The sequence below is a fragment of the Haliotis rubra genome, unplaced genomic scaffold, assembly GCF_003918875.1.
Source record: "Haliotis rubra isolate DU_JTF1 unplaced genomic scaffold, ASM391887v1 Scf7, whole genome shotgun sequence".
Lineage (NCBI taxonomy): Eukaryota > Metazoa > Mollusca > Gastropoda > Lepetellida > Haliotidae > Haliotis > Haliotis rubra.
This window is the reverse complement of record NW_025767412.1, coordinates 2,383,359-2,671,716: the sequence shown is the minus strand read 5'-3', so window position 1 is coordinate 2,671,716 and position 288,358 is coordinate 2,383,359. Positions and strand designations below refer to the sequence as shown.

The 288,358-nt window shown below is 40.3% G+C and overlaps 5 protein-coding genes and 1 long non-coding RNA gene across 6 annotated transcripts; 2 read left to right on the top strand and 4 right to left on the bottom strand.

The window, feature by feature from the left end:
• Positions 1–30,252: 30,252 nt before the first annotated feature.
• Positions 30,253–32,013, bottom strand: LOC124258594 (mucin-2-like). Its single transcript, XM_046692660.1, has 3 exons — positions 32,006–32,013; positions 31,480–31,776; positions 30,253–31,366 (listed from the first exon to the last, which is right to left on the bottom strand). Exons 1-3 carry the CDS (start codon positions 32,011–32,013, stop codon positions 30,253–30,255), a joined length of 1,419 nt encoding a protein of 472 aa, XP_046548616.1.
• A 63,822-nt stretch (positions 32,014–95,835) lies between these two features.
• On the bottom strand, positions 95,836–97,622 carry LOC124258593 (formin-like protein 3). Its single transcript, XM_046692659.1, has 4 exons — positions 97,547–97,622; positions 97,111–97,209; positions 96,359–96,601; positions 95,836–96,161 (listed from the first exon to the last, which is right to left on the bottom strand). Exons 1-4 carry the CDS (start codon positions 97,620–97,622, stop codon positions 95,836–95,838), a joined length of 744 nt encoding a protein of 247 aa, XP_046548615.1.
• Positions 97,623–100,146: 2,524 nt separating this feature from the next.
• On the bottom strand, positions 100,147–126,938 carry LOC124258607 (inactive histone-lysine N-methyltransferase 2E-like). Its single transcript, XM_046692674.1, has 25 exons — positions 126,552–126,938; positions 119,844–120,023; positions 119,136–119,223; positions 118,763–118,998; positions 118,352–118,491; positions 117,778–118,004; positions 116,981–117,022; positions 115,120–115,184; positions 113,925–114,018; positions 113,507–113,578; positions 112,725–112,828; positions 112,225–112,342; positions 111,898–112,007; positions 111,629–111,712; positions 111,166–111,388; positions 110,646–110,801; positions 109,835–109,948; positions 108,088–108,188; positions 107,218–107,244; positions 106,921–107,080; positions 105,125–105,376; positions 104,642–104,774; positions 104,000–104,243; positions 100,756–101,989; positions 100,147–100,354 (listed from the first exon to the last, which is right to left on the bottom strand). The coding sequence occupies exons 2-24, from the start codon at positions 119,924–119,926 to the stop codon at positions 101,773–101,775; spliced, it is 3,090 nt and encodes a 1,029-aa protein (XP_046548630.1). The 5' UTR covers positions 119,927–120,023; positions 126,552–126,938; the 3' UTR covers positions 100,147–100,354; positions 100,756–101,772.
• Positions 126,939–127,137: 199 nt separating this feature from the next.
• LOC124258608 (calcium-dependent secretion activator 1-like) lies at positions 127,138–231,923 on the top strand. Its single transcript, XM_046692675.1, is given in 29 exon segments — positions 127,138–128,052; positions 160,565–160,645; positions 167,797–167,960; positions 182,755–182,832; positions 192,006–192,099; positions 193,354–193,475; positions 194,356–194,467; positions 195,384–195,520; positions 196,541–196,607; positions 197,497–197,605; positions 201,529–201,723; positions 202,280–202,416; positions 202,726–202,913; positions 203,027–203,128; positions 209,417–209,480; positions 210,966–211,038; positions 216,116–216,282; positions 224,013–224,169; positions 225,255–225,396; positions 225,736–225,891; positions 226,540–226,651; positions 227,336–227,374; positions 228,359–228,391; positions 228,394–228,435; positions 229,038–229,121; positions 229,464–229,571; positions 229,774–229,878; positions 230,056–230,142; positions 230,981–231,923. Coding segments are annotated over 29 exon segments (3,843 nt in total). The 5' UTR covers positions 127,138–127,263; the 3' UTR covers positions 231,080–231,923.
• Positions 231,924–235,788: 3,865 nt separating this feature from the next.
• On the top strand, positions 235,789–239,405 carry LOC124258609. The gene is made up of 2 exons (XR_006893625.1): positions 235,789–238,758; positions 238,827–239,405. It is a non-coding gene; the product is annotated as an uncharacterized LOC124258609 (long non-coding RNA).
• Positions 239,406–240,464: 1,059 nt separating this feature from the next.
• Positions 240,465–247,939, bottom strand: LOC124258676 (protein SEC13 homolog). Its single transcript, XM_046692749.1, is given in 10 exon segments — positions 240,465–241,139; positions 241,654–241,788; positions 241,791–241,920; positions 242,529–242,656; positions 242,882–242,925; positions 243,224–243,313; positions 243,681–243,832; positions 244,826–244,941; positions 245,475–245,519; positions 247,799–247,939. Coding segments are annotated over 10 exon segments (948 nt in total). The 5' UTR covers positions 247,802–247,939; the 3' UTR covers positions 240,465–241,034.
• Between the last annotated feature and the right edge of the window lie 40,419 nt (positions 247,940–288,358).

The following is a 288,358-nucleotide window of genomic DNA, read 5'->3' as shown; positions in this document are numbered from 1 at the left end:
ATCCCAGCCCGCGTGCAGTACTAGTCTGCTCTTGTAGCATTCCACGCGAGATTCGCAAGTCCAAGAAATGTTGCTCCCAAATAGCTTCAGCAAAAAGGCGGGTAGCTTATTGAGCCGAGTGTTTTTTTAGCTGAAGAGGTTAAAAGAAGAAAATTGCCGTCGTTCATACATACATCACACGATACCTGTAGCAGTCATAACTCTCGGCGCTGTGACGCCAACATAGGCACTTGCCGAATAACGCGCGTCAAGTAGAGTTTACATGTCTTGTTGATGTAGCACAACTTCATCATCATAAAGTTGTTAATCATGTAAGGGAGATAACTCCCGCCTTGACAGCTTCATTCCCCTGATGAGCGTATTGAGGGATCTGGCACGGCTAAAACTGGTAGTGCCAGTGATGCGCGCAGAGATGAAACGGGCGATGAGGGTCTGAATGATACGCAGATCGCGCGGCTATGTCTGTCTGAATGATGAACAGATCTTGCCAGTCTTAGGGCGACCCAGCGATGTAGTCAGAAGCCAAATTTGGAAGACGATGCAGATTGTGTTGATTGCATAGCTTTTTGACATAAACTACTTAAAAATAAAACTTGTGGACATACCACAGTGTCTTACGTTTTCTTTAAAAGATACATTTAGGTGTTAATGCAACACGACATTTTACATGTACGCATAGATTTGAAGATAGTGAATGAAGGGTGAATGTTTTCCTACACATAAAACATTCGGCTGTAATGCAATATTTTTGTGCCATCGTGAGATGTTCCAGCTGATACAAGATACAAGTTAACCCCTATGGTATCTGTAAAAGTTAGTTATTGAAAGATATTTAGGTTTCATATTCCATGGAGAGTGAGTGAGTGAGTTTAGTTTTACGCCGCACTCAGCAATATTCCAGCTATATGGTGGCGGTATGTAAATAGTCGAGTCTGGACCAGACAATCCACTCATCAACAGCATGAGCATCAATCTACGCAATTGGGAACCGATGACATGTGTCGACCAAGTCAGCGAGCCTGACCACCCGATCCCGTTAGTCGCCTCCTACGACAAGCATAGGTTACTGAAGATCAAGTTTAACCCGGGTATTCCATGGCGAAATGGACAAAGGATATGTATGGCAGCATGAACAAGATGTATATGAAGGACACGCACACACACACGCGCGCGCACGCACATACGCAAACAATCAGAGCGAGAGACCGCTATCGTCAGGACCAAGACGTACTTCCCAAATGTTACGAATTCATCTCAAGGAAACGAAGCCATAAAAGCAGGCCAAGATGACAGACGACTTGAAAATGTAAACCGTCTTGATAAGACACAGAATTAAATTAATGTTATGGCCCCGGAATGGTAGTAGTGAAGTCGATACTTCATTGTTGAGTTATTTGTCCTACGCCCAATGCCAGACCGACGTGGAATCTTTTACACTCTACACTACATCTGGGCACGAACCCACTCTTCGTGTTATTAACTAGCAGGATATTTGACAAGCCCATGAGGTAGCAGCACCACTCCACTCAACCAGTGGGTTCTTTTGATTTTTTGTGACCTATAAATCTACAAAATACGTGGCAGAACATAGGAAGAAGACATATATCAGTACTTCAGGAACTCTCGTCGCTGCTGTAGGTGTTCAACGATCATCGCATATGTCATCGTTGTGGGCATTGTCATAGACAACGGACTGCCCTCGTCGTGTGCACCGACATTGTCGACTCGACACCAGACAACGCTGACATGATGAGCCATTTATAGTTGAACATATTGACTACGCACGTAAAGGGCTGAGAACGTTGATGAGAGGATCGTCGTGTGCGCTGTCGTTGTAGATACGCCGTGGACAACGTTGCCGGAATGATCGTCGTCACTCACGCTGTCGTTGCAGACACGGGTTGAACAACGTTGCCGGGAAGATCAGCGCGTACGCTGTCGTTGCAGATACGCGTTGGACAACGTTGCCGGAATGATCGTCGTCACGCTGTCGTTGCAGACTCGGGTGGAACAACGTTGTCGAGATGGCCGTAGTCACACACGCTGACGTTGGAGATACGCGGTGGACAACGTTGTCGGCATCATCCTCGTCACATCCGCTGACGTTGCAGTCACGGGTTGAACAACGTTGCCGAGATGACCCTCGGGCACACGCTGTCGTGAACAACACTGGAGTCCGGCACGCCGTCTATGTGTTGTTTTAATTACGCATTAAGGTCTATAAAGACGTGCACTTTGTGTGAACCTTGTTTGACGTGATGTATTTCAGCGACATGACTGACGACATGATAATGGGGAAACTCATACCACACACATACATAGTGACACTTCTTGCCTTCCATGCAGTGTGATCATTCTTGTTGCTAACCGATAAACCCGTTGCTTATTACATACACGAGATATGGTTCAGATGCTCAGCATTCTATCAATGTGATGATAACCACAGCCGTCACGAACTGCGGTGGTTGCCGAGGCTCACAGACATAGTAGGACGAAAGCTTGTTTTGCATGTATCTTTTTCGTTGGCTTGCCTATATATGAGTGAGTGTGAGAGCTCTGACATGTGTGTCAACTTTTCGTGGGAGAAGACCCCGAATTGATGCAGGTCCCGGATGTAGACCAATTTGGTGAAACAAACGAGCACATGTATGTTGCTGACTCCTAGAAACATCGATCGATCGGGGATTCGAGACCGTTGTCATTGGATTCTTGCACGTGTAAGGGAGGCAACTCCGCGTTGTGATTGTGCAAGATAGAATATCTGCTTCGGTGCATTTTTTATTTCTGACTGTTTGATATATAGAACCATCCATGTAGTACACTTACGCGTAATTAACACGAGACAAACTCACACAACTACTCGTCACATCTTCCACGATCCTTCCTACACCACCAAACACCCGCGGCCGTACACGGGTACTCACAACCTTAAACATTCCTGTAATGGCGGACGGAGGAACGGCGTAATTGGTTTCGCTCTAGTCAGGGAAACACGACCCTCTAGAATGTGCTGATGACATGATAACAAGAAAAACGTTATCTTTCTAAAACTCATAAATAAATAAATGAGAGTGATTTACAAAATATTGTCTGATCTAATAAACGTGAAGTGACGTGTGTGATTTTAAACTGCAGAAGATTAGCCTGGTGTATACCACAACACCGGCCCTCACCACATCCATCTAAGCGCTTCATCGCCAGCAACATCACATGTTAAAGCGTCCAGTTCATCACATTAATTTAAAATTCTACATTTGTTAAAATTAGCCTGTCAAGCGACTTTGGCTTCCAGATACTTGTAACTAGTTTTGTGTCATTCTGTCAGAAAGTATTGTGTATCCAGGAAGCTGTTAGCAACACAGCTAAATAGTTTACGACAAATTCTCAAATCAATTGCCAATAATTTGTCTCGGCAGTTAATGCACACTCAATGGATATCCACAACTGGTGTCTAGCGAGGCAGTGCGAAGCTGGGTAGGGGTAATGTCTTTAAGGCAAGATAAGTGAGCATTTGCTTCGCTGGGACTTTAATGGATGGTCGTTTGTTGATCAGCCAGGGAACGCGAGAACGCAGCATATTCCCCAAACCAAAAATATTACATGTATTCCATACATTTATATGACATTAGAACGTCAACAAAAAACGTTAAAATTTTGGGAAAAGGAATACGTTTGAGGACTTAAAGAGAACAGCGTTAGAGAAAGAGTATACAAATATCTTGAAAATGGCTGTGCTATTTTTTCTTGAAACATTTTGTGCGAAGTGTAAAAAATCAGGATATACATATTTCTTATTACCAACGCTTTCGAAAAACGTATCTTAACGATTATCCAATTATAGCTTGGTCTGCCTATGCATCTGCTTCCTGTGCCTAAATTATCACGAGAATCAACAGGTTTAACAAGCAGTATTGTTCCAGTTAGTAGATTTCAAAATTCGAGATGGTTGATGGGAACATTTTATCAACAGAAAAATATTTTGGATTTTGTTTTCTGAAATGTGATGGAATCTCTTACCTGATCAGTGTTTTTCAGACATTGCTGACGCTGTCTATACCGCCTTGGGAGACGTAGTCTCGCCTTGTCAAACACAACACAAGTGGTAAAGGGGTAAGCTATTTGACTGTGTAACAAAACGAAATAATTAATAATTCATTTTTACCAGTAATATAAGCCCTTGTGAAACAGCGACCAAGGCGAGGTGTTGTGTCATGGACAATGATCGTACATATAATATGCGATCATTATTCGTAACTTTACTTGGAAAAAGTAACAAACAGTAAAACCTAACATCTTCCTCCGTCAGCAACGACCAGACGGAAAAGACAAAGCTTAATGGGGGAGAGGGGTGGGGATGTGTGTTATGGATGTAAACTGCTGCAAAATGAGAATCACGACATTTCAAAGTATATTCTCATAATATAAGATACACCGGAAAGTCGTGTTCCTCATATTACAGAAATTGACCTCCCAACAACCCCCCTCCCTTTTTGTGCATCCCTCCTTAACGCTATTCAAAGTGATTACATCTACTATTTCCTCAATATGTAAAAAAGTGAGAGTATATCTCAAGCAGACAATTCATCTAAACTCCGAATTCTATTTGTGGCGAAGTAGCTGTTCTGCTGCATGGTAACAGATATCGTAGAAGCATCCCATCCGGCTTACCATTCCGTCACCCTGTACACCCTCACGGGAGTATCACCCTGAGGCAAGGTTCTGGCGATTAAGTGCAAATTCATCATAAAAAAACATGAATAAATATATAAATATGGAATGAAAAGTGGTTTACACTTAATACATTTAATTACATATCAGCTTCTTCTAAAACTACTTCAACGAAACCATCATTGCTATATTCAATGTTTCAAAAGGTGATTATTATTTTTTTACAGCAAAGAAAATGTGCGTGGGTGGGTTAAGATGGTTGAATGCTGCATTGGTTATCTTGTGTCATTGACAGCTATCGACAACATAGGACGATGGGTCCACACTGTGGAACCTTAACATAAGGGGTGAGGTGGGGTAAAATCGTGAATTCTTCACTTTAATGAGTCTGAGTGGTGCTTGTCTGTGTGTGGTGTTGTTGGACGGCAAATTCTGTATTTCTGAAAATGGGCAACCCCAGACTTCACAACGGGCAAGGTTAAGAAGAACGAATTGCAAAAAGTATATGCAAGTACATCGCCAAAGCGATACACCCATCTCTCATGTTCAGGCGGCAAGAACAAAAAGTGTTGCCCCCTTTCTTGCTAGACAGTGTTGAAAATATATCTAACAGTAAATATTTGCCTGGCATGTACAGTGTTAAGATGAGCCGTTTGATAGACCAGCATAACCTGGCTCTCGTGGACAAGATAAAACACTCTCTTAAATATTCCTGTAACCGCCATGGCAGCGGGGCTAGAATTCCAGCATATGACAGAGTAAATACTAAAGTACTGTTTCAATTCCGTAACCTTTGAAGTGGTTGACAGGCAGGTTGTATATAGCGCAGGAACTGCCAACAACCCACATTCACAAACGGAACAGAGAATAAGGAATGCATGCTTGTACACAGTTGTCTCTTTAAGATTTCGCTAAACAAACACGGCGGGAATAATGGATGCGTTGGAAGCATGCTGCATGGGGATACCGATTGATCAGCTGGCGAGCTGGACATGACGCCTCGTGGGTCAGCGTCCGGCGCTACTGATGCTGCAGGTACGTCATTGGAGAGCTAAATCATCACCGATGTGACGTTTGACACAGCGGCGACGGGGCTTAAAGGGTCGTTGCTCTGTAAACTATATATCTGTCTGTCTACAGAAGCATGCCACCTTCCTCGTTCATTATAATCTTCTGACGTTGTCTTACCTTTGTCAGCACACGTGAGAAAATTACTTAAAGCAAACACATACTGGAAATAGCATAAATATTTCTAGAAGTCGGGTTTCAATACCAGTGCATGATATACAGTTTTACTACATCATGCTGATCATTTTTGACGGATTATTGTGTTGAAATGTAGAATATGTATTAAACTTGTTTTAAACGCTAAAAATATATTCAACACCTCGGGGTGTATGTGACGTTAACTGACAGCCCAACATCGAGTCACCGTTACAGAATATTTCAGAGGTAATTGGTCCTACAAAGTATATGTGCGTCTTATCAGCGAAAGATGCTGTGTTTATCTGAGAAATCAATCTCAATGTCCCGCCCTAATGAAATAACGGTTGTATAATTTGTATATGTTTTAATTAGTCTCAGTGACCCCAAGAGTTGCAGAGAGATCACGAATACATGTTGTCAATTAACGCGTCTATACCACTGGGACAGAAAGAACTATAATAGTCAGAAAAAGTTGGTTACAGAAATTTAAAAACGTTCCATCTTTTAAACGTCGGCAATATCATCATCAACGCTGGTGCAACTCAAAATGATTAAAATGTTACTTAAAACATTGTCGATCCAGAAATCAAATATTTAAATGATATCACATTTTTACTGTTCCGAGTATTTCATATAGTGCATGTTTCATTTACAAGTTTCCCAGAGGCTGACCATGCCAGTATAGGCTTGTACATATGGCGCTGTTCATCTCGAGGGACGCCTGGCTAAGTCATAGTCCATTCACAGATGCACGGCTAACGGTAATTAGGGTAAGTGGGTTTTTTTCACAAACAGGGACACTCCGTCATTGGAGGAAGGCGACCGATTCAGGGAAGAGGGAAATAGACGTCACTTACTGACCTACAACCTGGTCTGTTCGTCGAGAAGGAAAAACACACAGAAACGCAGGGAAGAAGACAAGTTAAATTTCGCCGTGGTTCTTGGCGGAAGTAGTTTCTGTTTAACTGTTTGTAGCCGCAGTCGTGTTGGAGATTGAAAGGGTGATTGAACCAAGCTTTGATAAATCTGACAAGTCATGGCCTTGAATCAATACGATGTCTCTGGGAGATGTTGTACTCAAGCAACCCCCTCTGCCGTCGGAGATGATGATTCCAGCTGATGCCATCACATCCCGACTCTATATGGAATCTTCTGTATCAAGTTTAGTGCATTGTAAAATCACATCAATTCTAATCCAGCATCGAGATAATAGTATCATTGACCGGTCACCATAAGCACTGATAAGATGTCTTCATTTTAGTTTCGGATTAAGTGTAACCGGGTTTTGGGCAACCCATTTGGATATATCAAAAACTGAGATTGCGAAAAGAAATAGACGAATTAATTCAATTTGCCTGACAGTTTGATGGGGTAATTGGGGTGTTGCCACTGAGAACAGGCATTACAGAACAGACAGCAACTGACACGTGCATGGGATTTCACGTTTCATAGTTTACAAGTATGACGTAATTTACGATTGAACAGTGAGGCGATGAAGGACTAGACGTTACCGACGCCACAGATCAAAATAATGCAAATTTGACGTTTTGTGATGTATAGGAAAGGATAAAAGCGGCCTATCTGGAGGTGTCATTAACTTCTTGTATTGTTCGCATCAGTCAAATATGACACTGTGTGAAATATGTAGATCCTATTATGCTGACAAATAAGCAAAACTACCCACCCTCAAGCGATCCTTAAATCCTCAGCAATTTTATTAAAAAGCTCTTTTTTACCAATCAATTTTGAAATTTAATTACAAAAACTCAGTTTGATGTGTAGCTTTCAAAGTGACGGCCTTCGCTCTTTATCTATTACCTGTCTATGCATTTACATTGCCATTGTAATAATAACGTTTTCCTTCCTTTGAAAATCAGCGCGAAAGGAAAAACCTTTGAAATGATAACCATTTCTTTGGATGATTCATTGTTCACACAACACACGATTTTAAGTTCTATATCAGTGATTCAAAATATCAAAACTAAAATAGAATAGGTTTTGGCTTGTGAAATCACTGGCCGATGTAGTTTCAAAATGGATGAAAAGTTGAAGCAGTTCTAATTTTGAGTTTGGACGCGAATGCTGAACCTTCGTAAGAAACCAAGTATGTTGACATTTTTACAATTATTATAAAACCCATCCAAAGATAGTATTGCAAAATTATGTAAATACAAGTTATGCGTGTAAGTAACGCAATGTTTTGTCCAGCCTCCTTTTGTAAATGTAAAAATGTATGTATATTTCAATGGGTAACCATATTCAATCCTGCATACAATGTAAAATGATGACGAAGGCACATTGCCCAAGTCTTTACTGAATCACACCATTTGAGTTAATCAAGCAGTTTGTGGGTATGTGCACAGTTATGATGTCGTAACTGTCGCAGTCTCTCAATAACTAGGTCGTTGTTATTAACGTATGTAACATGTATGCTGAGTATAACACACACTAATCCTCACTAGAGGCTTTCACACTGTATACTAAATTATCTCCGTAAAACTCGAGGCGGCAGAGATCAAAGCGGAAAGAAAAAAGAAGATTAGTTTTGATAATCTTACCTCGCTTCTCTTCCGCGTCAGCACTCGCCAGTAACGAAAACCACTTCACAACTGCGTCAATTTGTGCGATTTTCACAGCCATGATGATAATCAGACACTATCCAGAGCCTCAGACACCCACCCGACAGCTGCCTTGCCATTTTGAGTTCGAAAACTGGGAATTGGCGACATATATTTGCTGGTTTGGGGGACACGTTTGGAGTTTGCTGTTGATGATGTCGACGTCTTTTTCCTGTCCCCGACTCAACGGGACGTCGACATGAGAAGTTTTTCCGCCTCAATAAGAAAATGCAATCTTCCGGCCTGGCGTAGTCGTTGACACTACCGCCGTACACGTCTTCATAACACGACGCCGTCTATGTAGGTGAACTCCATGTCCGCATCAGGTGTTCCAGAATTTCGACGTCCATGGCTTGTTGGCTGGGTTATGGTTTGGAATCCATGACTTAACAGAGTAAGTATATCTTTGAGAAATCAAGTTTCTGTTTTAGATTGTTTTCACATTTCTGTAATTGTTAATATTAATTGTTAACTGACTGTCGTTGTTATATTCCTTAAAATAATTGAAGAAAAGGTGTAAAAATACATTACCCCAACATGTCGATATGCGTTCAGCAAGACGTTGTCCACTTCAAACATGATCCTTCACAATGGCCAAATTGCCAAAGAAGTTAGGAGAAATATTTCTGACACTTTTCTCATGAAAGCATATAAATATGTCTCTCTGTAACAAATACTACAAGGTGTTTCTTTATGGCTTTTTATCGTTTCCTTTGTTAAATAATCGCGAGGGAATAAAAATCATATCACATTAGGCTAAGAATTGAAACCAAGGTGATTGTTGTGACGAACCAACGGCTTGCATTGAACATTTACTAGCTGCGTCGATATGTGCGCAATATATCCTATCCTATCCTAAGTTACGAACTTCAGTGCGTTTCTTTTACCCGACAGCGTTACACTTAATGTTAAGCACTAGATATCCGGTCCCAGAATCAGGCCAACATATGTATTCACGCCTTGTAGATATTCAGAGGTAGCGAGTGGTTTATTGAACTGAACCGCCTTGATCACCAATCGAACTTGTATCTCCTGGCCGTCAGTCCAGCACACCCTCCACTGAACAACATGGTACAGCACACCAGGCTTCACAATCTGACTCCACTTTCTACAGTCCTGTGTTCACCTTCCGCATAAATGCTCACCCTTTTCCCCAGTACTCACCTTCTGCCCTTGTGTGATTGTTATCCTTCTGTCCTAGAGTTTGACTTTTGTTCAAATGACCGTTTTCACCTTCAAAGCAAATGTTCACCCCTTTTTCTGGCGTTCACTTTCTGTCCCAGGTTTCACCTTCTGACATATCGTTATCTTTCTATCCTAATGTGGGGCGGTGGGGTAGCCTAGTGGTTAATAGGTTGGCTCGTTACGCTGAAGACCCGGGTTCGATCCCCTAAATGGGTACAATTTGTGAAGCCCAATTTGGTCTCTCTCCCTCCCAAAAAAAAATATTTAAAAAAAAAAATCGTGATATTGCTGGAGTATTGCTAAAAGCAGAGTAAACCTAACCTTCGTGTTGACCTTCCGAGTTAATGTTCACCCATTTCACCCAAGTTCAGTCCTTGTGCTCAGTGAATGTCATAACTTCTGTCTCAGTGATTGACAGTTTTCAATGTCTTCACTTTCAGCCCCAGTCTTCAACGTGTTTCTCAACGTTGAACATTTGTCCTAGAGTTCAGGTTGTGTTCAAATGTTGTCTGTTTCTGTGTTCCATTTGTGTCCTAGTGCTAATGTTCGCCTTTAGCAGTTATGTTCACATTCTGATCCGTGTTCACCTCCCGCCCTGGTGTTTAAGTTTTGTTCTAGAGTGTAAGTTTTGTTCTAGAGTGTAAGTTTTGTCCTATTGTTCCAGTTTCATCCTATGGTATGAGAGTTGCAAGCCTACCTACGAATGTTTCCTCGGACCTTACTGCGTTAATGTAGATAACTCACTGTGTGTATATCGTGACACACACCATTCTTTGGCAAGCATGACAAGGACATTGGTGGACGCAATTCTCTGTTCAGAGTTGTGCCCCTATCTGAGTTTCACGATCGCGGGTTCGAATCCCACATTCGCTCTGATGTATTCTGTCACCATTACTTGAACGTGCTGGTTTCAACAAAGTTGTAAATGTCAGAGACCAGCATCTCCGCGTGTTGTCTCACAGCTTGAAGCAGGGTAGGTGAGGTGAAGTTTGGTTTAAAACGTCGTGCTGGAGAATATTTCGCTCATATGACGACGTGCATGCGTGTGTATGTGCGGCTGCTTGTACTAGCCCAGACTTAAGCTGGTTTTATAGTGCTAGCCCACTGAGATACCATGCCTCAGTGAAGCATGAATACCCCACTCAGACACATTATACTGACTCCGAGCCGACCAGTCCTTGTTGTACCCATTAATGCCAAAAAAGTACCATATTTTAACGCCTTTTGGTATGACGCGGTCGGGGATCGAACCCGCGACCTTCCGCTCTCCGGGCGGACGCTCTAACCACTACACCACGGAGGCGGTCCTACTTGAAGCAAACACGCCATTATCGGGAATACTGTTTAAATCAGCATTAAATTAAACCCAGCCTATTCCCCCATTTACTAACGTTGCGAAAAAAACGTTGTGTTTAGCTTATATTTTTGTATAACCATTTTCGCGAGCTATTATATTGTAGTATTTCATAGTAACAGGCATTTTAGTTTAAATCACAACTTTGCTATTTTCAGAACAAGAGACGGAGATCCCGACAAAGAAGCAATCAATTTAGATAGAAGCATTCTGCGAAAGCTCTGCATTTCATTAACAAAAACCGTCAACATGAGGTTTCCAATGTTGTACTTAGTGGTATTGACCTTCAGAACACGTAATTACTATCTAAGCACACGTGACGTTATAAGAAGATCATTACGATCTTTTCACTGAAATGGGTATTACATTGGTTGGTGAGTGAGTTTAGTTTTACGCCGCATTCAGCAATATTCCAGCTATATGGCGGCGGTCTGTAAATAATCGAGTCTGGACCGGACAATCCAGTGATTAACAGCATGAGCATCGATCTACGCAATTGGGATACGATGACATGTGTCAACCAAGTCAGCCAGCCTGACCAGCCGATCCCGTTGGTGGCCTCTTGGGTAACTGAAGATCAATTCTAACCCGGATCTTCATGGGTAAAATGGGTATGACAACCCACCATGGTGTGGTGGTGTGCCAGTTGTGTGTGAGTAGGCCGGGGACTATACAGTTGCAGGAATTGTTGGAGTAACGTTGTTGATACAAATGTTCAATAACTATGAACTCTACTTTAAAAATGGCTAAATTCAAAATGCAAATGAAATTTATGTGTCTGAAAATAGCTTTACGTTTATCTAGGTACCAGGTAAACATTTAACGCCACGTTGCTGCGTTGGAAGGCAGGCATAGACAGTTATTAACTATTGTGACCCATGGGCAGATAACGGGTTACTCAAGAGAGTGAGTCTAGTTGTACGCCGATATTCCAGCAATATCAGGTCGGGGACACCAGAACCCACCTTCACACGTTGTACCAATGTAGGGAACAGAACTCATACCTTCGGCGTGACAAGGTAACGCTTTAACCAGTAGGCTCCCCACCGCCCGCAGACTCTTGGAAGAAGAGACTAAGGTGTGTGATGTTTGTATTTAGGAGTCAAATCACAAAGTTGATCTCCAGAAGAAAGATAATGAGAGGATATTGTTTTACGTAGCAATGTTGCAGCTGAATCACGGCAATCTGGAAATATCGACTTTCAGCAAACCAACGAAAGGTTGAGAACATCAGCACTTATCACAATTTGCCACAATCCCTTTCATTCGGATCTGGCAACAATCGATTAGGTGACGGGATTGATTCTTTTCCAGTGGTGATAAACATCTTACTCGTAGATGTTTCCAAATCAAATCATATCCAGACATCTGGCCAGTCCGAATCGTGTATTCCTGATGTTAAGGTAGTCTTTGATGTCATATGAGAAACTGTTCTAGAAACGTTCTTGGTATGCCCCGAATAAATTATTGTCACGGAACAGCAGCATTCTGTAAATCGTTTTATATGTTTTCAAACGACACCATTTCCGTAAAGATCTTTGAAAATGTGTTTTACCAACACAAATAGTACAGTACATTACTTGAAGTTGTCCTGAAGGAAAAACAGGGAAGCCTTTGCCAGACATACTATCGCTATGTATCCCGATGACAGGCGGAAATGTCTTCTGCTCCATTGTAATATTTCCTTTGTATTTCATACACACAGTGTTCTGGCGAGTATTGATCAAAGTTTTCCACACAACCGGAAACATTTTTTATGTCATTTAATATCGTACGTGAACTACAGTAAGACATTTGTAATAATCAAGCAACGCTGCGGCCAGTGATACAGGATATTGAATGAAATAATCAAGTGAGGGACCTACACGTTAGGTTCACTAATTTCAGTTCCACGTGTCATAGCAATTTTGTCCTTCCATATTTGTGACAAGCGAAATACGTTTTGGACAACCGAAAGTCGACACATCCGATTCGATATAGCAGAGTTTTTATAATGATGACTAATGGTATGGGCTGGGACAGGACAATCGAAACATCCGAGAATTCGACAAACGGTGTTAAAATTATGGGGGTGTAGCTGTTAAATTCGGGGGTGTAGTGACTTAACACTGTCATATCTCGGGGTGTAGGGACTTTAACACTGTCATAACTCGGGGTGTAGTGACTTTACACTGTCATATCTCGGGGTGTAGGGACTTTACACTGTCATATCTCGGGGTGTAGTGACTTTACACTGTCATGTCTCTGGGTGTAGGGACTTTACACTGTCATATCTCGGGGTGTAGGGACTTTACACTGTCATATCTCGGGGTGTAGTGACTTAACACTGTCATATCTCGGGGTGTAGTGACTTTACACTGTCATGACTTAACACTGTCATATCTTGTGTAGTGACTTTACACTGTCATGTGGACTTTTCCACTCGCTGGTTGTAGGGACTTTACACTGTCATATCTCGGGGTGTAGTGACTTTACACTGTCATATCTCGGGGTGTAGTGACTTTACACTGTCATATCTCGGGGTGTAGGGACTTTACACTGTCATATCTCGGGGTGTAGTGATTTTACACTGTCATATCTCGGGGTGTAGTGACTTTACACTGTCATATCTCGGGGTGTAGTGACTTTACACTGTCATGTCTCTGGTTGTAGGGACTTTACACTGTCATATCTCGGGGTGTAGTGATCTCTGGTTTTTACACTGTCATATCTCGGGGTGTCTCACTGGGTGTAGGGACTTTACACTGTCATATCTCGGGGTGTAGGGACTTTACACTGTCATATCTCGGGGTGTAGTGACTTTACACTGTCGTATCTCGGGGTGTAGGGACTAGGGACTTTACACTGTCATATCTCGGGGTGTAGGGACTTTACACTGTCATATCTCGAGGGTGTAGTGATTTTACACTGTAGCGACTTTACACTGTCATGTCTCGAAGCGGAGTGACTTTACACTGTCGTATCTCGGGGTGTAGGGATTTTGCACTGTCATGTCTCGGGGTGTAGTGACTTTACACTGTCATATCTCGGGGTGTAGGGACTTTACACTGTCATGTCTCGGGGTGTAGTGACTTTACACTGTCGTGTCTCGGGGTGTAGTGACTTTACACTGTCATGTCTCAGGGTGTGGGAAATTACTTTACACTGTCATATCTCGTGTCTCAGGGTGTAGTGGCTGTACACTGCCATGTCTCAGCTGAAATAAAGTTGCTCGGCCCCCAAATCTTTCTCCAAACTTCAAAGCGTGAACACAGGAAGTAATATGTGTTTGATGTGTTCAGTAACTGAGACACGGACTTCTGAGTGTGAGAAGTTCGTGTAGCTCAGTACAGGGGCGACTGTACGAGAGAGTGAATTAACTTTAACATTATGATGTGAACTTTATTAGTCCCAACTCGCACTTGAGTCATTTACAGTGAGCGAGTGAGTTTAGATTAACGACGCATTTAGCAATATTCCAGCAATATCACGACGGGGGACACCAGGAATGGGCTTCATACATTGTATAGATGTGGGGAATCGAACCCGGCCTTCGGCGTGACGAGCGAACGCTTTAACCACCTGGCTACCCCACCGCCCTTGAGATATTAAGTTAGACTGGTCCTGTGTTCATCGCACTAGTGGTTTGTTAATTGGGTGCCGTTGTACAAAACGCCCACAGCGTTGCGACTGTCGTAAGTCTATGTAAAGGTTTAAGTGTTACAAACACCTAAGCGCTTTGTACAACGTCACCCTGGTCGACGTCAACGACCAAAAAGCATCTGCGGCGTAAAACAACACACAAACAGAACATTCTATTTTTTCACAGGTGTTTTTCCCAGGTTTTGTATGTCAGCGGTAGACCCATATTTACAGGAGACACTCACCCCCATAATGCAACAGTTATGATGATGTGAAGTAAGGAACCTTTGAAGGTTGCAGTACCTTCTTCTGCATCCCCATCATTGTGTGGGGCGGTGGGGTAGCCTAGTGGTTAAAGCGTTGGCTCGTCACGCCGAAGACCCGGGTTCGATTCCCCACATGGGCACAATGTGTGAAGCCCATTTCTGGTGTCCCCCGCCGTGATATTGCTGGAATATTGCTAAAAGCGGCGTAAAACTAAACTCAGTCAGTCAGCTATCATTGTGCATTAGAAATAACGACGAACTATAACACTCTACCACAGCAGTTCTTTATGTATTCAACATTAGCGTGAAGTAAAGCCAAATGTTTTACTTGTGAAGTTAATAAACGCTGATGTAGACCCCACCCCATTTACTATCGATGCTGGTGTCCTCGTCTGTCGTTATGTTTGCCACCGTGTACGTAATTGATACTTTTCTAATTTTCTGGAGGACGCTTTGTGTAAATTATTAACATGCTAGGTGTAATTATGTCATTATCATCCCCTAATTATTGTCTTACATACAGTGTATACATTATATCTTCTTGGGGGTTTAGATTGAAAGGATTAACCTGTAAACCCATGATGGGATTCTGAAGCAGCGATCTTGTAAATGTAGGCTGCTCCAACTACATTCAACTAGCAGGAACCATGAATGTGGTGTTACTCCGATTTGGGCAATATTCGAGTAATGTCGCATCGTAGAACACCATATCACTGAAACCATGCGTGGATCCGAACATTGGTCCTTGGCGTGAAGAGCGATCGCTTAAACCATTAGGCTAAGTCAGTGGCCCTTACTTGCTGAAACTGTAGCTTACATTCAAGCAAAGGAATATCTCAACGTATTTGGACCATTGAAAGAAGTAGGTCTGTAGGCGAGTTACGACGACAGCAGATGCTTGTGTCTAACTGACAGAGTTTGATATGAATCATAACAAGCATACCGTTGCATGAAACCGCGCATACCGCCGTATCAGAGAAGCGTCGTCAACCTCTCCAACACGTTTACATCACAAGTCTTTGGTTTCCAGCACGTATACATGTCCTCGGCTTCATTTCCGGCACTGGCACCTCGGGTAATTCCGCATCCTGGCGATAACATCGGTATGGCCTACTTTCCCCGGCCCCGGTAACACGGGGCGTTACTTTTGTTCTTCCTCGGGAACAACAGATACCGTCCTTCACCAATTGTTGTCATATTACGAGGGACTATTTATTCATTCTAATTCTGTATTTTTTGCACTAAAATGGTTACCGAGAGAAATTGGTTGGTAAACGCAATAAAGAGGGAAAACCTATCTGTCACCACGACCAATAATGAGCAAGGGGTGTGAGTGAATGAGTTTGGTTTTACGCCGCACTCAGCAATATTCCAGCTATATGGCGGCGGTCTGTAAATAATCGAGTCTGGACCAGACAATCCAGTGATCAAACAACATGAGCATCGATCAACGCAATTGGAATACGATGACATTTGTCAACCAAGTCAGCGAATCTGACCGCCCGATCCCGTTAGTCGCCTCTTACGACACGCATGGGTTACTGAAGATCACTTCTGTCCCTGATCTACACGGGTCAGTTGAGCAAGGGACTACCTCGGACCTCTACCATCTTAGACCACATCTGGTCTGGTGATCCCTTAGTTGGCACCACCACAACTAACGACGTCTTGAAGAAGTAGACAGAGTTGATGCAAGGGCCCACCGCGGATCTGATGTCTTGACAAAGAAGACAGAGTTGACGCAAGGCCCACTTCGGATCTGACATCTGAGCAACGAAGACAGAGTTGACGCAATTGACCACCGCGCATCTGACATCTGGGCAACGAAGACACAAGTTGACGCAAGGAACCACCTCGGATCTGACGTCTTGACAAAGAAGACAGAGTTGACGCAAGGGACCACTTCGGATCTGACATCTTGTAACGAAGACAGAGTTGATGCAAGGGACCACCTCGGATCTGACATCTTGGCAACGAAGACAGAGTTGATGCAAGGGACCACTTCGGAAGACGAAGACAGAGTTGACGCAAGAAGACAGAGTTGGCCCAATTCGCATATGACATCTTGGCAACGAAGACACAGGTTGATGCAATGGCCCACTTCGGAAGCAACGAAGACAGAGTTGACGCAAACCCTAGGACCACTTCGCATCTGACATCTTGGCAACGAAGACACAGGTTGATGCAAGGGCCCACCTCGGATCTGACATCTTGGCAACGAAGACAGAGTTGATGCAAGGGCCCACTTCGGATCTGACATCCTGGCAACGAAGAAAGAGTTGACGCAAGGGCCCACTTCGGATCTGACATCTTGGCAACGAAGACAGAGTTGATGCAAGGGCCCACTTCGGATCTGACATCTTGGCAAAGAAGACAGAGTTGACGCAAGGGCCCACGGATCGGAAGAAGACAGAGTTGACGCAAGGCCCACTTCGGATCCATCTTCGGATCTTAGGATCTGACATCTTGAGTTGACGCAAGGGCCCACTTCGGATCCTGACATCTTGGCAAACAAGGGCAAGACAGAGTTGATGCAAGGGACCACCTCGGATCTGACATCTTGGCAACGAAGACAGAGTTGATGCAAGGGCCCACCTCGGAAGAAAGAGTTGACATCGGATCTGGCAACGAAGACAGAGTTGATGCAAGGGCCCACTTCGGATCTGACATCCTGGCAACGAAGACAGAGTTGATGCAAACTTCGGGGCCAACGAAGACAGAGTTCGGATCTGACATCCTGGCAACGAAGACAGAGTTGATGCAAGGGCCCACTTCGGATCTGACATCCTGGCAACGAAGACAGAGTTGATGCAAGGGCCCACTTCGGATCTGACATCCTGGCAACGAGGACAGAGTTGATGCAAGGGCCAACCTCGGATCTGACATCATGGCAACCAATACAGAGTTGATGTGAGGGACCACCTCGGATCTGACGTCTTGACAAAGGCTCAAAGGAAGCTTGAGGTGGACATGTGGTCATATGGGATTAAACGACTCAAAACAAGCATCAATACCTCACAGCTAGGTCTGCCTTCTCTGTACAGACCTCCAACCATAATCAATGTGTGTTTCGTAGGCTTCTCGGAATCAAACTTTAGTTCCTGGCCGCCTTCCTTAAACTGTGAACCGTTTTTGTGTCTGATATTTTGAAATAAATATTTTTCCACAGTTCCTGCTTTCATTATAATCCTATTAACCCAGATAAGGGAATTTAACTGTATGTAATCTTCAGCTGCCTAAACCAGCGGATGTATACATATACTGAGTAACAAAAGAAAGTACACACCTGGTCTTTTGGAATTATTTTCCCCAATAAGACGTAAATATTTTGAAAGGTGTTTCCATTGTCACTTTCAAGTCACAAACACTATGTGTTGCCAAAATACTTCAGATGTACTCAAATGCAACGTTCCAGCGCCCCACGTACCTGTAGCGTTGATCTACACCTATGTACCTGTAGCGTTGATCTACACCTACGCACCTGTAGCGTTGCTATACATGATGACACATGCCACACGGCAGCTGGCTTAGTCTGGGAGAGGCAAACGGGTAATGGTACGTGGTAGTTATACCAAAGTCTCGGGTGTTTGTTGTATAGGGGTGGGCACAGTAAGGGAAGGGTCAATAAACACCAATGGCGATGAATATATGGACATATATTTTCTGTTGCTCGGGTTAACGCAGCAATTATTTTATCTATAGCACGGCTTGTAAGTGAGTATAGATTTACGCCGCTTTTAGCAAAATTCCAGCAATATCATATCATATTGTACCCATGTGGAGAATCAATCCCGAGTCTTCGGCGTGGCGAGCGAACGTTTAAACCACTAGGCTACCCCACCGCCGCTCAGGGCTTAAATTGAGCTTAAGGAAGGAGATCAAGCACACAGTTTGGATATAGTTTAAACATGATATAGCAGAGACCCATGTTTTGATGTGATGACTGTCCGAGAGGTCAATGTACTTTCCTTGAGGCACTTGAAGGGTGTCATTGGTGTGATGATAATCTAGTAGAGACCGATCCCTGGAGACTCGTGTAGGATATACTTGATGTGATGACAAATCTAACCCGGGCTTTTGGGTACATGTAGGATATACCTTGGTGGTATCACAGAGCGGCGTAATATGTCCAAAAAGTGAAGACAGATCCAGTAGAAACCCATGCCTAGAAGTGCTAGAGTGAGACGTCCCTCTGACGATCCACCGAAGAGTGCCTGTGAAGACAGTTGACCCAGGAGCCGGCTATGCCCCAATGGAATGCTGGTCGGGAAGGTACAACAGACTATGAACACATTGATGCTTTCAAAAATAACCAACTCACTGTTTTGGCACATGCGTTTCTCGCTATTCTTCCGCCTTTTCGGAACAACTGAGTATGTTTAACCATTCACTGAAAGAAAATGACCCCATTAATAAATTTAAGAATGTCTTTTTTGTTTGACAAAATTCGCTTCGCAATGGAACCGGACATTACACGCTTTTCACGTTTCAGTGTTTCTGTATATAACAGGCCCCTCCCCCGCGGCCAATCAATACGACTAGACACCGCCGTTTCTTGTCTATAAAAAGAAATATTTGTCTTCAATATCAGTGGCGACACTGTTTGCTTCACTTCCGCATTCAGGGGCCCGATTGTTTGTACGGGGAATCAATTGTTTAAAATAGAACATTGTTTTAATAAAGAGGTGCACAGGTACTAAAAACGTTCCGCCACACATTTCTGCAACTTGTTGGAAAACTACCGTCTTTAAAACCAGGAAAATGGTTATGAAGATATCAGCAGAAGGAATGTTGACTTGGCCAACGCGACCCACTATAAAACTACTTTTTCTCCTCTTCCACGTGCGCGTTGACAAGTTTTAACAAACCCGCATGCTTCCTGACCTCTGGGGCGCAAACACGACGCCGTGCCAATGCTGTTGGACTCGCGGGGTCAATATTGCTCGTTCCCCATGCAAATGTTAGGTGTGGATACAATCAGAATTAGGCTATGCCTTATTCAGCGATTTGCTTCAGGAGGCCCCGTTTCCCTGATCTCCAGATCGTCACTATGCGGTGCTGCAAGTGTCAAAGGCCACAAGAAGTAACAATTTAGCGGTGTGCATTTGTTGTGATTCGTAAAAACTTGAAAACTGAAATCCCACATCAAATTGTATTTACTTATTAATTAAATCATCTACCCCTAATGTGGATTAATTTTCGATATGAACTTTTACAAATCGTTCGTCACAAAAACCTTTGAAAATTTAGTTTTAAATGGGTGTTGTTCTGTAGAGTTTTTAAAAATAAACATTGTAGCAAAAGGCGGACATTTTGTGGGCAGCACAATTGTCTGACTGATGTGAGGGGTGTCCTTGAGTACAAACCCACAGTAATGGGGGGACGGACGTGACGCTGTGGTTGTCGCTCAGGTCACCATTGTTTATGCAAGGAATACAATTAATTCGCAATGCATAATGAGATATCCCCATTTATATATCTACATACACATCTACATACACATAACAGACGCTACAGCACGGGTCACCCATAATACTAACGCAATCATCCAATGGACATGCTCTGCTGCTGTTTCGCACGCATTTGTATGGCAAAATCCACATTGAGCTTACACATATATCTCTAAGGCAAGCAATTCGTGAACACCCGGTGTCGTCATTAATTATTAGTAATCCATTCATGTCTAACTAATTGTCCCCTTGTGTTGACGTTTCAAATTTATGTTACACGCAAGCAATGACTGCTGATTGCATTCATTTCACCCGATAGAGCTGCATTGTTAAACGTGCAGTAAGACTCCATCCTCATGATCTCCATATGACATCACATATAGAGTATTCTACATACGATAAATAGACTGACATTAACAAATTGTCTTTAAAAAGTTAACACAAAATAGATTTCTAAAAACAGTAAAGTGCAATTTATAGTCTCATCTAAACCTTTGGTATTACAAAACTACAGTGCAAGGTACCCTTGAACATCTTCCACTGGGGAACTTGTGTACTCGAGTACTTAGAGGTTTTCGAAACAATAAACTTTACTTATTAAGATAATGATTACATTTATTACGGATATAATCGTGGAAATCTATGCTTCCAGAAAATTACATCAGTGTCGCAAGTTCGACAGATAATGGACAGTAATTTTAACGAATGTAAAAAATATTAAATATTTAATTACAACGTATCGTGACATCCTGTACAACACGTTCTTGAAATATGACGATTGTACGTGATATATAAATGACATATTACCTTAATGAGATGAATAAATACTAACAGAAATGTTATTTAATGTGTGTACTGACAAGTATATGTTACATAATTAACATAAAGCTTTACACATTTACACATGAAGGTCACATAACACTTATAAACGCTTTATAATGTATTGTGTTGTTGAAGAATCTCTTTATCTTACGAGCAATTCACATCGATGAACATCTGGATGTAAGACTAATATATGGTGCATGTATGATGGATACAACATATCCGTGAAGACTGACATATAGTATTGACTATGTCGCATATTCTTAGATTACCCAAATGTACACTCGAACATTAGGTTTGAACACTATATGAATTATTGAAGAATGAGGACTATTTTTATGGATATACAACTTCTTCATTCTGTATTGGCGACGTTTCGACATAGATTCTAACGTCGTTGTCAAGCAATAGGCAAAGAATCTCTGTCGAAACGTCGCCCATACAGAATAAAGTTGTATATCAATAAAAATAGTCCTCATTCTTCATCTACTCAACTTCTAGAATTCCATTTAAAGAAATTATACGAATTAATGTATTGTGGTCTTCTGACCCCACACACAAAATTCACTTATCTCAAATTCAGAATGAACCAGAACGCTCGATCAATGCACTGTACGCACGACGAAGCAAAGGTCGTGTTAGATACAGAGAAATAAAATATTTACATTAAATCCTTACCCAATTAAGTTTCGTATTGCGAGTGTTTTCCTGACGCCACACCGACACAAGACGTGGACAAAGCTGGCGTTTATGGAGGACTACATAGGTTTTTAAGCCGGACTACAAGCCATGAACTCCATGTATAATATTTCACAGCTGCACTTGCTTAACCTGTCACAGTACCAACAAATGTTTTTGGTATATGTCTTTTTTGTTTCCAATGTAGAGTTTATTTAGTAAATATGCCATCGTTTAATTGGATTTATATGTTTTTTATAAATCTGCCCTATCTTCAATTCACTAGATGAACTCCATTTTACGCATTAAAAATATATCATCATGTTGATGGACAATAAGCTTCAGACAGGTATGTAAAAGATTTATGCATTCTGTACATTTACTTATTGTTAAGTATAATGTTATCGTTACTGGACATCTGATGATTTGACGTTTAAAGCATTAATTAATGTGTGCACTTGGATAATACGTGTAAAATGTTTTCAGCTATTTTGACCTGAGAATATAATATGGCTTTTCACCCAGGCAAAGGGACATAACTCTCCTATTTGGGATCAATTGTCAATAATCTTGGATTATGGGATTACTACTGTACCGCAACATGTAACAATAATTACGACAAACGTTTGAAGATAATAACCCTGTCACGTGCCCATGCGCAGAGGTTGACGTAGGTTTCATCTGACTGGTTGGTGTATATCGAATCTCCTCCTCCAGTGATCAGTTTAACCCATTTTACAACAGGTGAGGCATTATCTTGGTGCCAAGCTATAATGAGGCAAACAAAACCGATCTATGACTCCCGACTCCTATATTGTAAGCATCACGGCAAAAGTATATCATGTAATTCCGTGCGCAGAGTACGACATTATATTGCATATACTGTCACGATGGCGGGATCAGAGGTACTCACTGGATGTGAAGGGTACAACAGAACGGATTAAATGAAAATCAAAATAAATCATAATTATGTATGAGTTGTGTCAAAACGTCTAGCAGGAGAATGTTCTAAATAAACACGTTATGTTTTCCAACCTACTCACTCACACTAATTGCGACACTGTATCAGAGGTTTAATGTCGGTTATGTCTAGTTCTTGTCCAAAGCTGTGATAACATTTGTAACGACATCGTTAACATCAACTTCACCTGTCATTTAAAATGTTACTGTTGTGTTCAGACATGAGAATCTTTCAACCATTTTCACAGATAGAGGGATTATGGCGTATCGTGTAACCATGATGTGGCAAAACCAACATCGATCTATACCTAAAAACTCCAATATTATAAATAAGATGGAAAAGTGTTTATCATATAATACCGTGCCTCGAGTACAATTCTAAAGTGCATACGTTAACAGGTCAGTGGGGTCAGTATTTTCTGTATGTAAAACATACCATAAAGAGGATTAAATGAAAATCAAAATAAATCATCATTATGTATGTGTTGTGTCAAAATATTTATCAGGATTTTTTTCTCCTAACTAAAAACGTTATGTTTTCGAACCTACTCACATGTAAACATAAACTCACAATCAAGACATTGTATCGGAGGTTTATTGTCGGTTACATCCAATGCTTGTCCAAAGCTGTGAGATATATTATATAATAAGATCGTTAACATCAACTTAAGGTGTCATTTAGAATGTTACTGCTGTGTTTAGATGCAAGAATGTAGTTTATGGCACAAACAAAAACATGAGACATATATGTGGTAGCAGAAAAGGTATTCATTTTCTGAACTGGGAACACTTTGAATATAAAAATTTAACTTCATAAAAACTGATGGATTTGCACATTTAACAATAGTATCAAATATGTAGTGTATATTTTACATAATCAGATGTATTCTTCATCGAAAATTGTATTGTTAATGCCTTGGTTTGTACATATAGATATATATTACCAGTTCTTCGGACTGCATATAACTGTGTGTATATCATATATAATTATATAACACCAGTGCAAAAGGATACCCAGTCTAAATTACCATCAGGACCAAATTCGTTTTGGTGTAAAGACATAATTAGCTGTAAAACTATATGAGTTGATTATTGAATATCGGTGAAGACATCAGGTCTCGAATAACTTACCTTTCATAATTCTTTTATTATAGTTACACATTATTTGCGAATCTGGGACAAATGTGCTTCCGCCATTTTTAAATATTGACCCAACGAATTAGTTTGTGTGCATTTTGTCCGTATATGTAGGTCAGGCATGTATCTTCCGCTTCCGGCATGTGGTGTTTGCCGTGATATACTGGTGAGATTCTTGGGAGGTGAAACAGGCCATTGACCCACTTTAACCTGTCTCACATATAACAAGGCGGCTAATCACATGGTTCAAGAACAACACAACACACTGCCAGCCATGATGCAAATATTAGTCGTGCGTGTCACGAGGGAAGTCTATGCAGGAACCATGGGATTTCATCTCTCACAGTATGACTTGCAAAGATTTTCCGAAAGTGACAATTTCAATCTTCTCAAATTGTTATGCCAATATTTGTGATAAATTAAATTGTTATCTTATTGTACAATAGAACCAAGCTCAATATATCAGATTGGTTATAACTGTAGATATAACAACTGAGATCTGTTGATGACAGAAAGTATTTCGTTACAAAAAAGTTAAAATGAGGAAATTTGTCTCACAGACTCAGTATGCATGGTATTGTATGATCAGGATAATTTGACAACAATCTACTGATGTTTAATTATGGCTGTTATGGAGCAGGTCGACTCTCTTAAAAAACATATTGCGCTTGATTCGGAATTTAAATAATTTCACATTCAAATTAAAACATTTGGAGTGAAACTTTTGACACCTAATAAAAAACCTTCAAACTCCAGTGTTCGGTCTTGACAAGTGGTTTGTTGTGTTTCCTCTTCAGAAGGGAAGACCATATTATCATATATATTATTAAAGTTCGGCTATTATAAAGTTTATAGTGACATTAGTATTCAACAGATTACAAAATAGCCAAACATGTTTTGAATATTTTGGCAAGGTTCTCAAATGTTTTATTGCTTTAGGTGACATAAAGAAATTTATTCATTCATTATTTTTCACAAATGAAACCTGATTGTTAATTTGATTAAAACATATGCGTTTGCTTGTCAGTAAGAGACAGAATTTCAGTTTAGTCACAGTTAACGAGCACCTGTTTTAAGACAACCGATTTGTATGTATGAACCGCATGATGTGAAGCTATTATAGGCAAATCATATACATGTATATATAACAGCTGCAACATCAGCCATGACAGATTTTTCAATTTTTGAGTGGCGTAATATAGCATGGGATGCCGGAAGAATGGTTGGTTCCTGTTGGAAGTGTCGTACAAGCAACTGCATATGAAAGTAGTACGTGGGTATGGTTAACGCTATTTGTACATAAATGTGAACTTCCAGCTATACCGCGGTGGATCAGATTAGTATTTGTGGATTTAGTGAGTGAGACTAATTTTGTGTAGTTGTTCAAGTATTGCTCGGCGTGTCAGAAAACCAACCTAAAAGTAACAGAACAAGCTTCAAAATCGTTAGTTATGATAAGTAATATGTATTAGTTATCATTGTAACACTCGAAAGCCCTAGATTGATCATAAATGCTAATTTATAAATATAAAGTTTGCCGATGATCAAACCAGTCGTGGTACATTTTGTTAAGCTATCATATTGTTAGAATACATTAGATGCTGTATAAAACAACAGTTATCTGCACAAAACATTTGTAATTATGTAGTATTATGAATACCTTTTCTAACTAATTTTCTTTAACGTATAATGCAGTAATGATGATATAAACGCCTTCCTGGTGCATGTATGATGGAATACAATACACGAGTCATGTGGTTCACGCTGCTATGCATGTAGAATAGCTGATTTGCAACAACAACTCAACAACATGATGTAGATGAGCTTCGATGACAACAATATCATTGCACAATGGCATTGAGTTTAAAATAAAAATTCCCATAGAAATCCCATTCTTTGTTCTGAATTAATGACATATCCAAAGATTATTTAAAGTCTTAATAACATAATCAGAGGCTCTGTCGCATGGTACGTAACCAAAGAAGCACTAAATACCTCAACAACGCCACATATTCATAAAATATCTTTCTGAATCGTTTTGACAATTTCTAAACAAAAACGTGAAAGTCTATCAGCCTACCTGAATAAACAGAGCAATATTCTGCCGAACCACAGCACGAGAACGAGGCTCCCCTTTCTGCTAATTTAGCGGTAATCAAATTGCGTGAAACTACCCAAGCATTTCTAAAGAAACTTCGATACAAGCATAACGTGTTCGTGAAAAGCATCTAAAAAGTGTACATTTTCTTTGTCATGTTTTGTTTCATGTGTTGGTAGTTTTCTGGGCCCGTCTCGGGTCCCACGAGAAGTGGCGAGACTCATGAGAACGTGTCACAGGGTCAATCAATAGACTGGAGTTCACAGCATATTTTATTCTACTGCTCTGTGACGCCCAAATTGTCACCAATACCTTATAGGTGTAGAGTTCGCTCTAAATTGGTCACCTGCTTACAACTTTGATTATAAGCGACGTATCGTTTACGTCGCTGGCCGATATGTTCGTTAAACTACCGACACGACCCAACCATCGCATCGATAGGCTCGTATAAATGCCCAATACCAATTAGCACATAGTCATTGTTCTCCTCCGTCCTTATCTCACAGACTCCTTAGACCTATTGGAACTCGACAGAATTCTGTGTCATAATATGCTCTAAATTTGCTTTCCTGGGTTTCAATTACCAGAAAATTGTAAGCATAGTTTTCTTTGTTGATGATATATGACAATAGTTTATCGGGATTCAATCACTATTCACGGTTGAGGAATCCGCCATATGATACCCCGTTAGAATGCCCGAGAGACGGTGATAAGACCGTTTAGATATGTGTGAACATTCCAAACTCATGGTAAATCAAAAATGTTGAAAATCGATATTTGATGGAAACTCGTAGTTTAAAGGATTTCGATCTCAATTGTCCAAGTATTTGCTAAATGAGGGGTTATTTAATTCTGACGCCCTTGAGATATATGGTACTGTTAGTTATACCCCTTCAAGATAATGACTTTTATCACATACATAACTATATCTCGTAACATGAAAAATGTATACTCTTTCTGTATAAGGTGTCCCGAATAATCACTGTACTTGTTCCGTTTAGGTTTAATTAGGCCTAAGTTCAGTTTTCTATTTTATTCAATTAATTCTATCTAGATCATGAATTATAGTTTTTAAGCTGTTAATATTGGTCGTTTGTATTTAAGTTAAGTATCAATTTATTTGTCAAATAATGCAGCATGCTGTTAAAGTTTACCGTAATGTTAAGACAGCACCATTGTGTCCCACTCAATACCTATGGAACATCTCCAGAACAATTCCGATTCTATAATCATTAACCTTTTAATTATAGACTTGAATGTAGCTTCATATGATTTCCATTTGTGGGTCTGTATTATTTCAGTTCCACCACAAACTTCTACCGTGATGTAGTAGAAATATCAACAGGGCTAAATGTCGTATAGTATAGTTCAAACATTAAAAGAGTCATGATCTTACTGCACTTGATGTTACTTAAACAATGTTATTGGAAACTCACATGAATATGTCTGGTTAGATTGAGATTTAGTCCCAGAAAGAAAGTTATCTTATCAAACACATATATCTCCTAAAACTAAGTAATTAAAATCTAAAAGAGCCACGAACAATTACAAATTTCAGGGACTAACCAAATCTGCAAATATCTAATTTGATTTAATTTCTGGAATCTTGTTAATATCAACGTCGAGCTGAGGCACACTACTAGTCTTGCTCGGTCATTCAAACTTGAGTGGACTCTTTTTTTAAATGTATTCTCGGGTCTGTGAGACAGTTCTATCGCTGTTGCGTGTTGCATGTGTACATGAAATGGTTGAAGCATTTCAACTGAGTAATTTTTGAAAATTTATATCCTTGTGTTCCATTTGATAAGTGGTGTACCTGAGATCCAATTAAAAGCGCGGTAGAACCCATCTCATTCACTCGCTTATATGATGTGAACATTAGAGATGTACTAGTATATAAGTTAGCCAGGCCTTCAGCTCTACTGTACGTGTGTCCCTATACCAGACACAAATAGCCTTCTCGTGAAGGTCCGGGTTAGAATATTGATCTTCAGTAACCCATGCTTGTCGTAAGAGGCGACAAACGGGATCGGATGGTTAGGCTCGCTGACTTGGTAGACACATGACATCGGTACCCAATTGCGCAGATCGATGCTCATGCTGTTGATCACAGGATTTTCTGGTCCAGCCTCGACTATTTACCAACCGCCGCCATATAGCTGGAATATTGCTCAGTGCGGCGTAAAACTAAACTCACTCACATATATCTAGTGATCTTACGGTACATGCTACAAATGCAGCCTTCGTTACTGAATTAGGGCGGTGAGGTAGTCTAATGGTTAAAGCTTTCGTTCCTCACGCCGAAGAACCGGGTTCCATTCCCCACATGGATACAATATGTGAAGCCCATTTCTAGTGTCTTTCGCCGTGACAATTGCGGGAATATTGCTAAAATCGGCGTAAAACTAAACTCTTTCACTCGCTCACCGAAGTACGAGTGAGTTATCATGTAACGTCGCTTGGGCAATGTTTCATCCAGCAGAGCATACTGATGAAGGCACTTTGTATACTACTCAAAAAAGGTTAGAGTAAATGACATATTTTTCACAAGAATATAGTTACTCTGTGAACGGTGGTAGGTTACGCAATACAGTTTCCAGTTGTGGGCGTTCTTTAAATTATCTTGAGAGGTACACATACAGTGTTGATTCATTCTTTGTAATTATTTACCTGAAAGGAAATATATAAATAATCATATCATCATGATTATATCATCACAGATTTCCATCTTGTTTATCTGTGTATCTTACAAGATGTCCGACCTGATAACATATACCTCACGCTATAACGGTTTATATTTTTAGAAAATACCATTTCAATTCACTACGAGGAAATGAGGTAAAATGAGCCGAATATCAGTTCAAAAATCTACCCGATAACATATCCGGTCATGACATCACGTGACCCATATCGATGACGTCATACAGTTCATGAGCAGACGACATGATACCTCGCTGAACCGGAGATGAATTGCTGTTCACACATTTTTGGCTGGGTTTATCAGCCTGTGTAATCACACCGGTAAGTAGACAACGCAAGTAAGTGTAAGATCACTGGTTCTTTAAATCAATTAAATTTGTCACGATAATATCAACACGTTACGCTTCACGTCCCCGTTATGCCCATGTGAAACGTTTGCCCTCCAGTTCTAAAACATGCTTCGCTTATCTCCCCTTTCAACAACGGAAATAATCTTTCTGACATCAAGAGAGTCGTTGATTCCATACTTTAACTGGCGTCGCCAGCTATATTATCAAACACTGATTGACGTCATTACAACATCGTTTTAGTTAACGTAGACAGGAAATCCTATACCGTCTTAGCGTCACAGCCAATCACTAGCCTCTACCTTACAGTCCGCCTTTTATGTGGTTTAAAATCAAAAGTGCATCCAAAAGTGATCGAATGATAACTGACTTCCCATCAACATTTCCGGAAATATTTCTCATAAATTTTGAATGATTACATTAATTCAATTGTTTACAATACACACCGTGATTTCCTCCAGGACAGGAAGTACGGTATTTGTACATTTTAATGAAATCAAGCAATGCCTTGTACTCTCACGGCGCCGAGTGAGTGAGTGAATATTGTTTTGTTTTAACAATACTCTCACGGCGCCGAGTGAGTGAGTGAATATGGTTTTCGGTGTTTTTAACAATATTCCAGCGGTTGCAGATTTGGGTGAAGTGTTAGGTAGGCTTGTAGTCTTATTTTAGTTAAAAGCTTCGCACATCAATGTGTATTCTGTACGACGTTTTGTAAATAATCGAGTCAAAACAATCCAGTGGCTGACATCATGGGAATCGATCCACCCAATTTGAACACAATTACATGCAATCTGACAAATCACTGAGACCGTCCACTTGATCAATGTCGTAACCTCTTTCTGTAAGCATGGGATTTGGGACCTGTATTCTAACCTAGACTGGGCTGCTCTTTGTATGAGTCGCTTACAATGAGGACCTGGGGTTTGCACTACGACAACGTGTTGATTGTATGTCATCCTGCCCCAGTGGCATCAATCGTTGTTCTTGCTGTCAACCATTGGTTTGAAAGCCATATTGAGGCCATGGTGATATTGTTGGAATGGCGCTAAACACAACGCAATCGCTCATTCACTCGCTGTATAATGCAACTCACTGGGTGATAAATTCATTATCGAGCGTTCGGGGAGTTAGGAATTAGTTCACCACTGGATACTGTCCATTATGCCTTGATCCGTAGGGGTTGTACCAGGGCTGTGATGACCCGTGGGGTTGTACCAGGGCTGTGGGGGGCCCGTGGGTTTAACCACCAGGGCTGTGTACCAGGGCTGTGGGGTAGGGTTGTACCAGGGCTGTGGTGATCCGTGGGCTTGTTGTGATCCTGTAGGCTGTACCCAGGGCTGAGCTGTAGAGGGTTGTACCAGGTGATCTGATCCAGGGCTATGGGGTTGTACCAGGGCTGTGGTGATCCGTGGGGGCTGTACCAGGGCTTGGTGGTCCGTGGGGGATTGTACCAGGGCTGTGGTGATCCGTGGGGTTTCCGTAGGGCTGTGGTGATCCCTGGGGTTGTACCAGGGCTGGTGATCCGTGGGTTGTACCAGGGCTGTGGTGATCCGTGGGGTTGTACCAGGGCTGTGTGGGGATCCGTTGGGTTTTTGTACCAGGGCTGTGGGGGTTGTACCAGGGCTGTGGTGATCCGTGGGGGTTGTACCAGGGCTGTGGTGATCCGTGGGGTTGTACCAGGGCTGTGGTGATCCGTGGGGTTGTACCAGGGCTGTGGTGATCCGTGGGGGTTGTACCAGAGCTGTGGTGATCCGTGGGGTTGTACCATGGCTGTGGTGATCCGTGGGGTTGTACCAGGGCTGTAGTGACCCGTGGGGGTTTACCAGGGCTGTGGGGGTGGGGGTTGTACCAGGGCTGTGGTGATCCGTGGGGTTGTACCAGGGCTGTAGGGCTGTGGGGGTTGTACCAGGGCAGATCCGTGGGGGCTGTGGTGGGCTGTGGGACCCGTGGGGGGTTGTACCAGGGCTGTGGTGATCCGTGGGGGTTGTACCAGGGCTGTGGTGATCCGTGGGGGTTGTACCAGGGCTGTAGTGATCAGTGGGGTTGTACCAGAGCTGTGGTGATCCGTGGGGTTGTACCAGGGCTGTAGTGATCCGTGGGGTTGTACCAGGGCTGTAGTGATCCGTGGAGGTTGTACCAGGGCTGTGGTGATCCGTGGGGTTGTACCAGGGCTGTAGTGATCCGTGGGGTGTACCAGGGCTGAGTGATCCGTGTGTACCAGGGCTGTGGTGATCCGTGGGGGTTGTACCAGGGCTGTAGTGATCCGTTGGGTTGTACCAGGGCTGTAGTGATCCGTGGGGGTTCTACCAGGGCTGTGGGGACCCGTGGGGGTTGTACCAGGGCTGTGGTGATCCGTGGGGTTTTACCAGGGCTGTGGTGATCCGTCCATGGGGGGGGCTTGTACCAGGGCTGTCCGTGGTGATCCGTTGGGTCTACCAGGGCTGTGGTGATCCGTGGGGTTGTTACCAGGGCTGTGGTGATCCGTAGGGGTTGTACCAGGGCTGTGGATCCGTACCAGGGGGGTTGGACCCGTGGGTACCCAGGGTTTGTACGTGGGGTTTACCAGGGGGTGATCCGTGGGGGTTAAGCGGGCTGTACCAGGGCTGTGGTGATCCGTGGGGGTTTTACCAGGGTTGTGGTGATCCGTGGGGCTTGTACCAGGGCTGTAGTGATCAGTTGGGTTTTACCAGGGCTGTGGTGATCCGTGGGGGTTGTTCCAGGGCTGTGGTGATCCGTAGGGGTTGTACCAGAGTAGTGCTTACCACAAACTTAGTTGCAACACTATCTTCAAAGGGCCATGGCAATTTGTCAAAATTAAAGTGTTAAACATATATTGCTGAGGAAACAACATGCTTCTGTCAACGCCATTGTTCAAGAGAAGTCTTGACTTGCCTTTGCATGTTAGTGTGATGGATGCCACCCAAGGACAGCATGCGTTCTCCTTTCCACGAACACATGGGTATTGTCAATAATTTATAATGTTTGAAAAGTCGGAATCATACAAAGGACAGATATTGTTTTGGCAGAGCTTCTTATACAAAATCATGTTCTACAAACAGGACCAGAAATACATGTATCATCACAAAAACATTTTTTCGTCAACCTCACTACAAACCTCACTCTTTAGCACATTGTCCCGTTTACTATATAGTAGGTTTTTTCTGTCTAATTGGAAATTAGCACTTGTTAATTTGTGTCTGTGTGTACCTAACCAGCTCTCATTCCTGCAACAGTTTGTACAAGTAATCTGTGGCTAAGTTCGTCTCTGTAAAAATGAATTGTTTAAGTCGAAATAATCTGCAGCCGGATCACCCGTACCATGCTTGACAAAATGCATTTTTGTTCAAAGATAAGATGTCAGATACCATTCAGCATTTCTATATAATGTGAGGTTTTTCTTAACTTTTAAAAGTATTAAAATTAGAAATTAAACTATTGAGAAGTAATTTTGAGTGCTGACTCCGCACCATTACAGTTCATCTTACATTGTGATACATTGTGTATTGCAATTAACATTTATGGATAAGGCCTCCATTGTCCAATAAGCATAGTCAACAGCAGTTACAAACATGGTTGAAAAGGAAAATATACCCGCTTAACATGTAGGACATATCGAAAACTCCAACATGGTGGACACAGGCAATGTACCTCAATAAATATGATAAATATGGTCATTGCACTTCGACATACTGGCGGAATACTTTCAGTATACTCCAATAAAAATGATGGATATTTTCTTGATATTCCAATAAACGTGGTAGTTATTGTTAATATACCACACTATACACGATGTACAACACTAATGTTCTTCACTAAACACGGTAGATATAGTCAATATACCACAATAAACACGATGTACAACACTAATGTTCTTCACTAAACACGGTAGATATAGTCAATATACCACAATAAACACGATGTACAACACTAATGTTCTTCACAACACACGGTAGTTATAGTTAATATACCACAATAAACACGATGTATAACACCAATGTTCTTTACAAAACACTGTAGTTATAGTCAATATATCACAATAAACGATATACAACACTACGGTGTAATGTACTCGAAATTTTAAATATACACTGTACTTCAATAAACATGGTGAATACCTTCAGAGTATTCCACTGAACATGATAGACATGATCCTTATACTTGAATACATTTACTATATTTTCATTAATAATCAATAACCATGGCAACCAATTATACTTGCAGGGTATATTCATTACGATCCAATAGAAATGGTGCATACAGTTAGTATACCTCAGTGAGCATGATGAAGACAGCCAATATACTCTACTGATCATGTGTGACAGATATATAGACTTCCAAGAGATTAGATTTACTGTTAGGAACAAAGCATTGTGGTAAAATACTGTTTCCGTATTTTCTCTAATATGTATATTTCCAAACTTATAAACTGTTACACCCCAGCCTTACAAACAACAATAAAGTGCGCGCCAGTCGTACACCGCTAGAGAACATCGGTCCTATTTTACCGAGCGAATATAATACATAATTCATCATGTTTAAAATTCATTGGAACATGACAGAAAAGTAAGCAGAAACTTGAAATAGCGTCCTGATTTTCAAGTGGGGCTCCCACAATGTAGCTGTTGCGTATCATTGAACATAGGGATGCAGTGTACGTGTCTGATGACTACCGCTCAGCCATCGAACAGGGTCGTTATTCTTCAATCCGAGACAAATGTCACCATCATGATTGCAACTTGATGAAGTTTAACTGGTTTCTAATGTAAATACACCCTTTATCAAATTAGCAGCTAGACGCCGTGTACAGGGCCGGTCGGTGGCGGGATTGTGCAGGGAGTATAAAACGGCTGTTTTTCACATCTATTTGCTAATACAGGCGAGGGATGACTGCTCGTCACACCTGGCTGCTGTAATGGGTTTTTGTCCAGACATAATATTCACGATTGCTCGCTCACAAATTGTTATTATAAAGAGGGTGATTGGCGCAAGTGTACAGCATCGACTCGCCTTGTGAATACAAGCTTCAAAGGCAGAAAGATGAAGATATCGCCGTCAGGGGTCTGCTGCCTACATTCCGATATCTACATATGACATACATGAACATGATTTATTTCCTGGTGACAATGGCTGTTATCAATGCAATCGTATTATAGAAGTCAGAGATCATTTGCTTGGTTTGAAAATAGAAATATGACGGCCATTTAGTAGGGTGAAGGACGTCTGTGACGCAGTGCCCAGTTACTGAAGGGAGGTATTCTTCCTCTACTAACCAGAGAGAGACGAATGTGTTATCTTAATACAGATTGTGGTTTTGTTTGAGACTATATCAAGAGAGACTTTCCTTCAGGGTCATTTTGTCTCTTTGGAATTCTGCAGAAACGGCCTGTCTAGTCCCGTTTACTATAGAAACAAGCTAAGGGTATTTACAACAGAAACATACTTCTAAGGACATTCTCTGCAGAAACAAACTGACACTTTCTGCAGAAGAAACAACTTTCTGAAGGAAGTCCTATGAGCCATCACTGCAGAAGTATTTACTAAGGGGCAGAACATACTAGGGCACTTTCTGAAGGAAGATATTGCAGAAATATATTACGGGCACTTTCTGAAGGAAGATACTATATGAGAGCCATTACTGCAGAAGTATATTGTCTAAGGGCACTTTTCTGAAGGGTACTTTCTGAAGGAACATACTATATGAGAGCCATTACTGCAGAAGTATATTGTCTAAGGGCACTTTCTGCAGGAAGATAATATATGAGAGCCATTACTGCAGAAGTATATTGTCTAAGGGCACTTTCTGAAGGAAGATACTATATGAGAGCCATTACTGCAGAAGTATATTGTCTAAGGGCACTTTCTGAAGGAAGATACTATATGAGAGCCATTACTGCAGAAGTATATTGTCTAAGGGCACTTTCTGCAGGAAGATACTATATGAGAGCCATTACTGCAGAAGTATATTGTCTAAGGGCACTTTCTGAAGGAAGATAATATATGAGAGCCATTACTGCAGAAGTATATTGTCTAAGGGCACTTTCTGCAGGAAGATACTATATGAGAGCCATAACTACAGAAGTATATTGTCTACGGGCATTTGCGGCAGAAAGATACTGTCTAATGGAATTTAATCCAGAAACATATTGTCTGAGGGCATTTTCTGCAGGAACATTACTCCAAAACATATTGTGTAAGCCGGCATTATCTAAAAGAACATACTATATGAGAGCATTTACTGAGGAAGTAAATTGTCTACGGACATTTGCTGCAGAAACATGTTGTCTAGGAGCAGTTACTGCAGAAGATACTTGGTAAGGGCATTTAATGGTGAAACATATTGCTTGAGGGCAATTAATGCAGAGTCATGTATAGTGGAAGGTCATTGACTGCTGAAAACTATTGTTCAATGGCATTTAGTGCAGACACATGTTGTCGAATGGAAGTTACTACAGAAATATATTGTCTAATGACATTAAGTGCAGAAACATGTTGTCTAGTGGAATTTACTACAGAAATATATTGTCTAATGGCATTAAGTGCAGAAACATATTGTCTAATGGAATTTACTACAGAAATATATTGTCTAATGACATTAAGTGCAGAAACATATTGTTTAATGGAATTTACTGCAGAAACATATTGTCTAATGGAATTTACTGCAGAAACATATTGTCTAATGGAATTTACTGCAGAAATATATTGCCTAATGACATTAAGTGCAGAAATATATTGTCTAATGGAATTTACTACAGAAATATATTGTCTAATGGAATTTACTGCAGAAACATATTGTCCAATTGAATTTACTGCAGAAACATATACTGGAATGGAATTTTCTGCAGAAACATATCGTCTGAGAGAAATAACTGAAGGAGACGCTTGGCTATAGGAATTTAATAGAGACATATCATGCGGGTATTTGCATTATTATATACTTTGTGTGAGTATGTTTTGAAGATATGCGTTATTTAAGTTTGTTTCCTGTAGGCTCCGACTATCTGAGGCAGTTTACTGAAGGTAAAATCGTCAAAAGATATTGAATATAAACACATTATCACATGGTATTTACGTTGCTTACAAATGATCAACGGGTGTTTTTGGTAGGTACAAATTGTTTACCTGTATTTATTCTACGAATTTCCAGAGTTTATTTACTGCAACTACAAAATGTCGCAGGTTATTTACCACAGGTACAAACTGACAAACGGTATTTACCACAGGTACAAACTGACAAACGGTATTTACCACAGGTACAAACTGACAAACGGTATTTACCACAGGTACAAACTGACAAACTACAGGTACAAACTGACAAACGGTATTTACCACAGGTACAAACTGACAAACGGTATTTACCACAGGTACAAACTGACAAACGGTATTAACCTCAGGTACAAACTGACAAACGACAAACAGGTGACAAACGGTATTTACCACAGGTACAAACTGACAAACGGTATTTACCACAGGTACAAACTGACAAACGGTACGGTATATTACCTCAGGTACAAACTGACAAACGGACAAACAAACGGTATTTACCACAGGTACAAACTGACAAACGGTATTAACCTCAGGTACAAACTGACAAACGGTATTTACCACAGGTACAAACTGACAAACGGTATTAACCTCAGGTACAAACTGACAAACGGTATTTACCACAGGTACAAACTGACAAACGGTATTAACCTCAGGTACAAACTGACAAACGGTATTAACCTCAGGTACAAACTGACAAACGGTATTTACCACAGGTACAAACTGACAAACGCTATTTACATAAATGAAACATGTTGAGAACAAAAACACTGAAAATTACAAAGGCCCATGTGTATTGAATGACAGATGTCCCCACATACTCAATGTATAGACTGTACAGAACTTGATACTGATTCAAACTTACGTGTATATATCGCTGACGTTAGACATGCAAACATCAAAATGCTATATTAAGAGTAAAACTTAAAAGCATGTGTCCGCAACAGAAAGCAGTTTGGATGTAGGCCCTATTTCAAATTCGGTATGCTTCGGACCCAACTGTTCTTGTCCATTCAGGAGTAGATACGATAAAGTGACTTGAAGAAAAAGCCTCGAAATGATGTGTATAAGTGTACCGAAGTTGCAATTTTGAAAAACGAACGATTCTCTGTATTCAAGTTGAACCGATGTATTTCAAAGACAGTAGTGTTCACCAATTATGTATGTTTAACTGCAGGAGAAGGAACTGTCGGAAAGACAAAACGGGGGAAAGAAAGCGCTTTGCGCGTAAAGAATTAGAGACTTCTGACGCCGATGTACAGATTCATTTAGTATCCTCTTAATACAGTCATATGTGTCGGCGTTTGTGTGTGTACAGATGTGTGGATGGGGGTGGGGTGTAACTTCAAGACAGAATACATACTCTGAATACATACATGCACTGCTGCCTCAACCATGAGTCGCCCCACCATGCATGTTATGAGATAGACAACACATGCGTGTAAAGTTGCACTCGCTTTTTAACTATCACGTGGTCAAATATCTTCTTCACCGGTGGTCTATTAGCGTTCGAGTGCTCATGTCATTAAAATTAAAAATTGTTGAACAAAATCGATTTAACGGACAGCCCGTCTCCCCTTGTCTTCCCTGCCTCCTATTCACTGTTTGCCGTCAAAGGAGATCATTTTATGTAAATTATGCGTAAGTTAAGATTCGCTGAGCCGAAAATGAAAGAGGCTGGGAATTTATGATATACATAACACCAGTTAACCACTCTTGTATTCATATTAACTGGCAGAGTAAATTTCGAGTCTATAAACTGCTTGAGCTGTTTTTCCCGTTCAATTCTCCACGGCTCTTTACCTCCCTATACATCATGTAATACCCCACACTGGAGCTACTCCGAACGAAGCCCCCTTCACATCTTTGTTAAATCAAGGAGAATTTCATCAAATGACTCAACTCATATTAAAATGCAATAAAACATTTTCTTTAAAGTCGGCTACAGCTGACGATGGGGGATTTCACATTAATCCCCTCCCCGGCTCTCTGCCTTACATCTTCCCAATGCTCAATGACTCCTAGAGCTCCGAGCTAGAATATAACAGCTACTTAGACCCCATGCATTCAGTACATATGGGCAACGTCAGCTGGGACCTAATTTATATGTCAAGATATTAAACATCACCTGCAACTTGAAGAGTTTTTCGGGTGAGAAAGAGATCATATTTATTTGGATATTGTCCACTATAGAATCTCAACAAAGCGTGGTGTGTCCGGCTCGTTTTGTTGGCTGGTGCTCTGGTTATAGTCATGCGGTTTTATGTCATTAATTGTGTTATAGGATGGGAATATCGCCGACCTTTGACACAACGTATTTGGGTGTTCCGCAATTCGGACTTCTCATATTTAGATCATATACCGGCCATTACAGGAGCACTGTTTACGTGAATTCAGGCAGTATGCGTAATGTCTTGCTGATAAAATACATAACCTTTGCCATAGTTATTTCTTGAGGAATTAAGAGCCGTGTCTTTTGACCATCATTGATGCGGCGATACCTATTTCATACTTTGTAGTTTTTATTTTCATAGCCTTTGGAAAAGCCCGACCCTGCCAGATTAATTCGAGGCTAAGTAGTCAGAAGGAAGAAAGGCCGGTGTAATGTTATGTTAATATTGGCCGACAAGCCGATTCAAATCTATAGCGTAAAATTGGAATGGATGATAGGTCTAGACACTGTGAAATTGCAGTGGAATTCTAATGCCATTTTAACACTTGAGAATACGATGTGTCATGATAGAGATATTTGTCTTTGAAAGCGATAAGCTGGTTTATCCTCCCGCTAAACGGTACAGGCCATAGACACCAGACTTCTTAATGATAAGTGTATTCTTTTATGAAGTAATGACCATTTGTAATCTGGAGTTACATAAACGAGATCAGATTGGTTCTTTCATCAGCTTTCAGTACTTGTGGAAACTGCTTCTTGTCTCTGTGTTACTGTTATTGATGACACGTTTTAATAAAGCTTCTGCTATTCATAATTACTTCAAGTGGAAAGCGTCTACATTATATGTCGAAAGTATTCATAACAGCCCACTTCAATATATTTTTAACTTAGCAGTTCTCTTACATCTGTCTTTGGTTTCGAGTCCTGCCACGGAGGATCATTATCAGACACTAAATAGTCGAGGGATGGTACAGTTAAGATAACAGACAAGTAAAGTACAGAGAAGGGTAGCCCTGTTGGCATTGGTCGTTAGGGAAACAGTGTTTGATTCCCGACGTGGGCGCAGTTGTTCACATTAATTGTCGATAATCCCAGACATACATTACTGATGAAAGCGATGTAAGGCCTACACACTCGCTGAGTACACTCCTGTGGATACGTATAAGCATGTGCACACACACGCACGCACGCACGCACGCACGCACGTGACTGCCATAGATATTCAAAAGGTAACTGAGTGAGTTTGGTTTTACGCCGCTTTTAGCAATCTTCCAGCAATATTAAGGCGGGGGACACCAGAAATGGGCTTCACACATTGTACCCATGTGAGGAATCGAACCCGGGTCTTCGGCGTGACGAGCGCACCGAAAGGTAATTGAAATCTGCGAGCACGTGTACTTTCCCGTATACCAAACTGGCAATGTTTATGATCAGACACATGATGAAAGTAATTTCGTCCGTAACAACTGAAACATGTACCACTCGTTATGGCGTCACGCTGGGTTAACGTTGACATACAAGCAAGTCCTTTGCTGTCGGAAAACGGAAATCAAGTTGTTTCTGTTCAGTATGAACTAAACGTTTGCGAAGGATCATTAACATTTATTCCATTGGATACTTTTTTTCAGTAACATAGAAAAACAAATGGATCTTTCAAAGAAAATAATTGTAGAGACAACTTTAATGCACTTTTTATTTGTCACATTTCCGCCCTGTGGTCTGGAGATCATTTTGAGGATGATATACAAACCCTTCCGTGAAGGCGAGAACTTGGGGAGAGGTCTATCGGCCTACCGCAGCATAATTGACGAGAATATCGGAAGGAACTGGGCGAGTTTTAGCATCCAGAAGAGATAAACCTACTTACTATGTTCAAGGAGACAAATTGCAGCAATATAAACGTTTGGAACAGATACTGGGGAAAAAAATCAGTCCTCCCGGTTTGGGCGAGGCGAGAAATTACGAGAAAAGGCGTGATCCCCCCACAACTGCTGCATGAGAAGCACGATAACCTGGGAGTCTCCCTGATGAATAAACTTATGTCGCGCTTTTCACACATGAAAGAAATGACTCCTTTGGGATACGACCCTGTTGCACATTGGGTCGCTTTGGTGCTCCTTGAAATGTAAAGACGAAACTGTGCCCTCTTTGGCCCGCGGTGATCTGCAATACCGAGGAAAAAATAAACTTATGAAAGTTATCAAATATGTTCATATTACTTAGAGGTAAACTTTGTTCATTTCCACAACTGCATATTTAATTCGGACTTCGGACAAAACAGAATAGGTAGGATCCATGTGTCAAAAGCTGCATTTATTTTTTTTTGTGGGGCGTTTCGTGCATTTCAGCAAAGCTTCCATTGATATATTATGTAAAGAACATTACAGGATTATGGTAAAACAATATCTGGGTTCCAGACTTGCTCACACTTCGACTTTCTACAAATTCTACAGCTGTCTTTTCCACTCAGGTCATCCATATTTGGGAATTTGGTTCAGTCAGAACTTCAAACTTGGCATCTAAATTATTTCCGAAATACTGACAAGTTTTGTTTACTTATTAATAATTGAAAGTTAAATGTGGAAAAAAAAGAAGAAAAAAGACTGTTACCCACAAATCTTCCATAAAAAAAATAAAATTAAAAAAAATAATAATAATTGAAAATTAAATGTCCTTAGCATAAGTTAAATGAATAAACAAAAGCCGATTCTTCAAAGTAAAATGACTAATTGTTTGTACAGTTCATCTACTTACATTGCATTCTTTTAGCTCGGATAACCTTCATCTTGAGAACCACTACATTTTATGGATTCCAGAATGATCTGCCTTAGTGTATATCTAAGTGGAACTGGCTGTTGCCTCTCATCTGACATCTCAAGTCACAGGATGATCAGCATTGTGTGTGATGATCATACTCTGTAGTTGTAGTTGTTGGACAACTGTCGTTGAAAGGTGAATTGTCTCTGTTGCTATAATCACTGCTCTTGTACTATATTACCTTGGAATTTGTACTGCAACACAACTTTATATTGCTATTATGATTCATTTGCCTTGATTTGTCAACCTACGCAATGTTAGAATACAGTTGTAAACTAGACCACGTGTCTTTGTTGTTGGTTGGCTTCACACCGAGAGTTTTAACGGATTGAGTCCTGGTTGACTATTAAGTATTAACTTAGGAATAAACACGTAACGATGGATACATTTCATTATCTATGTGCACAACAACAACAAAACACCCCCACCCCACCCCACCAGGACACCCCACCCTTCCCCCAAATTCTGGATCCTCCCTGCATCTAACAACACATGACGTCAGCGAAGGTTAAATATCATTCTTGAAATAGAGTGAGTGAGTGAGTTGGGGTTTACGCCGCTTTTAGCAATATTCCAGCAATATCACGGCGGGGGACACCATATAAATGGGCTTCACACATTGTGCCCATGTGGGGATTCGAACCCGGGTCGTCAGTGTGACGAGCCGGCGCTTTAACCATTAGGCTACCCCACCGCCCCTCTTGAAATAGAGCATGATAAAACGAAATATCTTAAATCAACAGTCTTGTGTTTCATTCATTTGAATAACTTTCATTACGATTTCAAAAGTTACTCGTATGTCTGATGATAGTATTTAAGGAAGAACGTATATAAATGCCTGTGTCAGACATTTCCGAGGTCGTGTGTTCCGAGGGCCATAGTTGTACGGTTGTTTTTATTCTGGGTTTAACAGTGATATTTATGATACCCGTAATTAAAGCTACGATTGTTGTGCGTATATGTTTAACAGTCGTATTGACAACATCCGTGGATCTACGATACGTTTGACGGTGATATTTACGAAATCCGCGGAGCTACGATACGTTTGACAGTGATATTTACGACATCCGCGGAGCTACGATACGTTTGACAGGGATATTTACGATATCCGCGGAGCTACGATATGTTTAACAGTGATATTTACGATATCCGTGGAGCTAAGATATTATTAACAGTGATATTTACGACATCCGTGGAGCTGCGATATGTTTAACACTGGTATTTACGATATCCGTGGAGCTACGATATGTTTAACAGTGATATTTACGATATCCGTGGAGCTACGATACGTACTCACTACTTAAATTCGGAATACAACCTCCTCCCTTCAGGCCGCCGCTACAAAGTTCCAATTGTGAAAACTAAGAGAGCCCGTACATCCTTTATTCCAAGTACCATATCTCTCTTAAACAAATGTGAAGATACCTAAATCAAAGAATTTATGTAAATATGTTTGGTATCTCTCTAATGTGTCAGTAGCTCTGCTTATGTAACAAATTCCTGAAAAGGCATTAAAGTATTATTCTATTCTTCTATTCTATTTACAGTGAAATTAACGATATCCGTGGAGCTACGATACGTTTAACAGTGATATTAACGATATCCGTGGAACTACGATACGTTTAACAGTGGTATTTACGATATCCGTGGAGCTACGATACGTTTAACAGTGATATTAACGATATCCGTGGAGCTACGATACGTTTAACAGTGGTATTTTGGTCGTCGTGCCACTGGACCACGTGTGTCCTGTTAGTTTGCATTAACAAACTATCATGACCATTTGTTAAACATGAGCAACCAACTATATATAACGTAAGTAAATGAATCAACCCTTTCCCATACACTTGAAATATGCACGTATGTCACCGTTATCGTTGTGTATTTGTCACCATATAAGGGCGTGTTGTATGTGGCCATGTCGCCCTTCTATATTTGTATTTATCTTGCACGAACTACTTTGAATGTCACAGGTGATATTTCAGGGGGATACATTTGGTATGTCTATCACACGCCTTCTTCAGGAAGGACGCATGGTATTTCTGGCCTCAGCGTCATAATTATATACCTGTAATCAGTTGGCAATTACCCGTGGTATCATGAATTTGTCGGTCTCTCTATAAATAGGATTATAATTAACATGTTCATGTTAAATTGATCTTGATATATCACGCCTGTGATTGTCGGTGTCACATATACGGGAAATTTTGAGAGGACAAGAAGTCAAGGGTTATCAACATGCAAAGCGGTGCCTCGATGCTCAAGATAGTAGATACATATAGGCCTATTATACGGGCACCCGCAGGATGGTGAATAAGTAGAATACCTCTTAAATAACCTTCAACGTGGGGCGTAGGGTAACCTAGTGGATAAAGCGTTCGCTCGTCACGCCGATGATCCGGGTTTGATTCCCCACATGGGTACAATGTGTGAAATCCATTTCTGGTGTATCCCGCGGTGATATGATTGCTAAAAGCGGCGTAAACCTAAAAACTCACCTCCAACGTCCACGCCTAAGAATACTCAGTAATCAACCGAATTACAGATTACATTCAGCTCAAAAAGAAAATAGCGGTGAAATTATCTGAATGGATTACCGAGAATCCGTGATGACACCCGGTGTTTGCCAAACAGGGATTTCTGCTTACGGTGAGTCGATTAATTTGTACTCTTCCGACCATGCCATAAGCATGTGTTCATAAATCACTAGCGAGACATGACTGTAACAGGAACTATGTACTGTTGCTGGTAACAGTAAATATCTATGTAGAATATACCACCAAGCAGCTTGTACATATTGCAATGAGCACATTATGCGCTTGTGGAGAAGGGAAGCCTGTGTACTTGGCTAAAGCTCCCCCTGGTCAGTTCTTCGGAAAAGGTTTAGCCGAGGACACTTTTTTCCCGGGAACAACCTAGTCAAGGCCACACCTTCCCTTTCCTGGGGAAAATAAATATCCCTAGACAGTTTTCCACCACCCATGGATAGATGTTCCCCCTTTAAGCTTTAAACTTACCTTAAATTCAGCCGAGACTTAACTACAAGGGTCACATGACGCCTTGGGATACGATTAAAGATGGGAACAACTTGTTTAAATACTTTACGATACCCTCGCTGTAATTCTGATATCGTGTCCAAATCATGTAAGTTTCGATCATAGTCAATAGGCCATTGCATGTGACTGTTACGTTGTCAGCCAATGGTTTGTCGATAACTGATAGGTTTCTGTTATTTAACCCTGAAATTGTACGTTTAAAACAACACCCACTGTCAAGCAGAAACACTCTTTAAGTGAGTGAGCGAGTTTAGTGTTACGCCGATTTTAGCAAATATTCCAGCAATATCATGGCGGGGGACACCAGAAACGGGCTTCACACATTGTACCCATGTGGGGAATCGAACACGGGGGAAAATACCACTCAAACAAGCAATCGAACCCGGGTCTTCAGAATGACGAACGAGCGCTTTAACCCCTAGGCTATCCGTCACTTTAAGAGTTGATGTCATAATAACAAGCAGCATGTGTATACAACTCTCTACTTCTTCCTTTACTGAAGACCAGCAAACTAAGGTATAGGTTCACCAGGCAAGGGGACAGTGGGTTTGCCATTATAATGTGTATTGGTTTTCGTTTGCTAATACCTAAGGCTGGAGCAGGTGCGTTCGGGAATGGGAGGGGGAATGAGCGCGTACGAGTGTGTGTGTGTGTGTGTGTGTGTGTGTGTGTGTGTGTGTGTGTGTGCGCGTGTGTGCGCGTGTGCGTGCTTGTGGGAGTCGGTTGTTACAGGGACGGCAACAAGGGTACTCAACGCAGAGAGACGACCGTAACAACAACGATATACCATGGGACCTAGCTATAGTGGACACCTATCCCCCCAGACAGCCAACCCCATACTACCTTTACTCGAACACCTTGTGAAGGTGACACAGTTAATTATAGTGTCAATACGCCAGCTCTCATCCGGGAAGAACCTACTTTTTGACACGAAGATCAGGTATGTTGTGCTCTCATCGCGTCCCCTGTTAGAATACAGGCTTCTAAACAAAGATGTGTTCCTTTAACATAGTTCAACCAGACATCTTGCCTTATACAGTACATGACGCGAAATGGCTGTCGTTAATGGTGTAAGAGCAAACACAAGCGTTAGATGATTGGTGAAAGGTAGAAACTTAGTGTAGCCCAATTGGTACATACAAATACATATATTTGTAAACTAGTACTAGTAAATATTATCCCCCTAGACTAACGCTTAGTCTCCGAATATAAATAATTTTGATTGTAACAAATAACCCGTTTAAATTGAAAAGGAGCCCCAGGGAGACCAAAACCTCGGGGAAATCTAGACTTGCTTCATTTAGAGCTTTCGTATTGCAGGGAGAGCAAGGCTGCAGGGAAAATAATATGGTTCAGGGACTGTGAGACAGGCTACTATGCCCCATGCGGAATATACATGGCAGATATGTTGAAGTATACACTTTTAATGTTTTTGAAGGGCATTTAAAAGTTATACACATGAAAGGGGGAATTTATGCATGTCAACTTCTGTAATACTTTAATATGATGAACACGACGTTTCGGAGTATATTCTCACACCTTCAGAATGTTTTTAAACATTTTAATTTAAGTTTAATTGTTGTTCCCTATTTTGCGAGATGGTTAGTTAACAGTTCAACCTGGACTTTGCACTCCAATACCTGTTATCCTCTATCCTAATTTTCGCACCTTGTGATGTTCTTTTCCAGTATGATAGCATGAAACCTATTTCGAGTAGTGGTATAAACTAAGGACATGTTTAATGTGACAACTACAAGCTGTATATAAGACAAAGGTGGACTACAGTCTGTTTGGGTCAAATGATACCGGTGAATCGCAATCTAACTCCAAATCGGTTGATGATCAAACATTCATTTTAACGCATAACGTTTGTCTTCAAAATAATAAAGTTCAAATCAAAATGATGATAGTTTGTTGTGTAGCTTTTTGATTTGGGAGACAAAAGTTATGAACCTTTTTTCCATAGTTGGTCTTATGTCTTCATCATATGCTTCGTTGAAATGAATGTTTGATCATGAACCGATTTGGAGTTAGATGGTTATTCATCGGTATCATTTTGACCCAAACAGACTGTAGTAGAAATGTCTATACATGTATGGTACTTCAGGTTAACAGACTTAAACTCGTGACTAGTCTGATAACCCCATGCCGTGGTACAGGATATACGCGGAGTGCTCTTAGACAAGAATGTTGCGCATGTGGAACAATCTCTTCCGGTCACATACCTGCAGCGTTATCAATACAGGTAAACGTGTCGTATGTGTCTTCATTGCTATTACCATACGCGTCATACATACCTGAACGATCCGTAATGGGAGACGCCAGAGGTTGTTAATTTCCTGTATTTCCGTTTAATAAAGAGAGTACTAAATTAATTTCACTTCTACAGTTCACTATAGGGCGGATTTCTAGAAATGATTAGTTTCACATCAAAAGTTCAATGTATGGCTGGTTACTAAGAAGGTATAGCTTTAGAGCGTTTTATGAGGTTAATTACTTGGAACGTGTAGCCCCTAAACAGTTCCACCAATAGAACAACCTCACCACCCGAACGAACTCACCACAGGAATATCACAGCTCATAAACAGTTCCACCAATAGAACAACCTCACCACCCGAACGAACTCACCACAGGAATATCACAGCTCATAAACAGTTCCACCAATAGAACAACCTCACCACCCGAACGAACTCACCACAGGAATATCACAGCTCATAAACAGTTCCACCAATAGAACAACCTCACCACCCGAACGAACTCACCACAGGAATCTCACAGCCCCTAAACTGCTTCAGCATCAGGACTATCCTACCCTTTGAACAAACTCACCAACAAAACAATTTCACCATGAAAAGTTCACCACCAGTGTACACTCCCAACCCACACTCCCCACAGGATCTCAACAGCCTCACCAACCGTATAATTACATCACCTGAGCACTCATGTCAACAGAACAGATTCATCACTAGGACAGAAAAACCCGATCATAACAGTCGCCACAGGACAATTTCACCACTTGAAAAAGACTCTCTGCCAGGACAGTCTCACCACGTGATTAGACTCACCATCAGGACATTCCCACCTCCTGACTAGACTCACCACCAGGACAGTCTCAACACCTGAAAATGCTCTCTACCAGCACAGTCTCACACCTGATTAGACTCACCGCCAGGAAAGTCTCACAACTTGATTAGACTCACCACCAGGACAGTCTCACAACTTGATTAGACTCACCACCAGGACAGTCTCACACCTGATTAGACTCACCACCAGGACATTCTCACCACCTGATTAGACTCACCACCAGGACAGTCTCAACACCTGAAAATGCTCTCTACCAGCACAGTCTCACACCTGATTAGACTCACCGCCAGGACAGTCTCACAACTTGATTAGACTCACCACCAGGACAGTCTCACACCTGATTAGACTCACCGCCAGGACAGTCTCACCACCTGATTAAACTCAACACTAGGACGGTCTCACCACCTGATTAGACTCACCACCAGGAGTCTCACCACCTGATTAGAATTACCACCAGGACAGTCTCACCACCTGATATACTCACCGCCAGGACAGTCTCACAACCTGATTAGACTCACCACCAGGACAGTCTCACACCTGATTAGACTCACCACCAGGACAGTCTCACACCTGATTAGACTCACCACCAGGACAGTCTCAACACCTGATTAGACTCACCATCAGGACAGTCTCACACCTGATTAGACTCACCAGGACAGTCTCACACCTGATTAGACTCACCACCAGGACAGTCTCACACCTGATTAGACTCACCACCAGGACAGTCTCACACCTGATTAGACTCACCACCAGGACAGTCTCACACCTGATTAGACTCACCACCAGGACAGTCTCACACCTGATTAGACTCACCACCAGGACAGTCTCACACCTGATTAGACTCACCATCAGGACAGTCTCACACCTGATTAGACTTACCACCAGGACAGTCTCACCTGATTAGACTCACCACCAGGACAGTCTCAACACCTGATTAGACTCACCACCAGGACAGTCTCACACCTGATTAGACTCACCATCAGGACAGTCTCACACCTGATTAGCCTCACCACCTGATTAGACTCACCACCAGGACAGTCTCACACCTGATTAGACTCACCACCAGGACAGTCTCACACCTGATTAGACTCACCACCAGGACAGTCTCAACACCTGATTAGACTCACCACCAGGACAGTCTCACACCTGATTAGACTTACCACCAGGACAGTCTCAACACCTGATTAGACTCACCATCAGGACAGTCTCACCACCTGATAGACTCACCATCAGGACAGTCTCACACCTGATTAGAACTTACCACAAGGACAGTCTCACACCTGATTAGACTCACCATCAGGACAGTCTCACACCTGATATACTCACCATCAGGACAGTCTCACACCTGATTAGAATTACCACCAGGACAGTCTCAACACCTGATATACTCACCATCAGGACAGTCTTACCACCTGATTAGACTCACCACCGAGACAGTCTCACACCTGATTAGATTCACCACCAGGACAATCTCAACACCTGAAAATGCTCTCTACCAGCACAGTCTCACACCTGATTAGACTCACCACCAGGGCAGTCTCACACCTGATTAGACTCACCGCCAGGACAGTCTCACCACCTGATAAGACTCACCACCAAGACAGTCTCACACCTGATATACTCACCACCAGGACACTCACACCTGATTAGAATTACCACCAGGACAGTCTCACCACCTGATATACTCACCATCAGGACAGTCTCACACCTGATTAGACTCACCACCAGGACAGTCTCGCACTTCATTAGACTCACCACCAGGACAGTCTCACCACCTGATTAAACTGACCACCAGGACAGTCTCACCACCTGATTAGACTCACCACCAGGACAGTCTCACACCTGATTAGACTCACCATCAGGACAGTCTCACCATCTGATATACTCACCATCAGGACAGTCTCACACCTGATTAGAATTACCACCAGGACAGTCTCAACACCTGATTAGACTCACCGCCAGGACAGTCTTACCACCTGATTTGAATTACCACCAGGACAGCCTCACCACCTGATATACTCACCACAAGGACAGTCTCACACCTGATTAGAATTACCACCAAGACAGTCTCACCACCTAAAAAGACTCTCTACCTGGACAATCTCACCATCTGAAAAGGCTCACCACCAGGAGATGACACACCACAAGAACAGTCTGTTGTACGCTCCCTTTGAAAAATTTGGACAAAATTAATCATTTTCCCGCTATCTTACATACTCCAAGGCAAGCGACTCTTAATTACAGGTTTGCAAGAGAGCGATGCTTTGTCTCTAAAATACGATACATAATAGGTAGATTTGCATTCATTTAGGTACATTACTAAATTCCAAAACGTGTGTTCCTATTTCGATATCAGTTAATACGTTTCACTGAGCATTTTGTTTAAATATACAGTTATTTTTACTATTTATTTACTTATTACTTGTTTTAGTCGTGGGTGTTGCGAAGCGTCATGAAGAATATCTCTGCAATGCCTCATCTCACAGAGAAATCTAGCGTCAAAGGCTAAGCCGGTCATCAAATAAAAAGTAACGCCTTTGAACATGACATTCAGCATGCTTTTTAAGCAGTTTATTGAATCATTATAGATTTCCCTATGGTGTTTTTACAAGTGTTACGAAATGTCAAGATATGTCTTGCCTCGGGGATTAAAAGACCTGGGTTGTAAACCCGCCTTCCATTTCACTTCATTTACCGGACAATATCAAGGAGCCATTGTCTTTGAGAGACAGACACCGCTAGTCGATAACTGGTAGATTGACATTATTGATACCCGCCCACGCTGCCCAGAAGTGAAATCATGTGACACTTTGGCTTTATTAGAAGTTGTGGGTCAACACAATAACGGCGGAAATATGGCATTCCGTTCCAGGCGCTTTTACAATTATTAGCGGTTGTTTCTAACTGTTGTCACTGACGATTATAATAACTTGACTTGACGTTGATATCAATTCAAAAGAACAGAGTCACCTTCTTTGAAATTCACCGAAATTACTTGTTCACTTAAGAGCGATATTGTATGGATTTGAGTGTACAAGTCCAGATTTGTTTCATTATTATCAATAAACCCTTAAACTGACGTTGGTACAGTTTCATCTCCTAGAGTATGGTCCAGTAGATACAGTGTCTACCCGGAGAGCAGACCGAAGGTTCGATCCCCGTACGCTTTAAAGATGGTGCTTTGGCATAAAAGGCCGTTGGGGTTTGAGTAAGTATACTGCACCATGGTATATCAGTTCATCTCCACCTTATCACATTGGCGTTCAGCCTGTAAAGATCCGATCTGGAACTGGTCTCCAAATCGTAAGAGGGGACTAACGGGATCGGTTGGTCGATCTGGCTCGCTGAGTTGGTTGATTCAAGTGATCCTATCTCCATTGAAGCTCATGACGACAATCACTGGATTGTGCGGTCTGGACCCGATTAACCCGTGAAGATCAGGGTTAGAATTGGTCTTCAGCAAACCCATGCTTGACACATGTCATCGTATCCCAATTGTGTAGATCGATGCTCATGCAGCTGGTCATTGGATTGTCTGTTCCAGACTTATTTACAGACCGCTGCCACATAGCTGGAATATCGCTGAGTGCGGCGTTAAACAACAAACAAACAGACCCGATCTGGACCCGATTATTCAGAGACCGGGAGTAACAAATGTCCTGATCAAGGGTTAACGGGAATGTTTTAATACACATATATTAAATTATTGGTTAGAGCGCTCGCTCATCACGCCAAAAGTCCGGGTTCGATTCCCCACGTGGGTACAGCGTGAGAAGCCCCTTTCTGGAGATCCCCGCTGTCATATTGCTAAAAGCGGCGTAAAATGATACGTTCTGAATAGTGATGGGATGCTTGGCTAGCGTGGTTTAGCTGTATGTCGTCTGTGACAAATGCGTTGTTTGTGTTTTTAATGCAGTTGTGATTCCTGGGTGTACAAATAACAAGCGTTAGGTCAGAGATTATTGTTTGGTAACGTTTATCATCACTGACGTTTGTTCAAACGGTCTAAAAACGCGAATGTCAACACAGCGTGTGGCTTCCACGAAATAATTCATCTAATCTGATCGTGTGTCCACAAGTACTTGACCTGGCGCATGTTGAGGATCAATTTGTCACTGCAAGGTATCACTACGCAATTATGACGTAACTACATCCTCGTGTTATCAGCCGTAGTGTTGAGATGAGGTTGGTTGGGGGTGGTATAACATCAATACTACCCTTAACGTGTGATATGATGAGGAAAGATCACGTATAACTGAAGCAGCTTCTAATGCGGAAGTATTGCGGGGGCGGGGAGTTTTTATTGCACAGCAAGTATGAGTAGAGATCCACGAAACCCGTGTCACGTTAGATACAATGGCGATAAAATATTTCTGTGACAGCCAAGTCACCCCTTCTACCGTCATTTAAACGATTTGTTGTGTTTTCATTGTCAGCGGGTGGGATGTCGACATCATGGCTCAACACGCTATGCAGATATTCGAGCTTTGGTCTGTATATTAGATGTCACCAGTGGTCATCATGGCGTTTACGTCGTACCATTAGTTCTCATGGCGTTAACGTCATACTTGTAACCATTAGTTATCCCTGCCTGGACTCGAGCTGAAATATTCTTCTTGCGTCCGAAAGCCAACAACCAAACCGGTGGAAAATATAAGGGTTCGTAGCTACCATTATAAAAAGAAGCCCGGGCTTACACATGATTGTTGCTAAAAAGGTTGGGCATGCCCTCAATACTATCTAAATATAAAGCTTTGCAGCCTATCGGGCTTATACGAAAAAACTGGCTTGCTACGCGCCTGGGTTCGATATTCTGCATGGCTGGATGTCTGTGTGTGTGCGTGTGCGTGTGTGCGTGCGTGCGCGCGTGTGTGTGTTGCCCCTGCTGCTAGCGCGTACGTTTGTGACGCCAAAAAACACGGATTCGATCCCCATATGGATACCATGTGTGAGGCCCATTTATGGTGTGCCCAGCCGTGATATTGCTGTAATACTGGTTAAAGCGGCGTAAAACCACAATTACTCAATCACACGATTCTGCACACTGGTACAATGTGTTGTTTCACGTCGTTTTCAGCAATAAAACGGCATATGAGTCGGGAAAAGAGCGTGATAAAAAGTACCTGAGCATTGCTCCTATTACATTAGAAAGAACAGGCAGATTGCTACAGCAAGCTTGCAATGAATGACCATCGTGTCGGTAGTGCGATATCGAAATCTTGAAACCTAAAAGCTCGTCAGAAATCTGGCTGAAAATAGCAACTGGCCTTGTAGAGAAGATACTGCACGTTTCGTATACATTGGCGTTGTATAAAAATATCATCCTTCTTAATGAATGTACCACGCCATCATTGTGTCTGCAATGTTATATCCTAATGAACAATATATTCCGTATATGTACGCCATGGTAATAGTGAAATGAGCCTTATCCCAAATACTCCATCTATGGTCACTGTATACTGACATTATACTAGGCATTCTGTACAACCTGACATGTCCTCGCACCTGTCTGACATGCCATGAACCAGCCTGATCAATCTCGTTGATGGAAGAACATTATAAATATACACTTTTTTCAGCAGACTCGTCAGTGTAATAAATGTCAGTGATTTGTCGTGAGTCAATAAATAAGGAACCATGCATTCCCCGCAGGCCCCGTGGCTTCAATGGTGGTCTCGAGGAAACGTATTTAATGAGACCAGCACACACTCAATAACAATATGCCACATCGCCTATTAGATCATACACAGCACCATAAACATACGCCCCTTCGTCAAGAATATTATTTCCATCGCAAAAACAATTTATCCAATGCATTACTATAATGATATATGCTATAGTCTCTTATGTCATGTACCTTGCATCATAACGGCATACACTGCCGTTTGTCGTGCAAAGCATTTGTAACTCCACTTCGCTTAACATAACATCCCCATCACCTAGTATATCATACACATCATATACATCACGATGACAACCCCGTGGCCTTAAATATCATATACATCACCATGCCAGGCCCCATCACCTTGTATATCATATACATCACCATGACAGGCCCCATCACCTTGCATATCATAGACAACACCTTGAGAATCCCCATCACCTTGCATATCATAGACATCACCATGAGAAGGCCCATAGCATTATATAACATAGACATTACCATGAGAAGGTCCATAGCCTTGTATATCATAGACATCACCATGAGAAGTTTCATCCCCTTGTATATCATAGACATCACCATGAGAGGGCCCATAGCATTATATAACATAGACATCACCATGAGAAGGCCCATAGCCTTGTATATCATAGACATCACCATGAGAAGGCCCATAGCATTATATAACATAGACATTACCATGAGAAGGTCCATAGCCTTGTATATCATAGACATCACAATGAGAAGGCCCATAGCATTATATAACATAGACATTACCATGAGAAGGTCCATAGCCTTGTATATCATAGACATCACCATGAGAAGTTTCATCACCTTGTATATCATAGACATCACCATGAGAAGGCCCATAGCATTATATAACATAGACATTACCATGAGAAGGTCCATAGCCTTGTATATCATAGACATCACCATGAGAAGGCCCATAGCATTATATAACATAGACATTACCATGAGAAGGTCCATAGCCTTGTATATCATAGACATCACCATGAGAAGGCCCATAGCATTATATAACATAGACATTACCATGAGAAGGCCCATAGCATTATATAACATAGACATCACCATGAGAAGGCTCATAGCCTTGTATATCATAGACATCACCATGAGAAGGCCCATAGCATTATATAACATAGACATTACCATGAGAAGGCTCCATAGCCTTGTATATCATAGACATCACCATGAGAAGGCCCATAGCATTATATAACATAGACATTACCATGAGAAGGTCCATAGCCTTGTATATCATAGACATCACCATGAGAAGTTTCATCACCTTGTATATCATATACATCACCATGAGAAGGCCCATAGCATTATATAACATAGACATTACCATGAGAAGGTCCATAGCCTTGTATATCATAGACATCACCATGAGAAGGCCCATAGCATTATATAACATAGACATTACCATGAGAAGGTCCATAGCCTTGTATATCATAGACATCACCATGAGAAGGCCCATAGCATTATATAACATAGACATTACCATGAGAAGGCCCATAGCCTTGTATATCATAGACATCACCATGAGAAGGCCCATAGCATTATATAACAGACATTACCATGAGAAGGTCCATAGCCTTGTATAACATAGACATTACCATGAGAAGTTTCCATACCTTGTATATCATATACATCACCATGAGAAGGCCCATAGCCTTATATAACATATCACCATGAGAAGGCCCATAGCATTATATAACATAGACATTACCATGAGAAGGTCCCATAGCCTTGTATATCATAGACATCACCATGAGGCCCATAGCATTATATAACATAGACATTACCATGAGAAGGTCCATAGCCTTGTATATCATAGACATCACCATGAGAAGGCCCATAGCATTATATAACATAGACATTACCATGAGAAGGCTCATAGCCTCGTATATCATAGACATCACCATGAGAAGGCCCATAGCCTTGTATATCATAGACATCACCATGAGAAGGCCCATAGCATTATATAACAGACATTACCATGAGAAGGTCCATAGCCTTGTATATCATAGACATCACCATGAGAAGTTTCATCACCTTGTATATCATATACATCACCATGAGAAGGCCCATAGCATTATATAACATAGACATCCCCATGAGAAGGCCCATAGGCCCTCTATAGTGTATAGAGTCTCTGCTTGGATAGGGAAAAGTCAACATTATGAGGATAAAACAATGACAGGTCGGCCCGGAATCATTTCTTAAAGTGGCACTTAGAAGCTGATATGATGAAGAGAGACAATATTTTGGATAGACAACTTCTTTGTTGCAATAGATGCGACTTTTAGGTGTAGATGCTAACAGCTCGGAATCTGTGAAGTTTGGGAAGCATGTTAAACTGCGACACATCTCACTGAGCCGAGTGCATCACTTGCATTCTTCTTATATTCCCTCAAAGCGTCTTTGTTTTATATTAATAAACCACTGAACACATTAAAGGTGTGTGGAAGTCACGGCTTTGTCTTTGAAGTCTTTGAAGTCAGCGTTGTGGTCAACCCAATGTTCTGCTGATCGTTACTCTTTCTACCTTCAGGTTATTCTACCACAGTTCTACCGATCATTTCCCGTGCACAACAACCGTCAATATTGGTAATGGCATTATGATATACCACAAGGTATTCGAAAAGGATAGGCAGCATTTGCGTAAGTAAGGAGACCTTTCAACCACGTGGGTGGTGTCCCTTTGCTGGACATAATTAATTTATTACGTGACGTTCACTGCGTACGCAAGAAAATAGCGCGGGGTCGAAGTTGCAGTCAATATATAGAATCACCCAAGGGTAGAATTCTCTGTATGATTTAGTAACACATTGACACTGCGTTTTATTGGAGTGGTATCAGCGGTAGCTACCGGTTTATTTGCGTGAGTGTGCACGTCACCTACTTATGGGTACGCGATGGACTCCGTACGTTGCAGCTAATGAGTGTCCAGAGGTTTGGTATGCGTAAACACCCGATACCAGATTCGGATAAATTGCCGGACGCTTTTAGAAGCCGTGACATCAGACTATAACCACATCAATTTCCCCATATGTTAGTGCTTCGGGGTGGAATGCTGGTGCTATTTCCATCTGCATTTTACCCAGGTCCGGGTACTGCGACATAGCAATATCCTCGTGTCGATACCAAGGAAAAATACAATTACTTTATTTGATATGGTATTTCCGGGGGAGGACAACGTATTTGCCGTCGGGTCCAATCCTCCTCCTCCGTGGGCCGACCTGATTCATGTCGCTGGGTAACGTTGAACCTTTGTTTCAAGGTTGGACAACACGCGGTACGGTTGCGAAACACTACAATATAATCTGACATAAATCATTGAATCAAGAATACATTTAAATGAGCGCGTTCATGATGTTAGCTCTAACACTGTAATGGATTGAAGTGTTCTGGCTGTACAGAACGTTGTACAGAACGTTTGAACATTGGCAGTAAGATCAACGTTATTTACAATCCTGTGTTCTTTAATCAAGACAGTCGTAGGTGTTTGAAATTCAAGTCATACCATCATGAATGTGTGTTGATATCAACCCAGGTCAGTCTGTTCAAGAGGATTTGTTAAAGGGAGAGACTATAGTTTTACAAGGGCAACCTTATAGCAATATTACGGCGGGTACAAAAGAAAAGGGCTTCACACAATGACCCCATGTGAGAGATCGTCCTTCCGGGTCCTCGGTCAGACGGTCACACTGGTAGGTTGCCACACCCGCACAGGGCCCCGTTCCTCAAAGCGATCTAGCGATATGACAGTCGCAGGTTTATGTTAAAGTATGGGAGTTACGATCATCTTAGGAGTAGAGCTGTTTAGTCACAAAGTGACACGACCTGAAATACACAGATAAAGGTTTTCTGCCATGACACAAGGCCATTATAACCTGCAAGGGAGGCATTTTAACATGATATAGTTTCGTAACTAGAGAACACACTCTAAAGCATTAGGCGTATTTTATTGCTACTTTATCTCCTTTGATATTAAACACAACAGCAATTGAAAGGTATTCTTTCCTGTAAAGGTATATCAAGACGCAGCATCAAGAGGCATATTTGTTTTCAGGCAATTGGAGCTTCTTTTCCTATGTATGTACTCAGACGAAACGGGGTTTTTCAACCAGAACCTTAACATGAACACATAATATGATTCAATATCGTAATATTTTATACTTAATATACAAAAGAATATCTCCGGTAAGTGTGTGTGGTTTTTCTCCTATGCATGTGACAATTATAATTTATGTTGGTTCCAGTTCCACATTCGCCCTTATAATAATTCTGGGTTTGTCGGTGAGTGAGTGAGTTTACATTTACGCTGCACTCAGCAATATTCCAGCTATATGGCGGCGGTCTGTAAATAATCGAGTCGGGACCCGACAAACCAGTGATCAACAGCATGAGCATCGATCTACGCAATTGGGATACGATGCGGGACAGCGATCCTGACCACCCGATCCCGTAAGTCGTTTCTTACGTTTGCCAGTGAGTTTCCCCGAAGTGAGTGAGTTATGTTTAAGGCCGCTTTGAGCAGTATTCCAGGTATGACATTTCAGCTGAGTATCGGAGGACAGCCCGAGGAGATGTAGGCATCAAACGTTTACCTACTGATGAAACCTGTGAACACGTGTATGGTACACTGACAAACCAAGACCCATAATTTGGACGAACCTGGATTCGAACCAACGATCACAGATTTCTGGCTTTCTCATGGGACCCAAAGCTGGAGAATGAATTGCGGTTCCTCAGACAAGCGGGTCGTCCGTGAACCCTGTTCAAAAGTGCTAACCATGCATCACACTTAAAGCTGTCATGCTGGGATAAACAGATATACAGTTCAAAGTTAGGATTGGGGTTAGGGTTCGGGGTGGGTGTCGGTGGGATAGCCGAGTGGTCAAAGCGTCCGCTCGCCACACACCGAAGACCCGGGTTCGATTCCCGACATGGGTACAATCTGTGAAGCCCATTTCTGGTGTCTCCAGCCGGCACGGCTTAAAACCGAACTCACTCACTCACTCACGGTTGGTTTAGCCTCTACCCATGTGTGGGGCGGCGCTAAACCAACAAACAAACAAGCAAGCCCATGCAAACACACTGCTACATTGTAGTCAATACAGTAGAACACACGTTTTTTAAGTATCTAAAAACATGTTCGGGGCTTCTTTATGTAAATCAAATGGTTGCTCCTCTAGACATCTGTGCTAAAAGCAGAACCAACTGTAGGATTCATACTACATCACAAATCTTTAAGAACGATGATACCATCAAAGGATTTTTACCCTCAACCGTAGGGGTTGACGTTACGGTAAGACACCCCTGATTCAGCTGGACACGAGGACGTCATCATATACAGAGGGTATTGTGATAACACGGAACAAGAAGGCTACAGCACACCAGTGACTTGGCACGTACCGGACTATGGTAACGGAAACGGCACAGGTAAGGCGACAAAATGTCATCTGAGTATATCCGAGAAAACTGTGCTGCCGGGAAATGTTAATATTTAACTTATCGGGCAACCGTTGCTTTGAAAGTGTCTTGGGGAGACAATAAAATGATTCTGGCCTGTTCTTAATATAATGGTAGCAAAAGCTTTCACAGAAAACGTATTGCATTTCAATCAGGCATGCCTCAAGCAATGTTAATCAGCGTGGCTGGTGATGGTCAATATGGCTGTTTGGGCAGCTATGATGTCAATAGGGTGTTTTACAACTTTGCAAGTATTCCCTCGAAACGGTCCTCAGACTAGTGTCATGGTCGGCCGTGAGAGTCGTAAAACAATAACTTCCTGACATATTGCTTCTAACCCACACTGGGGTATAACGAAACCATATACCCCGCAAGTAAGTGATTTATACCCTACTACAAGCTGTTCTTTCTTTCCCTCACGTGCTCGTCCGCTTCCACGTGTCTACGACAATGGTCAGTCTGAAACCGTCGTGTGAGGCAAACTTGGGGAGGTATTAATGAAATAGTTGTGGGTATTTAGCGTTATAATCACAGCACAACATAATAAATTCATATCACTAGTTTGACTAGTATCACGGGGTTTACGACAACCACAATGCCGGAAATGTATACTAAAACCTTAAAGGTGTGTTTACAATGGGACAGTTCCAGATATGTTACACGGGTCTCATTGGCTGATGAAGTCTTTGAAGTCAAGTTTGAGAAACACCTTCTGTAGGTCCCTCTGATAAGATTATTTAAACTGGAAATTATTTGACCAACTTCGCGTTGCGCGAGAGAACCAAGGGGTACGGACTTTGTCCATTTACGTCAATCGAATTAACCACTTCACGTTATCAAAAACAGTTTGTTTGTTCACGGATCTATCTCCCACAATGTAAGCTGACACTTGTTGCCGGCAAACAATAAAGGTATATGGGTATTAACACGTGTATCTGTCAATCCTGGACAGTGTAGAAGTTACAAATCTTAGCCAATCAAAAGAAGTCAGTGTTTCCGCCATTATGTGACGGTATGTCGTTTTGGGTTCATTGGTAGTTACGAGCATAATCCGGGTGGGATTTGAGAAATGTCTGTGCCATAGGCGGTACAGACAGAGTGATCTTAACGCAGTTTTGCTCACTACGCTCCCTTGTCTGAGCACACACCTACTTGAACAAGGACTTTTGACAAAATTTTCAAAGTTAAATTCAAGGACACTAAAGCATCCCATTTATACCAATACAGCAAAATGTGTCTTTACCTGACCTTAAAAATCTATACAATTCAACCTTGCATGGCTAAATTACTGTAATAAAAGATTAATGTTAACCTGAAATGTTTTAGAGATATTTTTTACCTCCAAATGTTCGTCAAAAAAACACATAAAAAGCTCCTGGAATTCGCTCAACATTTTATGATGAAAGACAATGTTTGATTCTGAACATTATCTTTTCTGATATTAAGAGCTCTGTGCGCCAACTCATCATTTCTATTTGTATGTAATATTCAACAAAAGTATAACGTCAACAGCAGTGGCATTTTGACAAAACACGTTGATGGGATTCGACGAGTGAGATATTTTCTACAAGGTCATACTGTACTTTTCATTTTCAGTTATTAGGAAACAATAGGCCTTCTAAGTAAAGCCCAGCTGATGATGTTTACAAGGCCACGGTACGTGTCTTGAGTCATTAATACCGGACCTGTTCAACAGCCCAGACTAGTAACAAGGGCATGTTAATCCGTAAAAGAAACCTTGTGCAATCCCACTTTATCATTACGATAATGGCTAGTTATAACCACTTGGACAATTACTTCCTCTCTAGATGCTGACGAGCGTCGCCATCTCCAGGTTTCCCAGCAGCCGGGAAGGACAAGGACACGCGGAACCTTGGGAGATAGAATCTGGGTGAGTTCCACTTTCAGCTGGACCTCGAGGTAGACTACGCCATGCCGTTCCTGACAAAGCTCTAAACTCGGTGTCGTTAGGGACCGTTCATAAGTTATGAGTGGGGGGGTGATGATGATTAAAAGGGGGCCACCCAATTTGTTCTTGGGAGGTAGGGGGGTCAGCAATTTTGCACACATGTACTAGGGGGTCAGCGATTTTGTAATTAAAAATATGAACAAATTATGCTTAAAGAATATGGGAGGGGGCGGGCACTGATTTTGTGCATGACATGCAAGGGGGGTCATTTACTTTGTACATGAAGTTTTAAAAGATTAAAATCATCACCATCCCCCTTTGCCATAAAGTATGAATCGTCCCTTACCATGCACACAATGCTGTTAACGTCATAGCCGTAAAATCTGTCCTTTGACCATAACACACAATGCCGTTCCTGTCGATGCTCCAAAGTCGCTGTTGTTGACATCCTACGCCATACCGTTCCCATCAAAGCTGTAAACTCGGTCTTCCAATTTGACACAATGTTTTGAAAATATGAATACCGCTCTCAGTCTGGATCAGACAATCGAGTGATTGATGTTATGAAGTACGATTCATGTAACCAGCCTAGCAATGGAATTTGCTGAACTGATCCAAAACGTAGCTACGGGACCAACATAGTTTGATGGATGCCTATTCTATGACCTCTGGTAGATAGGATTTCGCAGATAAATGGTAATACAATCCAGGGGCGGATCCTGAGGCGCCCCCCATCTCCCCCGGAAAAAATGTCTCTGAGGACCGTTTCCCCCTAACCTTTGGACTTCAAGACTTATGTGCCACACCCCACACCCCACACCCCACCCCATCTCCAAAATCCTAGTTGCGCCCCTTCAATCATTATATTGCAAATTCATTTTTACCAGGTTTGTAAAGGACTGGTAATGGTAACTAGCAGACACACGTCCACAGTGATGACCATTTCACTTGTAAAACATGTTATAAATCATCGGTTCATCGGTAGACATGTGCCATAATTGTCAACACAAATATTTGTTTAATCTCGGCACCCGATCCATCTTCATGTGTTAATCCACTAGACTAGACTAAGGCTTTATCTCTGAATATATATACTTTTGATAGTAACAAATAAACCCATTTAAATTGAAAAAGAGTCCCAGACAGATGGGAAATTCAGAACCTGAGGGAATCTAGTAGACTTGCTCCATTTAGGGTTGTAGCATTGCAGGGAGGGTAAGGCAGTAGGGAACATAATCTGGTTCAGACAGTGAGACAGACTATGGCATCACATCCATCCTCCTCTTTGGCACAAACAAATAGTCTTTGCAACATATGTATTTTTAGACTTTGACATCTTACATTTCCAGCATGGGGCAGTGGTACCTGAATACGAGCATCAGTCTGGTGAGAGTCACGTGGTCAGGTATTATATTACCTTTACACGAGGAAGTGTATCTAGTAACAACAACTGTGCGGTGGATGACTGCGCTGGGGTCTAACTGAAAATGATCAAAATCCCATAATCCTAGTGGTAACAATTGACTCGCTACGAAATACCCGGATACGGACAGCTGAAGAAAACAGGTGACGTTTCCATATTTCAGTGGTAAGAGAACCAATGAAATTTCACGTCGAAATCAGCAAGGACAAAGTTAAATCACGGTGACCTGGTGGGAGCTGGTTGGAAGCTGGGGACAGAAACGTTCATGGACATGTTTTTGTCGGAGTAGAATGATATATAATGAGAGTTGTATATATAGTTGTCACAAGACAAGTTCTAGTCACCAGCCATTGTGACACCGAGTGAGAGTGAATCTTGGGTCACGTTTATCAACAGAAGCCGAGGAGACACCAGAGACTGGCTTCACATACAACGATGAGAGTTCTATGGATATACAACTTCTTTATTAATAATATGAGCGACGTTTCGATGTAGCTAGTAACACCGTTATCAAGCAAGTGTTAGTAGCTACACTGAAACGTAGATCATATTGATAATAAGGAAGTTGTATATCCATAGAACTCTCCTCGTTTTTCAAAACACCAATTTGCCACTCAAAGAAGTTGGCTTCACATAGTCCACTTACAGCACCTAGTTGCAGTGTTATATACATACGTATACGTCGCCTATTGGTTGAAGCGTTCGCTCGTCACGCTGATGGCATACATTGATACATTCTACCATGACTTCAGTAAATACTGGATTGTGATTGGTTAATCAAAGTCATTCAGAGGTACATAATCACGTTATATACCTCTGATTTTTAAACACAGTACGTATATTTTTTGTAATCTTAACAACGCGGTTATGGTAGAATGGAGATAAACATACTGTGTTGGAAAATCAGAGTATATAATAACATTATAATAGCTCTAAATTTGATTTAAAACCGAACGCGTAGTAGCGACGTATCTGTCACCACTCAGCACAGGCACAACGTTGATGCAACATGACCACAACGTTGATGCAACATGACCACAACGTTGATGCAACATGAACACAACGTTGATGCAACATGAGCACAACGTTGATGCAACATGAACACAACGTTGATGCAACATGACCACAACGTTGATGCAACATGATGACCACAACGTTGATGCAACATGAACACAACGTTGATGCAACATGACCACAACGTTGATGCAACATGAGCACAACGTTCCCGTAGCGTTAGGACACCTTTGTAAGCTAATCCAACCGGATGTCGTTCAAGTCCTGCATTTGTACGTTTGAAGTTACAAATGTGCAAATAAGAAAGACGTTGTCTGGTGTTGTGTTCATGCCGCTGTAAACGCTGTCGTTTGTGACAGGACAATACATAAGCTACCAACATCTCAAGTTCGAATAGCAAATTGTGTACCTCGTATTCGAATAACATTTACATAGTGTATCTCGTATTCGAATTGCATGTAGTGTATCTCGTATTCGAATTGCATGTACATAGTGTATCTCGTATTCGAATTGCATGTACATAGTGTATCTCGTATTCAAATAACAATTACATAGTGTTTCTAGTGTTCGAATGGCATTTACATAGTATATTCGAGTGAGTGAGTTTAGTTTTACGCCGCACTCAGCAATATTCCAACTATATGGCAGCGGTCTGTAAATAATCGAGTCTTGACCAGACAATCCAGTGATCAACAGCATAAGCAGCGATCTGCACAATTGGGAACCGATGACAGGTGTCAACCAAGTCAGCGAGCCTGACCACCCGATCCCGTTAGTCGCCTCTTAAGACAAGCATAGTCGCCTTTTGTGGCAAGCATGGGTTGCTGAAGACCTATTCTACCCCGGATCTTCACGGGTTCTAGTATTCGAATATCATTTACATAATGCATCTCATATCAGGCTCACCGACGTATTATTGTATATCCTGGCAGCAATAGACTAGTAAATATACAGTGTTAGATAGTTACGACACGAATGTTGTCATTAGAAACTGCTACCGGGTACAAGATATAAGAGTTATGTAAAGATATATAGTGACTCAACTTACTGTTGTATTTCGATGGTAAAATTATCACTAAGAAAAGCTATTTGTAAAGAGACTTTCCAGTCATTAGCTATATAACCCCATTAGCGGAGAGGTCAACCATGGCAGACAACGTCCATTGACCCGTCCCCACCTCTAATACTCTACACAACGAATAGAGTAGTAGACACGGTGCGTCAACCAGTCCCCACCTATAATAGTCTACACAACGAATAGAGTAGTAGACACGGCGCGTCAACCAGTCCCCACCTATAATACTCTACACAACGAATAGAGTAGTAGACACGGCGCGTCAACCAGTCCCCACCTATAATACTCTACACAACGAATAGAGTAGTAGACACGGCGCGTCAACCAGTCAACCAGTCCCCACCTATAATACTCTACACAACGAATGAGTGGTACGGCGTCAACCAGACCTATAGAGTAGTAGACACGGCGCGTCAACCAGTCCCCACCTATAATACTCTCAACGAATAGAGTAGTAGACACAGTGCGTCAACCAGTCCCCACCTATAATACTCTACACGAGTAGAAGTAGTAAGACAACGAATAGAGTAGTAGACACGGCGCGTCAACCAGTCCCCACCTATAATACTCTACACAACGAATAGAGTAGTAGACACGGCGCGTCAACCATTCTCCACCTATAATACTCTACACAACGAATAGAGTAGTAGACACGGTGCGTCAACCAGTCCCCACCTATAATACTCTACACAACGAATAGAGTAGTAGACACGGTGCGTCAACCATTCTCCACCTATAATACTCTACACATTGGCATGGTGCGAATAGAGTAGTAGACACGGCGCGTCAACCAGTCCCCACCTATAATACTCTACACAACGAATGAGAATAGAGTAGTAGACACGGTGCGTCAACCAGTCTCCACCTATAATACTCTACACAACGAATAGAGTAGTAGTAATACTCTACACAGACACGGTGCGTCAACCAGTCCCCACCTATAATACTCTACACAACGAATAGAGTAGTAGACACGGTGCGTCAACCAGTCCCCACCTATAATACTCTACACAACAGATAGAGTAGTAGACACGGTGCGTCAACCATTCTCCACCTACAGAGCCTGCACACCGACTATTGTTATACTGATATTGTTTATACGCCGGTCACTAGCTGTATATCCTATCCCTACAAATCGAGTACTTATACCGTGAGTGCATCAAGTTTACTTCTAGGCAACTGCCTTACACATACAATACAACGCGAAAGTCGATTTGTGACCATCTGACATTTTAACCGTGGACTGTTCACAGAGTGAAGCCAGTGAGCAGGATACGGCGTTGATTACGACCTCTTTAATGGCTCTACCAACTTGTTGCCCTAAAAACGATTCCGAAGACCGTGTATTTACCAATTAAAAGCATTATAACCGACACTTTGATGGATTACCTGGTATTACGAGGCCAATATGCAGATAAAAAATGCAACTATTTCTAGATTTCTGTGGGCAGAGTATAAAATCACTTCATGAACATGAACTGTACAGACATTATTTTGATAGATGACTTTCCAAACTTGTAACGGTAAATCACTTAATCTTCACATTCGTTGTCCCCTTGATATGTTAAAATGTCGACCCTCCCCAGGTACGAACCACCCCTTAGTTTACTTATTGATCCTTATACATACAGTCATGCTGCCAGTCGAGCTAAATTACACATTGGCGTGACTAGAAAATAAACTCGAGCTTTCATATCCTTTTTTCCTTAGACAACCCAATAGGTCGAGATCGAATCAATGGCAATGGGAGTGGAGCGTGGGCGAGCTTCTTGTGGAGTGTTCTTACGGGTATATGCGTCTTCTCGATGGTGGCGGGTTGCTACCAGACAAGTACATGGTATCTTATTCTCGATGAGGATTAACACACAGGTCGATGATCGCCCTGGGGGACCATTAAAGATCGATATGACCATTTATAGACAGCAACTAAAAGTATTTACAAACCAACAACTATTCCTGGCTAATAATATAGATTGGACAAATACTGTATACCTGCTTCTTCAAGTCGGTGGCATTATGCAACATCGTACAGGTTGTCGTAAGTAGAGGACCATTACGTGCGGCAGAGAGTTAAATGTCACCACGACATAATGATGAATCTGGAAACCGCATAATGGTCCACTTGTTGGATTACAATTATACATGCATATCACCAACACAGATTATTACAAGCGTGGGCAGCGTAGACCAGGTGCTTGGTACACTGAACATTAATATTGCTATTCATGAAACAGTAAAAATAGGGATGTGCCTGAAATACGATATGATATCAGTAACATTATACATGAAAACAAAGGAAACTCAAATTATCAATTTCAAAACCTTTCGAAATGTTTTAAATTGACCATAAAAAAACACGTTTGATAATGTATTGTATAAAAGAAACACGAAAACTTTATCAAAAGAAATAGATCCAATATAAGGTTACATATCGACAGGCCAACACAATTCGCTATCTCCATCTGCTTTGACATTAGATCAGGCCATCGACACTATCGCACGACATTTTATTTACAGGTAATTAAAATCTATACTATAGTTGCGATTAATTCTAAAATCAATGCATGTGTATAATATATCACATACATCACGTTTTATTGAAAGACATTCACACTTTTATCATTGCGCATTCGTTATGCAATGTTACCATGGTAAAACGCCTACTTGATGACTTGCTTCTTGAACAGTTGATACTGTGGATGTTGTTCTGTCAAGTATACGTCGTTCTATAGCTTTATTCCAGTTGACATATAATTTTAGTTTAGGCTCATGGATTCTAATTTTTTTCATCTGATTTTTATCTTGATTGTATTGTACATTTGCACTTTTGACCCTCTGGCAATACATGGCAAGACTCACGGTGAAAGCAAGGAATTCCACAACTAATAAACTCGAGGTCCATCCAGGGTACGACCCTGAACATGTCCAGGGCGTCAGGGAAAATGACGATTTTATTCTTCTTTGGAATAGACCCATATACAGCCCGTGAATAATTCCTGCCAACAAACCTGATCTTGTCCTTTTTCATAAAGCCAATGAATATCTATGCTATTGAATTTTATATCCCTTTTGACAGCAATGTAACTCATTTCAAGATTCAAGAAAAGCATGACAAAATACGGACCTCGTTTTAGAAAGGTCTCGCTTGCATCCCAAGTACATTTTCGTCAGACTCCCAATTGTTCTCGGTGCCCTAGGTTTGGTACGTCCTGATCTCTTGGCGCGGATCAGGTGCGTCTCTTGGCGGAGATCAGGAGAGTGCCTGGGTTCTCCCCCGGAGTACAGCCCCTCTGACACTCTGGGTTATGCAGAAAGCTGCAGTATTGGGGAACCCTCATATGCTCCGGAAAGTTCTTGGTTGGTTCGACAAGGTAACGCTTCCTGGGAGAAGTTACATCCGCTGTGTAGTGGTAGGGTGGGGGTGGGTGGTGGGGAACGGTATTGAGCTGATGGTGAGCTTCACCAGCCTGACTGTGCCATGGCCATCCGAACTCACTCTGCTGCATTTAATCTTAATCTGTAAAACATTATGATAATTATTAATTCATATAGCGCATTAAACTCTAAGCGTACAACGTATTTGAGATAGAAAGTCAGTCTTGAAAGGCAGTTTGAAACAGTCTTGAGGTGCGATTTGAAGAAATCAAAAGTTGGAGACCGTCTAAGAGGAGACTGTTTCACTTTGTTGCTGCATTATAAGCAAAAGATCGTTGGCCATAGTCCCCAGATTTCACTGATGGAACTTTCAGGAGAAGCTTGATTTCTGATCTCACTGATCTTGTTGGTTTGCATTCTGTAATGAAATGGTACAGACACATTATACTGACTCCGAGCCCACCAGTCCTTGTTGTACCCATTAATGCTGTAATGAAATGGTACAGACACATTATACTGACTCCGAGCCCACCAGTCCTTGTTGTACCCATTAATGCTGTAATGAAATGGTACAGACACATTATACTGACTCCGAGCCCACCAGTCCTTGTTGTACCCATTAATGCTGTAATGAAATGGGTACAGACATTATACTGACTCCGAGCCCACCAGTCCTTGTTGTACCCATTAATGCTGTAATGAAATGGTACAGACACATTATACTGACTGCCGAGCCGACCAGTCCTTGTTGTACCCATTAATGCTGTAATGAAATGGTACAGACACATTATACTGACTCCGAGCCCACCAGTCCTTGTTGTACCCATTAATGCTGTAATGAAATGGGTACAGACACATTATACTGACTCCAGAGCCTGACTCCAGTCCTTGTTGTACCCATTAATGCTGTAATGAAATGGTACAGACACATTATACTGACTCCGAGCCCACCAGTCCTTGTTGTACCCATTAATGCTGTAATGAAATGGTACAGACACATTATACTGACTCCGAGCCCACCAGTCCTTGTTGTACCCATTAATGCTGTAATGAAATGGTACAGACACATTATACTGACTCCGAGCCCACCAGTCCTTGTTGTACCCATTAATGCTGTAATGAAATGGTACAGACACTGTGGAGTATCCTCAGATAAGCATCGACATACTGACACAGGATCTTATAGCTGATTCTCCGTCGGACTGGTAGAAAGTGTAAGTCACGCAGGAGTGAGTGAGTTTAGTTTTACAATATTCCCGAATTATACTGACTCCGAAATATCACAGCATGGGGGACACCAGACTCCAGAGTGAGTACCCTAGTTTTACAATATTGCTGAAATATCATGGGGGAGACGGGCATTATAGTGACTCCGAGCCCAGTTTTACTAATATACCCCGAAATATCACAATGAATGGTACAGACAACAGAGTGAGTGAGTTCAGATAAGCATCGACATACTGACGAAAGGATCTTACTGATTCTCCGTCGGACCAGAGAAAGTATAAGAGTTTAGTTTTACAATATTCCCGAAATATCACAGCGGGGGACACCAGAGTGAGTGAGTTATGTTTTACAATATTCCCGAAATATCACAGCAAGGGACACCAGAGTGAGTGAGTTTAGTTTTACAATATTCCCGAAATATCACAGCGGGGGACACCAGAGTGAGTGAGTTTAGTTTTACAATATTCCCGAAATATCACAGCGGGGACACCAGAGTGAGTGAGTTTAGTTTTACGCCGCATTAGCAATATTCCAGCGATATCACGGCGGGGTACACCGGAAATGGGCTTCACACATTGTACCCATGTAGGATTCGAACCCGGGTCTTCGGCGTGACGAGCGAACGCTTTAACCACTAGGCTACGCCACCGCCCCGTCAAGCAGGATGGGTGTAATGTGGTTGTACTTCCTACAACTGGAGACAATACTTCTAAATGTTCATTCGTTGTACATAAATGTAAGATATGTTTTTTATGTTATTGCGAGCCCACCTATCATTGTAATGAAATTATTTGTGAGAGCGCGGTTTGCTTACCGTCACAAATCACGTATATTTGGTAAACACTTACGTTAAAGGCTTCTCTGAAATAATAATAATAATTATAGTTATATGAATTTTTTTTCGGAAGGTTTCATTCCTTCATTCCTGCTGTCTCAATGCAAATTGAACAAACATTTTTTTCGTATTTGTTAATTCAACTTTTAAAAGAACCCTGAACACACATTTTGACCTTGATCACAACAATGGAATACATATTCAAATTATAGTCACCAAATCGTCGCTATTTTACTAAAGTGCTTTCGTATCAACAAAGGGATAGTACACTCACAACTTAATAAACCCTCTACCACTAAATAGGGCGGTGGGGTAGCCTAGTGTTTAAAGCCTTCGCTCGTCACGCCGAAGGTCTGGGTTTGATTCCCCACATGGGTAGAATATATGTAGCCCATGTGTTGTGGCAACCGCCGTGATGTTGCTGGAATAGCGGCGTTAAACTAAACTCACTCACTCTACCACTACAATTCGGAAGTGCGACCCTGCAGGTCGCTGGTGTTTTAGCTAATAGCCACTGCTATTGTTAACCATTGCATCGTAGTGATTTGAAGACATCATCATGTAGAAGAAAGACATCCAGATGTGTCAGCTGTGTCTAAGGGATACAAATACACATTTAAGTCAACGGGATCGAATCCAGCATAGCAGTTATAGCAGTATAACGTCTCAGTGAACTTTACACCTTTACACCTACAAAGATCAGATCCTTTTTAATCGAGCACGCTTATCATAAAGTCACAATTTCTTTATTCTTGGTTACAATAAAAGTTTCAAGGACGTAAATATGATTTTGGTTTATATTAAAGACCGGATATATGTGTCGTAATGAGAGACTACATACGTCGATATCGTGAGACACGGTCGTAATGTCGGTATAACAAGAGAAAATTAATCAAAGTTCAACGCACACACTTGAAATTACCACTGTTACGATTGCGGATTTGAGGCCAATTGCATCTTGCTAATGGCCAAAAACATCATTTCAAACAGTGAAACGATAACTGCCTTAATGGTAAAGGAGACGGTGCTGTAGTGGGACAAGCACCATCACTACGACACGTGATCACACTGGTACTACTTCAGTAAGTAATATACCACATACCATCAAAACGTGAGGCGGAAGAGAAAGTGCTGAAGGTGGGTGTAGTGAGAGAGGTGGGTGTAGTGGGGAAGGTGTGGGTGTAGTGGGGAAGGTGGGTGTAGTGGGGAATGTGTGTGTATAGTGGAGGAGGTGGATGTAGTGAGAAAGGTGGGTGTAGTGGAGAATGTGGGTGTAGTGGAGAATGTGGGTGTAGCGGGGAATGTGGGTGTAGTGGGGAATGCGTGTATATAGTGGAGGAGATGGATGTGAGTGGGGAAGGTTGGTGTAGTGAGGGAAGGTGGATGTAGTGGGGGAAGGTGGGTGTGTAGTGGGGGAAGGTGGGTGTAGTGTGGAAGGTGGGTGTGAGTAGGGGAAGGTGGGTGTAGTGGGGAAGGTGGATGTAGTGAGGAAGGTGGGTGTAGTGAGGAGGTGGGTGTAGTGCTGGAAGGGTGGTGAGGTGTAGTGTGGGAAGGTGTAGTGGGAATTAAGGTGTGTGGGGAAGGTGGGTGTAGTGAGGGAAGTTGTGAGGTGTAGTGTGGAAGGTGGGTGTAGTGGGGAAGGTGAGTGTAGTGTGGAAGGTGGGTGTGAAGTAAGAGGGAAGGTGGATGTAGTGAGGAAGGTGGGTGTAGTGGGGAGGGAAGGTGAGTGTAGTGGGGAAGGTGAGTGTAGTGAGGAAGGTGGGTGTAGTGAGGAGGTGGGTGTAGTGGGGAAGGTGTGGGTGTAGTGGGGAAGGTGGGTGTGGTGGGAATATGTGTGTATAGTGGGGAAGGTGGATGTGTAGTGAGGAAGGTGGGTGTAGTGAGGAGGGAAGGTATGTGGGTGTAGTGAGGGAAGGTGGGTGTAGTGTGGGAAGGTGGATGTAGTGAGGAAGTGGAGTGTGAGTGTAGTGTGGAATGTTGGGTGTGTGAGTGGAAGGTGTGGGTGTAGTGAGGGAAGGTGGGTGTAGTGAGGAAGGTGGGTGTAGTGAGGGAAGGTGGGTGTGAGTGTGGGGAAGGTGAGGGTGTAGTGTGGAAGGTGAGGTGTAGCAAGGGGGAAGGTGTGAGTGTAGTGTAGAGAAGGTGGATGGGTATGGTGGGAAGGTGGGTGTGAGTGTGAAAGGGGGAGAGGTGTGAGGTGAAAGTAGTAGAGGAAGGTGGGTGTAGTGTGGAAGGTGGGTGTAGTGAGGAAGGTGGGTGTAGTGAGGAAGGTGGGTGTAGTGTGGAAGGTGGGTGTAGTGAGGAAGGTGGGTGTAGTGAGGAAGGTGGGTGTAGTGAGGAAGGTGGGTGTAGTGAGGAAGTGTGGGTGTAGTGAGGAAGGTGGGTGTAGTGAGGAAGGTGGGTGTAGTGAGGAAGGTGTGAGGGTGTAGTGAGGAAGGTGGGTGTAGTGAGGAAGGTGGGTGTAGTGAGGAAGGTGGGTGTAGTGAGGAAGGTGGAGTGTAGTGAGGAAGGTGGGTGTAGTGAGGAAGGTGGGTGTAGTGAGGAAGGTATGGGTGTAGTGAGGAAGGTGGGTGTAGTGAGGAAGGTGGGTGTAGTGAGGTGTGGTGTGAAGTGAGGAAGGTGGGTGTAGTGAGGAAGGTGGGTGTAGTGAGGAAGGTGGGTGTAGTGAGGAAGGTGGGTGTAGTGAGGGGAAGGTGGGTGAATTTAGGTGTAGAAGGTGGAAGAGAAGGTGGAGTGTAGTGAGTGGGAGAGGTGGGTGTAGTGTGGAAGGTGGGTGTAGTGAGGAAGGTGGGTGTAGTGAGGGAAGGTGCAGGAGTGTAGTGAGGGAAGGTGGGTGTAGTGAGGAAGGTGGGTGTAGTGAGGAAGGTGGGTGTAGTGAGGAAAGGTGGGTGTAGTAGAAAGGTGGAGGTGGGTGTGAGGTGGGAAGGTGGGTGTAGTGGGGAAGGTGGGTGTAGTGAGGGAAGGTGGGTGTGTAGTGAGGAAAGGTGGGTGTAGGGTGTAGTGAGGGAAAGGTGGAGTGTGAGTGAGGGAGGTAAGGTGGTGGTGAGATGAAAGAGTATTGTGTTTGCTGCTTAGTTTTGGGTGTTTAGGTGGCTGGGTCCAGGTTTTTCGGACCATGTGGCCAGTCCTGCTGAAGTCAGCTGACATTTAGCCCGGGTGGCGACAGGCGTGACATACAAGTTTACAAGTAGGAATTCTTTGTCATTTGTGTGAAGCAAAGTCGATTTGGAGGAAGGTCGGCCACACATCAAGCTGGGAAGCCTTAATGAGATATTCATTCAGTCGGCGGCAAGTCACGGGGGCCTATCAGGGTTTTTGACATAACAAATGCGAGCAAGCCCCCAGACAGGGGTTATTGTCCGCAGGCACGAAGCTTTTCGCATGATCGGGTATGTGAGAAGTTCCACCACTGGACAGGGTGACAGTAGGAGAGGGGCGAGGTACCCACGGCAAACAGATGACTCTATGAGGGTGCTCATTGCTCTGCAGGGGAGGGGTTAAATGCTTAATTACAATTGAATAGAAACAAACATCATGTGCGCGGACAACACAGAACTCGTGGGGTGGAAAATACTATCATGGTCTACTGACGGCTTGTTAAAAGCTTGTCATAAAGCTGGGAGGTCATCATAACTACAGGCCACATGGCTGACTGTCCCCACCGACACGGGGAGGTAGCACGTGGGGAAGGGGAGGGTGGCTACCGGACCCTCCTTTAAAATCCCTGGCCGAACTGGGTGGCCCACACTAAGGGACAGGCAATTTAATGCCGGAACAGAAACCAGCCAGAGAAAAGACGACATAAATCTGTTTCCTGTTTGAACGTATCCTTCAAGTCATGCATTACGTAATATATAGTGTTTGATAATTTATGTAATCACATGTAATCATAATAAACGTTTGGCTGAACATATTTACCATGTGAGAAACCGAACCCTGGATGTCTGTAGTACCCGGACCGTTAAAACACATTTTTTCCCTCTCTGTACGCCAAAACAACCCAGTTGTCACCTCTCTCTACGCCAAAACAACCCAGTTCTCACCTCTCTGTACGCCCAAACAACCCAGTTGTCACGTCTATGTACGCCCCACACAACACAGTTGTCACCTCTCTGTACGCCCACACAACACAGTTGTCACCTCTCTGTACTCCCCACACAACACAGTTGTCACCTCTCTGTACGCCCACACAACACAGTTGTCACCTCTCTGTACTCCCCCACACAACACAGTTGTCACCTCTCTGTGCGCCCACACAACACAGTTGTCACAGAGTGGTTATGTGAGTAGGAAAATTAGGTGTATTAGGGAAATTAAAAGATTAAAACAGAGAAGAATAAGATTGTAAAGTAAAAGGGAAGAGTGGGTGTAAGTAAAAGGAAAAATTAAGATTGAAGTAAAGGGAAAATTAGGAAAATTAAGATTATGAAGTAAAGGGAAAAATTAGGTATGAGTAGGGGAAAAATTAAAGGTGTAAGTAGGGGGAAAGAGTATAAGATTATGTAAGTAAAGGGAAATTGAAATTAAGTAGGAAAATTAGGTGTAAACAAAATTATGAGTGTGGAAAATTGTAAAATGAGAAAAATTAGAGTGTAATTAAAGAAGGAGGTAAATAGAATTAAAATTAAAAGGGAAGTGTAAGAATAGTAAAGGAAAGAATATGAAATTAAAATTAATAAAATAGAATTAAAATAGAAAAATTAGGTATAGTATTAAAATTAGCAAAGTGTAAAGTAAAAGAAGAGTAAAAGGAAGTAAAAAAGAAGTAAAAGAGAGAAAAATTAGGTAAAAATAGAAGAAGAATTAGGGGGAAAATTAGGTCTAGTGTAGAAGAATTAAAATTAAGTAAAGAAGAGTGAAGTGCAAGTGTGAAAGAGTGTAAAAGTGTAAGTAAAAGGAAAAATTAAAATTAAAGTAAGGAAAATTAGGTGTAAGTAAAGGAAAGGTGTAAATTGTAGTAAAGGGAAAATTGCAAAGAGAATTAAAATTAAAAGAGAGAAAATTAAGGTGTAGTGTAAGAAGAGTGTGGAGTGTAAAGTAAAGGAGAGTGAGAATTAAAGTAAAGGAAAAATTAAAGAGTGTAAAGTAAGGAGCAATGGGTATGAGTAGAATGTAAGGTATGAGTGTGGAAAATTAGGTGTAAAGTGTAGAAAAGTGTAAAGTGTAGTAAAGGAAAAGTGTGTAAGTAAAGGGAGTGGTCTCTTGAGGGGAAAAGTGTAAAGTAAGTAAAGAGTGGAGTATAGTAAAGGAGAAAAGTGTAAGTCTTAAAGTAAAATTAGGTATAGTGTAAGAAGAGTGTAAGTCTCATTAGGTCTTAAGTGTAAATTAAAGTATAGTAAAAGAATTAGGTCTCAAAGAAGAATATAAGAGTATAGTAAAGAAATTAAGTGTAGTAAAGGAAAAGAGTAAAATTGTAATTAATGGGAAGAGTGTAAAGTGTAGTAAAGGAAAGTGTGGAAGTATAGTAAAGGAAAAGAGTGTAAAGTAGGGAAAGATGGAATTATAAAGGAAAGGTGTAAGTGTAAAGTAGGAAAGAGTGTGAAGTGTAGTAGGAAAATTGTGGAGTGTAAGTGTGGGAAAAATTGTGGAGATGTAAAGTAAGGAGGTATAAGTGTAGTAAAGGGAAAGGTTCAAGTGTAAGTGAGGAAAAATTGAGTGTAAGAAGAATGTGAAGTGTAATGAGGAAAAGAGTGTAAAAATTAAGAGTAGGAGAAAAGAGTGGGAATTAAGTAGGGAAATTAAGGTGTGAGTGTAGAAGGTGTAGGGAGGAGTGTAGTAGGAAAATTGAAAGTGTAGTGTGGAAAGTGTAAAGTGTAAGAGAAAGATTATAGAGTGAAGTAAAGGAAAAATTAGGTGCAAAGGAAAAGTGTAAGTGTGAAGTAAAGGAAAGAGTGAAATTAAAGTAAAGGAAGAGTGTGAAATTATGAGTGTAGAAGAATATGAGTGTAAAGGAAAGTGTGAAGTGTAAAGTAGGAAAAGGTTCAGAAGTGTAGTGAGGAAAGAGTGGAGTGTAGTGTAAGAAGAATTGAAATTAAGTAAAGGGGAAAGGTGTAAAGTGAAGTAAAGGGAAGAATAGATTGTAAAGTAAAAGGAAAAGAGTGGAATTAAATTAAGAAGGTGTAAAGTGAAGTAAAGGGAAAGGTGTGATGTAAAGTAAAGGGAAAGATGGAATTTTGAGAAGATTAATAGGTGGAAATAGGAAATTAGGTGTAGTGTGGAAAAGTCAGTGTAGATGTAAAAAGTGTGAAATTATAAGTGAAAGGGAAAGTGGGAGTGTAGCAAAGGGGAAAGGATGTAAAGTGTGAGTAAAGGGAAAATTAAGGTGTAAGTAGGAAAGAGTGGGTGTGAAGTAAGGGAAATTAGGTGTAATTAATGGAAGATTGTAGGGAAGTGTGAAGTGAGGAAATTAAGGGAGTATGAGTAAAGGGAAGGTAAGAGTGTAAAAGGTATGAAGGTGGGTGCTTAAAGGTGTGGAAGGTGTGGAGTGTAAAGTAGGAAAGGTGTGAGTAAAGTAAAGGAGAAAAAGGTGGGAGTGAAGTAAAGGGGGAGAGTGTAAAGGGGTGTAAGTAAGGAAGAATTGGGAGTAGTAAAGGGAAAGGTGTGAAGTGAAGTAGGGAAAAGGTGGATGTGAGTAGGGAAAGGTGTGGGGAGTGTCAAAGGAAAGGTGTGGAGTGTAGTGAGGAAAGGTGTGAAGTGAAATTGAAGGGAAAGGTGTAGGGGTGTAATTAAGGAAGTGGAGTGCACAGTGTGGGGAAGAGTGGGTGTGAAGTAGGGAGAAGAGTGAGATTAAGTGAAGGGGAAGGTGTGGGGTGTAAGTAGGAGAAAGTGCAAGGTGTGAGATGTGGAAAAGTGAGTGAAGGAAGTAGGGGAGATTAGGAGTAAGGGGGTGTAGGTGTAAAGTAGGAGAATTAAGGTGTAGTGTAAGAAGAATTAGATTATGAAGTAAAGGAAAGGTCAGGAGTGCACTTAGTAAGGAAAGAGTGTAGGTGTAGTAGAAGGAAAGATTAAGGTGCAGTGTGGAAGAGTGGGTGTGAAGTGAGGGAAGGTGGGAGTGTGAAGTAGGGAAAGGTGTGGAGTGTAGTGAGAGGAAAGGTGGGTGCAGTGTGGAAGAGTGGGTGTGAGTAGGAAGATTAGAGGTGTGGTGAGGGAAAGGTGTGGAGTAGTGAAGGAGTGAAGTGCAGTGTGGAAGTGGGTGTGGTGTGGAAAAGGTGTGAAGTGTAGTGAGGAAGGAGTGGGAGTGTGAAGTGAGAAGAGTGGAGTGTGGTAAGGGAAGGTGGTTATGAAGTGAGAAAGGTGTGGCAAGTGAGGGAAAGTGAAAGTCTGGTAAGGCCCAAACAACCCCAGTTGTCAGCTGTCTATCTATCGCCCAAAACAACCCAGTTGTCTCACCTCTGTAATGCCCAAACAACCCAGTTGTCACGTCCTTGTAATGCCCCACACAACACAGTTGTCACCTCTCTGCACGCCCACAGCCAACACACATGTCACCCTCTGTAAATACCACACAACACACACAGTTGTCCCCTCCTCTGTACGCCTCCACACAACATAGTTGTCACCTCTTGTATCTACGCCCACACAACACAGTTGTCACCTCTCTGTAATCTCCCACACAAATACAGTTGTCACCTCTAGAAATACTGGCCCCTAGACAACACAGTTGTCAATTCTCCACCAACACAACACAGTTGTCTCCTCTGTACGCCCTAGACAACATAGCTGTCACCTCTCTATACGCCCTAGACACAACACAGTTGTTTCACCTCTGTACTACACTCACACAACACAGCTGTCACCTCACCTCTGAACTCCCCACACAACACATAGTTGTCACCTCTCTGTAATAGCCTTAGACACAACACAGTTGTCACCCCTCTCTATCTCCCCACACAATGTGCCATTGCTGTCACCTCTCTGTACGGCCCACACAACACAAAGTTGTCACCTCTCTTGTAATTCCCCACACAACACAGTTGTCACCCTCTGTACACCCCACACACAACAATAGTCCCACCCCCACTCCCCACACAACACACAGTTGTCACCCTCTGAAACGCCCACACAATACAGTTGTCACCCTCTGTACGCCCCACACAAATCACAGTTAAGCACCTCTCTGTACAGTTGTCACCTCTCTGTACTCCCCACACAACAACACAGTTGTCACCTCTCTGTACGCCCAAACAACACAGTTGTCACCTCTCCTCTACGCCCCACACAACACAGTTGTCACCTCTCTGTACGCCCAAACAACCCAGTTGTCACCTCTCTGTACGCCCCACACAACACAGTTGTCACCTCTCTGTACGCCCCACACAACACAGTTGTCACCTCTCTGTACGCCCACACAACACAGTTGTCACCTCTCTGTACGCCCACACAACACAGTTGTCACCTCTCTGTACGCCCACACAACACAGTTGTCACCTCTCTGTACGCCCACACAACACAGTTGTCACCTCTCTGTACGCCCACACAACACAGTTGTCACCTCTCTGTACGCCCACACAACACAGTTGTCACCTCTCTGTACTCCCCACACAACACAGTTGTCACCTCTCTGTACTCCCACACAACACAGTTGTCACCTCTCTGTACGCCCACACAACACAGTTGTCACCTCTCTGTACGCCCACACAACACAGTTGTCACCTCTCTGTACGCCCACACAACACAGTTGTCACCTCTCTGTGTACGCCCACACAACACAGTTGTCACCTCTCTGTACGCCCCCACACAACACAGTTGTCACCTCTCTGTACGCCCCCACACAACACAGTTGTCACCTCTCTGTACGCCCACACAACACAGTTGTCACCTCTGTGTACTCCCACACAACACAGTTGTCACCTCTCTGTACGCCCCACACAACACAGTTGTCACCTCTCTGTACGCCCACACAACACAGTTGTCACCCTATGTACGCCCACACAACACAGTTGTCACCTCTCTGTACGCCCACACAACACAGTTGTCACCTCTCTGTACGCCCACACAACACAGTTGTCACCTCTCTGTACGCCCACACAACACAGTTGTCACCTCTCTGTACGCCCACACAACACAGTTGTCACCTCTCTGTACGCCCACACAACACAGTTGTCACCTCTCTGTACGCCCACACAACACAGTTGTCACCTCTCTGTACGCCCACACAACACAGTTGTCACCCTCTGTACACCCACACAACACAGTTGTCACCTCTCTGTACGCCCACACAACACAGTTGTCACCTCTCTGTACTCCCCACACAACACAGTTGTCACCTCTCTGTACGCCCACACAACACAGTTGTCACCTCTCTGTACGCCCACACAACACAGTTGTCACCTCTCTGTACGCCCACACAACACAGTTGTCACCTCTCTGTACGCCCACACAACACAGTTGTCACCTCTCTGTACGCCCACACACACACAGTTGTCACCTCTCTGTACGCCCACACAACACAGTTGTCACCTCTCTGTACTCCCCACACAACACAGTTGTCACCTCTCTGTACACCCACACAACACAGTTGTCACCTCTCTGTACGCCCACACAACACAGTTGTCACCTCTCTGTACACCCACACAACACAGTTGTCACCTCTCTGTACACCCACACAACACAGTTGTCACCTCTCTGTACGCCCACACAACACAGTTGTCACCTCTCTGTACACCCACACAACACAGTTGTCACCTCTCTGTACACCCACACAACACAGTTGTCACCTCTCTGTACGCCCACACAACACAGTTGTCACCTCTCTGTACGCCCACTCAACACAGTTGTCACCTCTCTGTACACCCACACAACACAGTTGTCACCTCTCTGTACGCTCACAGAACACAGTTGTCACATTCACTTTACACCCACACAACACATCTGTAAACATTAATGTAACCACTCGTCTTAACCAAACCAATAATCTAGTAGATTTAAATTCTTTGCACACAAAAGTATCCTTCTATCCGAAGGTCATTTCAGATACATTTCAGTACCAAAGACAAGTGGCAACTATGTCATGCACGAGGGCGAAGGCACAGGTCCCCGACAAGCCTCAGCAACAATAATGCCCCTCTTTTATACATCCAACAAGGTCAGCGCCCCTCCCTCCTATCCTTAACTACATTCATGTAACCTCTTTGTACGCCCAACAAAGTAGGTGCCAACTCCCTACAAACCTCAGCAACACGTTTTTGAAGTCTACTGCAATCAGCCTACATCAGATCATAGTGAATACGCGGGATATTCGTGATTCACCATAAGTGTGTAAGCGAAATGGTGGAACATCAACTGGGGTAACATAAAACAGCCCTATATAATGTCAGATTTGAAATCAGGCGTGTAAAACGTCTTCAGATTAATTGCGAAGTGAATTTTGACCCGTCGACTATGTGTGTTCATATTAAATACCCAATCAGCCCTCTCACCTGCTCGCTTACCTGGGCCGACAATAAGATCAAAGGAAATGCGCCGCTGTATGGCAAATGAGGAGAAAAGCTGTCATTTTAAGTTACTTGAACCTCAAGGGGTGGGCAGCGGAGCGAGGAACTAGAGGTGGGGGCCACAATCCTACAACGGTGTTAATTGGAAGATATATTAATTGTGGATTTGACATAGAATAGCCATCAAAAGAAAGAATTATGTATGATATGGCTTGAAATGTTTTATGACTTTAGCTCATAGAATTTGAAACATTTTAATACAAGATAACATGATCTTTGTGCAAATTTGAACAGGTGTTGAAGGCCTAAAAGGCATGTGTAGCCAATAAAAATTATTAGACTGACTTTAAACCCAGTTTAATGAAATACAGAAAAAAACAGCTTACATCATTGTATGTGTCATCAGAGAGGGCTTTCTTTGACTGTATTATGTCTTCATAAAAAGTATACAAAAAATCTCCATTTCAAAGTGATGTTAACTGAAATTGCGTTATACTTAATACAGTAATATATCATTTCGATATTTGTAGACTATTGTCAATTCATATCAATACGAGCAGTAAATCACACAAATTGCAGTTGACTGCCTGAACAGCTGTAAACAGCAGCACCTGGCTATTGTAGTCCCCACAACCTACCCAGACACAGACACAGACACAGACAGCATATATGCTTAACAGTCTTCAAACGGCACTTAGACATTACAATTTCAGGCATTCATAGGCCTGTGGATATATCTAACATCAAAAGACACTTGGATGAGATTCTCAATTTAACACTCGGCGGAACAGATCCTCTTGCAAGGACACTGGCATTAAATCATGAGTAAAAGTAAAACGATAGCACGGTGAAAACATACACTGCATGCTGTGGGTGGCACTAGTTCCTGACCATTTACTACATATCAAGCCAAGTTATGCAATATTGGTTAAAGAGCGTGGGTGGGTGGATTGATGGGTGACATTGTTCAGCAATGTGACTAGGACGTCCTTCCTGAAATTAGCCTCTTTCACCAAGAATATTAATTAGTTCTCTGGTGCCTCGTTAACAGCTTGGGTTGCATACTCCGCAGGGAGCTGAAATTTGAGTTCACACCGATCCGTGGACCGATGTGAACATGGTACTTTTTTCGCCTGATACGGTATGGAAAGCTCAATATAAACAGAATAATACTATTTCCTAGCGGTATTCGTCATCGTGGCACATCTTACAATGTCTTCTGAAGCTTCAGCAGTAGACCGGAAGTTATTGAGTTATCATCGATTATAGTCCGATATAGACTTCAGCAATGCTTTGAAAGGCTACGCGTCAGAAAAACAGGTTGTCGCCTGAGTGTTTTACATGTACGTCGTATTTGCATCTGTCGATATCTTTTGTGGCTTCAACATAAACAATTGATATTTCGATTGCCACTGGTCAGGAACAAGCGTATTGCAGCGTATTGCAGCGTATTGCAGCGATAGTGTGATCAGTCGTAACCACGTAATGACCTTGCGAGCTCACTTACTCAAAGAGACCGAAGCTCCACGGATGACGCAGTGAGTGAGTATGGTTTTACGCCGCTATAAGCACCATTCCAGCAATATTATGGCGGGGGATTTCGGATTGAACTTCAATAGCGGAACGATCGCTTTATGAGGCTGTGCCCAAGGGGATGTATTTGCACAGGACATTGACGTCGTTTCCCAAAGAGTCCTTAGAGCTACAACCGACCGACCTTGCGTCTGCACTTGTGTTCGCGACAATCGTGAGCGCTTAAGAAACAGTGGCCGGGTGTTTTCGGCCGTTGTCCTCAAACTACACAGACCAGGAATGAGTGTTGAACGCCCTTTCATGCAATCATGACCTTATATCATCCCAACAGGGGATACAACACATCCCCGGACTGAGATGTAGCAACAGCTTCATGTGTAAGCTGTGTCACGTGACATGCTCGTGAGTTCCTCGGGCTGAGGTACTAGCCAAGTTAAGATATCTCATGATTTATGACAATCAAATTAATAAAGTTTAGCCTAGGGGAAAATCTCATCTTGTGAGGTTCTGCCTGTCGCGGCTTGATCGCCAGATAGGAAAATTCGTCAACTTTGGTTGACACATCGCAATGATTTATTTCCCCGTTACAAATGAAGACAGTCTTTTGACTTGTCAGGATCCAGGATTATGATTTGAATCAAAAGCAAAGATTAAATATGAAGATCCTTCGCGAGGTGTCAAGGAGACACGTTAAGCCTCGTAAAAATGAAGCCGTGTCAGCGAGGCTTGGGCGAAAATCCTCAATGTGTGTTTTTATTTACATATATATGTACGCTATATGTATTGTATCGTGTTATGTATTGCCCATGTATCATCGCGGGATAGGCACAATCATGACTCTCGCTCTGATTTACTGACTAGGGGATGGGATCCCTTAGAGCTGGGATATAACAGTATTAACGCATGTATCATACATATCAACTTAATTCACGGGGTGGGTATATGATGGATTAATGCCCGTGACGACCACTGACACATCACCCAATTTAGGTCATTCGAAACACTTATTTCAGTTAGTAAAATTTCGACTTTAGTCAGTGAATATCTCGGTCTATAAGATACAGATTGTAGGAGACTAGGCACGATCGCACGGCAAACACTGTTCCCTCAGCCAACCCACTCCTATAAGAGACATAATAATGTTTTATACAGACGCATAGAAGGATGTAGTTAACAGAGCGACGATATAGAACAGTGACATGTGCTGTAGATATGAACTCTGGTGTGAGTGATATAGCAAAACGTGTGACATGTGATGTAGCAGAGAATATGAAAGGAGATATAGGAAGGTTTGTGGTTACATATTTTAGTATGCGATATCATATATCACGTGTGATGTAACAGGTTATGTGACGTGTGGTATAGATATAGAGAACGTCATACTAGTGCATTTGGATGTTTTGTATTGAACGAGAAGATGTCATGGGAGCAGAGAAACAAGGAGTTCTAAGAACGATTAAAGTAGCAGAATGAGTAACATCTGATATTAGTTGTAGGTGAGGTGAGGTGAAATTGGGTTTAACGGCGCGCTGGAGAATATTTCGCTCATATGACGACGTGCATGCGTGTGTATGTGTAGGTGCGGCTGCTTGTACTAGCCCAGACTGAAGCTGGTTTTATAGTGCTAGCTCACTGAGATAACATGCCGCAGTGAAGCATGAATACCCCACTCAGACACATTATACTGACTCCGAGCCGACCAGTCCTTGTTGTACCCATTAATGCCGAGCGCCAGGCAGGGACCAACAAGTACCACATTTTAACGTCTTTTGGTATGACGCGGTCGGGGATCGAACCCGCGACCTTCCGCTCTCCGGGCGGACGCTCTAACCACTACACCACGGAGGCGGTCATTAGTTGTAGGCCTACAATGGGTTATATCAGGGATAATCTACAGTATAGTCTCCGTGGTTATATGTAGGGTGTAAGACTTATAGAACAAGTATATATGGATGACAACTTCTTTTATTCTAGAGCACGACGTTTCCATACAGGTTCTTGTATCGTTTTCAAGTATGAATGGTTCAGGGAGAGGACAGGTGATATATATACAACAAGACTAATTAACAAGACAAGGCGGTGCCTTATTAACACTTATCAGAGGGATACACAAAGTCCGCAGTCTAGACTACCAGTTGTCCGACTTCCATTTTTGTGGAAGCCGCGTGGTCTATAGGCGTCTGACTTTGTGTGCTGGCGATTAGGTGCCTGACTCTGAGGGTGTGGGTTCGAATCCCGGATTGGACTCAACCCAACACAAGTACTAGAATCTGTACAAAGAAAGTGTAATCCCAAATATAACATATGTTACATAAGACAAGGCGGAATAAGAATGTGATGATAACAAATAAAGGGATAACAAAGGATTACAGGTGTAAGACTTGCGTGTTATAGCAAGGTGCATGGCGTTTGCGATTGTAGAGTGTATCATATATATATATACAGGCAGTGTTTATGATGTGTTTTATAGAATTGAATTTATTTCCGAATAGGCCAGAGGCCAATTTACAGGTTGCAATTCAAAGTTATAGTAGGGTGTAGGAAGTGTGTGTTAGAACAGGATCCCTGACATGTAATATAACGGGGTGTAGGATGTTTATGCTATAACAGAGTCTGTGATGTAACAAGGTGTAGCACATAGGGTCCATAACGTGTGATATAGCATGGTGAGGGGTGTGTTAAATAGAAAGCTGTATAACCTGTGATTTGGCAGGTTGTATAATACATGAAACATTGCAGGTTGTCCCGGAAAAGTAAGGATAAGGATTGTTGAGTTAATCACAAGATTAAGGACTAAGTACTAATTTATCACAGCATTAGTGAGTCATTGATTTATTTCGATTAATAATTCATGAATGTGTGAAATGAATAAATTAAATGATCAAAAACTAACATTTAGTATGCGTAGTCGTGTTCATTTTAGTTTTCAAGTAAGGTTAGATTACAGCAACTGACGTTTATAAAACATGCCGAGGAATTAACTAAAATCGTTTCAGTAGACTGATATTGGCAGTTTAGACACGTTTCTGGAACACTTATAGACTCTTAAGGACCTTCATGTACATATCAAACTTAAATAAACTAATAATCCTGGATTTGGGGGCCTTTTGTTGTTATTTTGTTTTGTTTTTGTTTTTAATTTTAACACCGCACACTCGGAGTCTGGACTAGACAACCCTGTGTTTGACATCATGAACATCGCCCTATGCAGTTGGGAAGGGATGATATGCTATCAAGGCAAGGGATGATATGCTATCAAGGCAAGGGATGATATGCTATCAAGGCAAGGGATGATATGCTATCAAGGCAAGGGATGATATGCTATCAAGGCAAGGGATGACATGCTATCAAGGCAAGGGATGATATGCTATCAAGGCAAGGGATGATATGCTATCAAGGCAAGTCTACGAGCCTGACCACGCAACCCCATCAAGTTGCCTCTTACGATAACTGAGGTTGTTAAATATCACTGCGTCTACTCTCATGGACTATTATTGTTAAAATCGTCCTTCAAATGAATTCAGTCCCCCCAGCAAAATATCTAATAAATACGTTTAAATGCGTTTTTCATGAATGCCTTTGTCTTCAAATACATGGTTACGCCAGCAAACCGCGCAAAAGATAGCGACCAATGGACTAAGGGAGGGAACTCCGTGTAGAGTTTGAGGAATATTTGGGGTGAGGTGGTAGCCTTATTGTTGAAGCTTTCGTTCGTATACTCCGAAGGTCGGGTCTCTATTCCTCTCACCCTGTTTTATCGTCACTAACTGATTTGCTGAGAAATATGACGGAAAACAAATCTCTCTCAGTTTACTTGACGGAAATGGGATTTTACAACTCTTCATAGGACATTTTGTAGGCTGCAAATCACGATCCCCCTGAATAAAATCATGTTCAGTTCAACTTATGCCACTATATATTTCCATGTAATAAATATCTTCAAAAGTAAATGTCGAAGATGGTAATAATCAGTTGGGACACAAGGATCCACTTACTAGAACAAGGTTAAACTGTAAAACTGATGTTTCGTTTGATGATGAAAATATATCATATTTGATGTTGTTATTTCAATTTTATGTCAGATTTTACTGTCAACACTTAAATACATGCATATTACAAAATAATAATATACTCGCCGTGTACATTCTTTATATGTCAAAAGTATACACTCTCAACGATGGTTTATGAGACTTGAAAAGGTGGTAGTTATAAAATGTATTTAACTGTCAATGAAGAACATGATTGAAAATGAATCCTTAGACAAATGGCTACGGTTAATTAATTATAATACTAATCCTCAAAACAGCAAAAGAGAATAAAATTACTGGTTTCTCATGTCTCGATCCTGGAACTCTGGCAAAAGTATTAATCAAATTACAAAACCATTCACGTAGAAACAGGTTTAAGCCCAAAAGAGTTATTTCCCTTCCACTTCTCTTCTCACATGAAACGAGTTCGCCGTTTGTTGGTTGAACCGAGTGAATCGTTATGTTTAGAGCCCAGCATTACAGCGATCAACTTAAAATATGGCTTCACTATGTACGTTATATATCATCTATCATTTGATTAGCTGTAGTCAATGATTTCTTCACATACAGTATTTTCTAAATAGGTCTCAGATATTATTTTTTAACAATTAGGGGCGGTGGGGTAGCCTAGTGGTTAAAGCGTTCGCTCGTCACGCCGAAGACCCGGGTTTGATTCCCCACATGTGTACAATGTGTGAAACCCATTTCTGGTGTCCCCCGCCGTGATATTGCTGGAATATTGTTAAAAGCGGCGTAAAACCCAACCTCCTCACTCACTCACTCTTTTGACAATTAGGTGGTTTTGACAAAACTCCCAAGTATACAGTCCACATGTGAACGCATCACCCTCATTCCCCCTAAAGTTGGGATGGAAAGATGACAACCAAACAAGGAATATTTGCTGAAACATAGATGTCCTACACGGTAAACGGCAAAATCATCACATTATTCACTAAATCAGAAAGTTATAGACTTTAATAGTTATTTATGTTTGTGTGCCTGAAATGTGAGTCCCTTAATATTTAAGCTGTGCATTAAGTACAGAATAACGTCAGAGGACATTGCCATATGTTCCCTATTTAAATTGACCGAAAGGTATTCTGTATATACCGATGTAAGACACCAAGTGCATGTATGTCTTCCAGACGACCTCAGCTGACACTACAACGGCCTGTCTACGGTGACTGGGGTATCATTAGGTGTGGACAGCACCCGTAACTCATCCCTACACTTCACCATGCATGCGGACGGTTATATTTCTCCCGCTACTTGGAATATTCTGACCAGCAAAATACACCCCCTATATCTACTGACCACGTTCTTCACGGGGAAGTCCAGCATAGCACGGATTTCTCGGAATGGAGCCCACGTGACCACGGACAGTTGTAATGTATAACCAATGACCAGGCACCTTGGTCGTCTACGTATAACCAACCAGGGTTGAAGAACGTGCTAAATCGTCTTCATCGAAGTATTAAAAGGATATCGAGTTAGGTGGTGCAGATTTTGAACCTCCGAAAGAGTTTCTGGCTTGTCAATACAGCTACATCAGCATAAGTGAGAATTCATCCGGATTCGGATTAACAGGGTTACACTGTCTACTTCACTGTATGAAACTAAGTTGAGTTCAAATCGATCGTGCCATTGAAAAGTCTACCCTAGTATTCTGATTGCAAATGCTACTCTGCCAGTGTTTATCGCGATGTGACGTTAAATATTAACTCACTCACTCAGTGTTTATCGCAAGTAAGAACATTATTGGAACATATGTTATACTCAGTAAAGTAACGGATCTGTCACACACTCACTCCAGGCCTTAAGGTGATGTGAAATTGGGTTTAACGTCGCGCTGGAGAATATTTCGCTCATATGACGACATGCATGTACGTGTGTGTGTGTATGTGTAGGTGCGGCTGCTTGTACTAGCCCAGACTGTAGCTGGTTTTATAGTGCTAGCCCACTGAGATACCATGCCGCAGTGAAGCATGAATACCTCACTCAGACACATTATACTGACTCCGAGCCGACCAGTCCTCGTTGTACCCATTAATGCCGAGCGCCAGGAAGGGACCAACAAGTACCATATTTTAACGTCTTTTGGTATGACGCCATCGGGGATCGAACCCGCGACCTTCCGCTCTCCGGGCGGACGCTCTAACCACTACACCACGGAGGCGGTCTCCAGGCCTTAAAACAAATAAACTGATGTACACAAGAAAGTACACACCCGGTGCTTTTGGATTACTTTCCAAAAAGCGACGATAATGTTTTGAAAAGAGTTTTTACAGTGATAAATAAGTCACAGACTATCCTGATATGTTGCCAAAACACCACAGATATCGTGCCCAATTGCGAAGTTGCCAGTCAAAATCACATCACTTTTCAAATAATCCCAAAACACCAGGTGTGTACTTTCTTTTGTACGTCAGCTTACATACACTGCGGCCTGCATAAGTCATATTTGACACGATGTAATTAGTCATATTTATCAGTTATCAGGCATGGAATTAAATGAAATGATATACTGTTTTGGCAGTTACTTCTGGCATCTAACTTTGTACTTATAGTTGAACAAATAAAATACACATATACTGAGTCAAAAAAGACACTTCACAAAATGTAATTTGAAAAATAATGAATAATGTTTCTCTGATGATACATCTATATATCCGAAATGGGATCCCTACCTTTCGACTCTAGAAAAACGTTAGCAAAACCCACTCAAACCCATCCATTCGTCGTGCAAATGACGTTAGTGCCAAATCAGGTTTTGCACGTGCAGTCGATCACGTGATCTTCGCATCGAAGTTTTCTTCATATGCACGTGTTTGCATTGACCTCAAGAATTGAAAAAAAAACACTTTTAAACCACAGTTCTAACGGTACTTGAAATGCCACGATTGTCAAATGTGCAACGTGAACGTGCCGTTGGCATGTTGCAAGCGGGAAGATCAGTTATTGACGTCGCAAGAGCAATGGGATGCAGCCGTCGTACTGTGTATGACTTGCGAGGTCGTCTACAACAAACTGGCACCACTTCTGATCGCCCAAGGTCGGGTCGTCCACGTGTGACGTCACGAGCAGAAGACCGTCAAATCGTCCTACGTCACCTACGTGACAGATTTCTGCCGGCTACACGAACCAGGGCTGAGATGTTTAGAGGTCGACTGTCCTCACAGACCATTCGAAATCGGTTGCGGGCTGCCAATCTCCATTCTTGACGTCCATATCGTGGGCCAATATTGACGCCATTTCATCAACGCAAAAGTCTGCTGTGGGCCCAACGTCACCTCCGATGGATCCAGAGAGACTGGAATCGAGTCGTCTTTAGCGATGAATCCAGGTTTACCCTCAGATTCGCGGACGGCAGGCATAGAGTCTGGAGGCGACGTCGTGAACGGTATGCCCAATGTTGTGTACAGGAAGTCGACAGATTCGGGGGCGGAAGTTGCATGGTGTGGGGTGCTTTCTGTGGGAACAACCGTTCCCGACTTCTGGTCATCCGTGGAAACCTCACAGCTGCTGCTTACCGCGACCAGGTGCTCACCCCTGAACTCGTTCCTTTCATGGCGGCTCATGGCCCAGGTCTACAGTTCCAGCATGATAATGCTCGGCCGCATACCGCGATGTTGACACGAAATTCCCTTCAAAACGCTGTAATCAACGTCATGGACTGGCCATCGAGGTCCCCTGACCTTAATCCAATAGAGCACGTTTGGGGTGCACTTGGGAGAAGGCTTCGTGGTCTTAGGAACCAACCTCAGAATTTGCATGAACTTGGCGCTGCCTTGCAAGAGCAATGGCGCAGAATCCCCAACCACGTGTTCACAAGCATCAGGCAGTCGATGAGGAGACGGTGTCTGGCAGTGGTGAATGCGCGGGGCGGCCATACACGATATTGAACTGAGAAATTTCGCATTTTTATTCTTGTGACATGACATTCTGTATACCCATGTTTTGGAACGGCGGTGTAGCCTAATGGAACTGATTATGAAACTGTCAGTGTATCGAGTACATCACACAGATCTCAGCAATGAAATAATAACAATTTAACCATCTTACCATCTCTTGTTCTTTTATAGTGCCCTAAAGAAAGAATGTGAAGTTTCTTTTTTGACTCAGTATATATGATGTTTGTATACGACATGTGTTAAGAGTCCATGTATTACCCCCACTCAAGCCTGTGAAATACAATAAATCTAACACCCATTTTGTACACCCAGTATGCCACACACGCTTGTATAATATAAAGCGTTGATATTCTGTCCAGTTTTTAAAATTATTTCTTTCTACTTCAGATCCCGATACCGAAAACGCAAAGACCGAGAAGGTTCAATCTTCCTTATAATGCACGATGAACACAAGTTTAGATTCACTTTAAGCAGTCACTATATGTTATGTATAAACATATAGTTACATCGAAGATGAATTTCTCTACTAACTTAGGGGAACCAACTGCAGACCTGATGAATTGCACGACAATCATGCATCAAATTGCTGAAAAGCATGTGTAAATATCGTACATGTGAACAGCTGAGTTTTGGTGTAAAGTTTTATTAAGAATTCGCGAATTTTCACCGAGTTTCATCATTTATTGAACTTATGATAATAATCTTTTCAACGTTACGAATTTGTTTTACAATACATCAGTTCATGTGTAAACAGTACCTATAAACAGTATGGCATATTTCGCAAAATCTAGTTTAGAACAGTTGACTGAAGTAAGTGGCTACATTTACACTAGTGAGTCTAAACTTTAGATGGGTAGTATATAAACAGAGAATGTGCATCCTCCTTGATGCAATATAACACTGGGATTGACATTTTATATACTGCAACTGTAGGACGATGGCCTGTAAACTTATCCACCCCGAACCAGGCAACCCAGTGACCGAAATTGTGAGAAACGACTCGTTGACTTGATATCAACTAAATCATGAGTGCTGTGTGTCTAACCCGGAATCCCCAGAGTTGAGTTTGGAAAGGAAACCAACGTTATAAAACGGTTACATGTACATTACATTATAGTGGCGGTGTGGTGATTAACATCTATAGCGAGTCTATTCATTTTCATGTATGGATGGACCCGTGAAGGTCTGGGTTAGAATGAACCGTCATGCTTGTCATAAGAGGCAACTAACGGGATCGGGTGGTCAGGCTCGCTGGCATGGTTGACACATGTCATCGGTTCCTAATTGCGCAGATCGATGCTCATGCTGTTGATCACTGGATTGTCTGGTCCAGACTACAGACCGCCGACATATTGCGGGAATATTGCTGGGTGCGGCGTAAAACTAAACTCACTCACTCATGTATGGATGTGTATGTAAATAGCGTTGTGCTTGATGATATTTGGAGAGGAATACATTAATTTCCAAGACCTAATTAATCATTATCTTATAACTTTGCATCTTAACTATGTTTTGCCAATATATTCAGAACATACGATTTTAGATGGATGCAATATTACTAGTATGTATATGTATGACTTACTATTGACGTTTTTTGAGAAATATAAATGGCAATGCATTAAAACTAACCAGACCAGCCACTGACCCATGCTTTGGGAGGAAGTAGCTGTTCCAGGTGGTCAGTGATTACTGAGAACGTGGTCCATCAAATGATGTGATTTTACATTTCCTCATATTTTCGGTATTAGATGCACAAGGACGGAGTGCTCGCTTATATCGATATTGCTGGAGTATTCATAGATGCGGCGTATAAGGTTCCATACTCACTCAGTAGCACTACATTTGGAAAGCCATGTTTGGTTCCCGTATTCTAGAGTCATACGTACTTCTACTGGCTGCAGAAATTCTTGAACACACTTGTATTTTGAGTCATTAATAACACAAAACTGAAGTGAATCGATACACCGATACTTCCATGGGTCGTTACAGTCCATATAAGTAGATTTCTAAACATACTAGTGAAAGTATGGAATAGGGGTTCGAACCTTTTAAACTGAAAACACTTGGTATATCCCTTACGTTTCTCCCTCTAACACTATATACAGTTACGATATACTTCTCAAACAAAGTTAAAGAACACACAAATTGGTCATATGAATATTGGCAATCGACCATGCCATGACAGGTTATCTCCAGTCTCCAGGTTCGGATGTTCTTGAATTCAGTTTCAGCAGTACTAGTATATTACAAATGGGGAACCTTAAATAGCGTACAATAATATGTTCCCAAAAAGGTTATTTTATTTATACGTCTGCACTTACCTTGTGGCCGTATTTAGTATTTCCTATAAGATGCACAGCAAGGCAAGATATGACAATGAAATCTTACCTTGGTGAAAAGCTTTGATGTTCAACACTGACAACCTGACTCGTCCTCAAGGTTATTTTCAGCGCGTATATATCAAAAACGTCCACAGTCTATAGTTGTTTACGGTGTTAGAAAATTCTCACCACCTTGTTTGAATTAAATGACCATGTACCGGTGCATTTGACTTTCCGCTACGTCTGCTTCCATTCCTGTTGTCCAAACGCGCACGGAAAACTCGTGCAACGGAAGTGAGCTCTGATTGGTTAAACGCGTCGTCTTTGGACCACGTGACAATGTTGGTAAGCACCTGCGTGAAATAGACAAGGTCTGAAACCTGATTTGATGTTGATGTAAAATCAGGTTTAATCTGTTGCACAAAGCTAAATGTATATGAATTTGTGGGAACAGACAGTTTAAGGCAGCTTCATAAGCTTTGTGTTACGTTTAGAAATGTTGTCGGATATAATCTTACCATCTCGCACATACTGAAACATACCTCCTTTAAACGACCTAAACGTTGAACCGCAGTTATAATAATCGGAACTGCCCCGTGCACATGATATTTGCAGGCCCAATGTTCAATTGGGGAACTGCTATTTATCAAGCATACGTTTCATGATGTCAGTCACCTGATTGTCTGGTCCAGACTCGATTATTTGAAGAACACCGTCATGCAGCTGAAATATTGCGGCGTTCAGCAAAAAGCAAAAACATTCCAGGGTGGAGCAAAATTATTTTGTTCTGCTACTGAAACCTTTCTATAACAGGTGGCCAAGACGTCCTGGGAACTGTCATTCAAGTCAAGAGATGTCATGTGGGGGTGTCAGATCCATGTTGTCTGCTCGGCCTCGTTGTTTCAAGGACTGTAGCGTCATACACATGCACGTAAATTGGTTTTATCCTACTGTAAGTTTCATCTGCATCACTTCAGGCTTTGCCCATTAGCCGACATGTGACAAAAATATATTTTGAAAGTCGTAATAAAAGATGGATGTTGCGTGCTTCTTTCGGTCGACCATGTATACATTGCCATTCATATCCACAAGTACAATCAGCTGGTTGACTTGGTTGACACGTCATCTTAACCTAATCTTTGGATCTATGCTCGTGATGTCAATCACTGGATCGTCTGGTCCAGACTCGATTATTTATAGACCGCCGTCTCTCCATTCTTCATTCAGTCTGTGACATACAAACACCAAACTGTTAATTTGAAGAATGATAAATGGTTTCAAAGCTCAGTATACTGATAATCAGCACTATTGCAGCTCATAACAAAACTTCAACAGAACGTTTTTTGGACCACAGTAACAATCACCATTGGTTTCGCTGAGGATTTTTACATAAAAACTATATTGACAGACAGCACATTAAGGAATATTGAAAGGTTTGATTTTGCCTGTAAATATTCAAGTCTGGGCCTGACATCCAGTAATTTGTTATTGTTAGCATCGGTCTACGATGACCGGTTTCGGCCCCCGTGTTTCTGTAAAACTATTTTTGTGTGTGGTAACATAAGATTTTGTGTATTAAGATTATTTACTGCATTGGTTCACTGCAGCATGAACATAAACCATGACCTTGAATTGATGAAACTATATAACGGCCTGTATGTCATAACCTGATAACAAGCAGTCATCACATACTGCAGGTCATCCACCTTCAACTAATGACAACGTATTTATTTCAATGCGAATCTGATTTCCCCGGTAAACTGCAGGGCCTAGATTTTCGAAGCTCTCTTAGCGCTAAGATAGTCGTAAGTGCCATACAATAACATTAACTTACGACTATCTTAGCGCTAAGAGAGCTTCGAAAATCTAGGCCCAGGAATTCTGTCCAATGTTTGCACTGATAAGTACACGTTCAATTGTTTCAATGATACTGGAATATGATCATGATGACAGTCTTTTAGAGAATATTGTATTTGGAAGAAGTCAAAGGTAACTATAACCAAGTTGAGAAATTAACCCAAAATTACACACAAAAAAGATAAATGTTAAACCACACCTGCATCAGAGCACTGTGAAACACATTCCTGTTAATGACTAGACTCATGGAAATTATATTTAGAGCGAGTGAGAAAGAAATATACATTAATCAGCACTGCAATATTTCCATGTTCATTTGCCTCATACACTACAAATAGCCTACAGAAGCAATCTTTCTTTTCCTCACAACTGATCTTGGGCCTCCTCTTGTCTTAATGATGAATGGTGGTCATCGTGGCAAAGAATACACTCCAATTTTATTAATACCGTTATGACCTCAAACAGCTGTTACAGTATACAGCTGCTGAAGAACTTTCAGCTTTATTAGTCAAGTGGTTTCTGTGAAGATGACAATCACACATCGACACTGGACAAAGAGGCCATCACACCTTATCAATTGACACAGGTGAACTAACAAAAAAGAGGAGTCTCATTAACTTGTTGGCATTCTTTTAATTTTATTTTGTTTACATCTGCAGGAAACTGCACAAGTAATACTTGTACATGCTATACACTTCAATCGGTACTAAACTTAACATTGAAATCTGGTTACAAAAACCAGAAATAAGTAGAGCAGCCCGAGGAATTCTTAAATATGACAGCACTAGACATGTTAGCAGCAACCACGATCTGTGACCTCTGCTTCGACCCACTGTGGCCATGACTGGACTCCGGCACATACACTACATCGTGGCGGTGCCTACTGGCGACATGCAACATTTATAGCAGCACTAACACTGGCAGCATCGCTTCAACAACAAAGGAGAGATTTGCCACAGCTCTAAGTCAATCTTAATTTCAGGTTTTCCCTCGCATACATGTGTCAGATTCAAATTGCCTGCATAAGGATATATGCAAATGAAATTCTTGAACATTTCATGAATAATTCCGAATAGTTTGAGATGAAAGCTTCACAATCATGAAAGATTTATTAGTGCCACATTTAATCAAGCATTTGTATTTACCCATGATGTTATACTGGCTTTGAAACTGCAAAATTAAGTATTAAGATACCTTGATTCCTAGAAATTTGTTTCAAGATGGCACACATGACAAGCAAAGAGTTTTCGACCCCAATTTTAGACATCGTCATTCTTGTGTATGTTGACAAGACAGAGCAATCGATCTCAATATTGCAGAGCATGAGAACACATTTCAACATATATTACATTCACCTCAAAGAACAATCATTATTCAGATCATAATCACAAAAGATTATCCAACAATTTTCAATACAAAACACTTCTTAGGTTTGGTATAACATTAAACATGAAATGTGTGGCTCAGCAATAACGAAATTGTGAAAATGCTTGCTGTTATCTGTATCAACACAAACATGGTAGCATTGAGATTTTTCCCTTGTGATATGAGGATTATCATTTCATGATTCCAATGCTCACAAAATGCAACATTTCAACATCAGACCAACAAAATCTTCTTGGAAGAAGTGGCATGATTTCTCAAACATTTCTGATCATAAATGCGTCTGTGGAAAAACAATTAAACATGTAACATGGTGGCAGTATTCAAAAGGATGTAACACCAAACTTAACAAATTGGTCCTGCTACCACCAAGTGGTAAAGACAGACAAAAGCAGCAGCACAAGAACGCCAGGAGTCCGAGTCGGTCGGCCGGGGAAGCATGGCACAACTGTGGTGGCAGGAACTGCCAAACAGCAGAAAATATACTCTGTACAGAAATCTAATTTCACCTAGTGATCCTTTCACAATATAAAAAGTCTTTACACAAAATATACTGAACTACACAAGTGAGCCAACTGACAAATGAAGCCAAAATGTACAACACTAGATGAAATGCATGACATGAACATATATACAGTATGCATGTTTGCTAGAGATGGCTGTGTGGGTAAATGTGTGTATGACAGATGTATGTATGTACATGTATGTTGTGCATGTAGCAATGAGTTATGTACACCGATTTACACAGCTTGTTGTCCTCAACCCCTGCTTCAGTCCTGACAGTTCTAGTAGCACCAGCGAACACAGAACCACCACAAAATACGCTCACAAGCACATTGCCCTATATCAAGATCACATCACATTGGTCTGTAGAACAGATCACTGTCAGTAGCATCAGTAGTGGTTTGAGGAGCTGGGGTAGCTGGATACAGGGCTACGGTAGCCTTTGTCTTTGTTGTTAGTTGTCTGCTGAATGTGTGCAGGGAAAGGAGGTGGCTTAGGATGTGAACTTGATGCCTTGTTCCATGATGGTGGAGGCGAGTGCACAGGCTTGACATGCAGGCCATGATTGTACTCAAATTTCTGTCCTATGGGATTTTGTGGCTTGGCCTGAACTTGAGCAACATATTGCACTGATTGTTGCTGGCCAGGGGGGAGTTGGTGGAGGCTGGGTCTGGGGTGCAGCAGTATACCCTGAACTCTTAGATGTGCCCGAAAAGGCAGCTGGCGACCCTCCGAGGTTGGTGCCAGGTGCAAGGTAAGGTTTACTGGCAGATGAGATTGGTTGGTGGTAGCCAGCTGGAGGTGGTGGAACAGGGGTAGGGACCTGCTGAGTCACTGTTGGCAGCACAGGAGTTGGAACTGGTGCAGGCTGACCCAAGGGTGGAGTACCATTTAACACTGAAAAACAATTTACAAAATGGTGAACATTTATTACCACTTTCTTCAAAGCTAAAACACAATGCAAGTTATTGCCTTCAGGAAAATAATCATCATTCTTATCCGATTATACTTTTCATGCACTTTAACAAGACATCGTGGATTCAGCCAATATTCTGATGCAAAAGTACTAAAACTTCAGATATGTAACGACTTACTTTGATAGTTCCTATGAGCTGGATGGGCTGGCCCACTGGTCCCTGGAACAGGGGAGACAACCCTTGCTGATGGTCCAGTCTGCGCAGGCCTGGCAGGGAAGGTCGACAGTGACATGAGAGAGGGGATGTGTCCACCATTCGGGCCTGTAGGGTGAGGCAGAAGCACTGGGCGGGACTTCAGTTGACTTGGATGGGGTTCAGAAGGAGGGGGTGGAACATCAGGACTGTGCTGACCATCTTCATCTAAAATTTAATACATGTCCGAACATTCAAGCCAGTTTGAGGAAAAGTGCTGATGTTACGCCATTTGTAATGCTTTTGGAACACTTAACTTACAATTAAACAGATTAACCCCATGAAAAACTACAAAAAGGAACAAGTTTTTAGATAAGTGCACTGTTTATGACACAGACTAAGATGTTAAGTGGTATGAGTGCTATTAAAATTTCCTCAATTGACAATTTTGTACCCAATATACTGATGAATCAGAAACAAAAAAAGCAGAAATTTGATAGAAAAAGCAAAAAATGTTTTATGCTATCAAAACTATAGGGTGCTGAAAGTGAGAAAAACTTTCCAAATTACTACAGAAAGTTGGATTACATCATACTGAAACAATATTGTCAGCTGCCACGTCTGCAACTGATCAGATGTGGAGTCTTCACAAGGGAAAGATTAAAGATCTAGCTAGAGAGGTTGTAGCATGCAAAGCAGAGAGCGGCACAACTTAGCCGATCTGCTTTGACACTCACCCTCAACTGACCCCCTTTGAGTTGAGGGGTGCACTACTCCCACTCGTGGGGGAGGTGGTGGTGGTGGAGGAGGGGTATCTGAGGACTCCCTCTCAGTATCTACAACAGGGTATTGTGTGATTATGTGAAATGAAAGATGACCTTGAAACATGAAAAGCAACAATCTCACATGCCTATTTCCTGAGTAACTACAATAAAAACATTTGTGATGCAATGCACGCTTGAATGATGAAATGAAGTTAAGCTTATCTATCTATGCCAGAACAGTTACATATGAAACATGACACTACTGCAAATAGTAGTATGAAAAATGGTCCATATTAGCCAACAAATGAAAAATTATGTCTTTATGCAAGACAAAAACACAGCAACTGTCACATGTCCCCACATCAATCAAGCAGCAAAAGAGAAGTTGAGGGACCAGATGAAAACCTACTTGGCTTATTGGGTGGCTGCTCCTCTTCTGTGTCATCCAGGCCAAACTCCTGACGAAGTCGTTCTGTCAGACTCATTGGCTTCCGCACTTCTCGTTCTTTCTTTTTTTTTTATCTAGGGAGAAATATTAATACATGGTGTATCACTACAAAAAAATTGTCAAAAAAAACCCCCATGAACTTTCCAATCCCCAAAAAGAAGGAACATTTATTCTTGTTACAAGAAAAATATTCACAAAAAAATCGAACTAACCTGTAGAGGTTTCAGATTCTTTGAATATAGTCCTCCTTGGGGTAGATATAAGCATTTAAATGTCCATTTAAAAATCCCTACGACAATTGTAACAATATTTGAATAAAAATATTTACAAAACAAAAAACTACGTTTTTGTCTTGTGAGACCACCCCTACAGGGCCCCACGGACCCCTACAGCCAAGAGCAGGTAACTCTAGCCTATAACCTCGTACCTCACTTTCCATGCTGAACTAATCAGACAGAATGTGGGGGATGTGGGTGGCCGTACCCCAAGGAGGACTATATTCAAAGAATCTGAAACCTCTACATGTTAGTTCGATTCTTTTTCATATAGTCCTCCTTGGGGTACATATAAGCATAAGACAGACTCCTAAAGACTGAGCTAGGGAGCGGTATTCTGTCTGTATAAACACAACCCCGACAATGAGAGTAATTCCCAAGCTAAAAATAGCTGAAAAGCTCACTTACCTGGTCACGTGTCCACCACAGCCAATTGGGCGTGGGCATGAGCCAGGGTCAGGGGTCAAACATTATGTTCATAATGCGAAACCTCGCTAATGTAAACTGCTCAAATAATCCCCCCCTCCCTCCCGTAAGTAGTCGGAAGAGAAGATAAGGGAATTTATCAATAAACCCGAGAAGTATTTTGCCGTACAATACAAGCAAAGGTTTCCAAGGCAATAGAACTAGAGCAGTACTGAGGAATGCACAGTACATGGGATAAAACCACCACCATAAAACCCAACACTAGGAAAAATCGGCAGATAAATGGTTCATGTCTTAAAACCTCCAAAGCTCAATCGGCCAGAGAGGTGGAACCTTGCCCACTGGAGACTGACCGAACCGAGCACACTCGCTTAAGTGTCTGTCAAGTTGATAGTGACGGATAAACGTACTCGGTCGGCTCCATATAGCCGCTGAGCAGATCTCCTCAATGGGCAGGGCTGCAGCATATGCCTTCGACGTAACCACTGCCCTAACCGAATGAGCCTTCAACCCTTTAGGTGGCATACGACCTTTGTGCGTATATCCCATACAAATGGCAGAGACAAGCCACCTAGAAATGGTTTGCTTGTTCGCCGGAAGACCAGCCTTGCCCCCGCCATAACAGCAAAACAATTGGTTATGCTTATGGATACCCCTTGTTCGTTTGATATAAGCCTTAAGGGTCTTACGGACATCTAAGACGTGAGCACGTCGTAGAGAGGTACCGGGCAGGGAAGGCTGTGTGAAAGCCGGGAGCTCAATAGGCGCCGTTACATGAAAGGCACTATCTCTCTTAGGACGGCAAGTATCAGGCAACCGAATGCTAACTCTGTCTTTATGAAAAACAGTTAGCGCGGGGTCGGCTGACATTGCATGAATATCGCCTACCCTCCTGCCCGAGGTTACAGCCACAAGAAAAGCAGCCTTCCACGTTAACAGCTGGAGGGAAAGAGCCGTTGCCGAGAAGTGGATGGGTGTTCTAACAAGGGTTTAGAATCCTTGAAAGTTGACACCGCATCAGCGGCCTCCCACACTATTTGTAATGCCCCCAGGAAATAGGGAAGAAACCATTGTGAAAGGCAAGGAAAGTAGCGCCTGTTGCGTGGCTGGAGAATAACCTGCCACTGAAAGCCAAAGCCTACGCATGCCCATGACAGCACCCATCATCTGGCTAGCACAGCACCTAATGCTGTCCCTAGCCAGATGAGAGTGAACGTCAGTAAGCTGGCGTGCGAGCACAGGTGCCGACAAGTCGTCACCGGTAGCGTTATACCACCATAATACAACAAATCGTATATAGGAAAAAAGCTGTGGAAAACACGCCCTAACGTGCTAACTTTAAAACATAATTGAGACACTGTAACTACACTAAACATTGAATAACCCTAAGAACATACAATGAAAAGGTGAGCATAGCGAAGGTACCCATCCGCCATCTTGACAAGCACATGGTGAGCCGACAGGGATGGGTACAATGTTACAACAAAAGATGAATGAACAAATTTCAGAAACAATCTCTAAATCACCCATGCAGGGGAAAAAGAGAACCATACATACAGTAGCTGTTTCGGACCCACTCATCTTTAGCAGGGAATTTTCAAAAATCAACTCTCTTGTCGATCTGGACACTACGTCTAGTCAGTCAAACGACAGCATGGAAAGTGAGGTACGAGGTTATAGGCTATGAGTTACCTGCTCTTGGCTGTAGGGGTGGTCTCAAGACAAAAACGTAGTTTTTGTTTTGTAAATATTTTTATTCAAATATTGTTACAATTGTCGTAGGGATTTTTAAATGGACATTAAAATGCTTATATCTACCCCAAGGAGGCCTATATGAAATAGAATTTGTCCCATTCCTACCTTTCTTGCCAGTTGGGCTAGTTGATTCAAACAATGGAAGTGGAGCAAGTGTGGGAACATGAGGTGTGGATGACGACCGTGATGATTTTCTTCTTGCTCCATGATGATGAGAACGTGGGGGTGGAGGCGGGGGAGGGGGCGTTGAACTGCCACATGAGGGTTCTTTCACCTTCTCTTTCAATCTCTTACGATATTCTAGAAGACTAACCTAGAAATAAAAACATTCTCTTTCACTACTTGAGCTCTTAAAAGTAAGGTGGCATGTTATGATTATCATTTATGTTACATTCAAAATAAACCAATAAACAACAGATAACTTCATATCCAAGCTGAGTCTCTTGTGAAACCTGATGAATCGATGTATCTATTATGACTGAAAAACATGAACTCCTCCCTGGTTGAAAACCAAACATGTCCAATGACGTCTTTGAATGGGTTAGAAGACATACACATAAGGAAGATAACTATATGGATCTCAACTTCTATATTATGAGGACCACAACTTTTCAGAGCATATACTTACTCGTTCATGAGGTTATTTTTTAACAATTACATTTTCCTACACATGAATCCCAGGACTATATAATGGCCATATTAAGCAGTCCCTACCTTTTTCTTTGTTGGCGGCTCTGGTGGTGGTGGAGGGGGTGAAGGTGGCAGTGGTGGCTGAACCTCCATACAGTCAGGAGGCGGTGGAGGGGGGCCTGGTGGAAGGGGAGGGTTCACACACCCTGCTTCCACTTCTCCGACATAATGCGAGTCATTACACACACCTTGTGACATGAATGGGGCAGGTGAACAATGTGGATCTACTACACTTGTTGATGAAACAGTCGCCATGTCATCGTAACACATGGCATTGTCTTTATCAGTTACATGATTGGTGTACCCTACAGATGCTTCACTAGGCCCCGATTGAGAGTCTGGAGCTGCCACAGCAATCTGCTCTCCCTCTTGTGGAGAAGCTGGTGTCAGCAGAACAATCTCACTCTTGTTTTCCTCAGTGCTGGACACACAGCATGTTCCTTCCTCCAAGGAAAGGGGCAACCGAGGCTCATTTGTGTCACTTTCACTCACAGCAGCACCTGCATCTATTCTTGATGCTGAATCACAGACGATTTCATGAGAATCTGATACTAAGCAGTCTTTTTCTGCAGACGATGAGGCTTTCTCAACACTTTCACTAGTCCTAGCCTCAGCTTTAGCTGGAGAATCAACTTCCCCTTCCAAATTTTCTGGTGACCCTACAGACTTCGAGTCAGTTTCCGATACCTCGGAAACCTAAGCTTCCGGAAACCTCCTCTGAAGGCTCTGTTGTAACATCCTTAGAGCACACGCCATGTTCTACATTGGAAGAAACCTTCCCAGCTTCAGTGTCCAACTTGCTCTGGCTTAAACATTCACTTTGCTGAGAATCACATGTCTGCTGCTCTTTTAAATTCTCATCACTAAGGGTTTCATGTGATAACAGGCCACTCCCCGAATCTATTTCCATCTGCTGTTCTTGTTTCTCTGACTGGTCTTCTGCACACATTTCTCTCACTTCCCGAGCATCTGCCTCTCCTGTAGGAAGATCACTCTTTTTGACCAAGTCCACGACCTCATCAGTCCGAGTCTGTCGTTCCTCTACATCCATACTACTGTCTGCAACTTCTGACCAGGACGTGTCTTTCTCTGAACACAAAATGCTACTTTCAGCCATTTCTTCTGTACTGTTTCTTCCTTCAGATCCTTGACATGCTGACTGGGGCGGCAGTAAAGACTCAGAAGCATCACTGTCAATGTCTGTAGAATCTCTTTGGCTACTTTCTCTCCTTTGACGCTTTGATGGAGGTCCACACATCTGAAGGGAAAGAATTATTTTTATCTCATTCATTTAAATATACCAAACTGAAATCTTCAACCTTCATGTGCTGGGGTTCATATTAAAAAACCCAACAGTGTTTCAGCCAGGATTTGTTTGAGTGTTGCCAGTGGCACCGTAACTACTAAAATGTGTGCCAATGCAGTTGAGACTTTTGCCATTCATGGTAATCATGGTATAGAAGACCTGTGGATTATATTAATTGTAGTGTCAATGGCGCAGTGGCGCTTGCCTGGCTGAAGCACTGCCCCAATGTCTTTCAAATTTCTTTGTGAGAGACACACTGGAGAGGCCAATCCAAAGTATACAAACTATGCCACCATCCCATGCCCCCAAATCAGAAGCCATTTGTCTCAAAGAGGGTAGCTGAACTATGCAAAACTATTGAAATGTAAGGGCATGCACATACAGGGATAAGACATCTGAGTTTATGTATCTGCAAAAAGGTTCACCAATCATATCCATCAGCTGCTTTAACAACTGTACATTCCTGAGAGGAACCAATTTTTAAACATACTTTTTGTATACAGTGGACTCTGTCAATACCGGCCTCTGTAAACACCGGCATTCTGTCTACATCGGCACAAAGTTTCAGTCCCGGCAGAAATGCACGTTATTATCATTTAGAAACTTCTGTAAACATCGGCATCTGTCTATTCAGGATATCGGCATTGTTTTTCAGTCCCAACGAACAAGTTGTTATGAAAACGAATCTGTAAAAACCGGCACATGAAAGACGGCGTAACCCTTTGATGCAATTAGGTCCAAATGATGTAACAACACAATTGGCTGTGACTCCCGAGATTATTCAGAAACGTGAAGTGTTAATCAGTATCTTGTTAATCAGTGAGTGGTACGTAACACTTACCCTGAGTAATTAATACATGTAGTGGGCAGTTTGACTGTATAAACAAGCAAGGGTTTACATTTTGTTGATTCGCGGGTATTGACTCGAGATTATTCAGAAACGGAAGTGTCAATCAGTTTCTTGTTAATTAGTGAGTGGCACGTGTCACTTACATAGAGGCTTAATCGCTTGATGGGGTATCGCTCGAAAAGCTCTGAACATCAACAATATCACTGTACTCTTGCCGAGAGTATTTTCACATTTGTAAGAAGCGATTTTATTGGATAAAGATTGGTTTCTAACGACGCTTTTTCACTACACTCTGCTTATAAGGGTCGTGATTGGTCAAAATCAGACACGTGACCTAAGCAGCCAATCATATTAATGAAATGGATACCGTCCTCGTAAACGAAAACGTTTAGATTAAGACGAAAGGTTTTGGGTAAAATAATGCTATTCTGAACATATTAAGAAGAACATCGCTACGTGTACGTGAATTATGGAACGTATTGGACATATCGTGCTAGGTTAGGGCCTATGACAAAAATACATATATTTTCACATTAAGCATCGTGTCCGGGCATCAAGACGGAGGCGGTGAAAGCCGAGATGTAACTTGTCAGTGACTTGACTTACATTGCATGATCGCACAAAAGTATGGAAATAGTAATTTTATATGTACGTTTGACAACTTTTATGAATGTTATTGTTGATTTCAATTTATTTAATGATTTCCTCGATGTTTGAAACATCGTTACTTTGCTCTTTGACAATGCTATTGTAGACCCGCTGCCGAAGCATAAACAAGAATCGTTGTTTTCAATAACATTGCGAAAAATAGTTTATAATTTTAATTCTGCCGATAATATATGATCAGTTGAAATTTAATAAGAGATTTCAGACATTTTTATTTGATTTAAACAACATGAATGTGCATTCAGACACTGCCTTGTTTCTTATTCAAACATCTTGTTAATGCTAAAGTGACAGTACGACAGCGAACTTCCGTGTGCGCAGGCGTCATAAGCGAACCTAGCTAAACCGGCACTCTGTCAAAACCGGCATTTTTATTTGGTCCCGACTGATGCCGGTATTTACAGAGTACACTGTAGCTAGTTAATTCTGAATTTGAATCTAGTTACCTGATCATTCTTGTCATCAGGAGTGACAGGTGTGTGTGGCAGCAGAGGCTTGATGCCATTCTTGTTCTGCAGTTCCTCCAGCTCAGCCTGGGGGGGGAGCCTGGTACTGTGGTCAGTCCCAGTTCCGCACCAGAGCCTTGCTGCAGGACTGATGGAGAGGGAGTGGACGGAGTGGGAGTCAGAGGTTGCTCCTGTGACATGGACTCCCGTGCTAGACGACGCTTCTTCAATGGAGTCACGAAATCTACAAAATATACGCCACCGTCAATTCCACAAACCTGTTTTTATAGTTTAACAAGTTAATTTTACGCCAAATTACAAGGTCGGCTTCTCCTTCCTTCAGAAAGGCAGCATCCAGGAACATGAACGCAAGACAGAAAAATACACTTACTGGTATTTAGGGTTTAACCTTGACCTATAAAACTATGGGTACAGAGACCCTCAAGTACTTGCGTGTCCCTTAATATAAATATATACATTTCTGCATCCATCTTATACATTTGTGCATAATGGACGTACATTTATTAGTCATGTAAAAACCTGATACCAGCAATTAAATTTCGACAGGATTAGGATATTGACAAAAGAACATGTTTAGTCTGAACAGTAGAATTGTCCACTATGAAAGCAACAAGAACTAACCTGCAGGTGGAGATCCACCAGGACTTGGCAGACAAACCGTTGGGTTGGGGCTAGCACTCCCGTGGACAGGTGACGCACTGCCACTGTCACTAGAGGGGGGACCAGTTTCAAACATTGCCTGTCGTAGCCAACGCTGGAAACAAACATTCAACATTAATACTAGACTGGGTTGGGGGTGGCACCCTTCCCTCCATGTACAGGTGATGCAAACATTGACTTTAGCCAACACTGTAAAACTAAGATTCAACACTGATACAGAGTGAAGGATAAATCAAGTATGACTGAAATAGATGTATGAAAGAACTTCACACTCCAAAAAGATCTGAAATTCAGAAAGGCTTGCAATTAACTGAATATTTTGTACATAGCACTTGAAGCCTGATTCAAAGTAGCTGGAGGGAGTCCACATAATTCTATTCTTCAGATGCTGGAGCATATCACACCAAAATGTATATTTTCAAATGATACAGAAAGTTTGCTCACCTTTTTGGCAGACCCAATACTGTGTTCATTGCTGTTCTTGGGCTGAGGTATGACAGCTGGTGGTGCAGCGGACCCAGCACTCTGGCTGTTGCGCCGAGGGATGTGTTCCATGGCATTGCGTGGGCTTGGTAAGCAAGTGACAAACATGGTCTCGTCCACACTCACTTCCAAGGGCTCCGTCTTTCCCACTCCTGCGGGCACTGGTGGCTTGATATCTGTACTCCTCTCGCTCATCCACTCATTGAATAAGTGCTGGAAATACATTTTTTAGAATTTTTCTCATGTAATAAAAAAAAGGGGTGACATTTCACTAAAAAGATCTTCATAGAGATCTACTGGTCTTCTGAATGCACTGGGAGAGATATTTACTGTTGAGTCATATACTATGGCAATAAGTGTCAAGATTAGAAAATAAAATAGATTTGCAATATCAACAAACAAAACTAGAAAATAAAAAATGATGACTTCTGAATAGACAAGACAGTCATCAATATATGTCAAATGTTTTGGTGTGTAATGGCAAAATATTCTCAGCTCAGGAGAGAATATGTCTACGAGTTATGATTATGTCAAATGTTTTGGTGTGTATATAGCAAAGTGGAAGGAGAGTACTGAAAGGTTTCAAAGTTCAGCTCTAGAAAGGAGCATTACCACCAAAAATTAAGTTGAAGCCAAAATTGTTGCCATGGAAACACACACAAAGTTTTTATCCAGAAATCCCAAACTACCAAAAGGCACCAGTTCACCACCAGATCTATCTATGTGCCATGTTTTTTGAAGAAACATTGAACGGTTTTAGAGTTCTGCTCCGGAAAAGAGTACTACCACCAATTTCAGTCTAAGTCCAACTTGTTGCCATGGAAACACAAAATAATATTTTATTCAGAAATCCAAAACTACCAAAAGGTACCAGTACACCACCAGATCTATCTATGTGCCAAGTTTGGTGAAGAAACATTGAACGGTTTAAAAGTTATGCTCCGGGAAAAAAACAATGTGCACAGACGCACGGACGGACGGAGTCCATTTTAATACCCCCCGCAAAACTCGTCTTCTGCTTCCAACCTAGCAGTCTAGTGTATCTAAAACCCATCATCTTCCTATCAGCTCAAAAACCTCAACACATCACGTGTAACATTGCTTTGTGTCATAATATGCTACATACAGCTCATCATGAGCTCTCTGTAACACATAATGAATTAATGTTCCTCCTGATCTAGGTCTGCATTCAGTTCATCATGCAACTCGGACACAAAGGAGGGAATGAAGAATCGGTACTAATGCAATTTTCAGGAACACTTTCTGACAAAGATAGTTGATGCTTCCTGCTCTACCTTGTATTCTGCTACTTACCCTACCTAGGCTTCTGATTCTAACCCTACCTAGACTTCTGCTTCCAAAACTACCAAGTCCCTGGCTTCAAAACCTTGCCTTATCTTAGGTGTCGGACCCTACCTAGTCTTCTGTTTGAAACTACTTTGTCTTCAAACCCTGCTCCGTCTCCTGCTCCCAACCCTCCCTAGTGTACCTACCACCATTCAGGTACCTATCAGTTAAACACATATATAGATGTGTAACAAGAAGTCATGTTTCATAATGTGCCAGATAAAGCTTATTACCAGCTCTCTGTAACACATAATGAATTACTATTCCTCCTGATCTAGGTCTGCATTCATTTCATAATGCAACTCGGACACAAAGGAGGGAAAGATGGAACAGTATTGCAGGAACAATTTTCCAAAAACTTAGTGAAAAAAAAAAAACATGCAAAGAAAATGGGTTTTCATAATCCATACCTTTTTAGTTTTGTGGAACTTGAAGCCTGCTGCATTGGGACTGCTGATGTCTGCTGAAGCAGGAGTCTGTATAGGGGTACCTGGGGTTGACCCTGTGTTGCTATTTTCGTCAGCCGACACAATCTCCATGATGGCCGCAGCACTGTTGACCCTACTTCTTCTTATGAAACCAAAAAAGTTACATATATTTAGTATATTTCCAAACATATTCCTGGTGTGATAGTATGGACCGGTAGTTGAGGTCTTTATTTTGTAATTGTAGCAAAAACAGGAAAGAATAAATCAAGGTGAACCTACCTCCTCGCATGTTTCTTGTTCTTCTTCCTGAAACAATCAAAGTTTACATTAAAACATTTGTAATTTGTTCATATATTGCAATAGCAAAGACAGCAGGAATATTTGTACAATCTAAACAGAACTGAGTCACCTTCTGAGATTTGCCACATGTTTGAGGTGCCTTCTCTGACGTTTTTTCTGCACTAGATTTGACAGTGCTTTGACGATATCAGCTTCACAGAAGCCCTCAAATTCCCCTTCAGAACTATCAACTTGCACCTGAGACCAGGCAACCACACAGGTTCTGTCAAACATTTCTTGCAAAACGGCTTTTCATCTGACAAATGCACCCACAAATACAATCTCAATTCAAATGAGATGAAAGTCTTTGGCACACTGAGTAACACAATGAATGGTTTGAGATGAGCCAGCACACAAACCACATGTCCCAAATGGGAGAGTCTATTTATCCATAGGGAAAATACTGGACAACTGGATCACACCATTATTTTAGTAGGGGTGTCAGGTTACCCACTCAATGTTGCTTATGACTATCTGGTCTTTATTACAACATACAATTCGCAAAACCTTTTCCCTTTAATCTTGGAAGGAATACAGGATATCAGAGTGGTTTCTGGTAGGCAATCTACACAGTAAAGGATGCCTTCACCTTTGTAGCACTTGAAAACTAAATTTTCACAAAAAGATGATTAACCAGAGACTTATCTGGGATGTGAAACCAAGCCACTTTGACAGGCAAACTGCTGTATCAGTTTAATGTTCTCTTTCTGTATTTTCAGAAAGATCACAACTTTTTTTTTGATATTTGCTACAGACCAGGTGCTGAATATTGAATTGGTCCACACAGATTTATTTTTGAATGATGCTCACCCTTTTGTTGGGGTTGCTTTTGTTGGAGATTCTGGTTTGGGCTTTTCTTCTGGCTCCTCCTTCACTGGAGGTGGTGGCAGTGGGGGAGGTACTTCCTCCACCTGAAAGATAAGATGTATCTCATCAGCTGAACATCTACAACTATACAGGTCCCCGTCACCCAGACTGACCATTTGATCCGTTGTTCGCCACTTACGACAAGCACAGATTTTCACAGGTGGACACTGTTTTGCACAGTATTCCAGTCATATTACAGTGTCAGTTTGATGAAGAAAAGAACCTGAAGAGATGCAGGTCTGGGGCTCTCATGCCTTTGATGAAATTCACGAGCCTGAATATTAAGCTGAAAAATTGAAGTAAATACAAACCCCAACACTAACCCATAAGTTGAACAGTTTCTCCCTGCACCTCAGACAACCAACCTGGTAGTGCTCCCCTAAGCCACTTGAACACATTACCCATGTATTATTTACACCACATATTGCCAACTTTCAGAATATGCTACATTCAGTTCATCATTTGCCCTTAGAAACATGTAATGAATTACTGTTCCTCCTTGACTAGGTCTGCATTCAGTTCATCATGCAACTCAGACACAAAGGAGGGAATGAAGGTTATGTCATAATTCTCTTAAGGACAGTTGCCGACTTTGCTACCTCGTGTTATCAAACTCTGCTTTTAGTGGGAGTGAGGAGTAAATAAGCTGCATTTATTGACATTTCGTGGCTTGTTGTTCAAGTCATTATAAGAAACTCAACAAACACTAGCCAGTCCTTGACACTATATCTTCTGCATCCAAACCTAGCATGCCTTCTGCTTGCAACCCCTTCTTCAGGATCCATCCCCACCACGTCTTCTACAACCAACCCTACCTCGTATTCTGCTTCTAACCTAACCATGTCTTCTCAATTCAACCCCTTCTTGAGGATCCATCCTCACCTTGTCTTCTGCATCCAACCCTACCATGTCTTCTGTTTCCAACCCAACCACATCTTCTGCATTTAAACCCATTCTTGTCTTCTACATCCAACACAACCATGTCTTCTGTTTCCAACCCAACCATGTCTTCTGCATCCAACCCCTTCGTCTTCTACATCCAACACTACCATGTCTTCTGCTTCCAACCCAACATCGTCTTCTACTTCCAACCCCATTGTGCCCTCTGCATCTTACCCTACCTTGTCTTCTGCTTGCAACCTGACATACTCAAGTGTCTAAAGCCTATCAGCTAAACCACTTCAACACTTCACGTGCATAATGAATTACATTGCCTTGTTTCATAATATATGCTACATACAGCTACACCATAAGCTCTCTGTAACACATAATGAATTAATGTTCCTCCTGATCTAGGTCTGCATTCAGTTCATCATGCAACTCGGACACAAAGGAGGGAAAAAAGGAACTGCAGGAACCATTTTTCTCTGGTCAGGAACAGTTTTTGTCACTCAGTTGATACTAAATTGTATTTAGCTTCAAACCCTTATGCTTCCGACCAGTCAGTTTTACGAATCTATTGAGTCACACATAACAAACACCCTTCTCAAACATTGCCTCATAATCTCATTCAAGCACTCTCCATAGACTCATAAAAACACTTTCAGACGTATATCAAGTTCCTTCCCCATTCTTTGGATAGTATGACTTGTTCAGAAACATTTATTTCTGAATGCAAATTATTGCATGCCTTTAGTTACAATCAATTTCTTTCCTATCATTAATGGTGAAAGCATTTGGAAATCCTTACATCTGGCTTTTTAGTAGTTTCTAAACGAGCTAGTGCTTCTTTCCGTCTTTCCTCCCTCTTTGCCAATTTCTCAAAAGCCTTCATGATAGCCTCCATCTTCCTTTCTTCTCGAGTCTAAAACAGAGAACAAAGATTGACATATATAAACTGTTTCAAAACTGGTGTTGCATATCATAGACAAAGGTGAGGTGAGGTGAAATTGGGTTTAACGTCATGCTGGAGAATATTTCGCTCATATGACGACATGCATGCATGCGTGTGTATGTGTATGTGCGACTGCTTGTACTAGCCCAGACTGAAGCTGGTTTTATAGTGCTAGCCCACTGAGATACCATGCCGCAGTGAAGCATTAATACCCCACTCAGACACATTATACTGACTCCGAGCCGACCAGTCCTTGTTGTACCCATTAATGCCGAGTGCCAGGCAGGGACCAACAAGTACCATATTTTAACGTCTTTTGATATGACGCGGTTGGGGATCGAACCCGCGACCTTCCGCTCTCCGGGAGGACGCTCTAACCACTACACCACGGAGGCGGTCATCATAGACAAAGGACACTGCATGATAATAATGCATAGTGATACAGCTAAAACCAAGCTGACCATAAACTAGTGAAAGATGTGTTATGACACCACTGTTACGTGTGTACAGTATTTGTAGTTACTTGCACTGGTGAATCAAAACGACACATGGTAACATTTTAAAGAATTTTTAAAGAGTGGACAATCATGGTTACATATTCCCTTAATGTGATATATAATAATATGACACATCCTGTTTCATCTTTTAAGTAACTGTTGACCCTCACCATCTTTTTACACCTTTCTGCTGCCTCCTGCTCTGACTCAGAAGACAACTGTGTCTCTAGTTGCTGAGCCTGGAGATCTATTGTCTGTTCAGAAGCAGGTGCCACAATAGTGGCAGGCTTCACTTCCACCGGTTCTTTCTTCACTGGTGATGGCTCCTACAATGCAATAAGTTCAGTACATTTCATTATCATAAAAACTAAATTATCTAGTGATTCAGGGCATTTGACTGATTCATGCTGAAGAACACTGACCTATTTTTTTGGCTTAAATTTATGGGTTAACAATATGTAGAAGAACGTTGGACAAAAGGAACTGTTCATATCATAAAACAATTCCAGAATACACTGATGGCATTGTCTGGAAAAAGAAAATCACCAAATATTCTCTTGCATAAGAGGATCTGACATGTAATGTCAAGGCCATATGGTCAGAATGATAAACAATATCACATTCATTACACAACCTGAGCTTTATCTAATTCTTCATCAAGTACATCAACATGACATCACCGGTACTCACTTCAATAGGGTGGACCACCTTCTTTTCAGGTTGAGGCTTAACAGGGGAAGCAACTGGTGTTACAGGACTCTTGGGGGTTTGTTTAACCTTAGTTCTAGCAGATTCTCTCTCTGGAGCACTGAATCTTCTTGTTCTCTTCTTCTCCTTCACCGGTGATGGTGGTGGAGGTACAGGGGCAGGAGTGGGTGTTGGAGTCAGTGCCGGGGCCCGCGGCTGTGATTCCCTGAAAAAGTGGTTAACACCAAGATTATTGCAGGCCAAATTAGCTGACATTAGGATTATGAACACTTACAGTGGTATGGCTACAATCTGAAACCACTGAATCGCACTGGTGCATTTTGCCTGCCAGTCCCTGTCTTTATAAATGTAATTTAGTCATAATCTATTTATAAAAAAACCCTGAAGCTTAATCAGGAGTTACAAAAGGTTATTTTCCATTTCAACTAAGTAAAAAACCACTTACTTGTTTTGAGAATTCCTTAACTTTTTCCCAAACTTAGAGACAGGACAAGTGACTTTTTGACAAGTACATTCCACACTAAATGAGCTGAAAGGAGATAAGAAATTACATTAGTCATAAGAGGTACAATTATCAATCATCACTACAAAACACACATACATGCACTATGTGCATGTATAGGCTGAATGGTGGAATGTTGTGAAATTACACAAAAACACTTAACACTTTCAAGAATCAGCAAAAGAATAGTACTGTGTGTAAACACTACTCACCACTCTTTATAGTTGTAATCAAACGGAATCGTTATTTCTCCTCCTTTCGGGATGTCCTTCTTGGAGATGACAATAAACTGAATGTTACCTTTTTCGATCACATGCTGAACCTGAAACAAGAAATAGGCATTACATACAACTCAAAAAGATGGCAGCAAGAGGTGTGTGTGAAAAAAACTGCCATATAACATTTGCTTGTCTTCATCAAAATGAGGCAAATGATCGATCTTTACAAATCATAGTCTTCAGTTTATCTCAATGTAATATACTGCCACTGAGCAGTTACACAAGAGAACAGTACACGAGAGCAAATATGACAGTGCCTACCTCAGCATTTGGTGTACATGACCTCCTAATAAATCGAGCATCACCACCGTAAGCACTTGCATCAACACATAAGTCAAGGTCCTCAAACTTGGAGTAAAACAACACAAACGGATGAAGTCTGGAAAACAAACATTCACAAATAAAATTCCCAGTAAGAAACATTGTGGTATGACTTCATCATATGTCACATAAAAATTAGAAAAAAGCCTGATATACAACATGGTGAATTTATAAAGGTTTATGGCATGTCATTACGTGAATCTTCATTGAGTCTAAATGCCAGTATGATTTTGCGGTATCAATGAAACACATACAAAAAATGGACCCAGAAACCAAGCTGTCCACAGAAGTGGTCACACAGTAGAAACATTCTCACTGTGAGGAAATTCACTTGCAAAATCTAGCTGTCATACAGCATTTTGACTTTAACAATATTTCTAGATACCATCACTGTCAACATGGTACAACCATAGTACTGTGGAATAGAATGCTGGTCTTACTTCTTCATGACACTTTCCGTGTCCAGATGCTCTCGAAGCATGACCGTTCCCTTGAATTCTATCACAGCTTGACCTTGAGGAATTAATTCCTTCGCAACAAGACCCTGTCAAAGCAGCAAAGTCACCAGTGAGCAGTAAATACAACAATCAGCAAACTTGAAAACAAAAACAATGTTTTCATATTACAAAACTAGAGCACAAGCATTGAGAAGAGCTTAAGACAGGTAAACATTATCTTACATTTACTTGTCTGCAAAACACGATGTGATGCATGTAATCTACTAATATGTGTAAAGCTTTACTCGTCCTTCTTGAGTCCTGAGTTCAGACCTGTGAAGATCCAGGTTAGAACTGATCTTCAGTAACCCATGCTTATCGTAAGAGGAGGCTTACAGGATCAGGCGGTTAAACTCACTGACTTGGTTGACACATGTCATCATATGGAAATTGCTTATATCGATGTTCATGCTATTGATCACTGGGGTTGTCTGATCCAGACTTGATTATTTACAGACTGCCGCCATATAGCTGTAATATTGCTGAGTGTGGCATAAAACTAAACTCACTCACTCTTGAGTTCAACTTGTTTCAGACCAGCTGACTATTGCAGGTGGCTGTTTCACAGGTACTAATCAAATCAAGACTATCAATGATCTGGCCACCGGTTGATCAAGTGAAGAGACCAGACAACAGCTTCACTATCTTGGTTCATCAAAATCATTTAGGACAACACTTCGTAAACAGGTAAATACACTTGGAACAACTGTAACTGTCAGTCTCACCTTTCTATTTGTCTTGACCTCAGCGACAACACATTGCTGAACCAGCAGCTTGTCTGTCACCGGACTGTCGGACTATGAAGAAGAATGTGGTTACAGTTACACAGTATCAAGAAACAACTGTCATAAATGTTACCTGTAAAGAGGTTTCTGTTTTGTGTAATAGAAAGGAACCCTCCTCCACGTGTAATATATCCAAATGGCCACATAACATCTGCTGATTTTTGTGACAGGAACAAATATGCATCCTGAAGAATATATTCTGGTCATTTGCTTGAGATGCCTTTTACATGCTTGCAAATAAAATATATTCAAACTGGAAACATCTTTTCTTGTTGTATCACTGTCAAAATCAATAACACGCCAAGAAAAAAATACATCCCCACCTTTACACAAAAGAAAGGTCAAAGTTTTCTCTCACCAAAACTCCATTGGTTTTTGTCAAAGACAGCAGGTCCCTCATTCCAGCACTATAGTGATTCTCTTTGGCAACCTCATAGGAATCCGACCATGGGCTAAACATACAAAAATATAGAATCAGAGGTATAACAAGGAGGCGTAACATGTCTGAAGTGAATGTATACATGGTTTCTCACTATTGTCAATGTCATTATTGTCGGCACAACCAAAGAAGTCTCCCATCTTTAATCAACACAAGTCAATAGGGTTAAAAAGTCCAGTTTCCACTCTTACTGAACTCAGGAAGGTCTTTTTCAATCAAAGTGCCAGCAGTGGTTATTAAATGTTACACCTATCCCACTGATCAATCGAATTCCACCTCTTGCATAACTTGCATGTGCTCCAAACAAAAAACCTGTGAAGATATGGGTTAGAAATGATCTTCAGTAACCCATGCGTGTAGTAAAAGGTGACTAATGGGATTGGGTGGTCAGGCTTGCTGGCTTGGTTGACACATGTCATCGGTTCCCAATTGCGCAGATTGATGCTCATGATGTTGATCACTGGATTGTCTGGTCCAGACTCTATTATTTACAGACCACCGCCATATAGCTGGAATATTGCTGAGTGTGGCGTAAAACTAAACTCACTCAATCCAAAACGGTGGGGTCAAGGTAAGGAGAAAAAGTTAATCAAAGAAAAATTGCACACTTCCTGATTCACATCCTGCTATCAACCCAAATCTGGATGGCAGTGACCATGTTCTTTAAAAACAGGATGTCAATTTCATTACTTAATTTGACTGGACTATAAACTTCCATGTCCAGAAAAATGTACCTTGTTAATTCCAGCCTAGGTCATAAAGGATGGAAACTGGACTTTCAGTCAATCAACACAAAAATAGAACAGAAAACAATCTTTCAAAAACCCCTTAAAATAGCTTTAGTACCACACATTGTAGAGCACTGAATATTCTGTGACCAACTAAATTCACTCAGCAATATTCCAGCTATATGGCGTAATGGCCAAGGTAATCGACGCTAAAATCTCTCAGCTGAGTAAAGTATTCATACATGACAGGCTAATCAAAGGACTGTTCAATATTTACTCACATCCCTGACAACATTTTATTATCCTACAAAGACAGTGCAGTGTCTATCAGACAACTTCTTCCTGTTCTCTGACAGCGGTGATGGAGAGTGAATATTTAGTCTCACCTGAACATACTGTTCCATGGGTCACCATTATCATTTGCAACTGAGACAGAAGTCTTCCTCCTTTTCTGTAAATACATTGGCAATATTTGACAAACTGCACACAAAAGAAACATCTTTGATAATTTAATTTACATTTCTGAAAAACAGGAACATTCCAGTGAGCCCCACTATGCCACTCTTTTTTTCGTTTTTATCAGAACTTAAACAAAATAGTGTAACATTTTCCCCTGATCACATAAATACAAGGGATTTTTTCAGATATAAATTCCAGCATTAATCTCCAAAACAACAAAATAAAGAGCACTAAATTATTCTAGTAGGAACAAGCTTGTGAAGTTTAAAACTGAACTGGTTTGGGATTTTCTGGGGAGATGTTTACATTGTGAAAACCTTTCGGAGAAAAGGTTAAAAATTAAGATTTGGAAAACATATAAACAAAACACCCCACACTCAAACAAGTGTAGAGCCCAACCAAGTGTAGAGTTCCCAGAGACTCTAAGGTCACAGATGAAGCCTATGTTTGTGAAGGAAATTATAAGCTTGTAAAACGTTATTACTACTACATCTCATACACCATTTAAAAAGATCTAATCCCACTGTTGATAAATATGAAGTTTATTTTTATAATATAATTTAAATAATACAACTACAACTTAAATAAATTTATTTTTTAATGAAAATGCAAGTTTACATTTATAATGTCCAGATAAGCCACGAAAGAAGCAAAAACTATGGCGATTTTTTTCCATTTGTGACATGTCATAACATGCCCGTGCCTTTTTCTTTCATATTTTCATTTTTATGTAATCAGAAAATTATTATAAAAAGATTTCTTAAATAATATGTATGGTCGCTTATTTCCCGATAACAGTGGCTTTCCGCTCGGTAACAGGACACAACAACGGAAAATACCTCCGTTTTCGAAGCTTCGTATGAATAACATGCGAGGCAAATCGTTTGATGTCGGGTATCGTACGAAAGCTCTGAACATCAACTATATCACTGTACCCATGCCAAGAGTATTTTCACAGTTGTAAGAAGCGATTTTATTGGATAAAGATTGGTTTCTAATGACGCTTTTTCGCCACAGTCTGCTATAAGGGTCGTGATTGGTCAAAACCAGACACGTGACCTAAGGCAGCCAATCATATTACGGCAATGGATACCGCCCTCGTAAACGAAAACTTTTAGATTTAGACGAAAGTTTTGGGTAAGATAATGCTATTCTGAACATCTTAAGCAAGAAATCACAACATATACGTAAATCATGGGACTTATTGGATGTATCGTGCTAGGTTATGACCTGTATCGTGCTAGGTTATGACCTGTGACAAAAATGCTTCATGCATATATTTTCGCATTAAACATCGTGTCCGAGCGTGAAGATTGAGGCGTCGAGAGCCGAGATGTCACTTGTCAGTGACTTGACTTGCCCTACTTGATCGCACAAAAAGATGGAAATAGTAATTTTATATGTACGTTTGACAACTTTTATGAATGCTGTTGTTGATTTTATTCATTAGTTTATTCAATTTATTTAATAATTTCCTCGAAACATCGTTACTTTGCTCTTTGACAATGTTATTGTGGACCCGCTGCCGAAGCATGTGTCCGAGAATCGTTGTTTTCAATAAAATTGCGAAAAATAGTTTATAATTTTAATTCTGCCGATAATATATGATAAATTGAAATTTAATAAGTGTTTTCACACATTGTGAAATGTGATGGATTTAATATATGAATCATAAGTCAGGTAAGTTCCTAAAATTATGTCTCATTTTGACGTGACTACTGCCTCCGGTGTCTGGGGACTCATAACATGCGGTGTTGAATGGGTTAAGAACATAATGAAACAACATACCTTTACAATTCTTACAGGCTTCTGAATACTGTCTTTGGCAATCTAGAAAAACAATTAATACATAACAAGCGTTATGAACATAATAAACATTTCCTTAATACAGATGCATGATAACGGTAAATTTATATATAATAGGCTACATTCTTACTTATTTCATTGTTATTAGAGGTCATTAGTGATAGTCTTACTGGTAGTTTAAAATGTTTCCATTATGTTTATCTGCCTAATATTATTAAGAGATTTACATTCTAACATAGAGTGCATTTCATCTTCTATTTTACCGTTTTTACAAAGTGTACAATATCTTTCCTCCCTGGTAATACCCTCTCTCTCTCACACACACACACACACACACACACACACACACACACACACACACACACACACACACACACACACACACACACACACACACACACACACACACACACACACACACACACACACACACACACACACACACACACACACACACACACACACGTTTCTATTTCTAATTGTAAAACTCCACACCTTAAACTTGCAAATAATCTTCTATACTTTTGTATCTTTACAACAGTTAGATATCGTTCTGGTTCAAATATTGTTTCAAAACGCCTAAATGTTCATAATTTTGGAGAAGTTTCTACACCGGCATACCATTCTGTAATAAAAACATCTCATCCTTTGTACAAATTCAAACAAGAAACATTCTATATTCTCAATTCCCCCATTCAACCATACAACCCCCAAACCGTTACAACACAAAAGAATTCTTACGGCAGATACCCAAGTTACCTTACCAGAGAGTTACATACCTTTGTTTTCTGTTTCTTGTTCCCATCTTTCCCCATATTTTCCTTTTCCTTTTTTGTCATCCTTTTTTCCTTTTTTATAACGTTTTTCTTTGGCGAGACCTTTTCTTTAGGCTTTGAGATCCGCCTCTGCTTGACAACCTTCCCCTTTGTCGGCGTTAAGGATTTCTTGTTGAGGGATGCCAGATGATTAGCAGCTTCATCTGGATCCGTGTCAGTAGCACTTGTATCTGTTAACATTCAGATAAAGGACTAAAAAATTTACAGAATGGCAAGATCACTCATTCAAAATATGCTGGCTCAGCAACTCATGGTAACTTTCATTGATTTCTGCAATTTATGCGGCACAAGTCTATTATTGGTTTTGTTTGTTCATTTCCTCATGGAATAACTAATACATATTGTTAACAAATATATTTGATTAAATTCTGTAGACTGTCATCCCAAGCCCACCCAGAGAAACATTTAAAATCATATACCAAGTCATAAACATGCACTGTCATCTTACAAGAAAACATTACAGAGAGAGAATTAGGATGATACAAGAGTTATCTTCCCTTGCATGTGCACGCCTCACCTGTCATCTCTTCTCGCTTCCTCATCTGTATGAGTTTTGCTCTGTCCACATCTATGTGACGTGGCTCACACAACTCACAGAAGAAACTCTCAGGGATGTTGTTGCGGTCGATGCCCATGCAGTCAATGTGTTGCCATACACTAACAAAAGAAATCATGTGATTTTAGCAAGGTAACTAAACACGTCTCTTCATCTTGCTTTCGACTACACTGCTTTTCATCAAACACCATGGAAAATATATGAGGGACAATTCCAACAAATACAACATCACCAGAAAACAAATCTCATAGTAATGAGTTGGGTTATGTGCAATTTTTCATAATTTATACATATTCACACTTTACTGGGTCATTTACAGGGTGAAAGTTCAAAACCAAACTGAATTTGTGAAGAACTGGTGTCTTATCCTACCTGCACTTATCACAGCAGATCATATAGCCATCATCATGCTGGAACTGACAAACACAGCGTGTGATGCTGTCATCAAACTTGTCATCTTTAGGCAGCGGCACAATAGCAGTCGCCGCTGCTGTGCTGGTAGTGGACACCACCTCTTCCAGCTGGACATGACCGTTGATGACCCCCTTTACTTGGGGAGGAGGAGACTGCGGGGGTGTAGGAGGAGGAGGAGCTCCATAGTTGTGATCCTGAAAACAATATGATTGCAGACATATAACTCTAAAACCATGACACTTTCTTTTCACAAACAGCTTGTATCATATGTTATCTAATTTTAAGGGACGATGGAAGTCATTACAAGAAAATTATAAACTGCAGTTCTTACTTGATACGGCAAGCCATAGCAACTGGCATAAACAGTTGGAGGCGGTCGGATCATTTCCTCAGGAGGAGGAGGTATCTCAACAGTGTCACTGCAAAGAGAAGAATTTCATGTACTTAGTTTAGTATTATTAGCATGAACACTTTTATGATATTTCTGATACAGATAATGAACATATCTTTAACATGTTTAATCAACATATGTCTGAACTCACTTCCTTCGGTGTGAGTTAAATGCTAAAATATTCACAAAATAATGAGCAACATAAACATCAGACTAATCATGCTAACAAAAAAAATAGTCAGTTCCTTATTAGGTTATTTTGCATTACAACTAACATTTGGTCTGCAGAAATCACTATTTTGCAGTATTGTTCATAACAAATATATTTCAAGCAGGTCACTGCAAATTTAATTTTGAATAAATTTGTTGTGGAACGGACATAGCATTACAGTATGCATTATTGTGGCAACAATAATTCAAACAAACATGAAAATACCCAAATACTTTTTTCATGGCCCCCAAGCTCCCTTGTGGTTACTAATGCAAGCACTTTCCACTGTGAACAGAACTGATTCATTGAACTGAACACCCTTTCCCCATTTAATCGTGTTTTTACATCCAGGTCGTAACAGTTAAACTTGAATGGTACAAAGTTTCACTAGTTTTCCGCAATATGACGTATGTATAAAATCATTAACAAACACTTACTCATCCTGTGACGACCAGGGGACTTCATTCCCACTGGTGCTGCCGATTCCTCGGACTGCCCCAATGCGCACTATTATGCTCATCCTGATGGCTCTACATTAATTCTTGAAAGGTTGAAATTGGGGCTGCCATTAGCAGCCTCAGGGCTGTGCATGACAGTCTTCTGTACCACACACTTAACTGAAAAGCAGAAGAAATAATACCAATGATGAGTATTAACAAATAAACTTGATTGTAGATTTATTTGTGTACCCAAAATACTTTAGTTCTGAGCCTTAATCCAGTAACAAATAACATGATAGAACACATTACCAATTCCAATCACAAATTCAGCTAAACCATGCGGTCATCAACTGGAATATAATTAGTGATGTAAAGTGAAATACCTATGCACTCTGAATATGTAATTATGTTTGAGTAAGCTGAACAGCACAAGGATTTGGTTATCCAAAACTGAAAATTTGCAGTACTTAGACCCAGTGTATAGGCTTTCCATTAATTGTGTCAGTGTAACAACTCAAAAGTATCAGTAATAATACAATTACCTATGTAGGCATGTCATTAAACATTTTAATGGAAATCACGAACTAGGGTAATCCATATTAATTGTGTAAAATTGAACTATCAGCCTCCTTTTCATCCATGTTAACCACAGAACCTAAGAGAAAATATTTTGTGGCACTGGACTGACAAAATAGTGTCAATGCTCTGTACTGATCATATATGAAAATGTACCGTCACATTTTAACACATGACATCCCTACTACTTATATCTAAATACCTTTTACTAACTGCATTACATTCTCAATATAATACCTCCAATAATACACTACTGATAATACTACTTTTTTTCAAAATACTTGTAAAGAATTATTAGTCACTTCCCAAAGTTTGTCTCAGGAAAATATGAATTTACTTTGTAAAACAACATGAAACATTTGTCATTAATAATATTGACAGTAGTGAGCCAGTCTAAGTAAACTTAGGCTCAGTATTATTAGTTACACTGCTATACTGAGTCTAACAAAACCTTGTGGAAGGCCGCATCAGCTGACCTTTTCAATGGACCAATCAGAACACAGCTTACCAAATCGCGAAAGTTGACATTCGCACACACCTTTTGAACTTTTACCTCGAAAAAGTTTTGTACCCGAACGATTCCAAATGCTATTTTCCGTACGATCGCTTCCGAGTGATGCACATGGAGCACGCCACAAGAGTGAGAAAACTGTCGCTGAAAATAGCGTTTTGTCAGTATTCAAGGATGTCAGTTTTCGGAAATATTAGCTAATGATAGCCATGTCAACAGAAACCCAAAAGTGTATATTGTGCAGGTCATATATCTGTGTTCTATGCAGGTTTTCATTTGTTATGAGATCAGTGTTGGCAACCGGGGAAGAGAAAATCCATTTTGTAAGTCCTGCCAAACCCTAAATAGTAGCCGTTGTCTGATTGGTTAAATCCGTTCGGCCATCTTGCGTTTGATTGGACGGTCATAGGTTGCTCAAAGGTAACCTGACGCAACCTTCCACAAGGTTTTGTTAGACTCAGCATAGCAGTGTAACGAATAATACTGAGCCTAAGTTTACTTAGACTGAGTAGGGAGCTGACCATCCACTCTGCATATAACAGTCCAATAGGGTGTATGACACTATCCTGCTGCTATCTTGTATTGTAACCAATACTTCACCCCAAGTGACATCCCCTCATGAACATGACAAAGATAGCTGCTGTTTATGGAGATGTGAATCTAACAACACTTGAAACAATTACCAGATGGAAATGTTTGGAAGAGATAAAATGAATCAATCATATTCTGCCAAAATACTTGCAAAATCTACAAAGAATATGACGGAAAATGGTTTGTAATTTCATTCCAAGAAAAAATATGACAGAACATCCTTAATGGTAATGAACAAAGGTGACCAGAAACATGATTGAATTCTACTGCGATTTTCCAGTGCACCGATAAAATAAAACTAACATAACTGATTATGAGAGAAAGCAAAGACATGATAAAAACATAATAATTGATTGTAAAAACAGTTCTGTTAAACATTCCAGTTATCATGCACGTATTCCAAGATCACACAAAGCAATTTTGTTCAAATCATGCTCAGATAAGGAAACAAATATCCAGCATCAAATTTTCATGTTCGTAAGTTTGTTGATTGCATTCCATTGATTTCAAAATTTAGCATAGCTGCACAAAATGATTTAGATCATAAACTGACCATGTGAACAAGAACAAGGCAATTACCTACAATCCTGAGATTTCAATTTGAAACAAATTGTAAAGACCTCTAGCAATAGTGACATACAACAAAATGTGACTCATTGTTGTCCAGGAGGTGCTGTAACACAGATTCTAAGATGCCTAGCGGTTAGAACAATCGAAAAATAATAATACATTATCAGACAATAAAGGTATAGTTTTTTAATGACGTAACAATTGAATGACGTTATCCCGTCACTGCGCCATTCTAGTCTGCCCCCTCGTAATGGAACCATTTTACATTACGTCACAATGTAAGCGACGTCACGATGCATGTCAGTTGACATCGCCTCGTACGGCCTCCCACAGTAAACTACTCCGTTGCATCACGTTTCTTGGTTTGCAGTTGCTTCACACAGCTAACAACACTGGTGGAAACATTACGTTTATGTTTTACGACGGTTAAAATGTGTCAATTCGACTCACAAGCTTTCAGCGACACGGTAACGTTCACAATGTTACATTCCGAACATGCAATCGTGGAATGTCGCTTGACTACACAGCTTCATCTGAATGTACTGATCTAAACTTACGTTGGTAGTAGAAATGCGACGTTCATATTGCCCCATATGGTTTACGTTAATGACAGATGTAATTAAAATAATTCAGAGAAGATATTCAATCTGAACGTAAACCGTCATCAAACTGTCATCATTTGTTTTTTTCTGGGAACTTTCGTCTTAACGTAGGGGGCAGACACATAAATAGAACAGCGCGCCAGTTAGCCCTGTGCGAGCATTCTTAATTTAGGTCACCGACACCGTCGTTTGTTTTCTGCCTTAAATTAATCGTAATTATCCTTAGAAAGTATTACATTTGGCATCTTAGAAAAGAAATACAGTTCGCTCTACCACCATGTAGAGCACACTTTTAGCACACTTTTGCCCTGAACTATTATAACGTTAAAGCACTCGGACGCAAGCATCCTTGTACTTTAACTATAATAGTTAAAGGCCACATGCAACCAAAAAATCAAACATAATTAAAACACAATTATCACTTATTCATGACATATAATATACATTGCTGGTTATGAAAAAACATACAAACAAAATTATAAACGTACAATCGCAAAAAATCAAAAGTGCAATATTGTGTACTTGGGTTTACTTCCCAAGAAACGAAGCAGCCGGGATACCGAACCCAGTCAGAGCGGGTGGGTGTGCACTCAAGTGTAACAGCTGGTTCATTTGCAGATGCCCTCACGGATCATTGTGTGTGTATATATATATAGAGAGATGTTGGGTTTTGTAAATACATGCTCATTTTTTGTGTATAACATTTTGCAATCAACAGACATCATAACATGTCATATGTACAAGTCTCACATCTGCCTGTCTGTGTAATTACATAATGTGACAGAGACCGAACTCCGGCCATAAATCAATGCATTTTGTTTATGGTGTATAGCCTGATTGGTGTTAAGTTCAAATTGCATGTGGTCAGTGATCGCAGTTGTGTATTGAATATGGTCATTAGCAGACAGGCAGGCAGACACATAGGTGTCAATAAAACAGACATTGAGTTTTGTCTGTGACAACGACATATCTATATCACAGTTAGAAATTCTGTCAACGCTAAATAATGACATTGCTTTTAAGTATCGAACTGAGAAAGTGACTCGGTAAGAAGAACGTGTGGTGAAATAGACAAATGAAATTATATAAACAGTTAATCTACTGTCATAACATATAAAAAAGCTCGCGCCTGTGAAATATCAACAAAACATTAGAAAAATAGCTCACACCAAAGCCTTCACCGAACAACCCGCTTCCAAGCTGCGCAAACCTATTTCACTGCGCACGTGCTATGAGCGCAGCCTAGCTGTTGAAACCACTTGAATTCCCCCAAGAGCTGGGGGAAAATTAGTGAATCGTTTGAACTACGATTTTGCACGGGTTTTTTCATCGCGTTATTTTTCAACTTTATAAGTTGTATTTGCATTTTTGATGACTTGTTTCGGTAAGTCCATACTGAAAGGTATCAGAATCTGCAAAGTTGTGTTTTACGTTGCATGTGACCTTTGAGGGCAAAAGTGTGCTTTATTACACTATACATTGTGGTAGAGCAAACTGTATTTCTTAAACAGTCAATGGAACTGTCAGAAACAAAGAAAGAGCTTGTATCGTAGTTATCCTCAAGGTACTGGTATATATGCCGGTGCATATCTCGGTGTGACAGGAAATACAATTAAAAATGATATGCCATTGTCCATGCTATGATTTGGAATGATCAAACCTGGTAAGTTATCCATCAGTACTAGTTTAACATATTCATCTAAGAAGAGATCATATTGGTTTAGTGTTGTTTCTGGATAGTTATTTAGCGATTACCAGGCAAAATCAAATTTTACTAGTTTCTGGTTTCAGAAAGAGTGGCTGTTGAAATCATGTAGGTACCACTTTGGTGAAACTCAAAAACACTATTAAGTGTGGATAAACATGATAAAGCTAGTGTCATCAGAGCAAATCTGGAATTCAAACCTAGCATACCCGGTACATAACAAACACAATCTCACAATGAATAGTGGTATAATCCAACTGGGCCACCTGTTCCCTCACAATGTGATTAAAACATGTTTGTCATATAGTAGTGCTTGTATATCTTAATAACTCACTATTTCCTATCTCACAATGAAGACACATAGAGAGCTAATACATGTGTTTCTGAAATCAGCAAGCTTAAGATGAAATTGTCCTTGTAGACAAAACGTCTCTTGAAAAAATGTGCATTGTGCAGTTAATCTCACAACCAATGGATCTGGGCAACCAATACTGGTAAAGCCCACTAAAGGGACACAACTCTGTGGTAAGCTATTGAACCAATATTAAGATGACATCCATGACAAAAGGTATAATAAATAAGAAAACCAATACATTTATAATCATGATATAATGTAAAGTTGCAAAACCGACACACAGTAGGATAAAGCCATTCATTATATCTAGCAAACATGACTTATCTATGCTTGAACAATTATTTTTAAAGGTATTGTACTGCATTAGACTCTTATTAGGAAACAAACAACCTACAAGCCTTTTAGTAAACAATTGTGCATGAAGTGAAAAAGTGTGCACTTTTCCCAGGAACAAGAGGTTTTGGTGGATAGACATGATAGGGGCAATGTATTTATTGCTTCTGTCTTTTGAACTACAACACAATTTAAAGTATCTGTGACCAATACCTGATGTAATATTGTAGAAGTAAAACCAACCATCTCTCACAGAAGCAGGATGACGCAAGACCTGAACCATGTCAATTATGCACCAAACACTCTTACACAAGGCAGAACATGACAATCATGTACACCTCAAGCATGCATAAAGCTTTGTGCTTCTAAAATACTTCACATCCACACAGAAAGATGTGTAATAGACATCATTTCTGTACACCATATCAATATATATAGTGTTTCTACTTAAAACTTGACAGTTTGATGTGAAAATAATACCCCCTCAAATTGTTCTAAGACAAAACATATCAATTGGCCTATCAGACTAATCTATCTGTTCAAATTCAAGGGATGCTTCTTATAAGTAGTTCCTGAAAATATGTGTGTCATGAACTTATGACAGAACAAATGTCATAATTACAAAGCCTTTCAGGTTTTGTTCCCCATGAGGGAACAATTCATTTAATATTAAATAATTCATACCATGTGTCATGTTTTCCACGACATAACATAACTACCTACAAGATAATAAAATATAGGTAGGATTAAACAAGGATTCCATTATTCATTACTTGTAAAGGCCACAGCCTCAACATTTTGCAAGGAAGGTGAATAAATTATGCTTTGTTTGTGTTTGGAAAAGTATAGATTAAGAAGTGCCCAACTTGTCATTTTCAAAGTCCAAACAAGAATGCATTCGGCTCATAGTGACACTTTATTCAATATAACGTTTTGTGCAAGTGCGTGTTGCCAGATCTAAGTGAAATTTCATGCAAGTCTGTGTCTACAAAAATGGCGACCATGACGAGTTCTGCAAAAAGCCGAAGCAGTCGGCCATCATGGAAATTTTGCATCTCAAAAGATTAGCCGCAACTAACACGCTCAGTGAGTCATGATCAACATATTAAGATGTACTGATTCTACATTTATAACAAATGTTTTGCTATCTTTCGTTCTAATTCAGTATTTGCGAATAATTCCCACAATAGACGCTTATGAACAAATAACCGGTTCGGTTTTCGACAATAAAAATGGCGGCGACGACCTTCGGGATCGACCTGTCAGATAGAAATGTGATGATCATAATATACCCCAAATACATTATATAATCAGAGGGAAAAGATTTCCAACATACAACATGTATGCACACATTCGTTTGAGATGGTTGTCAAAAGAAAATTATAATTGAACTCAGACATGACTCATGCGGACTTCAAATATTCCGCGATAATTCTTGTCAAAACAGAGCACCAATACCTACCGTGTATGGTTCTGTATCCAAAATGCAACGCCAACAACAAATAAGTCAACACTTGATGAAGTCATACAATGCTAAAATTGTCTTGATAACGTCTAAAACTGCAGGAAAAACAATGAAAACATCCAATGTTTTGATGCATAAAACAGTCTATACAGTTGGTCCGGTTTGTTTATACCGGTCACAGGGCATAAAATACACATTTAACGTGTCAACATTCCGCATTCGAAAACTTTGGACACATAATCCGTAAGAATGCACGTTTTCTGTGTATCCAGAATTGCACTCTGTCCCATTGGAGCGAGTGACATGCCGTAAACACAGCCATATCTTCGTTTGTTTCTTCACCGTCCATTTTCCATCATGGCGGCCATGAAATGTCAATTTCTGCGGGGATTACAATTTGAGTACGAGCGGGTACCTCGTTCGACATGACGTAGGTCGGGATAAAAATATTTCAATAGTTTTACGTTTATAGACAATGTATGTTTTTATTGGGTTAAAAAACTACATAAACTTAACTTGAATGTAAAAAAGTCTAAATTTCTATATTTCGTAAAATCGTTCGTTTCCGTCGTCTGCTAGCAAGTGCGCATGCCCGATTGATGAGACTGGGGACTTGACAGCAGTAGGGCATCTGTCAAGTAAGAATTTCAATGTTTACGGATCAATCTTACCATTGCGGCCCCTGAAAACGTGATAGCTTGTTTCTACTATGCTTGACCCATCGTCTAGCGAAGAGGAGTCGGACAATGAGACCCTCGAAGATGAAAATTCAGACGTTCTCAGCCTACCCAGTGCTGAACAGAGAAGCTTATCAGCTAGTGGGGATAACCTGAGTGTGATGGGGGGTCATTCAAGATCTAATAGCATACGTCCGTCAAGCCCCAGTCCTTCACTCATCAGTGATAGAGAGAAAGCTGTAGAAGATGCAGAGAAACTAGAAAAGGAGGAAGAAGAGAGAAAGAAGAGGTTACAACTGTATGTGTTTGTAATGAGATGTATAGCCTATCCTTTTAATGCAAAGCAACCAACTGATATGGCAAGAAGACAAACTAAAGTAACTAAACAACAACTACAAACTATAAAAGAACGCTTCCATGCATTTCTCAGTGGTGAAACAAGTATTGTCGCAGATGAGGCCTTTACAAATGCAGTCCAGAGCTATTATGAAGTGTTTTTGAAAAGTGATCGTGTAGCAAACATGGTTAGAAGTGGTGGATGCTCAGCAAATGATTTCCGTGAAGTGTTCAAAAACAACATTGAAAAAAGAGTACGCAGCTTGCCAGAGATAGATGGTTTAAGTAAGGAAACTGTGTTGAGTTCTTGGATGGCAAAATTTGATGCAATATACCGTGGTGAGGAGGATCCTAGAAAGCAACCGCAACGCGTGGCTACTGCTACATCAGAGCTCATCCTTAGCAAAGAACAGTTATATGAAATGTTTCAAAATATCTTGGGAGTGAAAAAATACGAGCATCAAATTTTATATAATGCTTGTCAGGTAAGTGGATTTCTAAAATTTGTTATCATTGCTAAAAATTATAGTTGAAAGTCAAGGGAGGCTTGTCAAACCTAGTTAATAGAATATCATTGAACGATTTAAATGCTGTGAGAGAAAACTATAAACGCAAGGACCCACCATACCTTTCACTGAGAACTTCTATCCCACAAACATGTTATTTTTTTCTGCCTTAATTGATTCTGCCGAATACATGCCCTTGTTTTTGTTTGCAGTTTGGTATGTCATTATATTAACATCAGCACTGATGCTATTGAAAGTAAAAAGTACATGCAGTGTGATTCTGTTTCATGATTGAGTTCTCACCATGCCTCTGTTCCTATTTGGAGAATTAATCAGCCATGCCTCCCAAATGCAGGGGACTGGACCACCATTCACCGTGTTTTATAAAATATACTGGAGTAAGGTCTGCTTGAGTGTCAAACACTGAGTTATAGTGTTTTCGCATCCAAACAGGATTGTAGATTGATTCAAATCCTAGAACGCTGTTTCTGTTTCATTATGTCCTGAAGATTCTTATTAAAAAATTGTGATCAAACCTGTCACAGTAGATAAAATTTGTGAAAATTTCCTTTTGATGTTTGTCTGAAATATAATCCCTGCCCAATTATATTCTAAATAGTGGCAATGTAATATGATGTGTCTAATGTAGGGATTTTCACCATATAACACCATGATGACAGTAAATGATCCCAATTATTTATGTTTGTCGGTTATTCTGAAGTCTTGGGTGTCATGATAATATAATATCACTGACTACCTGGTAAACTAACTCATGATGTATTGATAGGTTTTATATACTACTCATACTTTGCTAAGGGTCACAAAAATTCCCAACTTTACTTAAACATAGATTTACAATTTGAAATTGTATCCATTTAAAACTGGATAAATAATAATATGGTAACCCTTCTTTAGGCAAACAGCCCCTTTAATCTAACCTTATGTACCTGACACATGAGTAACCATAAAATGGTTTTCATTGCACCAATCAACCATTTTGCAAATCATGGAACGAGTCATTGACAAGTACACAACACCTGTCAGTAGCAGGTATATGATCCACAAGATGCAGTGACATATGGAAACCTAGAAACCATGCTTACAATAAGCTTAGATATTTCAACCAAATTAGATCCCAAATCATAGTTTTCTGTTGAATCAATGATTTGATCCTTAGCAAAGTGTGAATAGTGTATTTCTATTCACACAATGCAGAAGTTCTGTGGCAGATATTTTTATCGAGTATTATATTTCCAAGGAATATGTGCTTAACTGTGGATATGAACTGTAGAATTCATGTTAGAAACACCCATATTAATTTACCTTCCTGAGAGCCTTATTGGCCTGACTGTAAGTACAGACTATTAACCTAGATTTTATATCTGTATGTGACCATTAAGGTACCTGGTATATGTATGATACAGGGATAGTTAATGGTTTTATCAGAAAGCTGCTGTTGTGGTAGGAGAGTATGTCATGGATTGATGACAGTAGTGACACAAACGTGACTCTCAGCGCCAGGTGCTGTTGACAGGTGGCAGCGTTGTTGTGACGCCAGTTTCCGTTGCACAAGCACTTGTGAGCTGTACAAATATTAATCAGATTGGTAGGAGATCTTGTTGCCAAGTTGTCTTATTGGCAGTATAGCGATCAATACCTTTCAAGGCACAGTCACAAATGTCTGCAGTTTAATATTTGAGAATGTTTTCTTACCTTTTGATTGTACTGTCTTTAAGAGTGTCAAAACCAGTGATTTAGGTTAAGCACATGAAGAAAACAACCTATCCCATATCGCCACAGATGGCCATTTGGAGTCGATGAAGTTTAAAATTCACATCCCTGGTGTCCTTAGTAATAGTGTCCTGTTCTCTTTAAATGCAAAATCCATTTTGAACAATACTTTGAACCCATCCTTCCGAATCATTTTTAGCAAATGTTTCTGCTTTCATTTCATACAGGCTGTTATAAGTTAAACCTATTGTACGTTTACTCAAAACTAGATGCAAAGTCACCAAATAACCCAGTTACCAACCCCTACCGAAGTTTTGGCCTCACTCACTACAAATAAACATACTGAGGTGGGGGTAGCCCCTGAATCCCTTTTCAGGCGTACCCTGCTATGATATTGTTGGAATATTGCTAAAAGCAGCGTAAAGACATATTCTCTCACTCACAAATGGAAACATCTGTCCTTCCTTTTCCAGCCTATATTGTTCACAGCAGTCCTCAGCACACGTTAAGAAGTATGTACCCTTTCAAGAAAGTTTTGTTCTTGAATACCCAATTAAGAATGAAAGTGTAATGTCCGCAATCTAATGTGACCATGTTGACATCCTCAGAAAAGAATTATTATGTAACATCTGTCTTGGCTTTCTGCAATGAAAGTGCAGGTGTAGTTTTGAGCTGAATCCAAATTGTATAGGTGTTTTAACTTTAAACCTAATGACCTCTTGTTTTACATGAGGCGAGGCTTATGACAATTACAAACGTTGCATTGATCAGCATTACAACAGAGTGGGAACAAAACACCCAATAGCTTTGTTCTGCCACATGGAACATTACCGTCATGAGTTGTGGTACCTGATATCCTGCGTGAATATTTCATGTTGGGAGTCTAGTTACTGCTTTGTTTTTCTTTCAATTTCCTTTTGTGGGTGATTGTGTTAACATTAGATCATTGAAGTAGAGATGCTTGATAGCAATTGGACTAAAACTAAGTTTTTACTGATTTTGATACTCTCTTGGACTCGAAATGAAAACTGATACTATATGTAGAAGAATAGTGTAATCAATACAATGTTTGAAATCATGGAAATAGAATATGTCCCCTAATCTGCTGATACAATTGAAAGAATATTGATTTGCATGTGTATGAGAGAACATGTTTCTTTGAAATTTAAAATGTCGCCTATGAAAACTGATCATTATGACTCACTACATATTTCTTTTTAGAGTCATGATGGCAAGTTTTTAGTGTTAAATGTCTGAGATGACTGCATCACTTCTGCCTTTCCTTCCACCTGAAGCTGTCACACTCTGGAAAAGCTGTAACTCTTGGGACTCGCTCACTCATTCATGACCAATTTCAGTCTTGCTTTTTAACTTTAAATCCATTAGGTACTGTCAAGGGCAGAAATAAAATAATATTGACATAAAAATATATCATATGACAAATTGAAAATATGATTATGAATGTTCTGAATGGAAATAGCATCAAGTTTGCGTGACACTGATACCTTTCTCATGTCTAATCCAGGTGGGTTTTCTTGTCAGAAAATATGTTATTGTGTCTTGAAACTTTAACGATATGGAAAAGACTTCTTTTTACATTTTGACTCAGAAACTAGGTAAATGTGTTTGTGTTACATTTGTCATGTGTATTTCTGCAAAGGAAATGTCAATGTTGAATTAGGGCAGTTCCATGTCCTTGAGTAGGCTCCATGGGATGATTGGAGTTGTCTCCCATTAATCATAGCAAGCGCCCATCCTCCCAGCTGCCTTGGTTTCACCGAGTGCCTGCGAGACAGTGGTATGGTAATGTGGCCAATCAAACTTTGATTAACCATGGCAGGCGGTCCCATGTTATTTCTAAAAATACAAGTGTTACTGCAGCAGTGATCAATAGTCAAGGAAGCTGTTCTAATCTGATCAACTACATTCAAATGCATGACAGTGCACCGACCAACTCAGGACTATTTTGAATGCATTCTTAAAGAATGGTTTGTCACAAGTACTGACAGAATAAGTGTAATTGATTTTGGCAGAGAGTTTGTCTCCATATACTGTCATGTCCAGAAGGTCGGTAAGATTAGGTCATCTAGGACATACCGGTATGTTATAAATACACTTTTTATGAATCTTACTGGCAGACGGAGTTCCCTGATATTGGTCCATTCATTAAACATGAATTGGTCTCAATACGTGTTTGATGTCTACCAGACATTTCAAACATTATGAATGTGATGTTAACAATCACGTGTCTTAGAAATGTTCAACAGTAGGTTGTTTTTATTAATTTGTTAAAACTGTTCGTAGACAGATAAGGTCCCTATGGTTTTGTCGCTGCTTCCTGTTGTTATCAGGGGCTGTGGGGTAGCCTAGTGGTTAAAGCGTTCACTCGTCACGTCGAAGACCTGGGTTCGATTCCCAACATGGGTACAATGTGTGTAGCCCCCATGATATTGTGTCCCCGCCATGATATTGCTGGAATATTGCTAAAAGCGGCGTAAAACCCAAATCACTTACTCACTATTGTTATCAAAGTCAAGTGAAGTGAAAATAATCCAAATTTACACATTATGTTTCTGTTGACCTCATGCACACAGGGGGTGGTGTGGTAGCCTAGTGGTTAAAGCGTTGGCTCGTCACGCCAAAGACACGGGTTCGAATCCCTACATGGGTACATTATGTGAAGCCCATTTCTGGTGTCCCCTGCCGTGATGTTGCTGGAATATTGCTAAAAGCGGCGTAAAACCAAACTTAGTCAGTCATGCACTCAGGCAAAATATTTTGTTTTATTTACTTGTTTTTGTTAACAAATATTCAAAGTGACTATGAAAGTCGAGTTCTCGTTTGTCATTCATGTTTCTCCAAACTGCTGAGTTGTAGCTGCTTCTGTGAATCATTCATCTGTCCCACATATTTGTGAAACCAGACCAGTCTTCTGAACACAGTTCACAACTTTGAGAGTTCAAAGATTTTTATATTTAGGCTGATACTATTTATATTTTTCTATTTTGATTCAAACAAATGAAGAAAATGAGTGCCATTGATCCATTGTGTTGTGAGAATAATCAGGATGTTGGCAATCTGTGATAGATTATGAGCCCAAGTAGAGTTCTAAGCGTCATTTTCAGTATATTTTAGTGTTATGAAACTGCCTTGTATTACAGACTAACAGATGATCAGAATCTTACTTGACTCAGGCTTCGGACAAGAGGTTGAAGTCACACACTGTGAATTGTATCAATAGATCAATAATGGATCAATAGTTGTATAATGCATCAAGTACTGACTTGTTATTGTATTCGTTACCCAATAATCGTATTCATTACCTTATATTCATGATACGTGTCATATTCCCCTCATCGTGGATTGCTTGGAGCCCTATTGTCAACAGACAAATTTATCAACCGCATGTGACATTAAGGGAAATCCTGGGTTCATTTGAATCCTTTAACATATGGTTTATGAGAAAGACTCCCAAGACATTTATTATACTTTTTGAACACTGTCAACCACTTGTGTTAAGAGAAAATACAGCTTGTGATTGTGTGGTGCTAGTTATTATTAGGGCTGTTCTGATTCACTAGTGTGTTCAGCAAATCAAACTGTCAATTTCATAAATTCAATTCTTTATTTGTAATCACTAGAATCGAATATTCATGTTTTTAAAAAAAAACAAGGAGTGTATGTACTTGAACATGGGTGTTTATCAAAGCAATATATGCAACATGGAATATATCCAAGCCAGACAGGCTTATAGTCAGCAGTCTTCTATATTTAATTCAGTAATAATGTGGTCCTGTTCATTGTCTTGATAATTTAATGCCGTCAACATTGTCAAAACATGTCAAAGAATTTATTTTCTTATTGTTCCACTGAATTTAATGAATAATACATCAACTGCTAAGTTGTTATTTTATTCATTTTGAATATTAATACTCGCTACCCGATATTTGTGATATGTACCATAGTTGACTCATTGTGAATTCGTTGCAGCCCTAGTATTATGCAAAACTTGGATTATTAGATGGTGATTTGTTAAACTGTTTCCTTCATGATAAGCAGGTGAACATCCACTGTTTCATGATTGATTTGTTTGTTGTTTAACACCACACTCAGCAATATCCCAGCTAGTGGCACTGTTTCATGATATATCCTAGGTTCCAAACATATAATGGCTTGGATGTGAATGCTACATTACTATCTTATGTTACAGCTGTTATCAGGGATGTTAAGGATGTGTTAGGGATGCCACTATACATCGATATATTGATGCATCGATAGTTTTTCTAAGACAATACAATTATCAGTACATTCAAAACTGTATTGATATTTAGTTTTGAAGGTATGGGTTTAAATATGTTTATGTATCGTTTACATTTTGCAATTGTATCATGGTTTTTGATGTTATGAGAGTTATTTTTCGTGCACAAAGATGGGAAATTAGAACTATTTAATCTCTGAGAATAAAAAATGTTGATCTTTTCATGGACAATTATGAAATAGTAATGTTCAAAATGTAACTAAATTTACGCAATAATGCCGCGAAAATAGGTATCGTGGTATGTATTGAATCGTGACATGGGTATCATGATGCGTATCGATTCATGAAACTTATGTATCATGACATCACTAGTCTGTGTTATTGATTAAGGGGTCAAGGGATCAATATTTCTGTGACCTTGGTGTGGACTGCTGGTTGCAATTGGTCCACAGGAACCAATTCTGTTGGAAAAAGGCAACAAGAGGTTGTATCCTGACAACATGGATGGTTGCTCTTAATATTGATCACTGGATTCAGACAGGATGTGTGATAAATTGCCATCATACAACTGGAATATTGCTGTGTGTGGTGTGAAAAAGAGAAAGCAATCTATTAAATTGACTGGATTAAGCTTTATTTATTCAACCTTGTCACTTGTCCTATTGTGCACACCAATTGTTGTTGACAGGATTTGTGAAAGTGACCCAAATTTTAAAGATATTTACATCACAAGAATATAGACTGGTAACTGAAACAGGTTCGATTCTACATCTGCTTAGCATGCCGATTTATTTCTGAAACTGAGGCTTTTTCATCAATTCAAGATTCAAGAATTCTTCTCACAATTCATCCATAGCATGCTTAGATTTACCATATAAATATTCTTTATTGGTAGTGAAATGTTTTAATAATATGAAGGGCTGTGTTTTGGCAAATAAATTGTATTACAATATATTCCGAATCAGATAGCCATATTGCAATATACTGGGAGCTAAAGTGTTTGACAGTGAGTGTTTGACACTGCCTGTACATGCAGATCCTATTTTCTATATACTAAGGGCCCAAAAATATTTGTCATTGTTCAGATAACAGCAATGTCAAAATCAAGTTGCACTGAAGGGATTCTGTTGTCCTTTTTGTGCAATTTATCACGTCTACGTTATGCCATTTTGTTAGTGAATTACAAAGGGAAACATCCGCTGTGAAAGAAAGTCTGTACATTTTACCTTAGGCAATAGAGATGATCACAAACCTTTAAGTATTTTTTGGCTCAATATACCAGTTCTCAGATAAAAAGTATTGAAATGCATATAGTTTTAAAAGCATATTGCAGTATTCTGATAATACCGTGTAGTCCTAGTAATATGTAATCTTAAAGATAAAAAATAATCATCAATACATGTATATTGATTATCTAAACACTTTTCTTTAAGTATTCAGCAAACAATATGAGACACACGTTACCACTAAACAATAAAACAAATAGGACAGGTTCATGTACTTGAAACAGTACCGTCCTAACAGCCATCAAGGTTGATGCTGATTTTGTGTTAATGTCTGAAGCTCCAGCCTCATGCTCAATTCATCACTTTCAAACAAACTGAAATTTAATCAATAATGAGAGCAAGAAAGATCCTGTTTTCGCAGTTGAGAAGGACATTGCATAATTCTGAACTTCAGCTTGCTTTTGCCTGACAACTACACCCTGGATACATTCAATATTATGTAAAGCATGAAAATTCAAACGTGTATGCTTTTGAGTTCATGTTTGTGGGAAAGAATGAGATCAGAGATTATCTGTGAAATGAATTATCTTATAGGATAGTTTCACACAGATTAAGATCGAAATTGGTCGTCAAGAGCCTTGCTTATAGAAAGAAGTTATTAATGGGATTGCATGGATTTCCAGGAATCAAATTCCTGCGTCCTACACGCTTAAAAATTGACAATGGATGTAACAAAAATTATTAGCGCGTTCACAGGGACTCAGAAAAAGTGGTTATAGCGTCCACCCGGAGAGCAGAAGGTCGCGGGTTCGATCCCCGGCCGCGTCATACCAGAAGGCGTTAAAATATGGTACTTGTTGGTCCCTGCCTGGCGTTCGGCATTAATGGGTACAACAAGGACTGGTCGGCTCGGAGTCAGTATAATGTGTCTGAGTGGGGTATTCATGCTTCACTGCAGCATGGTATCTCAGTGGGCTAGCACTATAAAACCAGCTTCAGTCTGGGCTAGTACAAGCAGCCGCACCTACACATACACGCGCATGCACATCGTCATATGAGCAAAATATTCTCAAGTACGACGTTAAACCCAATTCACCTCACCTCACCTCAGAAAAAGTCCAAATACTTCTTGTAAAAATTCCAATCAAGTGACAATAAGTTATCACTAAGTTTGCTACTAGCTGGGTTATGGTATTATTTGCAATTTAATTACTGTAACAATGTGATGATCATTATACACAATACAACAGTATGAAATCAATTCCCAAAATGTTCCATGTCAAAATCTTCAAAATCACCTGAAGAAGGGGCAAGAAGTAGCCCAGAAACGTTGTGATATACAATAAACAAGAAGTTGCCATCAATATACTCATCTTATAAATAATATTTAAGTGTCTGGGACCCCCATTTTGTTGTCCAGGAACCCCTGAAAATTATGAGTATGAGTCCCAGGGACCCTCAAATACAGGACTCAAGGTAAATCCCTGAGATTGGCAGGTCATACTCACTGACTGGGTTGATGCATGTCATTGTAGATTGTTTAGACAAGTGCTCACGATGTCAATCACTGGATTATCTAGTCCAAACTTGGCTGTCTACAGACTGCAGTAATATACGAAGACAAACAAGTTTTTAGGATTGACAACTTCTTCATTGCGATAGGTTCCTCTTCATCATACCTGCAACTAAAATGCCACTTATAGGAGAAGTTCTGTCATATAGCTGGAACATTGCTAAGTGTGGCACTGACCATCAAACATAGATCATTGTAAACCTGTAATTGTGATTGTGCTTCAATCTATTTCTGTATCAGCAGGGATTTACCGTGAGTCCTGTATCTGAGGGTCCCTGGGCCTAGATTTTCAAAGCTCTCTAAACGCTAAGATGGTCGTAAGTACCATACATGAACTTACGACTATCTTAACGCTAAGAGAGCTTCGAAAATCTAGGCCCTGGACAACAAAATGGGGGTCGCAGACACTTAAATATTATTATTAATACTGGTATTGTATTGTGTATCATGATCATTACATTGTTACAGTAATTAAATTGCAAATGATACCATAACCCAGCTAGTAGCAAACTCAGTGATAACTTATTGTTAGTTGATTGGAATGTTTACAAAAAGTATTTGGACTTTTACTGTGTCCCTGTGGATGCGCTAATAAATTTTGTTGCGTTTATTGTCAATTTTTATGCGTATAGGACACAGGAATTCGCGTCCTGTAAATCCCTGTATCAGTATACATGAAGCCTTTTACGACTCTTTTACAACTTTTTAGAAACTTTTAAAAAAAACCAAACCAAGCAAGCAGAACAGAAATTAACCGGCCCTGCAAATTTTCAAATGCCTCTATCCAACAGGCAAGCAGAGGCGTTGCACACTTTGGATTGATGGGGGGTGTTAATGTGACTGTTATATCTTATGCATGCTGTTGATGCTGAGAATTACAAGAGGGAGTTTCCCTGACATTGTGCTGTCAACAACACCACCACCACTCACAGTGCTGTGTATTACGACACAATTACTGTAGAAACTGCAGCACACTGTGACTGTCATGGTCGCTCTCCGTCTCATCAGACACACACAGCTCAGCTTCATTAGAAAAATCCTATTGACCTTTCTGTCACGATGTGTGGGACGATAGTGAGGTTTCACCTCAGGAATATCCCTGACTGATGGATGTTGGTGAGGACTAATCTTCTGTACCGAGGAGGCATTAAGCGTGTTGTATCAATCAGCATTTTTCAACAAGATATGTGCCATAGACATGATTTTTTGATAATATTCAGCAGCAACTAGTATGAATTTCTACTTAGCAAATCCTCCAGACAAAATTGATATGAATACTTTAGTCGATAATGTATTTTTGGCAGACAACGAGCAAGTTGAACGTCTTTATGACTATAAATTCTAAGAAGTTGAGAAAGCATGGGCCTCATGCATCATATTTCTTGATGCCAGTGTCTCGTACAAATTTCTTGGTCTATGTGTTTTTCGGAAATATTGCTTGATCTTGGTGCCTTGTATATGTTCTTTGATGTTAGTGTCTTCCTTTACTCATTCCTTTATGCTAGTGTCTCTCATATGTACTCCTTGATTCCAAAGTTTCTTGCATATTCTTTGGTCATAGTGTTTCGTAGGTTTTCCTTTGTCTAAGTGTCTCTTAGACATATTCCTTGATCTGATTGTCTCTCCAACATTTTTCTTGATCTTAGTATCTCTTCATTCCTTTGTTTGATTGTCTCTTGGACATATTCCTTGATCGTAATGTCTCTTCTACATATTCCTTTGTCCAACTCTCTCTTGGACATATTCCTTCATCTTAATATCTCTTCTACATATTCCTTTGTCTAAGTGTCTCTTTTACATATTCCTTGATCTTAGTGTCTCTTCTACTTCTCGTACCAGAATCAAGGCAATCCTTTGACAGTAAGTGAGCAGGAGTATGTATTCCCTGTGACTTCTGTGGCTGTTTTTTTCACAATATAGGTTATACTTCATGTAATTGTAAGACTATTTAAGTGTTTGATTACCTACTTAACAAGTTTACAATAGTCAGAGACACCATACATAGTTGTGACGATGACAACTGATTGATCAACAAACTTACCACATCTGACATGGAATCGGCGACACCAGCTGTCTGAATTTAACCCCAATTACATTTTTTGTTGTGAGGTTTGTAGTAACCACATCCGTCCTGTTTTCACCAGTGTGGACCAGACTTGACATTATAAACCAACGTCCCATGGAACATTTTGGGAATTAATTTCATGTTTGCATTTATTTCATAATTTACAGTTCATATTTGTGGAAGTTTGGTGGTGACTGCAGTTAAGAAAGAATGAAAACAGTTTCCATTAATAATGAATCAAGTTCATTACTGTAATTTATTGATAACTGTTGGCCAGGGAAACTGATCCCTTGGAAAGGGGACATGGATGGACATAGATTGTCTAAGGTGCTGCAATTCTCTGTGCAGAGTTGTGTTCCTTTGGCATGCCAGGAACCTAGGATTTAGGGTTTGATTCTTGGTTCACTTGATTATGTTTCAAGGTTTGTCAGCAACTGAACTGTGTAGATTACCATTGATGTATATTATCAGTCTGTGCTAGGGATAGATATGAGTCCAGTGACCCAATCCTGTCTGGTTTTTTGTCTGTACATATAAATGTTGATGTATTGACTTACATTAGCCAATCTTACTAGACAGAAAGACATTTGACTGGACCCAGGCTACTGACTTGTGACTAAACTCATGGACTGCTGATTTCACTTTGGCCAAGTTCATGGGACTCGGGAACAGGGTACGAAATAGTTTCCAAATTTGGCTAGCCGGTCTGGCTATCTATGTCTGAAAGTTACAAGCCCACAAAATAATTCACTAGCCTCAAATTTGAATGTAGAAGCTAAGCAAAAGATTACAAAATAGATGAGAATAAGATATTGTCAGCATGACTCAGGTTTCATCATTAATCTTCTAATATGATGAACATTTTTATCAGGCCATAATCTCGGAGAGAGTGATTTATTACTCAACCGTTGAAGATATCACTGTTTATTATTTTACAATGTTATTACATCTCGTGATGTTGTACGTATGACGTATGCTAAGTGGTTTACAGTTATGATTTTACAATGCCAATACCTCTGTCACAATAGTATTAGATCTTGCTTGACTCGCGGAAAGCTGAGAGTCATCACACTCGTTGAATTCTTTGAAAAAATGTACTTTGCTCAATATTATTTTGCTAATGTTGAGCGAGTAATAAATAAAATACTAAACTATGTTGAGTGCAATACCATATTTATGAAACTCGTGAATGGTATTGGTATGTAACTCGCTTTCGCTCATTAGATACCAAATCATTCACTAGTTTCATAAATATGGGATACCTAAAGACATTAAAATATGGTACTTGTTGTTCCCTGCTGGACACTTGGCATTAATGGGTACAACAAGGACAGGTTGACTCGGAGTCTGTATAATGTGTCATGCTTAACTGTGGCGTATCTCAGTGAGCTAGCACTATAAAACCAGCTTAAGTCTGGGCTAGTACAAGCAGTCACACATGCACACCATCATATGAGCGAAATATTCAAAAGTGCGACGTTAAACCCCATTTCACCTCACCTCAATTGTTTTTATTAAAAAGCCTAAAAAACAATTTTTAAATTGTTTGGTTGATCCATCCTGATGCCAAACAAAGAGTTATGCATTTATGTCCAGGCCAAAATTAGACTAGAGAAGGCTACAACACTCTTCAATGTCATCTCCTTCATCAACAAGAATAACAGTACTGGTAATCATGGTAATTGGATCTGTGGGTTACGATAATGAACTATTTGGGCAGGCAACCTGACTAGTGGGGAAGTAACTAAACAAAGCACCCTGATAATAGTTGAATGCTAATCTTCTTTTCTCACTACTAATATAGCCATTGAAAACATTGTTTCTAGCATAGGACACTTGTGACAGTCCGGTTCTGCTATTCCCACAGAGGGTTGACAGTAATCAGTTGTGGATTGATAGTGGCTTGCTGTTGTACTGTAGGCGGAGGTATTGATCTCGGCCAGCATTCCTCTCTGTGTCAATACCACATATACTTGTCAGATTGTCTTGATATCATTGGCAACATATGTAGACAATCACACCATCAGCATACCATGATTGTGGATATTGGAATATTCGGCAGTGTTGTCTTTCGATTTCTGGAGCGATGGTGCTGCCGGGTTAGAGGTGATCATTTGTTGCACCAAAACCTCGGGTTCAGTACATGTGTTCCCTGCCATGATACTGTTGAAATATCGCTAAAAGAGACAAAAACATTTTTATGTTTTGCCCTAAAAAGGTATGATATTTGTTTAAGCCTTGAAAAGGATCTTATTACCAGTGATTTGCCTTGAAAAGACCCTGAATTTAGACAAAATAATTCACAAATAAAGGCTACTTTGACAACATGTTTGTCTCCATAGCAAAGCAAAACTTTCCCAGGACAGTGATGTAGCTTATCGTTATTCTCGGTCCCACATTTGACCAAACTGGTGTTTATCGGCTACTTATGTGCTTCCATGGGGCCTTGAAATTGTAGGTTGGGCCTTGAGAAGGCCCTAAAAAGGCCTTAAATGTGATAGCTGATAATCTGGACAAACGTTGAAGCAGTTTCTTGAATCCTGCAGGCAAATATCCCATTTGGGCACACTAATTCATTACAAGGGAATTGGAATACAATGTACCGGTACATTTATGAACAGTGAATCTTTCCCAAAATAAATACATGCCTTAACTTATCCTTTGGTATGATTTTTACTCTTGTGATGTGTGTGGTCTTAATCTTTGCTAACTAGCCAAACAGAAATTAATGAGACAATCAATGACCATTTAGTACCTTTCATTGTCCCTTTGGCATGAGTAATAACTGATGATATTTAGGTTACACCTCAGCTAAAGTAATCAAATATTGATTGGCAGAACAGACTGATACCCCAGGCAGGTGTTAGGTGGGTGGGTTGTAAAATAGAGCAAGCAAGGAACAAGTTCCTGAATGACATGTCAGCAGTCAAACAATAGAGAAACTTGTTGTTTCTAAGAATCTGTCACTTATTCACAGTTTGTGTTTTTTTTAACAAATGTCAAACCCTGCTTATGCCAGGAAGTGATCCTGATTGCATTGCTTCGAATTGTCTATTTCACTGAAATTTTCTCACCTGAATGAAAAGACTGACTGACTGACTGAGTTTGTTTTTACGCCGCTTTTAGCAATATTCCAGCAACATCACGGTGGGGGACACCAGAAATGGGCTTCACACATTGTACCCATGTGGGGATTCGAACCCAGGTCTTAGGCATGGCGAGCCAACGCTTTAACCACTAGGCTACCCCACCACCCCCTGAATGAAAAGAAAAATATTCATAATCAGTGTATGTACTTGTGACAGGCTATACGGATGCACATATAAATAAGTCTAATCACCATCTTGAGTACATTGTAATTGTCTAATGCCACAGCAGTGAGATCACTCTATAAATAATACAGACAATCCAGTGATTGACATCAGCATCAATCTACACTGTGGGATACCATAACATGTCATCTAGCCTTACCACCTGTTCCAGTTAGTTGGTTCTAATAACAAGAATGGGTTGCTGAAGATCAATTGTAATCTGGATCTTCACGGGAGAGGCTTATGACTGTTTTGTATTGAAATATGCTTGAATCATATGTTCAGAAACGAACCCGAACACTAATTAGTTTTCTATGACAGCCAGTAAAGCACTGGAAGTTTTATGATTTTGTATTGTATTGATTTTATGTTGAATTGTCAAACAAACTGAGATAGAAAAGAAAATGTCTGCACAGCAGTAAGGGTTGTAAAGAGAAGAGGTCTCAATTTTGGTTGATTAAGCTGCGGTTGACAACACATGAGTGACCTGGTGAAGTGTGTCATTGTGACCTGACACGGGTGTTGTCTGTTCATGACCATTCGGTTGCCTGGTAACATGGCTGTGAGGATAGATCATTCTGTTACTGATTCCAGCAACATTCATTTCTTTCTTTTTGTTTCTGATGACTTCAAACTCTGGGTTGTCTGTTCATGACCATTCGGTTGCCTGGTAACATGGCTGTGAGGATAGATCATTCTGTTACTGATTCCAGCAACATTCATTTCTTTCTCTTTGTTGCTGATGACTTCAAACACTGGGTTGACTGGTCTAGACTTGATAATATACTGAAAGCTGTCAGAAAGCTGGAAAATATAACTGATTATTGTTGAACAACAAACAATATAAAACATTTTAATTACATGAGTAAACAATATGGAAGACGTGTCCAAAGTAAGAAGCAAAAATGAAAATATGTGTATTTGTATTTTTAAACACAAGCTCATGATTGTTGTTGTCCCAAATGTGTTGGTGATTGAGAAGAGCCTGCCTGCTTCATGTAAACACAGGGACACTGGTGGCACAGTAGTCTATGTCACCACATATCACTGTAAAGTATTGTGTCCCTTGGCACGCCAGAAACCTGTTGGGGGGTTCAAATCCAAGGTCACCCCAATCATCTGTCTTGGTTTGTCAGCAGCATTTTTGTCCCCCGACGCAACAGGGAACGGGGGACTATGTATTCAGCAGCATCCTTGTGTACGTACGTACATTCATTCATACTTCCATACGTACGTCCTGGTTCTTGTTAACGCAATATCTCATGAACTGTTTTACCCAATGCCTTAAAAGTTTGGTGACAGCCTACATTGGAGGATTACCCAGACACCAGTCGATGTTGGTGACTGTGACCTTAGTTTAACCCATTCAACACCGCAGGCCGAATAATCGGCCACAACGTTATGAGTCCCCAGACACCGGACGCCGATTAATCGGCCAGGCAGTAGTCACGTCAAAATGATACATAATTTTAGGAACCTACCTGACTTATGATTCATATATTAAATCTATCACATTTCACAATGTCTGAAAACACTTATTAATTTCAATTTATCATATATTATCAGCAGAATTAAAATTATAAACTATTTTTCGCAATGTTATTGAAAACAACGATTCTCGGACACATGCTTTGGCAGCGGGTCCACAATAACATTGTCAAAGAGCAAAGTAACGATGTTTCGAGGAATTCATTAAATAAATTGAATAAACTAATGAATAAAATCAACAACAACATTCATAAAAGTTGTCAAACGTACATATAAAATTACTATTTCCATCTTTTTGTGCGATCATGTAATGAAAGTCAAGTCACTGACAAGTGACATCTCGGCTCTCACCGCCTCAATCTTCACGCTCGGACACGATGTTTAATGCGAAAATATATACATGAAGCATTTTGTCACAGGTCATAACCTAGCACGATACGTCCAATAAGTTCCATAATTTACGTATAGGTAGCGATTTCTTGCTTAATATGTTCAGAATAGCATTATTTTACCCAAAACTTTTGTCTAAATCTAAAGTTTTCATTTACGAGGACGGTATCCATTGCCTTAACCCATTCAACAACGCGAGGCGAATAATCGGCCACAGCGTTATGAGTCCCCAGACACGGAGGCCGATTAATCGGCCAGGCAGTAGTCGCGTCAAAATGAGATATACTTTTAGGAACCTACCTGACTTTTGATTCATATATTAAATCTATCACATTTCTCAATGTCTGAAAACACTTATTAAATTTCAATTTATCATATATTATCAGCAGAATTAAAATTATAAACTATTTTTCGCAATGTTATTGAAAACAACAATTCTCGGACACATGCTTTGGCAGCGGGTCCACAATAACATTATTGTCAAAGAGCAAAGTAACGATGTTTCGAGGAAATTATTAAATAAATTGAATAGACTAATAAATAAAATCAACAACAGCATTCATAAAAATTGTCAAGCGTGCATTATAAAATTACAATTTCCATCTTTTTGTCGCGATCGTGTAATGCAAGTCAAGTCACTGACAAGTGACATCTCAAATCTCGCCGCCTCAATCTTCACTGCTTCGGACCGCGATGTTTAATGCGAAAATACATACATGAAGCATTTTGTCACAGGTCATAACCTAGCACGATCACGTCCAATAAGTTCCATAATTTACATTATAGGTAGCGATTTCTTGCTTAATATGTTCAGAATAGCATTATTTCACCCCAAAACTTGTGTCCAAATCTAAAAGTTTCCGTTTCACGAGGACGGTATCCATTGCCGTAATATGATTGGCTGCCTTAGGTCCGTGTCTGATTTTGACCAATCCGACCTTTGTAGCAGACTGTGGCGAAAAAAAGCGTCATTAGAAACTAATCTTTATCCAATAAAATCGCTTCTTACAACTGTGAAAATACTCTCGGCAAGGGTACAGTGATATTGTTGATGTTCAGAGCTTTCGAGCGATGCCCGACATCAAAGCGATTTGCAGCATGTTATTCATCTGAGAAAACTTCGAAAGCGGAGGTATTTTCAGTTGTTATGTCATGTTACCGGCGGAAAGCCACAGATATCGGAAATAGGCGACCATACATATTGTTTAAGAAATCTTTTATAATAATTTTCTGATGACGTAAAAATGAAAATATAAAAGAAAAGGCACGGGCATTTTATGACATGTCACAAATGGAAAAAAATCGCCATAGTTTTTGCTTCTTTCGTGGTTTATCTGGACGTTATAAATGTAAGCTTGCATTTTCATTCAAATACAAATTTATTTAAGTTGTAGTTGTATTATTTGAATAATATAATAAAAATAAACTTCATATTTATCAACAGTAGGATTAGATCTTTTAAATGGTGTATGAGATGTAGTAGCAATAACGCGTTTTACAAGCTTATAATTTCCTTCATAAACATAGGCTGCATCTATGTCCTCAGAGTCTCTGGGAACTCGGTGTCATGGCAGTAAATGCCTCTGGTTGACTGGTGTTGAAAGAGTTAATATATTTGGCTGCCTTAGGTCACGTGTCTGATTTTGACCTATCGACCTTTATTGCAGACTGTGGCGAGAAAAGCGTCATTAGAAACCAATCTTTATCCAATAAAATCGCTTCTTACAACTGTGAAAATACTCTTGGCAAGGGTACAGTGATAGTGTTGATGTTCAGAGCTTTGAGCGATACCCGACATCAAGCGATTAAGCCTCGCGATGTTATTCATCACTGAAGCTTCAAAACGGAGGTATTTTCTGTTGTTATGTCATGTTACCGGCGGAAAGCCACAGATATCGGAGAAATAGGCTGACCATACATATTATTTAAGAAATCTTTTAATAATAATTTTCTGATGGCGTAAAATGAAAATATAAAGAAAGAAAAAGGCACGGGCATGTTATGACATGTCACAAATGGAAAAAATCGCCCGTAGTTTTGCTTCTTTCGTGGTTTATCTGGACGTTATAAATGTAAGCTTGCATTTTCTTTCAAAAATAAATTTATTTAAGTTGTAGTTGTATTATTTGAATAATATAATAAAAATAAACTTCATATTTATCAACAGTAGGATTAGATCTTTTAAATGGTGTATGGGATGTAGTAGCAATAACGTTTTACAAGCTTATTATTTCCTTCATAAACATAGGCTTCATCTATGACCTCAGAGTCTCTGGGAACTCGGTGTCATGGCAGTAAATGCCTCTAGTTGACAGGTGTTGAAAGAGTTAAGGTCACCACGACACTTTGAACACTTTTCAACTTCTTGTTAACGCGATAGCTCATGAACTGTTGTACCTAATGTTTTCAAATTTGGTGACAGCCTACATTGGGGGGATTATGCAGATTCCAGTCGATTTGGTTGACCTTGACCTTATTTTCAAGGTCACCACGACACTTTGAACACTTTTCAAACTCTTGTTAATGCGATATCTCATGCACTGTTGTACCCAATGTCTTCAAATTTGGTGACAGCCTACATTGGGGGATTACCCAGACACCAGTCGATTTAGGTGAGCTTGACCTTATCTTCAGGGTCATCACTACACTTTGATCCCTTTTTAAACTTATATGCAGACACCAGTCATTTCATTCATCTTGTATGTGACCAAAAAATAAAAAGTAGTAAATATGTTATAAATATTTCATTGATCTTTAGCGGCGGGGGACATTGCCATATTAGTGGCAAACACTTGTTTATCTTGTGGATTTTGGTGAAGAGGTAAATATTGGAATTGTATGTCTTTGGATGCTTTCCGTCCACGTTCAGCTGACACAATACAACTGGAATACTGTTCACAGCGGTGTTAACACTGCCTCACTCACTCAGTCAGTACACTTAGGATGTAACTGTTTAAAGTCATTTGATGTAGATATATTTGCTTTTTCTAAGGAATAGAAAGCCAAAGATTAGCATTGCAGAAATAATTTTCATCCCTCTCATGGCCTCCTCGTCACCCAGTCTGACAAGCCATATTGTACATCACTGCTACGTCCAATAGATTTAGATAGATGCTATACCACTAGCGTGGTTAGCTGCAGTTACAAGAACCACAGGAAACTGCTTTTAGAAAATTGAAATAAGGATTTAATATTTCCACCAAAATGTTGCTGAAAAAAAAAGACAGGCGTGCTTCCCTGCTAAATGTTTGAGCTGATAATAGTCTAATGGCAGGAACATGAGAGGTAGAGGCTCTATTACCCTGCTCTAATTCACCTTAATACCTCTGTAATGGACCATCACTCATTACGGACTCTCCACCAAGTATGCAGTAATTGGACAAAATATGGCAGTGAGTGGCACATAGCAATCTTTTATGGATCAAACTTGAACAGGATGGCAGATAAAGGGTGCCTTCTGTTGCAACAAGGAATCTCTTTCATTGGCTTCAAGTCATGCAACGCAGGCCTCTACAGAGTCAAATGCAGCCTGAGCCCAACTACTGGGAGATGCAAACTTTAATCATTGGTGGAAATAATACAGAGGAAAGTCTGGGACAAGAGTTGGGTCCACGGAGACTTCTGTATAAATAGTGGCTTGAAGGCATCTGGTCTGATATCCCCACGTTCCCTTTGTAAAATACCGCTCGATCACTCTCCCCCTTCGTCTCCCAGCTCGGAGTTGCAAGGCAGATTCCCTGTAATTGATTATTGTGAAGGAGGTCAACTCTTCAACTCTGTCCGCAATGGATTTCCACACAGTTTAAGTGGAAAAACTTCTATTACGTATGCAAATAATTGAACTGATGCATTTTTCGACACATACACGAACAATCGGTGGGAAGTAATAAGACTTGTTATGTGATAACCGACGGAACAGAGAAGAAGCTTTACCATTATTTCTTTCCTGAACAATTTTCTCAAGAGAAATGGTCATTTAGTTTCCATGGTGACTAACTATTCTGGTAAATACACGTATTAGAGGTAAATTTGGCCAGATTGGTGGATTCCAATGTCTACTAGGTCAGGCCGTGAAGATAGGTGAGAGTTCAAGTCGGCCCTTCGAAGCTGACAATCAATGTATAAATGTGCCAGCATTCATCACGGGCCTTTTAGCTTGATGCAATTGTTCTCAAGACGAAGCCTGCAATTATTATTCTTCAGGTTCCTTACTTTGCTAAATCTGTCCTCTAATTGATTGTGGCTTTGACAACTTCCACTCGTCCTTGACTCTTTGAACTAGTTTGCCAAAGAATCCAATTGTTTTGCATTGGAAGTCAACTGCATGACTTGTCATGTTTAATTGGGTTTATCAGTTGTGAAGGATATCAATAAATGATGACAATTGCATTAGCTTAGATTTGGAACTGGCCATGATAGTGTTGGTTATGGAGGGGGACATGCAAAGGCTGGAGATGCCCACTGTGCTTCATGCCAGGCCAGTGAGAGTGTCTGTACCAAAACCTTTTGTGTCAGTTAGCCACGTCATAGTTCTTGTAGCATTATTTTCAGTAGATTTTAATGTTGTCTGATGTATTTTTACGTTTATTATTAGGTGAGGTTACTAGGCCTAGTAGAATCTTAGACTTGGGCTTTGGAGTGGTGGCTAGGATAGCATAATGGTTAGATAGGCCTTATTGTGTGTGTCGGTCATTATAAATATATAATTCATCACAAAATATGCAATAAATGCTGTGGTATTATTGTAAATAATACAGGTAGTGTTCTGCCCATTCATGTTTCTGGAAAATAATATGATATTGTGAACTCAAATATGTCACTTTTAGAGAGCCAGTATGCAATAATTTGAAAATAGCCTTGACATTGTGATACCATAAAGTGTAAATATCTCATACCAGTTAGTGAATTAAGAGTCTAATTGTAGTCCTTGTCAGGAGACACTGAATACTAATGCCTGAAAGTTTCAGGGATAATATTAATACACCAATGTAACCTTATGTCAGCATACCCTCAGGTGTACAGCACACAGGTCACAGGGAAGTGAAGGAATGGGGATCTTTGGATGGGTGACCATGTTTGCCAAGTTTGGTGCATGGATCCCTTGTCCAAAGTATATTGGAATCCTGCCCTTGTAGCAGTGGATGGGTACCCGGCAGGGGGAGTTGGTAATGATCGTTAAGCATCTAGTGCCTCACAGGCAGCATGGGATGTCTACTTCCAGGGGAGTCGCAAATCAAAAATCAATGCCAATCAATTGATCGGGTAAAAATAATGCAGTGCTTCAAGCATATATTGTTTATGGAGATATGCAGACGATTATTACTGTGTCTTTGGAACATGGATCATTAACCCACCCGTCTGTACAGAAACAGAAATATCTCAGGTGCTCAGAGTCTGGAGTTTGTTCAAGAGGCAGTGATTCAAGGTCACAGTTCAAAATCGGCTGAAATGTTTTGTTGTGAAGATGCCCAGTGCCAAATGTTATCTGATTGTGTTGCCATGAGTGCATGGTTGATGTACCTATATAGCTAGTCTTGTCAAATTGGGGGGTCCAGCCCACAAATCCTTACTCATAGGGTTGGCTGTGTAGAATTCAATGAATGTTCAGTAATGCTTTAATGAATTACAGTTTCTCAGCATTTCGTTTGTCATCAGTGCCAGTTTTCTGTCATTCTACGTAATTCCATGTCTTGCTGAACCGTGAAGATCCGGATAAGAATTGATCTTCAGTAACCCATGCTTATTATAAGAGGCGACTAACTGGATCAGGCTCGCTGATTTGGTTGACACGTCATCGGTTCCCAATTGTGTAGAGCGATAATCGTGCTGTTGATCACTGGATTGTCTGGTCCAGACTCGATTATTTACAGACCGCCGCCATATAGCTGTAATATTGCTGAGTGTAGCGTAAAACTAAACTCACTCCATGTCTTGCCGCAAACAGCTGCAAAATTGCTGATGAGGCGTTAAGCAATATTTCATTCAGTCATTCCATGTTTTGGAATGAGATGCCACATTTTTCAGTATTCCGATTCTGAACAGATAACTGCAACTTATAAATATTCCAAATCTGTCCAACCATCCATCATCCAGTAGTGCTATGCATGCCTGGCATCAGCTTGTTCGTGTTCGGAAACGTTAAAACTGGCTTACTGAGTCACAGAAAAATCATGTCAACATGTGTGACCCTCTTCATTCTGGCATTCACTGACGTTGACTTACAACATTGTTAACTTGAATTTGTTAAAGTTAATGAATTAAATGCAGCAACACATTTTCTTCATTATGCATGTTTTTGTGTCAGTGTAAATGACACTCATGCAGTAAATTTGAAAGGAAGTAGCAAGATTTTTTATGTGATCCATATTCCATGAAAGGTTGTTTGTTTACTGTTGCACTGGAAGACATTTGCTTTGGGATACAGCTGAAATTTTGAAGGCGGTTAGAGATAGGATCTAGAGATGTTTGCAGTGAGTGTGATCATCTGTAGGAGAATGACCAACTCGAAACATGAAATTATGGTTTATCTTTCCCTTGGGAAACTTATTTGTAATTCCTTCAGAAGCTCGTTACTTAATTTTATTGTATTTTTTGTCAAGCATACAACTGGGAACTCATTATGATGTTAATGTGTGACCGTTAGACTAACGTGTGTCAACCAGAATAATATTCTTGATTGATCTTCAGACTTGAATGTCATTTCTCAACAACCGAGATAATAAGCTTGCCCTCTCATTTTGGTTGAGATTAATAATACTCTTTTCAGTTTCTGAATCGTTCAATCTTATCTAAAATCAGATCTTCTAGTCTGACATGATACCTCTCTGTATAAAGATCAGAAGACACTTTTGAAGGTCACGTGATTTTTCTGATCAGCCAATCAGCATCAATGCTTTGAGGCATACAGACGAGCATATATCATCCAGTATCTCCGTCATTTCAACACCATGTTCGACATCTTTTCTGAATGTATTAATGAAGACCAATCCACAATATTGTTGTGGAAATTTCTGTTGTTTCGGAGCTGATGTCATCTACTCCCATAAGAATTTAACACTTGTGAAGATCCAGGTTAGAATTGGTCTTCAGCACCCATGCTTTTTGTAAGAGGCGACAAACACGATTTGGTGGTCAAGCTTGCTGACTTGTCATTTTATCCCATTTGCGTAGAACGATGCTCATGACGTTGATCACTGGATTTTCTGGTCCTTACTCAGTTAGTTGCAGACCGCCGTCATATAGCTGAAATATTGCTGAGGGCTGAATTAAACAACAAACAACCCATAAGAAAACTTCGTGTTCTGTATGAAATATAAAGTTCTGAATCAAGGGACTGAAGAAATGAAGCCTTTGGAGTAAGCTTATGTCTGATAGGCAGAAGACCCCATGTATCCTACGTTTCAATTGAGCAGTCAAATGTCACACAGAGTTTGCTAAATGCCACCTCTGAAAGAAGATTTTCATGCAGAGAGCTAATCAAAAGATCTGATTTTCATAGGGTTGTGATGTCTAGGAGTATCTTGTGAATGTCTAGGAGTATCTTGTGAATGTCAAGGATTATCTTATGAATGTCAAGGAGTATCTTATGAATGTCTAGGAGTATCTTATCTTGTGAATGTCAAGGAGTATCTTGTGAATGTCTAGGAGTAGAATCTAGGAGTATCTTATGAATGTCTAGGAGTATCCTGTGAATGTCTAGGAGTCATCTTGAATGTCTTTATCTTGTGAATGTCTAGGAGTATCCTGTGAATGTCTAGGAGTATCTTATGAATGTCAAGGAGTATCTTGTGAATGTCTAGGAGTATCTGGTGAATGTCTAGGAGTATCTTTTGTGAATGTCTAGGAGTATCTTGTGAATGTCTAGGAGTATCTTGTGAATGTCTAGGATTATCTTGTGAATGTCAAGGAGTATCTTGTGAATGTCTAGGAGTATGTATCTATCTTGTGAATGTGAATGAATGTCTAGGAGTATCTTGTGAATGTCTAGGATATCTTTGAATGAGGTGTATCTTGTGAATGTCAAGGAAGTATCTTGTGAATGTCTAGGATTATCTTGTGAATCTAGGAATATCTTGTGAATGTGTATCTTGTGAATGTCTAGGATTATCTTGTGAATGTCTAGGAATTATCTTGTGAATGTCTATCTTGTGAATGTCTAGGAGTATCTTGTGAATGTCTAGGAGGTATCTTGTGAATGTGTTTAGGATTATCTTGTGGAGGGCATCTTCTTGTGAATGTCTAGGGTATCTTGTATCCTGTGAATGTCTAGGATATCTTGTGAATGTCTTATTTGAATGAATGTCTAGGAGTATCCTGTGAATGTCTAGGAGTATCTTATGAATGTCAAGGAGTATCTTGTGAATGTCTAGGAGTATCTGGTGAATGTCTAGGAGTATCTTTTGAATGTCTAGGAGTATCTTGTGAGTGTCAAGGAGTATCTTGTGAATGTCTAGGAGTATCTTGTGAATGTCTAGGATTATCTTGTGAATGTCTAGGAATATCTTATGAGTGTCAAGGATTATCTTGTGAATGTCTAGGATTATCTTGTGAATGTCTAGGAGTATCTTGTGAATGTCAAGGATTATCTTGTGAATGTCTAGGATTATATCTTGTGAATGTCAAGGATTATCTTGTGAATGTCTAGGAGTATCTTGTGAATGTATCTGAATGTGAATCTTCACAAGGAATATCTTGTGAATGTCAAGGAGTATCTTGTGAATGTCTAGGAGTATCTTGTGAATGTCTAGGAGTATCTTGTGAATGTCTAGGATTATCTTGTGAATGTCTAGGAGTATCTTGTGAATGCCTAGGAGCATCTTATGAATGTCTAGGAGTATCTTGTGAATGTCAAGGAGTATCTTGTGAATGTCAAGGAGTATCTTGTGAATGTCTAGGATTATCTATGGATTTGGTTTTAAATCAAATTTATAGCTATTATAATTTTGTTATATACCTCTGATTTTCCAACACAGTATGTTTATCTCCTAATTGTATTTGTTAAGCTGGAGAGTCATATTAAACACCTCAAGGGACTGGCGAATGCTTGTAACACTTATACGAGTAGCAACATGAAAATACACAATAGATACATTTCTCCATCACATCCCAAATTGACGTAACTGATAGTGATAGTCCAATTGAAGATGTGACTCTTATGGTAAACCTGCACTGGTTTCTTTGTCATAAGGAACTTATCTCTTCTCAATCAAAGGCACATGGATAAGGTTTCGATATTTCTCTTCAATGGCATGAACTGCACCATTGGATATAACAAACTGTTGTTTTGTGGGGGTCCACTTGCTATAAATTTTAGTCGAAACACTTATAATGAGTGAAAGTTATTGGTCCCTATAAGCTGGTTATAACTGTAGTTTTCAGTGTAACACATCAAACAGCAGGAGAACATATTAAATCTCGTTACAGGGATTCCTCTCAGGTGCAGATTGTTTTCTTTCTCCAGACCAGTTTCACCTATCGTTTTGTTTTCGTCTATTTCACTATTTCCCCTTTTCAAATTATATTTGGGTCAAGCATTTGTGATCAAGTATACCCTAAATTATTAACAACTGAAAAGTTCAGTTACTTGCCCTAATGAACACCATAAATGTCAGTTTGTCAAAAGATTTGCTTGGTTTTGATTCCTTAAAAAATGAATTAAGTTCTTTATTTTTATTAATTTTCAATATGGATGTGGAAGTTTATATTTTAGATAAAAGAAAAATGGGGTTTTTTGCAAATCCTAGATGATAAGATGGCAAGATCAACTTGTAACAGGTGTGTGATTTTGTGGCCATGTTGTGATTCCTTAATAATGATGGTACATTAGCGTTTCCTATCGCATAGTAATCTTCTTTACACACACTGTAATTAGTAGCAAGGCTTTCATTAAGTGGAGGAGTGAACAAGGACGGAGAGGTCCACAGTGTATTGAAAATTTAATGACATTCTGAGGATTGGCTGAGTTATATTTCATTCATGTGGCTATTAGTGCTTGTTAGTTGTTAGATGCTGCTGTCAGTGATATTCCATCTGTGAATACACAATGCGGTTTAGAAAGTGGTCAAATGTATCATGTTATATTTGGGATTACACTTTCTCAGTAATGTACAGATTCTAGTACTTTTGTTAGGTTGAGTTCCATCTGGGATTTGAACTCACACTTTCAGAGTCAGGTTCCTTAGTAAATCGGCAACACACAAAATCAGCCATCTAACCCACTCAGCCACCACAAAGTACTAGAATCAGTACTTTACTGAGAAAATGTAATCCATGTTAGATAAAGTGTTAAATTTCCATTTGTAGGATGTCTGTAAATGATTAAGTCTGGACTAGTCAGTCCAGTGACTGACATCATTCTGTTCAATTTGGATAAAATGACATGCATTAAAAAAAAGTGCAAGCCTCACCACCTGATCCCATTAGTCCCCTCTTACGACAAACATAGGCTGGTTTAATAGCCCCAAGTCCAAAGCCTGTGTCTATTGATCTGAACGATTTACAGTCAGTGCAATATATTCAAGTGGATAGATATCTAATGGCTTGTGACATATTTTCTTGTAGGTAATGACTTTCCTTCTTTCTCCCATGAAACAACAATTTATTCAGTAATTCTGGTCCTTAAAATCATATCCTAGACTGCTACCATGAGGCCAATGAATCTGATGCTACAGCCTGTGACTTGAGCCACTAGTCACTTCCCCGAGTCATTAAAACTCAGTCCTTGCTCCAGGAAAGTAAACTGAAGTAAACTCATGGTCTGGATGAAAACACTACTGAAAACGATGCTCAGAGCTGTGCTCAGACTAGTCGACTCAGCTGCTTTCATGATGTTTTTGATGTTGAAAGTTAAGTCAGTGTTTCCCTATGTATATACAAATCTTCATTTCTAATATCAACATGTTTTGATATAACAAGTACTTAAAATTTTAACATGTACAAATTTACACGATTCATGAAAAAGAATAATTCAGGTCAATCTGTGATAAAATGCTATGGTTATTTATTTTTGAGTATCGGAAGTAAAATTTGTTATTTGATGAACAAACTAATTCCCACTGATATGTCCACTTTGAAATTGGTTTTATTGATCAAACAAATCAGCCAAGTTAATCTGAGAAATTCATTCCGTTTTTCCTCATCACTGAGATCCATACGTAGGTTGAAAGGAGGCTATTTTGATGTCAGTGGGCTGCAACAGCCACACACACCATGACAAAGTGTGTTGGAAGTGGTACATCCTCCTCCAATAGGTCATCCTGAACTCAGTCTAAGATCTTGAACCAAGCTCAGTGAAGCTGGAACTAGCGTCATCTTGCTTTGAAGTGGCTGTGAGTGTTTTAGAAGAACCAAAGGCTTTGTAATAACTATACATGCATCTTTCTTATGACTCTGAAATGTTTCAATTACTGACATTTTGTGTGTGAAGAACAAATATATTTTTTCTTCTGAAAACACACCTGACTCTTTAGTTTTCAAGATGATTTGCTGGATTTGAAATTGCAGGGCATTTTTTGGTCTTTTTGTTGGATGATAGTGATATGTAGATCTTTATGCAAGGATCTACAATGGATGATTTCATGTGGTCTTAATGAATTACATGCATGTCAAACAACACATGGTATTCAGTGTCAAAACATTCACTTCAACTAGCATGTAATTAGTCTTTCTATTCAGATTCTTTAGTCTGCGTGTATGGACTGTTGCCAGCTTCCTCAGTTAGATTTGGTGAGCTTTATGAAAATCTACCTTTCAAGACGCTTGCTTCAGACAAAATGTCACAATAGCCCCCTTTCGTAGCACAACAATATCAGCCTAATTGAGATGCGTGGTTCTATCACGTTTGTATCATGTTGAACTTTGGGAAGGATGAAATATTAAAGTGTAGGTGTTCTATTTTTATGGTAAATTCGTCATTGACAGGTGTGGTTGATGTTATCAGGTGTTGAAGGTGTGATCAACCTGTGATAGTTACACAGAATAATATATTTGTGAAAACAAAGTTACAACCAGAATCAAATCTGCTGAAAGATTGGAATATGTACACTAAATGGCATTTATTGTATTTATCAAAAAATATATTTCCTGGACAAGGTTCATTCGTTCGTTCGTTCGTTCGTTTTATGAGCCCCAAAATAAATATCTATTTTTTGGACAATGTGAGTTTCTACTTCTTAATATGTTGATCCCTTTCTAAATCAGTGTCAATGAATGTCCAGCCAATCATGTATATGGTTCTATCAAATCTTGGTTATTACTGATTTTTCAGTGTAGTGTGAAACACTCTATACCCTTGGTTAAACATATCCAAACATCCAACAAGATATTCACAGCACTTAAGGCCTGGATCCATATGGTACAACTTTCATATGAAGTGGTAAAAGTGATTTCCTTACTCCCTCATGTAAATTCCGCCAGGTTGTGTGTTGTAAGTGCAGTTTCTGTCTTAACCACTAGTCTGAAGTCAGAGTCAAGTAAAAATCTGTTTAGTCCAGTCAGATCAGGTAAGAGCACAGTAATACAGGAAGTAACTTCACATTAGTCATTATACAAATGAAGCAAAGACCCAAGGTCAGGCATGCAGACTCAAAGGATTTTAATAGATACTGGAAACATTAGATGAATCAAATGCAACTCAATTCAACCATTCCACAAATGTTGAGCTGGTCTAACCCTAATTCTGTGATGAGCTCACTTTGAGGTGAGGCCCACTAAAATGTCTGCATCTGTGTTGAAGACACAGATGTGACAAGGAGTATCTTTGAAGTATTGACATTTCATTTAACAAGGAAGTGGTTATTCTTACCATCATTTCAGACAAGGAATTATGGGGTAAATGTCATGATGTTATTCAGTGAACACGACGAGGAGTCATGACAGACAAACCAAGCACCTGTTGCTTTTACTTTTACCCGAGGCTCATATTTTATATGTTATTCTGTATCTGTTAGGGCTGCAACGAATACACTATGTGGCAAATATGATATGTAACAAATATTGGGTAAGTATATATTTACAATATTGTAGTAAAGTGATTGATGTACAATATGAACGCCCATGTTGACAGTGTTAATTTGTCACAACAATAACCAGTGATCTTATGACACTCAAATTTGGTATGTAATAGTTATACTATAGTCGACAGTACCATGTGTGGCCTTTGCAAACTAACATGACTTGCACTATTGCAAGGCTAGTACATTATTCCATTCTTGCATATCTGTTTTTGACAAAAGGACATATGGGTTCAAGTAAAACACGCTCCCTTAACAAATCATAATTATTCGCTAATATTTGTTCTGGTGATCACAAATAATGAATTGAATTCTTGAAGGGCTACGGTTCGATTCACCGAATATGCGAGTGAATCGTAACAGCCTTAGTACCTGTTGATGTGAATGTAATTAAGTGAAGCCTTGTGTAATGAATGCTTCTTTTCTACTCTATGAGAGACGGTGGGGTAGCCTAGTGGGTAAAGCGTTTGCTCGTCCCGCCGAAGGCCCGGGTTTGATTCCCCACATGGGTACAATGTGTTAAGCCCATTTCTGGTGTCCCTCGCTGTGATATTGCTGGAATATTGCTGGAATATTGCTAAAAGCGGCGTAAACTCAAACTCACTCACTCACTCTACTCTGTGATCCTGACTTTCATGAGGGTATGGAACACCAATGGTCATTTCAGGAACAGGGTTTTTGTTTGTGGCAAACTTTGCATGAATAAACAATGCCTTTTGCAAAGTGGTCAAATGTAACATATTATGTTTTGGGTTACACTGGAACAGTAACTTACAGATTCTAGTACTTTTGTGGATAGAGGCTCATTCAGGATTTGAACCAACACTCTCAGACCAAGGCTCCTAATCACCAGCACACAAATTCAATGACCTAACCAACTGAGATTTCCTCTAAATGGAACTCTGTCTTCTAGTATAGATCATGTATGTTGTTTTGTATTTCACATACTGTCTGTTGATCTGAATCTATTCATGTTAAACTTGATCTGTTTTTTAAGGAAGACCATTATCTTCTATGCAAATCTGACGATCATCTGAATCTATTGTTCCAAGGGTCATTTCAAGAATAGGATTTCCAAGAAACCTGAACTTTTAAGCCAAAACAGCAGGCAACTCAGCTTCCAATCAATGAATTTTGAACAAATATTGTGTATTTTTTATGTACAATTCTGGAGAAAAGATCAGTGATCATGGAGATTATAAAACTCAGCAACATTGGTCCTTGAGTACAAGGGTGCAGTCGTACTCTTAGAGTCCAGTGAATCACACAGAGGATAAAACCACAGAGTGTATATTCTGAATCCCTGAGGAAGCTTGAAAAACCTTGACTTGCTGCCAGACTAGGAACCGTCAATTTATAGAGCATTCCGTGCTGGTAAATCTCATGTTATGTGGATGTTGCTTAGATTAAGTAAAGGATTGTGGCCTCTGTTCATAGGTCGCAGTCATGGAGCCCAACAATATACATATCATATCCTTACCACGTCTTCCTTACCAATAATTATGGCCACTAGACAACCGTGTTTGTCTCCTCCAGGCTGGTGGGATGGACTTGCAGCCAGACAGGGGAATCGAGACTCTCAGATCTGTCATTGACCAATCAACCAAATGGTCACCCTTTCATCTTGTTTTCTCAAAGATCTGTGATATCTGATAAAGTGCGTAAGGTCAACCAAAACGTCCCTTGTAGTCATGTAACTGACCACCGGCAGTTGGGTGTCTGTCGGACATACCCTATTATCTGCAGTGTTATATGATGTCCGTTCCTGGAATTCTTCAAGGGTTTATTATGGTGAATGTTTTTGTGTATGTGGTAAAGAATGACTAAAAAAAACATGCAAGCATGAATAAAACGTTTATTAATGGCCTTTTAACCCTTCAGTGGGTCTGATTTCCTCCGACGTTTCCATCATGATGCTGCACCCATAAAATTGCCAGATTAATCAAAATCAAAACATCAGAAAAGAAAAGCAATCATGGTTTATGATTTTCACTGTTGGTCATCTTAAAGGGCCAGTTCATCTCAGGGTCTGCCCTTGGGAGATATTTTGATCAACAAATTACAATGTGCAAAGTATACAGATTTTCTCTCCTTATTGACTGGACACTCAGGATTCATCTAAATCAATCTATCAATCTAAAAAGATTTATAGTCCAATCTTAGAAAAGTTTGGCAATACAGATAAAAAGATATGTATACTGAAGAACCCAAGTTAACCCTTATATTTCACTATCTGTCTATAAAGGTGTTTTTTATGTATCAACAAATTATGTTTGCAATCCATTTGTTAATTTTATGTAAGATGTAATTTAATGTTGTGTTCAAATATTTCTGCAAAATCATTTGAGAACAGATTGGCAAATCATGCCCACTCACCATGAATTTCCCTTGAAATAAACAGTATTTGTTACAGACAGAAACTCTTTTCAGTTATGATTATTTTCAATCACCAGACAAATGCACGTTTGTTTTCTATGTATACTACACTATGTCTAGTAGACAGTGAAGAAATACCTCTGAATTTGTAAATCATCATATCTAGTGATGTTTTGTTGCACCTTAATTGCAACAAAGCAAGCACACAAACCCTTAGTACCTACCTCATGACCATAATACGAGATTCATAATATTTCACTTCTCTCAGGTTTTTCCTTCTTTTCTTGTTTTAAATGGAAGTATAAATAAACCATACGAAGACTTTATAATAATACAGGTGTACCTGAAGACTATTTTGTTTCCCCTGTAATGTTTAGCCTAAGCTTGAAGGTGCTCTGTATTCTATTACAGATTTAGACATTTGTTGTTTCGTTAACTTACTGTTATCTTAATTTTAGTCGCTTTTTTACTGCAATTTCCTTATTCAGCAGTATTTCAGTGAGTCCTTGACAGGCAATTTGATATAGGCTGGAAGAGATATGTGTAATATCAATATTTCTACTGGTATGTATCAGAGTGTAGGGACACACCAAGTGACTTAACCACAGGGATTTGATTGAAACAAAACACAATAAAACACAGGTAATTCAATTTCAATAGGCGAGTCCTGACTAATGTTACCAGTACTTAACACCCAAGTCAGTGGTATGAAAGTGTTTAGTAACATACACTGTCACTACATTGAGTGAGTGAGGGATTCTAGTTGCTTTTTGTTGTTGTTTTTGCAATAATCCAGTAAAAGCATGGTGGTTGATGGGCCTCATGAATTGTACCCATGGGGGAATCAAACCCAGGCCATCACCATGATAAGCAAACGCTACACTCACAACTTCAAGAGCAAACTCCAAGGCCCCTATGACCTCCCTTAATTTGAACACTGTTAAACATTCATATCTGAACCTATTCTGTAAGTGCAGGTTTGTGATTTAGTTGTAAGAGGTAAATTGCTGTGTATTTTTCATCTCCAAACTGTTATTTTACTGGTGAATGTTGCATGTTTCAGCTGGACAATGCTGACGAGCAGGCAGCTCAGGTGCGGCGAGAGTTAGACCGGCGGCTTCAGATGGTGGAGATGATGGCAAGGGTAACTACTTCTTTACAAGTCATTTTATCCCGATTGCTTAGTTCGATGTTCATGATGTTGATCACCAGATTGTCTAGTCCAGACTCAATTATTTACAGACCACCACCATATAGCTGGAATACTGCTGAATGCGGCGTTTAAAACAAACCAAACCAAAAACTTCCTGTCAAACTTTGTTTGAAGATAAAATATTTATATCATGTTTGTTGGATATGAGTTTCCAGGAAACCATTTTTAAATAATCTCTCAACATGAGGATATGTTCCTGAAAGCCAAGTTGTTCAAGCATGTTCCTAACCATAAAAAGAATCTTTCTTCAAGCTATTTAATTAAAATAGTTCTTTGCTCTTCACAAATAGGAAGAATTAAAAAAAAAAAGATATTACTGTAAAGCACAAATGAAGCTTTACAAATATTATTTGAGCATGAGTAGGTTATGTATGTTTGGTGCGTGTGCAACAACTGTCATATATGATCATGTCGATTTCGTTTCAAGACTTGTTTGATGACATGAGCTGAACTTTATGTGGATGTTTTCTCCTCTAAGGGTGCTCAAGTCTCTTTTACTCTAATCAAAATAGCAGATTTCAGATATTTTAGTATAAAGTTGCAAAAAATCTAATTAATAACTATATGCAGACCTTTTGCGAGAGCCCCAAAATCTGAGCTTGCCTTAGAAGGAAAGTAAGCTGACACTTGGCGTGAATGATACGTTTCAGGCATCATTAGAAAGTACTCAAGTTTGGCTGTTGTAGATGATATATAGGAACCTAACTAGATGAAACCTATCCATGGCATTTCTTATTGTCTGTGTTTACTCAATTATTTGCGTATTCATTCGAGGTGAACTATTTACATCTTAGTTATCTTTTCGTTCACTTTTCCAATTTATAAGTCAGCCAGTTTCAATTATGGGGATGTAACTCAGTAACTTCCATGAATGTACACAACAATAAGAAACTTAATGATGTGGGGAGAGGCAGTTTGGGGATTTAGAGCTGATATGCCATTGGTGCTGTTACTTGATTTGTAGCAAGGTAAATCTGTATTTGATGAGTCGAGGAATTTTGATCTAAATCCCTGATTTGTCTTTCTGAACATCAACTTGCATCATGATCAGTCATACTGGATTTCCTCCTGAGCCAGGTCATGCTTCTCGTCGGCTATGAATACCAATCTAATTAAGGGTTCGAATTGTTATGGGGAAGGTTGGGTAGCCAAGTGGTTGAAGTGTTTGCTCATCATGACGAAGGCCCAGGTTCATAATTCACAATTGTAGGGTTTTCTAATTCCTGCCCTTCCCCAATTCCACCTCAGGGATATTGCTGGAATTCTGTTGAAGGTGGCATAAAATCTCACTCACTCTAATTGTTATTGAAGGTGGCATAAAATCTCACTCTAATTTTTTTTTTGAAGGTGGCATAATTTTGTTGAAGGTGGCATAAAAAATCTCACTCACTCTAATTGTTATTGAAGGTGGCATAAAATCTCACTCTAATTTTTTTTTTTGAAGGTGGCATATTTTTGTTGAAGGTGGCATAAAATCTCACTCACTCTAATTGTTATGTTGTACAACTACATGACAGTATGAAGTGGGAAATTTGATCCTTAAAGGGACGGTCCATCAACACCTCTGTGTGTTCATAGATCCTGTGTGAAAGTATTTCTGAGTGTGAGCAGAGTAAACCGTCATCATTTTATTAGAAGCTATTAGAGAGTGAGCTTTTGTTTTGTTATGGATGAGTTACAAAATACTACTAATTGCTGGCTTGATTAGATCAGAAGCCAGTGTTTATCTAGGCCATGCCTCTGTTGTGTAAAGCCAATCACTTTCCTAGCCTCATACCTCAGTCACGTCATCACGTCTTTCACAGTCCAGTCATGTGTTTTACATCTGTTTCATTTTGGACAAGGCTACATATTTAAATAAACACATGTTAACAAATGTTAACTGCAATTGAACATATATCCTAGAACATGAAAAATTTTCCATGGCTAAATTTATCTTCCATATGCTGTCATTGATCAGACAATTTGACATGTAAAGGTATATTGTCATGCACCTGTCAGTGTTGTTGTGTATCTGTATAGTTATTCAAAACAACATGTAGGCTGCACTTGGAAAGTCTTGTCTCAACTGTCCAACAAGAGGAAGGTCTTACACCTCCACCCGGGTTATAGTTGTTAACAATGGACCCATGAAGGTCCATGTTAGAATTGATCTTCAGTAACCCATGCTTGTCGTAAGAGGCAACTAACGGGATCGGGTGGTCAGGCTCGCTGACTTGGTTGACACATGTCATCGGTTTCCAACTGCGCAGATCAATGCTCATGCTGTTGATCACTTCAGTACAGTTCATGTTTGGTACCTTTAAATTGATTTAACATTTTGGGGTAATGAAGAAAAAGAACATTGAGTGTCACAAATTTTCTGTTTTTGAAAGTAAGACTCAATTTTTCAAACACTCTCATACTCAGATAAAAACACTGCTGGCACTTCATATCCGATAGTTATTTTATTTGGATTTTAGTTTCATATTGACATTTGTGGAGATAAATCTTTTTGTATTTTCAACTTTTCCTCTAACGCTGCTAATTGGATTGATATAAGTTTGGTGCTTGTGTTCCTGTTCATAAGGGCTTCAAGTTTGTTCAGGAAATGAAAAACAGAAATTCAGTATAGCCAGTAGCCAGACACTTTTCATTATCGGCTCCTCAGAAACTCCAAAACTACTTCATGGGTCAGATGACGAGCTAAAGTAGTTTGTGATTTGTTGTAGGCATTTTTATTTTGAAATACAGACCGCCTCCGTGGTGTAGTGGTTAGAGCGTCCGCCCGGAGAGCGGAAGGTCGCGGGTTCGATCCCCGACCGCGTCATACCAAAAGACGTTAAAATACGGTACTTGTTGATCCCTGCCTGGCACTCAGCATTAATGGGTACAACAAGGACTGGTCGGCTCAGAGTCAGTATAATGTGTCTGAGTGGGATATTCATGCTTCACTGCAGCATGGTATCTCAGTGGACTAGCACTATAAAACCAGCTTCAGTCTGGGCTAGTACAAGCAGCCGCACATACACATACACACACACATGCACGTCGTCATATGAGCGAAATATTCTCAAGCACGACGTTAAACCCAATTTCACCTCACCTCACCTATTTTGAAATACCAACATTGCTTCAAGCTTCATCTCCAAACAGCAACAGACTCGACGAATACCATGATGAGAATGAACTTTAAGATGTCCATACACTGATATTGGAGTTTTCCAAATTATTTTTCAGAATTAAATGAAATATCACTCTCTGATTCATTAAGTTTCGTACCTCAGCTTTCATGTACTGATCAGTTTTCATGTATGAATTCATGTATTGTGAATGTTCAGAGGCACTTGTTGTGTTCTTCCCAAATCTGGGTTTGATATCTCATACAAAATAAGCTTCAAGTTTGTCTTTATGGGCACTGAAATATCAAGGAACATTATGTAGGTCTATGGACACCTGATGTGTGTTTTCAAATACTCATTTGAGAATCTAGATTTGGTCCCCTGTTTGGTTATTCATTAGGTATTTAAAGTCACAATGCCTCATGGTTGTCGTGAGTGAGTGAGTTTAGTTTTACGCCACTTTTAGCAATATTCCAGCACTGTCACAGCAGGGGACACCAGAAATGGGCTTCACACAATGTACCCATGTGGAGAATCGAACTGGGGCTTCGGTGTGACGAGCGAATGCTTTAACCACTAGGCTGCCCCACCGTTCACCATGGTTGTTAAGCATCATAATGGGCAGTATGGTCGGATGGTACAGCCGTAAATCTCTGATTTGCCTGGTCCAGACTTGTTAGTTACTTACATGAGTGAGTGAGTTGGGTGTAACACCACTTTGAGCAGTATTCCCCGTTATATCACTGTTTGTCGGCTTGATGTGGCAGGAGAGGCCGAAGTGATGCAGGTCTCAGACATTTACCACTTTGGTGAAATCCACATGCATGGATTTGGTGCTGACAGACCCAGCAGTATGGGATGAACCAGAGATCCAAATTATGGTCATTGGTTCCTGGTGCCCCGGGGGATGCAGCAGTTTGCAGTAGTTTGCAGCAGTTTGCAGCAGTTTGCAACCCCTCTGTTGTCTGGACCACTCTTGCCCCCTGATGCGGCTCAATTCAACATTCACATTTCTGGTGTCCCCCGCCGTGATATTGCTCGAATATTGCTAAAAATGGCTTAAAAAGTCACTCACTCGCCAATTCAACATTCACCTACACGATTTCTCTGTACTCTAAGATAATCAATAGCAACTACGTATTTCAGCTTCTTTTGTCAGATACTGGTGACAAGCTTCAAAAGCATTCACTCACTCACCTGACTGGTCTGTGCATTTGCCATTTCGTTTAAGTTGGAGTTGAGGTTGTTAAGGCCAGCAGTTCTTCCATGTTCCAGTGAGCCGGTTCAGCTGCATAGGCATCACATTATTGGTGTTCCATTCATGCTCAAATTAAATATTTTGACTTATCAGGATCATTTCTGGAATATTACTAAAAGTGGCATAAAACTAAACTCAGTCAGTCAGTCAGACTTATCAGGAACATTAACAATCTTTGTTTTGCTGCAATAATTTCAGTGGAAAGTTATGAGGGTGGTATTTTGATGATGTTAGGACTGATCGATGATGCTTGTGAAGGATGGTTATGGATATATGGAGTCACACTGCCTTCTCAAAATATCCTGGTATACTGTGCTTAAATCTCAGCAAATTCAACAAAGTCAGAATTTATATAAATAATATTGATGGATGGCGAAACTGGTTTAAGCTTCAAAAAGTTTGTTTTCTGTGGATGATTTTTTCCGACAGTTATCAAATGATTGTTGGCACAGTGTCAAATCTGTGCTTGTAGACTGTAGACGATTGGGTGAGCCAAGTCTCCTGGACTCTTTCTACATCATTACAAGTTTTTCTATTAAAAAAACCCACACAGGCACAGCACGCTTGAAGTTTCATTTCCTAAACTGATCATTGATGCTGATAACACTAAAGATGGATTGCAAAAAATGTTTCAAAATTGATATTGTTTTGTTATTTCTTTGACTGAAGATGTTTTAGGGCTTATTCTGTTCCCTTGGAGGTATTGAATATTTGTACGAGAAATAATATTTCGCCTACACAGTTTCGGAAATATTATTGTGACAATATAATGTGGACACGTTGGAAATCAGATATGTGAAATGTGATGTCCCACGATCATCTCTTGAACAATTTTGATCAAGAAAATTTAATATTATTGATTATCAAAGTAGAAAGGTCAAGGTCATTTGATTGTTTGATCGGTCATTTGATGTTGACACAATCTGGCTTTAGACTAGGTTTTAGATATAAATTTCCACAGATAACCAGTTTCAGTCAGAAGAGTATATTTATAGTTACCATTTAGATAGTTAGACTCCAGTGAAATCTGACAACTAACATTAAAAGCTTTACCTGCTGGCAAAGAGGGCCCAGCATCAAAGGAGGCACTTTGCTTTGTAGAGTTACTTCCCTTGTCCCCACTCACCCTCTCACTTCACCTGCAGCAAAACACTGATGTTTATGACAGAGCATTGTACACAGGTTTTCCCAGTTTTTACAAAACTTTTGTTGTAAAATAACTGACTAATGTTGTGTCAACCTCAAAATTCCCAAGACCACCTACATACTGTTGTACAATCAAACTTTACTGATGCATCTTCTCAAATATTGTCTTGATAAACAAATTTCTGGATAATTTGATCACTTGCCAGTTACCATCACTACTAAAATTGGACCCGTGAAGATCGGGGTTAGAAATGGTCTACAGCAATCCATGCTTTTGGACTAACAAGAGGCGACTAACGGGATCAAGTGGTCAGACTTGCTGACTCGATGCATGTCATTGTGTGTCAGTTGTGTAGAATGTGTAGCTGGAATATTGTAAAGAGTGGCCATAGAAACAAGTGAGGAAAAAACGCACCATGAAAAATCTACAGACACTCAAAACCCCAACCCCAACCCATCCGACCTCTATTGAACAATGCATAATTCATGTATTATGCTCAGTCAAAAACTATGTTGTATCCCTTCAGCACATTCAGGTAAAGGACAGTTGAATAACAAACTTGGTCAATGCAATTTGAAATTTCAGACAAAACTAATCCTGGCAAATAGCAGTTGGACAGCTGGTTTTCTCAAAATATACAGCTGATTCTGTTAAAAAAAAAAATTGTAACACAAAAGTTTGACACATTGGCTAGAATAAATTGTAAATGGTTCTGATTATAAATGTGAAATAATATTTTCCAATTTTGTGTTATTATAGTTGCAGTGTTTACCGTATGTTTATGAAATAATAGCAACCATAAGCGTACCAGTTTGGTTCAACTGACTGCTTTTGCTGGATATATTTTGACATACAACATATTTTGGTCAGTCATCTTTGAAATTTTCCTCTGCCCTGTTATTTCTGCTGTTGTGAAAACATTAGGTTTGAATGTAATTGTCATACTTCCACTAAGATGACTTTTGTAAGTCAAAATATGACATTTATGATATATTTATCCATGATTATCAACTAACGTTTGTTTTAAAGCTTAAATAGAGTTATGTGCCAGTGTTTGGTATGAACAACATTTGGTCAATCAGTCATGATTTTGCAAAAATTAATGTAAACAATATTATTCAACATCTTCAAATATAATTAATAAAATAGGTTAAATACAGAAGGGCAGACAAACGATAAACTATATTTTATGATCATTATGTGTAATGAACTGAGTAGATAACACTGAGATCACACGATGCCCACCCCTTTGATGTTGCCATCAGAGTGATGGAATGCAAAACAAACATCGTCATCGTCCACCAGTAAGTGGGACATGGTTCTTTGTTTTTTCCACTGCTGGTTGAATTCCCTGTTTGGATCCAGAGTCTAGCGAAACGAAGCATTTTATGTAGTAAGTTTGTTTTTGGTAAATATCATCCATGAGAGCTGTTCCTATGTGAGTGAGTGAGTGAGTTTGGTTTTATGCTGCTTTTAGCAATATCACGATAGTTCACACCTGAAATGGGCTTCACCCATTGTACACCCTACCTATGTAGGAGAACTGACTTATTTTGTATGATTGTTTTTTGTCCAGACCCGTCGTCACCCGAAATTCCTGGTGAAGGAGATGGAGAGCATGTACATTGATGAGCTCAAGTCCTCCATCAACCTGCTGATGGCCAACCTGGAGAGTCTGCCCGTGTCCAAGGGTGGGACAGAGGCCAAGTATTCACTGCAGAAACTCAAGAGATACAATCGGTAAGATATTCCACACAACCTAGTTTACACTGCATATAGACTACAGATTTTGTTTTACAATGACAGTGGGTTTTTTAGGAGAGTGTTTACTCTGATACCAACTTGTTTTATTAAGTGAAAATTCTTGTTTAATATTCAAGGTTGATGTCATTTGATTTATGTCTGTCTGGCTGCCAGGACGTGTAGACAAGTCTGTCATTGGACATTGATGTTCTTCCATGGTTCAAAGTGATCTCAGAACATTAATCTGGAATGTGAGTTTCAGTGAACAAGAATTGAATACTTCAACGAAGTCTTATGTTCAATAAGTTGAGTAACATAAAATGTTTTAAGTTGGTCTTTCATTGACCGATTATGTCATTTGTTTCCATGGTAACTTTATGTTTCATAAATGTTTCTGAATGTTCCCAGTTTTCAGGGCTGTTTGTCGTGCACTTACTCTTATGTACAAGACTGCCACGTGGTAACGAAATCAGTTGCACTCGTGTACTTCCAAGCCTTAAGTACATGACACTCGACATCTTTGCCTTTGGATGCTTTTCTTTTATAGTGTGTATTCTGTAAGGTCAAAATGTCCTTTGCACAAAGAAATCTCGTTATGCGTAGACATATTCAGATTGAATGGCAACTTAGTCTGAGACATCAATCGACTGCATGTCAACTTTTCATTTGGAATCTATGAGTTAACCTGTTTTCAGCTTTGATATTAATCACAGGTTTGTCTGACCCAGGATTGATCATTTATAGGTCTGTGTCATGACTATAATAATACCAACTGCTGTGCATATAAATATTCATTCATTTTTCACTTTCATGACTTGTACAGAATAGTATCCCAATGTATTGTTAGGTTCAATATTTCCACTCTTTATCTAACTCAGTGTATCTCTGGTAGTAAATTTGGAAATACATTGCAGCAGCTTGTTATCATATGAAACAATCAGATGTTGAGACGATATGGAGTTTGGTTTCACTAGAGACTGCGACTGTGGTGGGCCGTGTCCCACCAAAAGATGGAAGTGATGGTACTTATTGTTACCCTGCATTAAAACAACATTGGCCCGAAAGTAGTGTCACTTCCTGTTTAGAATAAACTCATTATTGAATCATTTTCCATACTTTCAGTAATAAAAATTCAGTGAGTATATCCCTGACCATATTCGGGAATACATTCACTATTAAATGTAAATTGAATAGTATTGGAGATGCAGTTATTTACTGTCAATGAGAGACTGGCATTGCCATTAAAAACAGCTTTACAATTCCAAGTTGGATAGGAACCTGGATTGTCAGACATCTGAGAAATATTGCAAATAATGTTGTATCTGCTCTTTAATCAATCAAGCACTGTTATGATGCTGTTAATACGATTGGGTGACTCCATCACACACAATTCCATCTTCGTGAGTATTCTGTTTGTTTGTAATGCATTGGTGCTAAGACTGTGTCATGTTTGTGCTATGACTGTCGCAGTCCTGAGGTAAAGTAGGTAGTGATGATTATGCTCCCACTAATATCACTTTGTTGAACAGGATTCTGGTTAGAGTAGTTCCCAGAATTTTGTCATCAGAGCCAGTAGATGTGAGGTTTTAGTGGTCACGTGACTTGGGTGACTGTTGTTTTACTGGTCAGCTATTGGGCATTGCTCTTTCGGTCAGTCACGGGCTTGTCTGGCCTGAACTAGATTATTTACAGCCCGCAGTGGTTTAACTAGAATACTGCAGGAACTTGTGTAAAATAACATATTGTAACTGTATTACAATTTGACTCTGCCATTTCACTGGAAGACAGAAACCTGACAGACTGATAAATGAATTGTGCCAGTTTTTAAAGTGGCATGTGTGTCTCTCTAAGAGATATGAAGCTGCTTCATGGACACAAAAATATGAGAGTGATGAATCTATACTGTTTTCTTCATATTAGAGAAATCGTGGTTACCATGATAACAGAACTTTTGCTTTTCTTCTTCCCAGAATGAACATGCTCTCAGTAAGTTGAATGATGTTGATTAATTTTCTTTGTTTGAGCTAATGACTCCATTGGTCTATGGACCAGTGGAGTACAAAAGGTCACGCAATGTCTGTCGTTTCTGCAGTCTGTTATCCTTAATGATGTCATTACTATAAGGTAAATTGGGTCATTAACGTTACTGTTTCTCTGCAACATATGCTCCATCTCTCTTGGTTTGTATTCAGTCAGAGATAAAAGGAATGGAGAGTCTGCCCAGCATGTTCCTTCCCTTGTCGTGACAGTACAAGTCAGACTGATATTGTGAAGGATGGCACCAAAAAATAGAATTCAAGTTGCTCCTTCGAGTACTTAGTCAACAGAAGTCAAGTCGGCTTCTTGAAGTGGGAACACAGGAAAGCGTTGAACTTACGTATGGATAAGAATTTCACATAAGTTATTCCCTTAAAAACGTTTCAGGTATTCAATGTCATAAAAGTAACTGTCTTCATGTGGAATTTGTATTTTTAATGACTTCACTTTGGCAGTTAAGACTCTAAACTCTGTTGACATATTTCAGAAAATATTATGTGGATACATTGTGTGAAGCCCATTTGAGGTGTCCTCCGTGATATTGCTGGAATATTGCTAAAGGTGGCATAAAACTAACTCACTCACCCACCCCAATGCCCATGCTTGTCATATATCAGCTAACTGAGAAGCAGGTGTAAGAAAATCAAGTGAATACTGCAAAAAACATAACAGTGACTTGGTTGGGGCTTGTCATTGTATCCCTGTAACTTGCATGAATCAGTGCTCATGATGTCCATCACAGGATTGTTTGGTTCAGACTATTATTAGCAGACCGACTGGGGCCCTGTTTCACAAAGCTACCGTAGCGCTACGACTGTCGTAAGTCTGGGTTTCAGTTTAGCCGGTACGACAGTTGTAGCACTGTGATAGCTTTGTGAAACGGAGCCTTAGAGCTTATTTGTGGATTGGCAAGAAACATCAACATTGCCCCAACATACGAAACCTTTTACTTGCTACTTAAGAGTTTTACAAAACTAGTTGAGCACACATCCACTAAAGGTTCGAGCACTCAATCATTATTTTATCTCAAGAGTACTTTTGGATGATGGGATTTTTTTTCCATACACATTATATTTTTACTTATCTTACATTTATGTATTTCCTATGGTTTGATGATTATCTCAAATATTGAACAATTCATTGTTTCTTTAATGTGATTCGTATCTCTGAAAGTAGAGAACTATTTTATGAAGGCACCATTTGGACACTCCGGAGATGGCTTCTTAGACATTTTTTTATCTTTTATATTTATCTCAGCATCAGTCGTTAATAACTTTTGGGTGTGTTGGGTTTTGTATGTTTGGAAGAGGAAATTACTTTTTGAAACTTCCTTCATTTGTATATTAATTTTTGTTCGTGTTGTTTTTTTGTATAACAGATCTATAAGGATGGGCTGATGATGATCAGCATTGCTAAATATTATGATACAGGCCAAACCAGAGATACCAATGTTGTGGCATTTATGGCATGTAATGTTTACGATTATCATTAACATCAATTATAGGGTTGACACATACAAAAGATGGCAGATCAGTGCCCCATTAATCATAGTAATAATTTTGATATAAAAGTTCATTAATATTGTGACCCGTGAAGATCCGGGTTAGAATTGACCATAAGAGGCGATCTAACGGGATCAGGTGGTCAGGCTCGCTGACTTGGTTGGCCATTTCCCAATTGCGTGGATCGATGCTCATATTGTGTATCACTGGATTATCTGGTCTAGACTCGATTATTTACAGACTGCCGCCATATAGCTGTAATATTGCTGAGTGTGGCGTGAAACTTAACTCACTCACTCACTCACTCACTCACTCACTCACTCACTCACTCACTCACTCACTCACTCACTCACTCACTCACTCACTCACTCACTCACTCACTCACTCACTCACTCAGGAGTATCCAGCTCCATATTACTGGGGTTGTTACAATTAATCTCTTATTTGGTGAGTCCAGCCGTATCCCTTCATGAACTCAATTTGTTATTCACGATTACCAGAATCAAATGTTCATGAATATTTTAAAAAGGATTTTTACTTGGATTTGAGGGTTATTTATGAAAAGTGAGATATGCTGAATGGAATATATCCACGCAAGATTATAATCATCACACTTATATATATTTTTTTGACAGGCATGTGGTCACTGGTCATTGTCATGTTAAATTCACGCTGTCTACATGGTAAAGTATGTAAATAATGTATTTTGTCATTGTTTCACTGAATAGACTGAATAATGCATCAACTGCTCACTTGTTATTGTATTCATTAGCCAATAATCGCAGTTGTCACACAGTATTCCTGATATTTATCATACTCGCCCCATAGTGGGATCGTTGATTTCTGGTGTCCCTCGCCATGATATTGCTGGAATATTGCTAAAAGCGACATAAAACTAAACTCACTCACTCACTCTTTGAAGCCCTACATATTACCATCTCATCCCACCAGGTACCCATTTATGGCATATGCCTAGACCAAGTGGACATTGTTGATACATGTGATATGCGTCCTCTCAAAGTGCTGTAGAGCAGTTATATTGACTGGATTCTTGCGCGATATAAGTTCTTAGTTGTTGATGATGATGCTATCTAAGTTCTTAGTTGTTGATGATGATGATGATGGCGGCGGCTTGGTGAACAGTCAAATTTTGAAAAAAAAGTCTCTTGCCTTAGAAGATGCCACATGTAACATGTTTCAGTGTGGTCAGTATATGTGGCCATAATTATTGTTCAGTGGGTGGGTGGATGTCCAAAAGAGATGGTAATCTTCCCATATTCAGATTTTATCTAACTCAGGAGAAAGTTAATGGTTTGTTGGAATGCATCTATCTTCCTCATATTGAAGCACACTGCTCATTTAAGCCACACACAAGACGTAACCCATTCCAAGTCAGTGTCCAATCTCAGTTAGAAAATATCAATCATAATATTTGTGATGTCAGCGTGAATACACTACTGATACATCATCATCATCATCATGGACATTGTAATGCACCCAATCCTCCTCCTGTTACATGATCACAGCGCTTCATTAATGAGATAGTGTGGAAGAGGAGATTGATTATAGTCAAGCTAGAAGAGATGTGGTTTAATAGCTGATTTGAAAGAGTCAATAGATGGAGAGTGCTGGAAGGCCATATCGAACAGCTTCCACAGGTGCTGAGCGTGTGTAAGTGTTCAGAAACCGAGGATTTCATTTATGTTTCAGCACTGTCAGCAGTTTCCTTTTTCTGGTCGCATCTTGGTACGTTATGAGACATGTTTACATACTACAATGCATTTAATTACTAAAAACATTTTCTTACATTCTACAATCACTCAATCTCGAACATACCATTCAAACATTTACTCTGTTAATCATACAGACAACTTTATTGGCCCCATATGTAAATAAATGTGTGGAACACTGAAATCATAAGACAAATTGAATACCATTTAATTTAGTCTGGTATTATATTTTTTATTTTGACCACATGGTGAAATGATAAACCTTTACTGTGGTGTGTAGCCAGCCATTAAAAGACGAGTGGAAGGGGAAGTTTGATGACATTTGGAGATATCATGTGTCTTTTGATATCAAATACATCATCTCAAGTCGATGGGAGGCAGATGCGACTTATTGAGTCTATTCTAACAACTCACCACCATCCATGACAATGTCTGATCTGCTCAAAAATGACTTCGCCGCCATGTCCCATCAGCGGTTATAGGTTGATGGGTGTGCAATAGAGAAGTTCAGAATTTCAGCCCTCCATCTGGTACAATGATCATAAATTAAAAATTGTACTGCCTGGCACCAAGTGTGGAAATAGAATCCCTCCTGTTGTATCATTATGTCACAGATTGTTGTTAACATGTACTCAACATCTTTGCTTTGCACTCAATCACATCCTCACAAGCCAGGGAGCTACATATTTAGCTTTTATGTTGTGGCAGTGATGATAAGAAATGAGTGAAAGTTTATGTTTATAAAGTAGAAAGTGACAAAGAATCTCTTCCACTGCACTTCAACATTCATACCTCAAACAAACACTTATGTGAATCAACTAATTGGTCATCAGGAAAGTAGTATCTCCTTGTAGCGAAATCTTTTTGAGAAGCCTGTTTTGGACAGTGAATTGCAATTTGTCATATCTAAATGCCAGTTTAAGCCCAACAGTTCCCGATATGGTAACAAGTCTAAAGTCTTTTCTTATGTTCCACTTCTGTGGAAGGCAGTATCAGTGCAATATTCCCTCTCTCAATCGTTTGCAACTTGCGTCTCTGCCCCCATGTTACTATTACTGGCCAAAACTCACAATGTCATTCTCAATTTGTCAAAATTCAATAACAGTAATAATTTGTTGATTTATTTCACATTAGTTTCATCACACTTTCAGTGCTCCACAGCTGTACATATGCTTTATACATGAAAACTCAACTCACAGCCAAACTCGTAGTTCGTCCCTGAAATACCTGGTCTGTCAGTGTGTGTGGTGGCACAGGATTACAAGAGAGTCTGCGGAGTAATGACTGGATATTGCTGCCTTAGGATAATCATATTCAAGTGATTTTCTTATCTGTCCAAAGAAGAATTAGGTGGATGAGATTTGCATTGCATAGATAAAAAAAGATTGCTTTTTTTGGAATGATGTGGAAAATATTCCCTGTAATATGTGCACTGGTTTTGATGAATCAGTGATGTTGGCTTGTTCCTTGTCAGATGTATACCTCAATAGTCTGGACATCTTTTGTGCAGACTGTCTACTTCAATAGTCTGGTCCTCTTTTGTGCAGACACCTCACATTCCAGACCATTACTGTGCGAGGCAGGACATGCTCCTGTGAACACCTGGTGTCATCACTGACCTGCAGTGCCTTACACCTTATGAAATCTGTTTTGGCTGATTGAGACTGGTTATTCTCTGTCTTGGATGTTTATTTTTTTATTAATTCATATTATGAAGGTGGCGGCACTCAGTGATTCTATAACCTTGAAATACCCAGACTGGATTACCAAGATTTCACTGATTTTCAATTTGTAATGAGCACCCACTTCAAATAACTGGCTACAAAACTTACATTCAAGCACCACCTCTTCCCTTGTTTAGAAGAATTGGACGGAGTCTCGGTGACATCATGGATCATTGCGCGTAATTTCAATCACTGGTATATATGGTCCAGACTCGATTTACACACTGGCTTCCTACTGATGTGTTGAAATGGATGCTTATTTGCCCCATACTGAGTCATCCAAATACGAGCACCATGTATCAGATGACTTTGTTAAATCATGAGTCCATATTTACCGGTACATTGATGATGGTATATTTCAATACTTTTCAAGGGAATGAACAGTCTACTATCATTAAAGGATCTCTTGACTTTAGCCAGATTTTGCAATGACTGTTACCTCCAAATGACTGAAAACTACAATCTTAACCTATCAATGTGGCCTATAGCTGCAGCTTATAATCCTTATCTTCAATTGGCACATTACCTCCAGAACAATTAGGAAATACGTAGGTTCCCCTTGCCTGGAAGTTTTGTTATCTCAAAGAACACTTTGATCCATTGATGAAATATTCCATTAAAAATGGAAACCTTTGTGTTGATACCATAGGTGGATAATCTGGTGTAATAACACTGTTTGAAGTGGAGAGAGTTTGATGAGCAGGGAGCCTACCTCCACTAGGAGTCTATCAACCTACATGGAGGTTTATTGAAGTACGTAGTGGATTACAGCTATCACAGGAAGACACATTACTTTTCTTTAGTCTGTGGAATAGATTCAGCCTTGATCAATTGATTCTGTAGGATGGAGCAGCTCGGCCTGAGTTCTGGCTTGTTCTGGAGGATGGAGGAGGCACTTGAGATTCAGTGGTTATGTACAGTTGTATTGACACAGACAGTGGTATCAATACATGGCTGTATTCTGTCTGGAGTTCAGATAATCCTCACAATGTCTGGCCATCATTTTTTGTTGTGGTGTAATCAAGCCAGTATGAATTAGTCCATTTACTAGGGGTTTGGTTTCAAAAGCAGTTGTGTTGGTTCTAGTTGCTGGCAGATCGAGGAGAGTATGTGTGTGTGCCCCTTTGTTTTAAGCAGCCTTTGTTGATGGTCCCTTGTGATTTTGGTATTGTGCACTTCTCACACTCACTCCAGCCAACTCCTTCTTCTAGGTCCATGGCCCACACTGCCATATATAAACATAGTTTGGGCTTTGCCCCTTTGTAGAAGATGAGTTACCCATTTGTAACTGTTGACATTCTCAAAAGTTATGTTTTTACAAAACTTTTAAATGTTGGTCAGACATGTTTAAATGTATGACAAAAGCCTTTTCCCTTGATTGTAGCAGTATTCAAGGCATATAACAGCAAATTACACCAGAAATGGGAATTGAACCCAGGTCTTTGGTGTGATGGGCAAATGCTTTTATCACTAGGCTACCCCACCGCCCCGACTTCTATAGTAACATTATTTCTAAAATATCATAAGTCCACAACTGCTATTACATGTACTAAAATATAAACAAAATAATTTACCACCACAACCCATTGCTTTGTTTGAGTACAGGGAGGTAAACAGACCAACCTTAGTTCTGCAGAAAATGTCACAATACCTGTGGTCACGTTCAGAATCAGTCATTGTTGAAACAGGCTGCACTAGATATTGAAACATGTGGTCAGATTTAACTACTTGATGATGTACATGCACAAAAACGTTTCTCAATATCATGCAATCACATCTATCATATGATTCAATCTGCCCTGAAGTCTCACAACCAAAATTGCCTCTTAAAAATACAGACTATGATTTGGCAAAGTATAACATGGACAGTATGGTCTCAATCATAACAAATTGGCATAAGAAATAAAATCAGAATAAAATTAGAACAAAGTCAGAGTTATCACTTTTATGGAATATCTTTGAAATGTATGTATGGATTCTGCATTGTCTGGTATCAAAACACTTCTCTAAAAAACAGTTTGCGTAACTATTGCTCAATATTTCTTGTCCTTGAAAGCTGGTGATTCCCTATTGCACAATAGCTGTGTATCATATTTCAGTATTAATGTAATGCTGGCAGGGTTTTATTGCATGAGGCCATGTATCATTACTATGTGATTCAGTCATGGCATGCAACAGCTGCTGCTGCTGGCGCGCTGGTGGATGTACATCCGTTGAACAGTTCCCTGGAAGCCATTTCAACCAATACAGATCACAGACATGTTTAGGCCTGAAGAAAAATAATGTTGTGGTTCCGATCACTCGACCGAAACTTGAATTCTGGTGCAGACCATATTTTTTAAGTGGTATGAATGAAATAAGCTTTGAGATACTATTGTTTTTTCCCGGCACTGACAGACATCAGTTGTTCTGATAAAGAAAGTCGACAAGCTTGATTGAATAAACAATTACACATTGATAAATGTGTTATTACTTTCTACTTTACTTCTTCCAAAAGAATGTAAAAAAATATTAAAAACCTAGCTAGGCTACCTACCTACCCTAAATTTTATCGAAGTGTAATCGGAACCACAACATTTATTTGACCCTATCAGAATATTTGTATAATGTCCACAGCTGGACAACTGTTACCATGTTGTTCATCTGTTAGACTTGAAAAATCTTACCCAAAACTCATTTTCTTGTAAATAATTCTGTATGCCCGTATCTATGATGAATTAAATATTGTATTTTGGAAATTCAATATGTGTAATACAGCTCCTCATTTTATTACTATTTTAGTACTCGTTTATGAACATCTTCTGTAGGGGGTGGTAGCCCAAGACCCGAGTTGAATTGCCCACATGGGTGCAGTATGTCATTCCTTTTTCTGGTGGCCCCAGCCTGACATTGCTGGAATACCACTACTAAAAGCAGCATAAAACCTCACTCACTCACTCACTCACTCACTCACTCACTCACTCACTCACTCACTCACTCACTCACTCACTCACTCACTCACTCACTCACTCACTCACTCACTCACTCACTCACTCACAAATACTTTGGCATATTATTAGTGGAAGGTATTCACAAATATTGTCATTAATTATTGTGGAGTGGCTGCCTTTGTTTACATTCTAGACAAATGACTACAATCATGTCTAGGTGAGCTTCAGCCCGGTAGCACTACATTTTTCGTTACCTAACAATCACTGTAAACCTGCGCATATTTATATAACAAATATAGTGCTTACCGCTTTAAAATCCATTGGACTCATGTTTGTATTTGAGAATTAATTGATGAGTAAAAATCCATAACACTACTGGAGATTATGAAGCAAGGATGGTGTCCGAGAAGAATGTCATGACACGGTGTCGGATTGACATTGATTACATCTTCGGAGACAGATTGATAGCAGTTATCTCCAGCTGCATATTCAGCCAATGGCTATTGTTGCTGCCTCCAGTTGGTCGATTCTGCTGTCGGGCATAATTCACATTTCTTAGCATCTGTAGTGGTTCTACCTGGCCTGGATGTCAGTCTGGTTAAGCTAAGTGGACAAAAGTACCCCAAAACACAATGGATTAATATCTGGAAGGAAGTGAGACTCAGAATTTGATGAAAAAACATGTATGAATATTGAGGTGTGGAAAAAGGAAATTTATTTAAATTGTTTTGGGCAAATATGGTTGCCGATCAATCAATCAAAACTGTTTGAAAGCAAATATCTGAGAGTTTTGTGGATGGGAAGTTTTTTGTTGCCAAATATTTTCTGAAGAATATGCAAAATAAAGAAGGTTCGACATTCTATTTTGGGAATTCATTGCTTAATGTGAGCTGATTATGGCTCTCGTAGGAGTGAAATATTAGACAAATGTATTTCTTGAAAAGACGGTTTAATATGACTGTTGTAATCTTGTTTCATGCACCTTCAAACTGAGTGAGAGGATAATAATAATAATAAGAGTACTTTTTACACATCACACATCCACATCACTGAGGGATGCCCCAAGCGCATACAAGTCACAGTTCATTATTACCCTGAATAACACAAGCTGTGAGGCACAAGAAGGTTATAGTCACATGACTTATCCCACCGGGTACCCTCTTTCTGTTGGGGAGACCACATGTATCACCTGTGCTTCGCTGTGGGGCAGAACTGTAGTCCTAGAAAGTCTCAGGAGTCAAGCTGCTGTGATATTGCTGGAATATTGCTAAAAGCAGCATTAAACCATACTCACTCACTCACTCACTCTGCACAGGACCAGACACTAGGATTTAAGGGATACTGAAAGCCCCTTATGAAAAAAACCCTGATTGTAGTGAAACTGTCAAAACTGGTAACAAACTGTAGTGTTTCTGGTTATCGACGCGGGTTGTGCGTTCTGTAGACACAGCTGTGGCACCTGGTCTGGTGCAGCTGCTATAGGTGGTGTGATATATCATCAGAGAAAAATAGTATTGTCCATGTCACAGCCTGATGTACAAAGACATGATTCTCTTGCATCGGGGGACTCCCTTTCTTGCTCAATATCAAACAGCATCCTTCAGCAGGAAGGGAGTGCTTGCGTTATTGTTTTCATGTCTGCTGCCCTCAAGGAATGTTTCAATATGATGTATCATTTTTCACATTATTTTCTGTTGAAACAAAATTTGCTTGATAAATTGTGAATAAATTAGTGTTTCTTGTATAAAATTACCCTGCATGTATGAATCTTCAATGTTTTAGTTACCATGAAAGAATGTCCAAGATATTTTTATGGATTAAACTTCTTTTTAATTTCCCTCTCAACGTTTCTACGTGTAAGAGATAATAATCTACAGCTTTATGGCTCCATGGAAACGTCATGAGGGAAATTAAAAAGAAGTTTAATCCATAAAAATGTCTTGGATATCAATGTACAACTTCTAAATGCCACTGAAAGACGTGGAAGAATGTGTTTTGTTTTTCTTTCTAACATATTGTTTTTCTTGTCAAAAAAGCAAGACTGAATAATCACATTTGGTATAATACAGAGCTGTGGGCAACAAGGAAGAACGAGTTTGACACATTCATTTGATATTCAATCTGTTCATCCATATGTGGTAAACAATTAAGAATTTTGTTCCGTGAAACTAATTAGTGCCATCACATGTGCCTGTGTGTAAGAGATAATAATCTACAGCTTTATGGCTCCATGGAATGACATTGACAATGTTCACGTTTACCGGTAATTACCCTTTTTTTCACCAATAATTACCTATTTTTACAAGTATTATTGACACTGTACCAGTAATTTGTATGCCTCTCAGTCCCCAGAAGGATTGATAACGTATCTTGCAAACATGAAATAGAATTGAACTGAAATTCAAAACGTATTAAAAAATATTCAGTTTGCTTGTGACCAGTTATATAACACCATGAGTCTATGTATAGCACATAGCCTGGAACCAAACCAAATTTCAACATTACGTTTTTGCTTTGCTTCATGGTTACATTAGGCAATACAGCTTGCGCAGCTTGACCTGACCTACTCTACATATGCATGACCCAGGAGGTCAAATGGCACAAGCGGCAGATCGGGTTATCTTCATTAAATAGGGGTGCAGAGAATGTTATTAATGTTGCTTTCGTGCGAAGCATGCATACATAGATTCGTTACAGAATTTATCCCGGAAAACAACTTTTCTGAAAGAAAAAAGGATTGGCAAACCTAGCAACAGTTATTAAATAAAGTGCAAAAATGATGTATCCTAAAAGTCAGTGAGTGATTGTGAAAGTATAGTTTGTGCTGCTTTTAAGTGCTAATAGGTAAACAGTTGCATACCCATCTCATCCTACAGGGTACCCATTTACTGCTGTCTGATCTGGCATATTCCAAACAAAGTCACTTGAAGAAGATGCTACCCCATATGCTGCGTGTGCTTCTGCCTGGAGCAAGACCAAGCTGCTGGGAGCCAGACTCTCAAGAGTTTTGACAGCTTCGGTCCTGCCCCAAACTGAAGTTCATGTCCAAATTCTGTACCAAGTAGCATATCTGAAGTAAAAGAGCATTACATTTTTGTGGATTCAGAAAATCTCTGAAAATGTTATGAACATGTTATGTTTGCTTACCCTGGAAAGTTTTTATTCCAAATGTGTTAAAATTAGTATAAATAGAACCACTTGTTTGTTCATGCAATGCTTTTATTTGCTTTAAGTAGGGTATTTTGAATTAGGGGAAATTTATGTGGAAAATAAATTCATTGGGAAGGAAATAAAGCTTGTAATGATATCAGAGTTGTAATTATTGTAATTATCTTTTGTTTTACCACAGCTACAGATTACTTTCATTTCAAAGTCAGAAACCACATATTCGTTTGGATGAGGTGCTGTGTCACACCTTCATTTCAAATTTAACTATTTAAAATATGTACTTGACACTATTATATCTATGACTAAAATGGAGTAAAAAAACCACCCAGTTTCATCAGTTAGTTGATGATGGGGCGGTGGGGTAGCCTAGGGGTTAAAGTGTTCGATCGTCACGCCCAAGACCCAGGTTCAATTCCCCACATGGGTACAATGTGTGGAGCCCATTTCTGGTGTCTCCTAGCATGATATTGCTGGAATATTACTAAACGTGGCGTAAAATTGAATTCATTCACTCACTTGTCTCATGAAAAAAGTGGGTGTTCTTCAACATATTTTGAACAGCCAAGATTTACTTGACTAATTTATCACATGTTTATAAAATATGATGAAAATGACAACTCCAAAACATTTTGTAAGTTGGATATCATAATAATTACCTTCAAGTATGGAATTTTTAAATCTGAAGTGAGAGAAATTATGATGCCCTAACTGAAATCATGGAGACATTGATTCCCTCAACACTTTCAAATGTCACACTTAATTCACCATAAATTGAGTAGGTCATTTTGATGGGGGTGGACTCCTCCTTTGTCCACTCAGTCCTATATTTGTGATCCATGAGGATGTGGCAATTGATGAGCAATATATTCCCGTAGTTTTATGATTTTCCTGGTTTAATGTCACATCCTACTTCCTCCCACACTGGCTGCTGCTGTGACATTTCCGCCTTGTGACATTCCCCTTAATGTACCGTCCCCCTCACCACTGATTCTGAATATGGACCACAGGCTCTCTGCGTCAGCTTCACGTAGGAAATCTCCCTTCTGGATTATTTAAAATTTGCTTGAGGGACAAGCTGGAAATTTTTATCAGGGAGCAGATAGAAATTTGTATTTGGGAATAGTTGGGAATTTGTATTTGGGAATAGTTGGGAATTTTTATTTGGGATAACAGTTTAAATATGTTCATAATCAATGTGTTTGTGACAAACTGATGGATATAACAAATTGATTTTTTGGTTCTGGAGGTTTGCTGAATATTTTGGTCAAAATGTTTTCTGACCAACTACAGTTATAACAAACTGAAATTATTGGTTCCATTGAGTTTGTTATGACCATAGTTACCGTCGTTGACTTTGTTTTAGTGACAGGTTAGGATTTTTTATTATGGTCTATTTTGAAATGTGTATGAGGGAATTTGTCTTAGGACTTGTTAGAAACTGTATTATGTACAAGTATGATCTTTCATTAATCCAGAAAGGAGTAACCTTTTTGCTGTTAACATTCTGGTTATGAATATTCATATATGAATTAATGGATTCTCATTGCTACAATTACAGCAGATTGTCAGTTTTCCAAAAACTTTCTGTCATTTGTGATTGATCTCCCACGTCCAGACTTGAAATATCATTGATTTTATTTTTATTTCAGACATGTCTTTCAGGGAAGAGTTAATTACATTTTTGTAAAATTTTATTTCAGCGTTTTAGGTGAACTAGGCGAAATGTCAGTAATGGCGTCTTATGGTGCTATGAATTTTATCAACTATTTCACTGATTTGTAAGTGAGGATATTTCCAGTCCTCTGAAACCGTCGGCATTTGGGGCCTCTCCTCTTCCTGCGGCCTGTTCTCACTGTCAGCAAGGCTCTCCTCTCACATCTTGACATCTTACTGTTGCTGCATACAGAGCATGATATCAATATGAATTGTCGCAGTTAAATAACACTATGAATACTCTTACTACAGTTATGTCATGTGTGTGGGAATTATATTGCATACCCATTTAATGTTTCGATAACAGTACAGCTGTGCAATATGGCGAGCTAAGGAGATTCATCAGTATTGCACTCTGATTTCCGCATTGCATGTATGCCCGGATCTTGAACTTCATTAATTTTCAAAAAACATTTGAAAGACTGTGTGATCTTTAAAGAGTGTCTCAAATGAAATCTTTGAAACATCATACTTATTAAATGGAACTTGTTCTCTGTCAAATATTTTGCTGTTTTGTTGCTGTCGTGATATATCAGAACGTGGTACTTGATTGATGATGTCAGGCGGAGGAAATGATATTGCACTGCGCGATACTTAAGTCACTGTAACCTTGTTACGTCAATACTGACGTTTAGAGTTAGATTAAAACAGTCCGTGTAATGGAAGAGGTATACCATAAATATATGTCCAACTAATGCATTAGGACCGTATATTTTGAACTCGAAGATGTCATGGTAAGAAAGAAACAGTTCTTTCTTTAAACTCATATCTCTCTGATAATGACATCTTGTTGTTCAGCACACACACAGGGATTGGGATGGAAACCTGTGACAATGGGCCATTTTCAGGATTATTAGCTATTTTCTGAATTTAGAATGGGCCACTGCCCTTGTATCAATAGTAAACTTCAAAATGTTAATGGGACATATTTTATTCTAATGTGCAAAATGGCCCATGGCCCCAGCCTTTCCCAATCCCTGCATACAGTCCAACTGCACTTGTATGATGTTCTATGTATGTATTGGATTTACAGCAGGACATTGTTATACTGGATTCCATGCTTTCGGGACAGTTAACTTATGGGTGGATCTCATGCTTCTCGTGACAATCAAAGACAACAGCTGAAGGGTTGACAAGGGTATATTTAGTATTTAGGGCATGTTGTCTAAGTGCAGTGTAGAGTTAGCTGCCTTGGCTGGAGAAGGATGCTGTGGTCCAGGGTGTCACTGTACTCATGTTGGTGAATGCCGTCAATCTGCGTCACTTCGGGCTTCCGTTCTCCACTAACTCAACAACATTACTGATGTAATTCTTGATGTTAAATGCAACACTGTCCATGTTAGGGTGCCAACTGTAAGGTCATGGACCTCGTTACTCAAAGCAATCATAGCACCGAGATGATTACAACTTCCTTTCTATAACAAGGCTTACAACGGTTTTAGTTCTGAGATTGCTCTGTGGAACTAGTGCCTGAATGACTGCAGCACTGTGCAGCATCACCTCACTGGGATCAAATAGCATAAAAGCACTCATTATTCATTATCAACTTTTCTGGTTTAAAGTTGATGATAAGCACCACACTCAAACGACCTTGAGTGGTTCAATATTTTCAATACATTTTAACTTCTCATTATTTCGCATTCAACACATATATCACGCTTCTTGTATGAGGAGCAAAGGGGAGATAACTCTATAATCCTACCCACATACCTGATAAATGTTATCTAACATCACCCACTATCATTGCATAGAATAACTCATATTTATTCCAATGATAATTCCTAATTTGTATGTAACAACATTTACAACATCTCAGCACACATCCAAAAATCTCAGGAGAGATACATATTAGAAATGTGGTCCCTTGCGTCTTCATGTATTTTATTTATACGAACAAGGGATCATTTGTGACCGTGGGGCTGCTTTTATCTTAGGCTGAAGCTTATTGATTTCCACAGTGTGATTTATGGTTAAATCGCTGTTTTGTCCCCAGTAAAACACTTCTGTATAAATCATTGCTTGATCCCAGTGCATTGATTGGATGCTGGCTAACACAGCTCATCTCTTGTTAACAATTCTTCATCGGGGAACAGCAACATGATAAAATCATTAGCCACATCATTGTGTTTAACTAGGGTGTTATGAGCTGATTATTTACAACCCATTGATTTACAGGGGATTCTGTTTACTTTCAACATGGTTATCTCAGAAAGACTGGTCTCTTTCTATGAATTTTTGCCTTGCTCTTAAACTTCAGAATATCTCTAATGTTTCTTCTGCACCAGCTACCCAAATGCATTATGTGAACAAATAGAAAAAAAGTGGCCGCAAAAGGTTTTCTGTTTTATCAGTTTCCTGAATGTTTAATATCTTTATGTTGATTTCTATAGAACTTATTTCATGCAGGTTGTATCATTTATAGAGAGTAAATTTTTAATGTTTGCAACAATGTCTTATGGCATTCTATGATGAAATGGTAAAGAAATATAGAATGGGTCGATATTCTCCAGGGAGCTGTGATGGATTGACTTCAGTGGTTCAATGTGACAACAATGGCTGCAGTATGTGGGTGGCACGAGTCACCACGCTCATCTACCCTGAAAGCCCTCTTCAATTACTGACAGATGGACTTTTTTTTGTCATTTTGTAGTTATTAGTCTTGATAATGAGCTAAAAACAGGCAAAATATGAACTATGAACTATTGCACAAAAAACCAATCTCGTCATCTTACTTCTACATGCCAGAAACCTTTTAAGCTTATGAGACAGTTTGGTATTCGTATTCAAACTTCCATTTGCTTCCTTCCTTCATCTGCTTAAGTGTATTTCCTTTATCAAACTAGTCGGATATCCTTTTTTTTCCATTCTAATTCTTCATGTGTGGTGTGGAGCTCAGCGTAACTATGTGTAGGTGAGACGTGCCATGTATGTATCCCGATGTGTGATGTAGGTGTCACAGGTGATATGTGTGTGCAATATGTGTCCTTAATATGTGATGTAGGTGTCACAGCTGATGTGTGTGTGTGTGTGATATGTGTCCTTAATGTGTGATGTAGGTGTCACAGGTGATATGTGTCTGTGATATGTGTCCTTAATGTGTGATGCAGGTGCCACAGGTGATATGTGTCTGATATGTATGTCCTTAATGTGTGATGTAGGTGTTACAGGTGATGTGTGTGTGATATGTATGTCCTTAATCTGTGATGTAGGTGTCACAGGTGATATGTGTGTCCTTAATGTGTGATGTAGGTGTCACAGGTGATATGTGTGTCCTTAATGTGTGATGTGTCACAGGTTATATATGTGTGTGTGATATGTGTCCTTAATCTGTGATGTAGGTGTCATATGTGATGGAGGATGGTGTATGAGGTGTAGGTGTCATATGTGATGTGTGTCATTCAGTGTGTTTGTATCGTCACGCCGAAGACCCGGGTTTGAATCCCCACATGGGTACAATGTGTGAAGCCCATTTCTGGTGTTCCCCGCCGTGATGTTGCTGGAATATTACTAAAAGCAGCGTAAAACCGAACTCAGTCAGTCAGTGTGTTTGTAAGAACGGTGTGTCTCTTTCAGGAACACCAAGCTGGTGTGGCAATTCATCTGATGTTTGATGGAGGTGTCATTATGTGTGATATAGGTCTCTGTGTGATATAGGTGCCATCATGTCTATTGTCAATGTCTTTCTGTGTGTCTGAAAGAAAGGTGATCTCTCTTTCAGGTACACCAGCCTAATGTGGCTAGTCATCATGTGTTGCAGGTATCACCAACTAGATTCACTTTTCAAATAGCCACAGAGCAGCCTGTATGGATGGAAGTTGGGCGCTATAGAAATATATTATTATTATTATGTTTAAACCTGTCCTGCCCATTGGAAGTGTTTCAATCCGAAAAACCATTATTTTGAAACAAACTGTAACACATGTTATGCGTACATTGATAAATCGTGTTATCTCCCAAAGACATTTATGATGACTTGTGATTAAAACTGAATCGTTGGAAGACAAAACAGGCATTTCTTGTACAGTCTCCCGACTGCCCAATGCCCTATTCACCCATCCCAGTAAGTTGAAATTGCTGCGTCCCAGATCCATCTTTGTTATAAGAAAACAGTCACGCAGAGGAAATGGTGTAATTTCATGCTCTGTTTCATCATAGGACTCATTTCTCCGTGATTAATGCTGATGTCCATTTGGCAAGGCAGGTTGTTGCAGACAAGTGTTTGGTTCTAGGGCTGGTGTGTGGAGTCACATTCTCTGCTGTATCTGTTCGTCCTACTGCCAGAACATACCCACGGTTTTTAGCATTTGTTTCGCTGATCCCAATACATGCTGTCCTGTCAGGTTGGGGTCAATCTCAGGCGTCCTTTCTGCATTCACTCAGAAAACTTATAAGTTGCTTCGCTGAATTTTCTGACAAACCATTTGGAACTCTAAATCTAATTTATAAGTTTATGATTTCTTTTTTGTGAACTTTATGTGAATATTTTGGAACTGAGTGCATGCATGATTGGCAAAATGTGCACAGTGCAGTAATGCAGTATTGTTACTTGACTGGACATTGTTGTACAGCGATATATTACAACATGGTAGAAGCTTTCAGTTTTGAGGGGTGGTTTGATTTATGCATCATTCTTAAGTACAACTCAATGCATGAGGGTGTATAAGGGGCACATTGCACATGGTGTCAGTAGCACACACTTTTCTACAGGTTCAATTTCCTGCTCTACAAAGTGATCACAGAGCTTAGGGGATCGTAACTCCCATACTTTAACATAGACTTACGGCTGTCGTAGCACTAAGATGATCGTAACTCCCATACTTTAACATAGACTTACGGCTGTTGTAGCGCTAAGATGATCGTAACTCCCATACTTTAACATAGACTTACGGCTGTCGTAGCAGCTAAGATGATCGTAACTCCCATACTTTAACATAGACTTACGGCTGTTGTAGCGCTAAGATGATCGTAACTCCCATACTTTAACATAGACTTACGGCTGTTGTAGCGCTAAGATGATCGTAACTCCCATACTTTAACATAGACTTACGGCTGTCGTAAGCGCTAAGATGATCGTAACTCCCATACTTTAACATAGACTTACGGCTGTCGTAGCGCTAAGATGATCGTAACTCCCATACTTTAACATAGACTTACGGCTGTTGTAGCGCTAAGATGATCGTAACTCCCATACTTTAACATAGACTTACGGCTGTCGTAGGGCTAAGATGATCGTAACTCCCATACTTTAACATAGACTTACGGCTGTTGTAACGCTAAGATGATCGTAACTCCCATACTTTAACATAGACTTACGGCTGTTGTAACGCTGCGATGGCTTTGTGTAATGGAGCCAAGGTCTTGTCATGTTCATAGTGGCAGAACAGGGCCCAGATTTTCTAAGCTCTTAGCGCTAAGATATTTGTAAGTGCCATATATTAACATTAACTTACAACTTTCTTAGCGCTAAGAGAGCTTTGAAAATCTAGGCCCAGGTACAGGATGTGCTGATAGTGCATAAATACATCTCACCAGTGTTAATATTACCATAGATGCCCTCACTGATTAGAGCTGTGTTGGGGTGAGCCATGTTAACAAACCATGGTATGCTTGTCAGTCAGAATTAGTAAACTTCAGTGAAACAAATCAGCCAAGCCAAGAGTATTGTTTCAGGTCGGTTCATTTTCTGGGACATTATGTTCCAAAACATTCCTTCAAAACATTGTGTTAATGCCCTTATCTCACTTGTTTTCAGAAAATCTGCAGCAATTGGCTGTCACAAATTCTGTCAAATTTAACCTGGTCACTTCCCACTCCAAATTTCCCAATTCTTAGTGACTAGTATAAATATCTGTTAGGATGATCAGTCAGCCAACTCCAGCTCTGTTGGAACAGGGAACCCTACATGCTGTGATGTTGAGATACAACACCAGTGTTGACAGAAGCAGCATTTAACCCCCATCTCTCATTCATTTAGTCAACCCGTGAAGATCCAGATTAGAATTGGTCTTCAGTAACCCATGCTTGTCGTAAGAGGCTACTAACGGGATTGGTAGGTCAGGCTCTCTGACTTGGTTGACACATGTCATGATTGTATCCTAGTTATGTAAATATATGCTCATGATGTTAATCACTGGATTGTCTGGTACAGACTCGATTATTTACGAACCACCGCAATATAGCTGGAATATTGCTAGTGTGGCATTAAGCAAGAAACAAAACCATTGTGAATATGCCAAGCATAACAACAGATCACTTCATTGTCATGTAGATTCCTGAAAGGGAAACATAGGGAAATTGTCCAGACTCTCCACTCTGATGTCACAGCCACTGCTCGGATTTCAATGTCATATCCACTGAGGATGAGATCAGAGTAGTTTCTTGCTTTTGAGAAAAATGTATGACTTTTTTAGGTTTATAAAAATGTATTCATTTTGAATGTTTTTAAAGTGTTTTTATTGGTTTTGATTCTATAAAATTCTGTTGAACCCTTATCTCTCACTTATTTCCACTGTTAAGAGATGTGTGCAGAGTTGCATCCCTTGGATTGACACAAACCTGTTGAGGGTTTTAATCGCACTTCGCCCCAGTTAGTCTTTCAAGGTTTTTCAGCACTATAACTGTGATTGTGGGTTTCCTCCTACATTAAGCTGACACACTGTGACGGAGTGTTAAACTCAGCTCACTCACTCACTGTTCAGAAGCTTTGTTGTAATATGGTTGCAGGGTGTTGTAATATAGCTGTATTATAGACTGCTACATTAGACATCATGGCCACCCCACCCCATTTATCATGACACCTGTGAAGTTATGTGATCTGTCACTAGAGCAGATCATGTATAGTATCACAGTATTCACCTGGGTGAACATGATAGTGGTCAGTCCAATCAATACTGTGAGTAATTGACCTGGCATGCACAGGTGATTTGTTTCCTCCATTGAAATAAAAACGACATTTCTCAATATTCTTGTTATGAATTATGAATCCAGTCAATAACCTGTATCCACAGGCTGTAGAAGTAGGGCATTATGACCATATTATTGACAGCTGAGCACCATATACTGGGACGACCAGGCCAAATGTTGCTGTGATATTATACTCTCTCAAACATTGCTTTCAGATTGATATTGAATCATGTGGTTGTGATTTTTCAGATATTTTGGTTGTTAATTGCTGCATATTTAACACTATGTTTTATTATGAAATTTTTAATTCAGTTTTCCTTTCAGAGCTATCCCGGTTTGATTGGGGTTATTGTCTTTGTAATATTACTGTGAGACTTACTGTGAGATTGTGATGGTGATCTCTTCTTTGTCTACTTCATCTACTGTTGTTGCAACATGGTGCTGGGTTTATATGCATGAAACTATGTACATCTTTGGTCCATGGTTGTATTTGATAAACAAAACTGAACGATGTTTTCATTTTGAAACATTTGTAGTTTCTCCTCACCATATATACATAAGGGTCTCGGGGAATTAAGTTATCACAAGCCTGCTAGACCTACATTATGGCTGGATCAATGTGTAGCAAGATGGTTTACTGTGACTAGATCAACCAAAGGTGTTAAATCAAGGTGTAAATAGGCCAACGCTATGGTTTAACCAAGGTGTAAATAGGCCAACGCTATGGTTTAACCAAGGTATAAATAGGCCAATGATATGTGTTAATCAAGGTGTAAATAGGCCAACGCTATGGTTTAACCAAAGTGTAAATAGGTCAACGCTATGTGTTCATCAAGGTGTAAATAGGCCAACGTTATGGTTTAACCAAGGTGTAAATAGGCCAACACTATGTGTTCATCAAGGTGTAAATAGGCCAACGCTATGGTTTAACCAAGGTGTAAATAGGCAAACGCTATGTGTTAATCAAGGTGTAAATAGGCCAACGCTATGGTTTAACCAAGGTGTAATTAAGCCAACACTATTATGGTTTAACCAAGGTGTAAATAGGCCAATACTATGGTTAATGAGGTGTGAATAGGCCAACACTTTATTTTGATAAGGTGTGAATAGGCAAAGTTCAGATAAGATTTTGTGTTGCTTTTTTTTGGGGGTTAGACTAATGGGATTTCAGTGCAAAGGAGAACTTTTTGTCATATTTTTTATTTGTATTTTATAAAAAAAACATTCAAGTGGAATAGGGATAGGGCTTGGTTTTTGTGCATTGAAGGAGATAAAATAATTACAAAGACTGTTGCTGCAAAGATGACAATATATACACTATACTTCTTAAGAATACATGAAGAAAAAAAAACAACTTCAAATGCATCAAAATATTTTGAACCAGTCAAGAATAAATATTCTACAAGAGACCACATTACAATGGTTCAATAATTTGTTTTGTAGCGAATGTCATATATATTGAAGTAACTGCTGGTATGTAATAAGGTGCCTCTATCATACACCTTAGGGACGATCTAATTTGAGGGCATTATCTGCCATCCTACACTGCATAGTGTGGGTAATTCTCGTACAGTTTAGGTCCCACGTATTGTGAGTGTAGGTAACAGTGACTGCAGGTATGGACTGTCCTTGGACAGGGGACCACCAGAGAACCTTTCTAATGACCTGCCGTACAGCATAGTTCTACAACACTGACCTCTGATTGATAACCACTGATTAATAACGACTTATTGATAACCACTTTAGAGATCAAATAAGCCATAATACCAATGTGAATATGGGAGCTAGTTCGAAGCACTGATCTAGCCATACAATTTCAGCCTAGTAATCTTTACTGGTAATATCCGTAGGATAAGAATTCTGACTTTTAAAAATATGATGACAAGTTTGCACACTAAAGTGTTGGTGTTTTTTCTCGTATTCGTCATATAAGTATTTGCTGTACCTTGTTCCTAATTTCTGTGTCTATATAGCTCAGAGTTGAAGAAGACTGAAAGTTGTATTAGGTGGGGATTGTGCAGCATGATCATTAACATCTTTCGAAAATGCTTTTGGTTAACAGAAGTTTGGGAGACTAATTCTACAAAATGTTAATTATACTGAAAGGTGTTGTTGATCTCATCTTCTAGTTCTTATCCATAAAGGCATTTCATGCATTAGTAATCCATTGGTTTTTATCACTGGTCTAAGAACGAGAAATAAGGCAAGAGACTTAATCCTTTGCTTCCAGAGTAATTCATTCTAGGGAAATGCTCCTCACAAAAATAATTCATAAATGGTGTGTTTTATTGAATTTCCATTGTATTTGAAGTGGCTGCTATGTTATCTGTTTCAGAGCGCAGCACTCCTCATTGTCCAAGCTGGACATCAGTGAAGATAATGAACCAGGCCTGTCCAAACTTGATGTGGTGCTGTCTTTCACACTGGAGGTACACACTAGGTTGCACACATCACAGTCCACACATGTTACACATCACACTGCACAAACCACAGAGTACACATCACACTGCACACATCACAGTGTACACATCACAGAGTACACACCACACTGCACACATCACAGTGTACACATCACAGAGTACACACCACACTGCACACATCACAGGGTACACATTACACTGCACACACCACAGAGTACACATCACACTGCACACATCACAGTGTACACACCACACTGCACACATCACAGAGTACACACCACACATCACAGAGTACACATCACACTATACACACCACAGAGTACACATCAAACTGTACACATCACACTTCACACACCACAGAGTACACATCACACTGCACACACCAGAGTACACATTACACTGCACACACAACAGAGTACACATCACACTTCACACACCACAGAGTACACATCACACTGCACACACAACAGAGTACAGGTACATCACACTGCACACACATCAGGGTACACACACACAGCACATACACACACAGTACATGTCACACTGTACATCACACTGCACACATGTACACATCACACTGTACACATCACACTGTACACATCAGAGTACATGCACACAGTACACTGTCACACTGTACACATCACACTGTACACATCAGTACACTGCACACATCACACTGTACACATCACAGTGTACACACTGCACACATCACACTGTACACACCACAGAGTACACTGCACACACTACAGTGTACACATCACACTGCACACACCAGAGTACACATCACACTGCACACATCACAGGGTACATACTACAGAGTACATGCCACACAGTACGTCACACTGTACACATCACACTCTACACACCACACACTGTACACATCACAGTGTACACACCACACACTCTACACATCACAGAGTACATACTACAGAGTACATGCCACACAGTACATGTCACATAGTACTCACCCTGGTGTACGCATAACAGGGCACGTCACAGAGTACATGGCACATGGCACTCACCCTGGTGTACACTTAACAGAGTACACACCACAGAGTAAATGAAACTAATGTTTCTTTTATGTGTGGTATCGTGATGTCAGTTTCATCCGAGGATATCAACTAAATAATTTCATTTCAAATATACATATTTCAACCCATTTCAATAATTGAGCTGACACAGTCATACAGAAACAGTTATATTCTTTCTAGTATGTTTGTCAGTAGAGGACAGGTATACAGTGTGTGTGTTCGTCTCCACCAGGTGCATGTGAGTGAGGTGAAGGGTCTGAAGTCACTGGCCCCCAACAAGATAGTGTACTGCACGATGGAGGTGGAGGGAGGGGAGAAACTCCAGACTGACCAGGCCGAGGCATCTAAACCATGGTACATCATACACTCCACTATTTACTTCAACATGATTTGATGTGGAACTTGATATCTTACTTTCTAAATGTTCGCAGTTTGTGTCGGAACAGCTTGTTGCAAGATTAAATGGTTGTTTTTTCTGTTTATCATTTTTCATCCTGCTTTAAGAGAAGTTGCTGAAAAAGTGTGTTTAAAAAAGCAGACCACCTCTCAAAAGACCACCTATTTATATGAGATTTATTGTGAGGACACAATAATGATGACTTTGAGAGGACAAGAGCGTAACTTGCTGTGTGTTTCAGCTGTCTGTGTTGGATAGGGATATCACGATTAACCTGTACATTGGTTTATTTATAATATTCTCAGAAGGTACAACATGAGATACACTCCTACGTATATCCATCCATATTTTTATCATGTGTAGTCCTATTTTGCTTAACACATGTAAAACTTCAATGGCAGGGTTGTTGACTTAATAAATCCTATGTACATTTCAATCACAATTTCTCTTCAATTTATACTGTTTCTACATCATGCAGTTTACATAGTTTTATATAGTTTAAATTCTGTTCTGTCTTTTTGTGACTGGTATTGACACTCCAGTCTTATCTTAAATTTGAAAAAATTGATTGAAATGAAACCATTTATTCAGTGAACTTCAAGATTTTTCAAAAGTGTTTTTGCTCCTAAGAAAAATACAAGTACAAATTCTCTTGAGTTAAGTATCATGATACACACCTTCAACAAACTATCCAGATATGTTCATATTGGGAGATAGTTGTATCGTGACATCCTCCATGATAACTGTATGAAGGTTCTCCATGGTGGTCCAGGACAGGCTATATCTCCAGTGTCTCATGGTGACGCATAGGCTATTACTTTGTCTACTATGTTTCAGCTGGGACACACGGGGGGACTTCACCACCACACACCCACTGCCAGTAGTGAAGGTGAAGTTATACACCGAGAGTTCTGGTATGCTTAGTCTGGAGGACAAGGAGCTGGGCAAAGTGAGCACACAATTACATAGCACCTTCCCACACAGGTTCAGGCCCCTTCAAACTGATATGCAGCTACGTGCGATCACACTCTGCATTGTTGATTACATGCAACTTTATCCCAGTGGGTGGCTCGTTAGTCATTATATCAATCATCAGCTAGATTTACACTCCACATCATTTAGCTTAAAAATTGCTGAGTGGCACTAGACAACAAGCATACAGAATCAACAACAGGATTCTAAAACTACTTCCCTAACAACTATCATGATAACAACGAGAGTTGTTGATTGACATGAATTTGAAGTGACTATGATTATGTTATCTTTGACGTTATTTTGTGTGGAGGTTTGATTGTGGAGGTTGTAGTCTATTTTAGTAGTTATTATTTGGCTTGGGGGCCTTTGCTGATCATTTTGTCACAGTGGATGGGATGTTGCTGATACTGGTTTGATTGGTCCAGACAATGACAGTTCACGGTTGTTTGGTTTTAATATTGCGGGCATTAATCAGTGATGACCACAATCAGTGTCTGGATTCCCACAACTACAAACAAAAGCAGTGGTTTGTATAGTAGTATTTTATTTCTCCTTGTACAAATGCAAAGGTGTTTTTACTGTGACATGCAGATCACACAGCTGTCACAATTTGAAGGTATTGTGTTTTGCATATTTCAAGCTGTTTTAGGGGCGGTGGGGTAGCCTGGTGGTTAAAGCGTTCACTTCTCATGCTGAAGGCCTGGGTTCAATTCCCCACATGGGTTCAGTGTGTGAAGCCCATTTCTGGTGTACCTTCGCCGTGATATTGATGGAATATTCCTAAAAGCAGCGTAAAACCTAACTGACTTAAGCTGTTTTCAGAACTACACTCATGTGAACTGGTGATCTGAAAGTGGAAGTCAGTTCATCTTAAATGTTGGTACTTGCAGGTTGTGATTCGACCAACAGCCAATAGTAGTCGTGTGGCAGAAATCTACAAGATGACAACAGCCAAGAACTTCCCTGACAACTTGACAATAAAAATAGCTGTACGCATGGATAAACCTCAGAACATGAAGCACTGTGGGTGAGTGTAGCCTCACTGTTTCCAGTGGAGGGAATTTGTAACAGGATTGAACATTTTGATTGAATTTAAATCGTTACTGAACGCCTTCTAGCACTTAGATACACAACTGGATATTGCTGTCATTTCGCTTTGACAGTTTGTGGTTTGAATTTTGTGTCAATTACCTTTATGCAATGGTCATTCTTGTTCCATAAAACAAGAAGACCTCAAGATCTTTTCAAAAACTGGGTTGGGGCCATTTGGGATGGAGCTTACTTTGTAATGGGTCCTACACTGAAAGATAGTCTCCACTGTATGCATTCTGGCAAGACGAGCAGGCTGATAGATATGTTTGTGCATGTTAGAAGTAATATGAGATATCTTTAGAATTAGAACCAATATACCAAACTGATACATTTACATGATAATCAATTTGACATTCTAGAATGAACTTAAAAATAGGGCTGCAACGATTCGGTTCGATACATTGAAAATCGATTCTGACACCTTAGTTTGATTTTCGATAGCCATTATCACTATTTCGATTTGATATTTGAATACCTATTTGAATTATTTCCACACAGCCAGAACCTAATTCTGACTCCAACTCGAGCAGTTTGGAGAGGCGAAATAAGGCAAAATGTAATTGGTTGACCCCAGGCTAATTATCCAATGAGAATTGTTGTTAGTAGACATCGTCAAGTTAACGATGGATTTCACGCTAAAAGAGCCAACTCTGAGAGTTAAGTGAAATCTGATGTTTTTACTTGTATGAAGAATCGAATAAAAAATTATCGAATCGAGGGTCCAATATCGAAAATCAAATTGAATCAAGGTCTTGGTGAATTGTTGCAGCCCTACTTTAAACATGTCTCAAGTCAGTGCAGTGTTCAACAGTAAGCAAGAAAGTCAAGAGGTGCTAGTCATTCACACAGATCACAATCACATACTGGCTGTTATGTAAATCCAGATTCACTTACTCCTAGAATGGATCAATGTTTGTACATACATATACTTAATTTCTTTCACTGTTTCTTGCAGTTATTTGTACGGCCTAGGGAAGACAGTGTGGAAGAAATGGAAGAGGCGATATTATGTCCTTGTACAGGTATGTCCTCTCATGCTGTGCAGTTGGTAAAGGGAGGTAACTGTCATTTGCTGAGGTTAGCCCACTGAGTGAAGATATTTTAAACTATGGAATGATTCAAAATGCTCCAGATATTGTCTAGAATTTACATTGGTGGAAATGCTGTAGAGTAGTAGTAGATACAATAGCGGTCCGAGACCAAGTCCAACAAAAGCCTCTGCAAAGCTTTATTTCACAAATAAAGCTTTTGTCAGGCCCTTAGATCTCACCCACCATTGTCTACTACTGGAGGTAACTGTCATTTGCTGAGGTTAGCCCACTGAGTGAAGATATTTTAAACTATGGAATGATACTAGAATTTACATTGGTGGAAATGCTGTAGAGTTCATGCCCAGTGAAACGAAATAATAATACGGTATGTGATGGAGAGATTATCAGTGTGAGATTAGGGTATTAGTTTGCTGTTAGATTCATATGCATGATACATTCTCAGCCAATAAACAAAACAGATTTTGATTGTGTCTATCAAACTGGATCCTGTGTTTGAAGGGCTTGGAATTATAACACAGGCGACATCCATACCTTATCATTGTAGCGGGTCTTGGACTCAAAGAGGTCATCATGTCAGAATCGTACAGATTGATGTTCACGTAGTGTTGAACAACAGACTTTCAGACATGCACACTTCTGACAGACTAACGCCTTTCTGTCTTGGTTCACCAAGGGTTCGAATTCCCACATGGGTACAATGTGTGAAGCCCATTTCTGGTATCCCCCGCCGTGATGTTGCTGGAATATTGCTAAAAGCGGCGTAAAACCAAATTCAGTCAGTCAGTCAGTCACCACCGTGATATTGTTGGAAAACTGCTGAAAGCAACAAAACTAAGCTTCCTCACTACCTTGGTTCCAGGTGTCCCAGTACACCTTCGCCATGTGCAGCTATCGGGAGAAGAAGCCCGACCCAACAGAAATGATGCAATTGGATGGCTTCACTGTCGACTACTGCGAACCTCTTCCAGGTATGTACAGCCTCACTACCATCAATTATAACTTACTGCTGTATTTACATGTATACAGGGGGTAGTGGTGATACAATACACCAGTGCATCAATGGATCGTGATGTTTTACTTACATATGTATTCAATCACTCCCTGATTGTAGAACTGGTTCCAACATTTGGGTTTAATAATTGAAAATATGAATCACCAAACTGTTCTGTATTTACCGCAGCTGTTTTGTATTGCTCTTTGGAAGGCAGCAATAAAGCATCAAATGATTATATATAAATAATGATGAATAGACCCGATCCAGTCTGTCAATCAAAACTGGCGATACAAGCGTCAATTTTGGCCAATCAGCAGGCCGGCGCTGTGTGGATTTGTCAGACTTATTTCCGGGTCAAACGATGCATCCGGTGATGTGCTTCAAATTATGCCATTTACACTCGCTATATTTATTACATATTGCTGCGATTTGATGTGTACCTTAACAAAACCATTACGGTCAAGACAACAAAATGGAGGCGGATCAAGAAACGCCGATAGGCCTGACGATTAGTTAAATGTCTGCACCATCGTTCAAGAAACCTACGCCTGCCTGCTGATGAGAATTTGCACGAATTTGCACACTTTTGCACATGTGCAAAATCATTACCAATTGATGACAACAAATAGCAGTTTAAGACTTTGCAAGTGTTATAAACACGGACAATTCTTGTAACTACAAAATTGATTTTTGCTTCACGCTTTTAGTCACTACTAGGCATTGAGTTGGTACGCCACAAAGCTCAAGAGAGACAGGCGAGAAAGCCGTGACACAATGTAAAATAAATTTTCATTTCGGTTAGGTTCAACCGAAATAGCAAAACATGTTACATGAAAGAACAATGTGGCGGATATTGTCCCGCTCAAGCTCTTAGATATTCTTCAATTTGTCACACATTTTAGGATGTTTTAAGTTTCATAAGCACAATCTGAAGGCCTACAGTATCTTGTTAACAGAGCAAAATATTCGAGGAGTAATATTTTTATTCAAACGGAAATATTGTCAGTGTCAGCAGTTGCCTATCATGCAATATCCAAGTATCAAAATTAGTTCATATGAGTGCCTATAAAACCATGCTTTAAATATTTCAGATTTTTTATAAAGAATTGCATGGGACTTTGACCTGAATTACCATCCTCCAGGTTGATCAATCTGAAAACTATGTGAGAAGAATAGTGACTTTCTTGAGTATTGGACAGAGTGAAATAAAGTGTATATCTTAATTATGAGAACATTATTTGAAGTTTTGTTACCACATAAATTATTCACATATAATGGTACATTTTAGGAGTAATATTACAACTGTAATTTTGATTAATTCACTGGAAATGATATCAAGGTACATGTTTTCAGAATCTTGCTTTTTTAGTAAACGTGGAAGGGAAATAAAATTAATAATAATCTAATCAATAATAAATAATTATTTAATTGATTGACATATCAGATTTTAGATTTTAAGGCAGAACTAGGCAAACAAACACCATACATATCAAGGCAGGACAATCACTTGGTATTAACTTAGTTTCTTGGCTCCTGCTTTTAGATGTTTTTTAAATACTACATTTACTAATAAGATAATTCTGAAAGTGATTGCTAGTATCATAACTCATTAAAGTTATTTCAACATCCAGAATATTTGAAAAAGCAAAGGCTACATTTTGGTCAAACCCTGACAGGCATTATCTAGTCCTGAACAGAATAACTTTCAAAATCTCAGGTGACTTTTCATGTAATGGAATAAAAGATTGAAACATATATTAAACCCATATTTGATGTAATTCTTCTGATTAATCATAAGTTTTTAGGAGGTTACTACTATTTGAAGACTGAGCCAAAGCTAGTGTTCATTAAGATGGTGGATTTGGACAAATTGTTCAAGGTTTGTTGATGGTTATTTGCAAAATGAGCTTCATATTAAATTGCACACAGGTTTGTAGGAGGTGAACGCTTCAGGACATTTTCATGTCTGTTTTTCCTAAACCTTTGTTATGACTTTTACCAAATTTTGAATCAACTTTACTATAATTTTATGACACCAGTAAGTATCTCAGAAAAGGAAATAGATCAAAATCAGTGTTATGTCCTCTAGGGATATGGTCTCAGATCTAATAAAAACAAAGATTATCATTGTTTAATTAAGAAGCAATAATTGTATTGACAGAAGGCTTTGAACATAGGGATATATTCTTTGCACCTTATTTACACTAGTAGTTAGCAGTTAAACATCTCTGATGAAAACAATAGATCTACATTTGTATTTTGTGTAACATTCTATTTCAATGCTAGTTAATTGTTCGAATAACTGTGGATTCTCTGTTCCAAAATTTTGCATCACATGTTTCCTATTTCTGGAAGATGGGTCAGCTAGTGTACAGGTGCAGACTGTATCTTGGATCTTCTTTGTGTTCTGGTGCTGTGACATACCTGTACATAAACGCTGGCAGTTCATGAAGTCCAGTATTGTGGAAGTTTGTATGTAAATTAGAATTCCACAACAAAGTACATATAGAAAAATTAAATGGAAATGATGATTAAAAAATGATTTCCTTATATTCAGTGTCATTTTATCATGGTGTACAGAGAGAAACTCTACTGAGAGTTGCTGCAGATCAGCTGTTGAATATTTGCTTCTGGGTATGTCCAGATATCGCCCATGGAAACATATTGTTTACATAAGCCCAATTACCTTTCCAGATTTCCAAATAAGATCAAATAGGGTTATGCTGTGATTGATTTGTTAACATTAATTGTACAGACAAATAAGGTGCATGAAGTAGTAGACAGGAAATATTTTCTGCTTTTATTTACCATTCTCTTAATTAATTAAAAGATAGAAACCCATGTTTTCAGATTATTGAACTAAATTTGAACAACGCGAAACGGATAAGTAAAGGTACCACGCCAAGAGTGTTGATAATCTATTTATAGATACCCAAACGATGTGCAACATGACCATGTGGTTGTGTTCACGAAGTTTTAAAAATATTATAAACCCAAACAACAAAATTCAGTTATCCTTTCCCTGCTAATATCTGTGACGGAGGTGAATTGCCAGATAGATTAATTGAGTCGAAAGAAAATTACGCTTCCTACAGTCTCAGCAGCTAGTCGAGACGCTTTTCAGCGGGCATGTAACTCATTTTCACTTTCGCCAGTTGTAATCTGCCAGCTAAAATATATTAAAAATCACATATAACTTGCCTCTTTAAATAACATTCACAAACAGACGGATACCAAAGTATCACAAGCAGAATTCATCAACAACGTTAAGCAATCACGCATCGCGTTTAGCCCGGCGGTGGCGCCATTGTGATTTGCCAGTGGTTGTCCCCCTAACGCCAAAAACGAAGCGGGCGGGCTTATCGGCCGAGACTGGATCGGTATTAGACATGATTCTTTTGGAAAAATATTCGGAACTAAACAAGATTTTCTTCATGAAAATAAGGAAACTAACTAAGTCACATTGAATGTAGAATGAATAACTATGTATAGGAGCAAGTGAAAGGACCATGAATATTGGTCCAGGAAATATATAAAGATCACAAGTATTGGTGGACGAGATTGATAAATACCACGAATATTTGTCCAACAAGAGCAAAGAGTAAAGCATGTATTGTCCTACGAACGAAAAACCTACACTCCTGCTCCAATGAGCAATAATCCTACTCTGGCATTACAGCGTTAGAATCTAGTTTCTGGATTTGCAGTGAATGCCGTTGGTTTTACGCAAAACATGTAGTAGTTGTACAAAGTGTTCATGTGTCATGAACCAAATCAATGCTTGCACCACCTCTCCTCAACACTATGATTTTAGAATCTGAGCATTTGTACCCACTCCCCTGATGCTGCCTCATGTTATTCCATGTGGTTAAGTGACATTCCTTACTGCATCAGCAGAGCTGGAGGGTGGCAAGTGTTTCTTCAACCTGGTCAAGGAGGGTGACAATGTGATGTTTGCGACGGACGACGAGTCAGAGAGGACGTTGTGGGTGCAGGCAATCTACAGAGCCACTGGACAAACCCACAAGCCCACTCCACCTGTTGTCCAGACCAACAAGATCAGCAACACACAGATCTCCAGGATGCAAGGAGGTACCACAGTTCAAAACAGTCTGCATTTTCTCCTTTAGCTGGAATATTATTTAAACAACAGACTTCCCTATTTAACAACACTCACCTAATAAATAGATCTCCATGGAGATTTTGGGTTGGAAATGATTGTCAGAAAACTGGGCTGACCTCCAAAAAGCAGTCTAAGTGCTGAGGTGATCCAGGCTTTAACCTGGAATAGTTGCAGCGTTAAGTTCATTTTGAGAATAAGTGAGTTTTAATTATATGCTGCTTTTAGCAATATTCCAGCAATATCACAGCGGGGGACACCAGAAATGGGCTTCACGCAATGTACCCATTTGGTGAATCGAACCAGGGTCTTTGGCATGACAAGACAAATGGTTAAACCACTAGGCTACGCCCAAACAAGTTCTTTTTGTGGAACAAGGTCGAGAATCTTTATTGACTGGAATGGTTGGTCAGACTCTGTGATTTGGTTACAGTGTATCACTGTACCCAGTCAGAGTGGTCATTGCTGATTGTGTCAATCCCTTGATTTCAGTGATTTCATGTTCACATTCATCTTCTGTGGTTTCAGATGCTGACCGGGCCCGAAAGCATGGCCTGGATGAGTTTGTACAGGCCAACCCATGCATATTCGAACACCATGACCTGTTTAAGACACTGCAGACCCTAACGCTGGACTACCGACTCAACGATGCATACACCTGTCTGGTGAGCTACATGTTTGCTGTCTGTGTTATGCGTTTATCATTTCAGAATCAGTATTGCAACTTATTTCTCCAGTATGATCACAATGCTGGGCACAAAAAGTTGTCATGAGATGTCTTCAAGAGGACTGAACAGGGAGTGGAAAGGTTTCTGGGTTTGATAGCTGTTTTTGTAAGGAATGAGACAGAGCTTTGATTATCTGCAATACAGTTTGTTGGATATGCGTATTCATACAATGCATATTTAAACATTTCAAAGGGTGTTTTATTAATGCAAATTTAAGATAAGGATCTGACACTTGTGTTATTGCAGGGATGGTTCAGTCCGGGCCAGGTGTTCTGTCTGGATGAATACTGTGCAAGGTATGGTGTTCGGGGTTGTCACCGACACTTGTGTTACCTGAGTGACCTGCTGGAGAGAGCAGAGATGGGCATCCTCATCGACCCGACCCTTATCCACTACAGCTTTGCCTTCTGCGCAAGTCATGTTCATGGGAACAGGTGGGTGAAACCAGCTTTGATGTAACTGGAATACTGTTAAAAGCGGTGTGAAAACCAACTCACTCATATATATTGTATATATCAATCAATCAATAAATCAATCACTGTTTCAGGCCAGACGGGATAGGCACTGTCCTTCAGCGGGAGAAGGCAAAGTTTGATGAGATCAAGGAGCGACTACGAATCCTGTTAGAGAACCAAATCACCCACTTCAGGTACTTGATTAGGTGTAAATGCTGAACAATATTTGTGATGCTATTTTCAAATGTTAACCTTTAAAGAGCAGAGTTGTGAATTATGATGTCCCTTGGGCCATGATCATTGTCTTCAGGTGCCAGTCAAAGAAACCAATTCCCAAACAGACCATCCAGTTAGTTCATTATGATATGTAGGGCGAGTTGACTCCCAACATGGGTACAATATTTTAAGCCCATTCTGGTGCCCCCTGCCATGATATTGCTGGAATATTGCTAAAAGCAAACACCATACGCACTCAGTCGTAACAGTTCAATTTTTTCTTATCCTGACTCATGATCTTTTGCTTATCTCCCTTTCCCTTGCGAATGGTAGTGGAACACTGGAATCCCTTAAAGTTCCCAAAGTGGACGTAAAAATCAACTCACCCACGAGTTACCTCCCTTTTCCCGCGTAAACAGTCATGTGACCAGCCTTACTTGTCACTCTCTCCCTTTTCGCCCAAGTGGATGGTTGGGCGAGACCCTGGAGTCCTGTATACGGCATTATATCCTTTTGATTTAGGTCCTATTCTTCAAAATTATGTTTTGTAAGGATTTGGCTATAACTACATTGTATTATATGTAAAAAAAATGGAAAAATTATTTGTGTTTGTGTCATAATTTCATCGTGATGTAACTTGTTTACATTTCATGAAATCTTGCAGTGTTTGCAGGCACAGGTTATCCGTGGCTGACCCTCATCCCCAATGCCCTTCGTGCATCAAACCATGTTCTTCGAGCTTGTGCTGTACTTACTGTGTTGATTTATCAAATCTACAATTTAATCAATATTTGTCTTATATCTATAGACGTGCCATGGATCGGGTGAGGAAGTCATCACAAGTCACAGCTGATAAAACAGGAGATCAGCCTGCAAACCGTATGTTGCTTGCTACTGCTGAAATTCATAATACTGGTGCTATGTTGAGTACGTTGCAGGGGCAGTCTGCTGGTACGGGGGTCAAGAAGAGATCGGCTACAACGCAGTTGACTCCGACTCAAGCTAAGAATAAGACATCGTCTTCTTCTACGTCGCAGAAGAAAGCATCTGTTACCAGATCGGAGGGTAAATCTACGCGGCCTAGTAAGTCAACGCATCAGAAATCCTTCAATGAAGAGATATTACCTCCGCATGAAGTAGACGTTTTTGATGATCACCCGTTACTTCTACCCGAAGTACCTACGAGATCGGCGACTTAATCGACTTCCACGACTACTAGATTGTCTCCTGCAACTGTCACAGCAGGCCAGCTGTTTGACGAACTACCACCAACTTCTCAACGGAGTGAAGTCGAGACACACAACTCATCAGCATTCGCGAACGCTTCTACACTGCAGCAGCTTCAATCAACGCAGCAGCTTCAATTACGCGCTTGTACTAACCAACTAATTGCACCAGATTTTATGTAGGCCAACTTGCTACAACACCGGTGACGTCATGCTTGAAGCTGATTGGTCCACGTCAGACAACGCCTCCCACTGACAGAGCAGGCACAAGCAAGTTTACTGACTTGTAAACAAACCCGTGGTACGGGGTTAATACTTCATCGGCAGCCTTGGAAACAGTATACAACTACGGCCTGTTATCATCATGGGAATCTTATAGATATCTAGCCTTGACTGCAGCATAAACAATGTTTATTTTGGAAGTTGTCGCTGATAAAAGTCGGTATGAATACATGTCCCCTGCAATGCTACACTGGAGCAATCCTTGCTATAAATAGACAACGCTTCGATGTATGCTGATCAACACAGATCGCCTGCGTATATAAGGGGAAGAATGATGTATCACTGCAATCAGAGGTTAGCACTTCCAATGGAACGTCCTACCGTTTGGAATATCATCAGCTCTATGATTATTCATACGAATAACCAAGCCTATCTGCACCTATCTGCAGCATCGAGGTCTACGCAGTACCGGTTTTCTGGACGATGGCATACAGGTTCTTCAAAGAGCCAATCAACTCAGACAGCAGCTGAACTTCACAATTAAGTTGCTCACGCAACTAGGATGGCTAGTGAACCTGATCAAGTTGGAGTTAGAATCAAACGAGATCTTCAATTGCTGGGAATAAGAATTATCCCATCACAGAATTGAATTGTGGTCCCAGAAAATCATTGGGTCAAGATACAAGCCATGATTCCACAAGCAGTCATCTCTCCGTTAACACTACAAACATGGCAATGTCTACTTGGTCTACTAACCTCGGCGCAGGACTTGACTCGCACAGGAAGGTTACAGCTAAGGCCGCTGCAATGGTTCCTGACAAAACATCTGTACAGCGTCGACCCTATCTTGCTGCCAGACAATCTTAAGAGGTACCTACTTTGGTGGACCCACAGGTCGAACGTCTGCGGAGGAACCTATTTACAAGAGCCGGCCTTCGACACACATCTCTACGTGGACGCATCGATACAAGGTTGGGGTGCACATCTCAACAATCAAGTTGCATTAAGGAAGTGGTCCAAAACAGAGCAGCATCTTCACATCAATCTGCTGGAGATGAAAGCTGTGATCAACGCCTTACAACTATGGTCGAGCTTGCTGATCAACAGAATGCTGATGGTCCACACAGACAACTCTACAGTGGCATTCTCCATAAATCTGCAAGGATCTACAAAATCACCAAGCCTACTACAGCTCACATTCCAGTTGTTTGACATCACGGAGGAGGCAAACATCTGGATAAAGGCGTGTCACATACCCGGAGCCAAGAACGTGCTTGCAGACGCTGTCTCCCGACCACTGCACCCGTCACCTACAGAATGGATGCTCCATCTAGAAGCATTTCGGCTCATCATAAGGGAAATAGGATCCCCATGCATAGACCTGTTTGCCACGAGGTTCAGCAAACAACTACAGACGTTTGTCTCACCAGTTCCAGATCCTCAAACCTGGGCAACAGATGCACTGAACATATCATGGGAAGGACTAAACGCTTATGCGTTTCCACCCCTGATATTACTACCGAAGGTACTGTTGAAGATCAAACAGACACAAGCGCTACAACTGACTTTGGTCGGGCCATACTGGCCAGTATGGTTTCTAGACCTAATAGAAGATCTCGGAAGTCCAACAATCAAGTTACCAGATTGGCCAAACCTACTCATACATCCACACACCAAGCAAGTCCACGGGAACCCGACAATCTTCTAGCTACACGTGTGGACCGTATCAAAACATGTTTGAAGAAAAGAGGATACTCCACCAGGGCAGCCAAGGCAGTAACGCTAGCGTTACGCAGATCTACTCGTAACCTGTATGATGACAAGTGGCTGAAGTTTGAGATTATTGCAAGGCGGAAAGGCTTCATTGTGATAGAAGCTACTCATCCTGAAGTGGCGGAATACCTGTGTCATCTTAGAAAGACTAGATATCTGAAAGGTTCGACATTATCTACATACTTCGCTGCCATCAGTACAGTGATTACCGTATATGACCGTCTATAAGACGACCCCATGGATAAGACGACCCCCAAACTTGACCCTTAAAATCAAAATGGTATGTTTCGTGCATAAGTCGATCCCCCGCGATGGGGTCCTAATCGCGGCAAACACAGACCACAAACAACTGGCAGTTACCAATAATTATAACTTTGGTCCACATTATTCAAAGAATTCACAGTCATATATATTGTGTCTACTCACGGATCGAAACGAAGTGTAGTTGACAGAAAATGCATAATATATTTTGCTTCCCTAAATATCATATTTATTGTAGCAACAAACTGGCTTGCTTATTTTACCCCATTCAACAATCACGAACTGATTACCGCCTCGTTTTCCACTGACTGCTAGTTTACAGTAACATCGGTAAAAATGTGTGAATTTAAATGGCTTCCGTATTTTACCCCATTCCATGTGCGTACAACTGCTTACCACGTTCATGAGGGTCTGTATAACCTTAGTGTTGATTATATATATTTTACATAAAAATTGTAATTAAAATTACACAATGCTAGGATATATTTCTTTTTGGGTTAAATAATAGTATTCTGTATTATATTTTACTGACGACTGCGTCAGAATTCATCCCGTTATATTATTGTGCATGTTTGAACTTGTTCGCCGGGAAACGTGTGCACAGCTGATTGCTATTTCCGGTTCAAATACACACGGTATACTTAATCTTAATTAATTTATAGAGCAAAAACTGTAACTAAAATTGCACAATGCTAGGATATATTTCTTTGGGTTAAATAATGGTATTCTGTATTATATTTTACTGATGACTGGTCAGAATTCGTCCTGTTATATTATTGTGCATGTTTGAACTTGTTCGCCGGGAAACGTGTGCACAGCTGATTGCTATTTCCGGCTCAGATACACACGGTAATCTTAATCCCTGCAAATAATACAATGCCCAGCAAAAAACAACTTATAACTTAAAAGGTAAATAATCTTGTCTAGTGATGTTTAATTGCAAATTTGACGTCTCTACTGACAAAGTCGTCTTCTGTTGTTTGTTCACGCGAAGTGATTCGATTTTGTTTTCTTACCCCTGGAAAAAAGTTTGACGAAAAGCGTAACCCATGGATAAGACGACTCCCTTCTACAGACTGCTTTTTTTGGTCCTCAAAATTCGGCTTATAGACGGTCATATACGGTACTATGAAAACAGGCATCAAGTTGACGAAAGTACCTGAATTACTTGCTCTGCTGAGATCTTTTAAACTGGAGGACCAGCAAAAGAAGTTCAGAGCTCCGGCCTGGGATCTGAATGTAATTCTACGTCATCTTACGAGTGATGCCTACGAACCTCTAGACCAGACTACCTTCGAGTTGCTAACACAGAAGACTCTGTTCCTACTTGTGCTAGCCACAGCAGCTCGAATATCAGAGATACATGCTCTGGACTTTGGTGGAACCAGATTCGACACGGGGCAACATGCTGCAGTTAATCTAGGACTTAGATGGAACTTCATTGCCAAGAACCAACTACCTGGTCAGCCAGATAGACAGTTCCACGTACCACCGCTATCTACAATCCTCGGCCCAGAGGATATAGAAGACCTATCCTTGTGTCCGGTCAAAGCCCTGAAGACATATCTTCAAAAGACTGAGACAAGGAGATGAAAATTCAAGCGCCTGTTCATCCCATTATCAACAGAGACATCAGCAGAAGTCTCAAGAACGATGATATCGTTCTGGATGAGAGCCGTCATATTGAGAGCCTATAAAGCAGCAGGACTAGAACCTCCTAGAGCTTCCAACCCACACAAAGTCAGAGCACTGGCGTCAACACTGGCTCTGCATGGAAATTGCTCTGTACCAGCAATTATGGAGGGCTGCTTTTGGAGGTCGGACACAGTGTTTGCCAAGACAGCCACTGAAGATGTCTCCGGCATTCACCAATTTGGGCCTCTTGTTGTAGCACAGCAACTAACGGTTCCTCAAAGGCTCTGAGTTGGAAAATCTCACCCTTTATCACGTTGACTTGTTGATAACTTTTACTAAGGAAAAGTATTAGTTTGAAAGTCCATGCGCACAGTCTCGGACAGGCTAGCCTGAGTGATTAAAGATCCTGTACGGGTAAAGATATCTAGTAATAAGAAGTGCTAGTTTATCTGAAGCTACATGAATCAACATGATTCAACTTGTCTGAGACTGAAGTAAGACAAGAAAGTGGTCCCCCCGAGTTATAACAGAAGTTGGAAGAATAGGATCAAGGAAATGCCGTTTCACAGTTCGCGCGTGCGTGTGTGCGTGTGTGTGTGTGTGTGTGTCGTGCGTGCGTGTGACCCACCACCAATCCGCAGGATTCTATTAGCAAAAGATCATGACTCAGGATAAGAATAAATATGTAATTTTTCAAGTAAAATTGATATTTTTATACTTAATATCCTGACTCATGAGGTCAAGCCCTCCCGACCTCCCCACTGGAAACACTTCAAATTGCACAGCAGATCCAAGTGCTTGGGCAGAAAAATCAGGAGAAAGTGACAAGTAACGCTGGTCACATGACTGTTTACGCGGGAAAAGGGAGGTAACTCGTGGATGAGTGTATTTTTACGTCCGCTTCAGGAACTTCAAGGGATTCAAGTGTTCCACTACCATTCGCAAGGGAAAGGGAGATAAGCAAAAGATCATGAGTCAGGATAAGTATAAAATATCAATTTTATTCAGAAAATTACATTTTGGTATCCTTTGCCACCCAGTAAAACTGAATAATACAGTGAACAGTATTTTGTCTAATACTATAATGTTTATCTTACTGCTTTTGATGCGAAAGTTACTCAAGTATTGACTTAATACCTCTCCTTCTAGATACTGTTTCCCCTTTGGACGACCTGAGGGAGCACTGAAAGCTACGCTGTCACTCCTAGAGAGGGTAGGTATTGATATTTTAAAAAGACAAGGCCATCGTGAGAAGATAATGTTGTGGTGGTGCTGGAGGGCTAGTAGTGGTGGTAGAGTAGATACATAGACAGACATAGTAGTAGTAGTAGTAGTAGTAGTAGTAGTAGTAGTAGTAGAAATTACTGAGATAAATGGCTTGTGAATCCCTATTGTTTTACAATGAATGACTACAGATTTGCAATGCAATACAATTGAGTCACAAATCCAAAATATTTGGCCACAAATGTAAAATATTAACTAAATGTCTGCAGTTACCACAGTCTTGATTCTTGTCGATGTACTGATTGAAGATTGTTGACGGCTGGTGAAAGTGTGTAGACGAGGTAACTTGAACGGTTGTAGTAGTAGCAGTAGTAGCAGTAGTAAACGTAGTAGCAGCAGCATTTATGTTTTTTCATAGACATGTTGCAATAGTGATAGGAGACATAGCATTGAAAGTAGTTTCAACCATTAACTGTATTTGTAGAGTTACAGACAACTGTTGCAGGAGTGTACTGTGCGGTGTTTCTGTAGTGTCTTCTGTGGTATTGGAACCTATGGAGCTCGCAAGTCTTTGAGTCCTGTTTCTATAACAGCAGGGATATAGTGGGGTATCTGTTGCTTGGTAACCAGTTTGTATCATGGTACTATTTACAGCAGGGATATAGTGGGGTATTTGTTGCTTGGTAACCAGTTTGTATCATGGTACTAATAATAGCAGGGATATAGTGGGGTATTTGTTGCTTGGTAACCAGTTTGTATCATGGTACTATTTACAGCAGGGATATAGTGGGTATTTGTTGCTTGGTAACCAGTTTGTATCATGGTACTATTTACAGCAGGGATATAGTGGGGTATTTGTTGCTTGGTAACCAGTTTGTATCATGGTACTATTTACAGCAGGGATATAGTGGGGTATCTGTTGCTTGGTAACCAGTTTGTATTATGGTACTAGCATGGTAACAGCAGGGATATGTTAGTGTAGTTGATGCCACGTAACTAATGACATTCCTCTATATATTGTATATATCACAAGGTAAAAAATACAATCATATGACAATCATGTTAAGTACCAAAACAGGGATATATTTGTATTTTGGCTCCAAGGTTGACCATTTGACAGCTTAGAAGAGAGCCCAAAGGCCCAACTATCCTCACCCTCAGACCTTCAACCTTTCCATAGTTTGTTTGTTTGTTGTTTAACGCCGCACTCAGCAATATTCCAGCTGTATGGCAGCAGTCTGTAATTAATCCAGTCTGGACCAGACAATCCAGTGATCAACAGCATAAGCATCAATCTACACAATTGGGATACGATGACATGTGTCAACCAAGTCAGTGAGCCCACCACATCATCCTGTTAGTCGAATCTTACAAGCATGGGTTGCCAATTCTCACCCAGATCTCCACAGGTCCTTCTGGTAGTGAGGTAGACGTAGCACTCTGGACTGACCTGATGTTAAAGTTCCTATTTCAGGTGTTGATGAAGGATATTATTACCCCGGTGTCCCCAGAGGAGGTGCACCAGGTCATCAAGAAGTGTCTGATATGTATATATACATTTATTTTTTTTCATTTTTTTAGAAGTAAGATACAAACTAATAACACATATTTATCAATGTGTAATTGTTTATTTAATCAAGCTTTGTGTCAGTCGTCGGGTTGCCGGGAAGCCATCATGTTGACTTTCTCTATCAGAATGACTGATGTCCGTCGGTGTCACCGGCAGTTAACGGATTTATTCTGGTGCGGAAAAACAATGGTATCTGAGCGCTTATTTTATTTATACCGCTAGTTCAACGCTCGGGTTTTGGAAAAAAAATAGATTGAGGGTAAGAGACCCCTTGTTTAGCTGTACTCATGCTGTTACCCTTACGAAGTTATGCCATCTAGACATCTTTCCAGTTATTGAACTTGCAAGTCTTTGATATACATATAGTAGGTGGAAAACATGAGCATGTGACACCTTTTGATGCCTTACAATTTTTTCCATTTTTGGCAAGGACATGTCAGGGTTAGTTTCACTATGTGAATACTGAGTTAGCCTATTGACATGATATGTATATATACATTTATTTTTTTTACATTTTTTTTAGAAGTAAGATACAAACTAATAACACATTTATCAATGTGTAATTGTTTATTTAATCAAGCTTGCGGCCATCATGTTGACTTTCTCTATCAGAATGACTGATGTCCGTTGGTGCCGGGAAAAAACAATGGTATCTGAACGCTTATTTTATTTATACCGCTTAAAAAAAAAAATAGGGTCGGCACCAGAATTCAAGGGTCAGTCGGGTAATCGGAACCACAACATATTTATTTTTAGGCCTAACGGAAGGTAGGATTAATGTTAAGGGCTTGCCAATTAAGTATGATGAAGGTGAAGTGATCTGGCTGTGTGTGACAACAAGCTGTTGTTGTCCATTCAGAAGGTTCACTTCGATCTCATATCGTATCCTTACCTCAATTAATAGTAAGATACTTCTATTCCAGGGTGACTGTTAATCAGACTACTATATATGTTCTTGCGTATGGTGTAAATACCAGATTTTGAGGCCAATTTTGTTATTAACAAGTGATTGTGTTTGCAGATCAAATTCTATTTTTGTGTTAAATCATTGGTGGAGCCAGTGCTGTAGATAACAGTATGCCAATTGAATGAAAGTTTAACTGACATGTGCATTTTCATTTCATATTGCATTTCTTGACAAAATACTAGTTTAACAAGACTATGTGGCAGTCTTAACAATGGATTTGTTGACTTTCAGAGTTAAGATTTTATCAGTAAAAACAAAAATAAGTTAGTTTAGAAGTAAATAAATACCTGATTCCTTTACATTCCCATAATTAGTCAGTCTTGGCTTGACAAATTAAATTTAGTAAAGGAAAGAATCATTTCTTTCTTCATTTTATCCATGCACATTATCTAGATTGTTGAGGAAAAGTGTTGTTTTTGTTGTTGTAAATAACAAGTTGCATCTATATACACAAGAAAATATGGTAGTTGAAACATGGCTTAATTAAAATGGACAACTTCTTTTAGAAAGATGTGTTCTTATATTTTATAACTGCTGCAAGAAAACTGTGATAATGAATGTCAGCCAAAGTTAAACCGCTATTTGTCCATTTCACATTGACCCATCAGGACGCAAGAAAGGTGATGACTGTTACGTGTTTCACTCTGTTGAAACAAATTCATAGACTGTTGCTTTTCGTTATTTTGCTAAACTAGATCAGTTCCAACATTTCGTAGCTGATTTTTCTGCACAACTGATAATTGTAGTTTGTGCTAAGTATTATGAGATGTACACAACCAGTTTTACAAAGCAAGTTCTCAAAGATTTTTAAGAATGAACATATCAGACTTGCTTTTTAAGATTGGAGCTGCATACTTTTTTCTTTGTAGTCAATATGTATGTTTTTTCATATAGATCTTTAAGTTATATTTTTTTTTCCACCAAAATATGGTAGTAAAAATAGACATTATTGAACCACAGCAACACATATAGGAAGCTGCATCCTGGACAACAAGATAGGGGCACCTGTTACCAGCAGTCTGTCAGAACCACCACATTACAGTGTGCTTATCATTCCCTTCCTTCCCCCCAGACACCATCCTTGTACTGTTATGATTCTTCGGAGGAATTGGTGGCCAGTACATGATGCTTGTCACTCCCTTTTGGGAAAGAGTTGGTGCCCAGTACATCATGCCTGCACTTGTCACTAGGGCTCACTAGTCACTCGTTCGCTCGTCACGCCGGAGGCCCGGGTTTGATTCCCCACATGGGTACAACTTGTGAAGCCCATGTCTGGTGTTCCCCGCCGTGATATTGCTGGAATATTGCTAAAAACGGCGTAAAACCATACTCAGCCAGCCTTTTTAGGGGATTCTGAGGAAGAGTTGGTGCCCATTACATCATGCTTGTCACTCTCTTTTGGGTGATTCTGAGGAAGAATTGGTGTCCAGTACATCATGCTTGTCGCTCTCTTTTGGGTGATTCTGAGGAAGAATTGGTGCCCAGTAGATCATGCTTGTCGGTCTCTTTTGGGTGATTCTGAGGAAGAGTTGGTGCCCATTACATCATGCTTGTCACTCTCTTTTGGGTGATTCTGAGGAAGAATTGGTGCCCAGTAGATCATGCTTGTCGCTCTCTTTTGGGTGATTCTGAGGAAGAATTGGTGCCCAGTACATGATGCTTGTCACTCCCTTTGGGGGGATTCTGAGGAAGAATTGGTGTCCAGTATAGCATGCTTGTCACTCCCTTTTGGGGGATTCTGAGGAAGAATAGGTCCCCAGTCCAGCTTGTCACTCTCTTGTTGGAATTGGTCCCATGGCTGTTACTCCCTTAACTGATCATTAGACTTGTCTCATGGGCACAAGGCGTGAAGCCCATTTCTGGTGTCCCCTGCTGTGATATTGTTGGAATATTGCTAAAAGTGTCGTAAAAGTAAACTCACTCACTTGTCACATAAAAGAAGTGCTACAACCTTAAGTAAGTGTGATCTTCCCTATTTTTAAAAAACTGATTCAGCAGAGATGCCAAACATTAGGATTTTTTGTCAAATCTTCATGATATTCACCAATATGTTTAAGGAAATTGTATGACAAAAAATGTTAAAATGGTCAACAGTAATTTAATTAATACAAGTTGATGGCTGAAATATTGCCACATATCCAAGCAGTTATTTCTCAGTTGCCTGTTACTGCGATGAGAGAGACTGGATGGTGGCATTCAAGAGGTAACTGCTGTATATCAGGGTCACTGTTCATCTGATGATGATTACAGTTCTTTTGTAATTACGATTTTAGACACCAGTTAGCTCCACTATTCCTAATTGCTTCCTACATCGGTTGGCATCTCTGGATCAAGCTGACTACAGGATGCAGCTAACTATATGGGTGCTGTAGATTTGTACAACGACTAAATAGTGTTCAGTATTAAATGCATGACTAGTACCATATAGTTAGTGTTTTTCTATAAAGATCAGTTAAAATATTTTTGGCCAGTATTTGTCGACCATCAGTAATCATGACATTTCCACTTTTCACAATATTATTGCTACATTGCACAATATGACACACAAGTTTACTTTTTTTTATGAATTTAAATCATGCATTTTATTCGCCCTTTTTTCACTATTTTCACTACTATAAATGAGCATGATCACAATCACAGTTTGTCACAAATATATCTTGTAATTGGAAAAACATGTCTCATATAAATGATTCTTCCCTCAAAATTTGAATATGAATATGATCAGTACTGGGATTTTGATGTACAAAAGATCTTAAACGTATTTTAAGCTGAACGGAAATGTATACAGAACTTACAATGAAGCTCTAACAGGATTTTCCGAAAACATCAGTTACAATTAAAAAGGATGAAGATGTATAGGATTGAAACACCTACCTTTTGTTTTAAAGAAATTAGATGAAGGATTTCTCTGTGAATTAGTTTGTTTCAGTCCCTACCACATTATGCTAAAGCCCTAATGAAGCTAGTCTAGATATCCTCAGGTTTCCTGATCTCCCATCTCACTCTTCAGATACTAAGTGTTAGTCTATCCGTGAACTTGAGAATATCGTTAAATTACTTGGTCAAGGCAGGACTAATGTCGCTATGACATGAAGTCTAGACTTGCTTGAGGCTCTTGTTGCACAATCTGACTGTGTATGTTTGCATTGTGCTGCTTCTGCTGCTGCTGATGATGACTGTAGGAAACTGTGGTAGGTATATCCCCATGACTGCCCTCCTTTCTACCCTCTCATTTCCATGTTTTGGTTTATGCTGTGTGATATGTTATTTTCCTTGACATTTATGTGCATTTTGGGGTTTTTTTGTAATCAAGTTTGTTTCTCACCTGTATGTGTGGCTGTGTTGGTGTAACTCGACGTGATTTCTCCTACCTTGATGTTTCTAGTTTATCTGTTATTTACAGATGCAGAGTTATGTCCCTTGCAGTGCAAGGATCCACTGCTCATTGATCAAATATAAGTAAAGAAATTTTGACCCTTTAGCACTATTCACAGAGTTTCAGTTTCTCTGAAATGGGGCTATTCACTGTGGAGAGTTACAATGCTTAAATATTGCTGAAATTTGCAGTTCACCCAAAATATTACCCTTTTTCTTTAGTTGCAAAGATGGACACATTTAGCTCTATGTAATTGAAATTATCATTCACAAATTGAAAACAGTATATCAAGTTGGTCCAGTGGGTGTTTGGAACATATTTACAAAATATACTGAAGGAAACAAACATGGGAACACCACTTCATGGCTCTGTTCCTTAATTTATTTTCAGATTTCCTCCGACAGCGCTATTCAAAGTTGGTGATGAAAACTGGAACAAATAAAGGAACACTTCAATTTGCCTGTGTTCCTTTTTCTGTTTCTCTCAGTATACATAACAAGGGTACTTGGGATTTGGCTTTCATTGCTACAGTGGTTGTATAGTGGGCATGTTTGTTAACTGAAATCTTTTCAAAGGCAGTTGGCACAGGCAATGATTTTCAAACTAGGTTATTCTAGAATGCAAGAAGTGTCTGGAGGTAGAACCCCATGTGACCACAGCTAGGTCACATGTACAACATCTGGGTGTGAAGGCAGCACATCCATATGGTAGTGTAGTCATTGATTCTTCGTGTCAGTAGACAGCAGTCTCATGCCAAGTCCACTGTTGTAGATGCCATGAGTGATGACATCTCTTCCAAGAAGAAGCTGGAGGACATCATGCACCTTGCGGAGTTGTGTATAGAGGTGTTGCAGCAGCACGAGGAGCATCATGCAGAGGTCAGTAGCACATCAGGAGGTTGCAGGGGTTCCTACAACATGGGGGATGCAGGGGTCTGTAGAAAATGGGGGATGCAGGGATCAGTAACACATGGGGATGCAGGGGTCTGTAGCACATAGGGGATGCAATAAACAAGGCTCAGTAGCACATGGGGGATGCATTGGTCTATAGCACATGGGGGATGCAGGGGTCTGTAATACATGGGGATGCAGGGGTCTGTAGCACATAGGGGATGCAGGGGTCTATAGCGCATGGGGAATGCAGGGGTCTGTAGCACATGGGGAATGCAGGGGTCTGTAGCACATGGCGGATGCAGGGGTCTGTAGCACATGGCGGATGCAGGGGTCTGTAGAACATGGCGGATACAGGGGTCGATCTCTTGCTAGTATGCAAGAAATGTCACTTTCATATGGGATGGATGCAATATTGACAAAGGGTGAGGATTTTAAGGAAGATATATCAAAGGAAGCGATTTCTGTATAGTGTAAATGGGTTCAAGTATGTTTGTGGGGAGAAGGGGTACTAATGCTGATGGAAACAGTATATGTGTTGAATACAGCTGGGACTGGGAGGGCACATCCTCGATAATCTCCAGGGTATACGTTCCGATAAATCTCCACTAGTACCCAGGATATTTCTACGGTTCAGCCCATTATTTTTATTACCTCCCTTTGCCTTTGCCTTTTCACTTGGGGTGAAACGGTATACCGCGGTATTAGTAGAACCGCGGTATTTTGTCTTTGGTTCACATTAGACAAGATCTGATTTGTGTGTTGTTGTTTGTTGTTGGTTTTTTTAAACATGAACTTTTCCTGGGACGTGGTCATTTCACTGCAGTAAATGCTGATGTGATGTTATGCTATATTGCCACACAGCAGCTGTGAACTCCAAGGTCCCAGTGATACTTTAATTCTTCTATTTTGTCATGAAACTGACAGTTTTGTTCATTCAAAATAGCAAAGATTGTGGTTATTTTTTTCCATGTTATTAAACAATGTAAGGTTTGGCTCTATTACCATATCTCATATACCGAACCATAACGGACCGAATCGAAAGCCTTGTACCGCAATTAATACGTACCGTACCGTGGTAAGAGCGTACCGTTTCATCCCTATTTCTCATAGTAGCCAATAAGATTAGCCGTTACAACCGAGCTTGTCAGTATCAACAAAGATGGCAGCCGCTCTGCGACTCAGATTTAGGGGAAAAATCATACAGACGAATATTGACAGGCCTGAAACCTTACAAAATTATATATGCAAGACCTCCTTCTACCTCTTTCAGGGTACCTCTGCAACAATTGTGTTGCTAAGGTTAGTACATGCCCGATGAAAAGCCGCCTCGACTAGCTGCTGAGACTGTAGTAAGCTGTAATTTCTTCGAATCAATTAATCTACCTGGCAATTCACCTCCGGCTCACAGATATTAGCAGGAAAGGATAACTAAATTTTGTTGTTTGGGTTTATAATTTTTAAAACTCGCGGAACACAAACACATGTTCATGTTGTTGATCGCTTCGCATCTATAAATAGATTATCAACACTAGCGCTGCGGGCTTTACTTATCCGTTGGCGTTGTTCAAATTTAGTTCAATAATCTGAAAACATGGGTTTCTATCTTTTAATGAATTAAGAGAATGGTAAATAAAAGCAGAAAATATTTCCGCCTACTACTTCATGCACCTTATTTGTCTGTACAATTAATGTAAACAAATCAATCACAGCATAACCTATTTGATCTTATTTGGAAATCTGAAAAGGTAATTGGGCTTTGTAAACAATATGTTTCCATGGATCTGCAGCAACTCTCAGTAAAGTGTCTCTCTTCAAAATCTGTACTCCATGATAAAATGACACTGAATATACGAAAATCATTTTTTTAATCATCATTTCCATTTAATTTTTCTATATGTACTTTCTTGTGGAATCCTAATTTACATACAAACTTCCACAATACTGGATTTCATGAACTGCCAGCTTATGTACAGGTATGTCACAGCACCAGAACACAAAGAAGATCCAAGATACAGTCTGCACCTGTACACAAACTGACCCATCTTCCAGAAATAGGAAACATGTGATGCAAAACTTTGGAACAGAGAATCACAGTTATTCTGAACAATTAACTAGCATTGAAATAGAATGTTACACAAAATACAAATGTAGATCTATTGTTTTTCATCAGATATGCCTAACTGTTAACTACTAGTGTAAATAAGGTGCAAAGAATATATCCTATGTTCAAAGCCTTCTGTCAATACAATTATTGCTTCCTAATTAAACAATGATAATCTTTGTTTTATTAGATCTGAGACCATATCCCTAGAGGACATAACACTGATTTTGATCTATTTCCTTTTCTGAGATACTTACTGGTGTCATAAAAATTATAGTAAAGTTGATTCAAAATTTGGTCAAAGTCATAACAAAGGTTTAGGAAAACAGACATGAAAAATGTCCTGAAGCCGCTCACCTCCTACAAACCAGTGTGCAATTTAATATGAAGCTCATTTTCCAAATAACCATCAACAAACCTTGAACAATTTGTCCAAATCCACCATCTTAATATAAACACTAGCTTTGGGTCAGTCTTCCAATAGTAGTAACCTCCTAAAAACTTATGATTTATCAGAAGAATTACATCAAATATGGGTGAAATATATGTTTCAATCTTTATTCCGTTACATGAAAAGTCAACTGAGATTTTTGTAAGTTATTCTGTTCCAGGACTAGATAATACCTGACCAGGGTCTGACCAAAACGTAGCCTTTGCTTTTTCAAATTGTCTGGATGTTGAAATAACTTTAATGAGTTATGACACTAGCAATCACTTTCAGAATTATCTTATTAGTAAATGTAGTATTTAAAAAAACATCTAAAAAGCAGAGCCAAGAAACTAAGTTAATACAAGTGATTGTCCTGTCTTGATATGTACTGTGTGTTTGTTTGCCTAGTTCTGCCTTTAAAAATCTAAAAATCTGATATGTCAATCAATTCAAATAATTATTTATTATTGATTAGATTATTATTAATTTTATTACCCTTCCACGCTTACTAAAAAAGTAAGATTCTGAAAACATACCTTGATATCATTTCCAGTGAATTAATCAAAATTACAGTTGTAATATTACTCCTAAAATGTACCATTATATGTGAATAATTTATGTGGTAACAAACTTCAAATAATGTTCTCATAATTAAGATATACACTTTATTTCACTCCATCCAATACTTCCAGAAAGTCACTATTCTTCTCACATAGTTTTAAATTCGATCGATCAACCTGGAGGGAAGGTAATTCAGTTCAAAGTCCCCATGCAATTCTTTTATAAAAATCTGAAATATTTAAAGCATGGTTTTATAGGCACTCATATGAACTGAACTTTTGATACTTGGATGTGTAATGATAGGCAACTGCTGACAATGACAATATTTCCGTTTGAATAAAAAAATATTACTCCTCGAATATTTTTGCTCTGTTAACAAGATACTGTAGGCCTTCAGATTGTGCTATGGAAACTTAAAACATCCAAAATGATGTGACAAATTGAAGAATATCTAAAGATGAAGGGGTACAATATCCGGCCACATTGTTCTTTCATGTAACATGTTTTGCTATTTCGGTTGACCCTAACGAAATGAAGATTTGTTTACATTGTGTGACTGACTTTCTCAGCCTGTCTCTTTTGAGCTTTGTATGCACTACCAACTCAATGCCTAGTAGTGACTAAAAGCGTTAAAGCAAAATCAATTTTGTAGTTACAAGAATTGTCCGATGTTTATAACACTTGCAAAGTCTTAAACTGCAATTGGTTAGATAAAAAAAGCGAAAATGAGTTATGATAGAAGCCTTGCGATTGGTACGCTCAACTTACCAGTGTAAGATTGGATAAAAAGCCAGCAAAGGGAGGTAATACAATTATTGGGCCGAGCCGTAGATGCATCCAGGATACTAGTGGAGATTTCTCAGAAAGTATACCCTGGAGATTATCGAGGATGGGGATGGCACTGATAGACAACTATCTAACATGTTTCTTGGCATTGTGTCTGTTCTTTGTTGTTAAATGGTGATGAAGTGGCCTGTGTATTTTCATCCTTTTTAATGTTAAAGTATATTATTGAACAAGAATACAGCTTTACTTGTATTGTAATGTCACAGTATCCTAGTTCAAATGAGTCATTAAATGCCTCAGGGCTCCGATTCTCTCCCGAATAACTGATGTGTGCTGTCCATTGTAGTCGGATGTGGACAGATCGCTGCGGAAGATGGCACAGAGTAAAGTGTACAATGTAAACAAGGACACACAATCTCCATTATATACTCTGTACATTCTGTTTTTGCATACAAATTCATATTCTTATCCATATTTGGTATTTATATGCATACTCCCTGTCAACTTTCCCGCTGCAATTGATACTCCTCTATTTGAATCTTGAAATCAAAATATTTTCAGTGGTCATATTTGTATTTAAAAGTTTAGGGATTAAAAAGGTTACTTTATCAGAAGAGTTTTTCACAATGGTTATTTGCCTGTGATGTGTCAGTATATTGAGAACCCTATGTACCCTCACTGGCAATACATGGTAACTGAGTTATGTAAGTCTGTAGGGTCCATTAAGCGGTGGAACTTTTGTAACTGAATGATTTTTCATTCTGAAAATATCAAGAAAATATTTCAAAAGTTTGATCGTAAGAAATGTACTGGTTTTGTCAGTGTTACCCTTGACCACACAGATGACTGTTCATGTGATGATATTAACTTGATGGCACCACTGAGCATGGCAGTGGACAATGCCTTCTTCCTATACTAAACTCCTCTGTCTTATGTGATGGTGTGCCATCAATTAGGGTTAATATGTCTGATGTGATGGTGGGACTCATCTAGGGTAATCTGTTTGATGTGATGGTGTGCCATCAATTAGGGTTAATGTGTCTGATGTGATAGTGTGACCTCAAATAGGGTTAATGTGTCTGATGTGATGTTGTGACCTCAACTAGGGTATTCTGTCTGATGTGATGGTGTGTCATCAATTAGGGTTAATGTGTCTGATGTGATGGTGTGACCTCAACTAGGGTTAATGTGTGATATGATGGTGTGACCTCAATTAGGGCTAATATGTCTGGTGTGCCACCAATTAGGGTTAATATGTCTTATATGGTGGTGTGCCATCTATTAGGGTTAATGTGTCTGATGTGATGGTGTGACCTCAACTAGGGTTAATGTGTCTGATGTGATTGTGTGTCATCAATTAGGGTTAATGTGTCTGATGTGATGATGTGACCTCAACTAGGGTTAATGTGTCTGATGTGATGGTGTGTCATCAATTAGGGTTAATGTGTCTGATGTGATGGTGTGACCTCAACTTGGGTAACTGTATCTGGTGTGATGGTGTGACCTCAACTAGGGTTAATGTGTCTGATGTGATGGTGTGACCTCAACTAGGGTTACTGTGTCTGATGTGATGGTGTGACCTCAACTAGGGTAATGTGTCTGGTGTGATGGTGTGCCCTCAACTAGGGTTAATGTGTCTGATGTGATGGTGTGACCTCAACTAGGGTTAATGTGTTTGATGTGATGGTGTGACCTCAACAAGGGTTAATGTGTCTGATGTGCCACCAATTAGGGTTAATATGTCTTATGTGATGGTGTGCCATCTATTAGGGTTAATGTGTCTGATGTGATTGTGTGACTGCAACTAGGGTTAATGTGTCTGATGTGATGGTGTGCCCTCAACTAGGGTTAATTTGTCTGATGTGATTGTGTGACTGCAACTAGGGTTAATGTGTCTGATGTGATGGTGAGCCCTCAACTAGGGTTAATGTGTCTGATGTGATAGTGTGCCCTCAACTAGGGTTAATGTGTCTGATGTGATGGTGTGACCTAAACTAGATGGGATGATCTGATTCTGTGATGGTGTGACCTGTACTTGTATCTCTGTATGATGTGACCTTACCTGGACAGGGATTGATCAGTATGATTTGATGGTGTGACCAAGGAGATTGTGAGTCAATGTGACTGACATGCTTCTGTGCCCTGTTGCCAGTCCATGTATTGTGTACCATGTCAAACACCAGTCATATTGTACCCAAACAGATTTGTCAACTCATAACTGTATATTTAAAAAATAAACCCAAATATTTTACATTTCGATATTCATGAAAGTTACCAAAATGGTAATAGTGAGACAATAAAACAACAAAATGAAGTCAGACCTTTTGATTACATTGTAAGTAAAGTTGACAAATCTGCCGTTCGCTTCACTGTGAGACCCAATAGTGTTGTGAACAATACCTCCTGTTTGTCAACTGAATATTGCATGGACAATGAATAATTTGCAACTGTGCTTTCTCCTCATCTGCTGTTAGGCGTTTCGATCGGTGAGTCTCATGCTCTTGTCCCACACACATCTTGTTACTTCAACACGACCCTTTCAGCGTGGAGGAGAGTCTCACATAATACCATGTCAAATGGTCCACGCTTAAAGGGTTAATTTGCTTGCTGATTTGTTTTTTCCTCTTTTGAAACAGCGCTGCTTTATGAAACGTCTTTGTTTTTTGACAGACATTTTTAGATAGATATTTCACATTTTTCATAGAATAATTTTCACAATTTATGCAGTTAGTGTTACTTACTAGAAAATCACAATTTTTACACATTTCATTTACATTATTTTTTTTTGCTTTTATTAGCTTGTAGGTTGTTAGAAGTTTATAGTCAAATGCATGACCAAAATGAAATCTAAAAAGCTGAAATAAGGTAAAATAATGTAATTAAGACATTGTTTTTTATGTTTATTGCAGGTAAAGCCAAAAGCTCTGTATTTTTCCTAATGCACATCCATGTAAATCTGCGTTTATATTATCCAGCTGTAATAAACTATGCACTTGAAACTGTATGTACACAAGCCTGACCTGATGCCTGTAACATTTGCATGAAGTTAGTCACATGCTTCCTGGAGTTCCCACTTTCAATTAATCTTTTCTTAGTCATCTAGACTCTGTGTTCCATCATCAAGTATAAAACCTATGTCAATTTGTAATTTCATTCTTTTTTTTTTGAAAAATGTTTTAAATTTAAAGCAAAATTTTAGTGACAAGATGTGTGTAAATTGCCTGTAGTGTACTGTGTTGGATTTTTTTCAATTTTTTGTTACTATAGCTCTGAAGACTGTTGAGTGTGATGTGATTTGCTCAGCTGAAATCTTCTTAACAATTTATCACTTTCTATGAAACAGTTGTTTCAATATTTATTAAGTATGGATATGATCTGTGTCTTGAGTTGTCATCTTCAGCCTTCTCCCATGTGGGGACCGAGCTGCTCTATGTTAGCAGTGGATAGACATCTGGGCTCCGTTCTGTGTTCTATGTTCAAGTATGTGATTGTCAAGGCCCCACAACCACTCTGGGGAACAGGGCCCTGGCCAATGGACAAGTCAGGAACTACATACAACACTTTCTTCATTCACACCACAGTATTCGCAATTTTTTAAATATATATGTGTGGATAATTTCTCCACAATTTAAAAGGAATTTACCCACACTCCAGTGTACTGATAGTGTTGAAATTATAATTGGTTTGAATAAGGACCAAAGTGTTAAGACCAGTCTGCCATTTTCAAGTGTTAATGTAGAAGATGTTCAGTCCCTACACTAGAGAAAACGGAGATGGCAGCTTGTTAGGACATGGTACTAGTGTCCAACTTAAACTCTATTGCTGTGTGTTCTGCAGGCGTTTGCCTGGTTTAGTGACCTGCTGGTGGAGCATGCGGAGATCTTCTGGTCGCTGTTCGGGGTGGACATGAATGCTGTACTAGAGGCACAGCCACCGGACACGTGGGACAGCTTCCCGCTCTTCCAGCTGCTCAACGACTATCTGAGGACAGATGGTCAGTCCAACATCAGTTCTACAATCTGTATACAGTGAACCCCTGTTAGTCTTGACATAGAACCACACCTTCAGTGAACCACACTTTCAGCACCACAATTTGTACAGTGAACCCCTGTTAATGTGGACCCAGCATCTCACTTTCTCTATACTTTGAACCCATTAATCTGGACACAACACCTCACTTTCTCTATACAGTGAACCCCTGTTAGGCTGGACTCAGCATCACATTTTCTCTATACAGTGAACCCCTGTTAATCTGGACACAGCACCTCACTTTCTGTATAGTGAACTTGTTATTGTAGTCCATTCCCCACAATTTCACCCCAGCTTTCTGGGCCTACAGATGCACAGGGACATTTCTCTGTAACCACATGTTTTATCTGTTAAATTGTTACTCCTATGAATAGAACCGTTTGAATAAACAGGGTTTCACTGTATTCTCACCAAATTGGCAATATTTTGGACACATTTTAACTTCCACTCTATGGTAATGGTGGAAGTTACAGTGCTTCAGTTAAGTGACATTTTGGATGATGAGATAAAACATTCTGAGGTTACATTCTTTCCTTGTCAGTCATTGCTTCCTAAACTAACTGAACTTTTGATTGGGCTTATTTATGATGATTTGCATACTTGCTGTGATTCACAAAACTAAACGCAATCGTTTGATGATCATCTATGCTGCCCCTGAACTCTGTAGAGTTGTGTCCCCTTGTTGGTCCCTTATTAGGGTCCTACTATTCTGGATTTGAATCCCACATTCACCTTGATTATGATTCTAAGATTGTCAGCATCAACCACAACTCAACTCTTTCAAATAGGATAACATCTGCATCGAAATTGTGCTCTCCTCCCATACATAGCTATCAGGGTGTGATGTAACTGAAATACTGATTAAAAGTGACACAATCAGACCCAACAGCCTTATTTACTCAGCTGGGAATATCTCAGGTGTACTTAAAGACATAGATTGAGACTCAAATAAACATAAACATGGAGATGGTCAGCTAACAAATGTGTCTAACAATGTGTCTGTATTGCATGATGACTTTGGTTCCCTAAAGACTGTGTCTGTATTTGTAGAGAACCTATGCAACGGTCGGTTCCACCAGCAGCTGAGAGACGTGTTCGCGCCCCAGGTTGTGCGGTATGTGGACCTGATGGAGTCATCAATTGCACAGTCTATACACAAGGGCTTCGAGAGGGAGAAGTGGGACCAGCAAGGGTAGGTAGTCATTGGGAAATATACAATGCTACACAGTCTTCTATATAATATAAGGAGGGATGTTGTTCGCTGTCAGGTTACCTTGGGTTCCATTGATGATGATGATGACGGTGGTGGTGATGGAGATTTAACAAGCATTAGTATTGTTTGAGAAATTGGTTGTAATCAACATTTCAGATTGTACCATTAATGTAAGTACTATTTTGTCAATTCATGCCTAAGATTGCAGACTGTTATAACATGCTTTTGGATTAAATTTATACTGTTTCATCTCTCACTCACTCACTTACACTGGCTTTTTTTCTTTCTTTTTTTGAATATATATCTTGTTGCTTCCAGGAATGGATGTGGCACGTCGGAAGACATGCTGTGGAAGTTGGACGCCCTGCAGTCTTTCATCCGTGACCTGCACTGGCCAGAGGAAGTGTTCGCTGAGCATCTGGACCATCGTCTCAAACTCATGGCCGCTGACATGATTGAAGCAGCAGCCAAGAGGTGATTATGCTTTCATGCAATAAGGCTGATAAACAAGTTAAATATTTATTGTGTAACTATGACTGAAGTACAATATGGAATTGTACCTGCCTACTCACTGACTTACAAATAATTGAGATAACCATCCTGACACAGTAGAATGTAGGATTACCTCAAGTATTCTGTGGCCTAAATATACCTCAGCTGAATTTCCTTTCTGCACAAGTGTTATAATTACCTATGCAACATCTAGATTCAATCATTGCTTGGAGTAGATATTGAAAACCCTGTGCTTTTGACAGTGGTAAATTTAGAAAAGAAAGAAAAATTAAACCTGGAGATTCCAGAATTGAAAAGGGTCAATTACACTTCCAAAGAGCGTCCCTTAAGATTCCTTCTGGTACACTTGCTTGCCAAATACCTTTATTTCCAACACCACATTCACGGTAGCAACGAGTACCATATTATCCGTCAGATTTTGATTCCATCTGACTACTTCTCATATATAAACTGGAGGATTTTTTTGCCTTGACCTCTTCACTGTTTGTCAGTTTTACACTTCGTGCAGCTTAAGGGTAGAAAGACCCTGTGGCACAGAACAGCTTACAATGAAACTTGTTTGGACTGCTAATATCTGGACCCAATTTAAGGAGTTTATTTGTTATCCAGAACCCTGAAGGCGTTTGAGAGTTGGTTGTGGAAGGGTGGGAAGGGAACAGACTACAACACTTACTCCGAGATCTGTACCCAGATGAATGTCATCATCGACTGCAAGAACAAGGTATGTGGACCAACATTGTCCAACACTTCCCTCATCCTGGCTCCAGCTTCCACACGGAGCCCGATCAGTCTTGATGTTTCTGTCCCATCGTCATGTTCCACATTCAGCGAATAGAAACGTCAAGTATAATTGGGCTCCATGTGGAGGTTAGAGCCAGGATGTGGGAAGTGTTGGACTTTGTACTTCAAAGGTTTATGAAGGTGTTTGAACACTTTGGGCAGAGTTCTCAAGTGCTTTGTACAGGGTTCTAGTGGGTTTAGGCTTTGGAATTTTGTCTCAATAATAGTGATCCTCTCAATAATAGTGTTTTAGTTACTTGATATTTCTACTTTTATCCTATTTAAGCACTGAAGCACTGGATCAGTATGTATTATTATAAGGTGACACAGTTGTCCTAGGTGCTTCTGTACAGAGTTGCATTCTGAGAGCATTCTGCAATACTATGACAGGAGTTTCAGATCCCAATTTTATCCTTGTCCTGGTCTGTGAGCACCCATGTGGATGGGTTTCACCGAAGTGGTGAATTTCTGTCTGCAACACTTTTAGGGCTAAAGTTAAAATGGCATGATCTTAAAGAAAAAATGTTCAAAGACAATACATAAAGAGTGAATGTCCAGCATCAGTACTGGCGTTTCACGACTACATGACCCAGTTGATGTGCATGTGACTTTGTTCCTTCATCAGGCTCTTCATCTGTGTGCCTTGGACAGTGGATCAAATATGGTAAGTACCATTTAACAGTTGCCTTGATTAATTGTTTTACAAAGTAAAATTTGCTTACATCAGTGTTTATGAGTTACAACAATCTTAGTGCTAGCACTGTGTTAAATTATATGAGTCCCAGCACTACAGTTTTGTTACAGCATGTATTATTTTAGTTGTAGAAATGAATTCCTTCCATCCATTCATCCATCCATCTGAAGACATTTTTTTTCAACAAATAATTTGAAAACTATTGGTTGGATTGTTTTCAAATTTGGGGACCACCTCCTTTGTGTAAAAGATAGGTGCAGTGCATATTTGATTAGAATTTTGTTATTTTGTCAAGAATTACAGCATTTTAAGAATTTGAACTTAAGTATTGGTGAAAATGTTTTCAAGTTTGAAAAACAGCTTCTTTGTCTAAATGAGAGTTGCAGTGCAATGTTTGGTCCAATTTTTAATTGTTGATCAGCTTAAGTTGGGAGTCATGTTCAGAGGTATCAGTGAGCCTTGCTCATAGTTTTGGCTTGTTGAATATACTTGAATCAAACTTCCAATGACTGCAGGCTATTCACACCTGTCTGGATGGGTCAGTTGTCTGAGGTACGACAATGTGCTTTGCAGGGTTGTGTCCCTTGGCACATCGGAAACTAGTGATTGTTTGTTTGTGTCAAGTTTCACTCAGATCATGTTCCCCCCAATCAGCACCAGACCAATGATCATAGGCTTCACCAAACATCAGAAACCAGAATCTTTTCAGGCCTATCTCCCACAGTAAGCTTACACATGGTGATGTAACTGGGATACTGGTCTAAGTGGTGATACACGTAACTCACTTACAGTTCCATAGGTGGGAAATCAAGTTCAGGGTTCCGATTCCTAAAGCGTTTGTAATGTTAAAACCATGTCGTAACTCTATAGATTACCATAGGCTTACGAATGCTGTAGCGCTTCGAAGGCTTTAAGGTTACTGGTTGGCTGCTCATGTTGCCTGTACTGCTTCAGCACCAGTATCACACCAAGATTGACGAGTTCCTGGAGAGAGAGTCCAGGTGCAGATGGTCAAGTGTCTTGTGGAAAAGGTGGGTAAATATAGCAATGCTCATTCCTCACATCTGCATGGGCTTTCCAGGTTGGAATTGGTCCTCTGTCACTGAATAGCCAAAGTGATAAGCAGCTTAATCATCGAGTAGTTCAGGTTTAAAGACTTGCTTAATCGTGTGTCATACAACAGTATGGGCTGTTGCTCAAAGATCATACATTGGGTTGCATAGTTCACTCCATTCACAGAAACAGAAGGGTCTTTGGGGTAGTATAAAGGTGAAAGTGTTCATTTATCATGAAAAAGAAATAGGTTTCCCCACATGGGTACAATGTATGAAGCCCATTGCTGGTGTCCCCTGGCATGATATTGCTGGAATATTGCTAAAAGCGGCATGAAACTAAACTCACTCACTAACTCACTCACCAGAACATACCATGGCAGATGATATGAGTATTTAATGCTTGTATAGAACTGTCGACTTGAGAATCTAACAATTGTTTCATGTATATCATTATGGTTGAGCTTTATGTGGATGTATATTTGAGTGTAATCTTGTGTTGAAAGTGCTCATTAGCCCCTTGATCCAAATGTACAGCAAGTCCACCATTGTTAATATATGTGTGTCATCCTGTGTTACAGTTCCTGTCTGTGCTGGAGTCCGTACTCAGCAAGCTGGCCAGATACGACGAGGGAACGTTCTTTGCTTCCATTCTCTCACTTACAGTTAGTACCCTTCCCCATAGTTAACTTGAAGTAACAACATTGTAAGTCTGTGGGGAGCATTGGGGGCTCTTTAAAGTAAGGCAATAAGCTTGGCATTCAGGATTTACTATGTTGGTCTTTCATTCAAGGCTAAGATTTGCTGTATCAGCTCAATACACATGCTTGTGGGTTTCATTTTAGGCATTTTTCACACTTTAAGCTGACACTAGTGGAGATATAAAATAATTTAAACCCATTTTTTCAAACCCATTTTTTCAAACCCAACTGACTGTAATATGGGTGCTGCCAATATTCATAAAATGCAATGCAAGATGTCAAGACTGTGTACATTGTGTTTTGTAGAAACCTGTAGATGAGCTGGGCAAGTCCTACGTTGACTTCATGCGAGGAAACCTGGATCAGATGAGACAGAAGATCACTGATGAGCTCTACACTCTCACCCTGTTTGAGGTAGATCCATATGTTCAGCTCACAGGCAGTGCTTTATGTCTTATAATTTTGGAAATTGTGTACATTAGCAGGCAAAGAAATGGTATGGAAATAAAACAAATCTCTGACTTCAACTTCAATGCAGTCTGATTTGGCTGTTGGTTGGTTGTGACTCTTATCCTGTTTAATGTGTTCATCCATTGCTCAAACTGATTGGTTACAGCAATGGTACAGTGATCAGATGAAGATGATGTGCGACTGGCTGACTGACAGATTAGACCTGTCTCTCCACCCCTACCAGCTCAACTGTCTCATGACCATCAACAGGGTAGGTCATCTTCTCCCCCTATAGCAATGTCCCTTTACCCCTACCAGCTCAACTGTCTTATGACTATTAACAGGGTGATTCTCCACACTACTTGTTATAGCTTCTGATAAAAGAATCTTAATCTTTTTTTGTAAGGATCAGCCACTTCAAACCAAATCCTTGTGATTTTTCCAACAGAAATGTTTTTCTGACTTCGAGCTGCAAGGTGTCCCTGAGAATGTTCTCAACTGCAAGACCTACACCACCATCTGCAGCCGTCTACAGGTATGTGATCTATGCTTGAAGTAACAGAAATACTGTTCCTGGTCTGCTCTGTAATATGTGCTCACCTTTTCGCAAACACCTGTTATCATCACTATTTCAATGGTGACAATCACTGGATTGTCTGGTCCCAGCTCGATTTGTTTACAAACAACATCATACAGCTGTAATACTGCTGAAACCAATATATCCTCATGATATAGTCACTATCGTACAATTGACTCTGCTTTTAGCAGAGATTTCTTATGGATGTGGAGGGGGTATTGCCGCTTCTATTGAAGTAACAGAAATACCATTCCAGGTCTGCCCTGTGATCTGTGCTTAAAGCAACTCAAATGCTGTTCCGGGTTTGCCCAGTGATCTCTGTTTAAAGAAACACAAATGCAGTTACTTCCCACCCAACTTCTGTTACCACTCAGCCCTCCATTTCCCCTTGTTCCTCTCCCCTTGTTCCTCTCCCCTTGTTCGTCTCCCTGTGGGGGATTGTGTGTCAGGCATCCAGCATCTCCTGCTTGACTCCCTGAAGAGATTCCAGCTTGGATGTGTTTGTTCTCCCAGATTTGATTTTCTTCTTGGAATAACTTGATTGGGGTAGCCTAATTGTTAAAGCGTTGGCTCGTCATGCGAAGATCTGTTGACTCCCCATGGGGCACAATGTGTGAAGCCCATTTCTGGTGTTCCCCTTGGATGTTGCTGGAATATTGCTAAAAGTGGCGTAAAAACCAAACTCAGTCAGTCCCAGTCTTTGAATTGAATATTGTTGATGTACAACTTGAATATTCATTTCTATAATCATGCCAGATTGTTGATCCTGGGTGCTGACTAAGTACTTTTTGTACAGGTTGAGGAGGCAACTCAGTCAGTGACACAGTCGGAAAGCAGTAGTCGCACGACATTCCTGGGGAAGGTGCACAATGATAGCGGAGATGATTCGGACTAGACGTCGATAAGTGTGACCGACCACGGCCATGATGGTACAGCTGCCAACGGTGATGGGGTATCTTGGTCAGTCTGACATTCAGGCTGTGCAGCGTCCCATGACATGGTCAATGTTGTCGATAATGATAATATGGTGTCAGTTTATTTCAATGTGTCAGTATGGACAATGAGAACAGAGTGTCTGCAGACGTCTTCACCAGCCACCAGTGTCTGCAGACACAACCTTCACCATAGTGCTGGACAGACCAAGCCACACTGGTCCAATAGGTGGATGAAGAAAGTCATGCAGTAGATTCGTCCTTGCTATTAGTCAGACAACGGCTCTCAGCATTAATGTAGTCAATTGCTATCATCTTCTAACTCATAACAATATTCCAATCACTGTCCATTGAGCGCTTTCTTCTGAAGGTGTGTGGAGTATGATCTCATTTGTTAGATTAACGCCAATTCACAGGTATATCACATTTTATAAGTTTGTTTTAGAACAAGGCCATTGAAAATGTCAACTTATATTACAGTATATTGTCACAACATTCCACCTGCCGTAATGTTTCATCAGCTGTTAAGCCATGACGTTCCATCAGCTGTTAAGCCATGACATTCCATCAGCTGTCAAGCCATAATGTTCCATTAGCCATTAGTTAAGACAAGCATTCCAATAGTGTTCCATCTGATGTTTCACTATAGTGTTCCATCAGCTTGTCCAAGTTAGACTAGCTCCTTTGGAGAAGCCTGAGAACAAAAGTCACTTGTTAGAAGTCAGTTACCTTACATGGAGCAGGAAACATTCACACCACATCGTTGAAAGGGTACGGATATATATCAACTGATCATCATGTCAGGGATGAGAATTTTCCACGGATTTGATCGGGCTGGGGTCATTCTTGATAATCGTCCGCCTTAGATCTGGCATGGGGACCTGTGGCTCCAAGGCCCCCCAGCTTAGTAGGACCTATTTTAAGACTCATTTCCCTATCATGTACAGTAGGACCTGTGTTAAGACTCATTTTTTTCACAATTTAGGTAAGAGCTTCAGAACAATATGCCTTCTACATATGGTAGCCCAGTCATTCATCATGCAAGTGGCACATCAAAGAGCTTCACTGTATGCAATTATGTCTCGCAGTTAGGCATAAAGAGTCTTTCAAAGAGTCACTCTAAAGGATAAAAGTCACCCAGTTAGGCATTAAGAGTCACAGTTTGATATTAAGAGGCACACAGTTAGGCATAAAGAGTCACACAGTTCTGCCTGAAGAGTCACACATATAGCCTTTAAGAGGAACACAAATGCATCTTTGTTGATACGACAAACTGTTTACCTTCTAATGACCATTGTGTTGTTGGAGTTTTTTTCGAATAGTTTCAGTGATTAAGTGTACACTGAAGTGAATCGTAGGCCTTTCCAGGACAGTTTTCTACCTGAGTTCGTGTGTGGTGAGTTGTAGTGACATGTGTGGGTCTACTCCAGCCACAGACTGGTTGGACTGCGCTAGTATCCATTCTGTTGTTACACAGAACGTATCATTCCAAGTGATATACAGTTTTGTTTGGAGAAATGTTTTGTTACATGCCATGCATTTTTATGATGTTTTGTTAACTGTTTTATGATAGTTCCTTGTCAACTGAGGTTAAACCTTCAACTTGTTGTGTTTTGTGTGTGTACTTTGAGTGAAAATGTGATACATGTGATCCCCAAATTCTTCTATTGTACAAGCTCATAGTTATTCTTGACATTTCTGTCAACTTACACTCTGGACCACATTCCTTGCAGGGTAAAGTTTTGCCTTTTACAAGGCCCTTTCTTTAGATATGGAGTTTGCAGAAACTGTACAGTTGAAGAAAATCTTTCTAAAGAATCCACTTGCTGTTTTGCAGATATTCTTCCTTCAGAAAATCGATGAGAAAGTCATTTTTTTTGTAATACTGAACCATACACACTTGTTATATCATGACACCCTTTTAAAGGAGAAAACTTTCTTTAAGTGTGTGGTTTCTTTAAGGTAGAATTGCATTTATTTATTTTTGACGAATTGTGATGTAAGAAATAACAGATTTTGTGTCATTTTCAAATCAAAATCCATGATGAACACAAAAATATATTAAAACTTAAAATTCTTAGCATTGCTACGAGATAAGTTTATGTCAGTGATGTACTGAATATTAAAACTACTCCATTCCTTCATGTTACTAGACATTTTCCATTCCATACAATTCATTAACATGGGAAAGTGGAAGTAAGGAATGCTGTGGTTTCGGCAAGTGTGGTAACCTGTATACAATATAGATGTGAGTGTTGACTTTGTGTGGTACTAGTGAAGTGTTGTTTACTAATGGTTGTTGCCTCAGGATTCAATTCACTATGTTGATTTACTGAAAATTTTATCTTCTAAAGTTTCAAGATTTTCAATGATTGTGAGAATTGTGCAATATTTTTTGTTCCTTAAAGATAACCTTATACAGTTGTCAGTTGTACAATTTACATTATTTATTCAATAGAGATTGAGTGGAAAGTCGTTTTTGTAAATAGAAACAGTTATTTATACTTGACAATGTGGTTGCATGAAGAGCAGGCACCTGCTCAGTAGAGGTTCTGTAGAGAAACCCACACTCCACAGCATTTCAGTGAAACAATATTGCTCATATTATAGCATCCCTAGATGCTGGTCTGTCAACCAAAAGCCTGGAGGTGTTTAATTAGCTAATGGTGACACATTATGTTGTTTGATTGAAATGCTCTGGTTTGTGGGCGTAGTTAATCATTGAGTTTTGTACTTGTTTCCTTTTTGCCAGATATATCAATGGAAACAACTGATATTATATTGTGTTAAACTGTGCATAGGTATACACTGGTTATTAAAGAGTATTCATTTAAGATATGCAACCACTTTAGTATTGTAGATGATGAGTTATGCAGTACAAAATGTTTGTTGAACTGTCTGAGCCATGCGTTGTTGACTGATGCCATGCCCAGTGCTAGTAGCCCTACCTGTTGTAGTCACCTGGCGCTCGCTCATTAGCCAAGGTATAGTTAGTTAAAGGCACATCACCAGCCCTTTATAACTCCCAACATCACCAGCCTTCTCAACTCCCTAACATGTCAACAGCAGCCTAAAGTCCCCATAACTGCAGCCCTTTAAAATCCCCACAACACTAGCCCTCAAAACTCCAAACGTCACCAACCATTTTAGCTCCCTCCCATGTCAACATCCCTCAAAACTCCCCACACCACCAGACCTCAATACTCCACACACCACCAGCCCTCAAAACTCCACACATGACCAGCCCACTAATATGTTTGTTTTGAGCAGTAGTTAATAATCACATCCTGGCTGTTTAAAAAATTCCAGTGTTTACCATGAAATGTTAAATGATTGGTTGATGTGTCGACAAAAACACAATAAACCCTGAATCTAACAAGTGAGACATAACATACAGCTCCCACAAAGTACAGCGACATCCTCTGCATCATGGTGCACAGTGAAGGAAGAATGTGCCTTATCCTGTCAGCTGACACGTTGGCCCTGCATTAACAGCAAACCTTTGTCCATTATACACATTTGTCAGCACCAAACCTGTGCTTCAGAATTTCACAAGTGTTGAACATCTGGGACCCACATCAACAGGTTTTCCTCTACATCTAGCTGACATGCAATGAAGACTTGAATACAGTAAGAGTTGACCTTAAGCCCAACTCACTCACTACATCACAGACACTCAAGATGCTCACACATTATTATACCCATAACATATCACCAACATTTATCAAGTTGCCATAGAGATGAGGATGCCGTTGTACAAAGCAGTCTTGGCGCTAAGGTGATTGTAACTACCATACCTTAACATAGACTCATGACAGTCTTAGCGCTAAGGTTGCTTTGAACACCAGGGCCCTCTATTTATCCGATATTTCCATCCCTATTAGTTCTGTTTCATGTGCAAGTTGCAGGTGTATCTAGTGTGATGTATGTCTGCCTACCATGTTCCAGCTGGTGATGTACCTTTAAGGCATTGCTTCCTGCTTTCCTGCCCAACACACTAAGGCATCTAGTCTTGCACCTTGGCATCTAATTCCATCCTCAAAGATCACAGGCCCCCTTCATGTCCAAGCCTGCCAGATCTGTCACAAGTCCTGTGGAAAATGAGCAACAACTGGAAAACTGGGAAATGTCTTGGTTTCTTGACTTCGAACTGTCTTAATTTCTTGACTGGGAACCATTTTAGTTTCTTAATTGTGAACCTTCATGACTGGAAACCATTTCAGTTTCTTAATTGTGAACCTTCATGACTGGAAACCATTTTAGTTTCTTAATTGTGAACCTTCATGACTGAAAACCATCTTAGTTTCTTAATTGTGAACCTTCATGACTGGAAACCATTTTAGTTTCTTAATTGTGAACCTTCATGACTGAAAACCATCTTAGTTTCTTAATTGTGAACCTTCATGACTGGAAACCATCTTAGTTTCTTAATTGTGAACCTTCATGACTGGAAACCATCTTAGTTTCTTAATTGTGAACCTTCATGACTGGGAACCATCTTAGTTTCTTAATTGTGAACCTTCATGACTGGGAACCATTTTAGTTTCTTAATTGTGAACCTTCATGACTGGAAACCATTTTAGTTTCTTAATTGTGAACCTTCATGACTGGAAACCATTTTAGTTTCTTAATTGTGAACCTTCATGACTGAACCTTCATGACTGGGAACCATTTTAGTTTCTTAATTGTGAACCTTCATGACTGGAAACCATCTTAGTTTCTTAATTGTGAACCTTCATGACTGGAAACCATCTTAGTTTCTTAATTGTGAACCTTCATGACTGGAAACCATCTTAGTTTCTTAATTGTGAACCTTCATGACTGGGAACCATCTTAGTTTCTTAATTGTGAACCTTCATGACTGGGAACCATTTTAGTTTCTTAATTGTGAACCGTCATGACTGGGAATTCTCATTACTTTCAGTTTCTGAACTGGGAAGTGTGTTTCGTATGAAAGTCATGACTGCAAGCCATTTGTTGTCTTAGTTTCTTGATGGGAACAATCTTTAGTCTTATCTTCTTGAAGGAATTAGTTTTGACAAGTGCAATATGCATTCATTTAATACATTAAGAAATTGCACCTGCAGCAAGAGGAGCCTGAATTGATTCTAGTGAGAAGCAGACAGTTCATGTTCTCATGAATTATGTTTCCCTGGGCCATCCCTTAAATATAATTTACTGAGTGCTGATATTAACATAATGTGGTAACTTCTGTTTATAATGATATCAATTACTTTAGAAATGGATCTATGTAAGTCGTGAAGCCTGACACATGTTACTGTCATGCCTTCCTGATGCTGATGCAAGTCCCACTGGCTCACTCATAGTAGTCAAGCAGTCAGATTCAGATGCTCACTTAATTTGATGCTACTTGTCTGGGAAGAAAAAAGTACCACAAAAGTACTCGATATTCACACATCATCTACATGATCACTATGTACCGTATTCTCCATAATTAGCATCCAGGTGCATAATTGATGAAGGGACTGTTTATAGACACCAGTCCTGGGTTTGTTGGTATTTCCAGTGTTAACAAGTAGGGGGTTGTGTGTTTACAGTGGGAAGAAAAACGGAGCTCAATGCAGCACGTGTAATACACACCCTCTTCAACACAATTGTGTTTTCTGGGAAAAGAGGGTCTTATACACAAAAAATTATGGACTGACATATGAACATTTGGGCTTCAAAAGATTACCAGCGTGTAGACAGTGTATGAAATAAGCCATAAACCCAGCCAGTTATTTGGGCTGGTAACTTCAAAAACTTACCAGCCCAGAAGAGATTCAACCAGTCCTTCTTATATAATAGACAGTACCATTTGACACGTTATCTGAATATTTTTTTTTCACCCGTTCAGCGGGCTGGCTAGCTGTAAAATTAGACCGTCCGACAGAAATCTAGCCCGTGTCAGGCGGTCGGACTGGCCTTATTTCATACACTGGTGTAGATCAGGAATTTGGTGGCGGTGTTAATTGAATGGGGGCGCTGTATACAGTGAATATGGTAGGTTCTTCCAGATGAGCTGGCCAAGCTGGAGGTATTCATCTGTTACTGTTCATCATGTTGACCCTAGATATAGGATATGTAACTTATGTAAGATTTGTAGATTATTGTATATTTCCTAGTGTAATGATGTAGTGTAGATAGTCGACACCTACCCGTCAGTGTAGACTTAATCTTTGTATATAGTAGAGCCAGAATCTCGGGAGGCGTTGCTCTTGTTAGGGGAATCGCTGTTAGTGTTGACACAAATATTCTATCCCAGTAATAATACATTATTTAATTTATCCATATATCTCTTCAAACTTCTCCAAGAAGACCTTGTTGGTGCATATTGACTTGTTAATCCATGTAACTCGGTAGCCTACTGTACTGTTATAGATTTCAAATATTTCTGGATATTTATCCAATATTGTTACAGTTTTATCATGTAGCCATGTAATCTTATTGACAACTGCCACGATAGTTTGAGGTCATGTTAGATAAGGCGAAAGTTTACCAGCTATTAAGTTCTGTCTTTGGTTCCGACTATTACCAGTGTGAGTCTTCAGCAGTACATCTAGCATCCATGAGTTCTGTTATGCATGAGATACTGTTATTGTGACTCGTCCCATCTGTCTCATTGTTTTCGTCAGATAATTGTAGATTTTTTATACAAGTTTATTATGTTTTCCAGAAATCCAGTTTTTATTTCATGAGTATTATTCTTTCAATGGTTTGTGATTATTTTTTTATTTATACTTTACAGAAGTGTTTATGTATTGACATGCTTATGTTTGAAAGTTGGACTCTATGGCTGAATATATTTGTATATTATATATACTTTTTCTAACATATTGCATTATTCAGATCTGTTTACTATATCTCAATATATATGTATACATATGAATCCGAGGAAATCAGACACCATTTAGCATTGCCTTATGCAGTGATACAAAGTCCAGAAAATAATTCCTTGTAAATTTGAAAGAGAAACATTTATTTCCATGACATTAAGGACTTTACATTTCCTTTCTGTTGAACTTTGTATCAATATTGACTTTAATTTATTCTTTGTGTTTATTTTTGTAATGTATGAAAGAAATTGGTTGCTCAAATTAAGGATGTTCAATCAAGTAGGAACCTGATGTGTAACTGAATCAGTCTCAGCACTATTTGCTGATCTGAATTCTCTTTCGTGTTCAGAGATTCTGTATCTCATCAAACACTGAAGAAATATTAAACTGCAAGATGTTTTTCAACAATACATGATCATGTTGGTCAATATCTGTCAATCTGAGAGAACATTTGGAGGAAAAAATCATCAGACACATACCACGTTATCAAATCAATAATACTTGAGATTCTGTATAGTGAAAGTTTGGTACCTCTGACACTGTTTGAAGTGATTCTTCTTTCTAAACTTATAGTGGTCTTCAGACTATATAGGACTAGTAATGTAGGTGATGTGTCCTGCACAGTTTAGTGTAACTCAATACTTCACGCTACGGTATCTTGTCTTTCTCTGTGTCATCCTCTATGTTATGTGTAGATATTAGGTGACCAGGCTCTTTGCCTGAACTCTCCAGGACTCCACACAGATTGGGGGAAGAGTTTTGGCTCTCGTACTAGGTTACCAGGGCTCTTTGTCTGGACGCTCCAGGTCTTCATTACAGGCTGGAGTAGAGTTTCTGGTACTAGGTCGCCAGGCTCTTTGCCTGAACTCTCCAGGACTCCACACAGATGGGGGAAGAGTTTTGGGTCTGGTACTAGGTCGCCAGGCTCTTTGCCTGAACTCTCCAGGACTCCACACAGATGGGGGAAGAGTTTTGGTTCTGGTACTAGGTCGCCGAGCTCTTCGTCTGGACTCTCCAGGTTCCACACAGATGGAAGGGGAGCCTTGGATCAGGTATTTGATAACCAGGGCCTAGATTTTCGAAGCTCTCTTAGCGCTAAGATAGTCGTAAATTAATTCTAATGTATGGCACTTACGACTATCTTAGCGCTAAGAGAGCTTCGAAAATCTAGGCCCTGGGCTCTTTGTCTGGACACTCCAGGGGCTCCACTGATGCAGGAGTCTTCGTTCTGGTACTAGGCAGCGATGTGATTTAGACAGTAACCCCGCTCAAACGATGCCACCCCCAGTAGCTACACATTCAGAACCCTACACTTTCCCCTCTCAAGGCATGCTTATTGTTGAGTTCATTTACTTCCTGTTCACTATTTATCAATATGCAAACTAACTATACCTAATGTGCAATAACTTGTTTTCAACTTGCAGATTAAATAAATAGCATTCCACAGTCGAAACCATGTGTTGTGGTTGTCTTTACAATGTCAGAATGGTACCGACTCAAACCAGGATTTGAATCCTCACTCATAGGTGGCATGCTCAAGGGATGCTACTCTGCACAGCAAGCACATCGAGAGAGTGAATGAGTGAGTAGGGTTTTACGCCGCTTTTAGCAATATTCCAGCAAGAGGTGGGACACCATTGTACCCATGTGGGGAATCGAAGTGGGTCTTCGGCATGACGAGCGAACGCTTTAACCACTAGGCTACCCCACTGCCCCAGTGAGAGAGAGATAAACTAGACTTCCAGAACTCTCGTCATTCCTGGCACCAACCACCAGAGATTATCCAGGCCACTGAAGTAAGTCAGTTGGGCTTTACGCTGTTTTTAACATTATCCCAGTTATATCACATGTCCGCTAAAAGTTGAAGGAAGGCCCAAAATTTTGCAGGTCTCGTATGTTCCAACCCGTCACAGCCCTGACTAACCTAAGATGATACTAACACCGTTTAATAGATGTTTGTGTTGTAACCAATCATTGTACTCTAAATAGTTCACAACATAAACTCTGCATAAAACAACATTCACTCAACATGTTATATTTGCGGTTATACTTTCTCAGTTGAAATGGCCTCGGCATTGTGTTGACGATACACTTGATGCAAACATATGTCAAACAATTACTCGCACATAGGTTGTCAGGTCACACTGCAAACAGGATATTTTGGTGAGGAATTGTCAGTGCTACCGATAATTCCCTACTAGTCATTTTGATGTAAAGAGTATGAAATATATATTTGAAGAAGAAAGCCAAAAGAAATTCATAGTATCAACGAAAAGGATATGTACCAAATATCAAAACCTGTAAACAAGGTCCATGCCACCATATGACAGAGAGTGAGTTGGGTTTTACAGTTACTTTTAGAAATATTTCAGCAATGTGGCGGGGGACACCAGAAATGGGTTTCACTCACACTACCCATTCGAGGAATCGACCCCAGGCCTTCAGCATGGCAAGCGAACACTTGAACCACTGTGCTACCCCACGGCCCCTAATGAAGACAGACCTGATGTCAGACACTACAACTATTTATTCAGATTATGTACAAACACTGACAGCATCAATGCAACATTTTCCTGCTGAACCAACTGCTTCAACTTACAGACAACCTGGCATATATATTTAACAACAGAAGCGTTTCCACAGAAACAAACAAAAGTCAGACGAAAAAATATGTTGGGGAAAATTACTTGAGTGTGGCTACATTTTAGTTTTGGAACTTGTGTACAACACCATATTTGCTATGTACTTTAATGGTGTCATAACAAGGTGAAATGGATATATATAATGGAAACATGTAAGAATCTGGCTTTTTTTTCAACTGTTTGAGTCTCAAGGTTATACAAGTTGGTATCGATGAATATCACACCAACAGTTCATGAAGTTGTTTGGTATCTTATGTAAAGACCAACTGTGTTCCAGTTGCATTCATCCATGTCTTCATCCACCAGCAACAGAAAGGGACAATTTTATGTGAAACTGAAATCTGGAAGTCTCCTCCGCTAGCTGAGAAGGATGATGAGAGTATGGATTCTTGTCAGAGCACCACTGTCCACAAACACATGAGTCACATGGTCACAGTTATCTAGCCTGATGATGGTCGTTGACCGTCACCTATCTGGCCCTGACCGCGGTTGACATCACTAATACACACCCACTCTCCTTCAAGCGACTCCTTCCATAAACTCACCTACAACAAGAAAAACAGTCAGTGAAATAAAGACTGTTGCCATTTCATTATTCCAAGTTTTATGTTTGTTTTCTGTTTATCACTGAACTCTGTAATATCCTAGCAATATGATGGCAGACTGTATATAATCCCATTGGACCACACAAACCAGTGATTGACATCATGAGCATCAATCTACACAGCTGAGATATGATCACATGCATCCAACATGTCAGTAAGCCTGACTATCATTGTGACACAATAGCAGTGTTACGATGATGGACTACTAGTAGTCAAGTTTGGTCCAGACAGACATTTTGTGCATGGTCCCACCTCAATAACATGCAGTCATGGAAGCAACCAGGGTTGACACCCGATGCAATTTATAAGTGCTGCATTCCATTACTGGCACCTGTTAGATAACTATACCATTACTGGGCACCTGTCAGATAACTATCGCATGGAACGTTGATGATGTGGAATGCAACAATCAAAACTCAATACTAGCAGGTTATTGGGTAAATCAGTGACCTACTTTGTTATCTCCCCCTGACACGGCGAGGATGTTCCCCGTGGTGGACCAGCTGACATGCCAGACAACATCGTTAAACTTGTGCAGGATCTTTGACGTCCATGTGTTGCTGGTGCCATCATTTGTCCAGATCATCACACACGACAATCCTGTGAACACGATGCTATGATGCTCTTGGGGAGGCCTATTGACGGGGCCCAGGCGACATCCCGCACCCAATCACTGTGGGCCTCCAGCTTCTGGTCTTCCACCCACTGGCCATCTTCCTCTCTGTCACACAAAAGTGTAAATACCAAGTAAGTGATCTGTACCTGCACTTACTGTCATGAAGACTTCAACTTACAAATGCAGACTTGGTACAGGGACACGCAAACATAATAAGTCTTGCCCAAACTGATTGAATAGTTTCCTGAAACTTTTCATTGACTACAATGGAAAACATTGAAGACAGGACAGGTACTCTTGCATTCTTTCCTGGCCAGGGTTGAACTGTGTCCTATATCTAGGCAATGTGTCATGACTGGCATGGTTTAACAACAGTATGCTATGAGATGTCTTCAATAAAAGTATGGGAAATAATCTCTCAGGCCGAATAGGGCGCGTACAAAGTGTGCCTTGCAATAAAAATTACTACATGTGATGATTTACTTATTCAACCGTATGCGGCTATATGCAAAGATTATGATTGCTGCAGGTAACTGTCAAAAAACATACGGTGGAAATAGCAAACAGTCTGTGATCCACTAACGACTGATTAAAAAAATACCAACTTTAAAAACAATGATGTAATTTTTAATCATATATTATTGCTGTTGTAGATATATTTATGTTTACAAATAGATACAGTACAATTATCACTTTGGTCTAATGGTCCTCACCTCCACAATTTGACCAGATTGTCACACCCCCCAGACACGAATCTCTTCACAGGTTGTTGACGAGCTCCCTGCTCAAACAGTGCATTTGGGGCTGTGGCCGGAGCCCAACTCACAGCATTACAACCAATCTGTGAAGAAGACATACACAAAACTATCAGCAGTGTACACATTAGACAGCAACATACATAAACTATAGGCCATCACTGAATTTTCTCAGTATTACACGCATTTTAACTTTTTCCCTACTTTAACAAACACAATTAACAATATCCTTTTTCTACACATTGCAAAATATGCAAAGAATAGTTGTTTACAATGATAACAAAGACTAAACATCAATATAAACAACTTACTGTGTGTGCATTATTGATTTTCTTGGAGTCCCAAGTTCCATCACCTGAAAGAGATTTTTTAAACTCATAATATGCAATCATCATTTGACACACACACAAGAATTGAGGTATTTCTCACTTGAAACAGAAGACATCCAAACTTACAAAAGATGTGGCCATATGGACTTTACCAATGATCACATAACATTTGCCAAGCAATATATTTCCCATATCTATCAATGAATATCCCCCATCACTGACACAGTTTCTAGTCCTCTAGTGCTTCTGAAGCTGTCAGAAAAATTGACCCTAAATGAAAGGGAAGTAACTTCTGCTGACAAATTATCTCCCCTGTTTAGTTACCTGTGCTAGAGATGACTGAGATGGACCCATCCGAACTGCCACACACCAACATCAGGCCGAACTCATGTGGAGCAAAACACACTGAATTTACTGCAACATCAACCAAGGAATAATATTATCTACCAATGAAAGAATAGCTGACAAATGGTGTGCTGCTTCATTCGTCCCACTCAACACTATGCCTCATCCAAGAAAACAGCCAAATAATCAAATCAAAACAAAACATAACACAGAATGTCAATTACTGTTAAAATGGCTAACACTAAATATCAAATGTTTAGTTTGAAAAACAATTAAGTGATGGTCGTTGCTGATAGTTACAGATATGATTACGATCTCATTTTCAGATTTCAAAACACACACCTAGCCTAAGGCAACTTTGCCACCAGTGTAGCTTAAGAATAGACATAGAAAATGGAAGGGAAAGTCTTCATCATGATAACAAATGGTGGCTGACCTGATGAGTCATGGTTGGTGTATTCGTAAAGCTTGGCCCACGTGCCATTGGTCTCCTTCCAGATGATGACCTTCCGGTCATAGCCACAGCTGGCCAAGAGGTTTCCGAACATTGGGTGTGCCCATGCCACCTGCCACACCGGCCCTTCATGTCTGCAGCCAAGACAGAGATTTACCATACAACAAGGTGAGGTGAGGTGAGGTGAAATTGGGTTTAACGTCGTGCTTGAGAATATTTCTCTCATATGACGACGTGCACGCATGTGTATGTGTATGTGCGGCTGCTTGTACTAGCCCAGACTTAAGCTGGTTTTATAATGCTAGCCCACTGAGATACCACGCCGCAGTGAACATGGTGAAGCATGAATACCCCACTCAGACACATTATACTGACTCCGAGCCGACCAGTCCTTGTTGTACCCATTAATGCCGAACGCCAGGCAGGGATGGATGCTCTAAGTTACTCTAACCACTACACCACGGAGGCGGTCCCATACAACAAGGATGTAACAGTGGCAACATAGACTACGCCAACATGCAGGTGTCGGTAACAAAGGGAACTAACCAAGGTGAGATATGGCAGGTTTTGTATAGCTTTTACACATGTTGATACCAGACAATCAATGTTGCAGTTCATGGGGTATGACCGCTCAATGCATGAAGTTGCTTCCAATGACCAGAACAGGTATTACCAATTGTAAAGAAAGTTGAAAGGGCTGTTTACTGTCCAAACGTTTTGTGGTAACCACAGCTTTATGACGGAGGCAATGGAATCTGGACCTGATATTCCAGTGACTGATCTCATGAGCACTGATCTACACATCTAGTGTACAATGACATGCATGAAGTATGTTAACAATCCTCAGAACCTGATCCTGTTAATCATCTCTCAGGATAATCATGGATTTCTTGAGACCAATTATCATCTGGATCTTCACTAGGCCCAGTGCTTTAACTGACTGAATTTGGTTTTACGCCGCTTTTTTAGCAATATTCCAGCAACATCACGGTTGGGGACACCAGAAATGGGCTTCACACATTGTACCCATGTGGGGATTCGAACGACGAGCCAACGCTTTAACCATTAGGCTACACCCCCACACACACCCCAGTGCTTTAAAGTGTGTGTCTGTTCTTTCTACTCACCCTCGTAGGTCCGAGACTAACGTCTGTTGATTATTCCTCACGTCAAATATTTTGATTGATCTGTCCGATGAACATGTGGCCAGCCTGATGCCGTAGTAATCTAACTGAGCATCATGCTGAAATAACAATGGAAACTGGACTGTTAACAGTCTAAATACTGATGACAAAACTACGAGGACTGCACAGCATTACCAGTATATCGCTATAAGCTTTTCAAGCGATACGTATGAAGTTTTTGTCATTCTCTTTATGGTTTAATTAATAATGATTAAGATATCTACACAAACTTTCATTCACAACAAAAGTTTTCCTTCGTTATTCAATGTCAAAACTGTTTACTATGTATTGTACTAAAAAGACAATAGAATCCCTAACTATGCAACCCAATTTTGAAATTGCTGTTATCAGAACCATAACTTATAATGTAGAAACTTTGAGGGGGTGAAGTCCCCCCAGCCGAAAAAGGACTTAGCACTTTTTTAACACTTTTGGAAAACGGAGAATGGAGATAAATGATAATTGTTGGAAATGCGTCAGATTTCACTGTGTGAGACTGAGAGCGTGATTTTGTATGAAAATGTGTGATTCTCATGCCAAATGCATGACAGTTGGCAGGTACTGTACTATGTTCATATATACAATAACTTACAATCATGTCTTCATGAGCTGTATCGATGGAGTTGACGACAGACACCTGGAATCAAATGGTAATACTTAACATGCTTAATATACACTCACTTGTAATGGGTCATAATCTGGAAGGTAGGGCCAGGACAGATGACCTGTGTATGCAGGTCAGTTCTGTAATTTCCACTACTGGCTAGCGAACAGTTATCGACATATTTTAGCGGTATTTGGAAAATTACTCGGCCTTTCGTTAAATTAATGAAACAGCATTAATTATGATCAGAGGCCCAGATAAGCTGCGTATACGGGTAAAATATGCATATAAAATGTCCAATTACGCATTGAAATATAATTGTTGCGTACCAATTACACATTTAAAATGTTAGATACGCAAAAAGTTTAAAACAAATGCATACAGAATGTATTTATAAAAATCGCTTTCGTAATGAAAAAGACATTAATTGCTATCAAGTTGTACTGTTAGTATAGGACAAGTGTTGTACTGTCAGTACAGGATGAGTGATTTTTTATGAAATCATTTTCATTATATTTAAGTTGGTTTTGATTAGGTAAGATGTAAGGCAGAACATACCTGCTTAGTAAACTTACTCAATGACATAATACTTAGGTGAGTAAAATGACTGAAATACGCACATTTTTTAAAGCAGTTGCTAACGGAAAATGAAATACCCACTCAATATTCATAACACCCACTCCCAAAAAATACAGTGGGTACTGTACCCACATGAGCTAAATCTTATCTGGAGCCCTGTATGATACTTAATTAGCTATTCACCGATGTGTCTAGCCCGTTCACTGTCGCCAATCATGTTTTATATAATGCAGAGGAAGGGAATTATGGCAGTATAAATAGATGTTTTCTCACAACTAACTGTAACAGTTATCCAGAGCTACAGATAACTTTTTGGGTCATTGAGTTATGTACCCGCTTGTCTTCATCTCAATTGGGTATCCTAATTTTCCTCTGAGTAACCAAACAAATTGTACTCACCTCACTCAAAATCAATTGGGTATTTTGCCTTTTTCCATTAATTGTTAAAATATAATAAAGTTTAAATGTTAGTGTTTGTTATTTATATTTGATCTGTAATATGAGAAACGATATGAAAGGCTGCTAGTTGAGTGTTCATGTGCCGAAATAGAACCTCTAAATATACCTCAGTTGCTTTATCTATCCACTGGTACGCAAGCTAAGATTTGACAGTTTTCTGTGTACGCATGTACAATCAAATTTATTGAGTATTTACAAAAATACAAGCGTACTTGTACGCAACAGACATAATAGGAATTGAGTTTTCACATAAATATTTGCGTTATTTACGCAGATACGCAGTTTATCTGTACCTCTGGTTATCACCATTCAGAATTTCTCATGCCATTCATGAAATAATATATATGTATATCATACAGTTACCTTGAATAATTGATTGTGTGACTATTCGAGTGTTTATTTTACTGTAGATTGATAGAGAATGAAACAGTTAATGACTTGTGAAAATGAACTTGCTGTTATATAGGTCGTGGGACATACCCCCGACTAAGTTATTTTTTGTTATAGGGTTCATAACTTTATCTTTATTTTTTCCTCTTATGTTACTTGGCTTTAAGAATTTTCTTTTGCTGTCCTTTATTGTTGTCAAATATGTGGGGAAAAAATACCGGAATTGTAATTGACCAGAACTGCGCATGTGTGATACTGATGTATTGGCGGTAACTGTTACGCGGCGATAACTGTTCGCTAGCCAGTACCCGTTTCAAGTCCCAAACCATGCCATTGTTTATAATGAGTGAGCATGAGCAGTCATCATGGTCATAACATTACAAAAATTCAATCCAAAATTCTCAGTGGTCATGTATGATAATTATGAAACCATCATGCTACTGTATTTTGTACACACAGTCACCGATGCTAACACAGAAGGTATACTTTAAAACTCAAATTGACAGCAACAGTGTGCATCTGGGGGTTTTTTTTGGTGCCACTGTGATTACATTATTTTTAGTTTACATTTATATTTGCCATTAAAATACTCTGATTCAGTACACATCAATGTTAAAAACCATACTGAACAAGTAATGAAAAGTACCTTATAAAATAGGCGGGGGGGTACGTAAGGAACTCTTTCCCTCGGTGGAGACTTAATATTTTAAATACAGAATACACATATGTAAACACTAAACATACAAAACAGACGCGTGGCATTAATTAGTACACATACAATCAAATCACTGATTGAACAGCCGGTATGGAATCAAGACAAACGAATTTTCAACCTTTAAACGTAGCAAGTGTAACAAAAATATTCGGCATGAACCCAAACCTACCATATTTTCAAGTTGAACAACTTCACTATCAGGTTCAGTATATACCACTCTCTTTTATAGTGTTCTTTTTCGCCAGCATAAACACGCCGACAAATTTTCTCCAACTTCTGAAAATGACGGAAGTGCGCTAACGTGGCACAAAACTTCCGGTAAAGGGGGATAAGAAAAATATTGATTACTGCTTGCCGTTACAAAATGATAGACTGCCTTTTTAATTGCCATCATATTCAAACTGTTATTGTAAGGTTAATGCACTTCTATATGGTGGGAAACCAGGGAAGTTTGCAGCCAAAGACGACTCGAATGCCTAGGATTTATGGAAAGAGATGTTACGGGGAAAACAAATTGTGTGAAGTTACGTAAAATCCACAGCACCGCCTCGTACATCGCTTCCAACCAACAAATATTTGACCTGTCTTTGGTAAGGGACCGTTCATAATTTCTGATGTGATGATAATTATTATGGAAAAGCATGTACAATGTGAATGAACCCCCCTAAGATTTATGTACAAAGTAAGTGAAACCACACCCTAACACCACCACTGCATGTCATGTACAAAATTAATAAACCCTCCCCACTTCTCAAATGTTTTAAGCGTAATTCTTTTAATATTAGTATGTACAAGACAGCTTAGCCCCCTAGAACAAGTGTACACATTTTATGACACTATGCAATATGCAACATGCTAGGACCATGGCAAATAACTTCCCCCTTCTCAAATGACCAGGAGAAATCATTCTTCATTTCAGAACTATGGACGGCGCCGCAATTTCCTCTCTCTGTAGAGTTGCGTCCCTTAGACGAACCAGAAACCTATAATCATGGGTTCGAGTCCCGAGCCATGCGACTGTTTCTTGATTTATCATGGGGCTGCATACCTGCCATCTCTCACACCTTTGGCTTGTAACTCACGCTTGTATTACACTTGTCTCACGACAAAACTGATAAATCTCTCGCCGAACTTGGTTCTTATAAAAAAATGATCATTTTGACACTTGAAATCATACAAACAAGTCTGAACACATCGTTTCAGTAACGTTTCTGAGAAAGAAATTTGCACTTATGCGGTGGACCCGTCCGGGGTCTGCGACTCTTGAACCCCGGAATCTCAAGCATTTTTGTCTCTCGGGGTTGGAAGTTCTGTGGGGCTGTGGTTTCGCTACATAGTACACAGGGACATGGGGAATCTCGTTAATCCGTTCAAGCACTCCTAATCAAATAACGAGGAGAGTCACTAGGCTGGATAAGGAAAAACACAAGATGTGAGATCATCAAGACTGGTAACGGCTGTAGACAATACTGGTTATTCCCCACAGACGCTTGACATCCATGAACCATGTCACCAAATTAATCTATATATATGACAACACGATTACGACATGAACAGAAACGACCGAGCTTATTTCCATTGTCAGCATGTAAATTCGGTACAGCGAAAGAAATTGAAAGTGCCCTACACCTCCACAGCACACACAGTCACGTCGCAAACACGGAAATGTCAAGGTGTTTCTACCTGATTAGCGAATGTACACAAGGTGTTGGTTCGACTGCATCTCTACCTCGGGATTAAGGTGTGGTGGATACATCAGCAAAGCCGGGGTGAAACAGGCCCCGATTTCTCGCAACAAACTTGTTTTGACTTTTTTGAGTTTTGACTTAAGTTCAAATTTTAACTCAAATTTGAGAAAACGCATTTCCCATTGTTGAACTGAAATCGATATCAAACTCAAACATAGTAGACAATTTGAGTTCGGTGAATAGAATACTTAAGTTGTTTGGGCGTTTTTATTTTAAAAATGCAGTTGAGTTAAAAATTCAGCTGTTTCAAATTGTCAAACTCAGTTTGATATTTGAGTACAAACTTAAGTTTGTTTCGAGAAATCGGGGCCTGAAGTGCGACTATGCTGGCTCCTCTTCATTATTATTGGCGGCAAAAGCAGGACTATGACTTATGATACTGGGTCCCCATCCACAAAGCGCTACGGCATTCGAAAGCTTATGATAAACTATAGAGTTACGACAGGTCGTAACATTACGAACGCTTTGTTGATCGGGACCCTGGGCGCTATTTGGAACAACGCAAGTCACGGGCAGCTGGTTGACCTCCTATGCTCCTTGTAGCCCTTTTCCATATCCTTCTGTCTAAATCCCGTGAAATCTAAATATATGTCACCACAGCCGCTGCTGAATCTTCATGTACAATGTATACTAGTAACAGTTGAAACATTGTTGCACGACGTACAACACTGCCTCACTGTTATTCACTGTTCATTTATTACCTAGCCGATATACAGATAGTGGATATATCTTGTCATCATGGCACCTGAATAACACATCATAATTCCGTATCTTATATTATATAGTATTTAAGATTGATTGGTTGATCGCCGCACTCAGCAATATTCCAGCAATATGGCGGCGGTCTGTAAATAATCAATAAATAATCAGACAATCCAGTGGTCTTTGGTCTTGAGTCATAAATTTCACAGATACCAGTTTTGAAGTTTGGGAAGTAATTACAATTTTAAGCATAGTTAGATTTCCTAAACATTTACGTGTTAACTGCGCCTGAATCCAAGTCACTGCCGTGCGTTCGCTCTTAGAAGGTTAGAGTTTCAATCTCAGCATGGGTACATTGTGGGAGGCCCATCTCTGTGTCCACCCGCCGTGATGTTGCTGGAATACTGCTATAAGCCGCGCAAAACACAAGTCACTCAATAGTTGATGCGTATCTGGATGATACACTCCTTGTATTTTCAGGCATGGTAAATTGAATAAATAATAAATGTTTCCTGTCATGTTTAGAATATACGCTTGGTTAAGTTATAAATCTGTTATTCCACATCAATCACCGTGGTCAGGACCGAAACACGATTACCGGGGGTAATGCTGCCAGGAATCGATCGTCTTCATGATGTTATTACGCGCTGCACTGAAGCAGGTGGGTGTCACGTCGTCGGCAAGGAAATCCAAGTAACGTTTCAGTTGTTGGTTTCTGGTTCCTTATATCCCGTCCCAGATAACCTCCATCTCATGAAAATAAATTTACCCAAGATAATAGCAACGTCTTACGCGTTAATAAAGAATCTACACAGAAACGTCGCTCTATGCATGACAAGAAGTTGTTTTCCAAGTCGTATACTTTGTTATTGACTTCCCAAATTCTATAACGCCGATCAAACAATTAGCCTTATGGTATGATGTCCTGTATTTGTTATTTAATCTGCACACTCAGTAATAATCCTCTATATAATCGAGTCTGGACCACAGAAACCCGTGATTGATATGAGAAAAGATCCACGTCGTTATTGTAAAATGACACGCAATCAAGCGCGTCACCTTGTCCGACCACCAGATTCACCAGCTGCTAATTACGACAAGCATAGAAGTAAAATAGTCGGTTGTCACGGAAGATCAAAGACGAGATTGACGGTTGTTTTGTGGAATTTTATACCAGAAGCAGGATTGACAATCATGTTTTATGTAATTTTGTTCTAGGAGGACTGGCGGTTGTGTTTTGTTGAAATTGTTTCAGGGGCATTGTTAGCGGTTGTGTTTTGGAAAGGCTGAAGAAAGACGAGATTGACGGCTGTGTACCGTAGAGGCTTCTGGGGGTGAGATTCTGGGTTGTGTTTGTTGAAGTTGTTCTTGAGGTGAGATTGGTGGTTGTGTTTTGTGGAAGCTGTTCTTGAGTGGAGATTGGTGGTTGTGTTTTGTGGAAGCTGTTCTTGAGGTTCAATTCAATTCAATTCTTTATTGTATGAAAGGCTATAGGCCTATACAGAAAAGAGATACATATTTACCATGGCATATATATTCAACTTTATAACTAATCAGTTCTTTTCTTAACAAAAATGCATTATAAATAAATAGGGCTACTTTGTGTTGTTTTGGAGGTTCTTTGCAGGAAAGTAAGGAAGACAATAGTTTAACATTGATTTGAGATAAAGACAGTTGCGGTAGATACTTATTTCTTAGATTTTCATATACAGGACAAATAAACAAAAAATGGAATTATCTTCAATAATGTAACAGAATGGACATAATCTTTGTTTTTTTTCCATAGAAAAATATCTTCCACGGTTAATTAATAAATCATTAAGGCCTAGTCTAAAACGTATAAAAGCATTGCAGACATTTCTGTAGCGAAGGTGAGCAGGATAGGACCCTGGCTCAAGCAACGACTTAAATATGAATCATATTTAGAACTTTCATTAATAGTTAAATGCCATTCCTGCTTAAACATATCAACAGCCCGCATACGGAACTGTCTAATAAACATATTGACATTGCCAACAGTCTGTGATAACCAAATACAACCAAAACCATATCTAAATAGTAAGGTGCGAACATCAGTTATTCTGTCCAAGATAATCAAGGTGTAAAAGCATATTGAAGGCCTTTTTAGGTAAACGATGTTCAGGCATATTAATTATTTTACAGGAATATCCAAAACAACGACAATAAGATGATATGTACAGTGGGAACCTCCCACATTCACCATAAACCATAGCGTTTGGTGTTGACAAACCAACATTTAGAAACTTTTTACAGGCAAGCAAATGCTTTTTTCTATGGTATAATACTCTTTAAAACCCCATATTTCAGAGTGCATATAGTAAAATCAGGTTGTATTTGAGAATAAAATAATTTGAAGTTTTATCAAGATTCACACTCAACTGCAATTTATCTATATATCTGAAAGTACATCTAGTTGATTTTAAAGACTAATTACAGAACTGGACATAAGAATCACATCATCAGCAAAAAATAACATGAAAAGTTCGATTAAATCGGGAGAAAGTTGGTTTATTGAACCTGTTTTTGAGGGGTGATTTGTTGTTGTGTTTTGTGGAGGCTGTTCTTGAGATCACATTGGGGGTTGTGTTTTGTGGAAGTGTTCTACAGGTGAGACTGGAGGTTTCGGTTTATTGAACCTGTTTTTGAGGGGTGATTTGTTGTTGTGTTTTGTGGAGGCTGTTCTTGAGGGAGATTGGTGGTTGTGTTTCGTGGAGGCTGTTCTTGAGATCACATTGGTGGTTGTGTTTTGAGGAAGCTGTTCTTGAGGGAGATTGGTGGTTGTATTTTGTAGAGGCTGTTCTTGAGGGAGATTGGTGGTTGTTTTTTGTGGGGGTTTGCCATGGACTATATCCATGTATGCCCATGACTATATCCATTCTCGAGGCCGGCTGCTTGATGAACTGACTGTTGTCACGCCCCCTCGTCCATCACTTCCTTGACAAACTTTCCTGACAAGCGATCTGCTGAAACAGACTGATCCTCCCAGCTCTACAGCAACAAAGTCGTGTTTACATGGACATGAAAGCCCCAAAACAGCAATATTTGCTACTGTGTATGTTTCGCTATGTCTTATTGAGATGGAGCACCAGAACATGCCCACGGGCGTCACGTATTGAGAACACCAAATACATAATATATTCATGTCTGCCGGTACGAGGCATGCAGGTGTCAAATATGAGTAATTGAGTTTGTTTTATAAGAATAATAAAAATTATGACGGTGATGATGGTGAAAAGGAATGCAAACCCACGATCATCGGTTTCCGGCAGACTAACAGGACGCAATTCCTGATACATCAAATATACTGCTCTCTTCGCTAAGAATCTTCATCAGAAATGGATCGTGAAGATCCGGGTTAGAATTGATCTTCAGCAACCCATGCTTAGGCGGCTAACGGGATCGGGTTAGTACTGGTCTTCAGCAACCTATGCTTGTCGTCAAAGGAGACTATTGGAATCGAGAGGCCAGACTCGCTGACTAGGTTGACACATGTCATCGAATCCCAATTGCATAGATCGATGATCGTCATGATGATCACTGGATTGTCTGGTCCTGATTCGATAATTACAGACCGCCGCCATATAGCTGGAATATTGCTGAGTGCGGCGCTAAACAACATACAATCTTCAGAAACGTCGTCGTTACATAGATCATTCCCGTGGTCTAGCTGATAAAGCGCTTGTCCAGAGCGGACGGTCGGGTGTGGGGTCAAGCGGGCGTATCATTGAACAATACGCACGTTATAGTATGGTACTTTTTGTTACCTAAAATATGCATTTTTCAATAGCGGCATGGGCTAACGAAGAAGAAGAAGAATTGTTTATTCTCGAAAATCATACAGAATGATATAGAGAACGCTAACATTGTAAATAAAATCTCAATTAGTTCTGAATAGCACGCACGCACACACCTACCCCGAACGCGCGCGCACACACAGAGTATACTTTGTTAGAGTAATAAGCTTAAAAGGCGACGTTAAAAGCCACATAATCTGACCCAGTATAGCCATAAAGAGGAACCGATCTCAAAGGGGCAATGCCAGACTGATATTCTGACGTTTATTCTCAGAAATAAAGTTATCTGATTTAAAAAGCTAAATCTGCAAAAATCAAAACTATAATCCGGTTTGAGCCCAGAAAAATATTCAATTTCACAAGAGCTGATGCAATCATTCTGGACGAGAGTTCTCACTCCTGTTTTTTCGTTTATTCTCATGGGGCTAGGAGACAGACTAGGGAACTGTCGTAACGCAATTTCTTGTCAAGTCGATCTCCACCTAAAACTGGTTTGTTACCATTCTCTTGCCTTAAGCTGACGTGCTTCTGGTTCACTAATATAGCTGTCTCTATAATTGTATGTTTCCTGGCTTACAGAGGGCAGTGGGGTAGACTAGTGGTTAAAGCGTTCGCACGCCACGCCGAAGACACGGGTTCGATCCCCACATGGGTACAATGTGTGAAGCCCATTTCTGGTGTCCCCGTCGTGATATTGCTGGAATATTGCTAAAAGCGGCGTAAAACCATACTCACTCACTCACCTGATTTACAGAAATTATTCAATTCTAAAAGCTTACTGTAACACCAATTTTCATTATAAGTCGTGAGATAATCTTCAGCTAATATGGACAAACTGAAAGGCATGGGTGGTAACAATACTCTACACAGTAAACTTTCTGAACACTTTGGAAACATGCTGCTCTGCGAATTAAGTCAGAATGTTGTTTCACTGACGGTTCCACGAAAACATGTCTTTTGTGTTTAATAGTTAATATCAACTTTTGGCATTTGCAGGAATCCTTTTCTTTGAGAACATAAAATCAGTTTCTCTGGATTCTCGGACATGTTTGACATTTTGTTCTCAGAAATTATTCATCTGAGGATGGCGATTTTAAAAATGCAAAGACTCAACATTAATGCGAGAATGAACGCTCGTGCTGACACAAGCATCGGTGGCAAGACAGTTCAACATTGCATAGAGCTCAGTATCCAACTTTGAGCACGATACCAGCAACATGGCACCACTGGAATCCAAGATGAGGGAGACCAGTATCACCTAGCAGGATCTCTTCATCCGGGTCCTTCCCTGGCTGCAAAGTAAGCTGCAACATATCCTGATTCACGTCCAATATGTCTGAACATTATCCCTCAACGCTTACGAGCTGGCAAACCAGGCAGCCCTTCCGTGGCGTTATTAAACCTCAATATCATCGACTTCAGCGGCTTCATTTGTGTGATTACATCCTAAGCGGCTTCTCCAACGGTGGCGTAGCCTGTGGTTTGGTTAAGTATATGTTATTACATGTAGGTGAAATATACGTACAAACGTTTTACATGATCATATTACTAGGATCAAGTCTTAGTCAGCTCAACACCCGCTACTTTGCAGACTTACTGAATAATCAGCTGACCACAGAAGATGGTGTGTTGAAGTTGACCACCTGTGGAAATAAAACTGGCATTATGACTAAGGCATTCAACATTGTTCTGGGAAAGGTTGGTGGTGGCGTAATAACCAGTTTGGCATTATATGTATATAGGCTTTTAATGGTGAGAAAGTCGTTCCGGCAACCTAGGGCGTTATAACCAGACCATTGTAACATTTGCTAGAAAGTGGTCAAATGTAACATGTGTTATATTTGGGATTACACTTTCTCAGTAACGTACAGTAGCAATTTGTTGGGTTGAGTCCCATCCGGGATTCGAACCCACGCTCTCAGTGTCAGGCACCTAATCGCCAGCACACAAAGTCAGCCGCCTAACCCGCTCAGCTACCGCGGCCTCAATGTACAAGACTCTCAACTTTACTGCGCGAGTTTAATCCCAAATAAAACATATGTTACATTTGACCACTTTCTAAATTACATTGTGTATCCATATCATCTGTTGTATACATACTGCATTTTACATTACTGACTGCCTGAGTTTAGTTTTACGCCGCTTTTAGCAACATTCCAGCAATATCACGGCGGGGGACACCAGAAATGGGTTTAACACATTGTGCCCATGTGGGGAATCGAACCCGGGTCTACGGCGTGACGAGCCAACGCTTTAACCACTAGGCTACCCGACCGCCCCCATTTTACATGAACTAGATGAGTCATAAAATAGAACAATCCGTCATATCTTGGCAATATATCCCGGACACAGGAAGACGAATCTTAAAGTACATTTTATTCTAATCGTAGATCACCTCACCTGCAATCTACTATTACACGTTAAGCCAGGGAGATTATACAAAGACCCTTTTTATATAGACTCCCTGGTATAGCACTGCCCAACGGGTACTATACATGTAATAGTACACACTGAGACTCTGTTCTGCCTCAAGACCGCACCATCAGTAATGAAATCTCCTCGCGATACCTGTTGACAAATCCGCAGCAGGGCATTCCACAAGACAAAGGTTCCATTTGATCATTTGCGATGTTCATTCCGGATGCGTCACCTAACATAAACATTAGAACCTGGTGAGTTTTCCCCCCAGGTCTGACGTGTAAGCGATCACGCTGGTCGTGTCGAGGGGTGTCTCCTTGGACCACTCTGAGTGTTTGATGTTATTGTAAGGACCGGTTATAACGGCATTAAAGGTCGCCCGCCGCTGTGTCGGCTAACTTCACACACGCCTGGCTGGTCAAGCAGTGAGAACATCTCTCACTTCGCCTCACACGCTCGCATGCCAATGTCACGGTGACAATGAGGAGCACGCATCTTAATAGCTGCTGGTGTTGATCGGGGAAAGACAGACTCCTTACTCTGGCCAGGGAGTCTATAATGAATATAATGCGTTCTCGACATGTCTCCACACCGCGCTCCAACATACTTATTACATACTGACTGACAGGACAGAACAGAACATTGACTTCATTAAGACTTGACCCAGCTGGTTCCTCGTCTTGAAATTGAATACAGATATGTACGTGGGTATGATATGCAGCGCGAGAACGTATCATTTGATTACAATGTATTAAATATTTAGCTAATTTACAATGGTTTTTATCATTATTACATGCAAGTAATTGTACAAGTTTATAAACACTAGGGTTTTGGCAATAATATTTATGTAATATGTATGTCCTTTGACAGGGACACTTCTCCCGCTTTTGGCGCCATTATTTTAACATTATTTTATCATAGTGTCACATGCCGAGTTATAACATATATATGTTAGCGTCATTAAGGAAACTCAATAAGGTACTGCCTGGTCAATAAGGTACTGCCTAGTCAATAAGGTACTCCCTGGTCAATAAGGAACTGTCTGGTCAATAAGGTACTGCCTGGTCAATAAGGTACTCCCTGGTACATGAGGTACTGTCTGGTCAATAAGGTACTGTCTGGTCAATTGGGTACTGTCTGGTCAATAAGGTACTGCCTGGTCAATGAGGTACTGTCTGGTCAATAAGGTACTGCCTGGTCAATAAGGTACTACCTGGTCAATAAGGTACTGCCTGGTCAATAAGGTACTCCCTGGTACACGAGGTACTGTCTGGTCAATAAGGTACTGCCTGGTCAATTGGGTACTGTCTGGTCAATAAGGTACTGCCTGGTCAATGAGGTACTGTCTGGTCAATAAGGTACTGCCTGGTCAATAAGGTACTGCCTGGTCAATAAGGTACTGCCTGGTCAATAAGGTACTGCCTGGTCAATAAGGTACTGCCTGGTCAATAAGGTACTGCCTGGTCAATAAGGTACTGCCTGGTCAATAAGGTACTGCCTGGTCAATAAGGTACTGCCTGGTCAATAAGGTACTGCCTGGTCAATAAGGTACTGCCTGGTCAATAAGGTACTGTCTGGTCAATAAGGTACTGTCTGGTCAATAAGGTACTGCCTGGTCAATAAGGTACTGCCTAGTCAATAAGGTACTGCCTGGTCAATAAGGTACTGTCTTGTCAATAAGGTACTGCCTGGTCAATAAGGTACTGCCTGGTCAATAAGGTACTGCCTGGACAATAAGGTACTGTCTGGTCAATAAGGTACTGCCTAGTCAATAAGGTACTGCCTAGTCAATAAGGAACTGCCTAGTCAATAAGGCACTGCCTGGTCAATAAGGTACTGTCTAGTCAATAAGGTACTGCCTGGTCAATAAGGTACTGTCTGGTCAATGAGGTACTGCCTAGTCAATAAGGTACTGCCTTGTCAATAAGGTACTGCCTTGTCAATAAGGTACTGCCTAGTCAATAAGGTACTGCCTTGTCAATAAGGTACTGCCTAGTCAATAAGGTACTGTCTGGTCAATAAGGTACTGCCTGGTCAGTAGCGTTACTGACTAAAAACGACTAGACAGTAAGTATACTGACTGAATATACAACAAAACACACCGATACATGTATACTAAAACTAAGATTTAGTTACAACTATTATTATATTAAAATAACGTACTTCGTGAAAGTAGCACATATATATACACACATACGATACACACATATAAATATATGTACATACAATAGATATAACACACGTTCTAGGAGTGACCGTATTGGGATACACATTACATATTATAAAGGCGGGGTGAATTTAACAACTTCAAAAATAATTTTAATGAACGGGCCTCTTAAGACCGTTAGCATGATATTGTTGGAGATTTTTACGAGCGCTTCCGGAGATCCTAATTTCGCACTCGGACGGCAGTGCTAATCTCTAATTACTAGTTAAGGTCAACCTTTTTAACGTTTTCCTCATTGAGACACACTTTGTCTAACAAACCCGTCAGAGACGTTTTGTAAATTGAAGCGACGGAGTTATTGAAGGGTGGTAATTACACCGACTACATCAATCATGTTGTTATTATAAGGTGATTTTAAAGGACAAGCTCTTTAGACCCCGGAATTGGTGAGACAAATCGTCTAGGTATTGGATGTACTCTCACTCTATACATCATTTCGTTTAGAACTAGTGTACATACAAAAGACTGGCTAAACAGAAGGGAAAGATGAGATTCGCGTGAATGATGTATGACCTATTACTAAATATAAACAGGTTGTGTATAGCACACGTGTCTATTGGCCCTTTGAGGTTAATCACTGGCATAAGTGTCTGACTCAAATTGTACATTTGATCCTCAAAGACTTAAGGTCAAAGAGTGGTAATGGCATTTGCCAAGTTATTCTTGAGTTAGATTCGCTTTTAATCTTTTCTCTAGTTTGTGGGAGACAGACTAACCCAAAGCTAAATAGTGTAGTTATATCTGACGATACAGGCAATTCAACAAGGAATATATAAACACGATTTTTCGACCCAAGTTGATTTTCTGAGAATATGCCTACAAAATCAGCACAAACATGTTTGTAAAAATCATCTGAGATAAAGGACTTAATTATGTTTAAATATTACAATTAATGTTTTCTTCGTTCCTAACATGCTTGATAATATCTGAGCTCAAAACAGTGCATATACGGCAAATGTCAGCGGTTACCAAGTGGAACATTTCTAAACGTTTTCGTATCAATATTAGTAAATTATCCGTCATTTTCATACTTGACATTTCCAGTGAGCAAAGTGCGTGCGTGTCCTATACCTGCTGCGTTGTTGTTTATTTGTCGATGTCAGCACGATAATTATCACAATTACGTCCGAAACAATCGTGTTACGAGCCAAACAAGGAATGGTCCTGGAACACTACCGTTAGTCTGTCACTCAGACCCTGAAACAAATATACCCAATGTAGCCCATGCAAGCCTAAAATGTGTGGCAAGGCAAGATTACCACACTTTCTGAAAATGAAGAAAGTCTCTGGACTCTTTTATTTATTTGAGAACATAACACAGAAACAATATTTTCTGAAATGTTCATTTCAGAGACAAGATGTTAGTCTGCGCTACCATGGAACGTGTGTTTTATGAAACCAAACGAAACCAAAACAAATCTAGATTATGAAAAGTAAGTCTTAGCAACACTATTGCAATCAATAAATATGTTTTGAGGAGACTTATCTATTGTACAATTTGGATAGGTTTTATGTTAGTCTAGCAGATGTAGGTTCTCTGTATGTACACAGTGTTGCGTGTGGGGTGGCGGGAGTAGTCTACCAGATGTAGGTTCTCTGTATGTACACACAGTGTTGCGTGTGGGGTGGCGGGAGTAGTCTACCAGATGTAGGTTCTCTGTATGTACACACAGTGTTGCGTGTGGGGTGGCGGGAGTAGTCTACCAGATGTAGGTTCTCTGTATGTACACACAGTGTAGCGTGTGGGGTGGCGGGAGTAGTCTACCAGATATAGGTTCTCTGTATGTACACACAGTGTTGCGTGTGGGGTGGCGGGAGTAGTCTACCAGATGTAGGTTCTCTGTATGTACACACAGTGTTGCGTGTGGGGTGGCGGGAGTAGTCTACCAGATATAGGTTCTCTGTATGTACACACAGTGTTGCGTGTGGGGTGGCGGGAGTAGTCTACCAGATGTAGGTTCTCTGTATGTACACAGTGTTGCGTGTGGGGTGGCGGGAGTAGTCTACCAGATGTAGGTCTCTGTATGTGTACACAGTGTTGCGTGTGGGGTGGCGGGAGTAGTCTACCAGATGTAGGTTCTCTGTATGTACACACAGTGTTGCGTGTGGGGTGGCGGGAGTAGTCTACCAGATGTAGGTTCTCTGTATGTACACACAGTGTTGCGTGTGGGGTGGCGGGAGTAGTCTACCAGATGTAGGTTCTCTGTATGTACACAGTGTTGCGTGTGGGGTGGCGGGAGTAGTCTACCAGATGTAGGTTCTCTGTATGTACACACAGTGTTGCGTGTGGGGTGGCGGGAGTAGTCTACCAGATGTAGGTTCTCTGTATGTACACACAGTGTTGCGTGTGGGGTGGCGGGAGAGTAGTCTACCAGATGTAGGTTCTCTGTATGTACACACAGTGTTGCGTGTGGGGTGGCGGGAGTAGTCTACCAGATGTAGGTTCTCTGTATGTACACAGTGTTGCGTGTGGGGTGGCGGGAGTAGTCTACCAGATGTAGGTTCTCTGTATGTGTACACAGTGTTGCGTGTGGGGTGGCGGGAGTAGTCTACCAGATGTAGGTTCTCTGTATGTACACAGTGTGTTGCGTGTGGGTGGCGGGAGTAGTCTACCAGATGTAGGTTCTCTGTATGTACACACAGTGTTGCGTGTGGGGGTGGGGAGTAGTCTACCAGATGTAGGTTCTCTGTATGTACACACAGTGTGGCGTGTGGGTGGTAGGAGTAGTCTACCAGATGTAGGTTCTCTGTATGTACACACAGTGTTGCGTGTGGGATGGCGGGAGTAGTCTACCAGATGTAGGTTCTCTGTATGTACACACAGTGTTGCGTGTGGGGTGGCGGGAGTAGTCTACCAGATGTAGGTTCTCTGTATGTACACACAGTGTTGCGTGTGGGGTGGCGGGAGTAGTCTACCAGATGTAGGTTCTCTGTATGTACACACAGTGTTGCGTGTGGGGTGGCGGGAGTAGTCTACCAGATGTAGGTTCTCTGTATGTACACACAGTGTTGCGTGTGGGGTGGCGGGAGTAGTCTACCAGATGTAGGTTCTCTGTATGTACACAGTGTTGCGTGTGATGTGGGTTCTCTGTATGTACACACAGTGGCGGGAGTAGTCTACCAGATATAGGTTCTCTGTATGTACACACAGTGTTGCGTGTGGGGTGGCGGGAGTAGTCTACCAGATATAGGTTCTCTGTATGTACACACAGTGTTGCGTGTGGGGTGGCGGGAGTAGTCTACCAGATGTAGGTTCTCTGTATGTACACAGTGTTGCGTGTGGGGTGGCGGGAGTAGTCTACCAGATGTAGGTTCTCTGTATGTACACACAGTGTTGTGGGATGGCAGGAGTAGTCTACCAGATGTAGGTTCTCTGTATGTACACAGTGGCAGGGAGTTGCGTGTGGGGTGGCGGGAGTAGTCTACCAGATGTAGGTTCTCTGTATGTACACACAGTGTTGCGTGTGGGGTGGCGGGAGTAGTCTACCAGATGTAGGTTCTCTGTATGTACACAGTGTTGCGTGTGGGGTGGCGGGAGTAGTCTACCAGATGTAGGTTCTCTGTATGTACACAGTGTTGCGTGTGGGGTGGCGGGAGTAGTCTACCAGATGTAGGTTCTCTGTATGTACACACAGTGTTGCGTGTGGGGTGGCGGGAGTAGTCTACCAGATGTAGGTTCTCTGTATGTACACACAGTGTTGCGTGTGGGGTGGCGGGAGTAGTCTACCAGATATAGGTTCTCTGTATGTACACACAGTGTTGCGTGTGGGGTGGCGGGAGTAGTCTACCAGATGTAGGTTCTCTGTATGTACACACAGTGTTGCGTGTGGGATGGCGGGAGTAGTCTACCAGATGTAGGTTCTCTGTATGTACACAGTGTTGCGTGTGGGGTGGCGGGAGTAGTCTACCAGATAGTAGGTTCTCTGTATGTACACACAGTGTTGCGTGTGGGGTGGCGGGAGTAGTCTACCAGATGTAGGTTCTCTGTATGTACACAGTGTTGCGTGTGGGATGGCGGGAGTAGTCTACCAGATGTAGGTTCTCTGTATGTACACACAGTGTTGCGTGTGGGGTGGCGGGAGTAGTCTACCAGATGTAGGTTCTCTGTATGTACACACAGTGTTGCGTGTGGGGTGGCGGGAGTAGTCTACCAGATGTAGGTTCTCTGTATGTACACAGTGTTGCGTGTGGGGTGGCGGGAGTAGTCTACCAGATGTAGGTTCTCTGTATGTACACAGTGTTGCGTGTGGGGTGGCGGGAGTAGGATGTAGGTTCTCTGTATGTACACAGTGTTGCGTGTGGGGTGGCGGGAGTAGTCTACCAGATGTAGGTTCTCTGTATGTACACAGTGTTGCGTGTGGGATGGCGGGAGTAGTGTGACAAGTACATCATTGTTGAGCTGGATTAGCTGATGGAAGCCCCTGGAACTTCAGTAATGTCAGTACTTGGCAGTGTGTGAGTGAGGACTCCCAGATAGGGTTAGTGTTATTGTGCCAACATGGTAATGTACCTACAGCCCAGTCTATACTTACAACAACATGGGTAGGTACGTTGGGATCTGCTTCAGTACCCCTTTCTGTACAACGGGATGGACTGAACCAAAATATGCTTCAGCACCCCTTTCTGTACAACGGGATGGACTGAACCAAAATATGCTTCAGCACCCCTTTCTGTACAACGGGATGGACTGAACCAAAATATGCTTCAGCACCCCTTTCTGTACAACGGGATGGACTGAACCAAAATATGCTTCAGCACCCCTTTCTGTACAACGGGATGGACTGAACCAAAATATGCTTCAGCACCCCTTTCTGTACAACGGGATGGGACTGAACGGGATGGACTGAAAATATGCTTCAGCACCTCTTTCTGTACAACGGGATGGACTGAACCAAAATATGCTTCAGCACCCCTTTCTGTACAACGGGATGGACTAAACCAAAATATGCTTCAACGCCCCTTTCTGTACAACGGGAAGGACTGAACCAAAATATGCTTCAGTACCCCTTTCTGTACAACGGGATGGACTGAACCAAAATATGCTTCAACACCTCTTTCTGTTCAACGGAATGGACTGAACCAAAGAAGAAAGCTGCTTCAGCACCCCTTTCTGTACAACGGGATGGACTGAACTAAAATATGCTTCAACACCCCTCTCTGTACAACGGGATGGACTAAACCAAAATATGCTTCAGCACCCCTTTCTGTACAACGGGATGGACTGAACTATAATATGCTTCAACGCCCCTTTCTGTACAACGGGATGGACTGAACCAAAGAAGAAAGCTGCTTCAGCACCCCTTTCTATTCAACGGGATGGACTGAACCAAAATATGCTTCAGCACCCCTTTCTGTACAACGGGATGGACTGAACCAAAATATGCTTCAGCACCCCTTTCTGTACAACGAGATGGACTGAACCAAAAAAATATGCAGGCACTGAACCCACCCCTTTCTGTACAACGGAATGGACTGAACCAAAATATGCTTCAGCAACCCTTTCTGTTCAACGGGATGGACTGAACCAAAATATGCTTCAGCACCCCTTTCTGTACAACGGGATGGACTGAACCAAAATATCCTTCAACACCCCTTTCTGTACAACGGGATGGACTGAACCAAAGAAGAAAGCTGCTTCAGCACCCCTTTCTGTTCAACGGGATGGACTGAACCAAAATATGCTTCAACACCCCTTTCTGTTCAACGGGATGGACTGAACCAAAGAAGAAAGCTGCTTCAGCACCCCTTTCTGTTCAACGGGATGGACTGAACCAAAATATGCTTCAGCACCCCTTTCTGTTCAACGGGATGGATTATACCAAACTCTGCTTCAAAATCCCTTTTGGTACAATGGGATGGACTTACCAAGGCCCTTCTCCGTGTATGACCACATACTATATAATATATTATATGGTCTCTGTAATGAAATAACAAGTTAAATTTAGATTTCAACTTTTTTTTCTATTTTATTTAACTATATTTCACATTTCAGATACTTCACATTCAGTCAATCAAGCTGACCAAAGTTTACTGACGCTCGGTTTATTGACAATGCATTAACACAAGGTCGATGTTACTGTAGCTTGTGCAAATAGCCAGCAGCATCGAGATGCTGTTCTAGGCAGATGGTAGTAGTCTGAGAATGATCTCTTCTGCGATAGTGCTGTTTATACCCTTTCATCTCTTCTGTACACATATCCAGTAATTTCCTTCGAACCCTTTAAACTTGCTCGTCTACTTACTGGGACATGATCAGGTAAGCTGTCGACAGTTGAGGTTTCCACATTGCTATGCCGTGACATTTTCACAGATCATCTTAACATCCATACAGCTGCCAAGTAAAGATGGAGATTTCATCATCCACAGTGTTTCATGGAGAAATGGGACTCCTGTTTGCACTAGTTTAGTGTACACAGTTGGTGTGTAAATGTATTCAGAGTATTTACATGAAATGAGCTCAGCTTTTGATAGATCGTAACGGCTGGAGAATGTATAGAGAAGGCTTGAGAAGTTAGGATACTCAAAATGTTTGCATAGTTAATGTGCTGCCTGTAGATACATCAAACAACCAACACGGACAAGGGGGAGAATATATCAGGCTAAGTTGTTAATAAGTACATCAATACCAGTAACACGATGAAAACACAGTGTCATTTAGAAAGTGGTCAAATGTAACATGTTATATTTGGGATTATACTTTTTAGTAAAGTACAGATTCTAGTACTTTTGTTGGGTTGAGTCCCATCCGGGATTCGAACCCACATCCTCAGAGTCAGGCACCTAATCCCAAATATAACATATGTTACCAATAACACTATTTAGAATATATTGTGCATGTGAGGCGATGATTTGATCAGATTGATCAACTTGCCACTCCAAGTGAAACAAAAAACAACTTCACATTTTAAAACTGTTTGATGTGGCACGCACGGAGTTCAAATATTTTGGAAAAGTTTATTTTCGGGGAGAGGGTAAATCAACAACTACTGGAGCATGAGTACGGAGCACCGAACCGTAATGTTTTGATAACAGAGTAGGCACTTTGGGATGTAGGCAGATAGGGGCCATACCGCGAGGTATTCAGCTGGGATAAAGACATGGCTCAGGGGGGGTTGCTGATAAGCAGATACGGCAGTTCTGAAGCAGAGTTGGGACAAGTTATGCAACCCCAGATTACAACAGAGCTGGGAACGTGCACTTTGATTGGGTACCCCTCGACAAGACCCAGGAAACGCCTCTAACCCTAGATTGTGTACCCCTCGACCAGACCCAGGAAACGTCTCTAACCCTAGATTGTGTACCCCTCGACAAGACCCAGGAAACGCCTCTAACCCTAGATTGTGTACCCCTCGACCAGACCCAGGAAACGTCTCTAACCCTAGATTGTGTACCCCCTCGACAAGACCCAGGAAACGTCTCTAACCCTAGATTGTGTACCCTCGACCAGACCAGGAAACGCCTCTAACCCTAGATTGTGTACCCTCGACCAGACCCAGGAAACGTCTCTAACCCTAGATTGTGTACCCTCGACCAGACCCAGGAAACGCCTCTAACCCTAGATTGTGTACCCTCGACAAGACCCAGGAAACGTCTCTAACTCCTAGATTGTGTACCCCTCGACCAGACTCCAGGGAAACGAAACCTCTAACCCTAGATTGTGTACCCCTCGACCAGACCCAGGAAACGTCTCTAACCCTAGATTGTGTACCCCTCGACCAGACCCAGGAAACGCCTCTAACCCTAGATTGTCTAACCCCTCGACAAGACCCAGGAAACGCCTCTAACCCTAGATTGTGTACCCTCGACCAGACCCAGGAAACGTCTCTAACCCTAGATTGTGTACCCCTCGACAGAGACTCCAGGAAACGTCTCTAACCCTAGATTGTGTACCCCTCGACAAGACCCAGGAAACGCCTCTAACCCTAGATTGTGTACCCCTCGACAAGACCCAGGAAACGTCTCTCTAACCCTAGATTGTGTACCCCCTCGACCCAGAGACCCTCGACCAGACCCAGGAAACGTCTCTAACCCTAGATTGTGTACCCCTCGACCAAGACCCAGGAAACGTCTCTAACCCTAGATTGTGTACCCCTCGACAAGACCCAGGAAACGTCTCTAACCCTAGATTGTGTACCCCTCGACCAGACCCAGGAAACGTCTCTAACCCTAGATTGTGTACCCCTCGACCAGACCCAGGAAACGCCTCTAACCCTAGATTGTGTACAGACCCCCTCTCGACCCTCGACAAGACCCAGGAAACGCCTCTAACCCTAGATTGTGTACCCCTCGACAAGACCCAGGAAACGCCTCTAACCCTAGATTGTGTACCCCTCGACAAGACCCAGGAAACGCCTCTAACCCTAGATTGTGTACCCCTCGACAAGACCCAGGAAACGCCTCTAACCCTAGATTGTGTACCCCTCGACAAGACCCAGGAAACGTCTCTAACCCTAGATTGTGTACCCCTCGACAAGACCCAGGAAACGCCTCTAACCCTAGATTGTGTACCCCTCGACAAGACCCAGGAAACGCCTCTAACCCTAGATTGTGTACCCCTCGACAAGACCCAGGAAACGCCTCTAACCCTAGATTGTGTACCCCTCGATTGTGTACCCTCGACAAGACCCAGGAAACGCCTCTAACCCTAGATTGTGTACCCCTCGACAAGACCCAGGAAACGCCTCTAACCCTAGATTGTGTACCCCTCGACAAGACCCAGGAAACGCCTCTAACCCTAGAACCCCTCGACAAGACCCAGGAAACGCCTCTAACCCTAGATTGTGTACCCCTCGACAAGACCCAGGAAACGCCTCTAACCCTAGATTGTGTACCCCTCGACAAGACCCAGGAAACGCCTCTAACCCTAGATTGTGTACCCCTCGACAAGACCCAGGAAACGCCTCTAACCCTAGATTGTGCACCCCTCGACAAGACCCAGGAAACGCCTCTAACCCTAGATTGTGTACCCCTCGACAAGACCCAGGAAACGTCTCTAACCCTAGATTGTGTACCCCTCGACAAGACCCAGGAAACGCCTCTAACCCTAGATTGTGTACCCCTCGACAAGACCCAGGAAACGTCTCTAACCCTAGATTGGGTACCCCTCGACAAGACTCTTTCTGTTGTGAAGGATGCCCAGGACTGTGTCAAAATGGAATACTTTGAGACAAACGACGTTATTTAGGCCAGTGGGTAGACAGTGAGTTTGGCCGAAAGTCGTCTTGAACCTTAAGACAAATGACGTTATTTAGGCCAGTGGGTAGTGAGTTTGGCCTAAAGTCGTCTTGAACCTTAAGACAAATGACGATATTAAGGCCAGTGGGTAGACCCTCGAGTTTGACCCAAAGTCGTCTTGAACCCTAAGACAAATGACGATATTTAGGCCACGTGGGTAGATTAGTGAGATTGGGTACCCTCGACAAGAACCTTAAGAAATGACCTATTAAGGCTAGATTGGGTACCCCTCGACAAGACCCAAAAACGTCTCTGAACCTTAAGACAAAATGACGATCGACAGGACAGTGGGTGTTGTGAAGGATGCCCAGGACTGTCAAAATGGAATACTTTGAGACAAACGACGTTATTTAGGCCAGTGGGTAGACAGTGAGTTTGGCCGAAAGTCGTCTTGAACCTTAAGACAAATGACGTTATTTAGGCCAGTGGGTAGTGAGTTTGGCCTAAAGTCGTCTTGAACCTTAAGACAAATGACGATATTTAGGCCAGTGGGTAGACAGTGAGTTTGGCCTAAAGTCGTCTTGAACCTTAAGACAAATGACGATATTTAGGCCAGTGGGTAGATAGTGAGTTTGGCCTAAAGACGTCTTGAACCTTAAGACAAATGACGATATTGAGGCCAGTGGGTAGTGAGTTTGGCCTAAAGTCGTCTTGAACCTTAAGACAAATGACGATATTGAGGCCAGTGGGTAGACAGTGAGTTTGGCCTAAAGACGTCTTGAACCTTAAGACAAATGACGATATTGAGGCCAGTGGGTAGACAGTGAGTTTGGCCTAAAGACGTCTTGAACCTTAAGACAAATGACGATATTGAGGCCAGTGGGTAGTGAGTTTGGCCTAAAGACGTCTTGAACCTTAAGACAAATGACGATATTTAGGCCAGAGAGTAGTGAGTTTGGCCTAAAGTCGTATTGAACCTTAAGACAAATGACGTTATTTAGGCCAGTGGGTAGACAGTGAGTTTGGCCTGAAGTCGTCTTGAACCTTAAGACAAATGACGTTATTTAGGCCAGTGGGTAGACAGTGAGTTTGGCCTAAAGTCGTCTTGAACCTTAAGACAAATGACGATATTTAGGCCAGAGAGTAGTGAGTTTGGCCTAAAGTCGTCCTGAACCTTAAGACAAATGACGTTATTTAGGCCAGTGGGTAGACAGTGAGTTTGGCCTAAAGTCGTCTTGAACCTTAAGACAAATGACGTTATTTAGGCCAGTGGGTAGACAGTGAGTTTGGCCTGAAGTCGTATTGAACCTTAAGACAAATGACGATATTGAGGCCAGTGGGTAGACAGTGAGTTTGGCCTAAAGACGTCTTGAACCTTAAGACAAATGACGTTATTTAGGCCAGTGGGTAGACAGTGAGTTTGGCTTATCGTTGTCTTGAACCTTAAGACAAATAACATTATTTAGGCCAGTGGGTAGACAGTGAGTTTGGCTTATCGTTGTCTTGAACCTAAAGACAAATGACGTTATTTAGGCCAGTGGGTAGACAGTGAGTTTTTTGGCTTATTGTCGCCTTGAACCTTAAGACAAATGACATTATTTAGGCCAGTGGGTAGACAGTGAGTTTGGCCTAAAGTCGTTTTGCACCTTAAGAAAAAATACGTTATTTAGGCCAGTGGGTAGTGAGTTTGGCCTAAAGTCGTCTTGAACCTTAAGACAAATGACGATATTGAGGCCAGTGGGTAGTGAGTGAGTTTGGTTTAACGTCTTGACCAGCAGCTCAATTATATCACTGAGTATCAGCTATTTGATGTTCATCAAATTGTCAGTTCTGCAAGTTTCAGACATTACAGTTAAAATCCAGACTTCTTCCTGTTGTTTCAGATGCACATCAATCCAGCTGTCAACGCCGACACTGACTACATATATTCCATATTTCAGTTTCCTACAAGGCACGAGAGGCTCCAACTAGACTGGAACATGATCGTATGGCCTGCACCGTGGACTCTCGTCCGTCTCTTGTGTGTCAATGTGACGCAGGCTGTAGCAGGATCACGAACATTCTAACCAAGACTCATTGTTTGTGCGAAGCGGGGATTCGGACCCGTGATCAGCCAATCCTGGCACAGCCAAGGGGCATATCACATTAGATAACTCTCTGAGAAAGCACTGACTTCCTACCATGAATCAGCTGATCTTGACCAAAATGAACTCTCGGAAACGAAAAAAGATATTACAGAAAATTCACTTGTAAATCAGCTTAATTAAAGAATTTAAAAGAAGCTGAGAGACTATATTTTCATAAAGTACGGTAATCGGGGCTTGGCAACTGTTCACACATACTATTCACACTTTGCTAAGGATCAAATCATGGATTCAACAGAAAACTATGATGTGGGGTCTAATTTGTTTTAAATATCTAAGCTTATTGTAAGCAGGGGCCCTAGGTTTCAGTATGTCCTTTCATCTTGTGGAACCCATACCTGCTACTGACAGGTTTTGTGTACTTGTCACTGACTCGTTCCATGATTTGCAAAATGGTTGATTGGTGCCATGAAAACCATTTTTATGGTTACTCATGTATCAAGTGCATAAGGTTAGATTAAAGTGACTGTTTGCCTAAAGAGACGTTGCATATTGTTGTTTATCCAGTTTTAAATGGATACAGTTTCAAATTATGAATCTACGTTTAAGTAAAAATGTGAATCTTTGTGATCCTTAGCAAAGTGTGAGTAGTATAGTCTCTTCTTTGATTGAAAGTTGAGGTGAAGAATGAGGACAATTTTGTTGGATATACAACTTTCTATATTCTGTATATATAGGCGACGTTTCGGCATAGATTCTAATGCTTAACAACGATATTGGAATATATGTCGAAACGTCGCCTATACAGAATAATAAGTTGTATGTCCATAAAAATTGTCCCCATTGTCATAGACTCCGTGAGTTACACTGGAAATATTTGTTTGAGGAACAGAGAGCCTTTCCACAAAACATTCGCTGCACTATGCAGTCTGATATCGTACTGAGTTACGATTAGTCGTAACGTTTCGAACTCTTTGTGGATCTGGACCCTGTATGACAACCTACGGCTGCCCAAGAAGTACCAAGGTCCCGATCCGCAAAACATTCGTAAAGTTACGATCTGTCGTAACTATAGTTCACCGAATGTCGTAGCGCAACGAATGCTATGTGGATCAGGACCCAGAGATCCAAGCAATGGATGACGTCGACACAAGCTCGCTTTAACATTTCTATCCTTGTTCACCTTTCAAACCTTTTAAACGTACAAACCGAACACTTCATTTCTATAAGCAGTAACAAACAGGCCGCATTTGTCACAACATAAACAGTAAATGGGAAACAGAAAAAAGGCACCCATACTTGAAAGAAAAAAGAACTCACATAGTCTCTTTATAGTGGTTGTATGTGTGGGTTGTGAGTGTTGGAAGCGACGGCGCTACGCCAAGTCAGCCATTACGACATCACTTCACAGACGGGGAGTAATTAAAAATACATACTGTATTGATGTCATACTGTTAGGCCTTTGTGTTCCCACTCCCATTACAAGAAGTATATAACCTATTCTCTTTTATCTCACGACTGGCTATGTAGTATTAGGTGTGATACACTGAACGAGAACAGTTGAGCTTTATATGTCTGCATATCTCCATGTTTTAGTATCGTTTACTTAAAGGCAAAACCCATCAAGGTATCGCGCATCGTTGGAAACTTCTTTGATTTTCTGTTAGACACCAAACTGAATGAATATTTATTTGAAACCGCGAGAACGGATTTTTGTGCGTTCATATAAAGAGACCTTCGTTAATATGGAGTTGAAGGTGCAGACAGTACATGGTTGGATTGCAGTTGTATAGAGTAACCGTTTGTAGTTGTACAGAGTAACCGTTCGTAGTTGTTTGTAGGGCTTCCACGGGTACTCGAGTACTCGAGGACGAGTCGGGTTTAGCTGGACTCGGGTCCATTTTCAAGGACTCGAGGACTCGAAAAGGGGAGATAACTCGAATTATTGACGTTGACGGACTGTCTGCCATGTGCTAAGTATGAGCGGCCGTTAACGTCTAATATTAAGAAAAAGATATAACTTTATTATCCCGGAGGAAATTCTGATACATCCAAACTGTCTCAAAATAAATATATACACAGTTCACAAAAATATACACAATAATTACATGCTCAAAACGAATGCTATTTACAAATAAAACTGACATGATATAATTCAATTAACCACATAGGTAAAGAGGCTGAATAATTCTAGTTCTAATCACATGATGGTGATTCAAAATATTTGTTGCATTCACGAATACTTGATGGTATGAAAGACTGTCGAGCTCTGTTTTGAGGGAAGGTAATCGACAGCAGCGTCCTGAAGGAAGTAGTTCCAAATGGTGAGATCAAATATGTCAACTATCAAATCTAATTTTAGCTGTCTTTTTGACTATACTCGAAATACACTCCAGAACTTTTGCAAGCAGTATTAACAATTTTGAAAAGTCTGTTTTTGTGAAGATGAGACAGATCCCCATACCAGCATAGAAAATTGTAGGTCAACACACTTTGAATAAAGGTTCTTTACGGTTTTGTCAATGCCTTGACGATAATAATGTTCAGAATCAGAAATTAGGTCAGTAACAGTGGCGTCATCTGCAAATTTCACAGTAAACAAGTCATATATTGACAAGTAACAGTCATTGGTATAGAAAACGAAGAGTACGGATGAAGGAACACAGCCATGTGGATCTCTAGTAGAGGTTGAGAGTAAAGAAGATTGATAGCCATTGACACTGACATACTGAGTTCTATCTACCCTGAATTCTTTAACCCATCTGATAATGTTTTTATTAACACCTAGATTACATAGTTTACTCCTCACACGGTGTGGCTGTATGGTATTAGTTGTTACAAGTCTGCAGATGAGAGTAAATATTATACATCGATTGAGATTTCACTTCTTAAAATGATTAGGTAACTATCTTGACAATTGATCGTTTGCTTGAAAGGTATGAATTTCGAGTACTCGGGTCCGAGTCGAGTCTCACCCCTCGAGTACTCGAGTCCAAAAAAATGGACTCGTTGAAGCCCTAGTTGTTTGAGTAACTGTTTGAAGTTGCATTGTGTAGTTGTTTGTTGTTCGTTTTTGGTCGCTCTTTTGGGGTTTGGTGTGTGGGTTTGTTTTCGTTTTTGTTTGGTGTGTGTGTGTGCGTGTGTATGTGCGTGCGTGCGTGGGTGCGTGCGTGCGAGTGTGTGTGTCTAAACAGGCAGCTAGTGTCTGTTAATGTGAGTGTGAACGCACATCCTGGGGGCAGCGTTTCTGTCACGACCAGTCAGGCGGAACCAGAAAGCGAAGCCCATGCCGTAATATTGACAGGTTTAAGCTGCTGAGTGTCAGAATATATCCCGTGAACCAAGATATCGCCTTCCAGGGTAATCACTCCCACACATACATCACGCACATTATTTCCTACAGACACAAACAGACACTCAAGCTTCACCAGAGAGCACCACCTGACAAGGCTAATTAGCAATTAGGGAAACCGATATGTACCTGGTATCTCTTGTTTTGTCCCCGTTTTGTTCCTGTTTTGTTCCTGTTTTGTTCCTGTTCAATAACCTCCATGTCCTGGGTGTCACAAATCAGATCTACTCAGCAGGGAGGCGAGGAGATCAGCGTTGATTCAAACCTGGACGCGCCTTCGGCTAAAGTGGCCTGACCCCGGGCTGAACATTAGCTGTAATTAAAGGATAGGTTGGCGGTCATTACTAGAAAGCTATTTGTTGTTGTAATGTAGTCATAACTAGTCGTCACGAATATAGAATTACCGGCAAGCTACATGCGTTACTCACAAGTGGAAAGTGTGTGTATCAGAGCAGCGCGTCGTCAAATCTGACACAGGTTCTGTTCTCACCATCGGCACACGGGTGGTATTGTTGAACCCTTAGTTACAAGAACCATGCTTACTCATTCCAAACAGAACCAAAAGAGGGAATGATAATAATGTGATTTGGTGTACGTCTTCCGTTGACATAAATTCAAAGCGCTAACGCTTTATCCCGTTCAATGCAGTGCTCTTAAATTTCTTGCTCATGTCCCTTGGGAGAATGCTAGCCATGTTGGCAGAAGATGAAAGTGACATCCTACTGGGTACCCATTTACTGCTGGGTGAACAGAGATACATTTGTAACAAAGGCTCTTAGGCGATACATGTGCTTTAGATATGGGACAACACTTGTGACGTAGTGGTAGTGGTCGCATCCTGCCGGGTGCCCAGTCACTGCTGGGTGAACAGAAATACATTTGTAACAAAGGTTAATGTTTTAGGAGACACATGTGCTTTAGATATGGGACAACACTTGTGACGTAGTAGTAGCCTGAGTAGTAGTAGTAGTAGTAGTAGTAGTAGTAGCAGCAGCAGCAGCAGCAGCAGTAGTAGTAGTAGTAGTAGTAGAAGAAGAAGAAGAAGAAATATGCCAAGCTTTAACATTAGTGAGAAGGCCTACACTTTCAAACTGGATTTGACCAAACGATTACAAAAGGTTATAAGAACGTTACTTGGTTCAAAACCTTCCAAGGAAAACAGTAAACTATCTAAATTGAACATTTAGTAAACGTTCAGTTCAAAACACAGATGTGATCACCATCGAATAAACATAAATTTGTTTCAGTATTAGCCACCACCAACAATGGGTGAATATGGCAGTTTATCAACACTGTAAAAGTAGTAGAAATATAATGTCATGTAGTAAAAACAGTATCGGTTATCTGTGAGCTACCAATTATCCAATACCTATTGTTGTGAATGTTAGTTTGCTGTTTATCACAATATATCATATATAAACACATCTTATCACGTGCTTGTCATCACTCCAGCTCGATAACGGTGTACGAACCTACATAGAAATGTCGCTAAGTGCAATACACAAGAAGTTCTTGTCCACGAGGAGTGTGTTTTCATTATTTGGGTAATGCAAATCCTTGGTCTAGATATACAGTGTACTCGTGGGTGGTCGACGTGGTATGTAATGGTGGTGTTGTAGGTGTTGAGGGGTTGTGTCGTCGTAGTAGTAGTCGCTGAGAAGGCTTTTGCAAGGTGTCCGACCAAGTTGGTTTCACAACTCTTCATCTCAAAGGCAAACATCGTGAACGCATTACTGTGAGCAATTTCAAATTGGGCACCGTTTAATCTGTAAAACAATGTCCTCACTATGACAATAGTGTGGCTCAGTGTGGCTCATTCTTTTTACAGACTATGCTGAATAAAAAATAAGCCGCAAAATCGTAGCTAAGGGAAACTAAAATTGATCAGATTTGTTGGTGTACGGTTCCGCCTTACACACCTATAAACCTTATCAAACATAGACCAGCCATGCACAAAAAGGCCAGTACAATTTATCTTAAACAGTGATATTAAGAACGCATCCCTACGACGTCCTTGACATAACACATGGTAAGCAACAATTTGTCCTGACAAGATCTCTCCAATTAGAATCTCCGCTTTACGTGAACTGCTGCACATTCGGCCCGTTCTACAAAGATATCACATTTAATTTGGGTTTGTTTGTTTTGTTTAACGCCGCACCCAGAAACAATCCAGTGATCAACGGCATGAGCATCGATCTACGTAATTGTAATACGATGACATGTGTCAATCAAATCAGCGAGTCTGGCCACTCGATCCCAATAGTCGCCTCTGACGACAAGCATAGGTTGCTGAAGACCAGTACTAACCCGAATCTTTTCCGGTCTTCCTCATTTGAACACATTAGCGCTAAAATAAGGTTCCTATATCAGATGATATAATTAACAAAATGTTCAAAGCGGCATTCGGTCAAAGTCACAACCCATAACCAGAGACCATCTCCGGTCAACTCTCCTCCTTTCTCACGAATTATTTCTCTCCAACATCCTCAATAAAACGTGACAGCCATCTTGACGTTATGATCAACGAGAAAATGACTGTCGCGACAGAACGCACTGTCCGTGACCCAGGGGTCGGGTGCACGTGAGCCGGGTCAGCCCTGTGTCTTCAATCATGACTTTATGATACCTTAAATCAGGGCCATCCTTTGAACCGGGTGTTTTATGGCGGGACCTAAAGCTCGTCTGTCAGGGCTATCATTCGATGGTTCAAGTTGTCAACAATCTGGTAGGGTCATTGGATCTCAGACATGCGTACTGACGGCTAATCGACGGGTTGTGATCATGGAATAAGGCTTATTACGCACTGTGGTGGGATTATAATGTTTATACCATATACAGTATAGGCATTGCATGGATTAGAAGATTCACATGATTGTAGGACAGGAAGAACACCTTCAACTATCAAATTGTCAACTCTCAGTGTCATATTCCAGTAACTCCATGTTTAGGAGTTTACATTTTATAATCTTTAAAGAACAATCGAACTAGTCTGTCATACAGACCCTGAAACAAACATACCTATTGAAGCCCATGTAAGTTTAGAATTTGTGCAAATCTAAATTACCAGTTTCTGAAAGTGAAGAAAGTCTCTGTGGTTATACATTTTTTATATCTATATTTTATTTATACATTTTAGGTACTGTTTTATCTCAGTCTAAGTAAACTTAGGTTCAGTATTATTCATTACAATGCTTATACTCAGTATAGCAGTGTAACGAATAATACTGAGCCTAAGTTTACTTAGACTGTGTTTTATCTGTAATATATGTTCATGTCAGAGACTAGATGTTAGTTAACAATTGAACATGCCTTTGCTTGAAAGAAGGTTTCAAAGAGCACCAGGGTTGGTGGTTGTAAGGTCTCAGTTGTCATGATGTGTTATGATTGATGTGTGGAGGGTATTTCAACATTTGACGCATCAGTGACAAAATGATGGCCAATGCAATTCCCTAATTGGATTTGTACCAAATATTTCCGTAAGAAGGAAGCTTTTCTTATGCATTCCACTTCTAAATGCTCTTCAAAGATTTTTAAAATTTCCGTGTTGCTTTGGGCGGATTTTCAGTTGAGACAAAGACAACGAGTGGATGAATATTTCAACGAAACAGGTGATCATGTAATGTATGGGACAGGTTTGACCATCACTCTACTGATATGCATACAACGAAACAGGTGATCATATAATGTATGGGCCAGGTTTGACCATCACTCTACTGATATGCATACAACGAAACAGGTGATCATATCATGTATGGGCCAGGTTTGACCATCACTCTACTGATATGCATACAACGAAACAGGTGATCATATCATGTATGGGCCAGGTTTGACCATCACTCTACTGATATGCATACAACGAAACAGGTGATCATATCATGTATGGGCCAGGTTTCACCATCACTCTACTGATATGCATACAACGAAACAGGTGATCATATAATGTATGGGCCAGGTTTGACCATCACTTTACTGATATGCATACAACGAAACAGGTGATCATATCATGTATGGGTCAGGTTTGACCATCACTTTACTGATATGCATACAACGAAACAGGTGATCATATAATGTATGGGCCAGGTTTGACCATCACTCTACTGATATGCATACAACGAAACAGGTGATCATATAATGTATGGGCCAGGTTTGACCATCACTCTACTGATATGCATACAACGAAACAGGTGATCATATAATGTATGGGCCAGGTTTGACCATCACTTTACTGATATGCATACAACGAAACAGGTGATCATATAATGTATGGGCCAGGTTTGACCATCACTCTACTGATATGCATACAACGAAACAGGTGATCATATAATGTATGGGCCAGGTTTGACCATCACTCTATTGATATGCATACAACGAAACAAGTGATCATATAATGTATGGGCCAGGTTTGACCATCACTCTACTGATATGCATACAACGAAACAGGTGATCATATAATGTATGGGCCAGGTTTGACCATCACTCTACTGATATGCATACAACGAAACAGGTGATCATATAATGTATGGGCCAGGTTTGACCATCACTCTACTGATATGCATACAACGAAACAGGTGATCATATAATGTATGGGCCAGGTTTGACCATCACTCTACTGATATGCATACAACGAAACAGGTGATCATATCATGTATGGGCCAGGTTTCACCATCACTCTACTGATATGCATACAACGAAACAGGTGATCATATAATGTATGGGCCAGGTTTGACCATCACTCTACTGATATGCATACAACGAAACAGGTGATCATATAATGTATGGGCCAGGTTTGACCATCACTTTACTGATATGCATACAACGAAACAGGTGATCATATAATGTATGGGCCAGGTTTGACCATCACTCTACTGATATGCATACAACGAAACAGGTGATCATATAATGTATGGGCCAGGTTTGACCATCACTCTCATTGATATGCATACAACGAAACAAGTGATCATATAATGTATGGGCCAGGTTTGACCATCACTCTACTGATATGCATACAACGAAACAGGTGATCATATAATGTATGGGCCAGGTTTGACCATCACTCTACTGATATGCATACAACGAAACAGGTGATCATATAATGTATGGGCCAGGTTTGACCATCACTCTACTGATATGCATACAACGAAACAAGTGATCATATAATGTATGGGCCAGGTTTGACCATCACTCTACTGATATGCATACAACGAAACAGGTGATCATATAATGTATGGGCCAGGTTTCACCATCACTCTACTGATATGCATACAACGAAACAGGTGATCATATAATGTATGGGCCAGGTTTGACCATCACTCTACTGATATGCATACAACGAAACAGGTGATCATATAATGTATGGGCCAGGTTTGACCATCACTCTACTGATATGCATACAACGAAACAGGTGATCATATAATGTATGGGCCAGGTTTGACCATCACTCTACTGATATGCATACAACGAAACAGGTGATCATATAATGTATGGGCCAGGTTTGACCATCACTCTACTGATATGCATACAACGAAACAGGTGATCATATAATGTATGGGCCAGGTTTGACCATCACTCTACTGATATGCATACAACGAAACAGGTGATCATATAATGTATGGGCCAGGTTTGACCATCACTCTACTGATATGCATACAACGAAACAGGTGATCATATAATGTATGGGCCAGGTTTGACCATCACTCTACTGATATGCATACAACGAAACAGGTGATCATATAATGTATGGGCCAGGTTTGACCATCACTCTACTGATATACATACAACGAAACAGGTGATCATATAATGTATGGGCCAGGTTTGACCATCACTCTACTGATATGCATACAACGAAACAGGTGATCATATAATGTATGGGCCAGGTTTGACCATCACTCTACTGATATGCATACAACGAAACAGGTGATCATATAATGTATGGGTCAGGTTTGACCATCACTCTATTGATATGCATACATCGATGCATGCATCCAGTGTGTTGTTGTACAAAACAACCTTAGTGCTACGAATGTCGTTTGTTTGTATGTATGTTTATTGTTTAACGGAACACTCATCAATATTCCAATATGTCTGTAAATTATCGAGTCTGGACCAGACAATCCAGTGATCATCAGCATGGGATACGATTCATGACTGCCGTACGTTGATGATTGGGAGTTGCGATCACCTCACCGCTAGGATCACTGTGTATAACGGCACCCAGAGGGTCATCTGTACGATCGATCTGTACTAGGCTTGAGTATACCTAGCTGTACCTGACTAAAGCATCAGCATACATCCGTAGATGCATGCACCCATGGGACCCCAATAGGTAGTAGACACATAAATGTCTGCGAACCAAATTCTAATTGCATTTATAAAATTGCGCATGCATCCGAAGCGAGTGTTATGCATCATAGATCACAACGCAGGCATCGGGCCCATGACAGTGATACGTCTTTAGATTAACATAGGAATATATTTGTAAAGTTACGCATCAGCGGACCGGGTGGTCAAAGTACATCTGTGAGGACACGTGCATTCTTTCTTCCCAACATCAGATTCAGATAGGTCTGAACAACCTACGGTACCAACAGCCAGTCGTTTCATCTGAATCTAACCTAGAATCAGACTATTCGTGTCTTGCGATCAGTGCCCGTCGTAAGAGACGGTGTACAATGTATTGGTCAGACTTGGTTTCTTGCATGTCATTGTATCCACGTTTATGTGGTCTGGTGCTCATGGTATCGATCACTAGTTGACCCTGCCTCGATTATATCACAGACCTTCATCATATGACTGGGGTATTGCTAAAACGGTGCTAAATAACAAACGTAAATCGAAACACACAAAAAATCATAGAAATGAGAAGATCTTTTTAACGGGTTCAGATTAATGTGGTTTCGATGTAAAAGTGTATAGGGAGGTGTTTGGTAACGAAGAGGCTTCAAATTGACAGAACATTCCATTCTTGTTGTCGTTGGAACTTAAGTATCGTTTAAGTTAACCCAACAAAGTAAAATATGATTATGTCAATCCGAAACCTCTACGAAGTTAACAAGCATAATATTTTAGGTGTGAATATGGATCAGTTCAATCGACCTTCCTACTGCTGACGGGCAGCCATGTCTCCTTTGTCTACCATTCAAGAACACCCGACATGCACCCAGAGAATCCGGACCGCAGGTGCTTGTCAATTGACCTCTCATATTTGCATTATTGCCCGACGAGCGCGCATGCTCAGTGCATGGCTCCATTTGATGATCTGAATATTCGAATTCACAGGGAGTGTGGATAAAGGTATTACTGATCCCAAAAGCCATAAAATGTGACCCACCATAAATGATATGTGTTTGGCTTTTCATTCGCACATGAAGACCCCCTCTGTAGAAAAAAAACATGATGTTAAATGTTTCGTGGAATGTTGAGGTGTTCCCGTGAGCGCTGATGTCGACTTGAGATGCCCTATGTTTAGACAACCTTTACGACGAGACTTCATTGCTATATGCGTCATCGTTCCCGGTGTTTCACAGAGGGTCGCCTTTGTTTGGGGAAGATTTGAACTTTTAATACAGGGGGTCTATTAGCGGCAGAATAAGGCAGTTGTTACTTTCCTGGATTCTATATATTGAATTATACGAGTTGACATCAAGGTGGAACATACACTATTAAATATATTTATATATTATTATTTTTTTTCATTTATAACATATGCGGTATGTGTAGACTCTATTCAACGTAACATATGTTATACTTGGGATTACACTTTCTCAGTTAAGTACAGATTCTAGTACTTTTGTTGGGTTGAACCGGAATTTGAACCGACACTCTACAAGTCAGGCACCTAATCAGGCACACAGAGTCACCGTGTCTAACTGGGAAAGTGAAACCACAAATATATCATGTGTTACATGTGACCACTTTCTAAATGGCATTGTGTATCCATAGACGCTTTTCAGCTATAAGAGTGTTCACTATAGCTTTTGTTATAGTTTGTTGAAGTATACCGTTATAGTCTCGTACTTTCTGGAAACAAATAACAGTAAGCATTCCACACAACTCGGGTGATTCCGATTAGTCTGATAAATGTGTTTGGAACTTCCTGTGACAATGATTAGAAGACTTTTATGCCGGTCACGGCTTTATACTAAAGATGTGTGTATGAGTTCAGTTCCACCTATATATGGGAATAAGTGAAGTGAATTGACTTTGTTTTCGTTTTGAACATGTTCTTATCTGTATTTCAGTGTGCGCGTCAGTAGGAAAGCCAAAAAGTCTTAGTTGTTTACGATGCATTTTGGTCAAAACTTTATATAATTAAAATCAGATTTTTACTGTACGATATTTCTGTGCCCCAAAATCAGACCATTTTTCAGAAGATCGCATCAGATGGGAGTGAATATGGTTTTATGCCGCTTTGAGCAATATTTCAACTATTTAGGAATACCAGAAAAAATGTGTTTTACACATTGTACCCATATAGGGAATCGAACTCTTTTCCTTCTGCGTGACGTGCTTTCACCACTTGGCTAGGCCATCCCCTCACGTCAGATCAAGATAAGCCGCACATTCTAAGTCCTGTAGACAATCAGCTGTCATGTTTCAAAAACGGAAATTTCCATTTAGTTGAAAAGCAAAACACGTTGAACGAAATAAAAACATCAGTTGTGACTGATAGCAACAACAATATCTAGGTGCGAACTTTATAACTTATATTCCAGACTGGCCATGCTATCAGCTGGTATAAAAAGCAATGTCCAAGGGTACCAAGAATTCAGAGTGAGTGAGGTTAGTTTTTCGCCGCTTTTAGCAATATTCCAGCAATATCACGGATGGGGACACTAGAAATAGCTGGCACACATTGAGGGAGAAATGAACTAGGGTCTTCAGCATGACGAGCGAACACTTTAACCACTACGCTAACCTACTGCATCAAACTGTTTGACATAAGAAGAATACCTCTAAAGATATAGCACCAATATGAATGGCGAGTTTCACTTTGACTGGTATTAAGTAAATACATGTCATAAATCACAGACACATTTTTAGGTGCTATAAGTAATATGGGCTTCACACATTGTACCCATGTGGGGAATCGAACCCGAACGCTTTAACCACTAGGCTACCCCACCGCCTCTCAAACATTGCAGTGTCATTGTGATTACACATTGTGGAAGTCGCGGTGGCTGAGCGGGTTAGGCGGCTGACTTTGTGTACTGGCGATTAGGTGCCTCACAATGAGGGTGTGGGTTCAGTCCCGGATGGGACTCAAAAAGTACTAGAATTTGTACTTTACTAAGAGAGTGTAATCCCAACTATAACATATGTTGCGGTGTCAGAAAGGGAAATTGTACGTGAGTAACAAACCAATGATCATAATCATAAATAATGATCATAAACATGACTCGATTCCAACAGATGCAGATTCCGGAAACTATGGGTCTGGTTTAAAGGGCCATTGATGGGGTCACAACATCCAAGTATATCGCCTGTGTCATGTTATACCACAGACCCGTGAAGATCCGTGTTAGAATTGATCTTCAGCAAACCATGCTTGTCGTAAAAAGCGACTAACGGTATCGGGTGGTCAGGCTCGCTGACTTGGTTGACACATGTCATCGTATCTCAATTGCGTAGATTGATGCTCATCCTTTTGATCACTGGATTGTCTGGTCCAGACTCGATGATTTACAGACAGCCACCATATAGCTGGAATATTGCTGAGTGCGGCGTAAATTATTTCGGTGTGCTAGATTGAGTAATTATTCGACTTCCCTTTATTACAATCTGCACCTTTACAACAGCTTGTACCTTCCAAACATTTGGCACCTGTCGTTTCTAACGGACAAGCGAATACCGTCCTACACAATGTTTTACACATAGAAGCATCTTGTGTATATGGGTGAATATTTTGTTCACTATTATATATATTGCTTCATACAGGTAGTCTCGACAATAACATACGCTGTTTGGTAAACGGCTTGTAGACATCAAAGTACTCCATAATTAATCTAAATCGTAGATTTGAGGTTCCAGTACAAAGACGCGCTTCATATGACCGCCCACCCGTCTTTACACAGTGGAGAGTGTATAGGGTCTGTTGTGAGAGTATTGGCACAGGTGGAGGGAGAAGGCTGGTGTAAACTCGGGCGTCAAGGAAGATGGGATTCGGGCTCATGAAGGTGTTTTGGGTTTTTTGTAACACCACACACGAGGATTATTGACATTGCCTTTAATAAATAAAAATCCCACTAGATTTTAAATTATTAGTCTTATTGAAGGTATGACTTTTAAAAATGACGGTAATACTACAGTTAATTTTCACAGCTATTTACGCGACACTCTTTAAATGAATACAAATGCCATTTGGATTAGACTTTTCTGAGTAATACATTTTATATTTATGATTACACCTTCTCCGTTTTAAAGACATCAGTAGATATTATTAGACAAACGGTTAGTCTCTATAATGAATATGTATTAAGATTTGGTTTTAAACATGAACAGTTTCTTTTGATTTTTCATAGAATCTCTTCAATTTAAGTTTAAAAAACTGTCGAAATCTAGACTTGCCAAATATTGTAGATTTACTTGGGGTGGTGATGTTTCAGGATCTGTATGAAAAACCATTATATTTAAACAGTGACGCGTTTCGTTAATCTGCAAGATTTCAATGATTTCCACATGTCAGAAAACAGAAGATAGAGAGATATGTTGCAAGACTTTATAATGACGGGCCGACAGAACGACTGTTTATAGAGCAAACATAACAATATATACTCATGCCAATAATGGTTGTCACCCCCTTCAATTTTTTAATTGGAGAGGGGTGTGGGTTGGGGAGGGGGTCGTTGACAACCATTATTGGCATGATTATAAATACTGACAATGATATTTTGCGTATCGAATAATTTAAATGAGAGAGCGTGGTTTTACGCCACTTTTAGCAATATTCCAGCAAAATCACGGCGGGGGACACCATAAATGGTATTATGACATTGTATTCATTCCGGGAATCGAAACCGGACCATTGGCATGACGAACGACAACTTCATCCACTAGGCTACCCCACCACCCATGATTGATCATTCCTATTGTGGGGTGTCCAGATTAACGAGATCGGGAATAACGAGTTTCGTATTTACATCATCCAGAAATGACAACCATGGGAACGTCGGGGATGTATCGCAGACAAAACAAAGAATACAGCCCATGCTAGTCAATCATTGGAGTCCTAAATGAGTATCTTGTATTACTTCGCAACGCGTCTAAATACTACATGATACATCACAACTATGGCCATGCGTGGGTTTAATAATGAATACATATTGATTTTGTGTTGTGTCATTTAACGACCGGCGGGAGATAACAGTGATACAATACCATATGATGGGGGTCACTTGCATCTTGCATCCAAGCCGTGCCAGTTCCCGCGTGGCACGTGAAATTGTGTCGCCGTTAATATTTCATCAAACGGACATTCCATGTATAATGTTGGTTTATTGCACAGGAATGTCGGCGGGGAACTTCCAATCCGCGGAGATATATTCATGTTGGTATTTTCAGACGATGGAACAATGCATTCTACGGAAAATGGTTCCAGTTATCGTCACGTAGTATATATTATATAATTTCCGGAGATTCCAAGCAGGGACACGATTTGGACACGACGTATCGACAGCCCATTCCCTGCATGCGATGTAGCCATCGCCATGGTGCTTCCAGAACCGGATACTACATCATTAAGATCATGTTGCTATTCTCGGGGATAATTGACATAAAAATACTCCTAAACACAAGATATTTGATCGTGCATGGCTAAGTCATGCTGATATCGATTTTTAGATGTGCATGCGGTTCAGATTGAAAACTTGCCGAGGTTTGGACGCGGATAGGGCACTGTCGAGATTATCTCCCCTTAGCTGCGAGGCTGTTTCTGGTCTCGAGAAACGTTTCGAGAGAGAGAGAGAGAGAGAGAGAGAGAGAGAGAGAGAGAGAGAGAGAGAGAGAGAGAGAGAGAGAGAGAGAGAGAGAGAGAGAGAGAGAGAGAGAGAGAGAGAGAGAGTGTGTGTGTGTGTGTGTGTGTGTGTGTGTGTGTGTGTGTGTGTGTGAGTGGGAGTTGGATATGTCTATGATAGAATATGCGTGGGTGGGCATACGACTACCGTCAGTCTATGTTAATGTTTGTTATACAATAGGTTTCGTACACGCATGAAGAAACAACAACAAATTCAGCATGACTTATTCTTCAAACATATTCAAAAGTATTTGTTTAAATTCAGTCACATATACTGGGAAGATTCCTAGTTGTGGCCGTTACTTTGGCCATACTTCCATTAAAGAGAGGTTATTATGTGTTCGAGCAAGTTCGCACTCCCAGGAGGTTTGCACCAAGTCATTAAAACAATCCTAATTCTGCTGACACAAGTTTGACGAGCTCCGGGATACAGGCAGAAAGTACACTTCAGACCGAGTCAGTAGTCGAGTAGGTAGAGCATCTGCCCGGAGCGGAATTGGTGGTTCACAGGAACTGAAAATTCACAAAATGCCGAGGAGAGGTAGATTCTCTTCGTTTTGACGTTCACGTTCTAAAAACTGTTAAACCATTACCTAGCAAGTATAAATCCCCTTATATCACTGTCGCGGGTATACGTTTCCTGAAACAAAATTACCACGGCTGGTTATTGTCGGATAATACCCCGAATGTATTTGATATACGTGGTAAGACTGTCTGTTCCATGACATGAACACATCGAAGAAATGCATCCCCTTATTTAAAACCTTCACAGGAATAGTTGATCAAATATATACAGTTACGGCATGGCGCGTTATCTGATATAAACACACACTGATGTGTTAAACATGATGTAAACCTACAAACGTTGTGTTATCTCGGCTATAAATTACCGTGGATATGTTACCCTGATATAAAATTACCACGGTTTTCAGATATTAAGGCAACCCTTACTACAGCCTAAGCGCTATATATAGGCGCCGGTGGATAAATCATATGTGTGTTTTTTATCTATATAGGAAATACGACAGATTAAAGAGATCGGGTTCTTTTCACACAAATCATTTTATCACTGCAATAAAACAGTCTGTCTGAAAAATGATGGCAAAAGTCTGTCGTGGCCCCAGGCTACGTGAGTACTTTGTCCCAAACACGCGGTATGGGGGGTCTACAGGGGGTCTAGATAGATCTACACGATCCTTAGAATGACATAATACCATAATTGGCGGGGCGCTAAATGTGAAACCTTAATTAGACAACTTATCACCACCCTGAGATAGTTTATCACACTTTAACCGCCATGTTGTTTTGTAACTTGTTATTTGTCAATCTTGTGTGTGTGGCATCCGATAGTTTTTCCATATTTATTCTGTTTGATGTGGGCTTGAACTTTATGTTTGAAGCACAGGGGCGCTTAAATTGTGTAATGGTATACGCTCCAAAGGTTAACCCGACTGGTCTCGGTTTGACCTTATCTATGTGTGTACACAAGCATTTGATTCACACACAATCTACATCTATTGAATAAATATCGTATCAAACACACCGACGGGGGATAACAATGTAAAATACAACATAGGTCAGCTGTGATTGGCTGACACTGTTAAACTCACGATTATCATATTATCCCAGTATGGTAGACAGCGAATTTGTGACAGACTTCTTTGTGTGGAGAAAGTGACATTTCAAAGCAATACTCCTAATTTCCTTTAATTTCGAAATGGCATCTTCAAATTATAGTCAGATATATGAAATGTGTGATGTTCTCTCTGTATAAGATGCAACAGTTGTATTTGTGTATAAACAAAGCAGTATCCAAGGTCGAACTTAATGTGAAATCTGGAGTTACACTCGGGAGAAAAACAAACTCTACCTCTCAACTGATTGCATCTCCGTTGAACGTGTTATAGATTATCGATATTATATTAAAAAATAAACGTACTGACGTTTAGAGAGCTTACTTTTATATGGTGTTATTTTACAACAAATTGATCTAATACTTTAAAAAATAAAATTAATAAATCACAAAGTACACAACTGCTAATGTGTATCCTGGGTGTCTTTCAAAATCAATACGTTTGCTTTATTCGGCACAAACTTAAAATTTCAAACATGGTAGGGATTATGTTGTTGTAAATTCGTTTCGCATCCAAGTCTTCACAGAATTACCCAGCCCCAGATTACTGTTTGGCTAACTATTGCAGGAATCAGAGATGGTAAGACATAGCAATCAAATTTAACAACGATTCTTTAAATTTCCAGTTACATAAAAACGCAAATTCGTTACACTTTGTTTTTCCCGGGCTTATTTCTTACCAGGGTGCGTACTGATTCCCTTTGTGTAACTACTACTTGGAGTTAGCTTGAAACATTTTAAGGCGAGCCGTGACTTCTGTATATAGACGTCTGTAACCGGTGTCTAAATACCCAGAAACACCTGTACTGTTAACAAATTGCCGCACAACATGTGTCGTATGTACACACAAACTTACTGTACCCGCGGGACACGCTCTCCTTCAGATAGGATGTAGTCTCTAAATGATGTAAGCAGATGATGTCATTTTGCTATGAAACCGTTTGGAGACCGAATATTATTTTTATTATGTTTCTTAAATGCTTCAAAATCAGTGTACCATGAATCTTCAAACGAGGTAAGATGCGCTTTGGTTATATTATCTGGTATTTCGTCAGTGACGTTTTCATAAAGTGTGTTATTACGTATATTGGTACCAAGCATCGAGATTTTACATACATAGTTAATATTTGTAGAACTTTGTTTCAACCAATGTCAGTAAAGTGTCACGTATTCTGCAACAGAGCATCGGAGTTCACTGAACATTTGAACACATTGTTGTTTCTGACGAAAACAACATATTGATACATTTCACTCATATTCCACTTTATTGGTTTAGTGATGATGATGATGATGATGATGATGACGACGACGACGATGATGATGGTGGTGGCGGCGATGATGACAATGAAATAGGCGATTAAAACGCTTACGTTGGATCCAATGTGGAACTGGACTGCCTTTCAAGACACTTGGAATGCATTCTACTTAACATGAAAGAAGGAAAACCTGGCATCAGCCTATATTGCATCATAGTGGCTTGTACAAACACAGTTCGCTGATGGAATAAATTGAAGTTTACACAACCAAATAGAATTAAATTGTTACTTCTTCATCTTAAACCCTAAG

Coding starts and splice junctions, on each gene's coding strand:
- LOC124258594 (XM_046692660.1), bottom strand. Junction 31,367..31,479: donor GACGGATCACCACAGCCCTG/GTAAAACCCCAC, acceptor GGATCACTACAG/CCCTGGTACAACCCCCACGG.
- LOC124258593 (XM_046692659.1), bottom strand. CDS start 97,622: ATGAGTCTGACAGAACGACTTCGTCAGGAGTTTGGCCTGGATGACACA. Junction 97,210..97,546: donor GCAGCCACCCAATAAGCCAA/GTAGGTTTTCAT, acceptor ACCCTGTTGTAG/ATACTGAGAGGGAGTCCTCA. Junction 96,602..97,110: donor TCAAAGGGGGTCAGTTGAGG/GTGAGTGTCAAA, acceptor ATTAAATTTTAG/ATGAAGATGGTCAGCACAGT.
- LOC124258607 (XM_046692674.1), bottom strand. CDS start 119,926: ATGAGCATAATAGTGCGCATTGGGGCAGTCCGAGGAATCGGCAGCACC. Junction 112,008..112,224: donor CATGTACACCAAATGCTGAG/GTAGGCACTGTC, acceptor TTCTTGTTTCAG/GTTCAGCATGTGATCGAAAA. Junction 108,189..109,834: donor AAACTACTAAAAAGCCAGAT/GTAAGGATTTCC, acceptor CTTATCTTTCAG/GTGGAGGAAGTACCTCCCCC.